This window comes from Ciconia boyciana, chromosome 2, assembly GCF_034638445.1.
Source record: "Ciconia boyciana chromosome 2, ASM3463844v1, whole genome shotgun sequence".
Taxonomy (NCBI): domain Eukaryota; kingdom Metazoa; phylum Chordata; class Aves; order Ciconiiformes; family Ciconiidae; genus Ciconia; species Ciconia boyciana.
This window is the reverse complement of record NC_132935.1, coordinates 100,194,299-100,415,366: the sequence shown is the minus strand read 5'-3', so window position 1 is coordinate 100,415,366 and position 221,068 is coordinate 100,194,299. Positions and strand designations below refer to the sequence as shown.

The window sequence follows — 221,068 nt, the reverse complement described above, 5'->3', positions numbered from 1 at the left end:
TTGGGAGGTTTCCAATACTGCCTGCCTCTGTCTTGTCATTAATGTACTTTTGCACCCCAAACTCCAAGATTCAGCTGAAAACTAAAATGTTGTTGAGTAATAGTAATAGAGAAAGGGGGATGTAAGCCTCATTTTTTCCCTAGCTTCCAAATGAGGTTTTGTTGATTGTGAATACACAGCAGGTTTACTTCAGTTTCTATTTCCCTGAAAACAGTTTCACTGTGGACACAAGTTCTGTTGCCTTATTGCACAGTGGAAATTAAGGTGTATCTGAATTATGTGGAGAAGGATTTAACACCCCCGCTAGAAGTCACTGCTGCATTTTTAGGCATTTACCTGCTGCTAAAATAATTACTTAGGCAGTTCAGCATTAAAAGGAAGTTAGATATAAATGTAAATGCTATCTGAGGTAGAGACAAGTAGGTTAAAATGGCATAAAACTTATGGGGTCATTTCTTTTATTTAGTCACTGGATTGAAATTCACAGGCGATCTTTCTAGCGGTAAATTTTTAATCTGGCTTTTGGTCTGACTTTAGGGCATTTAATAACTGCATGTATTGCTGCACCAGTGATTTACCAAATACTTACTTTAAACTGGAGCGGTTTTAGCCCTCTAATTCAGACAATGTATTAATCTGTCTTATGTTAACATTTATATAAACAAAACAAATTATTAAATGCAGCTATTTGTAAAGGTTAATTGAACAGTGACCTGCCAATAAAGTGTGATTTGCTTACCCCTATATTGAATAATTTAGTGAAAACTCCTCATACCTTTTTATCACAAGCTCCTCTGTTACAATCCAATTTCTCTATTGCGGTTGCCCTGTAGATGATTTCTTTTTTTATTTGGAGATATCCTGCTAAAGTTGTTGTAGGGTCATTTTTTACTATTGAAAAATATATGGACCTGCACATTTGGTCTTTTCCAGCCTTCTCTACTGCCAGGGCACACAGTAAGTGCCTTTGGTAGGACCAGAAATACTCCTCGGCTATTGTGCAGCAGGAGGTGTACGGCCCTGAGCAGGAGCCCTCTTGAGGGGTCAGGAAGGAAATTTACGCAGAGAAGCAGCCCCCTGGATTATATATTCCTTCCTAGGTGCCAAGGAGACGTCTGTCTTTGAGGGACAGAAAAACAATTAGATAACACTTCCTTTGGGGAACTGCTGTGTTTCAAAATGCATGCAATACCCATCAATGCTGTATTCACACATAATTAATAGTTTATCGCAATAGCACTTGTGGGACCTGGACCCTTCCTCTGAACTGTGGGCTGTAAGCTTTCATCTCCTCAAACCTTTGTGTGCACCAGGAGCTTCTTTTTGCTACTGAGCTCATGGATGGGCAAATTTCCTAGCGCCTACTGCCATGTAGGCAACTTTCCAGCAGCTGGAATGCTGATTTTTAAGTATTTGACTCATGCCGTTTTAAAATCCACTAAAACTCCCATTGTTGCCCGTCCTGCTCCTATCTCCTTTGGTATATGACTAGAAATCACTTGATGTTTGGGTTTGCAAGCAAAATAAACTTTGTGCCTTTATTCTGTCTAGTTTGCTGTATGCCATCTGCAGTCTCTGCTTTACCTACTGCAAGCAAATCTAGACTTTTTCTGTGAATGATGCAGCTGTTTTCCTTTTGCTATAAAGCTTGGTGCCTAGTGTTGTACGACACTGCATCAAAGAAACCATTACATTCTGTCTTAATTCATTTCATGCAGGTGCCTAAATTGAGACGCCATAAAGAACTCTGTAAAACCACTAATAAAAAATTCTGAGTTCTTCAGTGTGTAAGAGAAAATGCAGCAGTAAACCTGCAATCTTTCTTTTGTCACACAAGAGAATTTAAGAGATAATGGGAGACAGAGATCCACCAATATGCTGATAACAAACTAAAAAGCCTTTGACATTTTCACTTACTCTTGCTTCTTCCTTTATGCATATATGCACATTTCCCCTATAGCTACTGTAGATATCCATTGCCTTCAGGATGATACCTTAATGCCATCTGCTTTCCAAAGGCCCAGGGGACACGTATTGCTTCTATCCATCTGCAAATCTGTTGCAGTTTAGTCACAGATTTCAACAGAACAAAAAATTGGGTTCTCAGAGAGGGATGGCAAAGGGTAAGGGGCACCTATAACTAGGTAGGTGATGCTTTTGGAGTCTGACTGGACATGCTCAAAATGGGGATAGCTGGATGTGGGCTTACCCTTGGAAAAGAGCACTGGCCATTTAATCTAGAATGTAACACGACGACTGTGTCTAGGTGCTTCAGTGATAATTACCGTTGCATTTATTTAAAAAAAAAAAGAACCTAAACTAAACTTTGCATAACCCTCTGCACCTCCTGCTTTAACGATTTGGATTAAAACCAAATATAATGGACAGTATTCCCCTAATGTCATCTCTTCAGCCCCTACTATAGATTGGTACGTCTGTTGTGTAGACACACACTGCAATTCCTATTTGGTTTATTTTTAAGCACTGATCTCGGGTTGCTATCATTGCATATAAATATACCAGGGTATGTTTACAGTGTTTAGGAATAAAGGAGGCAGGGGAGTTTCAGAAATGTATATTGAAATTCTGTCCTGTAACATACATACTTTTGGTTTTGCTTGTGAACAAAATAATTTTAGATAAAGAATATAATCAATTTTTCAGATTGATGAATAAAAAGACAAATACAGAAAGAAAAAAAAGGCAAAATTTACTTCTGGCCAGTCTGTTTGACCATCTGTCCGTTCTCTCCAGCCACATTGCTGTGCACATCAGTTTGATGTTTATATTTTCACAAAGTGTGGACATAACACCACCATAGCATTTTTTTAACATGGACTGATTTCAAGTGAAGAGGGGACCTCCTGTAATGTCCAGCCCCCAAACCTCTGAGAGTTTTCTAGAGCAGGGCCCATCAAAATGATGGCCTTGAATACAGAAGACCTTTCCTTTCTGGAAGGGTTGACAGAGGTAAAAAAGCAGCTTTCTTCCCAGGGACCATGGGTTATGGTGCTGTTGCACCCTGCACAGGAGGAATTTGCCTTCATTTCTTTCTCTTCAATGTTTGGCATTTTTTCTGATTCTTCTCAGAGGCCCATCCTTATAGTTTACAAGTCACCTGTGAGTCACAGCTTGCCTCCACAGGAGTATAATATAACTAAAGCAAAAACATACAGATTTTGCAAATGAGTTCTAAACCTCACACTTCATTCAGACATCTCAGGAGAAGTGACAGATCATTCAAAAAGCAGCAAGCGCCTGAGGCCTACCCTTGTGTAGACAGTTTAAATTTACTGATAATAGGATTTTCTCCCCTCATTACCTTCAGCTCCCCTATAAGTACACCAGAAGCCTCTGTATAGAATCCACTGTCCTACTCTAGAGAAGTCTGGTGGGAAATGGCTCGTAAGAGACTGCCTTTTGTAACCTTCTTGTCAGGTCTATTGTCCAATTTCTTGATCAGCCCTGTCCAGCCGCAGCCCCAGCAATTGCTGTTTGAGTTGCCACCTCATCTGATGCAGCAGGCTCTCTTGGTTTGGCCAGCTGTGTCCAAAAGTGCTTCCGTGTGAACAGAGGATCTTCCAGGTGGAATGTAGAGCCCCCAGCAACAGGGGGGCTTTCTCCTGACCTTGCCTACTTGTTTTAACTTGATGTGAAGGCTGCAGAGCCAGCATAAAGGCACAAACAAGGCTCTGGAAACAAAGTAGAGATTACCATCGGAAATAGGTATGTACAGAGTTCAAAACTACCAAAAGAATTCAAAATTCGTCACGTCACATATGCAGTCACTGACTGTAAAGAGGAACAGGCGAGGCAGACCTGAAATAAGGTATGGGTCTGCCTCGCCATGCAATGCCCAACCATCGCCGGGCAGAAGGTTGGCTCAGCCCCACTGGAGATGAGCTGAGAACATGTACTGTCTGCTTGATGTCTCTTCAGCAAACCCTTTATGCTACTGAATGTGATGGGGAATTTACCTGCATATAAAAATTCCAAATGTACAAAACATGTAAATCTTTAAACTTGAAATACAGTAAACCAAAGACCCACCCGGCATTTTTCCCTTTGCCATGTACTGCATGGTCATACATGAGCCCAGGGGGAAGGAATACTTACCAGTTCTGTGTTTCTCCATCGAAGCGGGCATTGACCATGCCTCTGTTCCACATTATGTTTTCAACTTCATTATCTCAACTAAATGTGCTAATAATAACATGTTTATATTTGATACTGTTACATCAACATCCAGGCTTTCTCTAGAGTGCTTCCTTAGTATAACGTGTCTGATTCTCCTGGACAGCTTCAAAGCTATCTAATACTGGAGAGGTTCTCAGTGAGCAGATGATGCATTGCACTTACACCTTTTTCTCACCGCTGCTTTCCAAGAGATTTACAGATATTTTTGAACTTGGCACTTCAACCTCTGTTTGGGGCAAAGATGATATAAATGTCCTGGCCCTGCAGCTGCAGACAGGAGAGCTGAGAATCAAGGGAAGCCTTTGGCAGACTTGAGACTGGATCTCAAACTTCCCCTTACAAGGTTGGTGCCTTAATAGAGCAGGGAGAGTCTGTGTTTAATTATCGTCTTCTCTGGGAGTTGTCTTCCTGATTTTGGAAGTTTTGACATTTTACTGTTGATCTTGTTACTAATTCCTTTGGTGTTTCCTACAAATCACAGAAATTAATACTTTTCTAAACCACAATGTATTCCTAGATAATTGCTTCCAGTGTGCTCCACAAAGGTGCGTGGTTTCAGTTTTGAAATGCTCTGTTGTGCTGGTTTTGGCTGGGGTAGAGTTAAATATCTCCATAGCAGCTAGTATGGGGCTGTGTTTTGGATTTGTGCTGGAAACAGCGTTGACAACACAGGGATGTTTTTGTTACTGCTGAGCAGTGCTTGCACAGAGTCAAGGCCTTTTCTGCTCCTCACACCACCCCACCAGCGAGTAGGCTGGGGGTGCACAAGAAGCTGGGAGGGGACACAGCTGGGACAGCTGACCCCAACTGACCAAAGGGATATCCTATACTATATGGCGTCATGCTCAGCGTATAAAGCTTGGGGAAGAAGAAGAAAGGGGGGGATGTTTGGAGTGATGGCGTTTGTCTTCCTAAGTAACTGTTACACATGATGGAGCCCTGCTTGCCTGGAGATGGCTGAACACCTGCCTGCCCGTGGCAAGGAGTGAATGAATTCCTTGCTTTGCTTTGCTTGTGTGTGCGGCTTTTGCTTTATCTATTAAACCGTCTTTATCTCAACCCACGAGTTTTCTCATTTTTACTCTTCTGATTCTCTCCCCCATCCCACCAGGGGGGAGTGAGCGAGCGGCTGTGTGGGGCTTAGTTGCTGGGCTGGGGTTAAACCATGACATCTGTAAGGAGGTGTACTGCTGTGAAGCCCCATTGCAGTGATCAAGTTACTTATTTCATGTTGAGGATAGAAAGGAGGAGAAGAGATTGACTCTGAAAAGGAGAAAAAATAAATGAAAACTGTCTGTGGCTTAAGCAGAGGGCGAACTCCACCAAGTCAGAGCACAGAGCACACCCATCGTTCCAGTAAAGGGAATGCATTCTTAAGGGGTGAAGCATTTCAGCCTGGAAAATGGACAAGGCGATAAGGGCCGTTTGCTCTTGATTAGTATTGACCTCTGGCAGGGGAATAACCTACATCGGAACCAATTTCCCAGCCACAATTAGGCACTTTTCAGATGGTAATCCTTAGGAGAGCTATCTATTACTTTCAGCTCTGTATTTGTAGCAAAAATCTGTGGGAAGTGAAGATTTGGAGCAAACTAAGCACTTTAGGGAAGTATGCTCCCTATAATTGAATAAATACATATATAGCATTTTTCTAAAGATCTCTCTTAATGTAGGCAAATTTTGTGCTCTGGTCACAGGTGAGCATTATATGGGCAGTGAGTAGAGGTGAAAACAAATTCTGCTTTCATGGAATATAGTGTTTTTTAAATCAGGAAAATATTGCTAGTCAGAAGAGTCTGTAAACCATTTTAAATACTCTAAATATATGCTTTGTAATGAATAAAGGGTAGGCACTTTTAAGCACGATAGAGCACTGGAGAGATAAAATTATAGGTGGGAAAATGAAAGAATTTATTTTGAGAAAACTGTGAAGATGTAAAAAAAATGAAAAAATATGTCCTTTATCAAAGCTTGCTTTTAAAACTTCTAATACAAAGAAGATGATCTTGAAAGAACCATCACACCTACATAATCACAGGAGCTAACTCATTTACTGGTTTTTGTTCCAAATATAAATAGATAAAACCCATATGAAAGTATTAATGCTCACCTAGCATGATTTCCTGAATAATATGGACTATGGAATTTAACCAGTATTAACCAGTATTTAGTAACTACTGACCTGTATTGAAAACAAGAAACGAAGAACAATTGTGTCTTTTACTATCACAGACTAAGGAGCTAACATGAGAAGAAATGTAATGTCATTAAAGATATGCTTTAATGACATTAAAAGCATATCTTATATGATATTTTCTTATAAGAAACCTATCAAAAAGAGCCAGACAGATTAAGTATTAAAAATTTATAATCATCTTCATATGAAAAGGATGCCCTGGCTCCCTTATTTGTCATTGTCCTTAATTAGGTAGGAAACAGGGCTCTTCAGTGAGTTCTGCACCAACTTCCACTCAACTTACAGCATGATATTATGGAGCCAGAAGTATTTCAAATATGTGTATTAGTCTTTTTCTATTCTTATTACTCCTTAAAGTGACTTGTTTGAGTTCAGGCTTGCTCTGTCATAAATAGTTTATCTGTGCAGTCATGAGTACTGCAAATGGAATTGTCCACATAAATAAACGCTGCAGGACTGGGCTTGAAGTCAGGTAGATTCAGGCTAGTGCAGAGGTTTGCCCTGGAGAAGTCTCTGCAGCAGACTTTATTATGACAATTTCTGGGAATGCTGCTTTATTTTTACGTGCTGAAAGCCCTGTCCATGTTTAGAATATATTGTAACTAATTATGACTTTCCTTCAACATCAGAAATCTTTTGTGAAATAAATTTAATGTAATGGTTTAGCTTTTCTTATTTATTTCTTTGTAACATACTGAACCCTTCCCTGGTTCCTAAGAGTCAGTCAGACTAAGTGGATCGGTACACCACCTCCCTTTTGGGACATGTTCAGTAACCAGCAATCTGGGGCAAGACTCACTCTGGACTGGCATCAGTGGAGACCTTATACCTGAACTGCTCTTGCAGATCCTGAAGAGGAGGTTATTGGTCTTAGCCAACAGTTTTCACTGTGGTAGAGACTCACTGGAGGTTCTAGGTCCCAAGAAGACTACGCAAAAGGATTTCTAAGGTTGCAGGGTAGTTAGCCACTTTTTGTTTCATTTCAGATGGAGGAATGCTGGCTTTTAAAGACTAGGTGAGAAGTGCACCGTTTTTTCCCTAGTATGGCAAACTGAAATTGAAGTTGCCCCAGGCCCAGGATTAGAACTGTGGATCTATTTATCATTTATTTTGTGATGTTCATAAAGATGTCCAGTATTTGGATGGTGTTATCATTAAAATGCAGCTGATATTATTCTTCTCATATTTCCACTGTGTCAGTGTTACTGAGATAAAAATCCAGATAACGCACTTACTTAGAAAAAGTATACCTTACTTAGAAAAAGTATACTTTGAAGGCAGAAGAAAATCTTCTCTTTGTTTTATCTCTTTCACAGGAGAAATAAAAGCCATGCACCTGAATTATTTTCAAACATCTGTATCGAGCAATGGACTTTCACCCTCTTGCTTGTGTTGAACTTGAATCTCAAGTCTTTTTTCTTGATGATAAGCCTAAATTTTTGATTTCTGAAATTCAACCATGTTGTTCCAGTTTGTGCCTTTTGCACAGCCCTCATCCATTCTTCCCAGTTGGTTGTTTAGTCCCTTGAAGTGTCTTCCAGAACTATATTTCTCATTAGCCATTGTTTAGTCACACTGTGTGGCGTGTATGTGTGTTCACTTTCATTTCAGAAGAAGGATTCATTCCCCCAGAGGTTCTGTCCACGTTTTGGTTTTGCCGTGATTCTTTTCTAAAACAGCCTTTCATCTTTACTGTCAGATTAAAGGGAGGAAACCTCAGACCACAATATGAATGGTGGGAAAGGACTTAAGTCATTCAGGGAATGCATTTGGGAGACAGGTGTGCAAGCTTTATTACAGCAGAGAAAAGGGTGAAGGACTGCACAATTTAAACTGCGTGTGGACTAACAGTTCCAGGAACCCTTCTACCTCAGCTCCCCCTGTGCAGCTCTGTTTGTAATGGTGACTGTGGGAAAAACTAAATCAGAAGTCACTAACTTGCAAGTCACTGGCTTTTTTTGTGGTTCTCTGCAATAGCAGCAGACTGGTCCCAGTGATCCAGAGGTCCTCCTGTATTGGGTTTTGTGGATGACTCCTGTAGCTGGTCTGAGTTTCCCTGTCAAATGCTGATGTAGACAAACTACAAGAAGCTTGGAAGCCTGCATAGGCCGTCTGTTCCTCTAATTTTTTCACCTCTAAAGAGCAAGCCTTTTTGCCATGAACCAAAGAGGATTGAATGTGAAGTGATATGACAACAAAGGACACTCAGTGGTTGCACTATTTTACAGTCTTCAATCTAAAAATGAGAGTATGATCTGTTGCTGATAATTTTGTTGTTGTTGATGATGATTATGAGATGATTATATTTGGTCTGTTTTCTTCAGGCTGGGAAGAACTGGGAGGGGGAGTGATTGGGTGTTTTGTTTTCTAAATAAAAGATCCCGAGTCTTGTTATGCACCTTAATTAGCGCCTTCAGCACTTGTTTCCACCTTATACAGGAACTGATGAAACCTGTTGAACTTAATATGAATCTTCCTGTTGACTTCAATAGACAGCAGAACGGATCCAAGATCTGTGCTGAGCTGACTTCCGTATGTTTTAACAAGCGCAATTCCACCGCTTCTCTCAAGGCTTTGCCTCACTCAGCTTCCTTACATGCTGACCTCCCGATGCTTACTGTTCTCCTTTCTAATCTATTTCAAGCAATAGCTTCTTTTCTTCTCCATGCTTTAGAAAGACATTTCGCTAGAGCGCATATTTGCAGGCATCACTAAAAAGTAATTGCGTAAGGAGGAATTTTGGCTTGGCCAGCATGGTGACTAGCTCAGCTTACTTCGTAAGCAAGCTTGGTGGATGCACTCCTCCCTCCCCACCCTTCTCCTCCTCCAAGGGGCAGAGCCCAGGTTCCAAGTCTCATGCAGGGTAGCCAGCAAAGTTCAGCTTCTCTCTGCAAGCAGAAAGTAAACCAACAAGGGGACTGTGACTGAGTGCAAAAGGGTTAATAGGAATGCTGCACTTCTGTTCACAGAGGCTGCTGCCACTAATCAGGCTGTTTATATTTACAGCTTTCCCATTCATCCCTACTGAGCAAAAAGCCTCTGAAAACAGAGCCTGAGCATGGCTGTATGTTAGACAGACTGCGTGTAGTATCTGATTGCTAACTGAAGAGACTTGGAGACTGCAGACTCGCTTTTTCTACCTGTGGTAAGACACACACCTGCACTTAGCAAATACATAATAATTAGTGATACTCCAGAGAGCATTCATGAGTCGGCTCCCTGCTCACAAATGCCCTTAGTCTCAATTTGGGATTTATAGTCACAAGAGAACTGCAGAGATGTGCTGGAGTGGCGCTCGCATACCAGACATTCCTTATCATAAAGATGAGGAGGGGTGAGAGCTTTCTGGGTAGGGCGAATAATGGGAGGGTTGTCCTTTCCTTTGGTTTGCTGGCGCCTGCCTACTGATTTAAATTGTAAATAACATTACAAATGTTACAACATAGTTTGTTGTTTCTTAGGAGCAGCATCTGATTTCTACTAATATATCGTAGACAAGGGGAAAAAAAGGAAAAATTAGAAATTCTACAAATTTAACATCAATCCCTTTTCATAACTTAAGTTATATTAACCACAGGTAGGTGATGTCAGTTCCTTTGGGACTCTGTGATCTTACTTTTTTCACAGTACAAAACTGTTTCCTTTTCCTTCCCTTTCCACTACCACAAACTATTATCATCACCATGATGTTTAAAGACTGTATAGTGGCATGTGTCTGGTAGGGTCAGCACAACGGGTTCCTTACTATCATGGCATCTAATACAATCAAGCTCAGTCTTAAAATTAGCTAGGTTTAGTGCTCTGGTCTTCTGCGTAAGAGGCCATTCATTCCTCTGGGGGTAGAAGTCAACTCATTTCCAGCCTGAGTGTGTTCCAAGACAGAATCACAGAATGGTTGAGGTTGGCAGGGACCTCTGGAGGTTACCTGGTCCATCCCCCCCTGCCCAAGCAGGGCCACCTAGAGCACAGGACCATGCCCAGATGGCTTTTGAGCATCTGCAAGGATGGAGGCTCCACCACCTCTCTGAGCAAACTGTGCCAGCGCTTGGTCACCCTCACAGTGAAAAAGTGTTTCCTTATGTTCAGAGAGAACCTCCTGTGTGTCAGTTTGTGCCCACTGCCTCTGGTCCTGTCACTGGGCACCACTGAAAAGAGCCTGGCTCTGTCTTGTTTATACCCTCCCTTCAGGTATTTATACACATTGATAAGCTCCCCTCCTTGACCCTTCTCTTCTCCAGGCTGAACAGCCCCAGCTCTCTCAGCCTTTCCTCAAGGAGAGATACTCCAGTCCCTTCATCATTTTCATGGCCCTGCACTAGTCTCACTCCAGTAAGTCCATGTTTTTCTTCTACTGGGGAGCCCAGAACCGGACACAGTATTCCAGATGTGGCCTCACCAGTGCTAAGTAGAGGGGAAGGATCACCTCCCTTGACCTTCTGGCAGCTCTCCTCCTAATGCAACCCAGAATAAAAGGGCTGCATGAAAGACAGTTTACACCCATTTGTTCTTGTGCTAGTGTTTTCCTTGAACTTGAGTAGCACCATGCTTTTAACTGGCCTGAAAGGAAGTATAAACAGCCATATCCCCTCTCAGTCTTCATTTTGCTAGACTAAACAAACTGAACTTTTCTAGTCTGCTCTTGTTTGGTAATATTCACCACTCCCCAGTCCTCCCAGTAACCCTTTTGTGGGTCTGTTCCAGTTTGAACTCGTCTTCCCTAAATGGTGCACTGAGTTTTCCAGGTGGAGTCTCAGCAATGCTTTTTGAATGTCATCCGTACCTCCTCTTTCACTGTTGGAAATAACTCGAGTGATAACAGCCCCAACTACATATGCTTTTGTCATGATATCACTTGGTTGTGAATCCAGGCTCAATATCCACAGCCCTGCTCTCCCCAGTATAAACAAATTTAGGAAGGTATTTGAGTCAGGAGTGGAGTGTTTCCTGAGGTGAAAAAGGCATGGCATACAGATAAGTAACATCAATAACAACAAAAATGTAAATAAACCCATCAGTGTAGAATTTCTTTCCCTGACAGCTAAGGAATGTGAGCTACACAGCACATGACTAGCTGTTGGAGGAGGACAGAACTATTGCCTGTATCTGAGGTTAGGATTGCAGGGATGTTAAATTCCTTGCCAGAAACCAAATCCCTCCTGAGATGACAGAAAGGTTCACTTTGGATTCAGTAAAAACTTCAGTCAGACTTCCAGAGTGTAGGGAAATGTATCTGAGCAATATAAAGAATTATTCTTGCTACTTTTCCCCCCTTCTTTGCATCCCATCAGTTTCCTGGCTACAGCTGCATTAGTCTGCTTCTAAACTCATTTATTTCTATCCATATGACTTTTCTTCTGTAGGTAGCAATGACCATTAAAGTTCCCACAGTAATTTGAAACTATTTCTTCCTGCTAAGTGATAGGAGATGGGGAACAGAGCTCCCTGCCCCCTGTTCTTCGGTGAGTGGAGTGAAGGGATGATCCTCTGCAGAACGGGTCATGTAGTTAAATACAGTAAAAATTGAGCAACTCCTCTCACAGATGGGTTAGTCTCATCCACTGTGATGAATATTGGGCTGAAGTTTCTAAAAGACTATTGCAATTTTATATCAGAGGCAGGGAGAAAACGTCGGATCTGATCAGTGAAATTGCATTTCTTAATTCTTCCCCCCACAGCAAGGAACGTTTCAGCTTGATGGAGATGTGACTGCACCTGCCTCAGGGACATTCGCTGTTAATTGTTCACCTCTGATCCCAGAGTGTGATCTACTTTCAGGCACCCAGGGTGGCTGTGGAGGCAGAGGTAGGGTCCTAGCAGAGGTTAGGACCCCATCCAGGTAAAGCCAAACAGGTCATTCAAAACATATGTAAATTAGCCTGTAGGAACAGATTTAGCCTGTTCACCACTGAAAGAGCCTGTAAGCCAACTCTGTTCAGAGCTGAGGTAGGTTTAAACTGCAGTGCCTGTTAAAAGCAATATATTACGCAGGAATCTAAATACATAGCTGTCAGCCACCTCATGTACCTTTGAGCAGCATCTCAGGCAAGGTAATGTTTAGGTGCATATATTCTGCATTTATTCCTAACATTGGCAACTGAAATGACTTATTTTCTTTCTGAGTGTCAGAAGAGCATCTGTCACCACAGCCCCTTTCTGGGCCCATAAATATGCTGGACATAGAGGACGATTTTCATGCCTCCAGCACAGCTTTAGAGACAGTCAAAACAGATCTCTGATAAGACAGAGGTGGCAAACATCCAGCCTGACTAATGCCCAGCTTGAATCTGGAGCAAAAAGGAAATGGAAAAGCAGCCTGAAAACCTGGCTGAGGTAAAATTCTGCTCCCCTGTGCTCTGTTGTAAAGTCAAAGTACCTGTCCAGTGGGGTTACTCGCAAAGCCTAGTGATGTGTGTGAGACAGAAATTTGGTTCCCAGTGTGCAATTATGGGCAGGCACTTGCTTCCCTAGGTGCTCTCTAAATGCATTTTATTCAATGACAAATACAAGTTTGTGTGCATAACAGCACACTAATCTGTGTCCTGTCACAAATACAAAGTCATATTTTATCCCAACCCTCCAATATGAATACTTCTCCCTTCTAGAATGTCCAGGCCTCCTTCCTGTATGCTAAATGCTATTTAAAAAAACCCCTAAATTATTATCCATTCTTCTTTTTCACCAACACCAGTGGAATATTTATCAATTATTTTGTTAGAACTATGATTTCTTCCTATGTTTTTCCCTAACATAAATGTAATATATTAGATTAACCTTAAAAATATCTGTTGGTTTCACTATACAGTACTTGTTCATTTTACCTCTTTCTCTCAGACTGGATGATGGTGTAATGTGTTTGGGTTGAAAATAAAGTTTTGTCTTCCCTGTTAATTAAAAAAAATGCTCAGTAAAAATTTGGAAACCCAAAGAAAACTTTAATTTTGGTCAATCTTATAAGATATGTGCCTTGGGTTAAATTTGGTAGTAAAAACCTTAACTGTAAGCATCTTTTGGACTTTGGGTCCTGTAAAATCAAACACTTTGTCTTTTGATACTTTCAACACTGAAAAAAACCCACTGCTTTGCTTCCCATGCTCTCAATGCTGCCAGCTCCTCCTCTTCTCCGGCTCCTGTGACACGAGATGAAGTTAGACGTGCCGGTGAAAGTGTGCACCAGTCAGGCACAGCAAATATGCGCTGGGGACGCTGCTGACAAGATGGATATTCTTGGCAGGCACCGTGACATTTCTCTCTGCCCTTCAACAAAGAAAGGAGGTCAGTGGAACACTCTGCCCTACTGGCGGGGCTTCGGGCATCAACTCTGGGTGCACAGTGTTGCTCCCCCGTTTCCATGTCATGAAGTAGAGCATTGGTCCTCCTGCTCAGAATATATGGGAAGACATGGGCATGCCTTCATGTCAAATCACATTATCTGTGTTATGCCTTGGGAAGATGAGGAGCAGTTGGAACTTCAAAAGGAAGGAGTGATATTTTCTTCACGCTCTTTGCTGAACTGTGGATCGATGGGCAAATGTATGAAAATGCAGAAAGGGAAGAAACAAAAATGAAACAGATGGAAAGCAAGAGACAGACAAAGATTCAATCCTGGCCCTAGTGAAGCTGCAAAATTCTTGTTGACTGCAGTGGTGCAGAACCAGAACAAAATAGGGGTGGAGGAAAGCAGGGACAGGAAAAGGAAATCAGGGAAGGATGGCTTCAGATGACTTTGTCCCCGTGTTCCCATCCCTGTTCCCCTCACCCACCACCAGAGTCCACTTTCTCCAGCTCTCATCTTTTCGCATTGCTGAAGCAGTAAGCTGTCATTTCTCATCTGGTATCTCCCATCCATCCATCAGCATGTCTCGGATAGCTGGCAGCTAATTCTGATGGGTGAACGACCCATCAGTATCCCCCGCCAGTTCCCACAGGGCATGTAAACTGATCAAGTTAACAAATGCTGACAGGTGAGAGACATTCATCCACAGTTGCTACCGGTAGCAAAGACAGAGATGTAAAGGGTTCCATATGGTAGCTGTGTTTGATGGGGAAACACAATGCCAGAAGAGAAACATCTCATCGGCCTGAATTGCACTCGCTTCCTGCAATCCTTCACAGATTGCTCTTTGGGCTACCTAACGATCTCATGGGGCCCTATAACATAACTCTCTTCCTATTCTGCTGTACTGCCAAAGGTTTAGGGGAGACCAGAAATATATTCTGCTACATGCGTGCTGCCTAATAGATGTTCTCAGGTCGTGGTACAGATGTTGCCAAAAGCTCTTCCTCAAGAGGACAGAAAAACTTGGTGGAACCAGCACCTCATTCTTGGCAGTTATTTTTCAGGCCACGTTGATGTGAATGAAAGAGCAAAAATCCTTTTCCCAATTACCTAAGATTCCTAGGAGAATCTTACCCAATTCCTAGGGGAATCTTACCCAATTACCTAAGACCTAGGATTTCACAAGAAGAGAACAGCTACAAATTAGTATTAGAACAAACTGGGTCGCATCTCCCTTTTCAAATGCTTTTGCATGGATGGCTTTCTGTACCTGCAAATGGTGGAATATAATCCACAAGCCTATTCCAGACATTACTGGAAATTTCTTCCCAAGACTCTTCCCACAGCCAACATCATAGTCAATCTCATAAAGACTCCCTTTAGTTTCTCTTCATTTAATATAATTGTTTTTATTTAATCTTGCAATGATGTAGTTTTTCCACTAAGAGGTGGAAAATCGAGATGGAAGGGAATATTTTCCCTTCCATCTATTGGCTTCTTCTCTTTCCCAGTAGCGTCCAAGTTTCACTGAACAACTCCATTTCTGCACAGCCATTTCAGACTTCACGCCTTATCTTGAGCCAGTGCTTACTTTGATCTGGGTTCTTACCGTCTACAGTCATAAGTAGGATGTCTCGTTTCAACATCATTCCCTTTCTTTACTCGTTAAGCCACATGCTTACAATGCATTTCATAAAGAACTTCATTCCTTATGCCTGCTTCCACAGGGAAGAAATCCACGTGCGCCAGCTTCTGCTAGTGACGTTCTCCAGATGCCCAGCTCTATTTGGTAACGTTTCTCTTTTGCCACACTAAATGCGTCTCATTTCCTTTCAGCATTCCTGCAAGCCATGGCTGTTCAGGGCAGCCGGGCCTCCTCCAGAGATGTTCCTCTCAGTCGCTTTGCAGGGCTCTTCCGGCTGGTGTGCTGGCAGCTGCGGGGGGTTGATCTTCTAAGCTCCATCCGCTGTTTTCGCCTCTGCTTGAAAGGTCTGCTCTTTCTCAGTGCAGCTATCTATTCATCATTTGTTGTTTAGCCCATTCTCCCTACAGTGGTTTAGCCCCAGAGTAGACAGAATAATCCCATTTGGGTTTGAGCCTGTCTTTTCCGTAAAGAAAATGTTACAGACATCGCTATTTTGCACTGGGATTCCTGCCAGTTAGCTGCATCAATGATAAGGATTGATTCTTTGGAAGGTATTTTACTGAAGCTAAGGAAACACTTCTGTGGAGAAAACAAAGTTTTAACAAGACACTTCAAAAAGAAGGCTATCCTGACATCATAAGCCTACTGCAGTTTTAACTAAAAATCTTTCTTGGCTCGTCCACTGGAAGCTCAGCCATCCTTGGAGCTCATGGTTGCTGAGGTAATGCACTGCTCTTTGTAACGTTTTCCCCTGATGTTGAACTCGCTGCTAGTAGATGGACACAACTCTGTCCTGCGGCGTTTGGGCAGGCACTTGTCAACCGTGGCCTGTCGCTGCCTGGAAAAGCAGTACGGCATGAGCGGCCTCAGCGCTTCGCAGGCAGCCCTTTCCCAAGGAGGCAAAGCGCAGGCTGGGGCTGGGGCAGGGCTCGTCGCTGTCACCTCGAGGCGCAGCACCGCTTCCAGGCCTCTGTAATGCGCAACACCCAGGTCATCTGTGCTAGCACCAGGACTGCACCAGGCAGGTCATTATTTTCTAATCGAGCATTGCGCATCTTTTGTCAAAAAAAACCCAACCAAAACCCTAGTGCCATGACATTTAGTTCGAAGCAGTTTGTGGGCTTTTCTTTGTGGCCTTTCCTTGCCACAAGGAAACTTAGTGTCCAGTCAGACAAACCAGTGGGTTTGTGGTGACAGCACGCACCTGCACAAACCATGGTGGTGGCTCTCCGGAAGGCCCTGAGGGCGAGGGCACGGGCACGGGCACGGGCACGGGCACGGGCACGGGCACGCTGCAGCCCCTCGGCGCTCGGCCCGGGCAAGCAGCCCGACGGCAAAGCGCAACGCCTGGCTTCCCCCGCCCTCTTTACGCATGCGCGAGCAACCGCAGCAGCGCCACCTTCCCGCCCGTATCGCCACTGCAAGGAGCGGCCCGTCGCGCATGCTCACTTGGCGGAAGCGGCCGTCCGAGGAGGGTGGGGAGTTCTCTCCCCCCCCCCGCCCGTTCCGAAGGCGCTCGGGTGTTTCCGTTCCTTTCCGACGCCACGGCCTTTCCCTGCCCCCTCGCCGCTTGCCTGGGCGCCGCAATCCCGGCGGCGCGGCGGGAGGAGGCGGAAGATGGCGGTTGGGATTGGCGGGGAGGCGGCGGCAGGCGCGGCGGCAGCAGCAGTTATGCAAACGAGGCCGTCGGCAACCAGCGCCAGAGCCGGTGTGGACCGCGGCTGAGCAGGGAGGCGACTGGGGCTGCGCCGCCACCGCCCTCCCCGGCGCCGGACCCTCCTCCTCTCCCTCCCTCGCCGCCTCTCGCCTTCCCCGCCTGCACCGGCCCCCCGCCCTCGCCCCGGCCCGGCATGGACGTTGGCGCTCCGCCGTGTCGCTGTGCGCGGCGCTGCGAGGCCGCGAGCCGCCGCTGCCGCTGAGCGGGGCCGCCCGCCGCTCCCGGGAGGGGGGGAAGATGTCGGACACCAAGGTGAAAGTTGCCGTCAGGGTCCGGCCGATGAACAGGAGAGGTAAGCGGCGGGCGGAGCTGGGGAAGGGGGCGGCGGGGTCTCGGGGCGCCGAGGCTGCGGGGGCGGGGGGGTGTGGGGAGGGGGCGGCACCGGGGCGCGCCTGAGGCGGGCGCGGCGTACCCCCGTGCCCCCGGCTTCTCCCCCGGGCTGGCGGGAGGATAAACCCCTTCACGCACATCCCCCGCCGCCGTCGCCCCTCGCTCAGGCACGCCTGAGAGCCTGCCCCGCCGAGGGGGAGCCGGCGGGGGGGCGAGCTGCCCCGGCGTGCGAGGAGAAGGGGGTGCTCTCGCCCTGGGTACAGCCCCCCGGCCGTGTCGCCTTGCAGAGCTGGACCTGAATACCAAGTGCATCGTGGAGATGGAAGGAAACCAGACCGTGCTTCACCCTCCGCCTTCCAACACCAAGCAGGGAGAAAGGTAAAAACCCAAGTCGCCGTGCCCCAAATAAAGACCCAGCCCCGGTTCCTCTGCCTCACCCTCGCAGACGCTTTGCCTGGCTTTGTTAGGGGAGCGGCGGGGTCCTGAAGTTCTTGCTCGGTGCCTCTCAGGGGCTGCGGTGGGGGGGAGCGGGCGGGGGTGAGCTCCAGCCAGGGGTTGCTGTGCTGGGCTTGCATCCCTGGGAAGTAGGAACCAGACCTTCCTCTCCTGGCTTCCTGACTGGAGTCGGAGGTACCCAAATTGGGATGTGGAGACAGGAGATCCCTGATGGCCTCCCAGGTTTAACAGCTGATTCTTGATTAACTGCTCAAAAATAAGCTGTTGATTAGGTAAGGACTTAAGCTCTGTGCATGCTGTTTTCAGAAATTTCCCTTGAGTGCAGGCTGCTAATAACTTGGTGTAACCTTTGGGGGAACAAGAAGCAGAACCTGAATCTTATGCTAGTGATGGTATTTTTTTTAAGTTTGTTTACTAGGTTTTAATGTATCTGCGTTTGAAGAGGCTGAAATTGCTAGATCCTTTATTAATTCAGTGTTGTTCTGTGAAGTAGCCTATAAGAATATGCTAAAATAATTTTGAAATCTGGCATTTAGTTGTGATGCCCCAGTAAAGAATACCCTTGGAAGTAATCCAAAATACCAATGCACTAGACTGTAAAAATAGATCAGAACAGGAAAAGATTTCTTTCCTTTGAGGGATTGTGGGGAAAGACAGGGAGGTGCAAGGGGAATAGTGATGTCGTATGCTTAGCTCTTCAGTTACCTGTTGACTGCCCAACATAAGTTGATCTGTTAAATGTATTTAATGACAAGGAGTGTGAAATAATTTGCATGGTTATAGAGATATAACCTGAACACATTCCTATTACTCAAGGTTTTATTAAGAATATTTTTGATCGAGTTCATAGTAGTTATGAAGAAACTGTAGTGTAAGAAAATGTTTTTTTTCAAAGGCGGTATGTCATGCTTTTATAGTTTTCCAGCAGAAGAGGTTGAGACCTTTTCTATTTTTACATGTCCAAGATGTGAAGGTGCTTCTCATGTTAATCCACATGCTGGAATGTAGCTGTAATCACACCAGTTTATCTTAAATCCAACTTACATTGTCTTCAGAACCATTGTTGTGGCTAATGTGCTGGCCTGGGTCTTGAAAGATCTGTGCTTATTTCCTGCCCCTTTCACGGATCTTTGTGATCTTCTACAAGTTGTGCTTTGTCTGTGGGTCTCAGCATCCCATCTGTAAAATGGAAATATTGTTTTTCTTGAGACTATTCTATTTTAGAGAATATGGGTTTTTTTTCCCTGCTATTTATCGAAGCGTATATATGGTGTCCATCACAACACTGCTATAATAAGAATAACGTTAACTCTTTAAAGTGAGTGGATTTGACAGGTATAAAGCATGAAATACACGGAGTTTACAAAGCAAGAACAGAATTAGGATTTAAAAATCATTATTTCAATAGACTAAAGAGCCTAAGGGCCAGATGGTTTAATAAAGAGCCTCTAATGTGTGAATTTTGCTTGTTGTGCACATTGGCCTGCAGGTATTCAGTGAGACTGTGCAGTGACTCTCTGTCTTTTGAGAGCTTGTGTGGCTTTTGTTTATCTGTCTTTAATAGCTGTAATATATATATAAAAATATATATAATTTTATATTTATATATATTTTTATATATATTTATAATTTTATATTTATATATAGATAAATTTATATTTATATATAAAAATATATATATTTATATAAAAATATAAATTCTCTTGGTTGGAATTGGCTTCTGGTTCTGCGCCAAGAGCCTTATGAGTGAGATGTGACGCTTGTGTGGGACCTCACCGTTGACAGCTGTGTTGGCAGGTGATAGCTGTCCTGCTTGCAGCCCAGTGTGAGGCTGGAATTTGGCTGGCTGTTACAAGTGTGACTTAGCATTTGAAGCAACTGCCTGATGTGAGTGGATTGGAAATATTAGCAAGAAATGCTGATGAGAAGTAACTCACACTAGTGCAAACAATTAGTTTGGGTACCTTCTAAATACCCAAATGGTTACATACAGATGTTGTATGTAACCTGTTGAGATGCCTAACAGACTTTCTAGTGCCTTGTGAAGATCCTTACATTTTCTTCAGTGCTAAAGTGTTGATTTCTATTTTTTACTCAAGATAAATAGTTTAATTTCTCATGACAAAGAATGAATTCTGTTCTTCTATGTGTACCCACCATAAAATGTCTGTGTAAACTGGCTCTGAATTGCTGAGTAGTTGCTGCTTGTACTTGGATTGATGCCTTGGCAGGGTTAGAGATGTCAAATGGATTTTTGGTTTTCTTTGTGTAGCTTGTTTTTATATAGCTCAACTGGATTTTTCTTTCAGAGCAATCATGTCATTGCAAAAATTATTTCACTTGTTAGGGTGATTAATTGGTCTTTCTCTACTATATTGCATTATTTTAATATTCTGTTTAGTCTTACCTTTCCCTTTTTACATTGTATCTTTTTATATGGAAATTTCCCTTTTCTAGTTGAATGGAAGTACAAGTTTGTACTTCACTTCGGAATAAGAATAAGTAGCCTTCTAAAGCAGATTTGGTTTCTAGGGCTGCTTTTCTTAAATGAGCTGAGGCCAAGAGACTATAGGGTGTGGGTGGAATTCAGGACCATGCTTATTATTTGCTTAATTCTCTCTGTTATAATTTTAAAAGTATTGACAGAATTTTCTAAAGGAAAATTAGATAACTTTAATAATTGTAATATTATAAAATTTGCTCTTGGAAGAATATCCAAGGTTAGGAAAATCAAATTTTACTAGCTTTGCCTATTCTGCATGGAGTTTTTTAATTAAATCTGAGTTCAGATGCATGCTGTTAATCAGTCTCTAGGTTTTATTAAGAATATTTCTGAAGCATTTTAGATGGGTAAGTAATGATAGTTTTACAAGTAGTGAAAAAAGCCTAAAATCTCTGGCAGTGCTGTCACTTGTCCAGCTTTCACTATTGTATTAGGGGTAAAGCAGTAAGTTATAACCAGAAATTAGAACAGGGTTCTGACTCCATCTTCCAACTACTAGACCACACAGCATACGCACCTTAACAAACAGAGCTACAAAATAGTAATTGTTAATAAATACAAGTGTTCTGTCTTTTTATAAGCAGCAGGTCTGCCATTCCCCACAGACACATGACTTTTAGCATTGTAAACTAGCAAAGGAGGAAAACCAGAACATAGTAAAACTAAACAGTCTTGAGTCTGAAAGGCACAAGAAAATCTTTATCGACTGAAATATAGGAGGCAGAGTTCAGAAAGGAACAGTTTTCATTAGCTGGTATCAGGTATAATCTCCGGTGCTGGCAAAGGTTTTGTAAGTTGGTTGTTGGACTTCATACCTTTAACCCTTGTTTTACTATTACTAATAGCAGTAGTTTCCTTTATATCTGCCTAAGTGTGCTTATGTGTCATTTTAGTTGCCTCTCCTGTCTCTCATCCATTTCCTCCCCCAAACCAATACAGATTTCCCTTTCTTCCCCAGAAGAACATCTTGTCTTTCTGGGAACCCTCTGATTTTTTTCTGTCTTCATCTGGGGCTCTGAATTTCCTTTCTCAAAGTACACTCTTCCTGAAAAAATTGTTCTAACTTACAGTCTTTTAGAAATGGATATTAAGTTTCAAAGCCAATTGTATACATCCTGCTGTCTTGCTGTAAGTGTTTGTATTTGGTTGTTGGCAATAAGGTACAGTATTAAAATGTAACTTTGAGATAACTGGAGTATGGAATTACAGACAATCTTTCAAAATATTTGAGTAATTTTTTACAATGGAAATTTCACACCTCTCTCTAGGTTTACGAAAGATTTGACTTTGTTAGGGATGTTATATTTTAGTAGGACAAATTAGGTTTTGCCAGGTTTGTCCTCAGCTTTTGATTGTTAAAATATGCTTTCCTCCACCCTTTCCTTTCAGCTACACTTTTTAATGCATAGGATCTGAAAAGGAAAGTTTTATTTTAGTTCCCTGACAGTTCTTCATGACATGATTTTTCCTTTAGTAAGCAAAATACTTGTCTTGACAGAAATAAACAAGGAACTATGGAGATGGTAGAACTGAAATACTAATTGAACTGTAGTTTTGACTGCAACAGAAATTCATCTATTGGGCAATTTATTCCATTAGAGCACAGTAGCCTTGTGCAAACTTTGCCTTACTAAAGATCGTGGGGCAGAAAATAAGAAAGGAATCATCAGTGTGTAGGGCTGAACTTAAAATTACCACTTTTCTCCAAAAGTATCTTTCTTGCCTGGCTTAACTTTTTTTTTTTTTTAAAAAAACATTTTACGACTTGCTTGTTCTGTCATCTTCCATCTTCATTTTGATAACAGACAAGTAGCACCAAGGCCCAATTCTACTTAGGTAAAACTGTTGTTATAGCTATAAATTACTAAAGATTCCAGAATATATGGGGGCTTTTTTGAGTAGATTTGAGGTCTTTAATAAAATAAACAGCTAGGAACAGATTTGCATGTGTGTCTATCTAGTTTTTGTAGGTCACGATACTTTCAAAGATGAATATCTGAAGCACAGATTTCATCCCTAGGCAGCTTGTCCTGAAACTCTTGTTACCAGAAAACGGCTGTTGCTCCCCCTGCCTTGGAGAAACATGATTTTTGGATGGTCTTTAGTACATAGTCCTTCATGTGGTGATTGTGACACTTTTAATTTTTTTTGATGTGTTGCTATGAATAGCATCGGAGATGAGAAGAGCGCTGTTGTAGGGAGAGGATATGCGTTTCTGGTAATGGTTACTTTTTCAAACTGAAACTTGTGGAAGCTGAAATAAGACAGCTGCTAATTATTTCCGTATGTGAAGGAATGGTCAACAAGATGATGTCTTTGATGCGGACACTTCAAATTATCACCTGTCTGAGGTAGATCATAAAATAATAGCAGGCAGCAGCTTTTATCTTTGTCGGCAGGAAATTGTAAAAGTAATCTGACTTTGACCTCTTCTGTTAACTTTCCTGTTAGACATCAATGTTCAGGATGTGAACTGTTAGCTTTGAACATTTGCAGAAGAGGTGTATTCGAATTATAAAATGTGCGGTTCGAAAATGGCATTTTGGAGCTATTTTTGCATTGCTTTAATTCATTCATGCCTCAGATGGGACACTAGATGCAGTTCCTTGAAATCGCTGTTCTTAAATTCCATGTAATTTGAAACAAAATGAGATATGCAGTATTTTGGATTACAAGTTTGTGGCATGGCTCTTGGTTCTTCCTAAGGTAGCCGGAACTGTGAGTAAATGCAACATCCATTATTTTACCATGTTTATAAGATCCAGACAGCTGTTATGACCTTGTGCTTTGGTCTTTAAATGGCATTGCTAAAGGAAACTACCATTGGAGGCTGTTGGGATTGTGGGTAAGCAGCTAGTAGTACTTAGCTGGCAATATTTCAGAACAGAAATAGATAAAGTGTTTGAAAAGAAGGAAAACTGTGCTTGGTGTTACCGTGTTTAGGCAATCATTGCTTTGTAGCTATTCTCTGCTTTTGGACTACTGAGTATTATGTTCAAATATTTCTGAGTAGGACACAGTAAAATGAGGTTCAGCTTTGAACTTGTCCAGTTTCTCTGTTTTATGATGTTAGAAATGCCCACACTGGAACACGAAAAGATTTGTTAAACAGATTAGTAGGCCTTTAGACATGCTTAGCTTCTGTGTTTAGAGGGGCAGGTATGCATGCACTTGCCTGTTACTGCAGCCAGAGGTGTTTTTTGAGATCTGGATTACTGGTCAATACACCTTGAATATGTTGTTAATTGAAATGAATTATGAATTAAAAAAATGTGTAGCTCTTTTAAAATGGAATATTTTTTTTGTCCTTTTCTTTGGGGAGATCAGGACTAAAGGAAAAGTTTTATTTTCACCTCCTTTGCCTCCTTAGTATAAATAGTAGAGACAGCTTTCTTGTTTTGAAAACAAGATTCTTTGCTCTGTTGTGCAATCTGGTAGGCTTATTAAATGTGCATATAGTAAAATTTCAGACTTCTAATTAGATTCACTGTAATTTAATAGATTAAAAATTTGAAGTTAAATGATACTTGTAAATATTGTAGTGACCCAGGTGTGGGCTAGATTCAAATACTTCAGGAAGTGCTTAAGAAGTCCCTGTTCTGCAGAACCTGAGCTCAGAGAGAAGCAGCGCACACCAGCTGCCCTGCTGTGCAGGTGTGTGTATCGCACAGAGCTGGGGTGTGAATCTTGGTACAAAGTTGTGAGGATAAAGCGAATCCTTTCTTGGTCAGAAGCCTGCAGTGCAGCATGCATAGGGAGTTCAGGGAGTCAACATGGTGGTACTTCTAGTAATAAGATTAGAGCTAAATCTTTAAATTGACAAACGTACTTGTTGCTGTGTGTTTGAGACATTATCAGATTTGAAGTCCTTCATTCCTCTACAGTTGGGTGCAGATTGAGCAGCAGTAGCTGCCTCTAGCTGTGTTGCCTGTGTCTCTTGCATGGACAGACTGTCTTTAATGTTGGGAAAGTAGTACAGTGTCTTTGCTTATTTGGCCTGCCTTGGGCATGGTTTGAATCTATTAATGGAAACAATTACTGCCTACTATAGCAAAATGCAGCTGCTGCAGCAGTGCTGTGCAGATGCTGTTGCTTAACTGAATAACTTCTCCGATTGCTCAGTTCCTTGTATTTCCTGAGGATGTCTGTTACTGACAGCAGAGTGTGGAGAAGGCTCTTCAAGGAAGTGTGAAAGCGTTGGCTGGAGACAGTGAATTTTATGTCTTCGGTGAAGTGCAGCCTACAAAGAAAAAGCCCCTGCTGTGCAATGATGTGCATCACAGGACTTGGTATCAAGTTAACTTGAGATCCGAAGCACCAAGTTAACTAAAACAGTCATGCTGTTGCCTGGAAGTGATGTTGCTGTGTATCTTTTCACAAGAGACTGTAGAAGGGGTATAAGCTTGTTCAGTCAGTACCTGACTTTGTATGTTGATATGAAATTGGTCGTCAGTTTGAGGTCTGCTGGAGCTTGAGCTGCTTGTGTGTGTATTTACGATCTTTCTGTGGCATGTGATGGGTGTTCACTGGGAGCTGAGGGAGGAGCTTGGTAAGTTAACAACAAGCAGATTGAAAATTCGCGGTATGAAGGTCAATCAGAAAAATGCGTTACTGACAGGAGTTGGAAATCAATGACATGAGCTCAAGATATCCATGTTGGTGAAGAGTAGGAGTTACACAAGCTGTTTCCAATGCCATGGGAGGATGTCTCTGTCATTTCTCATTTTTGGGGAAAAGGGAATGCATGGCTTTCTGATGCTGCTGTGCTTGGTTAGTGTTAATTAACCTCTGCAGTTCTAGCCTTTATTTTTCATAGATGCCTTTTAATCTAAAAATAATAACTAAAAAAACCCAACTCGGTCATTGAAACATCTCATGAAATTCATAACCATATCCTGAACTAATATATTCCTTAGTCATCAGCCGCAACCTTTATTTGGCATTTTGTTATATCCTAAATAGAGACATCCTCAAGCATGTACATGCTTACCAAATACACCTACATCTTCCTTGGATAATGTGAAGTTAGTGACTTGTAAGGTGCAACTTTTTCATGAGGAGGTAATCTGAATGTTCTGTCTCATTTCACATAGATCACCATAGGGAAATCTATATGGTAACAGCCCCTAATGAAGTCACTAATGATTTATTGTCCTATAGTAACTTGTTTGCCATTTAAGTGTTATAACTCAGGACAAAGATTTATACCCCAATTACTCTTTTGTCAGATTAAGCCATGAATATATTTTGGTGCCTTTTAATGGTACAGTACTTATTTTGAGGTATATCAGTCAGCACAGCAGTAGAAAGGTGTGTCTGAAACATTGCTGTGTGCTTGTGTTAGTGCTTTGTAACTAGCATGGTTAATGGTGATGCTGAAGATACGTCAGAGAGGCTCACTGTGCAGTAGCAACAGGGTACATACTTACGGTCTGTTTTCTAGATGCAAACCCACACCAAGCCCATGCTGCTTGCCTCTTCGTGTTTAGTAACAGCATAGGTAGTAGGCTGGTACTTGGCTTACTTTGAGATTCATGGCGTCACTGCATCTTCTTTTTGCAGTGTATGTATATTCCAAGAATGTTAAGCATTTCACAAACATGAATCAAAGCAGCTGCTGTGGCTGGAATGGCATGCTTATCTCTGCATGTGTTTGTGAAGATACTGCTCGATGTGTTTAAAAAACTACCAGGATGCATTGTTAACTGTAAACTTTCTAAGAAGTAATTTGATGCTTTGTTTTAAAAACATATTGCTGAAACTCTCAACACTTAAATATTTTTTCTGATTTTTTTTTGTTTTAGTGAATACTTTAGACTTGCAAATAAAATGAAAAAATGTACATGATATCCTATTTATTGAGCTTACATTTTCTTAGTTTATTCCACAGTCTCTTTTTAAACATAAATGTAAATCCCATGTAAGTAGTGTTCAAAAGCCTCCAGGCGAGATTAAATTTTCTTCTTCTAGCATAAGGCTTCAAAATTCTGAATCTGTCTCTTGAGCTACTGGAATAATTTTTATAACATTAAATATAAGTATGTGAAGCTGTCTGTTTTGCTTAATATTTCTTATATGATGACAAGGAACAGCAGATCTTAGATAAGAAACTGCGGTACTTGATACTTCTTCCCACATGGTTTCCACTTTTCATATGACTTTATGATTAAAATCATGTGCAGTGTAGCCGAGAAGGTCTTTCACAAATCTGATTCTTTCACAGTTGAAAGAAAAAGGATTGGGTGAGGTAGAAAGGGAAGTTTATTTGCAAAATGAATGGATCTGTACAGTGACTGGCACTGGCTGCAATGTAATTTTTAATACTTCGGAGTTCTTATTTTGTTGAATTTTTACTTCAAATTCAATTTTACTTTGTGATTCAAAAGCCAAGGCTTGTTTTACTGTAGATGAGCTTTTGCTAAAGATAAGTCAACAGAGCATTCCAGTGGAGGCATAGAGCTGGTGGAAGTTTTCTACTGGCAAAGCTGCTTTATGGCCCTGAATGAGCAGCATCCTGGTCTGCTTTGGAAAGTTTCTTGGTCAGCATCTGTCCATGGGATTTTTTTTTTTTTAATGTATGCAATGTGGTGTAAGTCTGCAGCACTCCGGTGTCATTTTTGCTCAGTAGTGCCACCTCCCTGAATGAAGCAAGTCCAAAGCATTTTGATATTTTTTGGTATTTTTTCCTTCCTGTTATACCATGTTGTCATTCCCTATTTTGAGCTGTTTCTAAATTTTCTTTAGACTTGAAATGTGTTTTCAGATAATTTTATCTAATAAAGTCAGGCTGAAACAGAAATTGCCCATTTGGTAAAATAAAAAAAAATGTTTATATTCACTGTATGCAGCTGAAGACATTAATATGTTACTTATATATCCTGTGAATGCTCAGCAAGAAGTAGTTGAGTTTGAGTATGTTTTTTAAAGAGAACTTCGCAGTTATCTGAACTTTGCAGGGAGTAAGAGTAGAAACCATTTGCAGTCTTCCTGCACCTTGCTGTTGTACTGTATTGGGATAAAAAAGATGGTTCTGAAAGTGTTGTTAGAAGTGTATCATGGAACATCATCTCAGCACTCAGGTTTTGCTGTTTTGGAGCTTCTTGCTGTGACCACAGCAGATATGCTATTCTGAAATAAACTGTCTAGAAAACAATCTGGTATTTTCCATACTGCCCATTACATTTAAAAAGAAGAAAGTTTTGAATAGTTCTCATTCTTCTTCTGGTGTTAATCTAATCCATGTACCTGCATTCTTGATTGGAGTGCCCTTGAAAAATGCTACTTAAGTGTCTGCAGAGAAACTGACACACAAGGAAACACAAAAGATGGCTTGTTAATGGATTTGCTGCTGACATGGTAGAATATAGGGAAAGGATACTTGGGGACCAGGACTGGAATGACAATGAAAGGCAAAAGAGAGGTACAGAAATGGATGCCCGACATGATGAAACTCCTCAAAGTACATGTTGGAGGAAAACAAAACAAGCAGACAACAAAACCCAGCAGCATCCAGTAGCTTTTTTCCATCCTACTGAAAATGTGTATGAGAAACTGGCATTCTCTGAGGTGGTACTACAGTCTTCATGTGTGTTCTGGTTGAGATCCAAGTTGAAAACAAAAAGGAAAATCAGTTCATGTAAAAAGACCATAGAACACTAGACAGCTTGCCCTGTAGTTTCCTTGTCAAGAGCTTCCAAGTCCTTAGTATGTTTGTTGTTTGAGGTGTTCATAACGTTGCAGCTAAGTTCATGTCATATTCCTAATTTTCATTGCATAGTTGTAACATATATTTTAACACTGAATTTTTACTGTTTATTATATGAAACGTCTGTCATGATTGAGAATCTGTGTAGGTTGGCTGTGAAGTAATCCACTTGGAAACAGTTGTGTGTCCTTCAAAAGGACGATGAAAGCATGTATGAAGATGCAACATTTAAGTGTTTTCCTAAAGTCTCTTTCAATGGAACAGTATCTTGAAGTTTTTTAATAAATTCAGTAGATGTTCTGTCCCTCTCAGCATCCCAGTTCCATGGTTGGATTCCCCCTTACTGTCAGAAGTACTGTGTACTGAAGGAGGGGGATGTCTGACTTCCCCGTGGTGAGAGTTAGAAGTTAACTCTTGCCAGTTCTGTTTTCAAGTGCTCAGCAGCGCATAGTGGATGAGTACTGGACCTAGATAGACGACAGATTAGGCTGTCCTCTCTTTTTAAATTACTCTTTGGGGCAGGCTGCATCCTCTCAAGTAGTTTTTGAAGTTTCAGTTTTGTAGATGTGAGTGTGGCAGTGGGAAGCTTTTTTTTTTTTTTTTTGGAAATACTAATGGTGTGCAAGGTTTGTGCCCTTACTGTAATCTATCCTTACTGCCATCTACACTCACAGATAGAAACTTTGTATATGTTTCAAGGAGTGTGGTGTACCTTTATTTGAAATTTCAGAATGGCATCTTGCAACTTTGTGATAGTTTAAACCCAGAAATACAGATCCACAGTGTTGGGCTGGCTGAATACCCTTAGTGTTTTGCGATACTCATGTGTTTTCTGAGTTATGGTTCTTCTGGTACATGGTCTAACCGGTGTTATTGGTTGCTATTTGAGAATTTCTTACCTGAATAAGGAAGAAATTAATGGCTTATGTACAAGGTAGATCAAATAGACTTTGAAAATACTCTTGCACTTATATGACCAAGGTGTAAAATGAGTTTTATAAAAATCTCTCTAAACCAACTCGATCTTAATCTGTCATCCTTTGTCAAGAAGGGTGTTGTAGGATGACTTCTGGAGGACCTCACAGTTTAAATACTTAAGTTTTTCTCAGGGTATCTGCATCTTCATGATTCAGAAAAGACAGAGGCGAGTGAGTCACATAAGTGACCTCTTGCCTGCTTGCCTTTGCTGTGATTAAAAAGAGAAAGTAAATGCTAGGTCTTTGTGGGCTTTGAAATGAGATACTATAAAATGGAATTGCAGAACTGAATTTTGAGGGAGGAATTTTTCATCAGCAGTGTATATAAATGAGAGGAAATAGAAATAGTAATGATGACATGCAGTTACGTAGGAAAAAAAAAATTAGCTCATTTTCTTATTTTCAAGAAACATTTAGGAGTGGCAAGAGTCTGACAAGCTGTTGACTGGTAGTTGTAATGAGCAATGTCAGAGTTTGGTGAGCTCAAGGTGAGTGTTTGATTAGACTAGGAAACTTGCACATTTTTTCCAAATAATAGTGGAAAAACTTTGTTCTTGAAATACTTTTATAATTGTCATTCTACTTTGCATCCAAAATAGAAGGCAAGTTATAGAGTCCCTACAGAACTTTTGTTCTAAATGGAAGGAGCAAAGGGTGCTATGTGGTTTTTGTTGTTTTTCTATTAAAGATCTAGACTGGGTAATTCATAATTCTTTTAAAAATCATGTTCCTTCCGCCCCCCCCCAGCTGTTTCTGCATATGAGGCAGGTTGCTTCTTTGCCCCAGTACTAGTTAATCTAAGAGTATTGGAAATGGGATGATTGCCTCAGCTGCAGCTTCTCTTGTAGCAGATCCTTCTACTCATGCTCTTTTACTTTCATGTCTCAGTTTGCAGACCTAGTAGATGAAAATAAATTGAACTGGTCAGGAGTTACTAATCAAACAACATGACTTTTAGCTATTTTTGGAGTAGAATGGCTGTTTAAGCAAAAAGGAAACAGTTGACTCATTATGTTGAAAATTGTTGAGAATTGAGTGCTGCTGCTGACTAATTTAAAATATTAGTGATGATGGTCAAAGTGGAAAAGTTACACTGAAAAATTAATGTGATAAACTTTTTGGATAATTTTGAACTTAATTCTTTATTTGTCAAACCTGAATTTTGTTTGCAGTGTTGCTGTCCACCTACTTTGCTCCTTCACATTCTTATCCTAACTTTCTTAACCAAAAACTGCTGACCTCAGTAGTATTTGCCTTCTTGGATCACTAATTAATGTAATGCTTATCCGAGTTCAGAACCTGCGTACCCTTTCATATGACTTTTCATGGTGTTTCAGAGTGATCTGCTTGTTCTGAGTCTTTCTTCTTCCTTAATACATGACTTCTCATTCTCTTCTATGGATTTTTGTCAACTTTTTGAGAGACCACATGTAATTCTACTTTATTTCTTCTAGGTTGTTTTGTGTAACTCTATTCACTATGCAGGCAGATCTCTAGGTAGATCATTTAGGCTGTGGGTTATTTATGGCAGAGGTAATTAGCTGAGTTGCAGCTCCTGAAACTGAAGAATTGCGTCTCAGTGTTGTGGAAGTTTAGCTGATAAGCTTTGCGGGGCCTCCGCCCGTGCAGAGTCAGATCAGAAGTCTCAATGCTGGACTCCCACAGCCTGCTTGCACAGTGCAAGTACTGGGTGTGTAGCAAGGCTTTGTTAGCCTGCGCTGTCCATGCTGTACCTGGTGTTTGTGGCTGTCCTTGTGAACTTGGAAATGGGAGGAGGTGGCAGTGATGGAGTCAAGAGCAATGCCAGGGATAGGAAAGGGCAAAAAGTAGGTGTGTGTGGGCATCTGCTACTGTTTCACTAGTTCAGATGCAGTGCAGGATGAGCACCTGTTCAGGTAATGAGGCCAAGCTGATGGGGGTCTCCTAAAACTCAGAGTGCAGGGACTGGCTATACAGGGATAACTAATTGATTCCACAGTGTTGATTTGATGTTTGGGAGTGTCTGCAACATGCTCCCAAGTGTATGCTCTGTCATCTGGGATTTTGCGTTGTCAAGAGCGTTTCAGCCTATGCTGAACATGAGTAGCAGAGCTGACTGCAGATCACAACACAGATGGTACTAAACAGAACTATAAAGCTGTGTATGAAATTTTAAGTCGAATTTAAAGTACTTCATTAAATATTAGAAAAAAAGTAGTTGAAATACTTTACTGAAAAGTGGAGTAAACCTCCCAGTTTGATTTAAATACACCTATTGACCTTACTGATTGAGCTGAATGTTAAATTTAAAGCATGGGTATTTGCAGTAGCAGGAAAAGCATTCATTGGGAAATAATACATTTTTCACTGTTCTCTCTATGAAAGAGACTTTCCACTGTGTAACTGCAGTACAGGATGACTTGCACACACTTCTTATCCCAGTGTGGAAACCTAGATCTCCTTTCTTAACTGCCTCTGAATAGGTGCCAGCACGGGTCACAGACTGTACTGCAGTCTCTGGGTTAGCATGCAGTTGTCTGGGCGCAGTAGCCAAGGCTGACTATCAGCATGCAGGCTCTTTAAACATACACAGCTAATCTTTGTACTAAACCTCATCATTTCTGTGCAAGTGTATCCATGGATAAAGTTTATGCCTTTCTCTGTTCTCCAATTTAACTTTCTTCTTCCTCTACCTTTGATCCTCCTGACCTTCTACCTGCATTCTTCCATGCTCTTTAAAGATACGATTTAAAGTGTTATCTCTAGAAATGATGGTGTTTCAGAATAAAGAGATTGAGTGCTGTTAGCAACTCCCAGAAGCACTCTGCTGCTTATTCTAAATTGGAAGCTTCAATTACATTTAATTGTCTGCAGTTGGTGTGGTAGCATGTGTGTGTTGCTTGTTTCTCAGCCCCTTTGCTTTCTGTGCCTCACTCCTCTTGAGTAACTTATCTTGTAGCACTCACTGACAGTGGTTATTATCAACTGCTTTGTATTTATGTTTCTGTGTGCTAGTTGCTAAATATCTCTCTCCTGTTCTGAAACACGCCAGGGCTGGCAGCTTGATTTAATTGTTAAGGTGACCATGTTTTCTAATTTAGAGTTTGGTTGGGTTTTTTTCCTGCTGCATTAAGACAAATCTTATAAGGGAATAATTCTTCTTTTTTCACAATGCAGCTGTGCTTAGCATGCTGCTGCTGAATGGGAGCTAAAACACTCAGCTAGACCCCAGTGAATTTCTGCAGGGTGGTACAGACTCTCATGTTCTCAAACTCTCCCTCCCTTAACTTGGAGTGCTCCTTTGCTCACTGTATCCAGGCTGGGGCTGTGCTCTCATTTGGTACCTAATCAGGTGCTCTCTACCACGTGAAAGTGTCCATGCACCTTCTCTATTTTTAGACATTGGCTTGTCTCTTTGCCACTCTTTTGCTTTGTTTTGTGCCTGAGCTAATAAAAGCCTGGCTGGACGCAGTGTCTGCTTTTTGTCTACACGATAAACCTGCAACATCGATAAAATTCTCACAGGTAATGGCAGTGGGAAGATATTTCAAACAACTTCTACCTTTCTGTATAATAATACAGTAGTGTTCCACTCTGTAAAGAAACATTCATAAAATGAATTGTGGATATAAACCTGGCTCTGCAGTCTGAGATCACAACTCAAAAAACATTTTGAAGGGATAATACTGTTGGCTGCAAGCCAAGGAGGGGAAGAAGATTCAGGGAGGACTTAAATAAGAATGGAACAATTTTTCAAGAAAGAAGGATTGTCATATCTTTAAAATATTTGAGCTGTAGGTAGACTTTGGGCTATTGGAGTAAAATTTCATTGAGAATACTGCATGTTGTTTGAACACGTGTTTTAAATGTAAAAGTGTATCTGGAGAAAAATAAATTGTGTAGGGAAACAACTATTTTCTGGTAGTGGTACACTGTGCAGGCTGCTAGTCAGAGTTCAGGAAGTCTCTGCTTGTGTATTTTGTAAAGATTCCTGTGTGATGATGTCTGCCATCAATAAATACAAGAGTTACACAGTGTAGGAAGTCAGTTTGGGAAGGTGATTATGATGACTGGCAATCTTTGACTAAACTGTCTCAAGAATTTGGTAGCAAAGTTGCTTAGTTTGTCAGTATGGCCTTTAAACTGTGATAAGATCTGAAAATATGCAAAATCAAATTTTTGTTAATAATTATAGGCCTTTGGAATTTTAGAGGCTAGATTCTTAATCTCTGTATTTCCTGTTATCAGTTAATTGTGTCTGTATTGTCCATCACCGTGTCTCTTGGAGCTTAACACCTGTTGTTGTGTTGGAAAGGAGTAGACTTGTCAACCTTTCCCATAGCGGCTTTGAGTATGAGAATAGTAATTTTGATACCAAAGTCAGCATGTTGCTGCAAATTCACTGGGCAAGTTCTGTGGAGAGAGAGAAGTTGTTGATCTCAGGTAGACAGTTTTCAGAGCAAAATTATCTTTACGCTAACCTGCTAGATGCCTATTTCAAGCGCATTACTGTGCTTCTGTGCAACGTAATACATGGAATAAATTGATGAGCAGAGGTTTGGTGAAGCATATGAAAGGAGTTATAGAAGTAGGTGGGCTGGGCATGCTTGTGTGAAAAGCTGCAGTTTTGGGGAATGGGACAGGCTTGAATTGAAAACTAAAATAGATTTTTTTTTAAAATGCTTCTCTTAAAGTTACATTTTAAACAGGTTTTGGTATCAAAGGCTTCAAAAACTTAAATACTTATTTTCAGAGTTGTTAAGATTACAGATCAAAAACCGAAAAGAAGAATCCAGAGATTTTAGTAAGCAAATGTAATTGTAGGTTAGACATCTCTGTAGGTTATATACAAGTTTTGATTTCAAAAGATAGTAAAAACAGGGCATTCTTTTTTTTTTTTAATATATATTTGATGTAATGTTTTTAAAGTAGAGACATCAGATACCTCCTATTTTCTGTCCTTTTCTAGAATTGCCTTATCTGAGCATTCAGTTCTCTGGTGAACTCACAGGCAGGTGAAGAATAGTCAGTTCTGAGCACGTTCTTGCTGTCAGAAGGGTATTTTTCATCATGTTCCCTGTTTCCTTGAACAAAGTGCTCCAGCTGTCTTTATTCAGTAAAGGTACCATCAATTACAAGTAATTAATGGGGCAAATCAGATTATGATCTGTGGGTTTTCTTTTTCAGAGGTAAGATAATTAAAATGTCTGTTGTAGTCGAATAATTCTCCATACGGCAGATCTGACCTGAAGTTCTGTTTCTGAGGAAGAAAAAGTATTGTGGACGCTTTTTCATGTTGAACAGAGTTAAGAAGATCAAGGTATGAATGAGTGCTGGAATTCAACAAAAAATGTGTTCAAAATTGTCCTAATCATTATACCTTATATGCTGGAATATCTTTCACATAACCTTGAAATACGAAATACAGCATTTCGAAAGGTTTAAAATAACTGGTCAAAGTGGCAATGAAATGATGATCCTTTCATCATGCAGCTCCTCCAAATGTATTACAAGAGTATAAGGGAGAACATATCTGATCTACTTAATTCCTTTTTAGGAACCTGCAAAGGTAAAATACTGTATTCTCTCAAGAATGTCGTGGTTTAGCCCCAGCCAGGAACTAAGCACCACGCAGCCGCTCGCTCACTCCCCCCTGGTGGGATGGGGGAGAGAATCGGAAGAGCAAAAGTAAGAAAATTCGAGGGTTGAGATAAAGACAGTTTAATAGGTAAAGCAAAAGCCGTGCACGCAAACAAAGCAAAGCAAGGAATGCATTCACTCCTTCCCATGGGCAGGCAGGTGTTCAGCCATCTCCAGGAAAGCAGGGCTCCATCACGCGTAATGGTTACTTGGGAAGACAAACACCATCACTCCAAATGTCCCCCCTTCCTTCTTCTTCCCCAGCTTTATATACTGAGCATGATGTCATGTGGTATGGAATAGCCCTTTGGTCAGTTTGGATCAACTGTCCTGGCTGTGTCCCCTCCCAGCTGCTTCTGCACCTGGCAGAGCATGGGAAGCTGAAAAGTCCTTGACTAGTGCAGCAACAACTAAAACATCTCTGTATTATCAACACTGTTTTCAGCACAAATCCAAAACATAGCCCCATACCAGCCACTCTAAAGAAAATTAACTCAATCTCAGCTGAAACCAGGACAAGAATAAATTCAGTTCGCAAATTGCTTCAGGAGACTTGTCTGGTAGGCATGCATCAGCTATCCAATAAGGTTTTTTCCTGACTCTCTTCTTACTGCAACATGTTAATAGTAATGAGTATAAAATAACACCTTTTTTTGGGAATAGATAAGAGCTAATTTTAATTATATGGCTGTAGCTTTTTAATTTACACATGACTGGAAGGAAGCTTGGGCCTCCAAGCTGTTTTGTGCATCAATGCTAAACTTAAAATCTAAAGCTGCCAAAAGGAGCAAGTAGCAAAAAAGTAAAAGAAAAAACAATCAAAAGCAACAATTTCATGTAAGTGATGTGAGCTGTCTTAAGTGTCTGTGGGTCAGGCAAACTTTGCTACCTTGCAATTGCTGATGCAGCTACTGTGGCTCAGCTGATTCTTGGTAACTTCATTATGTCTGAGCTTATTCAAAGTATTGAGAGACAGAGAATTAATGGCTGTTTACAACCATTACTATACAGCATATAATAAATTATGCAGAGATAATATATGTGAAGGAAATATTCTTTGAAGGTAGTTTATGCACTGAGCACTAGGTTTGCATAGTGTTAAATCCTTAAATTTGTCTAAAAGGGAGCCTTCTTCCTCATCACCCATTTCTATTGACTGGTTTTGGATGCCTGTAGTTAATGCAGCTTCAGATTTTAATAAGATGATCATGAGAGCTCCCCAAATCATGATACAGAGATTTAATATTAAACTCTATTTAATTGGAGTTCTCCATTGTTAGAATCCAGCTTTGCTCTTTCATTGACTGATCACATATTGTGTTGATGTTTTATTGTTTTATAAAAATCTGTTGTAGCTGACATAGTGACTTTAGATCAAAGCTGCTCTCTTTCTTTCTTGGAGTTGCTCAGGTTATTGTGTATCAGGTTTGGGAGTGTGGTCATTTAAGTTGAGCATTGAGGAATCTATGACTGAAAGCTGGCAAGCTTGATTAGTCCTCTGGTAGTGGTGTTGCCTTCCTTCAGTTTCCATACGTACCAAAATAGGTTACACTACTGGTTTTCAGACTGCACTGTACCTATGTTGGTAAGGCATGTAGAAAGAGCCATCAATCACATAAGTTTTAACTGGCATTAGTGTCAGTTGTTAGTAGCAATATTTTAGAGGGGCAAGGAGGATGCATTTTTAGAAGGCATTGCAATGGATCACCATGTGAGAGGTCAGTCCGTAATTTCAGTGCAGATTTATCAGACAGTTTGATGTAGTAGCTTAGAAGTAAACGTTTGAGATAATTGGAAGTTATAAAATAAGATGGGGTGGCTCTCTGGTATATTTATCAACATAGATTCTTAAACCTAGCCACAAAAATTCCCTGTATTTAACTGTACTGTCTTATAATTGTCAGTGTATTAATAACTAGTAAAACAATTCTGATTTCATAATAGGAAAATGAAAACCTTTAAAAAAATGAAAATAGAGAAGAATCAACATTAGTTTAACTTTCTTTTAATAAAAAGCACACAATCTGACCCTTGCTTTTGGTTCATGGCATATTTTCAAAGGCCGAAAGGTCTTTACTGCTGCTAAACATGATTAGTGTCTTTACCACTTTTAGGAAAGTTTTCACTTTCCTAAGATATATTCCAGTTGCTCCTGTGCAGCATTAACCTTACAAATTGGTTGTGAAGGGGAGCAAAATGCTGACAAACCTAACGTGATGCATGAGATATAGGTTACAAAATAGAAATACATGAAAAAAATAAAGGACAACATTCATGAATTAGCAAAAGATTTACTTATTTCTTCTGAATTGTACCTTTTTCCATATAGTCAGTCCACGTGAGGTACAGTGCTGATGGATTCCTTTGAGTTGATGAGAGGTCAGATTACTTTGGCATAGTAGCTAAATCTCTCCTATGCACCTTCTTTCTTCTAGCTTCCTAAAACAAAATGCTGCATAACTTACTGAGGACTGAAGGTTTCAGGCTTCTTCTGCAGAAAAGTGAGCGAAACTGTAGACAACTAACTTAGACTGGATGGACAACTGACCTTGAAGTCAAGAGTGTGATCAGGTAGTGCTTTGCACATCAGCTGAAGTGACATCGGAAGTTACTGCCCTTCAGCTGTTTAATACTGTGCCCTGAGAGTTAATGTCAGTGTTAGGTAGTTCTCCTCTTGAAGAAGAGGTGCTTTGTAGCATTTCCATTTTTTTTTTCAACTGTGATACTTATAAAATGTTTTAATTAAATAATACAAAAAAGTAGGTATTTTAGTTTTGCTAATGGTAAATTAATAACTTCTCAGATATATTATACCAGGAACAGAAGGTTTCTTAATGTACCAAAGACTAACAGCTAAAAGCTCAAGTCCAGTGAAGGGAGGGCAGAAGTGCACAGTTACTTAAGTATTGGAAGAAACTGCTAAAGGAAAGAAAGAATGTAGCTTCAAACTGAGGAAACAAGATGGGTCTTTCCTTTTGTGTTTGACCATCTTGTGCTTCTCCTCTTTGTGGATTATCTGGTGGGTGTGAGGTAAGTCAGCCTCCTTTCTGAAACGTAGAAGGCTTTGACCTCCTGCTGCCGTGGACAAAGCTGGGATGGTGGTTGCCATCCTCTGGGTTTCTGGTGTCACAGGAAATGTCTTTTGTCCTCAAAGCCTGCACTAAGAACTACACCTCCAACCTTTTCTTCCTTTAATACTGTGTCTTGGGATGCTGGTGGGATGGCTATTGGCAAATCAGGAGGAGTATAGTATGAAAATTAAAAAAATGAACGGTTTCATCAGAGTCACACAATGGGATTTAGTAGGTTTGAGAGGAAGTTATGTGGTAACACATTTTGGTAACTATCAAGTATAAGATGGTTAATTAACCTTTTTTCGTTGTCCATGTCTGTCAGCTAGGACCACCTTCTTTTAACAATAGCTTTTTCTTTGGTATTTGTCTGCCCTGTGTATTTGGCCTCAACAGTTTACTGAAATATAAGAATCAGAAATGACTTGAAAACACAGAAAATTGAAGCCTCGTGCAGGCAGAATAAGGTTGACTGCTCTGAGACAAGTACTGCTTTGGACAGAAGCTGTCGAAGGACAACGGATAGAAGAACATTATGGATTATGAGCTGTGTCAAGAGGGTTTGTTACAAAATGTGTAGATAAGGAAGAAGAGTAGTTTAGTTTTTGGGGGAGCGTGATAGAGTCAAGGGCTGGTGACAATTCACAAGATAATTTCTAGTGCACATATGCATTTAATAAATAAGATAAATTACCAAAAAGTTGCACATACTCAAACTGTTTAAGTTGTGTTTCCTTGGTTTTGGTGCTTACTGATGCATACAGTAACATTGTTGTGACATCAGGGAGAAGGAGGGATGGAAAGCCCACTAAAATTGTGATTAAATTTCATTTTTAGTATCTCCCAGATCATAGTCCCAGAACTCTGCAGTTTGCAAGCAGGGGAACATAAAATTCCCCAGTGTGTATTTAAGATGACGGATTGCTTGAGTGTTCTCCAGTAGTTTGTCTCTTGTCTGTTTAAAATATAAAAAGACATGTAAAATCTTAGGCAGTATTCAATTAAGTATTGTTTGAGAGAGAGAAAAACTATTTCCTGAACACTTGCTTCAGAGGTGCTCATTCTCTGACTGCCTCTTGAAGCATTAGGGATGCCTCTGATTTTAGAAATTTATTTCAGTTTGTATACAGGAAACAGCATATTGCCTTGATGTAGCAGCTTTTCATTTTTTTAAGTAATTTTAGCCCAGTTCATAGACATGTTTGGAAAAAAAGTAATTGTAATGCTTTGTGAGATTGTTATTAAAAACAGGTGCCAAGTAAATAGAGTTGTCTCTTTTTTTAAAAAAAAAAAAAAGGTGAATAGGGTCTCAGAGATGCGTAGTCACTTCTCTGAGATAAGCAGAAACCTTGCTATGCAAGGCTGCTGTTAATGAGCTTGACTTTTATTATTGCCAGCTGAATAAGCAGCTCAAAGCAGCTAACGGAATTTTATATTAGTCTTATACCAGCTGGAGTCAGCACAGATGGCAGTAATAGTTTCCATCACTGGGCAAAGATAAATGCCTGCTCTGTTGTAAACATGGAGGAGAGTTAAATAAAAATCCCATGTAACACATTTGCTACTATTTATTAAGATATGTTGAATATCTGTAAGACCAAGTCCTGAAGCAAACAATGTTAAATTTCTGTGAACTTCATTATTATGGATAACCTTGATGTTAAGAAAAAACACCTTTTTAATAAATAATAAACTTACTTCCAGAAGACAGAGAAGTGAAGTGTTTGTAAAGGGATGAGGTGTAATGGATCAGATGGTGTATATGTGCAGTTACAGTAAATTAGAATCATTTGTGTCTCGGATTTGGAGGAAAAAATGGAGACTGAATTGTTGGGAAATGTTTTCTTTTTCCTCAGCTCATGGCAGAGGTGGAGAATAGAGGCAGTGTCTCACATAGGGACTGCAGGAAGTTGCAAACAGAGTGGTCGATGTTTAGCATTGGAGGAAAAAAATTCTCTGATACAAATTGGAGCTTAGATGAGGTGATTTAGTTGGAATTGGGTCAGAAGGCACTGGTTTCTGTTGGGAAGGGAAAATTGCTGTAAATCCCTTATCACAGTTTCCTGAGATTATGGAAGTAATTTGCAGTAATGAAGAATAGACGGCTTCTAAAAGCTCTCCAGGAATTGATTTGGAAAAAAAAAAAAAATGACAGTACCTTGTCTGTTTTGGCTTTCCCTGAATGCAAAAACATTTTGAAATGTGTTCTCTGAAGAAATGCATCTGCTTGTGTGTTGGGTTTTTTAAAGTTTATTCCACCACCCCCCACCCCCCCCCAAGTAGACCTTTTTAGTCAAGCTTTATGCTCTTCCTAAGTTTTGGGGTTTTTTATTCTATATTTTGTATCTCTGTCCTATTTAACACCTTAGTATTTTTGTTCAGCATTGTTTTAGATCCACAGATAATACCATCAATTCAAATAACTTTCTGTACTTGGTGGTGAGACAGCTATGCAGAAAAGATTCTTTTCTGCTATCTTTGAGAAGTGAGTAATGAAGTAAATGGTAAAGATATACAAAAGTGACTAGCATAGGAACAGTAGTTAGTCATTAAAAAAACCCCAACCCTCCAGACTTAACTATTTTTTCAGTTACAGCATGGAGGAGAAGAAACCATTAAATAATTGCTTTGACTGTGGAGCTCTTTGCAGGATGTGGGTAAAGGAAACAATTGAGCAAGACTCGGAGAGCAAAGATGGGCTTTTTCATTGTTCCCTGCCAAAGAGTCACCGAGTCTTCCCTTGCTGTAGAGCAGCATTCAGAAGCTCTAGCACCTCATGCAACCCTACAGGTAAAATGGAGTGAGCATTGTATATTTGGTACAGCTTTGAATTACAGTTGTTCACATAAGGTGTTAATGGTTTAGATGACATCTTGGAATAATATTTCTAAGGTTGAGATGTTTGAGAATTCTTAGCAATTCTCCCACTGTTAATATCTAGTGTTGCTGTTGGCAATGAAAGAAGGATGAAGGTAGGCTGGGTACAGGTGTGTCTGCTGTGTCTGTCTGTTGGGTGACAGGGACACCCAAGGCTCTGTCTAATGCTGCCATGTTGTACCTCTCTTCTGGAGGAAAGTTAGTGTGAAGGTATTAAATTCTAACTTTGGTTTTATGTTCCAGGCTGTGCCGGGTTTTGGTACTAAGGTGAGGTGTGTGAGAACAGTAATCTTTCATTTGGGGAAGTCTGGGGTATATTTCACTGTGGCTTCCTTGAGGACAACTCGGACCTGACCATGAAAGTACAATGGGGACTCGCAGATTGCTAAAGGATAGTCAGTGTATAGAGTACACCTTTTTTTCTTTTTTTCTTTTGTGTTGGTGTCCCCCCCCGCCCCCGCCCCCATGTGTGAGAAGTGTTTCTGGAGGAGAGTTGCTATTGGGTTATGAGGAGACCTCTAAGAAAAACTCTTTTGAGACAGCTCTTCAAATGGGCCATATAATTAGTTTTATTTTAATTTAAAAATCTGCTTTTAAGCTGCTCAGTTAGTTGGAAAAGACTACTTCACCCAGATCTTCTGTATTCTTTTCCCTGCTACTGCCTCTCCAAATTAAAACATACATTTCTAAAATTGCTCTTGCAGTCATTTGCTTATATGACCCTCTGAAAGCTTAACTAGGAGCTAGCTACTCATATTGCAGTAACAATAGATTTACTTTAGATATACTAAACTACTCTCTAGTACTAGCATTGGATGGATTTTATTCCTTCTTTGGAAAATTACTGACCAAGATACCAAGTTTACCAAGGGTGCTGTCATTTGTCTATTGTAGTTATTTATCCCAAAACATGAAATTGATAAAATGTGACTTCAAATGAAGCTCATGCTGGTTTGGGACCTGATATGGCACATGAAATTTCATCTGCTTTTGCAGTCCTATGGTTTTGTAGATAGGCATCTGTCTACATCAGAAGACTGCACAATAGGGTAGAAGTACCATTAGAAGCAGAAATAATTCTCTGTGTTCATGCTCATTGTACTATTCAGAAATTAACAATATCTTTTTTTTTTTTCCCCCTGGCCTTTGATTAGCATAGTAAATAAACTTGAGTTGCATCACTTGTTTATACAGGTCTTAATCAGGACTTTTTTTCACAGCTTTGCTCCATTTCCATAGAGCTTCCCTTTTACCGCGAATCAGTGTTGTGTTTGACCTGAAGTAAGAAGCTCTCATGGGAAAAAAAGGTCTGGAGGATTGTTCAAGGACTGATTTGCTTTGGACCAGGAATCCTGGTTAGCTTTCATGCCAATAGTTAGACGATGCCAATAAGGAAACAATTGCTCTTGCTGATAATGTTTCCTTCAAATGCTTGTTTGGGGGTGTTCCTTCAGGAAGAGGGCGCATACTTTGATGGAGTTTATTACAGCATATTTCTATCACTGTTTTTCTGAGGAAAATCTTCTGGAACAATATTAATCATCTGCAAGGTATTACTACACTATAAGAAAGAAAAGCTCCTCTCCTGTGCCTCACATATTTAAACGATACTGACTGTGCAGTTTTCGTATTGTTTGTGCTGTGGGTTAATCATTAATATGTAGTGTATATATATGTAATGTGCCCTAGGACACAGACAGATGAGTCGGTTAACCCATGGCATTTCAAGCTCTCCGTTTGGAAAGATTGCAGACATCTTGTGAAACCCCTAAAGGTGATTTGTCTATAGATATGGGACTAAATATATCTCTGGATGAATTCAGGCTGCATTTCTCATGCTTAAGTTCCTGCCTTTCAAGGCACAATCCTCTGTTTCTCATATTTCTGACAGTGTCTGGTTTGTATATACACCTGACTTGATCTAGGGTTATTAGTTAGACCTTACCCTTTCTGCTCTGGATTCATAAAGCATTATGTCTTTAAGTTCTTGGGAAATCTGGTAGCCAAATACTGAAGGATGATGAGTCTAGCCAGCCATTGGATTATCATGCATGTTATTGCAACTGTAAGTGCTATGTTACAGTAGCTTTTTCTGCTTTGTTTTGATACATTATGTATTTTCCCTGTGGAACAGACCAGATGATTTACACATCCTTTTCAGATATTTTGGGAAAAAACATTATCTCACTTTGTGTTTCTTTAATGTTGATCTAAAGTCTGATCCCATTATATGAAACTCTTTATCCTTGCATATAGAAGAGGACAGATCCAGGTGCTTCTTTGGCCTAAACAGATTTATGCTGAATTTCCCATCAAGATCAACGGTGGGTTACAGAGCTCTCCTGTGCACACCCTTATCTTCTGTTCATCACATCTGACTGGACTGTTGCTCTGGAAACCGTTGTAATGTCACAAGTGACTTCATTATGATTAAATGAGGGGAAAAAAATAGAACAAAAGAGCACATTCCTGTTTCAACATGCAACTTGGAAACTGAAACTGTCTCACATGCATTCTCTGTATTTCAGAGCACTTTTTGGTAACAGGACACAGATCTGCCTTGCTAGTCAGGAATAAAATCTATAATTTGAAATTGCTGTTATTTATTTCCTTTAAATAGAATCTGTAATTGACCGATGTAGTTACAGGGATAGCTGTTTTAGACTCTATTAAAAGCTGTGCATGGATCTGTCAAAAAAGAACCAATTAGTATTTACATTTATATCTTTGTCCCTCACAGAGGCTTAATTAGTTGTCTTAACACTGAGAATGCTTTAGTTTCCAATTATATCTGGGATTATTTTCTATTTATCTCTAGTATCTGTATAATATTTGAGTTTCTGAAGCAGGTCTGTAACTGCAGCTAAACAGAAGATTATAAAAATGTGCCAGGATGCTGCAAAATTATTTGGCACTGGCTCAGCATTGTTACTGATCTAAAGGGATTTCTATGTTTTTCGTGGTTACTTATGGTGTGGTGGTGTTTGTTTTTTTTCTTCAGTTCACACTTAGTAGCTTGTCTGGTAAGTTCAAATCTTTTAATGCTGTATGGTAAATAAATAAAACTTATTAATGACTAAAAAAGTGGAATACAGAGTTACGGTTTTCTAGACCTGCCTCCCTGTCTTTTTTCCCCTTAACTCTCTAGAAGCTGCTTGCCCAGTCTCTTGGTTTCTAAACAGCAAACTCTTCTACCCATAGAGCTTGCATTCAAAAATGTGTGATGATTGGGAGTCGGATCAGTGATTCTTGCTTGGAGGTGAGAGGGAGGAGAACACAAGGAGATCAGGAGCTCTGTAGGGTTGCCACCACTCCCTGGCACGATGGTGCATGTGCAGTGCTGGTTGGATGTCCAGCTGATTAACCCTGACAGCCTCACTGGTCCTCAGCTGCAGGTCTGGGTTGCTCACTGGTTTCTGTAGTAGTGCGGTGTGCTGCTGGTCACATGCTGGTGCTTTGCTGGGAATCTCCCCTGAACTAGTTTCTGAGCTGTGGCAGCCTATCCTTGTTCTGGGCCTTACAATAAAGGGAGCTGCCTGCTGCTCGCTGAGGGATGTGCATTCATCTGCGTTGTCATTCGGAGCACTCCTTGCTACTCTTGCTTTTGGGTGGAGGTGAAATCAGAAATAGGTCTGCAGAAGTTTAGAAAGCCTTGGCATATACATTTCCATTAAGACTTTAAAGATAATGACAAAGCTGAGGGACAGGCATACAAGGAGAACTGATTTCAGTTGTGTTGCTCCCAGGAGCAGCTTGATAGGTGCCACCACAAATTAAGATAATGAGTTTGGGACACATGTTTAAATCCATCTTCTTTTTTTTTCTCCTCTTCTTTCATTCATTCAACTTTTTAATTGTTACTGGTTTGTTACAGCGAATGAAATAGTTGACCTGTGGGATACTGTAACAGAAGTGGCTGAAGTATAGAAAGTAAGTGGGTGAGGCATGCTTCAGAGACACAAGAGTAATTTTTTCTTTGGCTATATCCATTTGAATTGCTAAAATGGATGCTTACAGCCATTGATAAACTTTGTAGTCATTAATACTTTCAAGTAAATTGACATTTTCTTCCCTAACAGTGTCTAACGCCTCCCTTTTTTGGCAAAGCAAAATGAGTAAGCCTATCCTGAGTAATACATGAACTATCTTTTCCATTATCTCTCAGGAAGTTCTGATTGTTTCTGAAACCTTGCGTACTACTGAACTGCTACCTGAGGAATGTGTCCACTCCCTCTATTGTATAAATATGTGGTGTAGCCATTAAAACGAATCTGTTATTCAGTTGTTCTTTCTGGAAAAATAATTAACAGTATCAAAACAGTGTATTTTCTTGTACAAAACAATCATTTTCTCTGAACGTATGTTTTTATAATCCATGTAGGTAGATGTAGATGAACACCTTATCTCTGAGAATCTTTGCATAATATCATGTGTCTTGTTGCTTTTGTTGCTGGAATCCTAAGTTAATTTCTGAATCATAAATTCTGATCACAATATGAAGGCAACCACTTAGTCATGCTGTTTCTGAAGAAGCTCTGAAGTAGGACTTCATTATCAAGGAAAGTATTGCGAATATGCATATTCCCGGATAAATCAAATACTGATAATACTCATATGCAAACTGTGCATTTGTTCAGTCAGAAGTCCATCACAGTAGTCCTGTGAATTATCACCAGTTTAATAAATGAGAGAGGGTGTGTAAATAGCTGTTTAATTCACAAAATTCAGACAGACCTATTTTCATTACATGCTGTTACTGAACATATTTAAGTTGATATTTTTAGCAGATACACATTGTACTGAGGCACCGTAGTTGTGAGAGGCCAGTTCTTTCTGAATTGCTATTTATAGGCTGGCCTGGAATGCTCACATGATGATATTGTTTGTAATCTTGGGTATTTATATTGCCAGTGATGCTATGGCAAAGAGCTTCTCAGTATTTCCACTATACAATTCTATTTCCAAGCTGTATACCTGGTGCCTAATATGAAGCTTGGCTTGGACATTGAGGATGTACCTCCTTTGCAAGTGGAATAAATGATTCATATTTTTGAAAGAGCTATGTGATTGTAATGACTTGTATATGTCATTATCATGTTGCTACAACAAATATTAAAACACATGGAAGTTAAAACAGGATCTGAAAAATATCCATGGAAAAATGATCAAAGAATAGATAGAAAACTGAAACTTAATTGTTGCAGTTTGTATGTGAGGTCACTCTAGTACAGTGGAGTTCAAACCAAGATGTCCGAGGCACAAATGGTTTGGAGCTCGGTAAGTGAGACCCTGTTGAAAATACAGGCCAAAATTAATGTTGGCAATATGTCAGCATTTTGTTTCAAAGTGTTCTTTAGTTTTATTAGCTTAGGTTCCCTCCAGTTCTTTATCACAGTGATTTAAAAAAAAAAAACAACCAACAAAACACTTCATTTGAGGATAGTAGAAAAGGAGGAGCAGAAAATAATCAAGCTGGCAGGAAAAGAATACCACTTATGTGTAGCTGTAATAAAATATGTCAAGGCAAAAAAAGTGAAAGCCAAATTCTTTTTGTCAGCTGCTTAATGGAATTTTTCTCTCTCTCTTCTACCTGTCCTGTTATTTTTTTGCCCTCCTTTCTAAAATGGTTTGAATTGCTTACTTTTCAGGATATTGACCTTTGGTTGGTTAAGTGAGGTAAGGCATCCCTGTGTTTGTCTTATATTCAGGCCTGAATTTTGTATCTTCTATGTTTACTAACCTTCAGTGTTATTCTCTAATATCATTTCACCAGCTTAATTTACAATCCAGCAAGGGGTGAAGCAGCAGCTATGTATAGCAAAGGGTACTTTTGTGCATTTAAACCTGAGCTTTGCAAGCAAATGAGCCTGGTCCTTCTTAAGTTTAGTTTAAATTTTGAGAAATCTTAGTGGTAAGCTTTTGAGCACTTGCTTTCTGTTTTAAAGAATTTGTCTTTATTGCCAAGTTAATTTCAGTAACGAACACTGTGAGGGAGGAGTTGGGCGTTTTTGTGGAATCTCCTATCATCTCTTCTAGTTGTTTTTATAAAGCTCCAAAAGCAGCTTCAAAAGTTCACCTGAATTTAAAAAAAAAAATGCACATTTACCAATAATATTCATTCTAAATTCTCAGTCACTCAAAAGATGTATTTTCCCACTGGTTATGAGTAGAATCTCACCCATGATATTCTCAGACCGGTGTGTTGTTACAAGACTGAACAAATTGTCTTAGGACAACAGCAAATATGATACTTGAAAAAATATTTTTTTCGTAATTAGGCACAGGCTTTTACACTTGCCTTTGAAGATTTCTCCTGACTACAGATGCGCAGAGCAGCATCTTGGTGCTCTGTTCCCATTTGCCTAGCATCGCACCGCTGTGACGGCATTGCTTGTCAATGCAGACTTTGAAGAGACTATTTTATGGTTGCTCTTTGCATGTCCCTTTGTTAACAAAGGGAAAGGTAACCCTCTGAAGTCGCACACCTGGGGGATAGAAAAGGCAGTAGCTGTGCTTGTGCAGAGCACAAGCCCACAGTGCTGTCACTGTGGGATCTTGTGTTGAGATTTCAGTTGAGGGGCTGTTGATGCATCTGTGGCCCTTTATACCTTCAGCTGCATATGTGGAGACCTTTGGTGCTCATGCTTACCTAGTGCTCATGCTGCTCCAACTAGATCCTGCGACATAAAAGTTGGAGATAACAGGCGCTATCCACTTCTTCTGTCTACCACTATGGTACATGGAGAAATGACCACTGATTGTCATTTTCTTCTATAAGGAAAAAAGAATCTTTCTCTTCCACTTGTCCTCCTATTCTCCCCTTCCCCTGCCCAAAAGGTTGAAGAATTTATTCATTATGCTTGAAATAAAGAATTAATTCATTTTAGAAGGGGATTTGACTGTGGTATCCCCACTAACAAAACAAAGTCAGGAAAGGATTTGGTGAGACTTTTCCGTCTACAAAGGAGGCTTTCCCTCCCTCCCCCTAAAGGAGATAGAATGTTACTAATGATTTTTCAGTTTGACAAGCTGGGGTTGCATTTGATTTGATGTATGCAATGTTATCTTCCAGAGAATTTTTTGAATGAGAGAGGATTTAGAAAATTCTTGATGCTTCCTGCAGTGCTCTACAAAAATTACCTTTATTTGTAACTGCCCAACAGTCAAGAGTTACTGTTCTCATAGTAACTAAAGTACTTACTCGAAATACCTTAATACAGATTGGTCTAAAAGAGTGCCATTTGGAAAAGCTAGGCTTCTATTAAAAGGTTACCATTTTTATGTATCCTTATTTTGTCCAGTTAACTTATTTTTGGCTCAGCTTGACAGCTAAGAAATTTTGGCTTAGCTTGACAGTTTTGAAGCTTAGCTTGAATTTTTATACAGCTGATGTATAACTAAAGGAAATGTTATATTGAGCTTTTGAGTTTTGGTTATATCTGTTACGGGCAGATTCCATTGCCTCTAATTAGGGGGTTTAGATTAGGAAAGACACATTAAATGTGAAATAACTGCTTTTCTGTTGACTAGTTAGCTACAGTTGTTGCACAGAGAAGTAGGTACAGGTGTCTTCAGTAAGACATGCAGAGAACATGCATTTTTGTGGGAGGTAGCACAAGGTACATCAAGTAGAAACCGAATTGCAATCCCAAAATGTAGCTGCTCAGTTTATAGCATAGTAATGTAGATGGAAAGCTGTGTCTGTATTTGAAGGAAGCTTTTGTGTGTTACATTTATCTTGATACTCAGTATTTAGAATGTGAGGGATAGAACAGCTAAGATGCCTGTAAAATTTTCCATTGCAACCTATTGAGAAGACAAATGAGAACAAAGCAAATATTTTTAGTCCTCTAGATTATGAAGCAAAAGTACTGTCTCTAGCCTTGCTTTTTTCCTGGAGTATTATTTCTTGGATGCAGCTTTTGAATTGGATGATGCCACAAATCTGTTTGCAACATATTTAAAAAAAAAAAAAGTACTGAATATTGCTTCATGTCCCAAGCTTTAGATTTTATTGTGCAGACAGGTCTTGAGGTGGAAGGATATTTTTGCTGTATTTCACAACTCAGTACTGTAATTTTGGTCTTGGATTTTTGTATTTCCTTTTTTCAAATTGCTGCGGTTTTTAATCTGCAACTTTTTCTTCTGAAACAATGGTAAATGGTGTGTTAGTAATGGCATCATCATTTCAGACAATTGGAGAAAGCTGATCAAGGGGTTCTGCAGTTAACTTATCAACATTGTTAATTTAGTTTAAAAATTAGTGTCTAGCAAAAGTATTGATAGCGTTTTTAAGAGTCAGACTTAATTATTTCCTACAAAGCTTTTCAGCAACTCCTACATGAATGGTATTGGTGGATAGTTTAGCTAAGGTCTCGCACACGATTCTTTGTTCCCTTTGGAAGGGACATATTCTTTCTGCAAGTTTCTTTAGCCTCTTTGTAAAAAGGCTTCTGGGAGATTCAAGACTCAAAATAATTTTACAGGTTCCAGTGAGTTATTTTAAGCTAACAGGGCACTAATATTTGTGCTTCAAGTGTTTTGGAGGACAAGAAGCCAGTCACAACCCACGGACTGCAACTTTTGATTTCTCTTGGTTAATAAAAATCACAGACTCGGTAGGGATGAGCCACGTGTCCAACTAAAATCTTTTCCCCCACCCCTGCGCATCTTGTGTGGAGTTCTGAAGAGATCTCTGCTTGGTCCGGTATTTCTTCTTTTACAAATGCACTGGAAAAGGGGTGAATACTGGTATGGCAGAATATATTGGCAGCACTATGCTGCTGCTGTTAGTGTGCCAGCCACAGAAAGTTGTGGGAGGACCTTCAGTGGGTTGTGGCTGCCTGATAAATGCAAAGCTCTTCTGACCTTACACACTCAGCAGCAGTTTCTGGACTCCCTGTCCTCAGGAGAATCGTCTTGGAGTTATGCTTGTTCAAAGGAAACATCAGTGTAGTGCTCAGCAAATGGGTAAAAAATGGCAAGGGACCGTTATGCCCTACGGGAGAAGCATGTTGGGAAAGAGCAGGGAACGAGAGAGGAAGCTCGTGTCTCTGTGTTGCTGCAAAGTGATCTTGTCTGCTGTGTTTTATTCTGGCCCCCTGTCTGAAAAAGGTGTGGTGGAACTAGGAAGAAGTAGAAAATAGCAGTAAGGGTGATGAGCTTCTTACAGACCACTTCTTATATGAGGAACCAATAAATAAGTGAGAAGTCTTTGGTCTAGAAGACGACAGCTGGAGAGGGGAACGGGGTATGGTTAGCGATCTGTACATCCATGAACAGCAGGAGGAATGATTTACTGCCTGGTATCTTCAAGGAAATGTGGGACTTTACCTTAAATTATCGGGAGATGGGTTCAGAACAAATACAAAGATATGCCCATAATTAAACTGCAGACTTTGTCACAGGATGGTATCACTTTAAAAGCCCATGTGATTAAAAAAGGTTTAGGTAAATTAATATGGAAGAAAAATCATCGAAGGCCATTAAGCTCAAACATACCAGTTAATTCTGTCTGAAGTTTCTCACTGCCCGTGGCTGGTGAGAGTGCCTGTGTTGTGCAGCTGTGCTAGGCTGCTGCTGAGTTTTCTGTTGTGTTCATCAGGTGGCTTGATTAAAGGGTCTGATGACTGTCAGAGGCAGGATCTGCCCCTTTTGGGATAAGGCAGTGGCCTAGCAGTCAGTACAACTTCACCTCTTTCTCCCCAGTTTCATGTTCCCAAGTGCATGTTGATACTTACTGTGCACATTCCCTGCTTTGGTACAGCTGGTTTCTGGTTCTGTGAACTAAATCGGTGAAGGTAATTTTTAAAATAAAGAATGGCAAAGCAAACTAAAACTAATGCTCCCCCTGACACTCTGACCCCCCTCACCCCGCATTTATCTGGCAGAGGCACAGCCGGATGTGACAGACTGTGGCACGGAGCTGGGAACAAGAAGCTGGAGAAGAGTAGAAACTTCTTAAACTGGCTTTGCCTCTTGAACAATTACAGTGAGGTGTTCTTAGGGCAACTGTTTCCAATGTCTGTTAGTCTAAAGCTTACTCATTCTGCCTCAGACCTGAAACAAAGCGTACACACTTGAAACCCTACCTGTTTTTCCTCCTCCCCCATCCCCTGCAGAGATAAAACTATTTCACCTGCAGCCTAATTAAAGATACGATCTCTGCTTTCAAAGTTTTCCTTTCTCTGTTTGAGACCATTCTGAGAGAGAATTTGCTAGCTAAAGTAGTTCTTCAGCTTTCAAAAATTAAGCAATTTCTATGGTTCTTGCCTCCTTTCTTTCTGATCTCTAATGCAAACTGAAATTTGTCATAATTCTTTCCTTTGCAATCCACAGAATACCTAGGCAATGGTTCTTCAGGAGTACTCTAGGAATATAGCAAAGGCTAAAGAGAGTTATGCTTTCTATGCAAAAATGTTTTTGTTTCTAAGAGTGTTCATGTTTTCTAAACTGTTTAAATACAAATGTTACTTCATCAGCAATGCAGTATAAACACAACATAGGAACTATGCCATTCTAAAAGATGCTTGGTAGAACCTCTTTTGGAATATTCTCTACATTTCAGATTCACTATGTTTTAAGAAATACTAATTCAAACTGATCTGAAATTAAGATGGCTAGAGGACTGCAGAACCTACGTAAAAGTGTACTTAGAACTAGGAGGGAAGCGTGACACGAGAGCGTATGTAGAAAGCTGTGTTAGATTGAAATGTTAAATTACAGGACAATGTCAGTACAAGAACAAATAAATGAGATTAAATTTCTTCAATATCACAAATTAGGAAAGCTTTTGGGACAGCAGGAGAATTAATAGCCTTCCATGAGGCAGAGCAACATAACTGACACTGAATTTTTCAGACTCCATCTCAAACGACTTAATGGCATTGTTGCCTGTGGCAGTTGTAGACTGTATGACCTGGAGATCCTTGCTCTATGTTTTATTGCTTTATTCAGCCAGTTAATGTATATTGGCAGATGTGATCTCACTTTTTAGTTGTAAGAATAGACATAACTCCTTTTTTGTTTCTGTCTTTTCAGGAAATACTGAAAATCCATTTCAGTTCTTAGGTAATTCTTTGATAACATTAATGACTTGTGCACCGTAATATTGTGACCTCTTTCTAGACTTTCTTAAAAAAACGTTGATGTCTAAGAAGTCTGAGATGACTTCTGTTTCTCTTATGGTATCTTGTAATGCTCACTAAAACTGCATTTTAGCTGTTCTTGTGTTCTTGTGATTCATGTGTCCATGTTTACTCTTTGAAATCAACGTCTCATATTGAGAACTGCTTGCAGTACTTTATCTGGAATTTTACTTTTGACTTACACTGTAGCATTGCTGTTTGTTTTCAAAAAAATTGCAATTTTTATGGGACAGAGGCCAACTGTTTGGAGTGCATTGTAAAAATTAAGTCTATTATAACAAATAATTATAAATTATGCCCGTCTTCTGAGTTTGATACACAATTGCTTGCATTTGGCTGTGAACTCATTCTCCACTGAGGCAATTCAAAGCTGTATCTGTCTTCCCCTAACTTTATAGACAGAGTCTCTGTGTAAAGTCAGCAGTAAATCAGCTTTGTCTGTTTTAACCATTTATGATATTTCTGACTTGCACATGCAAACTTTTCTTTTGGTGAAGAATTATTTGAATTTGTACCTTATGCCTTCTGGCTCTTACGAGTTTTCTTTCAGAGTTTGTCTTTAAGCATTTAATTTGCACTGGAGCTGTATAGAACCGTTGCTTTAATAGTAATGACTGTGACCATCTGCTTAGAACTAAGGAAAACAGAGATTAAATTAAACCCCCTTTATCTGCCAGAGCACAGTAAAAATTGCTACTGTGTTGTTAAAGTAGTACTTTCCAAGCTTGTTCACTGAAAATCAGTAGGTGAAACCTAGATGCCAGTCCTTGCCTGATAATGTTATTTGATGGGCACAATGAATAATATTCTTCCCAGCAGACTGACTATCTTTTTGGAGATGTGAAGAAACTTCAGGCATAAAAAAACAGGTGTGAAACCCCACTGAAGGTTGCTGGGCTGCCATAAATTTTATATTTCATGTTGAGAACTTCTTTATATGAAACTGAGATATATGGGTCGATGTGGGGAGCACATCATCTAAGGATTTTTAGAGGTGGCTTTTATTGACTTCTCTTAGTTGGTGCAAGTCTGGGATGATAGTAATGGTTACAAATTCCTGAATCACAAACCTTGGAGATCATCTCTTATACTAATGTTCATGCTACTACTCTATGCCACAATATATTTAAAAAATTGATTGTGGCATTTTTCACAGAAGGGTTGAGGTTGGCAGGGACCTCTGGAGGTCACCTGGCCCACCCCCCCTGCTCAAGCAGGGCCAACTAGAGCCAGGTGCACAGGACCACGTCCATGTGGCTTTTGAATATCTCCAAGGATGGAGACTCCACAACCTCCCTGGTAACCTGTGCCAGCGCTTGGTCACCCTCACAGTGAAGAAGTGTTTCCTGATGTTCAGAGGGAACCTCTTGTATTCTAGTTTGTGCCCATTGCCCTGTCATTGGGCACCAGTGAAGAAAGCCTGGCTCTGTCGTCTTTGCACTCTCCCTTCAAGTATTTATGTACGCTGATGAGATTCCCCTGAGCCTTCTCTTCTCCAGGCTGAACAGTGCCTCTCTCAGCCTTTCCTCACCAGAAAAAAGCTCTAGTCCCTAATTTTTAACTTTTAACATTTTTTAATTTTTTCCCAATTCTATTCTCCAGCATATAAAGGCAGGCTTCCTTAGGAACATGAATTCAATGATTGAGGATTCAATTAGATCTAGAAAAAGAATTTGCTTAATACTGGATTCAAATATCATTTGGGTCTTTTAATCTGTGATCTGTTAAGCCCATATATTCCAGTCATAAGAAGATCCTTGGTTTTTTTAGCCCTGTGAAGATGTTAGACTCTTATTGTTGCTACAGGTCTAAATATTTCCTATCTTGTTTGTACATAAGCAGTGTTGTATTGAGTTTGTGTGACAAGGTTTTGGTAGCAGGGGGGCTACAAGGGTGGCTTCTGGGAGAAGCTGCTAGAAGCTTCCCCTATGTCCGATAGAGCCAATGCCAGCCGGCTCCAAGGTGGACCCACTGCTGGACAAGGCTGAGCCCATCAGCAACGGTGGTAGCACCTCTGGGATAACATAATTGAGAAGAGGGAAGAAGAACTGCTGCGGAAGAGCAGCAGGAAGAGAGGAGTTCTCACTCACTCTCACTCCTCTCATATGTGAGAGAAACAACTCTGCAGACACCCAGGTCAGAGCAGAAGGAGGGGAGGAGGAGCAGAGATTCCCCTGCAGCCCATGGTGAAGACCATGGTGAGGCAGGCTGTCCCCCTGCAGCCCATGGAGGTAAACGGTGGAGCAGATATCCACCTGCAGCCTGTGGAGGACGCCATGCCAAAGCAGGTGGATGCGTGAAGGACCCCGTGGGAAGCCCATGCTGATGCAGGCTCCTGGCAGGACCTGTGGACTTGTGGAGAGAGGAGCCCACGCTGGAGCAGGTTTGCTGGCAGGACTTGTGACCCTGTGGGGGACCCACGCTGGAGCAGTCTGTTCCTTAAGGACTGCACCCCGTGGAAAGGACCCACACTGGAGCAGTTCATGAAGAACTGTAGCCCGTGGGAAGGACTCACGTTGGAGAAGTTCATGGAGAACTGCCTCCCATGGGAGGGACCCCACGCTGGAGCAGGGCGAGAGTGTGGAGTCCTTCCCCTGAGGAGGAAGGAGCGGCAGAGACAATGTGTGCTGAACTGACCGCAACCCCCATTCCCTGTCCCCCTGTGCTGCTGGGGGGAAGAAGTAGAGAAATGGGGAGTGAAGTTAAGTGAAGTTAAGCCCGGGAAGAAAGGAGGGGTGGGGGGAAGGTGTTTTAAGATTTAGTTTTTATTTCAGATAACCCTACTCTTGATTTGATTGGCAATAAATGAAATTAATTTCCCCAAGTTGAGTCTGTTTTGTCTGTGATGGTAGTTGCTGAGTGATCTCCCTGTCCTTATCTCAACCCACAAGCCTTTTGTTATATTTTCTCTCCCCTGTCCAGCTGAGGAGGGGAGTGATAGAGCAGCTTTGGTCAGGGTCAGGGTCCAGCCAGGGTCAACCCACCACAGGTGTGTACTTCATTTTTCAGTCCTGGAAAATTTAGGGATCTTGTTTATTTTTCCACAGTGCTAGTTGTAGTGGTTGCATAGAAGTCTGGAGTGCTTGTTGCTCCTCTCATTTATATATTACCATATGGCACGTGGTGAGGAGGTGGTCGTCGTTACTACCAAATGCATGTTATTACATACATAACATAATGCCTGCTAGAGAGGTCTTGCCTGCAAGCTTTGCTGTGAAAAAAGTTTGTGGCTCAAAGTAACATAACATTTCTACAAATTCACAGCTCACTGGGGAAGGGGGAGCCTGTTAAATTTTGTTGGTCTCACCTGCCGTGTTGTGTAGGATGTGCTCTCTGACAAGGTATTCAGCCAAGTAACTTGTTTATGTTTCTAGTGTCTACCAGAAAGGCATCTAACCTCTGTCTTAAGCCTTCAGATGGAAAAATCTCAGAGTGCCATTGCAGTTGCCACCCTTCTCTGCTGGAAATTATCTATCCTCAGATCCTAGATATGAGTTCAGGTTGCACCTTTCCCTGACAGGTTCAGTAATGTAGTGCTTGATGTCTTCTCTTTGTGAAGATTGTTAGCTGCCTTGGCAGTTGTTCTCTTTTTGTTAACTGATAAACTTGGAGCATACGCTGTGAAGAATTTTTGTAGCCTTTAGGTAACTTCTGTGGTTCATTTCATGGCATGCTAGGTTACTAGAGCTAACTAGAATGCTGCCTAAGCTTTCCAGAGATCAGTGAAGAGATCTCTAGAGATCTCACTTGTATGAGTGCTATACAAGAATAAAGTCTCCTCAGTCCTTTTAGGTGTTGGTCCTGCAACAACTTAGGAGACCTTTGTCTGTTTACGTAGAGTTGATTTGAGTTTACATTCTTGGTATATTGTTCCACACAATAAACCTTTTTCATCCCGTGAATCACCATAATCTTTCTCTGCATAGTGTCCACTTTCTGGCAAATGGTAGCAGTTGTTAACGCTGTCTGTTAAAGCAAGTAATGTATTCTCAAAGTCACCAAAAAAGCTGGTGTTGCAGTCAGCTGACATAGACTTTTTCAGCAAAATCTTTTTAGTGAAGTGATGGAAATTGCTATGCTAATGTGTATTGTCATCAAACCTCGGGAAAGTTTTAATTTTGAATACAAATTAATGAACAGTATTTTCTTTTTGATCAGTTAATGTGATATTCAGGTCACTAAACGCATGCTAGGATGAGAGGAAAATAGTAATTTGTGAATTTTGCTTAGTCTCAGACAACTTTTTCATACTATAGTTACATTTAAAGAATGCTAACATACATTTGCAGAGCTGTGTGAAAGGATGAAGCGTCATGCCCAATTAACATCTCTCTTGAATTCTCATTAGTAACATAAAGTAGATGAAATTTGAATGATAATTTTCCCTGTTGTGGTAAAGGAATGTGACAGTGAGACTTCAGGGTTCTTGTCCGTTGTCCAGTCTGAACACGTGGTCAGGACTGTTGCACGTGTATCTTCAGAAACTTCTCAACTATATCCTTGTCCTGATTGAATAAGAAAGAATATGCTTACCTCCCAGTAAAAAGAATCATTTTTTTTTTTGCTTCCTTCTTTTTTCCATTTACTGAGGAAATTAAGGTGTTACAACCAAGGTTCAGATCGAGTTACTCAGTTAACACCTACAGTTTAGTTCTTTCCAGTACATAGTCTTTCCACTGACTAGAGACGTTCTGTCTTGATCCTCATCAACGAAGCTGCTAATTGCTGTTCATCTCTAGCAAATTGTAATGCTTGAGTTTTGAACAGGCAAACTAAGTGGAATTTAATTTATGAAATGCTGCATTGCTTAGCAAACTTCCTTCACATGCCTTTGAAGGTGATCTCTTGTAATAAATACTGTATGTAGTGATAAATAGGAGTGTATTTTTCAGATAGCTTTGAGCACTGCCTGCAGAAGGGGTATATCTGCAGTGCAGCCTAGTGTTTTGATGGTTCTTACAGGCAGCATTTCTGAAGGAATTTCTAAGGAGCGGTAGCGTTGAAAGGGAATGTTTTCCATTGATGTTGGAGACTTACAAGGTAGTTAATAGCTGGGAGTAGCTAACCCAAGTGACTGGTTGGTTGGGTGTGAGACTTGCAATAGAGTTTGTGCACAGAGTTGAAATGCCAGTTAATGCTTGGGGTGTTTTTCTCCTCGAGAGTGCTAATAATAAATGCAACAGAATAAGAATAATGGGTGCCTAATAAATGCCATGGTAATTTTATTAACACTTCTAGCATATGTTTCCACATACTTTCCAGAAATGTACTATGTATGCCGTGACAGCAGTTTCATTGTATTCAGGCTAAGAGTCATTCATTTGAGACTAGTCTTCAGAGCTAACAGATCTTGGGTTCTGAGATAGTATTCTTTTCCCCCTCCCTCTTTTTCTTATCCCTCTGAACCTGACTAGTAAAAATCTCCTTGTTTAGATTCTTTTGTGTTCAGTTTTATTGAAAAGGAGGGAAAAAGAATCAGTTTTAAAAGGGTCAGGACTACTTGGTGAAGTAACTACCACTAGTAGGAATCATTAGGTAGAATTGCAATCCTTTGCCATTTTGTTATGAGGCTAGTTGGATGTTATTAAGAACGAGCTTAATATACTTGTGATTGTGGTTATGCTGTACTTCTGATAGGTGTAGTAGGTTTTTATTACAGTAACTAGAGTCTTGGATAAGCTTTGAGTATGATTAAAGACTTGTGGAAAACAGATTATTTAACGTGGGAGGTTCTGGACAGGGCCTCAGCAGTCAGGATTGAGTTAGAGCTCATTTATTGCAGAGCAGAATGACAGTTTTAGTCAGTTTTTGCCTTTTCAGTGAAACTAAGAAAATTAACTGAAATGGGATAATTTTTTTTAAAAGCTTATTTTATGTGGGAGGGTAGACAGAATTTTTTTTAGTGAACTTTCTAGCAAAGCGATAGATTAATCTTTCTGCTTATGGGTGGTGACTGTTCTCCTAAGCCAATTGCTGTTTGCAAAGTGGCGTGCTGTTGCACGTAAGACAGGTATCAGCCCTTTTTCAGGCTGTCAGTACAAGTTTTTACTTGAACACCAAGGCTTCTGTGTAAAGATTAGAACCACATGAACTTCACGTCAGCAAATTGCTGGCATTGGAATAATAATGCCTTAGGCAATAAAAATAGTCAGAACTTGGGAGTGAAGGTAAGTTAGGGACTAGTGGTGTTCCAGGGCAGTTGTCACTTTCTGTTTTCCATCTTGTAAATGTCAGAATATAATGCCTTTCACTTATTTTAATGAGCTTGTGTTGGTTTCATAACCTGTGGTGCTTTTTTTTTTTTTCATAGTTCGTCACTGCTGCAGTGAATGAATTTAAGTTCTTGGAATGGAACCCCATTATGGTGAAATATCCAGGCATTTTCTAGGGGTGTTTTGTGTCATGGAAGTCACTCTGCTGCTGTAATGTCTTATTTTTTTTAACTTGCGCTCAGTATTTGTTATTCTGATTTCAGTGTCTGACTTTTCTCTCTTTGCATGTGGTAGGTTTGCAGTGAGTGGCACAGCTTCTTGTTATAAAGTTTCCATAAAGTGTGAGAGCAATGTATTTTTACAGTATGCATCTGTTTCTGGTGGTGTTTCTGATTATGATCAGCTACTACCTTATTATGCAGGTACTTGCTGAAATTGCTTTCTTTACTTGTTAATGTTTTTCTCTTGCTGTTCTTCAAAAGATTATTTTGTCTATAGAACAGGCTTTTGCTGGGTAGGAGGATTAAACAGATACAGGGCATGTGCTTCCCACCTTATGCAAGAATATAAAATAACTAATTTGTGTATGTATGTGTGCTCATACAGTATGTAAAGTAACTCTTCCAGGAATCCTAGTATCAAATTGTGATGCCAACTTTATTAGCGAGCTCTGCAGGAGGTACCCCAGCCAAGCACAAAGGTAGGACACTGTTCCCCTTCAGGGCATTGCCCCTGCCATTTCCTTTGATCTTCTTCTGCATTTAGAAAATGGAAGGGGGAAATGGGCAAATAAATGTCCATTTTTCTGTGTTCTTTGTAGAGAAAATGGTGTACTGCCAGTAGTTTGCAGTACATGATCATCTGAAACTGTTAGTGTGGCAAACTGCAATCTTTTTCTAGATAGGTGGTTTTGTTAAGTAGTACAGTGTCCATTAATAATATATAGGCATGCTTTTTAAGATGCTTGGTATCAAGCCTGCAAGTAACAGTCTGCAGTGATAAACCATGAGACAACGGAGGGTCCTAGAGCTGCGTGATCTTAATGTGAAGGATAGGAGAAACATCGTCTCTTTGCTTCTACATAATTTACGTTGTTTGCAGTTAGGAGCGCTGAATGTCTGCTGTCTCTGCCGCAGCTGCTCTGAAAGCCTTATGTACGTGGATAAGCAAACAATGCAGTTACTTCGATGGAGTAAAGCAAGGTGCACTCGTTATGATGGTCCTACCACTGGTTCGTTCCCTTGCACTCTGCCTTTGAGTGAGGCAAACGCACACTGCTGGTGATACTCTCAGCCTGAGTTGTAAGGCAGCCTGATTTAAAAAACGAAACAAAATTTAAAAACACTTGAAAAATACTATAATATTTGTTTTGAACAGCTGGTCTTTAGATTCCAGAGATGCTGGAGCAGTGATGAGAGAAGAGATCATGCTGAAGTCAAATTGGGGAGGAGCACAAAGCTACATCCTTGCATATGCATAAAAGCGTAACAACTTCGATAACCTGTTGTGACTTGATGTAACTGGGAACAGGCTGTAGGCTTGTACAAAGAACTCATTAATTTTCTAGTACTGCAGAATTCTCAACAGAATAAACTGCATGTGAGGAATATGTGGAAACCAAATTTTGGAAACTGTGGCTATCGAATGCTGTTAAAGCAACCTCAAAAATAAATGTAAAAAATATTATTTTTATCTATCAGGATGATCTTTTCAATTTGCTGATCTTTATGCTTACAGAGGAAAGAAGGAAGACTCTTTTTTCAAGTCATTATATAAAAACCCGAAGACTTCTCTATCTTTTCTAGTATATTGGTAGTTGCTTGTAATAATTCTTTTGACCAGTGATCCTGAGGAGTACATTGATGACTATGTAGCCGCTACATGTAAACACTTAATTATATATTTGGGAAAACAGTGAGTACCATGAATGTGCTGTGGTTGCACATGTGACGAGAGCAAAAAGGTATTTCAGACTCAGTGTCTTAGATGATGATTTTTCGTGTAGTCAGCTTAGAAGAGCAAGCTGCAAAGCCATGTGGTTCATTCATCATCTGCTATAGATACTGTGTGAGGTTTCTTAACATAGCTGGTTATGATTGCTTCATCTTTATTAACTAATTGTGAGAAAGGAAAAGAATCCACCAAATACTTTCCAAACTGTGAAATAATTATAGTACAATTGTGACCTACTTGGCTTCTTAGCACAGCTGAATTGGAGAGGAATTGGACTGTGTGGGTGTTGTTCCAAAGAATCTAAGACCTGTTTTTCAAAGATGCCTTGTTCCTCTATCTCCTTCAATGTGGAGTATCTGGTTTTACACCTATGTTCTCATTTTTAAATGTACCTTGTCCCTACTGAAGGTCACCTTCTTGACTTAGGGTGGGTGGGGTGATGAAACCCCATTATATGGAATTGGGAGAAAAACCAATTATTTCAAGTTTTTTGGTGTGTAAAATGTTTTTCCTTCTGGTAGAAGTGACATTTGGTTGGGAACGCTGACAACACTCACTAAGGGACAAAAAACAGGTGTAGTTCTGAAAATTATTAAGTCTTTAAGATGACATATTGTGTACCTTTGGATGCTCATAGTGCAAGAGTGTCTTCTGTTGCTTCCTATTGCATGGGACTAGTTTTCTAGTCAGAATGTGTCATGCCAGTTTATATCAACTTTTTATGTGACAAAGGGAGGGAGACGCCTGTGAAATAGCGTAGGTAGTTAAAAAAAAAACCAAACAACTTTTGCTGTTGTTAAACTCCTAGCAAAGTGCACTCCTCTCATTGTGTGCTGTCACAGGCAGTGGGTAGATGGTAGAGAGAAAATTGGATGCAATCAGGAAGACTTCTCATTCATGTACTAGTGTAGAGCATTAGAACTGACATTTTGTGAATTAATTCTCTTGGCAAATGCGAGAAGCATTATGGGTTTAGTTTCAGCAAGAGACAACAGGAAAAAAAACTGTTTGCATTAGCATAAAGCTTTCTAGAAATCTGTTTTCTCCATCTAGATAAAAATTTGAGATAGCTATGCACTCTGCGATCTCAGTATATGTTAGCCAAGCAGGACAGGAGAGGCTTAATACTTTTCTGAAAGATAAAGCCTGAGTAGATTCTAGGAGTAGAGCTCAGCAGACATACTGCTCAGTAAAGTTAGAAAATCATTGTAGTGATATTTTACTAAAGTCATGATGGTTTAAGGACAAAGGCAGGAGGAAGTTCAGAAGCTCAGTGGGCTTTGTGGTCATTAAAATTCATACTTTTCCTCTGACCTGTGAGAATATTTTTCAGGCTCTTGGTGGTATTTCCTTTGGTTTTGAGTTCTAGGCATGTGAGAAAAGTAAGTCTTCCATCTGAGTGTGCAGATGGAAGATGCCCTTTGTCAGGTTAAACCAAAATCTGCTGTTGTGCAGATGCATTACAAGGTTAGGTAACTGTCATAATTTCCTGAAGTGTACTAGCTGTCTACTTTGGAGGAGATTTTGTTGTCATTCAAAAGGTATACCTGCATGTTGTCATTGACACCATGAGTGATTAGACATGGAATTAAAAATTCTGGGAAATAAAAAACCTAATTGTTGTATCTCTCTGATCTGCTGTGTGTCTCCCCAGTCCCAGATGTGACACTGAATCACCACATTTGTATGGTCAGTGTTTGGTAAAAATTGAGACAAATCCGATTATTTATGAAGCTGAAAGCTGCTGGTTTCTGGGAAAGGAAAGAAACCATGGAACACATATTAAAAAAAAAATAAATAAACCAAAAAACTTATGTGAAAAATTGATTGAGGCTAATGCAGGTTTTGTAGCCCATCTTTAAGCTGCTACAGCTGTGACTTCTGGTAAACAGTTCTTTATTTATTAGTCTGAGTCCTTTGATTGAAGAAGGTATTTCAGAGTGTATCCATCTGAATCACTGCCAGGATAATGGTTACATTGAGTTGGTTAGCTGGAATTTCCAAATAGCTGAAAAAATCTGTCCTGTGAGCCAATATAGCTGACTTATTCCAAAGGCTCTTGATCATGTTGCTGCTGGTGATGCTAGCAGGTGACTTGTCAAGTTGCTAGTTTGGTCTTAATAGCCAAAGAGTTTGGAGCAGTAGGATGTGACATATGGTAGGAAGCTGCAGCTCCTTGTGCTTTGAAATCCAGGAGATCAGTGATGAACATCTTGCTTCCAACTGGGAAACTCTGCTGTCCACCAGTGGTTTAAAAAGTCACTATTATGCTTTTCTTAAAATGAGCATCAGAGGAAAATAAGAGGAAGCTTCCTAAAAGGTAGTGGCTTGCATTGCTTAAGTGAGTGTCTTAAAAAATGTGTCAAACCATTTGTTTACTTCAGTGATGTTCTGTACCTTGTCCAATTGAGGCTTATAAGAATGATCTCAGAAAAAAACAGTTGATAAACTTACTGTTGGTGTTTACTTCAATTAAACTGTTTAGGGCTTCTGCTGAACCTGTAGAGCAGTCTATCAGGAATTCCCTGGGAAAGCTGATGTATTCTGGAATTATTTTTCAAGATATGAGTGTATTTAAAAGCTTTCCAAAAAACCTTGGATTACTTCCTTCGATAGGAACTTCTCTTCAAAGCAGGAATTGGAAGTTTAGAACTGGTGCTGGAACTCTGGCTAGACAAGCTGCTAACGTTGGCCTTTCATCACATCTGAAAATTGATTAAAGTGAAAAATATTCAAGGTATAGCTAAATGTATTTTTCAGTTAGGTAAGAGTGCATTCTGCACAAGTTCTGAGCCACCTGGACATGAGTTAGCTGTGAGCTGAGCCTGTGTAGCCACCGTTAATGAAAGGGTAAGGCTGCAATGAGTGGTTTGGCTCAGAGGCAAAGTATGTTTGCATTATACCAGTACTGTGTACCAGCTATGTAACTCCTGATTTAGGCAGACGTGTCATCTAAGGTACGAGCTGAGAGTAGGCAGAAAAGATTGCGTAAGATGTGTTTGTGGATTTGCTTCTCTTCAGCTTTTTTTGCTGAGCTGTCGTATTGTGGGTTGCTAAGAAAACTGTGCAAAGTGTTATTTTTTTTTTTCCCCCGTCTGAGTTGGTGGAGTTAGTATATGTAGTCTGGTGGATAAAAACATGGCTTGGTCCCATGTGCTTCTGCACTGAGACTGTAGCCTCTTGGTATCTTTGAATTTTGTGTAGTGTGTCTATTGCTGGGTAGATAGAGACCCTTCATCCATATCCTTATTTCATAAACCTTACTACATTCTCTACTTGCACTGTTTTGTCTGTAGACCTTTCTGGTTTTGTGGGTTTTTTCTTCATCCACATTTATATGCTTTTTTCCTTCATGTGAAGAGCAAGTGAAAATTTCTTCGGTGTATCACTTCAGGCTTATTTCAATGCATATTTAAACATATGCCTAAGTTTGTAGTTTTCATTAATGGCCTAAGCAGTCTAATTCTGCACCATATTTTCACCTCCTCTCTTGCATTGGCATTAGCGAGCACAGGGGCTGCACAGTGAGACAGGGCAGCGATCTCACTTGAAACCAATCCCACTAAAAAACCCCAAAGTGATTTAATTTATGATGTGGCCATATGGCTGCCAGCATAAGCATAAAAGCATTTAAGGACAAGTTGAAGTACTCTGAGCTGGTGTCTTTAGTTTGGGGGTTTGTTGTCTCTGCTTTATTTCTGACAGCACTTGTTGGAGTTGTGTGTGAAGGGTAATGGTGTTTTTGCCTTGGCTTCCCATGCTCTGTGTAGGCTTTCTGTGGCTAGGGAAAACACAGGTTCATCTTTCTTCACACTTCTGTAATCTCTACAAGAAACGATTGTCTGACTCTTACCTTGGACTTGCATGTTAGCACTGCTGAAGTCAGCGGGGCTTCACCCTGGCACCTTGGTCTGCCAGTTTGCAGGCTCAATTTGTTTGCCACAAAAGATGGGCTGTGTTTTGACTTCCACGACAAAGGAAAACGGATGCTTGTCTTTCTTCTGGAACGCAGTGCTGTTAGATTTTTATACCTATAAGGAATCTGACATTTTCCTTTCTTTTTAATGTGGGGCTATATTACTAATTAAGTAATTACTGGTTAAAAATCTGTGGTGTATCATTTAAATATCTTCTGATCTGATTATTTTTAAATACGTTGGTATTTAAGAATACCAATGCATATTACTATTTAAGAAGTTCAGATTATGGTAATGATGTACACTGACTTTGTTTCTTTTCTTTTTCTTTGCTCCCCTTCTCATTATGTGAATGGTGTATTCGTACTTCTCGTCATCACTGCTGATTTTTTTTTTTGCCAATCGTCTAGAAAACCACCTAAGGTAAGTATTTTGTCTCTTTTTTTCATTTGTACCTGCTTGAAAATGTTGAGCAATGCAGAAATATTGGGCGTGTTCCCGTAGTATGTGGTCAATACAGCTTTGATAAAGGAAAATACATTTAAAAATAATCTGTTCCTCATACTTCTAAATTAAAGACTTCATAATTCCAGAAGAATACATTTTAATCCAACTCACATGCAGGCAAGGCACATGACTTGTTAAAGCTGTGACCAGGACAAGCCATGATTTTAATGCATTCATAAAAACATTTGAAAGAGTAAATAAGTATTGTGTGTAAAACATTTCATTGCACATAATTCTGCTTAGATGTTAAAATACTGTATTTTAAAGGTGGCAAAATACACCTAGTGAGAAACAAACTGTTCTTGTTTGTAATTGACGATCTTTAGGAATTAATAATTTGTGTAAAAATGGCCAAAGTACACCAGAATTTGCCTAGAAAAGATTCTCTGTGTTGTTTGTAATGCAGGGGGAGGGAGGGAGAATGAGTGTTATGTATCTGTTGAATAGAGAAGGAGCCTTACTGAGATGACAAATACAGTATCGATACAGGTCTGGTAGCAGTGATAAGGTAAAAGGACTGTGTGAACTACATCTTGTCAGCACGTGCAAAACTCTGTATTGGTATTTTGCTTCAGCAATTTAATGATAAATTTATCCTTTCTGTTGGATAGTATTTTTTACAGCAGAAAGCTATAGTTAGCTCTGAATGAGGTTTTATTTTACATTATTGACTTTGATTTGTAGATCTTCAAGAAACAGTGTATGCACTGATGTGACTTCTGCAGGTGTAGCAGAGCATTCTGTAGGCCTTCTGGGAACAGAAACTGGGATGGATATTGATCTATATATCTTTCTTATATGGATATCTACCTACTTTACAGTTCAGATAGCTATTTTGTATGTACGTGTGCGTGTATATATATATAAAAAAAATCTAAATATCGTTTTGATTATGTTTTTAAGTGTCAGAGGAAAACATCTTCTCAGTAAGTGATATGTATTATTCCCAATAGGCATGGAAGAATGGAACAAACTATTTTAACATGAATTGAAATAATCATATTTGAAAAAACAAACAAATATATAATTTAAGGTCATAGCAGGTGAAAATGAATAACACTGATATTGCAGTTTAAAATGGTATGCTGTACTAATTTATTTTTCTCCTGGACCTGGTTTTTAGTTTTTCAATTTTTTTGAAAGCATTTAGTAAAGTTCTTCTATCAATCCCAGTTAATATATCTAATACAAAAAAGTTTGATCATTGTTAAAAATTTTTTAAAAAGCAAAAAATCCTCCTTCTTTTTGTTGTTGTAATTTCACATTCTTTACAAGAGCCTTCATTTTCTGTACTGCATAATTCATTATAGGCAGATAAAGTTATTCTTGACATTATGTAAAAGCTTAATTATTGCCTTGCATCTTTGACAAAAACATAACAGCTGCACACTTGTGCATATATACCACATTATTGTTAGGTATAGTTAGGTGGCCATTAACATCCTTGAGTTATAATGCCGAACCTTAAGATGTTTGTGAAATGTTTATCATTTTGAGACAGAAGAAGGTTCTTACCATCAGTGGACATAGGCTTTGTGGGTTTGTAAAGATGTGATAGGAGGTTTGGATGTTTCTTGATTTATACAGTTTTTAGGGTACTGCATGTAGTTGATCATCTTCAAATTAGGATTTTTTTTAAAAAGAAATTTCATAAATATTGGAAGTTTCTTTATCGTTTACTTTAATGAGCTGCTTTATCATCAGCTGTGGATGAATTGTGATCCCAGTTCAACTTGGTAGCTCAGAAGCTGTGGTAGGAAAAGTTATATAAGGATACGAGGGTGTTTTGCTATTTCTACAAAAGTTGCGTTTAAGTATATTACTAATCTTGGGCTTTTAGTATAACTTTGTGACAAAGGTGGAACGGTTGTTCTGAGCTGAGATTTGTGAGCTGTGCGCTAAGCTGCCTTCAGATTTTCTGTCTGTACTTGTTTAGGCCTGTGGTAGCTCTTGTGTTTTTCATACAGTGACCAACTTCATTCTTTTTCAGTTCTTTAATGGCTTCCACTTACAGTAAGCTTACCGGTGTAGACTGTTTGCCATTTCCTAATATATCTCCTTTATCACTTACCTCCATCAGCAGTTGTAATAGGGATGTAGGAACAGCTGCGTGGTGAATGAAAATTTCCCTTCCTCTGTTCTCCCTTGCTTTTCTTTCTAGCAACCAGGTAGCCCTGTAAGTCACCCTACATGTCAGACTGACTGCTTCATTGAGATTCATGTGAGCGATGTCTGCACGTGTCCAGCATAACTTTTTTGTGTAAAAACAAAACATGATTAATTGGCCATCTATTGGTCAGATGGAAATGGCTATTAAATATGTTAGCTGTGCATTTACATTATTGTATAGATGCATAGGCAGTATATGTTAGGGGTTATGTTCAGTCTGGATAATGCATTGCTAAATGCTGGAAGCCCCAGACTCTGTCTAGTCTATACTGAGGATTAGGCTTCAAAACAACTGATAATGAATGTGAAATGAGACTCTTTTCTAAACTAATTCTGTCATTTGGCTTAACCTGGCATGCAGTTAATATTGGGTATGGTACTCATTATCTGTAAGTAGTTCACGTAAGTATACCTGCATGCATAAACCCTTAAAATTATTAATTGTTCAAGCCATTGATTAGGGGCTTTAATAAAAACGAGTTCTGCAGAATATTGTTTTGGCTGTTTAACATGTGAATATCCCTTTGGCTGTCTTTTCTGATTCTGTGAGAAGTTACTGCAGTCAGGCACAATGGCCCTTCTAGTTTAAAATCTGCAACCTCTTTTTAAGCCACAGGTACAGGTGAATTTGGGACAAAACTCTAGATTTTTCATGGACGTGGTGGATGCATGCACCTGCGTCACTGTTTTGCTGTGGAAGCCATAACCTCTAGCTGCCTCATTAGCAAAACAGTAACCAACAGCTGTCTTAAACTGCTGTAGCTGTTTGCTGAAGAAATCTGAATCAATATCTTTTCTTTACTTAAACTTTGTAGTTACCAGAAAAAGTATTTTGTTTAACTTTTAATAGTTATTGACACTCTGAGGATTGTTCTCTGTAACCTGGAAATGGCCTATGTAACTCTGTTACCCAGGGAAATGTGCACACTTATGGTGACTCTGGATATAGTAGTACCACAATCTAGCACTTCCTGGCTAATTCTTTTTCATAGCTTTCCATTTTTATGTGTTTGTGCTGTAATGTTTGTGAGTTAAAATTCTTACATACTGAAGCTCATGTACATATTTTTACTATGGACTTCCAATTGTCCAAGATCTGTCCTGGTGAGTTGTGGTCCATTACTTGTAACTCTATTACTTGATGATTTCTAGATGTCTAAAATGTGGTGTCCAAACTTTTTTCCAACTGTCATACCACTCAGACTGAAAATACTGTGCAATGTCAAACACTGGAGTAATAGAGCTGGGAAAAACCCCACCCTGTTGGTCTCTTAGCTCCACTCAAAATTTTTGGTTTAGAAGCTACTACCCTAGTGTGGCAGGTTCTTGGCAGCTTCCTTTTATCTAGCATTCTCTTTTAGATCCTAGGATGAAGTATGAGGTGCAGGATCTTGCAAAAATAAGAAAGTTTTAAGGCTTGTTTGTTAGTTCCCTCTGTAATTTAAAAGCCCAGAATAATTTTGGGTCCAGTTGTGAGAACTGGCCAACACCTGTATGAACTTATGTCTGCTTGTGGTTGAATGCCAACCTGTGCAGATGCTTGAAGTAGGTGTATACCTGTCTTTCATGGTTTTCCCATTTTGCTTACCTTCTGAAAATGTTAAGCTTCCTGGTACAGTGGCTATGGAATTGACATCAGAGCAGTAGGAAAGCAGAAATACTCGTCCATATAGTCACAGAGACTTACTCAAAATGCTTAGAAGAATAACTGAAAATTCAGGAAATCTTAGTGGAGATACAGGTAGCAATTTTAAACTTTGAGTTTTAAACAAAAAATATTTGCCTTTTTTTCTTTTAATCTTAAAATGCCTAAATGGAGTAGATTTTCTAAAATGTAGTTAAAAACTAATTCACGGAGGGTGCTTGAAGTTTAAAAAGTTCTGTTTGTGTGTCACAGATCTCTCAGTTCAAATACGTTTCAATAGTAGTTTTGATGTGGTTGGTTGATATAGTTTTGATATAAGTTGGTAAAGATTTTTGCTATTGAGTGTTCTTGAAAAAGTTAAAAAAGGCATTTTCAGTGCCCAGTAATGCCCAGTTTGAGTATTGGCCATTGAGTCTGAGACTTTAGCATTAACAGAACTTCTGGTAGCTTTGATAGTCATGTTGATGGGGGTTTAATACCTTCTTCAGGGAAATGGATCTTGGGGAGAAAAAAATTAATAAGAAAAAAGTTATTATTCTGCATACTCCTATCCAAAGAAAACGTAATACCCACCACTTTTGTTTTCAAGGAAGAATAATCAGTGGAGGTGGGAGAAGGAAGGGAGCACTTAAAGGGTTTTCTCTTCATCATAGCATAGGTTCGGTATCTTGACCCCAAGTATGCTTGCGTGCTCTTCTTGGGACTGCATGTCCTGCAGTTCCTGCACTGGAGGTCAGGAAAATAGAAACTAGAGAGTCATCTTTGTACAGAAAAGATGATCAAAAGGGTCACTCTTCAGGTAGGACACTGTCCTACAGGCATTTCGCATAAAATGCCTTTGTTATGTACGTGCAGAAGAGCCTCACTGATTGGGACCAAGTTGCTTGCTCTTGTATGCCTTATTTCGTACTCTGTTAGTTGTTGCATTTGGAATCTATTTTCCCAAAGGTCTGAGTTGTCCTGAAAATTGCTTTGGTTGGGTGCTTCCTTAAATTATCGTTGCTGGGAATGTTGAAGGTTGCTGTTTTGTCGTCACCGATCAAAGTAATTTTAAAAGTTTTGCCTGTTTTAATGGAGAAGGGAGTTTTACTGCAGCCGCTCTACACGTTTTGCAGATAGTGCATGTTTCCACTTTTTTTGCCTGACTTTTTTTTTTTTTAAAGTAATCTTGTTACTTCTGTTAGAAGGATTTGGGAATTTTCCAGAACAGATTTTATAAATAGCCTAAGTCCATGTCCTGACTTTTTATGTTTAGTATGAAAACATACTAAAATGCTGTATTTACATTTGTTTTATCTTGAGACAGAATTTTTTCTCTTCCTATTGCATAATCATTTTGGAACTTTTAAAAATCAGTTTGACCAATTTTTACCTTTAAAAAAAATTCCAAATAAAAACTGCTTTTCAACGAGAAACACTTGGCTGCAAGCACATATTTTCATTTTTAAAGTCTCTTTGCAAGATCAGTGTTTAAATTAGGAGTCATTGAATAATCCTGTCATGATTTTCCATGTTAACCAAGGGGAAAATGTGTAGGACAATAGATTAAATTGGCCTACAGTACTGCTGTATTGACATTTAAGTCATTACACATGAGCATGTGTAGCTGGATAACCTTTCTGAACTGGGCTGTGTGATCCACTGCAGAAAATACTTAGTTTCAAGGGGAAAGAATGGGCATTTTGTAGATTTGGATCCTTACAATTGGGTTTTCTTCTGTAACTGGACTGCTTGCCCTTTGGTCTTAGAGAGATTAGGTATTGTTACCAAGTCCTGTGAGGAAAATTTCTGTAGAAGTGGAATGTGAGAAGAGAATGCACTATTTCTTGGGCTGTAAAAGTTAGGAAAAGGGTTAGAGCGTTCTTACTGATGATGGAGAGTTTGTTATGCTTAGATTTGAAGCACAATGAACAAATGCACAAAAGTAATTTAAAATGCCCCCTACTTACATGGAGGTCTGAAGATAAGGTGAAGTAACTGCTGCATTTTGCTTGCAGTTCAATGGCAAAGCTACGCCTTTGGCTCAGTCACAGCAGGGAACGTCCTGACTCATGAAACTGTCTCTTTCTATTTGTGCTGCAGTAAGTGACTCAGACCTCCCTGTTAGATTGTTGTTATGGGGTTGTTTGTTTGTTTGTTTTCTCTTCAGAAGGGAATTTCAGAACTCATTTCACTCTCTTGTGGACTAAGTGTTGTCTCAGTATCGAGTCTTCTCTCAGGCCATTTGATGTGTTTTGTATTAAGTTGGGGGAAAGGGAAGGAGGTGAGGTTACTGTGCTGCCTGGTTTTATCCTTCTGAAATATCTGCAGCAACAGACATTTTGGGAAGAGTTAGGTTACAATACACCTGTAGATTAGATTGCACAGTAATTCTGCAATAGCAGGGAATCCAAGATGTTCTACATCCTCAAAAGCCAAAAGGAAATGATCTATCTTCTTCCTCTCTTTGGGGTTTGTCTCACAGGGAACTTGGCGTTTCTGCTAATAGAGCTTGTGGCTCTTGCTCTACATTGACTTGCATGTTTTTTCTCACTAAGGAGATCAGCTGTTGGAAGACCAGGCAAAGAAAATCTTGTCCCAGGCAAAGAAAATCTTGGCCCAGGCAAAGTTTTAATAAAGGAGGTTGTTTGGGTTTTTTCCCCACCTCTTGGGATCCCAAAAGAAAAAAAAAAAATATAATCTGTATCATTAACTCATCCACAGTCAGTTTACCATGGTAAAATGTGGAAAATACACTGTGGCTTAAGCTGTGTTTGTGGCAATATAAAGCTGTCAAAACAAGAGTGCTAAATGTGCATACCATGGTGTTCTCAGATGTGCAGAAAAAGTAACTTGGATCAGATCATGTGTTAAGTGGTTATACAGGACACTGTTCCAGGTCCACAAGCCCGCTGAGCAAAATATTGAATCTCATTTGATTTCTACCCAGCTGGAACTCTTGACTGAAGTGATATTAAGTCTTTTCATTAGAGCAGGCTCTGATACCTTGTTTGTCTAATAGAGCTACATTTTCTATTTGTAGTTTTTGAGCTTCCTCTACCAAGACCCAGTACTGTACTCCTAGTTTAGGCAGGTAATTTGATACTGTTTATTTGTTCCTTAAGGCTTGTAAGTAGTAATGCTCTTCTTTGAGCATTGGAAGTCCAACCCATGGTAAAACTTTTGTGCATCTTATATCGATGTCTGCTAAACAGTCATCTTGCCAAGTTCTGTATATTGAGTCCTTTCAGTGCTGTTTCATTACTGTTTGTCAGCATTAGTGCCTGGAGAAGAGTGGAGCTAATGATTAGGCTTTGGCTGTGTTTTGAAGTCTGTATTAAGGGATATAGTAAGCAGTATTTTGTATTGTGTATAATACAGATAGAAAAGAAGTATTGCAGTTCTGCAACTCTCAAGGTTTCCCAAAAGTATTCCTGCTGATGAAGCCTTTTTACAGTTCTGATTTAGGATCTGTAGAAACAGTACAGCCTAACTGCAATTAAACAGTCATGGATTTGTACTGCTTTAAGAGAAATGTCTTGTAGCCAGGGTTCCTAATTTGTCTTTTTATGTGCTTCTACAGGTGTTTGCCTTTGATCACTGCTTCTGGTCCATGGATGAATCAAACACCACAAAATATGCAGGTAAACTATTTTCCATACATTTGACAGTGTAAATAATTTGAGAACATATGAGAGCTTGGGCTTTTGTTTTGTGGAGGTTTTTTTGTGTTTTGTACTGTGATGCTCAAGTGACTTCTTCACAGAAGCAGACTTCTCATTTTTACAGGGATTGAGTCATCTGAGTGCTAGTGCCTCAGTTTAGAAGGAATGCAATCTTTAAGGTGCCCAGTACACTGTTCAGGAGGGATGCTTTTGTATCTAAGCTATAGTGTTCTTTTTTTATCCCCTGGAAGAGCCTTTTGTGAGGATTGTTTCTGTAGTTTAAAACAAAATTTCAGTTCTGCATCAGAAATTACTTCTGATAAATGCTAGTGATGAACATGTGTGTTTTCAATGCTCTGCATTCCTGTGCACAAGAGAGGAATAAAGTGTGTTCTCCTCAGATGGTGTGGTTATTTCAGGCCTTTCAAGTCGTTTGTAGTCTGATCGTTCAAATCCCTCTTGTTTTTGAGTGATCAGCTTTATGACTTCTTCCTCCAAAAAACTGGATAATTCAGGCAAGATTGTAATCCCAGTAGTTAGTTTTCTCACAACTGGATTTGTGTATTAGCATTTTCATACTTTATAAGAGGACTTGTTTTGATAGAGACAGCTCTGAACACTGGGATTTCAAGGCTGTGGTCCATGGGAAGGAGGAAAAAAAAATAGTATTCAGTTTAAATATTCATATTATGAAGTTTTGTGGCCCATAAGAAATCTTGAAGGTTGATAGGGTTAATTAGCTCAAAGTTTGAGATCAGTGGCCTAATAAATGAACTGTTATATACTTGTGTTAAAATATATCTCTGACTGCTGTAGCCTCTGGTATCAAATCCCAAATCTTAGAGGTTGCACTTGATCATAGATTCCGCTGTATTTCTTACTTGACTGAGCAAAGATAGGTTTCTTCAGGAAAAAAGTTCTGTGTTGGTTTGTCTTTCAGTAACTGTGTGCAGTGCAGTGCACCTGTTCAGTGCAGTGCACCTGTTCAGTGCAGTATTCATAGTTGAGGCTGGTAGAGCCATTTGGAGCACGCAGCACCTCCTTTTGTGCCTGCACGCCTCCGTTTCCTTTTAAAGGAAGGAGGTGATAGTACACACCCAGATCTTGGCCCCACGTGCCTCAACTGTGCAGGTGGGAGCTGCACCGTGGTGCTAACCCACTTGTAGAGAAGAGAGAAACCAGAGAAACACCCCTGACCAGTTAAACTTGTTTCTGTCTCAGTTTAACCCATCTCCAGGTGAATTCAGTGGGGTTCTAGGTCTATTTATTTTTAATTTGAGTCAAAGAGGCTAGATTTCTCTAGCCTTTTTCAGAAGTTGTCATTGAATTCTTCTTATCTGAGAACTGAAGTTTTATTATCTGTATGCAGATGAACCTCTTGGCGGACTGGACTCTAGAAAGCTGCTGCCTGCATCTCTTGTGCTTTCTTACTGGCTGGAAAGCTACAAGATTCCCCCCCCCACCCCCCATTCCAGATAATACTCTTGCCTGGAAAAAAAACTCCAAAACTGTTTTCCTTGGTTTTTTTCAGAAATATGATAAGAATGTGAGCGTCAAAACTTGCATATAAAAAACAATGCCTTCATTGATTTTTTTTTTTTTTTTTTGGTATGGTCTTGAAGTTAACTTGTGACTTCCAGCCCTCATGTTCTAGAACACACTGAATTTGGCAGAATATCAAAATAAAAGTAAAAAAACACAAACAAACAAACAAAAACCCCCCCACCAACTTGTTTCAGGCCTAAGTTACTGGGTAGTTGGCTTGTTCACTTCCTTGTGCATGAACTGATACTATCCTGTACTACAGTAGCATTTCTTGTTTTAGAGCCGACAAACCAAATGCTGAAATGGCAAGATTTCAGTTTTTGTATATTTGTAGTATTAAGGTGCCCTAAGTCTTTTTTACAGCTTGGCCTTAAATTACTGTACTAAACAAAAAAATACAGTAACTGGTTTTGGTTGGGGTTTTAAATAATTCCTTTGCATAATGGAACAAACTCCCGTTGTTCTAGGCACCTTGCAAATACACATGGTGTCTATGTCCAGAGATCATACTGGAGACTGTTACAGAATTAACAAGCTTAAGACTCCAAACAAGCCACCTGACAGGCTGAGTTTTTGAGTTAAACTGTAATTTCTTGGTTAGATGCTGGACTGTAGAAAGGGTGCTGATCTGGAAGCTAGACAGGTGCATTAAATACTCCCTGTGCAAAGTAACTTTATGTGGATGCGTAAGTTTAATGTCATTGGCAAGAGCAGTGATGAGTTGCACGGTTAAAAGGAAACACGTGTAAAACTTGAAAACTAAGTCCAGAGTGCTTGTAAATGTAAGTGATATATGAGCTTCAAGCTTAAGTAAAATTCTTGAAATAAAAAGGTATGTGAGACAAATTTAATTACTTTAAAAACCCTTTTATCTGCATCACAGAAATACAGTGGAAGATGTGACAGTGGAAGGTTTAACAAGAGATTGTCAAGTACTAGGCTACCCTGTCAGTCATAGCTCTGTGTGCAAAACCCAAACATGCTCATCTTGCATTATATTGAATAGATCTACTGTTGTGTATATCATACTATATTAAAGATTTTGTCAATTGACACACAGGACATAGGAAAACCCACAGAATGGTGTGCACCACAGACAACATATGTCTGAATTCTATGTTTACTTAAATGGATAACTCTTCCATGTTACTATTTTTTTTTAATGTCAACAAAACCAAAGTTTGTGCTCTCGTGGAAATGCACCTTTGTTACAGGATCCTTCAAGCTATCACATGTGATTATGAGCGGGTTTTACTTTTTACTTTGCTGATTGATCTACAGTACTACTGGCACTTATTAATACTATTTGCACAAGAGCAAGAGTCTTGTTTGGTTAAACTTAATTGCATGGGTAACAATTCTTAGGCTGTGTGGAGCAAAGCTGATCCTGAAATGGGATTAGCCATCTTTTTCTCACAGAATGAGTTTAGTGTATCTTACTCCTTTTTTGGCTGAAGCTGAGGCTTATTTTGTATGTACTAATTTTCTTTCTCAACTCATATTCAGGTTGTACAAGGAATCTTATTCCTGTTTGAAAGTTACCATCTCTTTCCAGCATTTGAAAACACGGGGATTGTTGCTGTGAAGACTTAATGCTGTGTATTTAGGTTCTAACTTATATTTCAATAACTCCGTATGCACAAAGCACTAAACTATCCTGGTTTGTTTTTTTTTTTTTTAAATGATCATGGTACAGAAGTAGGCTGTTGGTAGCAAATTGCTTTTTTTAGCAATTTTTTTTCCACTGAAGTGGAAATTGGGTTCTAAATTCTAAAATGATCCAGTAATATCACTAACATAAATAGTAAAGATTACCTTCACACGAGGAAAAACCTCTAGAGAGGGCATCTTTGCAGCTGTCCTTGCAGGACTGTCTCTCTCATTAAGACAGCAGGGAGTCTGGAGCACAGGGGAGGAATAAGCTCTTTTGCAAGACCTTTGTGGAAACGGTGCTTTGGTTTCAGATACTGCAGGAGATGGTGGCTCTTTAACAACTTGATATCCCAGCTTAGAGATTGCAGGGTGCGGAGCCCCCTCTGAATTGCTCTTAAGTCTGAAAATGAAGTGCTTAAGTGTGTTTTTGTTTTAATCCAACCAATTAGCAGGTAGAGGATTACTCTGAATTCTGAGGCTGTGTGTTACCAAACAATTTGTGGCTATGTTGTTCCAAACAAGGAAGGGTTGCGAACCTCTGGGTTTGTGCCGATTATCCCATGCTAGCTCCTCGGCCTTTTTTTGTGATAATTTAATTCTGAAAGATGTAGTTGGGTATTTGGCAAATATATAAGCCTCTTATCTGAAAAGAAAAAAAAAAAAAACCAAAAATGGGTCAGTGAAATAGATTTTTGAGGAGGGAGGGGAATTTGGTTATAGGACAGAATGAGTTTGCCTTGATCTGGAAAAGGGATGAGGTTTGCCTGGTAGGCTATAGGAGAAGTGTTTTGAGAGTATGCAAAATAGCTTCTTATTACCATTTGTTTCTGACTGTCAAGAGTCAGTTCATAGATAAGGACACACCTGCTTGCCTTGCAAAGCTCTTAGACACAAATAACAGCTCAGCATTTTGGTGAAGGGGAGGACACTAAGAAATTCTCAGAGACAAGAACAAAGAATTCTTTTTACAAGCCTAGACAACAGTAAGAGCCTACTGAAGTCTGCAGTGAAGTGGATTTTTAAAAGGAAGGAAAGAAACCCTTCAGTTTGGGAAGGATTCAAGAGATGGTATAACTAACTACAGTAGCACTTAGGCAGGTCCGTTCCAAGGACCCCATGCTGTATTGACTTGACCGTGGATTTTTCTTAAACTCCCTAAGCTGCATCACGTTTGGCCTGCAATTTCAGATCTGTGTTTCTGCAGGCTGCGTTGTCCTGAGAGGCTAAACACCTGACTCTGGACTAAGCTGTAATTTTATATGAAATATATATATGCTGACTACTGCTCTTCCAGCGGCTGTTTTAAAAGGAAACAAACCAGGCAAGTGGCTTAAAGAACTGTAGAATTCTACCTTCGTGAAAGATTGTAAGTTGTGGATTTTGAGCAGACAGGAGTGTCTATTTGTAGTTCAGGCCTGCCCATTTAAGCTGTTATGTGGGAGAAGCCTACTCCTGTCTTACTGTTCCCTTGACACTTTTTTCTTTTTAGAGGAGACTCTACATAGTGTGTAGGACTTAATTTTGTGTCACACAGCTGACACCTGACCTGTACATTTTTGGGGAAGCTTAGTTATTCAGTATGATTTTAGTACTGTACGGGTCAGGCACTTAAAATGTAGATGCTGCAGCATCTAATTTGAAGCACTTAGACCCTTTGGTGGATTAAAGCTTTGAACATTAAAGACTCCAGTGCTTTGTCAATACTGTAGTGTTAGGCTGCAGTAGTTAGATGATGCTAGCTCTTGTGCTTTTAGGTTATTGTTAAGGTGAACCATAGGCATCTTTTTTCCAATTTTATTCTTTTGAAACTGTTATCTAGTAGAGCTTTTAATAATTCTAGTCTCTGCAGATTTAAGTTTTATTTTAACTATTAGATCATGGAACCAACTGCAATTTGTCGCTGTCAAGATTGCTTATTAAAATGTTCTGGGTTAGAGATTAAGCCATAAGAGACTTGACTTTTCAGTGTTGTACATAACAAGTTGTTATTTGGTTCTAGCTATTTTTGCCGTGTAAGAGAGGGGGTTTCAGGAACAGCAGTGATGTGTCAAAACGTTGCAGTCATGACCTGGCTAAATTCATCTGTGCTAATATGAGACAATTATCCCTATTTCAGATTGACAAGTTGTTGTGAACTAGAAATACTAGACATCCAAAAACTAGACACTGAAACTAATTTTTGTTACAGTACATCTTGAATATGTTTGTTACTAAATGAGCAGATCTTAGGAAAGACTACTAACTGCCTTTTTAAAAGGGAGTTTTGTTGGAAAAGGTGTGGCTCTTTTTCCTCCCCTTCCTTTTCTTCCCTCTCTTCGCTTCTGTCTGCGGTCACCAGTCTAGTAAGCTTGAGAATGTTTAAACTTTATTTGTATATAGCTTCGTTTTGGAGATTGTGAGAAGGGGTCCTAGGGTTCCTCTGCAACGCATAGGTTTCCCTGGGAACACTGTCAAATCTGATCTCCCGATTGGGGCTTCAGAAGCTATGAGGGGATGACTTGGAGGAAGAGAAGGGGAAAGAGCATAGAGATACAACAGAGAATACTTAAATATCTAATTCTGAAAATGATGTGTGTTGTATTCTTGCATGTCAGGGTATGTATTTATCTTTCTATTTTCAGGGACTTTTTATTATCTTACATATTTTCCAAATTTAAATGTTGTAATAATCCATGCTGGCTCAGAGATTCCAGCTCAGATTTTCACACGCAGCTCTGTGGGTACGTAATGTGAAGGTTTTATTTTAGAATTGTTAATAATTTAGTAGCCACTATTAACATGTGCAGTGCTATACTTTGCTATCTTTACTTTGTATTATATTTTTGCCATTGAAATACCCAGCCATTTCAGTAGGTAGAGAACATGTGAAAAAACTTTTTAGCTTCGAAGTGCCATACTAAACGCCCTTGATGCATGGTAATAGCACAAGCATGGCATTTGAAAGTTCCAGGAATATACGTAGGTTAAAAATGTAAATCCAAGAGGAGGATGGGTTTCCTTTAGCTTTCAGGTAAGTCACAGATACCATTTTGAATGCTGGAATCTTCAATATCTTTAGTATGGTTATTGCTAAAAAAGTAATATTTATTATCTCAGTTTATGTGTTTATGGAAGAATGTCAGAGCGTGTCAGAGTGCTGAACGTGTGAAAATATTCAGTCCTTCTGGAAGTGGCCTTCTGAGGGATTGAGAGTTATTAATTTGATCTTTCTTAGATGTTTCTGCTGTTGGCATCAGGCTTGCAGTTGCACTTGTCAAAATGCACAAATAATGTCTTGCAGCTATGAAGACAGTTACCACTGTCCAATGAAAGTGGAAAAGGTTTCCATAACGTCTTGACGTTTACTTTCCAGTATGTCTTCAGAACTGAGTGGGCATCCACCAGTGTTTCTCAGGCTTTGATTAGCAGAGCATCCCTAACACTGGGTTAACAGGGTTTCCCACCTTGCAGCATTAGGGACACTGCCCCATGCGCTGTAACTAGAGTTCTAGAGCATCCAGCAACATTGTCTGATAATCTTTCTCACTGCATGATTCCAGGTTAACAGTCTTGCTCCTTAAAGTAAAGGACACAAGATTATTTAAACTGTGGTGTGCAAGAAAAATTCACCAGACTTTGCTCCCTTTTGCTTGAAGGGATGAGCAGACAGAAGAACTTGGCCTCTGAGAATTAGCAGCTGATACAGTCATCCTGGGCTCCCTGACAGCCTTGGGTATGCTTTCCCCAGATTGACTGGCTGCATGTCAGTCAGTCACCTGAGGCTTGCCCATGTTCTGAGTTGTTGTGGTTTAGCCCCAGTCGGCAACTAAGCACCATGCAGCTGCTCGCTCACCTTCCCCACCACGGTGGGATGGGGGAGAGAATTGGAAGAGCAAAAATAAGAAAACTCGTGGGTTGAGATAAGAACAGTTTAATAATTGGGAAAAAAAATTGTAATGGAAAGGAAAACAACAAGAGAGCGAGAGGGGAACAAAACCCAGGAAAAAACAAGTGATAACAACTGCTCACCACCCACCGACCGATGCCCAGCCAGTCCCCGAGCAGTGATTGCTGCCCCCTGGCCGACTCCCCCAAGTTTATATACTGAGCATGACATCATATGGTATGGAATAGCCCTTTGGCCAGTTTGGATCAACTATCCTGGCTGTGCCCCCTCCCAGCTTCTTGTACACCTGGCAGAGAATGGGAAGCTGAAAAGTCCTTGACCAATGTAAACACCAGTTAGCAACAACCAAAACATCAGTGTGTTATCAATATTATTCTCATACTAAATCCAAAACACAGCACTATACCAGCTACTAGGAAGAAAATTAACTCTATCCCAGCTGAAACCAGGACATGAGCAGAAGATGGGAGAGGGAGAGGGGGGACGGGTGTTTCAGTGTCTGGCCTTTAGTTGCCTCTATAAGAAGATATATGGTCTTAGCCAGCTAGAAGGTTGGGAATCCCTGTCTTAAAGACAGTAAAGGTTGGTGTAGGGAAATCTTTGTTAACTAAATAATTTTTTTTTTTTTCTGTAAGTTAAGTTAGAATCGAGTTAAAATCCCTGCTTTCCTCTTTAAACACTAGGTATCTGTGGAAGAAAAGTCGTGTAAATAAGCCAAAGTATTAATTGCAGGTGGTATAAGTTTATTTAGCAAAACAAAAATACAGTAGTGTAGGCAATGGAACTGCATTATTTCTTTTGACCGTAAGTGCATGTAGACGTAATTCTGTATAATACAGATTTTGTAATCAGTTTGCAAACCCACTAATAAAATTCCTGGGGGAAGCAGTAACGTTGCTTAATGAAAAATATCAAAATCTCATGGTTGATATGCTGCTACCCTCAACAGTGCACTACATTAGCAAATGAATAAAATACCCATAATTGAAGTTTAATATCTTATGTTCCTTTCTGTGAGTGCACTTAAAAACAAATTTTATTTTCTCCCATGATAATTTGACTGGTTACTATAAACATCACTCAATGACCCATTTGTCTATGCTTGTATTGCTGAGCTCTTAAAAACTGTAATAAAATCACCATTTTAGAATTATGTATCAGTGTCCAATTGACTTTCAGTTTGTGTTGACTGTTTGAAAGTGAAATTTCTTCTGAAAAAAAATCCAGCTTTGCCTGTGGGATTCGAACTGGGTTCCTTTCCTGGTATTTAGCAGTAAGAGATTCTGTAGGTCATCTTTTGGTTATCATGACTGTGCACTGTTTTATAATATTTTGGGAGAGGTAAAACATAATGTTTTTTCTTGGGAAACATGGAGGAGGTTACTGTTTTATTGCTGGTCAGAAGTGGGTAATAAAATTTTTTTCCTATTCTGACAAATGGTTTTATTCTCCACTCACAATCATTGTGGAATATATATGCCTTTTTCTCTTAATAATTATACTCAGCTTCAATCTTTGCTTGATTTTTGCATCCTTGCTCAGCAAGATAGTAAGTCACTCCTTGCCTCTTTGATACTTGGTAATTTCAAAATGGGCCCTCAGGAGCTGGTTGGAAAGCAAGTTTTTGTGTATTGTACGTTCTTATTAAAATCATCCGCTGATATATTTTCTTCATTCTACAGTAGTTTAACATTCTCTGTAGCTATTTCCATGTTGTTGAACAGTGCTCTCTCAACATAGGTTTTATAAAAAGACCAAACAATCATAAGTCAAATGAGAATTGAATGAACTAAGGAGATGGAGTTATTCCAGAGCACAGCAGATTCTCCTCTGGTTTTAATTCCTGTATTCAGTGTTTCTGAACTGTGTTAATTCAAGGAGCAGTACCACTTTGGAATTTTAGAAATTCAACTGGAAAGATACACAAAGACCATTTGATAGGGCATTGCTGCACTAGTTTTTCCTTTACAGCAGAAGAGAAATTAGGCTAAAGTTAGAGGAAAATAAAAGTAATGTAGTACATTTTAGTCCTATTTACATGCCTGTAAATCATTCCACAGGTTGTTTTGCAGGAATTTTCTGGGCTACCAATTACTCAAGGATCATAGAGTGTAAATATTCTCATGCAGTGTATAAATGTACAGCTAGGTTTTTTTATGCCAGTATGTTCCATTTTGAGAACTATGGAAGTCACTATTGCGTCCACTGTACAAAATAATTTCTTGTAACTGACAGCTGCTGAAACTAACTTGCCTAAATGAGAGATGCAGCATCACAGCTGTTCAGAAAGTCACCAGGCCGTGAATGTAAGTTTAAAACCAAACACCAGAAGGTGTGTAAATACTGTCCTTAGCTCAGCTCTGCTTGGTTTGTGTATACACACAGCTGGCGTAATTCTCTGATCAGAATGCAAAGCAGACAACCCATTGACCCTCTTTGTGGTGTGCAAATTCTGGGCTTTCCTGTTATAAAAACCCAACCACTATGTCCATTTTCATCTTCTACATCTAAAAGATTGAAGCGCATCTAAAATCTGCCTGGTACAGGGAGACAATTTTCAGACTATGAAATTCTGCAGCTGATGTTTCAAACTATGCATTTGCCAGAGTATATCCCAAACGGCTCTGTTGAAGTCTCGCAGCCTGCTAATATGCATTTCCTGCCTGAATGTCATCGGAATGCTTTTATCTTGGTTCCAGCTTCACCTTGCCACGGGGTGAATCATAATAGCTTATGGTGAAACTTGAGGCCAGTTCCCAGGAGAACAACTACTACTATTTCTGGCATGATATTTGTTGTACCTCTGATATCCTAGTTCATTAATAGCTTTCATTGCAATTCTGTTACAGAACTCTTTTGGGTATAGTTTGTGATTAAAGAATCTATATTAATTACAAAATTTACACTTAAATAATACACAATTTAGATATCTATATTTCTAAGCATTCAACTTATGACATCTTTTGAAGAACTACTCCCTTCACAGGAAAATCAGCAATATATTTAAACACAGAGGTAGCTGTTACACTAGTTTCAGGCGGCAGTTTTGAACTTGTCACTCAGTTGTATGTGAAATAATTTTGTTCATCAGTGCACTCAATAGTACAAAATAATTTGCAAACCTTTGTTTTTCTTGTTTTCAGTAAATTTTAGTCTGTTATTCAATCTAAAATAAATTTTAAAATAATTATTTTCTAGGTCAAGAAGTGGTGTTCAAGTGCCTTGGAGAAGGAATTCTTGAAAAGGCCTTTCAGGGATATAATGCTTGTATTTTTGCCTATGGACAGACAGGTGAGTCTCCTGTCCTGAAGGGGAAGAACACTTTTTGTGCACATGGGAAGTGGGAAGAACAAACCATAAATATTAAGCTAGGTAATATTTAAAAATTGTATTTTGAAATATCATAATGTTAAATGTCAAACATTTAGCACAGCCGGTGACAATGTAAAGTTCTTAAAGCAGCTCTGTAAATATGTTCCTCGTTACTACCTGTTGGGGCCGCTTCCAAAGCCTGAAAGGAGTAGTTCATACTGAAGGCTCATTCAGTCTTTTGTGTTTGGGGGTCCCAAGTAATGGCCCTGCCAAAAGAAACCTTTAAGATAATTTCTCTTTCTGTTTACCTGTACCCTGTAGTCCAAAGAGCAAGCTATCTGTCTGGAATAGTATGTTATATTGTTCTGATATGTACTTCTGGAGGAATAAAAAGAGAATAAAAACATGTGCTTCATGAACAAATGAGTAGCTCAAACTACATTCTAAAGCATTTTCTTCTCCTTTTTTCCTTTAGGTTCAGGAAAATCCTTTTCAATGATGGGCAATGCAGAGCAGCTGGGTCTGATCCCACGGCTCTGTTGTGCTTTATTTCAGAGAATCTCTGTAGAAGAAAATGAATCTCATACTTTTAAAGTCGAAGTGTCCTATATGGAAATCTACAATGAGAAAGTCAGAGATCTGCTTGACCCAAAAGGGTGAGTAGCTTCACTCTCCCCCACAGCCTTCCTTATTTTTGTCTGAAACTATAAAAGTAGGAATCACTTTTGGAAGTCCTTGAGAATATGTTTTCAGAATGTATGTTTATATGACTTCTTTAGAAAGGATTAGATACCAAGCACCGGAAAGAAGAGAATAGCCATGTAAAGCTTGTATATGAAGTAGTAACTGGTGTGGATCAATTTAAGTATTAGGATACCATCATAATGATGCAAACAAATACTGTATGAAGTAGTTTACCATCAGAAAGCAAGACTATGTACAAGTAAATTCTGGGGTATTTTTGCGATATGATCCACACTATATTCAGGTAAGAATTTTCATCAGCTAGGAGGAGTTTGAAGCTTATTTACAACTTGGTTCTCCTGGTTTAGACGTAGAACTTTTTCAATGCAGAAGGATAACACCTCAGAATATACTCATGGCACTCTTTCTTCCATTTTGTCTACACAAAAATACTGGTTAGGCTTTCTGGCTTGGAGATGTCTAGACAAGAGGTAGTTTGGTAGGTTTTTTTTTCTGAGCATTGATACATGTAGTATATATTTTGATTCTTGAACTAGGTGAAGAAGTATGCAAGTTAGTTAAAAAGGTAGATTTGAGACTTACTTAATATATGTCAATAAATTGTGGAAAATGCAAGAAGAATTGAAGCTTTAGCAAATTGCTGGGGGGAAGGAGGAGGATTTTTTGTTTCCTTTTTTTGTCAGCATTCTTTCTGCCAAATAAGGCATTTCAGATTTTGTTCCAGCTCCAAATACTGGGGTGGGAGGATGCATTAAAAAATAATTCATGTATATAGATTAAAACCGGTTAGATTAATTTGAGTCTTTATTGTTAATTTGAGTTAAAAACAATTCTGGAAGACTTTTTTCCTCCTGTTACAATTAAAAGGCATAAATTGACTTCTGCTATATGGAAGTTTCTTATAATTTTGTACTATAATTTTTGTTTTTCAATAAATTTCACACTAGTGGATTGTACATAAAGTCTACTCTATTCCATAGGAGTCGGCAGTCCCTTAAGGTTCGAGAGCACAAAGTGTTGGGACCATATGTAGATGGCCTCTCTCAGCTGGCTGTTACAAACTTTGAGGTAAATGTAAACCAATGACAAGTTTATAAACAACACCTATATACATAAGCCATAGGAATCTTCTAAGAGATAAACTAGTGTCTATCCAAACATTTTGGTTCTTGAGTGATTATGGTCGCTGGCAATTGCAAAGATCTTCTCTAATGCTTCAGGAGTACTTATTTCATGTAAAAGCATTGGATTTGCCTTTATGTTGGTTAAAAATATAATAGTGGTATCTCTTTATTTTGCAGTTTTCAATGCATATAGTATACAACAAGAACACAATGTTTCCTTGACACAGGAAATATGAGGCTTCCAAAATAAGAATATTAGTCTTCCAGCATGAATTCCTTTGATTTTGTGGTTGAATACGACCTCTTAATTTTATACAGGTATATTGCATGAGGAGCTACAACATGGCTTATATAATTCATAATTTAAATCATGACAGCATCTGAGCCCACTTGAGTTACCAAAACACATCGGAATAAATCAGAATTGTAGAAGCCAATGAACTGCTATAGCTACAATGGAAATAATTAAAGCAATGCAGTTGTATGAATTTTGTAGGCCTTTCTTTTTATGAGGAAGCTGATTTGGAAATGTTGGTTTTTAAAAAATGTTCATTCTTTGTTTAGTGTTATGTGGGAACCATTTTGCTTTCTTATGGGGATTTTTATTTTTTTGAAGCATCTGTGCAGATTATAGAGTTATGAAAACTGCTTTTGCAGCTTTTATGGTGAATTGTGTACTTTGAAAGCACACCTTCTTTGTTCAAATTCTAGGAAATTTTGTTCATACCTAGTTTTTGGCTGATGACTTATCAAGCTGTCTTGGAAGACTCAGCAAGCACATATTTCAAACTCGGCATAGTCTTTGTTTTTACATATGTGGGAAGGTACAGGCTCAAAGTGAGGTAACCCTTTGAGCCAATTAAGTGAAGATAATATTAGTGCAATTCAGTAAAGAGATGCATTGTGTTCACTTGTGTAAGTAGATCTGTGCTGGCCTGATTACTGGCATTAAACAATATGATTTGCAATATGGATGTTGCCAGCGTATTTCAGCAGCAGATAAGGAGAAGGTGCATTGAATATAGTTGCTGGGCTTTTAAGCAAAGCACTTAAAGCAGAGATGTGATTTAACGTCGTTCTGTGGAATTACATATCCTCTGTACCAGTACATCTCAAAATGTGCAAAGAATTTTCTCATTACTGCTACCTTCCCTTCTTCCTCTCTCCCACACGTACACACCCTTCCGTCTAGATGGGGATTTTGTTCAGCAAGCACAATACTTGCTTTTATCTTAGCATCATTTTTTACTCTTTTTGCTCTAGGATATTGAGTCACTGATGTCGGAGGGAAACAAATCACGAACAGTTGCTGCAACGAATATGAATGAAGAAAGCAGCCGCTCTCATGCTGTATTCAATATTATAGTGACTCAGACACTTTATGACCTGCATTCTGGTGTACGTATTTCTGTTGATTAATTTATGAAGTTGTGGTGAATTATTCTTGTTCTTCCCTTCTCTTCCACATACATTCTCTGTTTAGCTGTGCTTCTACCTTTAATGCCATGGGGTCCAGTAATCAAAGTAATATTGGCAAGACTATAAGATTGAGAGAACCCTGGAAGAGTGAGGAAGCACACCAGATAAAGCACACCAGATAAAGTTGGATCAGTTTTTAAGATTATATTGCCACCATGAAACCTGTCTTAGGTCTTAACTGTTGCTGAAGTTGATATGTTTTAATGGCCTACTCTGCCAGTAAGGTTATTGATGTTACCACACAACTGATTCTGGTTCATTAGTGCTTCATCCCTTTACTATAAAATATATGAGTGACTCCTAAAGAGCTGTAAAAACTCTGACGATTCCTTCTTCTCTCATATCTTGAATTTGATACTTTAACCCACATTATTATGAAGAACAGTGTTTCATGGTGCCAGTGTCAGACTTGTTAGCCCTTTGTGCTGGTGTTTCTTAGCTGTTGTTCTCTCGTGTCCCATCTGTGCAGAATTCTGGAGAGAAGGTCAGTAAGGTCAGCCTGGTGGATTTGGCTGGGAGCGAGAGAGTGTCCAAAACGGGAGCTGCAGGAGAACGTCTGAAGGAAGGCAGCAACATAAACAAGTAAGACGTTGATGTTGGCATACGCAGGTTGCAAAGCTTAATCTTGTAAGAATCACTGTTGTTTCCTTGGCCTCCTCTCTTGGTGTGCTTGTCACAAGTCAGTTCAAATGATAGACCTCATCAGAAGCAGTTTGATACGGCTTTCAGCTGCTCTGTGCTAAACGCCATATGTTTCCTTACACTGGCGTAGGGACCCTGATTCATACTTGATTCGGATGAGGGCTATATGAATTTTATCTGGAAAAAGTGACAGCAGCGCTCTTTAATTAAGCATATACCTTTTGTGATTCATTTATACACCCTGTCCCCAGGCTCGTGTATTTGTCTCATCATCTGCTCAAGGAAGAATGCAAAGTTGCAGAGTTGAATGGCTTTGTTCCAACATGTATTAAAATATGTAAGAGTATAAGACACAGTTGAAAAAAACCAGATCAGAATGAAGCTGTGTTAGTTTAGCATTGCCTTGGGCATTTGTACTCAAGCAATGACAAGTTTCAATGCACTGTTTTACCGTAATTACTGTGTTATTGCCCAAAAGCAAGAATTTAGCATGCTGTTACCGCTGTCTTAAGTATACTAATTTTCCTGGGAAAGAAAGAGTTTAACTGTTACATTAAAAGCTACTGCTTTTTCAATTTAATTTTAAAATGTTACAAAACATTTTGGTATTTTAAGTTAACAATGATAGCACAAAGTGTGTGTGGGAACAGCATTCATACTTAAAATTATTTTAAACTACCTCTTTTTAGAGTTTGAACATGTTTGCTCTTTCTAGTTTAATTTCTAATCTACTTTGTGTTTAATGCATCATATTGGTAGCCACGCTGGCATAGTCCTTGTGAAACAATGATGTGGCTCTCTTTACTTAATGGCAGGTATTGTACCTTTACCCTGTGGGTTACTAGTTAAATTCAGATTGGCTTTACTAGAAACTGTATTTTGCATAAACAAAGGTGAAACTAAATGTTTCTTTCTAATTCTTGGGGAAGAATTCAAATGCCAACTCTCCCAACAGCTATTAACAAATTGCAAGTGTAGCTATAGATACAGAAAGACTTCCTTTTTTTTTTTTCTGTTAGGATGTTTACTCAGTGTTAAATTTTTATGGTATCGATGTAGTAGGGGAAAGTTGTTTTGCCCATGCTGAACCTCTTTGACAATACAGGACTTCAGATGCAAACACCAAACTTTTCTGTAAAACATATTTTAGAAAGAAAAGTGGACAGCTCTACATTTTCCCATCAATTAAATTATGAATTATTATATGGTATAAATCTGTATTACTCAGTCCATTTATTAAGCGTTCTCTATTTGAAAACTCTTTTGGAACCGGTAGGCAAAAGAGGATTCTTAGTGCTGTGCTTGCTGTCTTTTGTTAGATTTTTGCTGTTAGTTGGAGCTTTAATGAAGTCAGACTTTTACTGGAAGCCTCAAAATTGGTATATATGTTTTAGCAGATTATTTTTTCAGAGAACATTGTGTATGATCTTCTTTTGGGTGTGATGCACCTTACGTATTAGGGAAAGGCAATAATCTTTTCTGGAGTGATACAGTATACTTAAACCATATACCTTACTATGTCAGCTCCATTTTTTTACTATTTTTTATTCTTTTATAAAAAAGTAGTAACTTGGATTGGTAGCATGCACTATGTTTAATGAGATGAAAAATGGAGCTGCTGAAATTACCTGGCAAATAAATTTGCTGCTTGCACTATGTTTCATTGCCTTGAAGAAGAATGTGGAAATAACATACCTGTTTTATATTTACAAGGCAGGGAAAATGTACACTCATCTGTGCATATCAAAACTGTGTAGTGTGACATTCAGCCAGTCTCCGCAAGTTTCTCTGCTCTTTGTTTTCTGCATGAAACCTGGCTAGGGCTCTGGCTGCTGCCGCTTCCGTCCCACAACTCATCCTGTTGTAAACACTCTTTCCAGTCTTGGGACAGCATCTTGCAGAGGGGAGGCGATGGATTGCTCTCCCACTTACTGAAACAATAGAGAGTTCTGTCATTTTGTTAACATCTTCAAATAGTTGTAATAAAGATTACTTCTGTTTTTTCTCAGAGCTGATGCAGAGTTGCCTTGGTGAAGGTGCTGGGTGTCTGCTCTTTATTGAGGTTTTTTGGGGGATTTGCCATACCTCATAGGAAAGCTGGATGTGCTTGTTCCTCCCCAGGGATGTGCTGGTTCCCATACCTAGCGTAGAAACACAGGTGCTTAACAACTCGTTGTGGTGTAGTCAAAGAATTTCTAGAATACAGTAGTAGGAGGAAGCAGAATAGACAAGCTGTCAGTTAGTGGCTAAGAAAAATACTTTCTGTGAGCAATCTGCAATTTTAACTCTGATTAGTAAAATCATAGCTGTTGTCATTTTCACTTGAGAATGCAAAAAGAAGCCTTTAAAATGTAGGCGGGGGGAAGGAATGGGTTGGGATAGGTCTGGCTCCAAGCTGATTTTAGGGAGGTTTTTTGTATTCAGAGTTAACTAATAGAAAGGTGGATTCTGCTCATTAAAGAATTTGGTTGTAAATCGTACAGAAGTAGCTTGAATGGGTGTCATTTAGGGACAGAGTTGTTCCCTGCAGTGAGGAAGCACCACTTCCCTTCGAATGCCGCTGACCCAGGCCTGTGGTGGGAGTCTGTGAGCTTCCCACTGCCTGCGAGCAAGGGCAGCCTGGTTGTGCCTGAGGAATAGGGACAAGGAGAACAGAAAGTGTGCAGAAATGGCACTTTCCCATGCTCTTGCACCATGTAAGTTCACTCTGCTGCTTCTGAACTGCCTCAGTCTGCTGTGTGCTGTGGGCTTAGGCCTTCTGGTTGATTCATTATATAAGTAGTGTGAGATAGGATCAAAGTAATGACAGATCTCTGACGCATCGTTTAGCATGAAGCAAAGCAGCCGATGAGTCCTGTAATTACTTTGTTGGGCAGCCATTTCTTTTACTGCTTTCCTTAAAGTCTTTAAACAGCTTTGTATTATGAAATCTCAAGCAGAATACATAAATGACTCCAGTTTGGCTGTTATTGCAGATGTTAACAGTCTTAAAATAAAATCAGTATTTGTAAGGAGCAGAAATAGTATCACATCTTTTAATCCTGTCTTAATAAATTGTAGCTTATAATTTCCTGTTTATTAAAATGCAGTGCCCATAACTCAAATTGGTGTTGCAGCCCTGTTGTGAAAGTTTTCAGTGACAGGCCTTTTTGAATCCCTGTTCTCCCTATCTCCCTTCTGACTGTCCTTTTTTTCCCCCTCCCTCAGTTTTTGGCTTCGGTTTTCACATTTCCCGTCATTTAAAGAGGGAGAGAAGAATTGGAGGAAAATAGGCCAGAGTGATTTTTTAACTTTATGCTCCTTGAAGGTGGACTCCATTGGGAGCATGCTGGTGGTGCTTTTCACTTGTGCTGTAGGAGGTTGCTACGGAGCAGCATACAGCATCCTACTGTTTGTTCTCGCGTGTTTAGCACGCTGTCATCTCTGTCTGTGGAGACCAGAGACTGGAGGCAAGAACCAATTCTCCCTCCCCCATCCTGCCCCCACAAGCTTTCAGAGATTGTTAGGCTTTTGTTTAGGTCACAAACTATAACTGTCCTTTTTGCTGTGAATTTTTCAGAGGTGAATTGGAAAGTTATCCTATAGACAAATTTACAAAATGGAGCGCTCTCTTGGGAGATCAGATTGCCTCGCCTCTCCTTAAAGTTCTTTTCCTTTTAATTTTGCTTTCAGGTCTATGCTATATCTTCATACCACTTTGTGCTATACGCAATATGGGACATCTTTTGTGACGCGTGTAGTGGTTCTTGTTACCTTGTCCTCAAATGTCTTCCTTGAAATATTCTTCTGCAACATTTTTGTCATTTTCTAAATGTTATTTCTGAACCACTGGTAGTTTCAAGCAGCACTAAGGCCCTGATACAAATACTGTGCAAACACTCCTATCAACTAAAATAGTACTATTTATTTGAAAAGAAAACTCAAAAGGATGGAGTGGAACAGTACAATTAAAGATTTATTTGACTATCTAATTGTGACGCTGCTGAAGCTTTCCTTGGTAGTTACAAAGGGTGGATGGATAACTCGGCATGAATATGACGGACCAGTATGCTCTTGGGCTCCAGCACTGTCTGTTTTAAAACCCTTTAAGGCATCTGTTTAATGTTCTCAGGCTCCTGAACGAGCTCATTATCTTAAACATACTCACCCCAAGAGCCCTGATGTCACTTAAAATTTACACAGGGTTGTATAACAATTGGATAATACATGTGCTTTGCACAGGTTGCTAATACAGTTACCCCTGTTGGTGGAAGTGGTACATGTAGCAAAATGAATTAGTTATCTGTATTTTCTTCACGATCCTAGAGTGGTGTTTGGGATGTGGCTGTCTGCTAAGCTATTTGGGGGCTTTTCTCTTTCATGCTTGTGCATTTTTGTAACTGGGAGATTGTTTGGTCTCCCCACAAGAAGCTAGTGAGGTTCCACCTCAATTACAAGTCAACCCATTTGTCAAGGGACCTCCTAATCAGTCTCTTCTGACGAGCAGTCTTCCATTGTTGTGTGATGGCTGATTAGTTACTGGTTCACCAGGCACACTAGTTCTCCTGGGCCATAGCTGGCTTTGTCTTGAGGATGCCTCCTTATGGCTAAAGAATTGTTCAGTTTTAGTCTGTGGTTGAGCCAGTGCTCTTAAAACATTGTTTCTAGAAACAGGGAATTCTTGCTGTGCTGCCAGCACTGACTCGTAACAGTGTCGTGAGGCAGTGTCCGAGATAGAAAGATTTTTAGTCTCTGAGAAAAGGTAGATGCCTAATCAAAGGCAGTGATTCTCCATATGAAGCAGTCTGCTTCGCACTTTTCAAACTATTTTAAATACCCAAATATTTCAACTTAGTCTTCCTGGAACTTGGTCTTAGTACCAGATGAGATGAAACACTGTAGATACCGATTTTTTTCTTCTAAATATGTAACTTCAATAAATACATTGCCCTGTTTGGAGGAGGGCAGTGGGCTAGTTGATCTCCTGTGGTCATTTCCAACTTAAATTATTCTGATATTTTAAAAATTGGATGTGAAGTTCTGCAGAGCATGATTAAACTCTTTAGCAAATTTGGAATATGTGTTAAAGCTGTTCTGCTGTGTTGCATTCATAGATCACTTTCAACGCTGGGCTTGGTTATATCATCACTCGCTGACCAAGCAGCAGGGAAGGGGAAAAACAAGTTTGTGCCTTACAGGGACTCTGTACTCACTTGGCTTCTCAAGGTAATTAATATTTTCTATTCACCCTGTACACAAGATGTCCACTTAATAGTTTGTAGGATCATTGTAGCATACCTCTGTGTACGTGGACTTCTCATAATTTTTTTTAAAGAAATGAGCTAAGGAGCTCTCTTGGCTATAAGTTGTTCCAAGTAATATGGACAGCTAAGTGTATCTTGTGTTAATTCTATGTAAAGTCCTATTCGGCTATTTTCAGTTATAGTGGAATTGAAACTGGTGGAGGTGGCTGGAAATGTTCATGGATCATACTGGTTGGTTTACATCCAGAGTACCTTTCAGTGTCTAAATAGTAAGCTTTGTATTTTAAGTATCTTTGTAAAGACATTGTATAGTCTCAGAACAATTTTTAACCCTCAAACTTTGTGAATGCACTCTACAGGACAACTTGGGAGGGAACAGCCAAACTGCCATGATAGCCACAATTAGCCCAGCAGCAGACAACTACGAAGAAACACTCTCTACTCTGAGATATGCAGACAGAGCCAAAAGGATAGTTAATCATGCTGTGGTGAATGAAGATCCAAATGCTAGGGTCATCAGAGAATTACGTGAAGAAGTTGAAAAACTGAAAGAACAGCTCTCACAAGCTGAGGTAACATTATTCACAGTACAATGTAAACTGAGTTTCCCAAGGAAATGTCAAACTCTGGAAGACTAGCTTTCTTTTTAAGTCTTACCGAATGAGGAAAGGAAAAGTCTTGCACTTTTTTTTTTTTAATAGTTTGTTTCCTGAAATAAATCCAACAGAATGTTTGCTTATTTTTAATAACTTTTAAATGAGGACAACATTGTACTGGTGGCGACCCTTGTCGGAATAGACTGTTCTTGAAGAACTTCATGTCAAGCAATAATTGATGCAGCACAGATAAGAGCTAGAGTACAACTTCATTCTGCAAACTTACTAGCAGAGATTTTTTTTGCATTGGTAGGCTATATAATTTTATGACGTCAAATGGAAAAGTGTGAAAAGCTGTAAATCTGGTATTGGACCACAAAATATGTGGGATGTTTTTCCCCTTGATGTTTGTGAAAAATCTATAAAAGATTGTCAAAACTGCAACACCAAAACTATCAGCAATTTGCTTTACTGCCTTAACAGTTAACACTGTGAGATTGCTACTTATCTTAGATTTATACTTCTAATTAGAGAGTAAAGTATCAGGGTAGGATAGTTTACGGGGTGATATCTGGAGAAATTAGGCACTGCAGTGTAGGAAAATATTTTTGATCTTTTCAGGCAAGACACAAAATACTGGTGGAAAAAGAACAGAAGCATGTCTGAAGGTAAATTTGGTGTTTAAACTTCACGTTCATTTAAGGAATAGTGTTGCTTGTATGAACAGTTCCTTACAGGCTGAAATGGGAAAATCTGCTTTAAGAAAAAGGAGCCATTCACTTTTTTTGTAAATAAAAATCTGTTCTAATCCCATATTTTAAATCAGAAAATATTATTGCAGCATGTTCTTAATTATGTTGGCAGACTGTGGCTGAACGCAACCAGTAGGAAAGTGTCCAAAGTATTAACTACTTTTTTTAAAAAGTTTTTTCTCTTATACCTTCTGTTAAAAACCGTTACATAGAGTTATAGACCAGCCTGTTGAATTGTTGCTACGCGCTGGACCTATTCAAGCCCTTTGCTTTTGTTTCCTGTTGTGAAATGAGAAGCCTGTGTTAGCTCCGGAGCATGCCTTCCTTCAAAGCTAATCAACAGGGTCAGTTTGAAAGCTTTTAATGCAACTCTAGGAACACTTACGAAACCAAGATAGAATGGAAGGCTAAATATCGAGAGGAATTTGTATTTGAAACTAATGTTGGAAGAAAAAGTTCGCAGTTGAACTTCAGACAGCTAAGACTTAAAGTTTTTAAATATTCAGATATTTTTATACGGACACTGAAGCTTGAGTGGTCAGATGCAGAGATTTTGTTGGTTCCATTAGCCTCTGGAACTATGTCGATCTTCAGCTATTTCAGATCTGGACTCATTATAGGTTGATTATGTCCTCTTCCTTTGCAAGTGACCTGTTTCTTCATCTTCTGCCATGAAAGACCTGGGGATATAGTTGAAATCTATACTCGTTGCATTTCGTATTATGTTGCTGTGTTCAGTTTCCTTGTGCAAGCAAATGTTGCAGTGGGAAGAGTAGCTGAAGGTTTTTGCTAATTTCTATCTTTTAGGCCCTGAAGGCACCAGAACTGAAGGAAAAATTGGAAGAATCTGAAAAACTAATAAAAGAGCTAACAGTCACCTGGGAAGAAAAGCTAAGGAAAACAGAAGAAATTGCACAGGTATTTCAGAAATTTTGGGGAGGAAAGGCCAGATACTCATGTAGTGCAAGTCAGCTGAATTTCATGAGCTTTAGTGGACTGTGCTGTCTTCCCTACCAGCTATTTAGAATTCCTCTGGATTTTTGTCTTTTCCCCTGGTTTCTGGTTTTGGGGTTTTTGTTGGGTTTTTTTGTTTGGTTGGTTGGCTTTTGTTGTTGTTGTTTTGGTTTTTTTTTTAAAGTCTAAATTTCATTAGAATAAATGTAGCTCTGTTATATCATTGATAAAAGCTAATATTTGATTTTAAAATAAAACATGAAAATATGTTTGGGCAACTAATTTATTTATAAGACCACAGTGGGATCTTGGATGTGTTTCCCTTGAAGTGACTAAGAAAATGAATTACAAAAGGATCAGAATTTTGGGCGGTATTTGTTGCTTTTGCTTTTAGTGGCTTCTTAACCAGAGAAGGAAAATGTGTACATGTATTCACTAATGTTTGTTCATTATTATTGCACTTAAAATAAGACTTCTGAGTTCCAGTGTACTTTTCCATCATTTCCACCATCTACAGCTTGGAGAACGAGTATTGTTCGTTTCCCTTTCTAGTCTTAAAGTTTGAGAAGCATGCTTTGGTACAACCACTGATTAAGTAAAAAAAAAAAAGGTGGGGGGAAAACCCAAACCAAACCCCACTAGCCAAACAAAAAACCCCAACCCCCAAACTGTAGCCAAGCAAAAGACACGTGTGATTGAGTAGATGCTTTAGCTGAATTAATAATAATACTGCAAAAGAATAAACCTAAACTGTGGCATGCTATTTTCTAAATTATCTATGACTATTATTATCTTTGAAGTAATTGCCACTGAGACTAGTTTTTAACTAACACAGAGGTTCAAAGCCACATTGTGTTACTCACAAGTAGCTCTAATAAAATCAGTAGGGCTGCTTAGGTAAGTAAGTGCTGCTTTGGGGAAGCAGGTGTTTGAGGATTAGATCTAACTTTTTATTGTTGGTGTGTAAAAATAAATTCTATTAAACATACGGTACTTGACCAATGTCTTAAGTCCTGTTTCCGGTAGCGATATACAGAATGCATGTTCAGCATGTGCATCTTCAGCTTTAGTTGCTCTGCTTTCATTTACTAGCTGTACTTGTCTCTACATATTGCAGCAGGAAAGATTAACCTATTTTTGTGCTTGCAGGAGAGGCAAAGACAGCTAGAGAGCATGGGAATTTCCCTTGAATCTTCAGGTATCAAGGTTGGGGATGACAAGTGTTACCTGGTGAACCTGAATGCAGACCCTGCACTCAATGAGCTTTTGGTTTACTATTTAAAGGTAAAAATGTGAACAGGATGTTTACACAGAATGAAAGGACACTTGTTTATTGTTTTGAATTTCTGGCTTAATTTGTTATTCAGAGTGTATTTAGATTTTTAAGACTAGTTGCAGCAAAATAGGATAGGCCTCCTCTTACTGTTTAGGCTTTTGTTCTCCCTTTGCAGTTCAGCTTCATTATTTTCCTAATTGATATCCTGATTGCTAACAGTGAGAGAAGTGCTCAATGCATGCCAGTATTAACAAAATCTGTGATAAATGCTAGCTTTTCCAGACAGGATGCGAATAGAATTGCCTTTTTGACTGAACTTGAAGTGAGAGCCTCATGTTAGATGCTTCTTTTTATTAGTGAACTGAGGATTGCTTTAAATATTCAATGAGTTAATCATAAAGTGATGATGTTCAGTAGTAATCAGTAAGGGTAAACATAGTCTTTGATGACAGAAAAGCTTAAGAGAAAGGGAAAAAAAAAAGGCACTGGTAAAAATTTACAGAAATGCATTTTCCTAGTGCCACTAGCTTTCATACCATTCTGTTTAGCATAGTCTTGTGTCAGAGTGAAATAGTGTCAAATACAAACCTACTAAGTTTGTAAGGAAATGTGACCTTGTCAATAAGATATGAAAGACTATCCTGTCTATTTTTATAGTTACTTTTCTGCTTTAGTGGCCAAGATAGGGCTTCTGTATTTGAACAGTAGCAAATAAAGCACAACTTCTCTAACAACAGCAAAGTAAAGTATTTCAGCAGAATTTACAGTACAACTTGACTAGTAGAGATTAGGATGTTTAGTTGAGTTGCTATATAGCTGTTTTCTGAAAAGCAGCCAACTCCGTGCACCTTGTTTTACTATCCATGTTGTCCTGTGTTATATATGCCTATATGACATGGCTGGTTTTCTTCGCTATTTGCATTTATTGCTTGTATGCAAGCATAGTCTGAGAATATTTTTAAATCTGAATTTGTGTGTCAACTGCTTTATTTTGCTTTATCTAAAATGGTATGAAGATAAAGTGCAGAGCAGAAGAACAGTTTGTGTGTGACCCTTAAGTCTTCAAATCTGCTGTGGCACCATTTCTGCTCTATAGAAGTGCTTAGCAAAGGAGAGCACATAGATTATGCAGTCTCAGTGCTTCAGCTAATATTTTCTTAGTTATATAAACAGTGATAGTTTGCTTGTCTCTTAGTAACAGCTTGTTTTCTAGGATCACACAAGAGTCGGTGCGGATACCTCTCAAGATATACAGCTCTTTGGTATAGGAATCCAACCAGAACACTGTGAGATTGATATTGCTTTAGATGGAGAAGTTACACTCACACCAAAAGAAAACGCAAGGTAAGGAAGATCAGCAGCACTTTCCAGTCAAGTGTTTGCTTTTCTTTACCAGAAGGTAACTTGCATGCGTTTTTATTTTACATCGTCAGAAGTATCTTAAATTCTGATCAATGAGTAGCTTCAGTATAGGTGACTTAAACATATACTTAGAAGTGAAATTCAGCGACAAACCTGAGATTTCCCCACACATGTACACACCCACCCACTCTGCAGCATAACAGGCTATCAGTGGTTTGGCTCAGAATAAATCATCGCAAGAAGGTATTCAGTAGGAATGAGGGACCATTGCTTGTCTGTATCTTGGGTGGTAACAGGATCACTGAGATGCTGCTGGCTATCCCGACCCGTGCGATGGGATAGTAGGCTGTGTCTTGTTGGGAGAGGATAAATTGTGCCTCGTGAGTAGTTCCTGTTGTAAAGCCCAGTATTTTGTGAGAAAGAGGTGTTTTAAAGATCTGAAGATCTTTACATTCTTTTCTAAATCTTTAATTACTGTTGTGTCTAGTAAACGCACAGTGTGGAGTCATGTTTATCCTTTTGTTTCTACTTCTGTATTTTAATTATTTTTCATTTTGAGGGCACTGTGGCTTCTTGGGTGGAATTGTAAATGTCTTTGTCACTTCATCTCCAATGGTGTGTGATAAGCAGTACCTTTGTCCTAGTTAATAGTCATGCTGCTTGACTGAAATCTGAATATCTAAATAATATCTGAATATCGAAATAATGTATAGATTAATATTAGAATGAGAAACAAAACCTTTTTAAAAATCTGATCTCTTTAGTTCTGCCTTCAGTAAAATACCTCTTAGCATTTGCATTTTTCTTCTGCAACCTACTGTACAAAATTTCAAACAGATGGGATTCAGACTTGTGGTGGTAGAGTTACTGTACTGGAAATCAGTCATTCTGACTGGCAAGAACAAAAGCACATGTCAGTGGAAAAAACATATTTTGTTTTACTTGTGCTGGATCTGCAATGCTATTCTTAAGATACTAGTGTCAACAGAAATTTAGTTACCAGAATTTCATTGGGGGGGGGGGAATCTGGTTTTAAATCAAATGCTTACATGTTCGTGTTGACTTACTTGAGACAGCTGAACACAGAACACTGCATCTGAAAAGGCTTTTTTCATTTTAATCTTTTTTTCCCTTTCAAATAAAATGTTCTGCTTTGTGACTCACATGCAAAAGTTCAACAGCTACATTTTTCCCATTTTGTGATTGAAACTTAAATACAAAGAAACCTAAATGCAAATATAACAGTATACCAGATGTTCACAAAAGTAGACCCTTGTTAAAAGTAGAGACTCTATTTGTTGAAAGAATGAAACTTGGATCTAAGGGTCTTACGCCTGATTGTCGAGTATGTTAACAGTATGTTTTACAACTGCCTGTTGACTGACTTACATCTTGGAGAGCTTTATCAGTAGGATTTGCATGCAACCAAGTTTACAGGCTGTTTATAAGAAACAGGCAGTGACCCAGTTCAAGAAATGGGAATTTAAAGAAAATTGTGCAACTAAAAGCAACGTTGTCTGTATGTTTACTGAAGAGTTGTATTGACCAAAGCTGGAGGGGAAAGGTGCTTTGTGTTTAATTCTGACAGTAGAAATCAGACCAGTAACTTTCCTGTTGATTCTTTAGTGAGAACTTAGCAGATTTGTGCATCATATGATACAAAGCACTGTCTGTAGATGGGAGAAGCAGTAGATCTTGTAGTTACTTTTCAACCTTCTATTTTTAGGATTTCACTGAAGTTGTATTTTCTTCTTTCAGATCCTGTGTAAATGGTGCACTGGTATGTTCTGTCACTCAGTTATGGCACGGAGATAGGATATTATGGGGAAACAACCACTTTTTTAGGTAATAGTTGATATTTACATTCCAGCCTCTTTACATTCAGCCTATTTTTTTTTTCTTCCACTGGTCTGCATAAACTTTTTAGAAACTGAATTTAAATTTTTACACAGAATCAATTTACCAAAGAGGAAACGACGAGATTGGCTGAAAGACCTTGAGAAAGAAACTTCGTTAGGAGAGCATGATCTGGATGCAGCTAGTGAAGCTTCTTCAGAACCAGACTACAACTATGAGTTTGCACAAATGGAAGTTATTATGAAGACACTGAATAGTAATGGTAAGGCAGCTGGTTCTTTTGGATTGTCTTAACAAATTCAGCAAGGAACTTTATTTCTGGGTAAAGCAAGTGGTACACTTGCTCCAGGGGCCTTTGGAGCATTTTTGGAAAAAGATACTTTACAAAAACAATGTTAAGCATACATATATGTGTGTGTGTATATATATATGTATATATAAAAATATATATGCACCTGGGTATAAGTACAGACACACACACAAATTAGTAGTTGGTTTGTGCCCTGACACACAATTTTATCTGTACATGTGCTGTCCTTTATAGTGCAGCTGAGTTGTAATCATCATGTAAGTCCTACTAACCTCTTGCTTTTGCAAGTTAATGCAGACAAAAAGGTGCTCCACATATGGCTCAGTTAGCTTCGTCCTTCCTTTTGTATCAAATATTACTGACGCCATTTTAACCTTAGTAGAAAACCACTGAAATGGTAACAAACCAATAGTCAAACGTCAGCTAGCGTGGTTTTTAAGTCTTGATCACTCTCAATATTTTATTTAATAGTCGTTAAAACCTATTGTGATGCCTTTTTTGGACAATATAATAAAATACAGTATATATAAAATAATGATATGGTATATATAAAACAATATGGTGTTTTCATGGTTTCCAAAAGGCAAGTCATAGTTCATATGATATAATATGGTATGAAGAAATGCTGAAAAACTTGGTAAACTACTGAATGCTTTGTGCAGGTTTTTTAATACACAAAATTTGAGAGGCAAATACCTTGGTTTGTGGTCACTGACCAAGAAGACACAGTAGATGGTGTTTCCTTGCTTTCTGTTCTCCTTTCTTCATATCTTCGCAGTATTTCCATTGTTTGCTGTGGTTTACTTGTTGAAATATAGTATTTACTTTTTTTCTTGGTCTCCTCTTACTCTTTAACTTTCTCTGCTTTGCTGTTGAGTACAGCATGATGGTTTTGTATGCATGATGCTCTAGCGATAGTTTCCAGGTTTTTTTACAGTTTGATTTTAATGGGATTGCTTGTGTGAGTGAGTTACAGGGTCAAGTCACTTAAGCTGATGTGGTGAAATTACTGTTTGATAACAGAAATATTCTCATTATGGTTCACTCATACCAGGAGACGAATTTCAGATGAATCTGCCATCCTGGTGGTCTTCAGTGTTGTCATCCCTTGTGAAGATTCTGTTGCCTGTCTTAAGGCCTCAAAGCATCCCGTATCTATGCCAAAACTGGGACAAAGGTTTTGAACTTGATTGGCTCATGCATGAGACTGCTGGAGAAATTTGAAAGCATTAATTGGTGCTTGATCTGCGTGTCACTAACCAGGGATTTGACTAAACTGTAGCAGTCTACAATGAGTCAGTGTTCACTGAATGGAGGGTCACATTTTTTGGTTTTCATGTGTTGTTATCTAGCCGATGGAAATGATTCTTCACAATATTTCAAGTGTCTTTACATTTTTTGTCTTGGTCGGTTGTTTTCTGTGCCTTTGCTCAAGAACAGTACAGACCTTGCTGTTTCATTAGAGCTCTTTCCTCCCTAATGCACAGCAAATGTTAGCAGTCATACATGTCACACAGTTTCAGAGGCGTCATAACCCAATTATTCTGCGTCTTGTCTCTTCTGTTGCCTCCCACATAGGTGTTGCTTAACTAAGTTGGAGTAGTAAGTGATAATAAAACCCTGACAAAACAAGTGACTGTGAGGATCATAGGCTGGTCTTTTGATTTGAAGCCCAGTAGTGCTTCCAGGTTCTGTTCTTATCAGTGGTATGGCTAAAATACAGTTTTTTCTGACAGGCTTCCAGTTTGTTGGGTAAGAAGTAAAGCAGCTTTGTTGCAATACCGTTTATTTATTCTTCCTTAAAATGAAAAATAAATATGATTAAGGAAGAAGAAATAACTAAATAACTGAAGACAGTTAATTATATTATCCGTATTCTCTGGAGAAGCCCTAGGGGGAGAATAAAGAGGTATCTTAAAATTTTTATTAGATAATTATTTTATAGGCATGTATGGGTTTGGGATTTTTCTTCCACATCAGTGGTTTGATATAGCCCAAAGCAGGAGGTTTTGGTCGTCTTTTGTTCTGGGTCTTTTTTTCCCCCATTGATCTATTTGAGAACAGTAACCCTCTTTAAATAAATAGCCTAGCTTCTCCATGGTGCAAACACATTTGTTTTTATTGCATGTAACTAGTACAACAGTGTCACATACTGCATCTGGCTCCAGAGAAGCTCTGAGGAAAATGTGTAACTCTGAAAACAGCTGTAAAGAAAACATCCAGATTCTTTCCTCCCTTCAGCATGCTCATTTTCTTTGGGGGATTCTGTCAGATAAGCTTTGTGCTGCTAGTTTGTGATACTGGTCAAACACAGAATGCAGTGAAGTTTACTTCATTCTTGTATATGGTGCAGTGGTTAAATAAACAATGTGATTAGTTTATGCAGCTTCTTATTTAAGCAAACAAAACTGTTACAGCTCAGGGTGGGGATTTTGATGAAACTTAGCAAAGCAGCCTGTGTCATAACATTCTTATAGCTTGCTTAGGAAAATGCACTTATGTGAAACCTTAAGGAATTTATTCAGCATTTTTGTTACTGGATTAACAGGTTCCAGATGTGAATTAAGTGACATTGCAGCAAGGTAATCAATGCTGTTCATCCTATGGAGAAAGTACATTCCTCTGGTTCAATGTTAATATTCTAATATTTTGCAGAGGATTAAGTGCATATGAATGGTCTTTTCAAGGCTACTGAACTCGTGTCACATAAATATGTAAACGATTGGGACTTGGGACTTTTAACACTGTAGGGAATTTGCTGTGTGTTTTGCAGGCACTGGGTAGAATCTTCCCTAATTTATTTGACTTTGCATGAGAAATCCAAAATTGTGGAACATGGTATTTAAATCTAACTTAAACATTATTGTAGTTCTTCTGAATTGTGAAAAACTTGACTTTATTTTTTCATCTTCTAACTAGATGGTTTATAATTCACGCCATATTTTGCTTTCTCACTGTGAAAGGCTTGGGGTTTTCTGTGTAAACTCTTTCAAAAGTTAAACTGAAGACTTTTCTAAAAGTGTAAATTTACCTTTTGCATTTCAATACAAGCATAACCCACCTTCCCCCCCAACCCCCCAACAGTAGTGGATTTTGTTGAAATTGGGAATTTTTAGACTAGGTTCTTGCATCTTGCTCCAAATATTTTCCATGATATAATTTGATCCTCTGGTGGTTGTGATCCTGTAAATCTAGGTGGCTGAAAAGTTCACTTTTATTAAGGAGATCTGCTCCCTGAACTCGGAGCTGGTCTTTGAGCAGTTTATGAAAGTCTTGTCTTAATGAGTCAGCCTTAGATTCATTTCCTGTGTTTGCAAACACAATAGAGGGCTTTTAATTTCTTCCATGCCTCTTTTCTGTCTTCTGCGTAATACCTGATTTCTCAACCATTCATAAGAACTAAACTATTTTAGGGATTATGCAGTAAAACCTGTGCATGTGAAGGTAATTCTGGAATAATCTGGAGGAGTTAGGAGGCTGATGATGATGCAGATCAACATTAATGATTTGTAGTTTAGAATATTAGAACTTGGTTCAGTCAATTGTTTTTGTTGCACTGTCTGTTTAAAAGCTAAAAATAGCTAACTGTCTTTCTGAGAATGTCATGTACTAAAAAGTAATATTTCTGGTTATTTTAAGACACTTTTATGCATCACTGTTTTGCTATTTGGTTTCTATTTATACTGGCTGATTTTTAATTTTATGCTTTATAGTTACCATTGTGATGGTATTTTATGATGCCTTTGTGTGAAGCCAGTGATTTCCTCCATGCATCAGGCTAGGGCCACAGTAGCAACTTGCAGTAGTGTCTGTTTTCTACTAAAAATAAAGATGTGCTTTAGATCAGTCTTAATATTTCAAAAAAGGATGCTGAGAGGCAAATACAAACCCACTGTAACAACAGAACCCTGGAGATCCTGTTTGCTTCTCTGGCATTTATAATAGGAAGGATTTGCTTTATGAAGTGACTTGTCTCAATGGCCATGTATGTTAAAATCACAGACAGGGAGTTAGTTTATCTTTAGCAAAATTGGTCTCAGTAGTTTTAGTACTAGGGAAGTTGTTATAGATTACTGAATACAGTAATGCTACATTGGTTTGTGAAGATACAGGGGATGTGGTTTTTGGGAGAGTGTATGTACGTGTTATGGTGACCAACATACACTACTAGTGATGAAAACCCTGCAGAACCTTTCATGTGGATCCTCTATTACATGCTACAGTAACCCATATTTTGTTTCGTGTGGCATTGTAGTATCAGGAAAACTTGTACAAAATCTTACAAGGACTGGGTTTTGGTAGTGAAGGCAAGATGGTTCATAACTAAATCACACTGATGTGTTTTTTGGGTGGTGGGGTTTTTTGTTTGTTTGGGGTTTTTTTGGGGGGCAGGGTTTGAGAAGCACACCTCTAGTTCCAAAGTGGGACAGTGTAATTAAATCTAGGGGTTTTTTTTCTCCCTCCTTTGACAGAGTGGCATCCTTAAAAGTCACAGCAGCTCTTTTTTTTTTTTAATATTTGCAAAATGGAAGAGGTATCACAAACAATTATTTTAAAGCTGAAGTTTTTTAAATTTGAAAATCCTGGCATGTCCTAGGGCTGCAATGTTGCTTCCCCTAATAATCACCACTCCAAGTATGGAACTCCTCTCCCTTCCCCTTCTGATGTACAGAATCGCCAGTTTGTTAGGTCATGTGCTGTCACTCAGATATTCATCTAGATAGGTCCTTCTGCAAACTGCTTTTTTGCTGTATTTAAGCTTTTAGATGTACATACATGAAGCAGATATATACTGGTAGTATATAGAAGGAGCTTACTCCATTGAATTGCTCTTTCAGAGGCATTGTCTGACGTTGGACCTAAACCCAGGAATAGACAGAGTAATGTTTCTTTAATTTGAATGCAATTTGGGTTTAACCGTAGCTGATTGACACAAGCAGTTGTTGTTTCAGCGTAGAGTATCCAAATGGATTTTTGTTCTGGGTTGATACTGAGATGAAATGTGGTTTATAAAGCTAAATGCAGAAGTCCCCTCCAGAAGGTACTTTGTCTACTTCAGTGCTGTGAAGCACATTGGTGCAATGCGATGCATGACTAGTCAGACAATTTGTTTGTCTCAATTTTCACCTGCAGCTCTCCAACATGTTTCATTTTCTGCCAAAATGGAGAAAGTAAATTGCATTTTACTTAAGTCGTTTCCTTCTCTGGTTAACGTCATCTTCCCTTGTATTTTGCTTTGTTTTCTTCTTATTAATCTGTTCCTTTTTCCATCTATTCTTTTTTTCCTACTGGGATTCTGGAACGTATTATAACTTCACAGTACTGAAGTATGCAGTAGATGAGGGTCTTAACCATTCTTCTAGCCTCTTTGCATGCCGTCTTTTTTTCTTGTTTGGATTTATTTATTCAATGCTATATTTATTATTTTTGCTTTTGTTTTGGGGGGCAATGGCCATTTTGTGTTTGCAAAGACTCTGGGATATGTTGATTGCTGTTACCAAATAAATGATGAGTGTTCTGTACTGCTGAAATGGCATTTTCTCACTTTTCTGGGGGTTTTTTCCTCCTTTTTTTTTCCTCCTTCTTTTTAGACCCAGTACAAAATGTGGTCCAGATCTTGGAGAAACAGTACTTGGAAGAGAAGCGGAGTGCTCTTGAGGAGCAGCGGCTGATGTATGAACGTGAGTTAGAGCTGTTGCGGCAGCAGCTCTCTCCAGAAAGGCAGCATCAGCATGGTAGCGACAGACTCTCCTACACTGCTCAGACTGCACAGCAGAAAGTAAATCTCTGGACAGAAGAGAGGTGAGAATACTGGAGTTAAAACAAAGGATTTAATAAGAACTACAAAGGGTGAAAGATGGGGCTTGAACCATCTGTCAGAAACTTACAGTATTTTTTGGTACAGTTGACATGCAGTACAAGATCTGCCTGCACCAAAGTGTTAGCATTTAATTTAGACTAGGTTCTGATGTGTAACGTGCATGCAAGATCTTCCTGTTTGATTTAAAACACAAATGAAATAAGAATTTAGCTTTTATTGATCAGCATTATAGCATTTTTTATTGTTTTTGTTGTTGGTTTTGGGTGGTGGTTTTGGTTTTTTTTGCTAGAAAAATGCTTCTGAAATGTTTGGTTTAGCAATTATTGTTTAAGTTACTTCTGGAAAGAAAGGAAAGGATACTGCAGAGGTAAATTTGTCAACTTGGACTAAGGGGTGCACTAAGGAGTATTGTGTGTTGAGGGTATACAATGAGAGCACGGTATTTTGCAATCTAAAACTATAAGAAATACAGAAAATGGGAGTCCTTAAATGTTGTATGTATGTGTTTCTAAAAGTAAGCCCAGCTTTGGAGGAGGACTGCTGTGTACTAGAGAACTGCAGAATAGTCAAATAGAGTATGTTTGAACTGTTTAAGAAGTAAAAGGCTAGCCTCTTTACAAAGGAATAGCATGGCACCTGAATGCAGCCTTGGTGAAAGATCGTCACAAGATTTGCAGGGGGAGTTTAAAAAATGGACTAGGAAGATGTGAGCAGAGTTTAAGCAGCATGTATGTGTTTGCATCTTGACAATGAGAGAAGCTTGCCCTTAGTATCATTGGGGAGAGAAGGACATCAGCTCCATGGAGAGAAGTTCTAGGGGCAGCAGCTGAGATTATTTATGTTTTCAGCATACAAATGAGTATTCTGTCATCGGGTTAATTCTTCAGGAAGAATGACTAGATATACTAACAGGTTTCTTGTAAGTTTCTTTTTAATCTATTTTCTCTTAAAACAGAAGCTTCATTATTCACTCAGCCTTTTTTTCTATATGTAGTAAGTTTGAGTGCTCTTTCCTATTTTGATTATTTTTGCTTTATTCTCCATCATTTAAAAAAAAATAATCCATGTACAAGAGGAGTCTAAACAAAGATAGCCAAGATTGTGTTGCAGTTTTCAAATTCAGAGTGTTAGAAATAGAACAGAACAGATCTTGGTTTAGTTTTTGTGCAAGGTTTTGTTTTGTAATTTCTGCCTGGTTTGGCCTGGGAACCTGAACAAATAACCTGTTAACCAGTGATGACTAGAACGTTTTCCATGGCAAGTAGAGGGAGAAGTAGTGCTGTGTTTCAACTTTAATTAAAAATAATTGTTTTCCCCTGTAAGACCTAAACCCAGAATAACTGGGAACTGAATGTAAAGCATTGCAGACGCCTGGTTGGCATTTGCAGGCTCTTTTAGGGCTGCAGAAGGAGTGCAAAATGAGAAACACGCTAGTTGGAACCATTGCTGTTCAGAACTGCTTTGAGCACAGCAAGGCCATCAAGAAATCATTGATAACCCACTTCAGTAGAAGAGATGAGAACTGGGCTTACTGGCCAGGGAAGCCATACCTCTAAAAAGATGCAACAGAAAGGAAAAGGAAGTAGCAAAAAACTTTTTACCTGTCCTTGCGAGTTGAGAAGAAAAAATTGTAATTGGTGAACTTAAAATTAACCAACCACCACAACCATGCAATGACATAAAAATGAGAATCTGGAGTGATATCAAGGCTAATATTCTGCCAGCCTTCTCTTCTCAGTAGTAGTTAGACGTTTCTTAGGAGGAGCTGTGCTTTGAACAAGCATTTTTGCCTCTGGATTGCATGGGTGAATGCTTTACTCTAACTGTTGAACTACTTGAAGACTGTACTTTGCATTGTAAAAAAAGGAGGAGAATGAATGCTCTTTGTAGCCATCAGTAAGGAGTCTGATAATGTTTTGGTGGCACTGCCATTGAATAAGCAGTTTCTGGAAGAACTAAATATCAGTTTCCTGTCCTCCAGAAGATCCTCTTATGTATACTTTTTATTTATTTATAGTTCTAGAAGAGGTTTGGGCTTCTGAAAAAAAAGGGCAAAAATTTTGAATCTTCTTAAATAAGAAACCAGAAAATAATCTTTGAGAGATTTCTGCTGTCAAAGCATGGCAACATGGTGCTGAGAGGGTGTTTACCAGCCAACTGGCCAGAGGGCAGGAAATGCAGGAAAAAATGGGAAGACTGGATGTAAAGAATATGCAAAAGAGCCAAACGTCTGGATTGCGCGGGATTTGATTAGTGCAGTTTTAGCTGTCGCTCTGTTGCCTTTGCAAATGAAGCTGAGCTCTACTGCATCAGCCAGCAAAATGAATGTAATAGGTATCAGATGTAGGCATGTGGTTGTATCTGTCAGAGCAGCTAGAACACATTGCACGGAGTTTATTCTGGCTTTATGCTGACAATGGAAAGACAGGTGATACCTGACCTGGCGTTAAAACCTGTTGGCATAAAGGTAACCAATTGTAACTTTGAACAAATTTAATTTGTTGGGGTGAGGAGGGGTGGTGGTGTACTGGACTAGAGGTTTAGTTCAGCATATTCTGTATCTGGCATTAGGAATCCCAGAGACTTGCAATGACACCTTGTGAGTGTCAGATGTAAGTTTCCCTTGTTTGGCTTAAATGATTGTTTCAGGATTTCATATTCAGCGGCTATTTGCTTCAGTTAATATCCTGGTGGAGCTTGTCATACATTGTGGGTTGTAAGAATGAAGAAATCCTATCTGAAACTTTTTTTTTTTGCTTAGGTTTCTGGAAGGGTGCTGGCACAGCTATGTACAGAAAAACACAACTGTAATGAGAACTACCCATAATAATTGGTTGAGTTACTCATAAGTCCTCCTTAGGAATGGTTTAAGACTCTTTCTCAAGCATCTAGCTAAGACAAGATTGGTGTGGGAGCCTCCCCAAAAAGCTTGCCAGATGCTGGTTTCCCGGATCAAGGAGGGGACTGGCTGTAGCTGAATCCCATGGCTCTTACAGCACTTACAGATCAAAGCTGCCTTCTGTTTCTCAAGCTAGGGCTGTCTTGCAGTGGTTGCAGGTGTAATGCACTCTCAGTATTAAGTACTACTTAATGAGTAATTCTTGACTCTGCCTTCATGTTCTGGGTGAATCCAAAATTATAGCTGTCTGTGGAATGTGTCACTCCCATGGTCTGGAATTGCTCATTTAATCTTGATGGCCTGGATAACAGAAGCAAAAGGCAGAGGGAAAGGAATTTTCTGTGTACCACTGGGAGCAGATATGGAGGAAGTGAACTAAAAATCTGCTGCTCGTAGCAGCTATTTTAAGATCCAACAAAACCCACCACTGTTGCAAACTTAGGCCAGGTAGGAGAGAGAGTCAAAGCTGCATGTTTTAGCGTGTTGAAGGCACTAAAATTCAGGGCTGCTTCTAACACTGTTCATCGTTTACCACTTTGATATGGTATCAGGGAACCAGCAGAGTGCAATTTGAATTACCCAGGCTGTTCTTTGGGATATTTTGAAAAAAGATAGCTGCTCAAGAAGAATTCTGTTGGGGACTGAAAGGCATATTAACAGTTGTTTGTGGTTTGTACTATAAAGACATACAAAAGATCTAAGCTTATCTGAATAAAGGCAAATAGGCGAACTTTGCCTGTATTCACAGCAAGGCCCATCAGCTTACTTGTTCCTCCTACACTTGTCTGTAATGTAATGTATTTTAAAGAAATTAGAAGTGTATGTGCACAAAGTGTAATGTATTTCAGTAGGACTTTGCATAGAAGAGCTAAAAAAAAAAAAAACATACAGGGGAGTGCTGGTCACAGAAATATCTGAAGTTTGATCATGAGTTTTATGAAGATGATGAGATGTAGTAAGTGCTGTTGGGATTACAAAGAAAGGCAGATAGGGGGACTTCACATTTGCTTAGAGGATAATTGTGATACTTCTTTTAAAAGAAGGCAAATTAAAGATGAGAATCCCAGGTGAGAGTGTATCTTAGTATTGCAGGTGGAGGTATAGTATGTGTCATAGCAGGTTTGCCAGGTGTTACGTTAGAACAGATTTGCTCAGACAGGCCTTAGAAACCTTTTTGGAATTTGTCCAGAGAGTGTTAACTTTACAGAGTGCACAGGCTTTAACCTGTGCTCATTCATCTATTACTTAAAAGGTACTTTGGGTATATAGGACTTAAAATTTTGAATATATTTTTTTTTTAATGTGTACACTTGAGATGGCTTAAGTATATGAAGGGAGGTCTAGGGGTCTATAGGACTGCAGAGCCCCTAGCTGTGATGTAAAGCTGTGGCATGCAGTAATTGCAGGTTCCAACATCATGATCTGAGGAAAAGCGGGTTTTATCTAGATGGAGTCTCACATGTTGGGACTGGTAGTTTCTGTGGAACAGGACTCCAGATTAAAGACAAAGACAGCTGCAATTATTTCATTTCTTGAAAATTAGGAATGTCCCTAGGGCTTTTAACAAATCATCACTGTAACAGCTCCCATAGTACTGTGCCCTTTTATTTGGGCATTACTGTGCTAGACTTATCTCAGCAGTTACAGGTTTGTTTAATATGTGATCACTGCTTTTCCTCAATAAAATTGTCTGACACTGTTTCTTGTTTGCTGACATAGTGCTATACAGCATTTCTTCTTCAACTTATTTCAGAAAAGTCTTTGTTAGCACCTCTATTTGCAGCTTTCCAATAATAGAAATAGGTTTCTGTGTATTTTTCATGTTACCTACTGCACCACAGGGATGAATTGTTTCGACAGAGCCTGGCTAAACTTCGAGAGCAGATAGTAAAGGCAAATACACTGGTGAGAGAAGCGAACTTCTTAGCAGAAGAAATGAGTAAACTAACAGATTATCAAGTAACACTTCAGATCCCTGCTGAAAACCTCAGTGCCAACAAAAAGGTAATGACAGCAAAGAATGTTGGAAAAGGTAGTTCTATGACTAATCTGTGTAGACATATATAACATTCATGTAACTTGAGGCCATAAAATGTTACTTTTGTTAGATTATGCATGGGCAAAATATGGGTGCTACCTGACTTTAATATATTTGAAAGTGAATAATTGTAAGTAAAAATGGGAACATAGCATTAAGTATGGTTTTTACCATTCTTTCAAGTGTTTGATCACCATATGTGCATGTGGTTTGTGAACAGACATTTGTGTTCTGTTGCTGTAAAACCTGCGTTTAATTATGTTTGCAAAAATTACCGGTTTTTGTTAGATGCCTACAATTTCTTTGTCTTAAAGGTTTTCTAGTTGTAGTGCTGCTGTAAATGTAATTATATCAATTAGGATAATATGCTTGTCATAAGTGATTTGATTGAGAGTGTTAATGTTCCTGTGTGAATGGTAGTTGTCTGAGAAGGACAAAGAAGTCTGGATCCTCAGAGATGTATGGGTATGCTGTGTTTGAGGACAGAGATAGTATGGCTGACATGCAGAGGGAAGCTGTATGTTCTGTATTTTATTCCTTTTTAGGAATGCAGTTTGAGTGAAGAGTTAAACTACTTACATGCACCTTTCCTGCAGTGATTATTTTTTCCTCTGATTTAGAGGGGTGCAATAGTAAGTGAGCCTGCTATTCAAGTGAGAAGAAAAGGAAAAGGTACTCAAGTGTGGACTATTGAGAAACTAGAGAACAAATTGATTGACATGAGAGACCTCTATCAAGAATGGAAGGAGAAAATTCCTGAGGTATTGTATATATTTTCTGAAGGGGATCAGAGGTGGAGTTTGTTTTCTTTTAATCCCTTTTAATATGTTGTACAGATAAAGTGCAATTATTTCATATATGAAAGGGTACAGTATGTGGTTTTTTGTACAGTATGTGCATGTGTTTTTTTAAAAAAAAACAAACAAAACTAGAAAAACTGTAACTAATGCTAAACATTTAAAATTCTCATGCAGAATAAAACACGGCTATGTCCTATCCTCACTTGTATTCTCAGATATAAGCGTGCTGAGGTCAGATATAATTGTGCTGAGGTAGTGACTCATGATACCACTAAGAGCCTCTCTTTACCTGGCATAATATAGGTGCCATGCAGATAGGCAGCAGCTCTGAATGGAAGCAGCAAACTGTATTAGAAATAAAATTATTAAATTGCTAAATTGATAATTATTAAATTATCAGTTATTAAGTGGTCAGTATCAAAGCTAGCAAGGATGCTGCTTAGATACACTCAAGGTGCATAACACATTAGTGGAGTAGAACTTGATCTTAAAATGTGAAATATTCTGTAATTTCATTTGTATATCCCCCAACCTTAAAGCAGTAAATAAATCAATTGAAGATAATTAGTCTACATCAGTATGTCCATCAAAACTAAGTGGTGTTTCCTGAGAATTTAAGTGGTAGGTTAGCCTTGAGAAATAAGCGTGAGGCTTGTCAAAAGCTTGCTTGTTTACTGGCAAGAGATAGATGTGAGATTTGGTGTTCTAGAAGACGTCCTCCAAGTATCCAGGTGGAAGTGCGTAGGAAGTATATCGTGCTGTCTTGTGGCTGATAAGGGAGCACCTAAATTACTTGTATAAAGAATCATTCTCAAATGTGTTTGAACAGCTGTTGTGCCTTTGTTACATGCCTTGGACAGGGCAATGGGAATCTCTAAAATCATAATACTGGGGAGGTCAAGCACTTCATCTGTGCCCATAAGACAATGATGATTTTGCTGCTGACTTTAGTAAGAACTGAGAGCACATCCTTTGAATATATTATGTCTGCCTGGACCAGGATTGTCCTTGCCATGACCTATGTCGTCCATAATGCACGTGTTCTATGTGCTACATAGAAACACATAGGTCAAATGCATGTGTTGAAGACAAAGGAGGAGGAGAAGGGAAGGAGCTAACAAGTCCATTGAGGACTGCATATCATGCTAGGAATCTACATGAGTTCTTTGTGGCTGTGTATGGGGTACTTGCGTAGAAAATGCTGCAGATGTGATCTCAGCTCTATGTGAGTCATAAGAATCACTTGTAGGCTTAAGTGGGAGTCATTCGCCATCTCCCCTTTTGCCCTTGTAGTGGTACCCAGCAGCCAGACCAGCTATTCAACCTGGGAATGATTTGTCCTCTCATTTAAAAAGTGTAAACAGAGCAGAAAAGTAAGGTGAAACTTCTTGATATCAATGGCTGCTGTGCTTGCTCATGGTAAAATCTGCTTTGTCTTGACATCACTAAAAAAATGCAGGTCATTGTATTACTATATCCCATAGTAAAGAAAGGATTGTATAATGTCTCATCTCAAAGATTTTGTTTCAGATTTGTGATATGCTTCTAGTTTCTTTCTACATGTATAACAGAAAGGAACAGAAAAGATTGGTAGTGACTTAATTTTTGTGCCATGATCTTATACTGTGTGGTTATTTGATTTTGTGTTCCCACGCTTACAGTTTTTGACATAACTTTTATGATCTTTAAAACAGATAAGGAAGCTCATTGGCAAAAGAGGCGATCCTTTTTACGAAGCACAAGAGAATCACAACCTAATTGGCGTCGCCAATGTGTTTTTGGAGTGCCTTTTCTCTGATGTGAAGCTGCAGTATGCTGTGCCCATCATCAGCCAGCAGGGAGAGGTAAAGCCAAAGAGTGCCCTGACACACGGTGTGCTGGGTGTCCCTGTGGGGGTAACGTGGCTGTGTGCTGGGAGGCTTCATGTACGCTGGGTTTTTTAACGAGCAAATGATGCTTAGTGTCTTGTTTTCCAGTGAATAAGTGTTTTGCAGATTGCTGTGTGTGTTTTCCGTTCAGTTGTTTACAGTTGCCTGGTTACTAAAATAGTAGAATGAAATTCTGACTGTCAATGCAGGTAACTGAGCAAACCCCAGCATATTAAGTTTCTGATGTATAGTCATGACACTGTATGTCTTTTCTGTTGTGTGTAAATTAAAAAGGTCAGTAGTTCTGCATACAAATAATTCTTTTTTTTTATTCCTTGCTCTTCTTTTTTGACATTGTTGCTTTTCATTTGGTGGTTGAGAGCTGTTCAGTTCTGTTTCTGCACATCTCCTAGAGTTAGATGTTTACCATGTTAATATCTTTAAGTCCCTTGTGCACAGGTTCTTAGTATTTGTCTTGCCTTAGGTTGCAGGACGGTTGCATGTTGAAGTAATGCGAGTCACTGGGTCTGTCCCAGAACGTGTAGTAGAAGGAGATGACTCATCTGAGAACTCCAGTGAGAGTGGGAGTCTGGAAGTCATGGATAACAATGGAGAAATTATTCATAGAGCAAAAAAGCTCTCATGCAGGGTGAGTGAGAACACATGATGAAGTTGACAGTTTCAGGCCTTTGTAACTATGTAGTTAGTCTGATGTAAAGTACTAAGCTATGTCGGCTATTGCTTGCTTAAAATTCTCTAAAGAGAAGAGAGAGACTTCTCTTGTTCCTGTTCAGCATAGGTCAGTCTAACTGGCTGTGGTTGCCAGTGGCTGAATTAATTCACATTAGTTCCTGGTATGTGCAGGTCTACATCATAAATACTGATGTTACAAGGACTGTCCTTCTTGGCAGATGCAGAAAGGGAAACAGTTTTTCTGTGTAACTATCTCCTATGGTTTGTTTGATCATCTAATGTAGTATCTATAGGGTGGTGTCTGGATTTCATTTCTTCTGTGATGAAGTGCTTCATTCTCCATTTGAGCTTATCAGCTTCCTCAAAGAAAACATGTACATGGGTGGGCTAGTTTAGATGCATGTAACTGCTTTGCTTGGATCTGCATTTCCATATATGCAAAATACAGATTTCTTAAATAGGAAAGCCTTAGAAAACAATTGAATGTGTCCTTTAAAAATTCTTCTTGGCTGTTGGTACTTTTGGATTAAATATTTAGTTTTTGAACAATTTACAATTGAAGAAGAAACAGTCATATTTATGAGAACATCTGTTTTGTCTTCTCAGGTAAAAATAAAAGAAGCAACTGGACTACCACCTAATCTCTCCAACTTTGTGTTTTGTCAATATACATTTTGGGATCAATGCAAGTCAACAGTAGCGGCACCAGTGGTAGATCCAGATGTGCCTTCACCTCAGAGCAAGGACGCTCATTTTACAGTGACCTTCTCTCACTGTAAGGTAACTACTTTTATTATGAAACAGTGTTACTGGGAGGATGGTATGTTTGAGATAAGCTATTTAGAATTTGAGCCTTGTTTTGCTGGGGGAAGAAGGAAGGAATCAAGTCATATAACTAATGACTTTTGACTATAGTTTAGAATGCCATAATATTTCACTTCATCACCTCTTCAAAATGCAGCAAAATGAAAAAATCTTGTAATTAGTGGTCTTTTAAATTCAGCTGTCATCTGTAATACATGGGGGATACTATAGTTTATATAATGACATCTTATTATATACTTGTTTAGTAAGCTCAGTAACTTAAAAAAGGTCATTGGAGCTGTGACATAATTTTTATGGAAATTTTCAAAGCTTGAAATGCAGTATGCAGAAGCAGGAATTGCTGAGATGATATGTTTCACAACTTTCTTGACCAGAGTTGAGCTTTATGGTCCAAACTGTATGGTTTTACCATGTGGGTAGTTAGTTGTTTGGTGTGTCCTTACAAACTAGTTGAGGAGATACAATTATTTCATTTGATTGGATGTGATTTGTTTTTTTCATTGACAGGACTATGTGGTGAATGTCACAGAGGAGTTTTTGGAGTTCATTTCAGAAGGAGCTCTTGCTATTGAGGTGTGGGGTCACAGATGTACTGGCAATGGCAGCTCTGTTTGGGAAGTTGATTCTCTTCATGCTAAAACTAGGACACTGCGAGACAGGTACGAATAAATTACACATGAATGCTTCCATCAGCTTTCCAAAGGCTTTCTAATACTTGTGGTGTACAAAATATAGTTTGGTGAGGCAACCATTAGTTTTTGTGGGGATGTCTTTTTAGGTGGAATGAAGTAACTCGAAGAATAGAAATGTGGATTTCCATACAAGAATTGAATGAGATGGGAGAATATACTGCAGTTGAACTCCATCAGGCAAAAGATGTAAACACAGGGGGGATTTTCCAGCTTAGGCAGGTACGTATCTTTTCATGTTGTCTTATTCATGCTTAAATTGATTCTTAATTTTATTCTTAGTTTCTCTCTGTTTTTCTCTCTCCCTCCCTGTCTTTCTTTCTATCTCTCAATTACCTGTTCAGGGTCATTCTCGCAGAGTTCAGGTGACGGTGAAACCCGTACAACATTCGGGAACGTTGCCTCTCATGGTAGAAGCAATTCTTTCAGTCTCTATAGGTGGTGTGACTGCCAGGTCAACCAAACTGCAAAGGGGCTTGGACAGCTACCAGGTAAGACAGTTACTTTTTCATGTGTTGATTTATTTTTTGGTTTTGTTTTGCTGTTCTAGAGCCAGCCCAACGTAGTTCCATAAGGGACCTTAGCACACTGATACATGATATGTAATTTTGCAGTTTTATATGTGGTTGAGGCTAATATGTATAATGTGAGCATATGGTGCTAAATCTGCTTCTTTTTTTGCTTATAACTCAGTGTATAACTGATAAAGAGCCAAGTATGTTATTTGACTATACAAAAAACAGCGGCAATATGGAAATTGTTTTTACCTTTGTGTGTAGAGGGGATTAATAGTAGATTCTTAGCTCCATTAGTTTCCCTGCCTTACAAGGATGGTGAAAATTGAGGAGGGGAAAAGCAGAAGGAAAAAAAAAATTCATAGAGAAAATGTCTTATAGTGAAGATACTGTTTATCTTTTCAAAAAGGACTGAGCTGTTACTTGATCAGAATCAGAAATAGCCATCACTGAATGTGAAGGGGCTATTTCATTTAGGAGAAAAAGTTCATAAGAAGTATAAATGGCTTCAAACTGATACTGGACAAATTCATATTGGAAATAAAGCATGCTTTTAACAGTGATGGCAAACAAAAAGTGGGATGAGCCACCCAGGGAAGTAAGGTGCCTTTTGTCAGAAGGGGTGCATGCAGAACCACAAGTAATTATAGCCTTAAATACAGATGAAACTGTAAAACGTGAAGATTGGTGATATGCTTGCTCAGTCCTTTTTCTGACACTGTATGATAAGGGCTTTTTAATAAATATATTCACTAGTACTCAAATCATGGATGAGATGCTATAGTCTGCAATGAAAAAAAATCTTTCTACCTGTTAATAAGACTTTGGTTATTAGAATGTTGTAATTTTAACATTTGACAAGTTTGTTTGTGGCAGAAATGTTTGTATTCAAGTTTTGGAGTATTTCTGTGAGTTTCTTTGAGAGAAATGCATGTTCTTTTGTGTTTTACAAAATTTATTTTCTCCTACCAGAAGGAGGAGGATGATGGTGGTGATATGGATAGTTACCAGGTATTGCTGCTGTTGCTGTCAATCCTGTGGCATGGGGCACACCTAATGCTAATAGCCAGCAACTTTCAAATGAACAAGCATACTGGAGCAAGCAAAAGCGGCTTTGAAATATATATATGCTGTGCATTTAAGAGGCTACCTGGGCTATAAAACACTGCTATTTCAGTTTACCTTGTGACTTTATACTCTTGCAGTGTGCTCTCTTCTCTAGTATTCAGAAGTAAGCTCTCCTAACTGGCTACATGAATTGCTATGTGAATAGCAATAATTAATTTAGAGTGAAAACAGTTTCCAGTGAATATCATAGGGAAAAGAACAACCACCTGTGGTTGCAGGCATCTTTCCCAGCCAAATTATACAGTACAGAGGGTTTTGTTTGTTTGTTTTCAAAAGAAAACATCGTAACCTTTTAAGTTGTACAGTTTTCTGAAATGCTAGTGGGGGAGAGAAAGGAGGATGCGAGTGTGAGGAATACAGAAGCTTCAGTGAAGCAATTTTTTTATCTACACAAAAACAAACCTTGAGCCTGGCTTTTTGTGTGATAAGTGAATATAGGACAGTCACAGTTTAGAAAGCATAACAGAAGAATCATTTAAAAGGCAATGAAGGGCAAAAGAGGAAATGCCTAAAAAAGTAAAACACGTTACAGATCTCTCCATGGAAGTCTTATTTCTAGTAGGCAGCTTTACAGAAGTAAAACCAGTTAGGTGAGAATGCTGACATCTCTTAAGATAATGTATTAGGTTTTACAGCAATCTCCGAGATACCAGTTAGGTACTAACTTCTTGCGGGCTGTTTATGCGCTTTCTGACTTATCACAGAGAAGAACGAACCAGATTTTCTGTGATACCACAAAGCATGATTGCATGATGGGTTTTGTTTGCATGAGAAATCTTTTAATTGCACTGATAGCAGCTGCTAGCAATGGAATTTTGTGCAGGTTTGAGGGCGTACTGATCTGTCTAATCTTCAGGAGAACTTATGATCAACTGATGATACCTGTTTTTCCTATTCCATATGCTGTTAAAAAGTTTGATTACCACTTCTGGATTAATTAGCTTATGGTGTATAATTCTGTTCAGCAACTGAGGTAGTCACATTTTCTTTTCCTCCTGTTGGAATTTGAGACTTGAAAGCAAATAAGCTTCCATTCCTGTGTGATGAGGTGCTTAATCAGTGTGCATGTCATTCGGGGGGGAAAAAGTTTTCTGCATCATGCAAGTTGTTTAATATCAATTCTGATTAAATTATCACAAAATTCACTGCCCTTTAATCTTAACCATGTAGCCTAATAATTTTATTTTCTCTTTCCATGTTAGGAAGAAGACTTAAACTGTGTACGAGAAAGATGGTCTGATGCATTGATAAAACGCAGAGAATACTTGGATGAGCAGATTCAAAAGATCAGCAATAAACAAGGTTTGATGCTTAAAGTACCTGTCATAAGTACTTTACTCCCTATACCACAAAAAATGTATCTCATATATAATATTAATCTCTTTCACTGTAGAAAAATCTGAGGATGATATAGAACGAGAAGCTCGGCTGGTTGAACAGTGGGTAGGGCTGACAGAAGAGAGGAATGCGGTGTTTGTTCCAGCACCAGGCAGTGGAATTCCCGGTGCCCCTGCAAATTGGTATGTTCAGAAAAACCATTGGAGTGGTTAGCTTTTTCTACATGAACATTGCACACTACAAGGTAAAAATCTGAGGATGTTTTAGAGCTTTCTATGTTTTCCTGTAATGCTACCAATTATACTCAGCTGGCAGAAGGTTAGAAGGTCAGGTACTGGTCTGAATGTAAGAAAGGTTTGCTTAGTTAACATATTATATAAAGTAGCTTTGAGATAGCTTTCAAGGTCTGAAAATCACCTTTGAATTTAACATAGTATTTTATACTTTCAGAATTCTGAGAGAGTTATTCTGTAGTTTGACTCCTTTCAAAAAAACCAAGTGGTTCAAAAATTAATGGTAGAACATGTGATAATTTCATTGATAAGGGGTGGGGAGGGAAGAAGTTCTGATTTTTAAAGGATGTGTTCTCTTTTCTCATTTAATTTCATTTAAATTTGTGTTTTAACTAAGATCACTGGAACTGACATGCAAAAATGAGGAATGCAACATGTTAGATTTGGGAAAGTGTGGACAAGAAATAGTGCTCTAATCAAGTGTACACTGATGTCTCTGATAATATCTAATACCTCTTCTTCATTGGGTGAATGATGTAATGATAATCTTTCCTCGCCGTTTTTTTCCCTTATCCACCTGAAGTGTGCTGTGGTCATACAGCGAAAAGTGTATTTATTGATATAAAGACTGTGCCTTGCCAGTAGTTACATATTCAGTTGTTTGGAAAGTTGCTAACCTTTATGTATGAGATGACTGCAACCAGTTAACTTCATAAGAAACAGAACGGGATGTTTAAAACTTGTCATCCTCACAGCAACTGAAATGTGCTGTGCGGTGTGAATTAAGTTTTGGTAAAGCAGTACATTTAGCTGCATGTGTAGATAAACAAAACATTGTCTGTGTAACATAGACATTCAAATTAGCCATCAAAATGTTGACAGGTTTAGTAATTGGTTACAGTTAATATGAATCTTGCATGGAGATCTGTTTGCCCAAATTAGCTTAGGTATGTATTTGCCATCCTTGTTGACAGTTGTTTGTTTTGTTTCAGGATTCCACCTGCAGGAATGGAAACACATATACCTGTCCTCTTCCTTGATTTGAATGGTATGTTGTAATGGCAGATTAAGAAACCTGGGAGGGGAGAAATTAGTTTGGATTGATAAATTGATAATGGAAAAATTAACCTGAAATGTCTGAGAAATCAAAACAAGTCCTGGCAGTGTCACTGTCTGATATGGCTTGTAAAATTATTTTTCTTCTGATTCTGTATGTTGGAATAATTATCTGTAGAGGCTTAAACAGCTGGTTTAATGAAGAGTGTGTTAAGACTACAATGAGTGTTTTGTTCAGAGAATCTAAGTGTTCTCCCTTTGAAGGTATTCAGTTTTATATGTGAGAAGTGTGCAAGAATATATATTCTTAGGACACAGATACACTGTAAGCAACAAGAGACTAGAGTTAGCACCACGTTTAAGGACTATTTAGGAAACAAGTCTGTAAGTATAAACTTGGACATGAAGCAGAGGAGGATCCACAGGCCTTGTCACATCCAGCACTTCAGTGGGCTACTAGAGATGTTTATATAGGCAACAAATTAATATCTGCTTTAGAAGCTGCTTTTGGAAAACAATATACATTCCTTCCTTTATGCTCATGAGAAATGTTTTTATTTGTTTATCAGCAGAGATTAGCAAATAGAAGATCAAATAGGATATTTAAACAGATTGATGGATCATTGCACAACTTTTTTTTTATTAGCTAAAAGCCTAATGTAGCCGGAACTGCTTTTCTCAATTTAAAGACTCCCTGATACATCAGAAGTGATTTAACTAAGAGATAAGCTGGGTAGGCTGACAGGTGAATAAATCAGAAATTTTCTGGCTGGGTAAGTTAATGTTATGAATACCTAGAAAGAGTTTAGAATTCCATTTAGGTTGTGCAAGAATGTGTTCAGGCTGAGCCTTAGCCTGGTTTTACTTCCCTTCTTTTGTATGCTGAAATTGTCTTCAAAAAATTTGCATGGTAATAAGATTAATTAGGATTAAATGTATTATGAAATATGGGTAGGACTTTATTACAACTTTGTATTTCAACTTTGCCTCTATATATTAATATCCTTTGGTATAAAACTATTTCATTCTTTGCACATTTGTTTCATTAGCTGATGACCTCAGTGCCAATGAACAACTTATAGGTCCCCATGCATCAGGAGTTAACTCAATACTACCAAAGGAGCATGGGAGTCCATTCTTTTATCTGCCGATCATAAAACACAGTGATGATGAGGTAAACTGTTAGCAAGCCTCCTTCTTGACAACTGCAGCTTATGTTAACACTTTCTTCGTGTGTTTTATTTTCTACTTGTTATGTATTTAATCACTATTATTACTATATTTTTGTCTTAGAAGTACCATCTATATCTAGTGCTGCCTTTATTTTCTGGCCTATTTCTTTAAAATTTAAGAGGATAATGACTTGTTAGCCCTTCTTCCTTAATTCGGAGGTGACAAGTCTTAGCTCTTCTTGGTGAAAGAGTAATTCAGCTGCCTGACTCAAAATCCGTTCTTCTTTCCTCACCCCTTCATCATTCCTCTTTCAGGCTCTTGATTCTTCAGAGAAAACTACTTCATTTATTGTGCACACTAGGCAAAGCTTAATGTTTAAATAACTTTTTCCTTTGTAGTACACAATTACTTTTTTAAAGATAAAGTTTGGGAATTGTTGGAAATGAATGATTCTGAATACATTTTGGAATTTCTTAACTCATTTCTTCCACCTTCTGTGCCAACTCAGGCCATTGCTTAAGAGACCATTTCCAGAATAAACAGGATGCCGAAGTTGGGGAGGAGGCAGGGGGAAGGGAAAAGACGTTCTGCAGGACAGGAGTATGTTTATTCTGTATAGGCCTTTATAACCTAATCCAATACAGATCCAAGATTTGCCATTTAATTTGATAAACTTTTAATACAGTTGCAATAGGATTTGTATTCCTTCCTCCAGTCTTGCTTCTGCTTTCCTCTCTGCCTCCGTGTGAAGACTTCCTTCTGAAGCAGTGTTTGCACAATGCAGGGATTGTGCTCACAATTGTGTTCCCCAATATCTTAACAGCTCTCTTATGCTCTTCTGATAAATTCCTCACTGTGAAAAGGAGGTTTGACCTCATTTTGTTCAATGATGCTTATTTTTCTTTCGTTAAAGAATTGCTTTACTTCATGTTAAATCACTGCAAATTATACCTTTTGTTAGAGTAATTTGAGTCTTTGATTTCCCTTTCCTTCCTCTATTTCATTTGTCTGCGTAGGTTTCAGCCACTGCTGCTTGGGACTCTTCTGTCCATGATTCAGTGCACCTGAATAGGGTAACTCCTCAAAATGAGAGAATTTACTTGATAGTGAAGACTACTGTGCAGCTCAGCCATCCTGCTGCAATGGAACTGGTATTACGCAAAAGGATTGCGGCCAATATTTATAACAAGCAGGTAAGAAGTTAACATATCATTTTATTATTATTGTTTGATATCCTTAATTTTATGAATGTGTTTTCTTAGCTGCTTGCTTCATTTTGTGTAAGTTTGGTTCCTCCAGTTGTTATGAAAGACAAACAAAAAATAGATTATTATAGGCTGCAGTGAAGCTGTGCACTTCTGGTATATGCCTTTGAACTGTCCATTTTTCAACCTGATTTTGTTCAGAGTGTAACAGGTGCTACTTTTATAACAAAAAAGGAGTTTACCTTCTTGTCTGTACGACTCAAAATGTTCTTTGATTCAGAGAACTTTGCAGTAGCTTATCTAATACAGGGTCACTGTAGCCACTCTATTCCTGAAAACATCTTTGGTGCCTTCAGATGTTCAGTGTAAACACCATATATCTTTTTTCTTTCTCTTTGCTACTTTCTCTGTTAATTAGAGACTAGGCTTGTTTCCCACCACTACCCAAACGTATACGTTCTCTAACCCACTTTTACCTGATGATCTCTGATAGAGCGTTTACTTTGGCCACAAGAGTGGTTGCTGTTCCCTTGCTTTGCTGCTTCGTGGCTTTAGAAAATGAGATGCTCTCTGAAATCATGTTCCTTTCTGTTTGCTAGATGATTGAGACCAAGAGCATATTTCAGAATTGCTTCAGATTTTGCAATGCAGTGGGGAGAGGAGCACAAAACAGCTGTTTTACTACTAAGCAACTTACTAAGCAGATGAATTCCACGCCTTTTTGTATTTGTTGTATTGTCCTTTGCTAGTTTTGTTTGTCTAAAATGCTTTATTAGATGAAAGTTAAGTTTACAGTTAGTGATGTGAGGGCTAACTAACCTGACAATGAAGCATGCTAAGCTTGTGATTACAACAGTGAAAACTCTGGTTACTGTTTCAGTTATGGCTAGAAAGCAGAGTTATGCTTTGCTATTGCAAAAGGAATTTTCTACCTGTTGAACAGACTGACAAAATGAGAAATGTTGGTATCTGTACATTCTTACAGCCACAGTTTCTCAGTTACAAGTTACTATGCGAGCGTAGGGCTGTAAAGAGTGCTTAAAGGATCATTAATGCTAAAAAGGAACTTACGGTCCTGAAAAATGTGCTTTTGTGGTAAAATAAAATTTTTCATTGCGGCCTTTTAATTCTTAGAATGTAATAATTATTGTCAAAACAATAATTGAAAATTACCTTTTCTAGAGTTTTACTCAGAGCCTGAAAAGGAGAATATCCTTGAAAAATATATATTATGCCTGTGGAGTGACCTATGAAATAGTATCCAATATACCAAAGGTAAATTATACCATATTTTTGTCGTAAATTCACTGAAAGGAAGAGAATGACCTACTGCAGTGGGTGATACTGATTGGGAAGTAAATGTCCTGCTTTGCTAAGAGGAGGCAGCTTCCCAAAGTGTATATCCTGGAGTTCAGTGGTGAGATCACGTTTACCTTTAAACAGTTGAAAACTGTAGGGATTTTATTTTCTCTTCTACTGTGTTTAACTGAGTTCTTGTAGTAGAGCTATTTTTGAAATGATATTAGTGTCTACAGAGAGAATATAGAGGATACTCAGAGGGATGTTCAGGTCAGTGAAAACAGAATAGCTGGGAAAATGAATTTGCAGGAATATAAATTGCTTTTTATAGAAAAAACTGGTACAAATTGTAAATCTACTATTAAATTTATTTTAAAGGTAAACTGGACAAATGAAAATGTAAATAGTCTCATCACCATGTAATTGTCACTTTTGTGCAGTAGTACTTAAAATTTAAACTCTAGTGAGATCACATAGAATATTTAAGATTTGGGAAGGAAGTTGCATTTACTTGCCTAGGAAGTTGTCATTAGTTAATCCTTAACATATGCGATTTCAGGTTATATATGCATTATTTCTAGAAGTACATTGACTACAGCAAAAGTGCAAAACTTCTCCCAAGCATGACCTCTTCTTAACTCAGCATCATTTACATCTGTATTGAAAAGTCCTGGATCGTTGATTATAATTAGGATTACTGATTAAGTTAAGGATTATTGATCCAAATTAATTTCTGGATTTAGATTGTCTAAAGAAGTGATTTAATACATTAAAAACAATAGGTTTTACTTTTTAAAAACTTCAGTAGTGTAACTTTTAATTTAGGCTACAGAAGAAATTGAGGATCGCGAGACCTTAGCGTTGATGGCCGCAAGGAGTGAGAATGAGGGCACATCCGATGGTGAAACGTACATTGAAAAATACACACGTGGTGTGCTGCAAGTGGAGAACATTTTGAGCCTTGAACGACTAAGACAGGCAAGGAAAAGGCACTTCTTGCACCTTTTGAACTGGATTATGAGAATTCAAGTAGAGATGATTGATCTTTTAAAAATATTAAGTGTTGGTTGTTTTTTAGTTTGGTTTTTTTTGAGAGAACATTGGACAGATAAATGTAAGACTAAGTTACTTATGTGAAATACAGAATCCCAATAGTGGTGGGTCTAGTAACTGTAGCTGGCTATGGTGTAGTACGCAGAACCTGAACAGGCAAAGGCCAAACAATGAATTTCAGGTACAGATTTTGGTGGTGGTATGTGCAAATTAAGATTTGTAAATGCAAGCCCTGTTTGCTGTTGTTAGCCACACTGAAAAAAGTTTATATTCTGCTTGATCATTTCTCATGAGGAGACCATGGCATTATTTTTAGTGTGTTCTTTTCTTAAAACAGGCAGTCACAGTCAAAGAGGCACTCTCCACCAAAGCGAGAAACATCCGCAGAAGCATCAGCACTCCAAATGTCCACAATGTAAGAACCCTTTATCCTCTGGTAGATTAGTACTAATGGGGCAGGAGGGTGCTGTTTGTGTGCTGGTGTAACGTTTGCGCAATGTGATATGGTAATGATTATTCTGAGCTAGGACTAACCAACCTGTAGGAAAGTTGTCATGAATGAAAACAAAAACTCAAAACCCCTCCCCACAACTGTCCATCCTAGCAGATAACAAAGTTGACAGGGAAGTGGGAGGATTGGTCGAAACTCTTCTCCTTTTATAAGCATATTCGTTTTGGAAGTAGTTTAGGATGACAACTGCCCTGATTCAGATTACTTTTACCTCAAAGTCCCTTTAATTTTTTTCATAGTGTAAGGGATAGTTTCCATTTCATGTACGTTTTATGTGTTCTCCTGTCACCCACTCATACAGCACAAACATAGCTGTCCTTATAAATAATCTTATCTGAAAAGAGAGAACAGAAAAGTTGTTAGGACTAAATGATCACAGTGTTTCCTCAAGGCATTATATTTTATAAATAAAAGGTAGGCATTTTGTCATTCTGCCTTTTGGTGTTCTGTAGGTATCCTGTAGCCGACTAGATCTTTCTGCCTGTGATGAAGATGATAAGGTATGTAAATGTGACAACAAATGGCACGCATTCTCAGATTCCCCCCCCCCCCCCCCCCCTTGAAGCAAGATCTGAGAATTGAAAAAAATAGGAGAACAGTATTTTTAACTGTGTGTTTACATAATATATCTTCAAAATGCTGCACTAATTACATATTATTTTGAATTAAACCTTCTTATCCTTCTCTGCTCTTCATATTAGAAGTGTAGAAACTGATATTTAAGAAGGGGGAAGTTATAGCAAAACTTAATATACTTCACTGAAAAGTTAATTAGCTTCTAAACAATCCGTTTGTGTGAGACAGAAAATTGTCTTAAGTCAGTAACTTCACATTCCTTCGGTTTGTTTTTTTTTTAAAAAAACAAACCTCCCTTTGAGTTTACCTATTAATTTTTCCATGTTTGCCTGTATCAGCATGCATATTTATGTGTTTTTGTTTCTTAGGGTTGGTCTGAAAGTCACCTAGATATATCTGACTGTTCTTCCAGTTATCAAGATGTATCATGCTATGGTACTTTACCCAGGGAATCACCTCGCAAAAGCAAAGATGGCAGTGGTGAGACTTTAAAGTATATATGTAATGACAGTGTTTGTGGTTTTTAAACTACTGCATTAAACTGAAAATTAAATTCTCAGTGCTCCTTTCCTACTAAATGCATTATCCAGCTTCTTGCTTTAGCAGCTAAACATAATCTAGAAGTAGGGGAGAAATGGAGAAATGCATTAAGACATCCAGGAAAGGATGGGAAGTTGGTGGTGTCCAAAAAAATCAGAGGAAGGCAGAAGAACAAGCTAAATGTGAATCAAAACAGTAGCGGGGGGGGTGGGGTGGGGGGGAACAAAAAGGAGCTGCTGTTGTTTTATGAATTTCAAAATGAAGATGCTTTTGTTAAAGTGGGAAGGGTCCTTTTGCAGGTTCTTTACATGATTTGGATATTTCCTCTGCCATGTCAGTGTGTCACAGGTGCCTTATTTTCTTCAGTCAAATTGCAACACGCTTTTCTTGACCAGGCAATACAGGTAGAGATACTGCTGCAATAAAGTGGGACTGAGAGTTTATTCTTTGCTTCCTTGCCTATAATTTCCTTTTTGATCATCCTGGTCGTGCAGGATTGCTGGCTTGGTTCCAGGGCAGAATTGCAGTGTTGTGGGCAGAGGTCAGGTGAGGCACAGGAAGCAAAGAGCTGTCAGTTGCAGTTTCAAGGACGCTTACCACTGTTTTATGACTGAGATGAAAAGGAGAAATATTGGAGCCTCAGAATGGAGGGGGCAGATACTGCTATTTTCTGCTTTCCTTCTGTTTCCAGACTTCTTAGAGGGGCATAATCTCCCCTTGTTGAGCTCTGCATTACCTCGTCCTTGGGCCAGTGGTTGAATACTAAAATATTGACATTTTTTCTGTAGCCAGCAACTTGCCAAATGCATTGCTTAACCTTTGGTTGTTTTGACTTTTACTCTGCAGTCAAGATACGAAGAACTGAAATACAATATTTTTTCTTTTTTACCTAGGTGTCATAGCAGAGAATTCCCATGCTTTAATGGCCAGCCCTTTTAAAGCATTTTCTCCTCAGCCACCAAAGTTTTTCAAGCCCTTAATGCCAGTGAAAGAGGAACATAAAAGGAAGACCCCACTTGAAAGCCGACCTCTCCTTAGTCAAGAGGTAATCCTTGAAAACCACCTGTTTTTTTTAAATGAGATGGAGTGATTTTGTGTACTTGGCAAATCGTTTGCAGCATACATCTGTTGCAGTAGAATTTTGTAGTTCTCCAGTAAAATTAATCAGGCCGTTCTTTATATGTGGTGGGGTTTTGGTATTTGTTTTTACCTGAAACATTGGGGTTTTTTTTTTTACTTCTTGGTAAGTATTCTCCTTTACAGGGTACTTCTGTTCTATTTTAAAGTAACAGTAACCTGCATTTTTTTCCTCCAGCAAGATGTTGGTGTGTTTTTTCATAGATAAAACGTAATTCTGTGAAACAGTGTTCTAGGGTGGTTATAATTATGACCTTTATTCCTCAACCTAAAACTCTGTTGGGAGGAGCGCATGAGTTTCTCTACCTATTAACTTGAATTTTGATGTACATGTGGCCAGCATGGGTGTTTCATCATGTCTTAATGCCTTTCTAAGTCGCACGCATTTAACGCTGTGGTCAGAGTTGTGGTTTGCGTGATGTGTTGTGTGTCTTAACCTTTGCAGAGCATGCCTTCATCTCGGGTGCATTGTGCTGGCTGTGTTGTGCCTTCAGGAAGTAATGCCAGCAGCATGCCTGTAGAAAGCAATAGCATACGTGAGGAAAAGATTGTAAGTTTTGTACCAGTTTCTGTTATGAGGCTTGGTGGTGGGCTTAGGGCCATTTGGTGGTGGGCTTAAGGTGCTTATGCTACTGCAGCAGAAAAAAGGTGTAATGTGGATATAATCACTTGTGATTGATTGTAACTAATGGTTATAATGAACAATTACTTGCCTGGCTTGCAAATGCAATCTGTCATTGGAACTAACTCAATCGGGTTTTTGCATTTTTTGTTTTTGTTTTGTTTTGGGTTGTGGGTGGTTGGGTTTGTTGTTTTTTTTTTTTTTTTTTTTTGGGGGGGTGTTTTTGTTTTTTATATTCATGTGTGATTTTTCTTGTGGGGTGAGCGGGAGAGGGGAGGCTTTAGTTTTTACAGGGCACAAACGATCAAGTAAAGGGTGCTTTAGTGAACCATGTTGTTGTCGCTCTAATATACCTTGTATGTTACCCAGATTTTGTGACTATATCCCAGAGTAAATGGAATGATCCCATTTGGTGTAAGTAACCATGCATTTAAGTGTGGGTACACTATAAAAAGCTTCTCATTGCCTGATGTGGAAGTAATATGACTAAAATAAGATTGCTGTTCATAATTAACATGCAGCCTGTCTTCATCATAATTCAGGTGGTGAATTGAGGTGGAGGGCTTTTATTTTAATTTTCACCTGCCAAATCCTTTTCTCATTGCTGCTTCAACAAAAGGTGGATCATCATTTCTGCTGTATGATGGACTCAGTTTTTGGGCTGTGGAACATGGCTGTAAATACTTGCTTTAATCAGAGCTTTAGATTTAAAATTCAGAACCTTCAAATTATTTCCCTTAAGTATTTATAGGCGCCTCTTACCACAAAGTGTTAGTGATGGATTCACTATTCAACAGTTATTTTATTTCCTACCGTATAGCCAAGCCATTAAAAGATCTGTTCTGGATTTCTAATGCTATTTTGTAGATTGTTACACCAAAGTATCCTGAGCGTTCAGGTGTATATATTTGAAGCTTGGCTGCTGGTTTTGGGTAGCAGCTGTTTTATTCTCAATCATGTTAATTTTCCATAAGGTAGCTGACATGCTGACTCACACTGAGTCACTGATACAAATAGCATCAAGGTATTTGGAAGACAACATCTTCTAGTAGGTTGAAAAACATCCCTTGGAAACTAAATTGTTACAAAATTTTCCATAGCAACTTCAGGGCAGTTTTAATCCCTTGAGTAAAAACAGGGTCCCACCCCATGCATGCCCTGAATTAACCCAGGCGTTTGCCTGTGCTGTTTTCCAAAGATAAGCAGAAGCTTTTGGAGCTGGAAAAGGGCAACATCCTGCACCAGGCTTTTCCAGTTAGAATGGAACTAATTCATTGAACACTATAAACCTGCTGTAGCCAACAGGGCCCTGGAAAGAGCTGTTTCAGTTCTCAGCTGCTTGCTCCTACCTTTGCACTGACTGCTTCCCTTGCATCAACATAGCTTTTTGTTCAGTTGCATAGTAAGTCAGATGAAGGGAACTGATCCATCCAGCTGACGGCTAGACTACCATGGAGTTATATCTCATTTGGATCTACTCCCCTGTTTGATCACCTCATAGACACTTGAGTGGGTACTGGGGAGGCAGGCAAGAACTAGCAGCCACTACTGGGGAGGTGGTTGAGAAGGCTACTTTGTGTAGCCTTGCCAGCTTATGGCATTGGGTTTATCAAATGATGGCTTCTGGGGGTTTTTTATCGCTTTAAGAAGGAAGCCTTTGTAAGATGTAGGCTTCCCAGGCTACCCTGCGTTTTGCAGAGCTGGAGCAAGCCTATGTTTTAACTAGGCTGGAGTACGTATTTCACACATTTGGATGAGTAGTGCTCTCAGGATGAGTTCAGAGATTACACTAGGGCAAGCATCACAGCTCCACACAAAACTTCAGCTGTCTGCTCTCTGTCTGATTCGGAGTGAAGTTTTCGCTTTATTAATCAATACTGTAAATGATCGCTCCAAGGTACAGAGCCTCATACTCCTAATTAATCACTGGATGATTGGTGTCGCTTCAGGTGTGATGTTCACTTGCATCTTACAGCATGTAAAAAATGCCGTGGAAGTAAAGCGACTAAGCATACAGGAAGCTAGTAATACTAACTAGATTAATGTTCTGCATCTAAGTAAACATAAGAATGATGTTTGGCCTTTTGCTCATGTTTCTCTGGGATCTGTTCTTAACTTTTCTTGAATATTCAAAACACATCTGTCAAAGGAAGAAAAAAAAAAGCAGTTAACAAAAAATACTTTTATTCAGTTGGCTTGAAATAGAGCATTCAACCTAAAATTTCAGACAGTACTTCCACATGCGTTTTAATATTGCAACTCTTTCAAAACAGCATGACATAAAGGCATGTTCTATATAATATGTGAGTACAGTGGAATATGTTAAGGTCAGGTGAAATGTTTTCATATTGAGTATATTTGAATACTGCCTGTAATTAACACATCTAAGGGAGGTTTGGCGAAGAGCAAATCCTCCTAGAGGGCAATGAAAATTGAAGCACCAGTCGTGTAACCACTAAATAAGTATCACTGATTTTTAAATTAGTAAAATGGGAACTAGCATCTTTGAGGTTACTTGAGAGGTATAATTTAGGGATTTGAAAAATTGAATACTTGAACTTTTAACTACACAGTATGTTTGTAAAGCAGGTGTAGGGAAGCTCTTCTGTGTTCTTGCTTACTTTGCTTCTGTTATTGCTAAATCTTGATGTATAGTCTTGTCTCCTTAGTTCTTGCCGGCACATTCTTACTGTTATCAGTTCTTAAATCTGTTTTTCATTATAGTCTTTCTGTTACTTCCCAGGTAGGTGGCTGCAGTTTCTTTACCAATTTTTCAAGAATTTTATCTTTATTTCTGTCAATAGCCTGAGCAGGTGGCTTCCTTCTTTTTTCCCCACATCTTACATCCACAGGAATTTGAAGAACCCTGAAATTGCTTTGTTTCTGGAATTTCCCGATCAGGAAGCTCAAGAGGAGCTTTGAAAGGACATATTTCTTGTCCCCACAAGGGGCACCTTTTCTCTGTCACAAGGAGATGTCTCATCACCTATTTGCAGCATTCTTCACAACCTGTGTTCTAGTAATAAGGCTGCTTCTCTGTACCTTTGCTTTTGTATTTACAATGATAGATAACCCTGAAATGACACACGACTGGCAGCGAGGTTACTTGCTTGACTTTTCCTAATCAAGTCTGTGTGTCTGTAGAGCCATTTCTCAGTTACAGCACCTCTTACCCAGTCTGATTCTGAACAGGGACCCTGTGTGTACTAAGACTTTTTTTTTCAGTCAAATGAGGAATCTTGCAGGATTCGAAGGAGAAACAAAGAACTCTGATATAAAAATGCCTTTTTATTTCAAGTGGATGTTTAGCTAGTATCAACTAGAAATACTTCCTTCATGAAATGCTTATCAGTTTGGAGTTCATGTAATATCTTAAACCCCCTGCATTTGATAAACCCTAGAGTTTGTAATATTTTAAAAACAACAAACTACAAGGTTCTGCATGGAGCGAAACTTACTTTTGCATAAGTAATAAGGGTGAAAGGGAAGGAGTAAGCAGAATAATTGAGAAAAGGTCCCTCAGAGACAAGCAACAGGTATACTCCAATATGCAAAAAAGATGCTTTGCATAATGCTTTAGTGCTTGGAAGGGTATTCATAGTCTCAATAAAGTGAATATTAATTTCGTCCTTTACTTTTAAAGGGACTACCTGTAGATTTCAGATGTAAAGAACAAGATTTTCAATAATAGAAATAATTTTCAATAGTCTTATGTGACATTTGATAACAGTATCACTCCTCTGCAGAGAAAGAAATAATTGCAAAATAAAGCCTTCATCCAAATTCTGTATGAGAAATAACTCTGAAGCAGAGCTGTAAAAACTAGTAAGCAAAGGATGGCGAGCCTTTACTTGAGCAAATATTAATAATCTGAAATCTGGTTGGATTTGTCAGATATACTTAGATAAGCAGAGGCATATTCTTCAGGTACTGATTGCTCTGCCAACAAAAATTTCATATTATTGGAAATCTTGATTCAGCTTAAGAGGCTGTTCTGCATGGTTAATATGACTGAATTATATCTGCTATGAGCTTGAACATTGTAGGAATGAAAATTAGACCTTGTTATAGATAAGGGCCATAGTGAGTAGCAATCACTTAAAAAAATGCAGGATAACAGAAAAGTGAAGTCATTTAGAACATCTTTACAGTTCTTTTTTTAAAAAATCAAATGAAAACTGGGGAAGAAAAACACCTCCAGGTTAGGAGAAAGATCTTGACACATAAGCATGTGTTTCCTAATATATACCTACGAGGATGTTTTGATTAATTGCAGTGCTGAATGGGGCAAGGGGACTGGTCACAATGACTTGGAGAAGGCCAATGTGCTCAATGCCTTCTTTACTTCAGTTGTTATCTGTAAAACTAGCCTTCAGGAGTCCCAAGCCCCTGAGACCCAAGGGAAGGTGTGGTACAAAGACGACTTACCCTTGGTAGAGGACCAGCAGGTTAGGGAGCACTTAAACAAACTGTATGTTTGTTTAAGTAAACATACCCATGAGTGCTGAGGGAGCTGGCTGATGTTATTGTAAGGCCACTCTCAATTGTCATAGCAATTGGGAGGGATACCTGAAGACTGGAAGAGACCAAATATCACTCCTGTCTTCAAGAAGGACAAAGAAGAAAGATTCAGCTAACTACAGACTGGTCAGCCTCACTTCTGTCTCTGGGAAGGTGATGGAGAAAATCCTCCTAGAAAGCATTTCCAAACCCATGAAGGACAAGAAGGTGATTGGGAGTAGTCAGCATGGATTTACAAAGGGGAAATCATGCTTGACCAACCTCAGTTGCCTTCTACAATAAGATGACTAGCTTGGTGGGTGAGGAGAGCGCAGAGGATGTTGTTTACCTTGACCTTAATAAAGCCTTTGACACTATCTCCTATAACATCATCATAGATGGGCTGACAAAGTACAGGTTAGATAGGGAGACAGTGAAGTGGGTTAAAAACTGGCTGAACGACTTGGCCTAGAGGGTTGTGATCAGAGGTGCAAAGTCCTGTTGGAGGCTGGTAACAAGCAGTGTACTTCAGGGCTCAATACTGGAGCCAGTACTGTTCAGCATCTTTATTAATGACCTGGATGATTGGACGCAGTGCACCCTCAACAAGTTTGCAGACGATAGAAGGCTGGGAGAACCAGCTGATACACCAGAGGGTTGTACTACTATTCAGAGGGACCTCAACAAGTTGGAGAGCTGGGCAGAGAGGAATCTCATGAAGTTCAGTAAGGGGAAATGCAAAGTCTTGCATCTGGGGAGGAATAATGGCAGGCACCAGTACGTGTTGGGGGCTGACCAGCTGGAGAGCAACTTTGCCTAGAAGTACCTTGGGGTCCTCGTGGACCAGGGGGGTTGGACTAAATGACCTCAAAAGGTGTCTTCCGACCTAAACAATTCTGTGATTATTCTGACACGTGCAAACTGAACAAACCTGTTTGCTGTATATGTATTTGAAGCTTTGTCGTACAAAGTTATTTGAGCAGTCTTGGCTATTATGAAGTATAGGTAACATTTTCAAGAGGAGGTTTATCTTAAATTTCATGTATTGGTTCTCAATGCATTGGTCATCTGGTTAAGTATTGTGCTTTTCCTTTTCCATTGGTGATTCATGGCAGGCGTCTGAAAGCATCAAACTACTTTAGATATCACACAGGATCTGCCTTGATCAGTAGTTGAAATCCATGCTGCAGATCAAGGAATTCAGAAAAATAGGTGCTTGAGTTCCTCTAAACTTTACGTACTTCCGCAGTTTTCATTTTTCTGAAAATATTATTCTTTCTAGTAGGAATTTGCTGTAAACTAACCATTTTTTAAATGTGTGTGTGTACACATAGATATATGTGTGTATATCTACGTATGTTTATATATGTATAAATATATATGAAAAATTAAGTACTTAAAAAAGCATCCATATGGAGCCCTGCCTGCAGTATTTTATACTGGGGGAGCAGCCCAACCATGTTGCTGAGGTTTTTATCAGATGTATCTTGACAGACTGAAGTCCTCACTGAAGTCCTGGACTCTGTGAAAGACACGTTTATGGGCTGATCACAGTGTATCACCACTCATTATCAAAGGGAAATTCAGGGAGGTACCTCCAAATTCTGCCAGGTGGGGCAGCGAAAGGGGAGGTGCTGATCTGCTCTCCCTGGTGACCAGCGATAGGACACAGGACACGGAATGAAGCTGCATCAGGGGAAGTTCAGATTGGACATTAGGAAAAGGCTCTATACCGAGAGGGCGGTCGGTCACTGGGACAGGCTCCCCAGGGAAGTGGTCATGGCACCAAGCCTGTCAGAGTTCAAAGAGCGTCTGAACAATGCTCTTAGTCATCTGGTTTAGTTTTAGGTAGTCCTATGAGGAGCAGGGAGTTGGACTCGATGATCCTTATGGGTCCCTTCCAGCTTGAGATATTCTATGACTCTATGACTTAATTTCCCTCCAAACATGTACATGTATGCATACAAATGCTTCCTTGAAGATTCACTGTAATAATTGATCCTTTTGCCTTTATTTTCAAACATCGTGAATGTGTTCAGGTGTGACAGCTAGGGGTAATCAAAATTATTTAGCCTCACTGGGATCAGATTAATAAAAAATCCCATTGTGCAGGATAGTTTTTAATAATCAGTGTTGCAGTGGAGACCCTGTAAGGCCTCTTCCATTCATATTTATGTTTATCTTGTTAGGTGGTCAATTAGCTCTGTAGAATACCTTCAATAGGTTTAATTAGTCTAAATCATGGGAAAAAAGTTTATAATACATGGCTTTAAAAAACTGATGAAAATACGTAAACATATAACTTTCTCATGTTGTGAGCTTTCCTTATGTCAAACTTCATTGCTTTGTATTTTCTGAACTATTTAGAACTTATCTTTATTTTCTAAAAATTGAATAGCTCAGTGTAGTCAGGATATGTTCCCAGCAGCTCTTTTCAGAGGTGTCTTCCATTCTTCAGTTAAAGAATATTAAATGTATATATTTCTCCATGTTCAGAAAGGAAAAAAATCAAGGAAGGCTGGTTTATTTTGAAAACTTTATTGTCACAGGTTCCTAATCCCATGCAACTCTCTCTTCTTTTGCAGGACTCTGAGGAGGAAGACAGTGAGTTAGAGGCCATTAATAAGAAGCTGATAAGTCCACAAAGTTTTCAGAATTTCCGGCCTTACGTACCGGAGGAGTTTGCTGACTTCAGTGTTTACAATGCTAGCCTGGAGAACAGGGAATGGTTTTCTTCTAAATCAGACTTCATGAGTTCACGTGTTCTTGAGAAAGAGGTATCCCGCAGCCCCACCACTAGCAGTATTACTAGTGGCTACTTTTCCCACAGTGCCTCTAACGCTACCTTGTCTGACATGCTTGTTCCCTGTAGTGATAGCACAGACCAGCTAGCCAGTCACACGAAGGAGCTGGACTCTAATGATCCCTCAGGATCATCTCTTGCACATGATTTAAGATCTTTGAACAAGGAATGTCGAGAGTCAGAAAAGGAGTTAGCGAGAGAAAAGTTACCTGTGTTACCACTGAAAGAAGACAGTGCCTTAACGGAACAAGCACCACTGTCCCTTGATGCCACTGACAAAGACTCTCAGCAGTTACCCAGAGCTGGATCATTTTCAGCTTTAAGTTCCTCGGATGGCAAAAATACCTGTCATACAATTGAATTTTCGGCACGTGAAGCAACAGTTGAGCACACGACGGACATACTAGAAGATCACTCCTTTACAGAGTTCATGGGTGTCGAAGATGGAAAGGACTTTGACCATTCGACAGCTCCGCAGTCGTGTTCCCTTGTGTCCTCTAATGGAGTGAGCGCCTCAGAGTTACCCCAGAGCACTGACGAGGAGCAGAGCATGTGCGTGGGCCAGCTGAGCTCTGCAGCAGCAGCAGGCAACCAGCTTGCAGATGCTGTGGAAAGCCCTTTCTGTTCTGTACTGGTAAAAGAGACTTCAGAGCGTGAGACTTATCCTGATACTTCCGTAGATGATTTTATTGGGAAGGACCACTTGGATGGTTCCGATTGTGAAGAAGGTGCTTCCGCAGATCAAGCCCACGTCTTGCCAGGCTGGGTGGCCGTGGGTGAACAAGTCTGTGTTGGAAGTAATAAGATGGGCACGGTGAGATACGTTGGAACGGTGGATTTTTCAGCTGGAATCTGGGTTGGAGTTGAACTAAATGTTCAGCTGGGTAAGGCTAAATATGTTCTGGGTAATCTATGCAGCTAGCGTCATCTATTTTTAAAGTTGCACTACAATCATATGCTGTTCAGTCCTGGGAGGTACCTCCAATTTCATGTAAGCTTGGTATTTGATACACCCAGTTCTAGGCTTTCTATTTATAGGGATGCTTTGATTAATTTTTAACTGTCTTAAAGCCCTGTTGTTCTTGCTTTATGCAGAATAATGCTTTTGCATGTTGTGGTAGTTCCCGTTGGTACCCATCTATTTTAGAAAAACAAGCAAAGCCTAAAAATGGCAGATTTTTTTAAAATCAGCATGCATGTTCGTGGGCAGTACTAACAATGGACATCACTTGTCAAATAGGTTTGCTGTCTGTAGCTTTCAGAGACTCCCCCACCCCCCCACCCCTCCCCCGGAGAAAGCTCAATTACAGAGCACAAGTTTTCTTTAACTTCAATTCGGTGGGGTCAGAAAAAGTCAGTGCTCTGCAAGTGTTAAGAGACTCCTACAGAAATGCTTCAGATCTTTTAAAAAGATTATGTTTTTAGTAATTTAATAGATATTAACACTGATACTAGAAGTTTCTCTGGCAGCTAAGTTTTAAGCTTTGTAAGCAATCGGTTTTGAGGATAGTTTATTTTGTAAAATGAACAAACGTTTGGCTCTTTAAACTGTTAGTTAACAAAGTAATATTTTAGGAAATAATATTTTTGGTCATAATTCAAGGCCTTCTTTCCAGGTTTTGTTCTCCCTAGTGTATGGTATGCATCTGGCTTCATCACTCAGCATTAACAATCTTGACTCTGACAGATAGCCAAAGATACTTACACTTCGATGCTGTAATTGTTATGTGCTAATGAAAGTACCAACAATTAATTCTGTGCATTTATTTTCATTGAAGGTAAACACGATGGAACTGTAAAAGGCAGAGAGTACTTCCACTGCAAACCACGACACGGTGTCTTTGTTCGTCCTGGGCGCCTCAGCAAAGCACCAGCTTCCGCAAGGAAATGGAGTAGCACTTCACGGTCTCAGGCATCTTCCACTTCAGAGAAACGGAGAAGTTCTGTGCTTCAAGGCTCATCATCCACTCCTAAAACAGGAGAAGTCCTCTGCCATTCAGGAGATGCAGCGGCTTCTGCTTTTTCTAGGAAGCAGGAAAACAGGAAATCTTGGATTAACTAAACTGCAGTATTTTTGCACTTACTACACGCGTCACTGTGTAGAAAACTTTATGGATTTTTGAAGCTATTGTACATTTTAATCTGTCCATACAGAATGTGTATTCTCTAGAGTCCCTGACTTAATTCTCTAATTTTTTATAAATAATATATATATTTTATATATATATATGAATGTGTATCTATAGTTTGTCTGCCAGCGAGCAGATACGGCTGCACACTAAAATACAGTTAAAGCTGATCTGTAGATAACTGAGGTACTGGACTATTTGTTATGCAACAACTTGGGAGATATATTTTAAACAACAAAAAGTATTTTATTGTGGAAAAAACAGGATGTAAATCCGTATTTGGGAAAAAAAGCTACGGTTTGCTGTTCTTAATTACCAAAGAACTTGTTTTAGACTGACACATTTGCTGTTTATATCTTTCTATTGTCAATGTTTTAACTGATAACTTGGTGCCATGTTTCTTTTAGTCACTGGGCACCGTGCAGCCTTATGTTCCGTGTTTAAGCACACTGAAATATCCAGCTGCTTCGTATTTTTTTGTCTTCCTAGAGGCCTGCCACTGTGCTGACTTGGCATTGGATTGAAACGACTAACAATGCCTGAAGCTATACGTCTGGCATTTCATGTGTTAACATAAGACAGCCGGGCAGTTTGACTGCAGGAACAGTATTACTGCAGGGGTGTGAGAAGACAACATTTTGGGGTTTTTGGGGAGGGTTTTGGTTTTTGGGTGCGGGGGGGAAATGGGGAAACAAAGAAGCAGTAAACGGATCATGACTGCAGACTTTGCACTTGTTACTTGCTGGTTATTATCAAGATGAAATAGAACCTGCTAAAGTAATTTTAATCTGTAAAGTTTATTTTAATAATGGGAATGATGGAGGGATTTATGTCTGGTGCTCATGAATTCCTAAGAAGGTTGTTCCACATGTAGATACTGTAGATGCCTGTACAAGCATTCTGGATATTTGTAAAGTAACATGGTAAAAAATGAGTGAAGTGAATGGCCTGCTGTATCTGTTCTTCTTTGTTTCTTCGCAAGTGAATGATTGAGATACCTGGGACCTTACTGAAAAGCTGCTGTTCTTTCTTTGATTGTTGTGTACAGTAAGCGGACTCTCGTATTTTACTATTTACTGTAAAGAACTGTAATTTATATACTGCCATACTGTATTTAATTGGTACAGACCTATTGTGTGTTAGAATACAGACTGTTTACTTGGGATTTAAAAAAAAAAAAAATGTTTTGCTTGTATTTGGTACAATTAGGTTTTGTGGTCAAATAGTAAGCTGTGTCTAGCTGACGGTGCTCAAATGCAAAGTACTTTGTAAAAATGCCAAAGGACAATATGATTGGAGTGGAAGACTGCATAGCATTAACCTGTTTTAACACTGACCAGTTCATGCAGAGTTACGAGGAGAATAGCAGCCCCTGTAGATACACATTCCTCACTGGCTGCTTTCCCCTTCCTTCACAGGAGGGGGAGCAGAGCTGGGGAACTCCTGCCAGAGAATGGCATTATGTGGGTCAAGGGGAGACAGGACAAGTTCCTGGAAGATGGACAAGACAGACTCATTGCTAAATATGTAAATGCCTCAGCTGAGTACAACACAGCTGGCAGCTGGGAGGGTAATGTGCTGGGGGGGCAGCGGTGAAAGCGGGGGGGGCGAAGTTCAGTGTACTCGCCCTTGACATAGCTTTGGCTCCTCTGAGACAGGATTCTTACGCGTTACTTGATTTTGGTGGAAGGAATATCTTTGCGGAACATTTCATACTTCTGGTGCCCACCTAGAGTTGCTCTCGCTGTGTTAATGATACTGCTGCTGGAGGAAATTACCGTAATAGAAAAAATGCCTTATGCAGAAGTATTTTATCAGGCACAAATGATCCTAGAACACTGCCAGGTACCTACACCTAGCACCATGTTAATTTTAGATGTCACTTTAATCTTTTTATAATGCTTTTAAGAAAATACACTCTCACGTGTGTGTGTGTGTGTATGCACATATTTGCATAAACATATTTGTCCAAGGCCACTACAAACAATTTTGAAAGCTAATGTGGCCATTTTCTTATGGCAAAGATCCAGTATTTACACCAGGTTAGCATCAGTCAAACTAGGCTCTTCGTGGTTTCAGACCTTTGAGAATACAGAATGCGTGATTGCTTAAGAAACACCGGAATAATTTTGCTTCTTGGGGTTCTTCTTTGCAATCTATACATGCCAGAGAGACCTAAACAAGCCAGCCTCAATTTGTGCTTATTTTTAGCATAACCTGTGCTGTCATGACTTCTGTTATTGTTGAAAGACCTGTACTTTTGCAGACCTCGCGTGTTAACGTGCCTGGCCCGGGTTTAAAGTTAGGAGGAGCATATCTAATGACTGCAAGGAGGTAGTGTGGAGATGCAAGCATTTTAGTTGGTGTGCCCCTCAAACTCTGGTACATAAACACAGAAGCAGTTTTTCTATTGTGGTAATGTTAGGCTAGTAGTTTGCTGTCTTGAACTTTGTAATCAGTAGAATAATTATCTGATTTTGACCATCAGGATAGTTACAGTATTGAATGAGATCATGCTGGCCTTTATCTTGTTTTCTGAATTTATTATGTGTTGTTTTTTCAAGTGTACAGGCCTTTATGGAGATTTAGCCAGAGTGTTCAGGGAACAGCTGCTACAGTCCAGCAAGCAAAAGCACAGTGTTTATGAGTACTGCTCACTGTCTCAAATGTTCCCCCACAAAAGGCTTCCTTCATGTTTGCAACTGGAGGCAGAATATTACATGCTGTTATGATGTAAGTAACAAGAAGTGCCACGAAGCAGTGTAATGAATGAAACGTGGCCTGCAAGCCCCTGGGAGCAACCTCAGGGTCTTCTCCCCTTTGCCTTGGTGTTGCCTGTCCCCCTTGCTTCCCTCCTGCACTTAGGGGCCGGGTCCACGGCAGAAGCTGCTCCCTGGCTGCTGTGGGCTGGTTAGCAGGTGCTGGACTTAAAGAGCACTTCTGCAGTATGGTGGGACTTGTCTTTCAGCCTTTCCCATGTTTGGGGACACGTTTTAGGGACCTGTTCATCTGTTTAGCTGGTAATTTACAGAATTCAAAGGGAAAAAAATGAGTGACATCTCAGCTTGCCTCAAAAAGACTAAAGAGATTTAAAGTTGTTGGGGAAGGGTGGAGAGGGAGAGGCTGGATGAAAGCAGTTACTGTCTTGTTTCTGCAGAAAAGCAAGCTAAAAACAGCTCTGCTCATAAAAACTGTGGAAACTAAGTTGTCACTATGGTGGGTTTTTTTTTAATGCTGTGAATGTCGAAGTCATGTTAGCATAGCATCGTCCAGGAGTTTCGTCAGTGAACGTGTAAACTGCGAATGTCTGAGGGTAAACGTGATGACACCGGAAAAGCGCCCAGCTTTTCAGGCCTGTTCGGGTGTAAATTTAATCTAATCCGTCTTCCTTCCGGCATTGCATGAGACGTCGAAGGAGGGAAAGTGCAACGTTGAGAGGGAGCTGACCTCGGACTCCAGCCATCCCCCTCCTGCCCTACCGCCAGCCGCAGCCTCCCCTCACGCACCCCCTGCCTACCGGGAGCCCTGCGAGCGAAAGGCGAGGGCGGAGCAGAACGAAGCCCGGCCCCGCCGCAAACCCGGGGCGGGACGTGCGGCGCCGCACGCCTCGGCCTCAGCGCCGCGCAGCCCGCGGCCGTCGCCGGTCCCCGCCGCTGAGGTAAGTACCCCCCCGGCGGGGCTCGAACCCGCGGCCCCGGGGCTTCCCCGCGGGCCTGGGAACCGCGCGGGCGGACGGAGCCGCGCCGAGGGGGAGCCTCCCCCTCGGCGCGGCTCCGTCCGCCCGGTTCCATCTTCGCCCTTCCGCAGGCGGGCAGCTGCACGTAGGCTCGCTGCCCGCCGGGCTTGGTGCGGCAGCTTCGTCCCGGTGCGAACCCTGCCCAGCAAAGCGGCCGTCGGGTTGTTTTTCCCTTCTTAAAATTTGACAGCCGTATCCTGAGAATTGCCTTCGCGTGAGTCGGCAAAATTTAAACCTATCTCTTCGATTCTTAACTGGAAGCAAAGCCAGACAAAAGCGGTCATCCCCTTTGGGGGGTGAGGGGGTGTCTCAAATTTGAGCTGTCTGGGTTTTGCAGCGCAGGGGGGGAACGGAAGGCGCTACGATAGCCTTCATCGTCCAAAGGGAGACGCAGCAGCCCTGTTAGATCGCGTAGAACGTTTTATCGTCTCGTACAGCAGAAATACCACGGTGGTGGTGAATACCTCCAAAACATAAAACTATTTGGCTGAGTGATGCGCAGGAGAAAACCATGAGTAACATCTGTACCTGGTTCTTTATGGAGAATTCCTTACTGGGAGCTTGCACAAATATGCTCCCTAAATGGGCCGCTTGTGTTTCATTTATTTCTTCTCAGGTAACGTACTTCCGAGTGGTGCTGATGAGTCTCTTTCAATTTACTGCTAGAAGGTTGGTTTCCCAAGCATATTGTGGACTTAAGGCTGCTTCTTCAAAGAAACAGAAGTTTTGTTTGGAAATGGCTCGTCCTAGTTCAAGTAAGACAAGTATTTGTTTCTTTTAGTACCCCGGACAGGTGTTTAAGCTAGATTTGAAGTTCTGGAAGGTTCATGTAATAGGCAGAATCTATGGTTTAATTCAAAATGTTTAGAAGAGTGTGAAGTTGGCTTTTTTTTTTTAGTTGCTAAAATTTATCTTCTGTGGATAGTTCCAAAACCCCTCGTGTAGTTGCAGTTAGTGTGGCTGCCTGGTGATTCGGTTTTAGTATTTATAATTTATGCACATAAACGTATGCTAATTAATTGCATTTCCTTTTCGTAATCCTAATGGGTAATAAAACTCACTCCTCATTTCTTTGCACAAGAATTATGGAGGGCCTCAAGCATTTGTAACAAATCAGGACCACGATATTGTGTAACTCCAGGAGCCTTGTTCCATCTAGTAGTAGTAAATACCCTCTTTTTCTTTCTTTGGGGGTTTTTTTGGTTTTGTAATTTCAGGATGTGCTTTAATTTGAAAACCGCGCACAGAACTTCACAGGTATAATAGCAAAATCCCTAACAGTTGGATAGCCAAGGTGTACTTGCTTTTTCTGCCATCTTGAGCATCAGTGTTTGGCTGCTGTCAGAGACTGGAGACTGGGCTAGGAGGGCTTTTGGCCTGATCTTGACATGTTCAAGGGCTTTGTGAGGTTTGGTTTACAACAGCAGATGGGGTATCAGAATCATAGTGTTCTCTGCCCAGTTCTGCAGTGCTCATGCTGTGGGTCTTGGGATTTCTCCAGTGACTATCTCTCCTTATAAAAACTTCCCTGCCTTTGGTTTAAAAAAAACCCAAAAAACAAAAAAACCCCACATAGTGAATTATGGAGATTAGGGTTGTAATCAGCAGCTCAAAGTCCAGGTGGAGGCCAGTCACTAGTGGTGTACTGTAGGAGTCAATACTGGAGCCAATATTGTTTAACACCTTCATTAATGATCTGGATGATGAGGCAGAGTGTACCCTCAGCAAGTTTCTAGATGACACAAAACTGGGAGGAGTGGCTGATACGTCGGAGGGTCGTGCTGCCATCCAGAGGGACCTCGACAGGCTGGAGAATTGGGCTGACAGGAACCTCATGAAGTTCAGCAAATGGAAATACCAAGTCCTGCCCCTGGGGATGAATAGCCCCATGCATCATGACAGGCTGTGGCTGACCAGCTGGAAAGCAGCTTTGCAGAAGAGGCCCTGAGGGTCCTGGTGGACACCAAGTTGACCATGAGCCAGTGATGAGCCCTTGTGTCAACAAAGGCTAATGGGTGTCCGGGGCTGCACTCGGCAGAGCATCTCCAGCAGATGGAGGGAGGTGATCCTTCCCCTCTGCTCAGCCCTGGTGAGACACACCTGGAGTGCTGCGTCCAGTGCTGGGCTCCCCAGTACAAGTGAGACATGGACATACTGGAGAGAGTCCAGCAAAGGGCCACAAAGATGATTAATGGCTTGTAGCATCTGACATATGAGGAGGGGCTGAAAGAGCTGGGACTGTTCAGCCTGGAGGAGACAAGGCTCAGGGACATCTTATCAATGCATAAAAGTACCTGATGGGATGGAATGAAGACAAGGCAGACTCTTCTCACTAGTGCCCAGTGACAGGGACATGAGGCAACGGACACAAATTAAAACATACGAGATTCCATCTGAACACAAGAAAACACTTTTTTACTGTGGGGGTGGTCAAACACTGGAATGGGTTGTGCAGGGAGGTTATGGAATCTCCATCCTTGGAGATACCCAAAATCCACCTGACTGGGCACGGTCCTGGACAGTCTGCTCTGGCTGACCCTGCTTGAGCAGGGGGGTTGGACTAGACGATCTCCAGAGGTCCCTTCCCCCCTCAGCCGTTCTGTGATTCTAGAATATGTTGCTTTAAAATTAATATCTGAGGTAAACTGGAAGATATTTTTTTTGCCTCTCTTTAGCTAACCTGTTCCTTTTTAATCTTGTTTTTAGAAAAACACAAAGGAAATTTCCCATCTTTTTCCCAAGTTACTTTACCATGCAGGGAAAAGTGGAGGAAATATACATTCAAAAATAGAAAATACAATTGCAAACCTAGAAAATGGGCAAGATGCTTCAGAAGGAAATGCGTTTTCCCAAATTACCTTAATTTTGAAGGTGATGCTTTGTAACTAAACATAAATTTTTTTCATCTCAGGATCTTACCTTACAATTAGGAAGCAAACTGTTCCTAGGTGGTGGTGGCAGCAGCAGTTGTTATCATGGTAGCATCTAGTGTGCGGTTGTAGTGTAAGTCTCTGTCTTTCAAATATTGAGTATATTCATAGTTTAATACATGTTGCCCCACTGGGCTTGCTCATATGCATTTTTGAGGATCTCCAGGAATTGCCCTTCAAATTCCAATATACAGGAACTCAGAAACAAGTTAGTATTCTGAAATTGAAGTCATGGGAGGTGTATGTGGAAGCCATTTCTGGATGCATAAGTATGCCAGCACTGTATGTGTGGCTTCTTATGTAAAAGTATAAGTGTTTGAACAGCTGTTTGTTTTTCCTCCCCACACATAGGTATGGCTGATTTTCGAGAAGTGTTTGCCAAAGCGAAGCACATAGCCATTATCACAGGAGCCGGCGTTAGTGCGGAGAGTGGAGTTCCTACCTTCAGAGGGGCTGGAGGTTTCTGGAGAAAGTGGCAAGCCCAGGTACGTACTGGTGGCACGTGCCTGCGTAGCTGTGCTGCTCGATCCATCAGGTAGGTGAGCGTGAAGAGTCCAAAGAAGCTGGGTACCTTAGAGGGTGGAAGCGCTCCCATGGCGGTACGGTGGGGACAGCCGTGTCTGCAGCTCTTCCCCTTGCCCTGGGGGGGCTGCTTTGTGCAGCTGCAAGTTCTTTTCTGTTCTTTGGTTTATTGGTTGTTTGGGAAAACCGATGTTTTTGCAGACAGCTCTGGGTCTTTCTGCCATCCTTGGTTTTTTGCTGCCTTGCAGCTTAGCTGTTTGCTCATCTTTTTACACCCTCACTGTTTTCCTACCTCGTGGGGCCTTTCCTGTTTTAAACTCTTAAGAGCCTTTTACCAAAATAACAAAGGACAGAACCGATTATATCGACTGGTTGTTTTCTTTTAATCTTGGTTTCTCATAATACTCTTTAAAAATGTTTTAGGATTTTTTGTTGTTTGGGAGCAGGGTTCCTCACAGCCTTTAACTCTCCCACAAGCTCGCTCTCTCTTGCTGGTGTGATCTTGCCAGTGTTGGGAGCCACTGGGATGGGAGAGGAGGTGGAAGCAGACACTGGGGAGTGGAGTGGTGCAGCGGCGAGCACCAAAATGTGCGAGTTGAGTAGGTGCCTCGTGAGTCTGATCCTGCGTGGTGCTGCAGATGTTTCAAGTAACCGTTATACTGTCAGTAGCTACCCCAAACACTGCAAGCACGTTTGCTGTCGTTATGGTTCTTAATGACAGCGTTCATGAAAGATTTGAAGTTAAAAAGAGGTCAGAGAGATGAGTTTTTCAAGATGGTTTGAATCTAAAGATGCATTTTTTCTTTCAGTGACTATCAATTCAAATAAAGCATGCGTGTGTATAAATGCCTGGTCCTTCTGCATCAGAAAGCTTGCATTCAGCGTTTTTATATCAGTAGAACTGTGCATTGAAGCATTACACTGAGCCACTCCTCATTTAAAAAAAAAGATAAGGCAAAATTAAAGTTAGTGTGAAAAGTATAGCTTAGATTTTACTGGCACATAAAAGGGAAGACATTAGACTTTGGTTTTGACAATGGCTGTAATTTGGCTTGTGTTACACTTAAATTTTTAAGGCAGAAAAGAAATTGCTAGCAAAGGAGATATATCCACACGATGCTGAGTTTATGGCTGCTGTGGAAAAGAGGGTTTTGAATGCCGAAAATCGTGTGCATTAAAATATCTTATCTTCCTTTGTGCTGTACTAAACTCCTAATAATTTGGTACGGCAGCACAGAATAAGGTCCGAGTGTACTACGTAAAACCATGTACCACACTATTGATATAAATTATTTCCTCTTTTAATGAGATACTTTGACTTGTCATCCTCGTAAGGGCTATTGAACTATATTCTTGTCAACTGCATCTGGTTATAAATAATCTGCCTTTGATTATCTCGCTATGCTGGTAGCAGTGTAAATGGCAGTATGCTAGCAGGCTTCACCTGGGGAGGGGATTTTCTTGCCCTTTCATTGGTAGAATGAATTGTTATGTCTTTTCCAGGAGCTGGCTACACCAGAGGCTTTTGCGCGAAACCCTTCTCGTGTGTGGGAATTTTACCATTACCGCCGGGAAGTGATGTTGAGTAAACATCCAAATCCTGCGCATATTGCCATTGCAGAGTGCGAAAGGCGACTGAGCAAGCAAGGAAGGAGCGTTGTGGTCATTACTCAGAATATTGATGAACTACACAGAAAGGCAGGCACAAAGCACCTCTTAGAAATTCATGGTAAGAATCAGCTTACCCGTCTGCTACACGCTAGCAAACTTGTGGGGGAGAAGAGAGCACAGGATAAGTACTGGGAGAAAAGAAATTTGCTTTTAAAATGATAGTAACTTGCATGAAGTACTCACAACGTCACCCTGTTCTCTTTTGGAAGTTGTTTCAGGTACTTCATAGCCTCCCTTTTTCTCTCATCTTTCTTTTTTAATGGATTCCGACAGTACACAGGAACTGGTTCTCCCTTCCTGCTTGCTCAGTTTTGCCTCACATCCACTTGAATACATGTGAATAGTGACACTTGGCTGATTTGGCGTAGAAAAGGGGGAAGTAATCCACTGAGGGCTTCTGCTCTGTGGTAGTGCTACACTGCTATTGCTGCTAATAAAAAGCATATTGGCAAGACTGGTCTCGCCAGCCCTGGTGCTTTCCGCTCTGCTACCTGCCGCTTTCCCTCTGTCCTGTCCTGTCCTGTCCTGTCCTTCAAAGACCCACCTGTGCAGTCGTTGGCTACAGGAGGAAGAAGGGGCTGGAAACAGATGAGATTCCCTTACTTTTCTCTGCCCAGTGGCACTCCCTCTCTCTTCCCTGTAGTTGGTGGCATTCCTCGCTCTTGCCCTCTCTCCAGCAAAGTCCAGAGGAGCACAATGCAGGTGCAGCACACAGGGGTCAGCAGGGCTTTTGGATCTGATGAAATACATTACAGGGGTGGAGAAAACGGAGGGTGAGGAGGTCCTTCTCCATCCTATGGGGTGCTTTCACACCACAGGCCCTACCGCAGAATGAAAGTCTCCCAGGACAAAGTCCCATCCTGGTCCTCCAGCGCTATGATGCTTCTTAATTCTAAGTATCACGAAAGGTTTAAGTGGGATTTCCCACTGCTGCTTTGTGATCTGGACACAGGAAACCTGCACAAGTTGTTTTGCCATTGTGGATCCAAGGATAAAGCCTTCAGTATAGTTTAATTTTAGTCATAGTCTTTACGAAATAGAAATTATTTTAGACTCTTGGTAATATTGTGCATCTCTACAGCACGTTACTAACGCTACAGAAGCCTTGGGGTTGGGGAGTTTTGCATAAAACAAAACGGTGTTAACCAGCGTGTATTTTTTTTTTAAGAAAATGTTTCTGATTTAAGGGGAAAAGCAATAAGCAGAAATCATCTCCCTCAGTGATATTTTAAATAATGATTTTCCTCTGCAATACTGTTACAAGGCTGTGTATTACTCATGTGGTAAGGGTAGAACAAGGTGACAAATCACAGCTTAGAGGGACTGTTGCTGTTGTTCAGTGCGGCCTTTCAGCTGAAGGGGCTGTGTCTGTCTTTCCTGGGCCCGACCTGTGCTTAACTGTGACGCTGGTCACCTTGGGCTGCTGAACAAAGCGTGTGTACGCGTGTGTACGCGCTGCGTAAATAGCGTCTCATTCATAATGCTGCCAGTTTTCAACGCTTGGCTGTTATGTTCATGTCGTAAGTTACCCACAAGGTACAGTCTTCAAAGTCAAATAAAGGCCGTCCGGGATACACACAACCATTTGTTTGTGCAGCCATGCCTCAGAGCAATCGCTTGATCACTGATGTTTTCTCTTTGTGCGTTTCAGGTAGTTTATTTAAAACTCGATGTACCAACTGTGGAAACGTGGCTGCAAATTACAAGAGTCCAATATGCCCCGCATTGGCTGGGAAAGGGTAATACATCTGCCTTGTAAACTCTCTGTATTTTCTACTTTGTCTGCTGTTCTATAGAAAAGGAGCCATTTTAGGAGCGTACAGGAGTTTCAGCCAACCACCCCATTTTCCTTTAGTATTATTAACACTGAAATTTTACACAACTGTTTTGAAACGTAAGTATACTGTTTGGTAACTTCAGTGAAAGATACCGTAAGTCCTGTGAATGAATAACTGTTAACCTCTAAGTTAGCACAACATTATATATGTTTTAATTAGAACCATTTCAAATGGTCTGAAACTGTCATATTGGACATCAATTAATTGTACTCTTTGAGAGTGTGTGTGTGTACTCCCATCCTCTGCAGCTTCCGGGTTTTTTGTCAAATCAGATGCTTATTCCTTAAATTGGACTGTCATCACTTGATAGGTGGATTGTCCTCTTCTGCATCTCTTGAGCATCTAGTAGCTTTTGTCCTTCAACTCATCAATAAGATTCTCATGATTACAGGTCTCAAAATACAGATGCGTGAAACAGCCAGAGGGAAGCATCAGTTCCCAGGATTTCTGCAACTTAAAAAGTTGCAGAAGGATCCTTCCGTCTCCTTTTTCTAGCCATCCTCTCTTCCACCATTAAAAAAAAGAGGGGCGGGGGGGACAGGATAGGCATATGCTCATAGATTTTTAGCATTACCTTTGCATTTCGTCAGATCTTTAGATAGCTACATGAATATTTGTTGTGCGTTTGACAGACTTTGACCCACTTCTTACAGCTGCTTAGCTCCTGGATAATTCTGGACAAATGCCTGCCTGCCCTGCGTGTGGTATTTTAGGATTGTAGTAGATGTTGGAGTTTGCTGAATTTGCAAAGATTCTTTGATTGGAGAGCGTGCTTTAGAGAATACTAAGCTTTTATTAATATATAAAGTGTACTTTGTAGGACTGAATATGTATTTCAGTTTTGTAACTTCAGGGCTCCAGATCCTGAAACAGAAGACGCTGCGATTCCAGTTGAAGACCTTCCTCAGTACGTATGGACTGCTTTGGTTTTTGCTGTTGCCTCTTCATGCCTTGCGCATCTCAAAGGCTCACATTACTGTTCACATAGTTTTGGAAGGACATGGAAACATTCTACAGGAGAAAAAGACGTGGGACTTTTCCCCAGAGAACTGAGTCTAAATCTAAACCTGGCGTTATGGGGGACAGCAGACAACCAGAGTGTGTACTAGAAGTTTACCATGATGCTGAAGGGATCACATGCTTGTGTACTTGAGCATCAAGCTGAAAAATGCCTAAATTTGTGGGTTTTGTAGGAAATGGAGTAGTAGGAGAATTGCAGTAAGAAACTAAGTGCTACACAGTAAACATTTTGTTACTTTGCAGGTGCTACCTAGTTAGTCAGTCTGGAATATGGTGCTGGGGTACAGCCACTGTGTAGTCCCTTGCAGGCGTTAAATACCCCACGGTGCTTTTTAATGATGGCTGAAGCTTTACCTGAGCTCCTTGCAGATGCAAGAAGCCACCGTATTTTTCATCTGGTTCCTAAGGAAAAGAGGCTAACGCGATGCTTCTGTCTTTCAGTTCACTTTCTCCTTAAAAACCTGTTAGCCAGTTTGTTAAAGCTGATGGAGGCCGAGGTCTGTAGCACGTAATAATGTTTTAAGTTCCATGCATTTCAGGAGCTGAGTAAGGGGAAGACACAATTACGAGTTGAACAACTGTTCAGCAACCCGTTCTGTGCGACCAGGCAGCATGTGTGTACTTCCAACACGTGTGTAGCACGGCACCAGCTGCCTTCTGTCCAGCACGTGGTAGAGGGAGGGTGTGGGGATGGCTGTGAAAGAGAAGGGAGAAAGAGTGAGGGCAGATAAGACATGCCCAAATGAGAATGAAAACTGTTTTGCGGTTGAAATGCCTGTATCAGCAGCATAACGCTGTCCCTTTGTGATTTTTACACAGGTGCGAGGAGGACGGCTGCAATGGGCTCCTGCGTCCCCACGTTGTGTGGTTTGGTGAAACCCTGGATCCTGACATTCTCACAGAGGTTGAGAAGGAGCTCGAGATATGCGACCTCTGCTTGGTAGTGAGTGACACTTTTGTTATCTAGCCCCTTAATTGGCAGGGAAGCCACGCTAAAGAGGTTGCACCTCCTGGGTAAGGGAGATGCATCTGTACTTCCCCAAGGGAGCTAAAAGCACCTGAGGGACTCTGTAGCGTCAAGTGTAAAACATTAAAATACCATGAAGTTTGAAAATTTATGTATACTACTCGGAAGTTAACAGGTTTGTCATGTGTGCATCTTGCTCAGCTGGCATCTGCAGTCTGCATCGAGTGTACGCAGGGGTTAGAGGTTCGAGTGTTAGAGGTTAGCTAATATTTGAATGTCTCAAACAGTGAAAAACAGGATTATTTTCATGCTCAGTTTAAAAAAAAAGTTACAAAATGTTCTAAGAATGTAGCTAGCTGTTATCATGTGCTACTTTTTTCTGTGAGGTTGTTTACATGCCATGTAGGTTGCATATCGCTGACTAAAACATTTGCTCAGAATATTGTGTACCCTTCAGAAAATAATCTCAAGTAACAGAAGGGACGTCTTGTGGTTTTTTTACTGAAAGCAAAGTCTGCGATTTTGTTTCTGGGATCTTTTTTTGTTCGTGTACAGTTACAGTCCCCAAACAGGCTGCTTTGGGTTGCATCAGAGAAACAATTCCTGATTCTTACGCTGTGTTAAATAGCTACATATGGAGTGACACTAAATATAGATACTGATTTGGTTTCATTTCTGTAGGGATCTTCCACGCTTTAGTCGTTTTGCAGATCCAGTGTTCTGAGAAGGGTCCTTACCTTGTGGGTTGGTTTGGTTTTGTCTGGGTAACTACTGGCCTGCTACACTCGTGATTTTTCGCCCTGTCCCTGCAGGTCGGGACCTCCTCCGTGGTGTATCCTGCCGCTATGTTTGCCCCTCAGGTATCCGCCAGAGGAGTGCCAGTTGCAGAATTCAACATGGAAGCTACTCCTGCTACAAACAGATTCAGGTAAAGCTGTTCAGGTTTACACTAGCAACCTTAAGTCCCCTCCATCTTCATTGTTTTTTGCGCTGAACTGCTAAAACGCTTAGGAAATTTTTAAACGCACACGATCCATTTTTTTCCCCAGTGCTCTAAGAAATACTGTTTCCTTCCAAGTAAGGAAGGATGATTGTTCCTTCTTGGTGGCATTAACTTACGCTGAAGACACAACCGCGTGTTTCGAAGCGTGAAGCTCAAGTCTGTCCCTCGGTCCTGGCGGGCCTGAACCCCCCTCCCTCAGAGGCGGGACGCCCTCGCCCCCCGCCTCCCAACCGCGCTCGGGCGCTGCCAGCAAGCCGCAGCGTGCGCTGGTCGTTGCCCGCCCCTTCAGCCGGCTGCTTCCTTCCAGGTTTCACTTCCCGGGCCCCTGCGGGACCACTCTGCCGCCGGCGCTGGCCCGCCACCAGACGGAGATCATCACCTGAGCACCGCGGAGCGGCCGGCGGGGAAGCGCCGCACCCGGCAGCCGCAGCCCGGCCTGGGCCGCGGCGGGGGCACGGGGGGCTGGGCAGGGGGTGGGCGAGAGGAGGCGGCGGCTCTCGCCGGGCCGTCCCCTCCCCTGCTCCCCGCGGCAATAAACGGCCGGGCCGGCACCCGCCGCCGCTCTCCGGGACTCGTTTGTCTGCGCGCGCGCGGCCGGGGCGGGGGCTACAAACCGTTGGGCGGGAGGGGGCGTGGCTGGCGGCCGTGCTCGCGCCGCGGGGCGGGGCATCCCCGCGGGGGCGGGGCGCGAGTGGGGCTGGCGGCGGAAGGCAGGGAGCGCTTCCGGGGTGGGGGTCAGTCGCGTGGCGCGGGGGCCATGGCGCGGCGGCAGAAGGCGGCGGCCGCGGGCAAGCGGCGGCCCCCAGCCGCGCTCCTGGGGCCGCCCTCCTCGGAGGACGAGGCCCCGGAGGAGGTGTCCTTTGGCGCGGCGAGGGAGGCGGCCGAGACCGAACGGAAGCTCGTGGGGGAGGCGGCCCGGAGGTACGGACACCGCCCCCACCCGCGCGCGAGCCTTTCTCCCCCGCTCCGCGGCCGCGCTGACGGCGCCTCCCGCCTCCCCGCAGGCACCGGGAGCTGCTGAAGGAGAAGCGGCGGCGGCGGCAGGAGCTGTTCGCGGAGCAGAAGGTACGGCGGCCCCCGCCCCCCCACCCCCCCGCGCCGGCGGCAGCGGCCGCGCCCCGCTGACTCCCTCCCCTCTCCCCCGCAGAAGCGGAAGCTGCTGCCCGAGGCCGTGCTGCAGGAGCTGGCCGCCGCGCCGCCCGCAGGGTGAGGGGCCGACGGGGGGCGGGCGGGCGGGCGGGCGGGGGTCGGGGTGTCTCGGCGAGCGCTGCCGGCCGGCGGCGGGCCCCTGCCGCCCGTGGTGCGGCCCCTTCGGGTCCCGGCGGTGGGAGGCGGGGGGGACGCGGCAGCTTTAGCGGCTTCGAGTAAGCGGCGGGGACGCGAGTCGGAGGAGTAACCTGTCGGAGGAGGGAGTAACCACCTGTCGCCTTCTCCTTACCGCACAGACCCGGCGGGCAGGCGGCGGCGGCGGCAAACCGAGGTACGGTACAGCGCGGTGCGCTTCCTGGGAGCGCGGGGTTTCATGTCTGGGACGTAGCGCCCTGGGACGGAGACGCGCGGGAAGTCTGAAACCGGAGCGGCCTGGACAGATTGGCTCTCGCCAAGGAAAAATATCTAACTGAGGAAAAAGCTAAAGTCGCGTTTAATCCGATTCCTGGGCCTTTTACCAAAGTCGTTTGCTGTACGACGCTTTCTGTTAAAATAGCCCGAGGTGTTTCAGGAAATAATGGGCAGGTGTATAATACAAAAAGCAAGGATTACCAGAGGGAGACTAATATTTAGCGTTTAAGGTGTGAGGGCTATTCCCAGGTAGAGTTGTTAATCACCTTGATACTTTACACATCACGCTATGATTTAATTGCATCTGTAAAAAATCCGGTAACTTTTTTCACATTCTGAACTAGAAAACCAAGATCCTAGAGTATTCATAACTGCTGTTTTCTAGCACTCTTCATCTGTACTTCAAAGTACTTTAAAAAAAAAGAAAGTTGTCTCACCCATGCCCCCCATAATTGTATAGCTGAATGGTGTAACTGCTGCTTTTTCTTCCTTTTATTATTGGTTTTAAAAAATCTGTTGGCATAAACAAGAGATGAGCTCAGGATGGTGCTTTGGATACACGGTCGCTGTAGTACTTGTTTTAATGGCGAGAAGGAAGCCGAGGCTGGACTCCCCTTGGCGTCTTACTCGTAGCTGTTGTGTTGCATTGAATTTTTGTCCTGTGATGAATCCCGTTTTGTGCTGTCGATGCCAAGGAGGGGGAAAGCTGACTAGTGGTACTTGGGTGGCTCCCCTGGGGTATGCTTCTTCCCCTCTGGCTCACAGCCCTTCTGTGAGGGCAACGCTTCTAGCTCTTACTAGTCAGAGCTTCTGACAAATGCCCGTTGCAGTTAACTAAGGACATTGTATTTTTCAGAGCCTAAGTGTTGTTTCTTTCCTGTTCCTCTTTCACTTACACCTCTTGATTCATGTTTGGGAATTTTTTTTCTGTTTTCTGTTAAATTTACTTCAGGTAAACGCCGTGGAGGTGGGGCTGCTAAGCAGAGACAAGGCCAAGTCCAAAGGCGGGTGAAGAAAGACAAGCAAAAAAAGGGTGCCAGGTACGCTGGGAGAAGACCACCCAGAGGGTTCTGCCTGCTTGGGGAGGGGCGTCACAGCAGCAGCTCCGTCACTGCATGGCTGTACTGTCTTCTGCACTTGATGTTCCCCCTGCTCTTCCTCGGATTGAAAGTGTATTTATGTGCTAAAAGCACCTTTAATATGCTTCTGATACAGCATACTTGTAAAATATATATATGTACACACACACACACATATATATATAAAAAAAATCTGGAATAGAAATAATTTTTATGTGTTATGTATATATAACTGCTATGAGGTAACTGGGCAGTCATAAGTACAGCAGTAGACATTCTGTTATGTGTTGCTGCACATCTGGTTGTTGAGCACCGAATTCCTGCATTTCAGTCTTTTTTTTTCTTTGTCACCGATGTCCCCCCATAGAGGAATTGCATTAGCTTCTGGTAGGACTAATTCAAGGCTCCCAAGGAACATCGTATCCCAAGGCACGTGATGGCAGGTTGAGAGTCTTGGTCCTGTTTTGTTGTTTGGTTTTTTTAATACTGCTACAAAGCTTGGCTGAGCATCAGAAACCAGTGCTGGCCACTGTTGTGCTCAAGTAGCAAGGCATTGACTAGTGTGTCTGTTGTTCTGGGTTCTGTAACTATGCTACAGGGATTTACATCTCTCTAACTAGGACGAAAGGAAACTATACTGCTGTGTGCTTAAAAGATCAGAGTCTAACAGGCCTCCACCAACAGCTTGCAAAAGACTTTTTAAACACTCAGCTCTATGGACCAGACACCAACCGAGCACAGGGTAAGCAGTTTTCCTTAGGTGGGCCTGCATCTAGATTTGTCTGTGTTAAGCTTAGTAACTAACACTCATCTCCATTTCAGCAAATGAATTTTTTTCCCTTGAAAATAAGAAAAACCCAGTTAAAAAAGCTGCAGTTCAGTTTGTGGACATATCTTGGGGTGAGTATAAAAAGTCAAAGTAGGTAGGACTTCATGCATATATGGTTTAAAGTACACTTTAAAAAAAACCAACCAACCAACCAACAAAAGCTTTCCCATGTTAGAGGGCTGTATCTTGCTACCTTCTAACTCAAAGAACCTGACAGTAAGGGAAGGGCAACAGCACCACAGCCTGAGTGGGCGCTCTACTGAGGAGGGTGTATGAGATCTTGAAAAAATTACCTCAGTTTTGGTACATTAAGAAACAGCACCTGGGCATAGAGCCATGTTTACTTGTTGAAATAAAGACTTTACTAATCATCATTTCAGCCTACAAACTCTCAACTGTTGGAAGGCATTTCAGATTTATGCATAAAACTTAAAGAAGGGATGCCAAGATCCCAGAACTTGTGTGAGCACAGGGACATAGTGCCTGTTTCTCCTCCTAAAAAAAAAAGAGACATTACAGAAATGAATGGGGACAGACTCATACATGCATCAGTTACGGCCCCACTCTGCCACTCAGTCACACAGGCACAGTCTGTGAGGCTCACGAATGCCAGAGGCAAAAGTTACTGATCCTTAGCAGGCAGTCTGCTCTTCAGTTGTGCTTCAGAAGTTAAAGCACTGCTGCACCCCCCACCCTTCTTCTGAGGAAGATTGGCACAAGTTGGTACCCCAGCCAGTGGAAGCCAGCTGCTGTATGTCAGCTATGATAGGAAGTTTATCAATCAGCTCTCCGATCAGTAATCAGTGGGTTGCTGCTTCTGCTAGATGGGCTAAGAAAATGGTAACTAACAGCTTTTTTTTTTTTAAGGGCAAGAAAAAAAGCAAAGAGCAACAAGGTTTAAAAAACGTTGGCTTGCAACACAGATTAAAAATCAAGTATGAAGACAGCTTTTTTCAGAAGATGTTATTAAGGACTTCTACTGGAAGTTAGTCTCTCAACACAACAAAGGTGTTTTTCCCCCACTTCTCTATCATCACTCTGCTTTCAGCTCCAGCCAACAGTCACCAGAAAGCACTAACCTTCACAAAGCTGTGCCCAAACTGACTACCCTGGTCTCTCCCCCCCGCCCTGCCCCAGCCCTTTCAGAAGTGGGGGAAACAGCTGGGCCTGGGCAGTGGCTCTATCCTTAATACTGACTTAGAACACCTGGTGCTATGACCAGACTTGTAGAACTGGGTGCTACTCCATGAGGCAGCTCCTTTGCAGAGAATAAAGATGAACGATGGTGTACTTACTTACTGTTCTGGATGCTGCGTTTCTTATGACAATCAATTATTCCTGCTTTTTCAGTTCTTTGCCCCTCTAAAGAAAGGCTGTATCCTAATACCAGAATCCTTAAGTCAGTTCACTTAGCAGGGACACTACTGCCCAGACTGATGATTACTTTCAAGGAATAAGGTTCTTTTCCCCCATCTTCAGGGAGTACTGAATAAGCTTCCATCAGTGCCTTGACTTTGCCCTGCTAGCTAGGCTTGCTTCATGGTAAGAACACAGTAAACCTTTTAACTTTTGACAGCCCAGCCACTGCAGTACTCTGATGCAGGGAAGTGGCATCCCAGTTCAACCAGCGAGCCGTCATTCCAAATTCATGGGTCTACCTGAGAACCGCTGTTCTAGGATAGAGCTCTAGAACCAAGAAAATGTAGCATACAAGTCCATGCTACCACGTATGTAGAAGTAAGTTTTTAATGGCTGGTTAATTATGATATCACTACATTTTATTGCAATATAGTACTATTTAAGCACTTTTAAAAATGCAAGGTGTACAAAGATTAAATTAAGACTGTAAATTGACTAAATATTTGGTTTTTATATAAATAGGTCATAACCACACTGTGTTGACATGTAATACTGTTATAATACAACAGTTAAACTGGTGAGTCTACACAACAGAAGCTGTCCGTAGTTAAACAAGGAAACAAAGTTGAAAAGACCATGTTAAAACAAAAAACTACTAAGATCAACAGGTTGGGATTGTAAGTAGCAACAAACATATTCACTCAGCTCCTGAGTAATTCAAGTTTTACAGTACACATTAAAAAATATCATTTCTTCCCATCAACACTATATATCCAAACCATCAGGTGTTTATGCATTTTGCAAATTACACTGATTGAACTATGTAACAACAGGGGTGGAGGTTGGCAAGTCATCCTGCTTGACGTTTGTTTACATCACCCACATGCTAATACATCCATGTTTTCTATTCTTCCGTCCCACCACAAGGTAGCAGGATTTTTGGTTCATTTTGGACAATCGTTTCAAGGATTGGTACTTGTCAATTTGGATGTCTGACATTATCAGTGATATTTTCAACTCTTAGGTGTCTAAGAGGTTTAAAGATGGAAATTTTCTCCTAACACTAAGTTAGAAATCATTTGCATCATGCTGTAAACTAGGAAGCAACATAAAGCAACAGACTTGTCCTTAGTACATAATTAAAATTCCAAATTCCAGTCAGCAGAGCTGGTCTACTTTCCATGTCGAATATGCCACAACACCTTTCAGATCTTCAAATGCATAGCTAGTGTAGGTAGTCTTCCACTGTGGCGAATGCGCAGGATCCAATTCCTGATCGAGCCATCAATCCTAGACACTGTGACGCTTGTCCCATTGCTAGGGCAAGCGGTGGTTGCTTTGGCAGATTGTGAGTCTCTGAAAAAGAATCGCAGTGCCAGTTAGAATACCGGATTAATTTCTTAGTAATGCACTGAAAACTTATATTTTAAGCTTGCTTAAATCATTCATTTCAAAATGCCTGTGTTTACTTCCAAAGTTTGCTCTTACAGCAAGACAGAGCAGGAGCAACAAACTGACATTTCCAAATTTCAAAGCACCATTTATTGAACAGACCCATTTTTGCTTTGAACAACAACAACAAAGGCGACTACATCTGTTACATTAACATGGCCCCCGAACTACCCCCTCTTTTACTAAAAGCGTGTACCGTAATATTGCTATACTTTGTTATCACTCAGCCAGCCCAGTACTAAGCCCAGCAAATAGTGCGCACGGTGAGCAGCAGTGCTACCTGTCTGGAACGAAAGGCACTCTGTACCACACGTGAAAACCGCCAGGCCCTTACTTACCTAGTATTGCACTATTAAGTACAGAGCACACAGGTTCTCTCTGTATTGGGTCAAGCTGATTTCCAACAGGGCTGCTCCAGGGATCTGAATATGCAAGTAAACTGAATGCATCCTGTGGAAAGATGATTTTTATTACATCTCGCAGCTATATTCTACTAGTGAAAATGAGGACTATTTTCTTCACCCATTTTGATTTGGAATCACAAAGGTGATTGTCAGTGTCCTTCATCAATACAAAAGGATAAAAAGAAATTGTAACAGGACTTGTTCCATTTTGAGCAAGCAGTGTTTTTCCCAACAGGAAGACAAAAGTTAGCAGTATTTTAGTAAGTGATGGGGAAAGAGAAAACAGACTGAAAATTGCATGCAGTCAGTCTTTGGCAGGGGAATTCTTTTCCCAAGCAATCTCGAATCAAGGTAAACTAATTAACACACAGGGTACTAAAGAGAGCACATTTTAGGCATCTGTATCAATCCTCTTTGTTGCGGTTCATTTATCATTAGAGCTGAAAAAGGCACTTTGGTTCAAGAAGCCAAGCTACAGGGTCAGAAATGAGATAGAAGGAAGTGCTAAATTAATTTCTAGTTTTAATTGTATTACAGTATGAAATTGTCTTCCCTGTGAATGTGCTACACAGACAAGATAGGAGACAGCACTACACCACAGCTGACTAGAATACTGCTCTCGGACAAAAAAAAAAGTCTTAGAAATTAAAGCGGAACAGTATTGCAATGCTGCACGCTGTGGGAAGCTTCTGCTGGGCAGCACAGTTATTCACCTTAACACCACAATTTCAAGATTAAACATACCTTGAGCATTTTCTTATTCGCTGTGTTTTTGCCACATTCTCTTCTTAGTTGCTCACTCATTGCTTGCAATTCTCTTCCAAAATGGATCATTCTTTCAATAGCTGCTTGGCTGCCACCACAGAGCTGACGTCTTAACTGACTTGAATCTACTTCTGCAAAAATGATATCGTCATCATCACCACTAATAGAGCTGACAATAACAATCTGTGGATCTAGAGAATCTGCACTGATTTCACTCAAAAGATATCTGCCTTCTCAGAGAGAAAGCACGTTGGGCCAGAGACCTTGGCATAATGTACTCCTATACTGAACACTGCTGAATTGCTCCTTTATAAACATTAAAGGGGCTTAGTTAACAGCAAAGGCTGTCTACACATGCTGTTTATTTTGCAATAGTTAATTTTAAACCAACTAGACTATAAACCAAGTTTTACCCTAAAATTTTATGGGAGTTTAATAACGACAACAATAGTAGTCCACACAGTTCTACCTTTTTAATTCTTTGGCGTTGCACTTCTAAAGATACACCAAATCTGGAACTGCTAATAGAGGGTAAAAACCCCTGAACTTCCCAAACAGCCATGATGGATGTTGCTGCAAGATGATAATTTAGACTGTTCATACTCCTTGTAGAATATATTAGCTTAATAATTTGGACATTTCAGGCTTCTTTTGTAATCAAGCAGGACACTACAATTGATTTCCTGACTGTTTGCTACAATATTCCACAACACTAGTGATTTTAAAAGACATTAATGCAGTTTATGAATAGCAGATCACCCCTTGGCTTCTCTCAAAGTTCTGCCTTTTTTAAATTTACAACTAAAGCAGCCAGTTTAAAAAAAAAAAAAAAAAAAAGGCATTTATCCATTCCTTGGCTTTTTTCATCAATGGAATCAAGTTTTGAATCAGAATTTTGATGTACACTTTAATTAACAAAACCTGTCTGATTTCAACATCTAGTGATGTATGTTGATGACTATTTCAAACAAGTGGCCTTCACTTTTTTTTTTTCTTAGATGTGAGCATATCACCTCTGGAAAAAAATCTGCCTACTTAACATTACATACACAGCACTAAGGAGAATATATAAATACTTCAAAAAGCAAAAAATCACCAAACTTAAACTGTGGGGAAGAAACAATGTAGATTGAGGAGGAGCCATATTTCTTTTTTACAAAGGTGAAGCACCCACAAGTCTTCAAGCAGTGGTGTTTGTCGCTAGCTGCAGCCCAATCTAGGACATCACTTTCCAAAGGCAGAAAACAACTACATTAAAAAAAACCACAAACAACTCTGCGCCCTCTGTAGCTGCTTCACATCTGTCACAGCAAGCCTCTGTGGAAAAGGCTGCAAGAGAGTAAAGAAGTGTTTTGTTTTTTCTGTCACAGAAACGACGCCTTGTTATTATCCAGTTTCAGAGCACAATGCAGGGAAACAGCCTGGAAATGTGCATCTCCCCCCTCCAGGGCTGTAACAGAACTGTGTTTGCTTTTCAAAAGTTACCTAGTATTTACCAGCAAAGCTGCATGATCAGCAGCAGCACAAGCCAGAACTGTGAAGCGTTCATAGGTATCTGTAAGTACTACTGCATTCTGAAAGTTTACCAGCGATGTCCCAAGTTTCACACTTCATTTAAACTACCTATTAATTGATGTCTGGTTAAATCAGTTGTTTGAGAAGATAGTTCTGCAACTGCAGAAATGGCTGGGCTGGATTCCTCATCTTCTTCAGACACAGCCAGCCGTAACAACCATTGTCTAAGCTCCAGCCTGCGTGCCTTTCAGTGATCTGACTGCCTTTACTGGACAGGGACAGTTCACACTGTAACTGACAGAGTAAACGGTATCTTTTTATGGTGTGCTGGCAATCAGAGGGTATTTAAATACTCATTTGTCACTAATGTCAACACATATGACTGAGTATAAAGCAGTTAAGTAAAACAAAGGTTTTTTTAGACCACAACTATGTAAAACAGGCTATTTTTTTTGATGGATTTTTTTTTTTTTAAACACACCTCAGCTCCCAAATACAGCTCTTTTCTTGAGCATTTAATATTAGCACTTTGCATTCTTCAATATAAGTGATTTGGAATTTCTACTCTTACTGTTGAGTGCAATAGACACTGTGAGAACCATGAATGGTAAGAGGACTAGGGGAAGAGGGAGAAGCAATCTGCCAACCCTAATCCAGGCATGCTACACGATAGGATGTTTCTTCTCAAAGGTTCTTCCTTAGAAATTGATGCTAGTTTCAATATCCATGAGTTACCAACTTTCCCTGTTCTCACACTGACACTGGACCACCTAAATCAGTGGTTATAAGATTTACATCTAATAACAGCAAAACAAACAAACAAACAAAATTAAGATTTGAGCTAATATCCCTAATTTTCAAGTTGGGAAGCATTGCAAGTAAAAACATAACCTTGTTGCCATCACTTAATAAAAATGTAAGAAATATCACTGCAGACCCATTTCTGTGTCACATTCTTCCATTTCGTGATCATGTTTAGAACTACCATTTAGGAAGCCATTGGATGAAGTCTCAGCAACCCCATTGGAGTAGTGATCTGTTTCCATGTCTACATCATTGCTGAAAAGAGAGTAACAAATAAAAGTTTTACTCATATTTAAGTACTTAGGGTTATCTTCTTCACGACTTCAGCACAGTACTTCCTCGTCTTGGCTACAGAAAAGCTGCTTTTAAATGTTACCAAGTTAGACCACAGTTTTTTCCATAGCAACTCGCGATACCAGAGCACCAGGGAAATTTTGAGGCGCTCTCAACTAACATTAGCATTCAGTGAAATGCAATTTTCAGATACTGAAAAATTAAACATGTCCACCATTATTCAGGAGTAAGTAGTATAACACTTCCTAAATATACACCAAAAAGTTCTTACCTTGTTTATATATCTGTACATACACAGAGCTGGAGAAAATGCATTGAGAAAATACACAATGCCCACTTTTTTTTAAAAACACAGTTAACTCAATATACAGCCTACTTTGAGAATATCATATTTAGGTCAATAATTCTTTCAAAAAAGCCTTGACCTCTCATTTACTCTCAGTGGAATAGCAGGGAAAAAGAAAAACTCAAAGCAAATAGTAAACCAAAACACTGAAGAGATACTCAGAGGCAAATTCAGAGCATACAACTCCTCACTACACTTTGCTCGCAGTGGGTCACAGAAGCACTTTTAGAAAATGCCAGCACGGCTTTGGGGACTGCAGCTTTGCTGACAGATACATCCTAGCCTGTTCTATTTCATCATGGGAATGACAACCTAAAACCTCTCTCAAGACCAAAAAGATTAAATTTAAAAGTTTAGTATCTTGCTTCTAAGCAACCAAAAATACTCAGCTTCCTTTGAGGAAGGAAACCAAAAGGCCTCTCTGACTGGGCAACACTGCAGCCAAGGAATTGTCTTCCTCCTGTGAAAAATCTCAGAGTTGCCTGGAGGCTGTCAGGCTTTCTGGCAGATGCAATTGCTGATGCAAATACAAATCATGAAGCTAAAAAGTAAATTGTTACTTTTACTTTTTTTTTCCCCAATCATCACTAGCCAACTGAAATACTTTTTGTTATCACCACCACATCATCACATCATAGTTGGTAGTTTTGGGAAACTATCTTGGACAACACAGCCGAGTATTGTTGTATTTCACATCAAATTAAGTTCTGCTGCATCTGTGCAACCCAGAGCTTAATATTTACCGGTTATGAATAACCATATTAACCCTGGTTAATATACCTATTTTCATTCTCTGAATTGAATGTGTTTGCACAAGTGACAGTGATTGGAGTAGGCAAACAATTCTTATGTATGCAATGGAAGGGAGTCCACAATTCATATGCATCTCAATTGTGTTTACTTTGCAGATACTGCCACAAATGGAGAGTATCTGGAAAACCTTTCGTTACCTACATGCAACGTGCTTAAATCAATGTCAGTGGCTTAAATTAAAATCCCAAGCACCAGAGAGCTAGTTAATCTTCACTATACAACTTCAAAACTGACCATAAATAGCTATAAGCGAGGTAATTTATTTTTGTCCATTGCATTTCTTTAACCAAACAGGACAAAACAGTCTATTGAGCTTGCAAAGTTTAAACAAAACCAAGGCACGCTAGAGTGATCACAAGCTGTTGGCCCCTTACACTAAATGTTTTAACTGTCCTTTAAAAAAAAAAATCACATCAAATCCCACTGAAAACTCTTCTCTGCAATACAAGCACATGGACCACACAAGCCTTAATATAAGTTAGAAGCATCTGAAGTTTATTCACCTGGAATAGCTGTTAACCTGCTGTGATCTTGATACATTTATGTTGTTGAGCTCTGGTACATTCAAGCTGGTAGTCGTGTGTTTACTGTGACAGTATGATTGATGCGCTTTATTTGATATTACTCCATTACTGCAACTACTTTCAAACCCTGAAAGAAAGTTTTAATAATTGTAATCATCTACAAGCTTATTTTTAAGTACCGATTTATAGAAGTGAGATAAGTATAGCTTAATTGTTCCTGGTCAGTAAACGATAGATTTGCCAAACAGACAGACTCAAATACTTAGCCTCTGTGTTTCAGGTATTTGAACCTTTAAGGCTTCGGCTTCTACAGTGCAGAAGTTAAGCATTATTTAACAAGTACTAACACATACATGAGAAGGTTTTTCAGCTGCACTTATACACCAGTAAAACAGAAAACTGCATCAATGTAGAATAATTTTTTAGAACTGATACATTTTTTCTGAAAGATCTGAAAATCTTTTCTGGACCACTGTAATCATTATGCATGGAAGCAGACATGCATCTTACTAATTTCTAATCACATAATTCTCTTGATAAATATGCAGTAAAATGCAGTGCTGAAAATACTTCACATATTGCTACACTTAAATACAACCTCCCTCCTTCCCCATACAATTATTTTAATGTTAATATTGTGTTTTGCTAAATAAAATTACACCATGCTGTGAAATTATGATGTCTGGCTAAAATCTCTTCTAACCCTTCTCAAATATAATCAAGAAACTACTATTTGAAGCAAACATGTAATTGCCAGTTCTATCAAGCCCAAAAGCAGGAGCTCCCTAGTATCTTCTAATATAGAAACAGGTCACAGGAAGGTCTTTTTATAAACAAAACAGTTGCTGCCATTCAGGAAATCCCAAACCTCAATTCTAATAATACATTCATCAACTTGCTTATTAAGTGGTGCCTCTATTTTCAAAATTATAAAGTTAGAGGTACTTTCTACAATACACCCCAATAACCACCTGAAGAACAAACAGAAAATCTGAGCAGGCCTCCAGTCACACACATGATAGCACAGTCTTGACAGAGAGGGAAGAAAAGCGAACCTGCTGCCTTTCCAAGGGCAGCAGGTATTCTGGTGGCCAGGCTACACTGGCTTCCTACTCAATCCCACCAAGAGGCGGGGGGGGGGGGGGGGGGGGAAGCCCCAAACCAGCTCCAGTTTGGATTTAAGAATGAAACAGAAGTGAAAATCGATGGCCTCTGCTACCTTAAGAGTCTTGGGTTCAAAGATGACACATTCACGTACCATTTTAACATGCCCAACTTCTCTGCAGGGGTGCTTTGGAAGGCATGGTGATCTCCCCATAGGCATGGGGCAGCTCTGAACATTCATGGCTTCCCACTGAAGCTTTACCACCACCTAGACGCTCTCAGAACTGTTTCAGCTGTGCAGACTGAAATTTGGCTGCCAGCAGAAAGTCTTTTACCTAACTCCACCACCTAGCTTCTGGTGTTTCCTACACAAGAGCAGCTGTTCCTACTACTCCATAAACATCATAGGAAATGGATCGTATACACCACTTACGGGATTTAAACCACCGTGCCCAAGCCATACAATTTCCATCGAAAGGACAACAGAAATTTGTGTCAGAACCTTCCATCTCCCGGAAGCAAGCATTTCTTAGAAATCAGGGGCAACCTACTTTGCAAACCCCTAGTAAAATCAAGAGCACATGCAAAAACGATTTGATTCTGTTTATACACTTTCCATTTCCCCAGTGACTGAGAATCACATCTTTTAATCATTAAAACTATACTTGTATACAAAGCATTCAGTATCAATTCTTAAGCAAAACAAATAGTCAGTCTGTGAGTATTTGTAACTTTTCCCGATACTTAATTGCAAAAAAATCTACCTCTTGTGCTACATCCAAATCTATCCATCAACTTACCAGAAAAGTGTGTGCTGCTCCCTTTGCCTGTTGCCAAATTGTGAATATTCATTCCATGGCTGGGACTCATGCTAGGACTACTGAACGATCGTGGGCTAACAGGGTAACTATCTTGAGATTTTGGACTGTGGCCTCCCAAACACCGCACTTCACTGTCTGTACCATTCACCATCTCTATAAACTGGCGCACCCTAAACAAAAGGCAAAAAAGTTAAGCTAATAAAACAATTTACACATTTCAATTTACCAGCGATAGCAATGATTTAATTTTAGTGTTAAATATATAAAAAGTCTGACTCAACAAAATGCTGGATGTCAGTAACCCAATCATCAATAAGCTTTGGAGTATTCAGCCAAAAATACACAATTACAAAATTTGTGAGGGAGGAGAACAGGAATATTATCCTCCGAGGGCAGACATTGCCAATAAGTCCTCAAAATTCAGAGAGCTAAACTATATTTTCTTGTTTTAACTGTTTTGTTTTATTGGCAGGGGCAAGGTTATTTCTTGAGAAGGATATGTCTTTACGTTGTCATGTCTGTCATTTCTCTCAAAGTAAATGAGAACATAGTTTGACTGTCTGGAACAGTAAGCATTAAACAGTAACTCTTAACATTAAACATTTGCACTAGAAAACAGTTTGAAAAGCAAGCTCATATACAAACCTTCCCTTTAGAGGCTGTTGCTCTTTGTCAATTTTATTTTAGATAAGGAGGTTTTACTATGGACTTTAAGGAAGCTCAGAACTACTGCTTTATGTTTTAGGCTTGGATAGCCTCAATAGAACAGGCAAAATTTAGAAAGACAGATTGAGAAAAAGATAACATACAGTTGATGTTATCAAGCGAAGTCTTTCATCAAAATGTTCGCATTTTGTGAATTCTGTGATAAGTCTGCAGTACTATCACGTGAATTCTGTTCAGCACTTGAGTATGACAGACTTAAAACACATTCCAAGTTACTTAACTGAACATAAAAATTAAAGTGCCTTGTTCTTATAGGAGGTAACAGATTTTTTCCGCATTCAAACACTACAACGTGATACAAAATTCTGGAGTATCTGCGCAGCTGGCAAGTAAAAATGCCAGAATGAAGGTGACTATTGTGTGCCTGGGAAGCCAAGAGAACTCTTTGGGGTTATGGAATTTCCACAGTATTAGCCAGAGGTTTCTAGTAAAGTGACATGGAGTGAAACAGCTCATTTAAACTGGTCTTTAAAGCCAGTCACCCATTTGGAGGAACAGACCAACTTATGCCAACAGGACTCTTAACCTTCTTGAATATGACAGTGTATCAGTTTACATTTTACTTGACACCCAAACTGATTAAGATTGATTTTAAAAATTACAAAACTTAGTTCTAGAGAACAAGTCTACAGTGAGATGTGAATTATGCTGCAAAACAGGACCTTGATGACAAAACCTAGTTAAACATGTAGCAATTAATATAGCATTAAAAAAGTGAAGTATACACATTTTCTAAAAAACGCTGCTTAACTTTGTTTAAATTTCTGTGAAAGCTTTAAATGAGTAACTGTCTTGTCTCAGAAGGTACTGTGCCATCTATAAACACACATCTGTATAATTTGAAGACTCACTTTAATGCAAATAAGAGATTAGGATTTCTTTCTAGTAAACTTGGATACAACTGTTGTGTTGTTTCAATGGCTTCTCCCATTCTTCCTGCTAAAACCAATTTCTGAATTCCTGTTCACCAAAAAACAAATAAGAGATTAGGATTTTTTTCTAGTAAACTTGGATACAGCTGTTATGTTGTTTCAATGGGTTCTCCATTCATCCTGCGAAAACCAGTTTCTGAATTTCTGTTCACCAAAACCAACATCAGTTAAATGGACAGCTTACGGATTAATACATGTAAATTAACGATTAAAAGACACTGCAACCATCAATCAACAAGGTATTTTCCTCTTAGAAAGAAATAGTGTAAAGAAAGATCATGCTTCCTTAAAATGTTCAATAGGAAAATTTAAGAACTGCACTCCACCTGCATATATCTAAATGAGTACTCAACATTTTTATTTATTACCAGCATACAACTATACTTTGTACTCTGATTGCACATTTAGAGCTAGATTAAGATTGCAGACACTATTCTGCGATTTATTTCTCATTTTCATACCTTTATAAATAAGCACATACCAAACTATCATCACCCAAGAACGTCCAAATTGCATCCCACTCCCACAGGTTCAATTTTGACTAAGAAAAACAAAATTTAGTCTCTCTCACCTACGACACATACTTCCAGTCAGGTTACAGTTGACTAAACCTTTCCACAACAGTCCCTGCTTTACTTGATGCTTCTGTTGCTGTAACCTGGCACAAGTCATAAACAGCCTCACAGCTCTATCCACGAACAGAGAAATTGATCCAAATGAAAAACAGCCCAACGAATGGGGTTTTTTTTCAGCCAGAGCAGTTTCCCCATGTGGTATGTCATGCAGTCACACAAATGCTTGTGTTCATACAGCAGAGATTTAAATGAACGGGGAAGGTACTGTTTAATCAGGCTGCCAAACAGCACTGCCACAGCAAGTTAGAACTGAACTGCTGTTAGTTCTCCTTGTCCTCTTTTCCCTCACATCTGTAAGCAGGAAAACTCAAATTTGATTTAACTTATAAAGCATTCTCTAAACTCTATCCCTTTTCACAATTAAGATAAAAGTCTAAAAGTTTGTCAAGACTAAGTTTTATATTCCTGTTTGTGACTGACCATTAGTTCTCACAAACACTCGTTTAGAGACATTACACACGTTTGCTTAAGACAGATCACAATTTTCCATTCAAGAGAAAGACAACAGGTAATTTACCACATTCCGCTACATCAAACAAGTTCCAAAGCATTAGTGCAGAAGTTCATCTTAACCAGCTGTTCGTATGTGTGTAACTTTACATGACAGCTACTGTTTTACATGACAGTTACTGTGCTATGGAGTGGTGCTGAAAGGAAATTCTACAATGAAGCTTAAGAGAAAGTTTTATGTAATATTTGTTTAAGGGAGGAAAAAAAGGATGTAACATGCTTTCCAGCCTTACTTTGTCTATTTTTAATGGAAGCTAATTCTTCTAGCACAGTCTGGTCTGTGGATCTGGCGAATGCCTCTGCTGTTGCACAGTATCCATGGTGAACTAAGTAAGATGATACCATTCTAAAAATAAACAAAAACAAAACCCAGAAACACTAATTAAATACAGGTAAGAAACCAAGAACTTATTAAATGTAAAAACCCTTTTCTGAAAAAAGTGACTGAACTAAAGAATTCTACTTGAAATTCAGAAATTTCTGTACAAGTCAGACAAAAGTAATTCAGTTAAGAGCCAGTGTCTTCTTCAAAACACTGTACAGAAAGACAATTTAAAAATATCAATGTATCATTTTATTATGATGAATTTTAATAAAAATTATTCATCACCCAAAGGCAGGCTCAATTAAAATATTACCTGCTAATTAAGTTTCTTTTTTTGCTCATTACATACACTGAAGTGAAATTTCTGCACACCATGTTTTTGTTTTCACTTTAGAAACAAAAAATGCAAAGCCACCTCGATTTTTCCAAGTGAGACACTAATGAGCCACAACTTAACCTGGCATGCCGAATGCTAAGAACGCAAAGGGAAATTTCCAGAGCCCAAAGCATTAAAACTGCCCGTTACAACCATGGCAATTTTTCTAAACTCCCCAATCCACATTAGATAGGTCAAATCGGAATGGAAGGCTTACACTCATCATTATAAACTCTTATTTATTAATGATGTAGATAACTCTTATCCAAACATCTATTCATGCTCAATTTTATACATGTTTATGAAATCTGTTAACAAAACTATTTGTACTAGTTTTTAATACTATCTGTAATTTTTTGCACAAGACAATAGGTACAATGTTTTAAAGAAATAGGTACAAAGTCTGAAATCATGCAACTATTAACTTTTTTTTTTAAATGAACAATATTCAAAGTCTTACTTCTGAATCATTGTTTGCCACTCTCCTTCCCGATCTCCTATCGGAAATCTGTCAATCTGTGCTTGAATTTTGGTTCTCCATTCTCGCATATAGTCTTCAATATCAAATACAAATGGGTGTTGTCCAAAGTTAGCATCCACAACCTCTCCTGGTGTTTGAAGCCCTACTGTAGGGTACAAGTTTGGCTGCAAGAAATTTTTTAATTATTTTTTTCCTCATATTCTAAATTCCCCACTTTATTTTTTCATCTCTATAACAATATCCCCACTGCTGCTAGTAGCGTGAAGAAGCAAATACCTCTGGATCATCTGTCCAGCAGTTAAAGCAACTTCTACCAATCTAGCAATACAATGACTGATAAATTTTATTCCCAGTGGTCATAATTTTTTTCTTTTCAAATAAGAAAGCCTTACTGATCATTCTCTTTCTAGTCAGAAAATGCACTTTTTAAACTGTGCTAAAGTTTACAACTTTTGGTTTCCATTTTACGAAATATTAAATACTGATTTTTAAATGATTTTTAAAGACCAGGGTTAAAGTTTCTTTTAAAAAGAGAACAAAAATTAAACTTACAAAGAGGGCCATTTTCCTTTTGGGGTGAAATACTTAAAACATCGCTGAATTTTAGTGGTAAGAACTGACAGGATAGAGAACTCATTAGCCTCAAAGTCCAAGTGTAGCGCCTAAAAAGAACTGTAACAGTGCATTGAAGTTCTCGTGAATTCCTGGACTCGTATCTAGAAAAAGACTTTAAAGCATTTATTGTTGTCTCAGTTTTATTTTCTGCTTAGAGATTAGGTCTCCATGCAAATTTGAAATATGCCAAATATGAGAAAAATAAAATCTGCCTGTTGGGATTGAAGTAACTTTCTTAAATGCAACTAGCATCTCAGCAATGGCAATGCAACCAGTTGGGGTTTTGGGTGGGCAGGTGGGGTTTTGTTGCTTTTTTATTATTATTTATAAATACACCTACATCATATTTACACTGCAATCAATGGTGGTATGGTATAATGGTATGCTGATCTACAGAACTATATGCTAAATAAATTAAAGCTATCAGTAGGAACACTGAAGCCCAGTGAACCCAGTGAAATTAAAGAAAAATACTCTGGTTGTTAAAACCATGCCCAAGACAATCTTGCCCCCATTTCCACCCCCTCCCTTTTTTTTTTTTTTTTTAAATAAACCTTGCTCATAGCGTTACCTAGTCTAGACTCATCAACAAAGCGCAAGTCTCAAATCTTTTAATGACATTAAAACAATCAAATCTAACGAGGAGTCCAGCTTCAAACTTCAGATTACAGTGTCAGTTTTCCTGTGCTGGTACCGTGTGCTAGCAAGGAGACCTGCTGGCATCCCACAGATCAGGACAGTACCAGTGGCTTCCTACAGAAAGCACCCAACCCTGTGGCGGGGCTGAGAGGCGCCCTGGGTTATTGACTTCATTTTTCCTTAATATCTGTCCATGCCTCCTAAGGCCATAGCAAATGGAGTAGCTGGCCAGATGAAGTGCATCACACACTGCACCATAACCAGATTAAATCGGAAATTAAGTGGATGAGAAAAAAACCAAAATAAGTGCAGTTGTCATGCCTGTACCAGTAGCACAGGGAACACATTTATAACAATTTTAAGGGAAGTACAATTTAATTGACTGAAAAGCTAGATGACTTCAGATATCTGCAGCTTTCTTTAAAAAAAAAAAAATACTTTGGTATGTTTGATCTTATAGAGTGAACAGGATAGAGAAAGATGTTGAAAATTAGGCATCAAGCATGGGTTACAGTGACCATGTCTTAAGTAGCCAGCCTTTCTACATATGATACACAGCTGTACACACATGCACCGTGTTGGTGTTTAATATAGCTTTGACTTTGTATGTAAGGCCTGCATATGTCAGAGTATGTAATAACTACTTGTATGTATTATTTTCTGCTAAACATCCATTAGAACTGCCTGTTAAAAACGTGAAAAGGAAAATCCCTGTGAGGATCAATGTAAAAACAAAAGACTTTTTGCTTCAATTAACAAATCACCACTGAAACGATGAGGAGAAATATCTGATATTAAATTGGTTAAGAAGATTATCATTGTACTTCCAAGAAGCATAAGGTAAACAGATGTTTTGGATGTAACTTGCATTTATAATACAAAGGAAAGCTGTTTGAAAATGCACTTATCTTACCGGTAAATCTGTGAAAGCGATGCCTGTAATGAAGAGAAAATTCAGATTAATTTCCATATGTCTGGATTCTAGCCTCATTTTCTTAAGTGTATCATTATATGTTCAGAAAACTCACCCAAACCATCTCAGAAAGAAGTAGTTAAGTATGGTGACATCCATGATGCTTAGGCACAACTAATGTGCTTGAGTAATAAAGGGCAATATTTGGCAAAAAGTAATTGTCATTCAAAAGTACTCAATTTGTCCTCAATTTTTCAAAACAGAGCATAAGATTTAGCAAACATCATAGATAGGCAGATTAGAAAGTATGAAAATTCTGGCTACAGATTAAAATTAAGAGGAAAAATAAGAATATCTGAAGATATTTTTTCACTTGCATGTCTTGATGCTGCGACACCAAGATTTAACGGTGTCTTTTCTTGTTTGCTATTACTTTTCTTCATAAGTATGCATTATCTTTACATAAGCAGCACATGCCCATAATACTCCAAACCAGTCTGGTAAATGTTTCACTCTAATCCACACCAGGGTGTTTTGGTTTTCAAACAGAATAGCTTAATATCTTGTTACATAATTACAAGCATCCATCTACCCATAAGACCAAGGCAGTGATTTTGCTGTCTCAGGATTAGAGAAAAATCTGACCTTTATACACTTCAGGAACTCCATGCAACTGGGGGGGGGGGGGGGGGGGGGGGAAGCTTTCAGTTAAAAAATAAATATCAGGAAATCTCCTTCTGACAGCCAAATTATAACAGTATTTCATTATTTCCTTTATTGTTGCAAGTATTTCTTCAAATTTTTTTTTTTTACAAGTGCATAATGATTCAAATCCACTTATCCCTTCAAACTCTTATTTATTTTGTATGACTGCCTTTTCAAATTTAAGATTAAAACAAAGCTTTTAACCTTTTGTCCTAAATTCCACCCCTGCTTTCCATCTCCATTCTTCACCAAGATTTCAAATCTCAAGAGCATCTGGATTCCTTACATCTTTGATACAAAAGAATGACATATAGAGTGAATCTGTTTCCTCCCATCACTTCTCAAAGCTATAATTCTATTTATTACCTGTTCACACCCTAACTTTTTCTAAGCTATTACCACTTTCTCTGTTTGGCACATTTTGACATCCAACTCACCCTTTTCCAAAATAACCATGGCAGTAGGCAAGATAGATAAATTATAAACAATGACTGAGTGACATGTAGGTATTGGGGTTTTGGGGAGGTTTGGTTTCATTTTTTTTTCAACCCAGGATTTCACACTTGCATAAATAATTGCTTAGCCCTTTTTGTAGCATCAAATCCCAGGCTGAGCCAGAGATTTCCAATACTCTAGACTGCATCTGTGGCCCAGAGAAGAAACATAAATCTCCTCCAAGTCATGATCATACAGGAATTCTGGACAACTAGCAGCAACAACAACCCAGCAAGACAGACAAAATTTCTTTTTCCCCTAAACACAGAATCGATTTTCCTCTGTCAGAAATTCAAGCTAGCAAAGCCCACAACAGCAGAACAGCTGTCAGGTTTCCTTCTGCAATCCATAAAGCGTTTGTCAGACTCTGTCTATGACATATGACATTTTACTAGCCTCTCCTCACCTATGCCATTCTCCTCTTTAAACAGTTCTCCTCTTTAAACAGTTTTTAATCACTTGGAGTGTTGCTTCACATTTGGCCTAATCCAGTCTGCTTGAAGACTTCCACTGAAAGAGAAGGTTCTGCTCCTCCCTTCTTAGCTCTTCTATGCATGTGACCATAAGGGTAGTCAGAAAAACAGCATCTCTTTAGTTGATCAACAATCTGATCCAACTTACCTGCAGGCACACTGTTACTAGTTCCAAAAAGGGAATAAGGTAAGACTACCCTTCTCAGCTTTAACCCAGTTAAAGATTAGGGTAAACACAACATAAGCCTGTTATCTTCCATTTTGACATATACCCTGCAACAGGGCCAAAAGAAACAACTACAGAGTGCATGGTTCAAGCATCCCATTGCCGTAGGCGTCAAGGTATTAAGTCCAGGTATATAGACTAATTCAATTTAGAAGAAACATTAAATCATGATAGAATAGAATCACAGAAGTGATTACTTGTAATTGACCTCTGGAGGCATCTAAGCCCTGCTCTGAGTAGGGGCAGGAAAACTCCCAAGTTAGATCTGTTTGCTCAGGCCCTGAGCAAACAAACAGGCAGTCTTGTTCTGAGAGACAAGAAGAATTTAAACCATGTCTTTCCCCTTACTGCTTTCCAAACCTTCATCATCTTTGGCAACGTGAGAAAACAGAACAGTGACTTCAAGAGTCCCTATCTCAATAACCTCTTATTTCATTTCAAGCTAGCCCCTCTTTTCCTTATCACATTTCTACCCATGACAAAAACCTTATTTCTTCTTTCTGAGCTTTACCCCTTGAAACTTCCTACTCCCCTCAGTACAATTCCAAGATCTCTTCCCGAGTCCTCGCTCTCTCCTTAATGCAAGAAGTAGATTTTTTTTTCTTCTTTTTTCTTTACACTCCAAATCTTTGGTCATTAAATTGCATTAACTGAATTATTATATATATTGCATCAAAAATTTTAATTCTACCCCCTCCTGACATCTTCCAACTCAAAAATTGTCTTGCGGTGTTGCATAATACTAAAATTTACCACAAGAATTTAATGGACTTAATTTTAGCACAACTTGTATAATTCATGGCTTTAGCCCAACTATGCATGACTCCAGACTGGGAATCCAAAAGACACTGTTCTTCAACATATGTTCAAAATAACACCCATCCAGTGTAAGGTTTTAGTGAAGGCTACGTGTCCCCCATACAGCAGCAATGAATTTTAGCTATATCCATTCTCCATTTCCTCAATCCTCTTATTATCTATTACCTTATAAACATCAAGTATTTGTGGATTTAGTAGCGGAGTTCATAAATGCAGGCCCTGTGGAATGAGGTGCTATGACAAATCCTTCCAAATTCACAAGGAACGTTAGTGCAAGTGGTGCACAAGAAATTGGTCTTCCCAATTCTTTAATTAATTCATAGATTATGAGACTATCAAAACAACTATTCAAACACTTTGCTTCTGACATGAAGAGAGTTTCAGATTTACAACAGACTTACAGACATAATGTTACCATTAAATATAACATTTCTCCATACCCAAGCTGTGTCCATTCTTTGTGTAGAAGCAGGTATTATTGATAAGGTTGACACAACAACCAATGACATCACCCGTAGTAAACGTTGGGCCATAGGGTTGTCCAGTTCCAGAGGAACAGAATGAATGTCCATCATCTCCATGGTAACCATATGAATGTTTATCCCAACCTAGAGAACAAAAGCATTTGCAATATATTAGTTTCCTTTATTATAAAATAATGGAAAGACTATGCAAAGTTCGTATATTCTAACCAGGTTAATACGGTTAATCACTATGCTCAGCTTTCTGCTTTCTAAGATTTCTTATCTAACTACCAAATCTGCTTCATTTAAAAAAAAATTACAACCTCTTTTATCAAAATGTCTGAACAGGTAATTCCATTGTAGTACATAACAGGTAATGCAAGTTCAGATAAAACATTTTTCTCTTTAAGTGAAGACACAAAATTATCAACACCAAAAATATAGTCAGCTACAATGTTGAAATTCAAAAAGCTATATGCAGATCTGACATGTCCCAATAAAGCAGTGAAGATTCTCCTGTTCTCCCTTTCATCTTGCAAAACTATTGCTACCATATGTCATAATCAAATTCTTCCTGGCTAAAACCCAAACATGCATCTCTGGGGAAACACATTTCTACTTCTGATTATTCTCAATGACTATTCACAGCAGCAAGCAGTCCCTACATAATAGCAGAATCTCCAGACTACAGTGTCACTAGCTTTGCTGCCCTTAAAAATTACAAAAAAAAAAAGAAGGGAAAAAAATTATCAATACAGGTGAAAGTCACAGCCAGCAGGCAAATAATTATGTATGCAAATCTGGTGCTAATTTTGCAGGTGAAGAAGCTGCAGAACCAGTTAAGAAGCTTCATATTGTTACACTACTCAATGAAATTCACAGCAAGCTATTTTAGTCTGAGCTCATTTAAAAATACCTGTCCACACTCTCTGCAATTCAATAATGAACAAAAACACATAGAAAAGGAGTAAACTTTCAGGCATCACAAAATCTTCCTAACAGATCTATTAAATGCCTATTCAAAATAACATAAAACATGATCCTTAACACAAATCACCAAATTTCATATATATATACATACACACACACCATGCATTCTGGCTATAAGAATTTATACTGACAACTCAAACTATTTTTAAAGAGTAAAAGGTTGTGGGTTTATTCTTCTGTCAAGCTGCTGCCTAACAGGTTAATTTGAAAGTATTTTCCATACTTAGGCCCTTAATCTGTGTGATCAGTAGCTTCAGCTGGCACCACATTAAGTATCTCTCAGTAAATTAAACACCCCAAACTACTGCAGTTACATTGATTAGTAGTACTTTGATAATTATTTGCAATGCATCCTAAATCATACTCAAAATAAACTTAATGCCACCCACTAATAATTCATCATCCTTAGTTGGGCTCACAGTGTAACTGGGACTTGCCATCATCATAAGGTTATCTACCAGAACATTTGGGTGAGAAAGTAACAGTGCAAAAGAAAGAATACAGATACTCTAAGGTCAATTCAACATGATTTTATACTTGGCTAACAGTAGGAATTTAAAAAAATCAGGGGTTTGGTTTTTTTGTAAGGGGGGGGGGGGTGTTTGTGTGGGTTTTTTTGTTGTTGATGTTGGTTTTTTTAATACATTCAAAGATCTATTAAAAAAACCAACACATACACACATACATACAAAACTTCTTTAAATACTATACAGAGATATTGCAGACAATTGTTAACAAGACAGTGTCTTTGACCATGCAGGTCAATGGAACAGTCAAAACTTAAAACTATGCTACACATCCTTACTATTAAGATTGGAAAGGTAACAGTATGGAAACTGACAGTAGGAGAGCTCACTCCATGTTTGACAAAGTTTTTATCATAGTAGATCATCTTTATTGCTAGAAATTCAGTTTACAGAGCAAGGAAATCTATAGCTTCATTTTTATCAGGAAATATGATGAAAATTTAAAAATGTATTTGTTTGCTAAAAAGTATCTGCACAATGTTATAAATAAGACTAACAGTTGGGGGAAGTAGTACAGGAGCAAATGTACAGTAAAAGCTAAACTTTTTAGCTACAAGCATTATATAATTCAGATAACAGATACAACACAGAGATATCATGCTACACTCTCTGTTGCTTACCAGAACCTTCCCATCAAGGTCAAGCATATTTTAAAAAACACAATTAACCAACGTAAGTAACTTCTCAAACATAGTAAATACTGAAATATACCTGGTAGTCTGTTCATGTTCACACCCTGTGCCGAAAGCCCAATTCCCATGTAACTGTAAAAATGAAAGAGCAAAAGAAATTTATCTGTCTCTTACAAAAATACATATATATGTGGGATATTGCCAAGAAACACTGTGCTGATTAATCAATATACCAATTAAGTTGCTGAGAGGTCATTTAATAGTGGCATAACAGCAAGGAAGCTGAAAAGTAATCCCTAGCATATATATGGCTTAATAGACAGATTCTGTCCCTGCAAGAGGTAAGGACAACTTTCTTCTCTTTTAGGCATCCTGGGTTATCAATGGACAATATTGATATTAGCCATAAAGTTTAAAGCATGAACGAAGAAAGCCAAAGGCCATGCTTTATTTTGAAAGTAAGGGTAAAGCTATACACATACCAATTTCATCATCTTCAACATACCTAATCATGTTTTGCAGACAAGCTAGAATGAGTAATTTTACAAAACACAGGCAAAACTGTGCATTATTTCAGCAGCAAATTGCATCCTTGCACAGCACTTATGAAAAGGGATCACACCAAAACATTAAAGGCTTGGATCATAGAGCAGAATGCTATCTTGAGAAATTTACCAGCAACGTTACTTAGCTGTTGGCAATCTGTTGGCAAACTAAAGAGGGAAAATATTTTTACTATACTAACCAGTAATCTTAAGTCTAAACAAGTTATGGCTAGGTCACTAACGTCCAAAAGTCAGCTTTACAAAAGGTAGTTCTAATAAAGTCCGTGTCCAGTACAATTGTTAACAATTTAATAGCAAATACTGAAAAGCTGAAATGAATGATCTCCCCACCCCCAAATCACACTATTTGAAGTTAGTAAAATCAATTTTGCTTCTGTTTCTTAAGCAAAAGTCATTTCATGACCAAGATGACAGGAATCCAAAAAGAAAAACAGCATAGTGAAAAGCTAGGCTTTCACCAATTCCCCCCTGCCCAAAATAAACCAAACCTCCCTCATCAACTAAAGAAAGCACTCAAAAATCACCTAAACCTAACACTTCGTAGTTTATCAAAACATTCAAACCATTTTGACACTCGTTCAAATTAGTTAACATAAATTTGTCATGGAATAATAAATAAACAGTATGAAAAAAAATATTCACCCATGCCAATTTGAAAATAAAGTTTAAGTCAACAAACATGACCTTTGTACTCCGATCTCATAAAAAGCAACTTTTAAGCAACTATTCTACCAGGAAGTCCAGGTTAACCTGCTATTTTAAATATGTTTCACATAGAATGAAACCAAGCGGCAAATCTCGGAGGTCATATGTTTAATTGTGTACTGGGCTTTCTGCTTTTTCAATTGATCACTTCCAACAGTTACCTTACCTGCTTCTATGTTTGATATTTACAAAGCCCTCCTCTGATAATTTGTAATGTATGATACCATCTTCCTCTCCCTCCAACATACCAGAATGAAACGGAATCTCAGAACCATATATAGCATATATTACATTTAGAGATACTGAAGAGCTGAAGCAATGGGCAACAAACAAAAGGATTAGTCTTTTCTGCATTGCTAATTACATTACTGAGGCACCACTGCAGCAGCAGAGTCAACAAAACAATTATAAATGAAAGCAACAAGTGGAAAACCCTTGATTTTGTCTTAAATAATAAAGGCAGAATTGTTATTAGCATTGTCTGGAGTCTGATGCATGAAGGATTCTCATGTAAAGACTGAAGATCTGTAATTGTAAAGTCTTCTGTTAAGGAGAATTTATTAAAGAAAGGAAATTTATTTTTAAAAATAATTTTAGATAACTTAAAGAACTCCACCAACTGCAAAAAGCCTTTCAACATAAGTCATATTAAAAACCCCTTCATCCCAATCAAAAGTTTCATTTCAGTATTCTTACAGAAACAAGATTAAAGTTACACCAAAATGTAAAATGCTAGATAGAAAATCATAATCTAGGGAACATTTTGGTACCACCTGTTGTTTCTCCCTCAGATATCATATCTTCTGAGCCTCCTCTTTAACTCAGTAACAATTGTAAACACGGACACACTGTACTTAATACAGCTGGGAACAAGGATTCTTTACCCACTGGCAACAACTACAAGGCACTAAGCACTGACACCATCTCAGTAAGAAGACGGATGTTCAACAGTATATACTTGTCCCTGGGATTCACATACAACTACTTGGAATGTTAACACCATTTCATCAAGGAGACTTGGTACTAATAGAAACTCATGTAAAATTAGATTAAAACATTTCAAATAATTAACACATTTACTATAGTTATCTTTCAAAAGTAAAAAGGAATGTCTACAATTTATGGTTTTGAAGTGAGTGAAATTAAAGGCTCATCAATTAAGCTAATTTATTTGTTATAGTTGATGGATAGCTAATCTGATGTTCAACCAGATTTAGTACACTATAAATTGATAGGGAAAACAGTACCATGATAGATAGGCTTTAGATGCTCTAAAATTCATCAACAGGAGTTGTTATTTATGCCAAACCACTACACGTAACTTTTTTTCTTTTCTTGGCACCTGTAAGCTTCATAAAAAGACTTTTTTGGTTTTTAAAGAAGCTTAGCCCATATTTAGGTCCAGAGTCATTGTCTGCAAAAAGACTTGCTTCAGTGGGAAGAATTACATAAATTGTCTTCCTGTTTGCTTCCTTAAGGTTCACATATCATGCATCTCAGAAACCGAACAGTGGCATAGCAATGCATTTAAGTTTTCCTCCCTTAGCCCACGATAACAATGCAGGGCAGCACAACAAGCAGACATGCTAGCACCCAGGTGCAATGCAGGCCCAGACTGATCTCAGTCTTTTCATGATGCATTTCCTGCTGTCCTGTCACATGAATGGGTTTGGTCTAGGAGATAGCCACAGACAGGAAGAACAGGTCGACTTAGACTATGTCACGCCATAACAGCAGCCCTGGGGAAAGAGAGGTGTCAACACCAGGAAGCAGCACGCTCACTCCGACATGTAGCACCTTCCAAAAATGGACATGACACAGCATGGTTTGAGAAACCAGAGAGGGTGAATAATGGTGTGGTTCTGATGCCGCCTCCCTCATCACTTCCCTACATACCTGCGGATGGTTCCTCCATCTCAGCTCCCCACCCATAAACATCCCTGGCTACTGTGGTGGGAGGATCACTTACCTAGGCAAACAGAAGGAAGCAGCCTGGGACCCTTTTTATTAAGAAGCCCCTCTCTCTGAGCATTTCCGTACCACCGGTTGCTACTCATCATTAAAGTGCTCAAGTCTTACAGGAGCTCATAAAATTACAAACAACATGTAAAACCACTCATGGAATACATGAAATCAACCCATGAGAGACTGAAATAAGAGACCATGGCTGAAAACCAATTTAAAGTGCAGCCAAATTGGTATTAAGGACCAAGAAAGCAAGCGCATCTTACATACTCTTGCTTTTTCATTTCAAATTGTATTCTTGTTCCAGTTCATTAAAGATACAGATTACAATTTTAGTGTCTGAGCACATCTTCTAGTTTACATTTCACAACTGCAAGTCATATAGAAATTTTTAGGAATACTACAAAACTACAGAGTTTAAAATTTGCTGAAGATTCAACTTTTTGCCACAAAGCAAAAGAAAAGTCAATGTCAAAAATAGAGGCACCATTATACCTATTTTTTTCCCCTAACGCAGACTGAAAAGCCTAGGCTTCTCTGCAGTGAAATGTATAAGAAGCAGCAAGCTCACAATAACTATTTTCTCCTCAAGTATCTTTCCAGTCAAAGAGCTAAATTCACATTTTTGCTGGAGCCTAAAGTTTCCACTTGGATGCCTGAATAGACTAAGTGTAAGAAATAAAAAAAACAGAACCAAATAGAAGGAAAAAATAGCAATAAGAGATGGCACAGAACTGGAGCCTGCTAAAACATAAGGACAAAGAAAAAAAACCCAGCAGTTCCTATAAGAGACACAATTCTGATTTTTATTTGAAACTGTTCCGTTAGATCTCTTAGCCACTATATTGAAGGTGTATGGGAGATCTTTCAATATGGAAGTTGATAATAATCAGAATTCAGGTTAATTATATCCTATCCCGCCCATTCCATAAAGAGGAATATAGAATCTCAAAAACTATACCAAATCACAGTTACATCAGAAAGCTTACTAGTGGCTAAAGTACTAAATAACCACTTCTCTAGCTAAAAAAAAAAAACCAAACAAATATTCTATATTGTATTTGTAAAGACAAGTAAAATAATTTAGTATATCTTTAAGTAATGAAAAAAACATGTAATAGCCTCCCTACTACAGAGATTTCATTAACAACCTGCTATCTGCAAAGACTTAAATTGCTTCTGAATTTCACTGTGCCTACATGTTCTATTAAAGACAGTATAACCTGGGGAACTACTACATCATGCTTCAAAATGCAAGCTCTTTTGGTGATGATGAAAGTACATAATTGACCTGGTATCTTATCTCCTACATGCTATACATTTAAAGAAAGCAACTTCAACCATACGGTGTTTAAAATCTAAGTTACCATAATATCTGTAAGGAAGCTAAGTCCAAGCATTAACAGATGTTTACACCCATAAACAAAGCAACTGAAAACATCCTAGTGTTTCGAATGCATTGACTACTAAGAAAAGTAGAATTAAACCTCTGAAAAAAAATGTAGGCTATACAACAGGTGCAGTTTGTTTTACTATCAAGTTTGTATCTTAGAAAAGGGTACAAGTAGAAAAAACAGCAACATCTGTAAGAATTTTAAGACTAAATGATCTTCTAAAGGGCCTTCACAACCAACTTGCAAGGATGTAAAAAGTTTGAACAATGTTCTATAGTTTTCTATGCTGTCTTCACTGACACTCTGCTCTAAGGTCAGAAATATAGCACACTAAAAAGGTATCTAAATTTCACCTTTAATATAGTTAATCTGCATTAAAATTTTGTAGGAATATGCTAATCCAAGATTCTTATTGTCTGCACAATCACAATAAGAAATGAGCTGTTAAATTTTTCTCTATTTAAATGTTTCAAAATATGCCATAGACAGTTTGAGTCTTTCATTTCAAATTGAAAACAAGTCTAATTTTATGGAATGTATCCAAGGAAACAGTATTTTGAACATGATAAACCCAGGTTTCAGATTAATCCAGTTCTACATAGAGAGGAAAAACCAAAAAGAAGTCAGGCAGTCATCTTGCACAGTGCTTGAAACTGTTATTCCGGTAACATTTTGCTTGCGATTTGTATAATGTTCCTAGAAGGATTCTCATTTACTGACATCCCTCTCACCTTCTGAGGTTGCACAATTTCATATTGTGACACTTCTCCCTAACCACTAAAACCTTGTTGGGCACCACACTGTCAGAAAAGAATACTTACTTATTATTGTCTATGCAAGTTTAATAAGTAATAATAAGACAATAATAAGTAAGTCCAGGCTGCAGTAAGATTATGATCTATACACTATTTATGCGAACAACCCTCATAAGAAAGAAATAACTTAAAAGATTTTGCAAGAAGCAGAGACCAAGAAATTAAATATATTCTCTTGACTTTCTTTTTAAATTAGGAATCTTCATTTCTAGAAAACATCAAAGAAATACAACTCTCTTGTTCCAGTTCCACATATTTCTGACCAGTTAAACACAAGCCTCAAATAATCCTCTTAATGTTTAGTTGGTGTTCATTTCTGTCAAATATCTGGTCTCCTATGCTCAGGTAAAAAATGAATTACTGCTACAGTTTAAGAAAAGATAACACTTGCTGATTCATGATCCAATCTCTTCTTGCAGCTGCTGCAATTCAAATGAAGACACTAATGCAAGAAAGCCACTTCAGACTTTATCAGATTCTACTCCATACACAAGTACTCTGCTAATAATGCTGTAAGACATACTTATATGTAAATAGAGACTGAGTGAAGTTTGCATATTGTTGTAACAAATGCCTGTTATTGTAACAAATAACTGCTGAGGACATAACAAAGCTATAAAAATAGGTCTTAAAACTGCACAAAGTTTTTACATTAGATTAGCAGTGTACAAAACAAATACAAACCAAACAGCAACTGACAATGTTCTACATTTTGTTTATTGGTTTACGCTTTTGTTGTGAAGAAGAAAATGGGTATACTGGCTGCTAAAGGAAAAGCCAACTTACTGCAACAGAAACAATTTGCAATTTAAAAAAGTATGGTTTCTGCTTAAAGAGTTACACATACATGCTCTAGAAGACGACAAACCATTTGTATTTCACAAATGTCACTCAAACGCACTAGAACAGCTCAGGCTAAACCATAGGCATGGGTGTCATGAAAACTCAAACTTAATTCTCACGGTATTTTTGTCTTGGACAGTTTTTCCTTTTTTATTTCTTCACCCACTTCATCACATACACAACACATACTACAAGACACTGCCAAAACAACAGATGACTGATTGTATGGCCAGTGTTAAAAAACAGCCATAATCCAACAGGTGTCTAAAGCCTTAACAACACTGCTTTACCAAAAAGCATACAAATTACTTGCGTGAGCTGCTGTTCTAACATTTTATTTTAGTGCAGAACATTTAGCAGAACTTTAGCAGAACATGCAATATAAAGCATGCCCACAAAGATCTGCATCAGTACAATCACACAGCAGACTAAACAACCATGCTCACCGAAGTGTAAGCTAAGTGCTATCTGCTAAAAGACTGAAGCCTTTCTAAACTTAGTTTTCATTTTTTCTTCTAGATGGCTTACCACTTCCAATTCTTGTTTTCATACTTCTTTTTTAAAAAAAAAAAAAGCACATCTGCTTAGAGGATTTTGCATTTTAAGCATACATCTTCCTCAGCTGTTCTAAAAGCACTAAAGACCGTCTAGAAGTAAATGGCATTACTATCATCTGCCCATTGCTAATAATTGTATTTACAAATCAATGAATAAGATAAAGAGTGGACAGAAATTCAAGACACCGAGGATAAAGGCATTTTCCCCAGGAAAGAAACAGACAAAAAGTCTCTCCTGATGAAAGACTTAAAAAACCAAAAAGCTGTATTTAAACTAAAATTAAGTAGGCATAAGCTGGTTCCATGACCAAAAGTAGCATTCGCACTCTCCTGGGCCCAGATGCTCATTTCTAACCCAAGTTTCCCTCTCTTTTGCTACCATAGCTACTCATGAAGCCATACAAACAGACATACTGGGGAACAAACCTGGCTGAAAACCAACTCTTTCTTGAGGTCAACTTTTGGAGAAGGAGCTACCCAATCGGGTTTACTGTGAAGCTGACACAGTCACAAACTGGGACAGGGGAAGTGAACTCAATGAGTCTTCAGAGACTGCTGCTTCTCATGGTCAAATCACCACAAAGTCTTCAAACTACAGTTTAGAGTAAGAATTGCAAACATTCAAAAACCATTGCCCTGACTGCAAATGAAGAGATTCATTACAAGAACCAACAAACCTAAGACTGAAATTCGTGTAGAAATGGACCATCACCCAGTAAATCATACACACATAAGCTGTTTGTAAGATAAAATAATGGAAGGTAGTTTGCTTCTGAAAGCCAGGTAGCCAGTGGATACCCTTAAGACAGCCCCTTGGAAAGTGGAAACGGAGTACGCTTATGCCCAGTATGAAATGCCAAAGAGTGCAACCTAAGGTTACAACAAAGCTGAGACGCTCTCAAACAACAGAGATTATAGACAACTCTTCACCATTAAAGAAGGATGCCCACAGCAACAGCGCAACACTATCAGACTTGTAGTTTACATAAACTATGACAGTACCACGCAAGTATCTTTAGTTGTGTAAAAGAGGGAAACGTTAACTGGTATCTGAAATAAAATATTAACTGTGGGGCCATACGGCAGATGCATTACCACTTTACACAAAGCGTGAGGACCTAAATATGTAAAAGAGTAGCACAACTGAACTCAGTAAAAAGCAGCATAAGGAAACTGAAATCAAGATTTGAGAGAGACTGGGAAAAGTCTCATTTGGATATACTTACCTACCTAAAAGAATGGCCATCATGATGGTCATTTTTGGAAAGTGAGGGGACAGTATAGTGTTATAACAGATTTAGAGACTAAGGCTTACATCTCCAAATCACAAGAACAGGTCCATAGACTTAGCACACCCTTGTTCATTCCCGTTCCTAGACTGACAATGTAGTTTGCTTTAATTAAGCTCCTATTCTAGAAATTTAGATGAAACTAAAAATAGAGTTGTATGCAAAAGGCAATGCCATGCCTATCTCACTCCCTTGAGTACTGTATTAAGAAACTACAGAATAATAACTACGTACATTGCTTCTGGCTCTCTGATAGCTCAATTGCAAATGAGGGCTGTGTTAAGAGCTTACAAAGGTTTAATTTAAAGCTAAAACGATGTTTAGCTTCCCCAGCTACATCAGAATTTTTGACAGTACTTCCTGCAATACTTTGTGTTAACTAAAACATATATGTATTTATTTATTTTTAAATTAACTGGAGATTTCAATAGAGATGCAGATATAATTTATTGCAGTTAATACTCTCCTTCCTACCGTGCTTTCTAATCATCACCTTGGTACTGTTCCCCATACATACACCCATTATTCATCTACTGTTATCATCTCCAATTGCTCACATCACTGTCCACAATGAAGCCAAACAAAACAAAAGAGAGTATAAAAAGAGAATGTAAATAAAGAGGTCCTCAGACTGCACAAGGAGACATGAAATTAAGGAAGAAAACTGGAGAAATACAGAACAACAGAAAATATTTACAGAGCAACATGACGGCCAGTTAGCACTTTTAACAAGAATTTAAAACTATTTAAGATAATTATTTCACATATCTGTACTGCCGCAGCACATAAAAGATCTTAGGACTCTTCATGCCAAACACTGTTGTCGTGGTTTAACCCCAGCCAGCAACTAAGCACCACACAGCCGCTCATTCACTCCCCCCGCAGTGGGATGGGGGAGAGAATCAGAAGAGTAAAAGTGAGAAAACTCATGGGTTGAGATAAAGGCAGTTTAATAGGTAAAGCAAAAGCCGTGCATACAAGCAAAGCAAAACAAGGAATTCATTTGCTACTTCCCATTGGCAGGCAGGTGGTCAGCCATCTCCAGGAAAGCAGGGCTCCATCATGTGTAACGGTTACTTGGGAAGACAAAACACCATAGCTCTGAACATTCCCCCCTCCTTCTTCCTCCCCCAGCTGTATATGCTGAGCATGAGGTCCTATGGTATGGGATATCCCTTTGGTCAGTTGGGGTCAGCTGTCCTGGCTGTGTCCCCTCCCAGCTTCTTGTGCACCCCCAGTCTACTTGCTGGTGGGGTGGTGTGAGGAGCAGAAAAGGCCTTGACTCTGTGCAAGCACTGCTCAGCAGTAACAAAAACATCCCTGTGTTATCAACACTGTTTCCAGCACAAATCCAAAACATAGCCCCATACTAGCTACTATGGAGAAAATTAACTTTACCCCAGCCAAAACCAGCACAACTGTACAAATACCAAGACAGTTTTTGTTTGAATGGTATTTCAACCTTATTACTTTTATTAACATTGATTCTCACTTCCCTTTTTCTCATCTGTTACCATCAGTTGCTGCATGGCCCTATCACCCCTCATTTAGGTATCAAAAAGCAACTTCACTCTTCATCTGCTCTGCAACACCAACCTCCACAGCCATTTCTTACTTCCTAGTAAGCCTGCTTTCGTGCTTCCTTCAATGTGTCCATAACACCTAGAAGTTGATAATGATGAACATCTGCAAAATTAACTTACTATGCACCTTCAAATTCCTACTCAAGACTGTTACCCCCCAAATATGTAGAGAATTTAATGACCTAGGTCATTTATGTGACAAAAACAATGCTTTTCTCACACACAGCTACGACAAGCCATCTTGGAAGCCATGCCATATCCATGCCCTGCACTAAAAAGAGCTGTGCTCCTTCAGAGGAGGACAATAATCTTTGTAATTGCCCAGCAACTTCGAGATACACAAGATCATATTCCAGGAGCAGTGTCATCAAGTGCTAGAGCAGCACAAAAAATAAATCTCCTAGACTAGGTTTTTAGTAACGGTTTTTGATTATTTGAGGCAAGTCATGCTAAGTAGAACACACAAGCAAGAATGCTGTTAGACTTGCCCATATAACATAATACATGGACTAAATACTTTAAGAGGAGTTTATAAAAAAAAAAGTAGTAAATGCTACTACCAAAGGGAACTCCAAATAAACATCATTAAATTATCCATTGACATTTATGAAAGTTGGAAGCTGTACTTCAGCTTGCAGATAGATATCTGAGTTGCCTCAGGTAGTCTAGGATTTATTTTAAACAATACTACAAAGTACAGCTGTAGTGCTTCCCAGCTAGGCTCAGGCCTTCACAATAGATGTTTTTGCAACAGTAAGGCATTTTAACTAATTGACCCTATTAAGTTACATGCTGGTCCTCTACAGATATGGTCTTCCTGAACTCTGTTCCCATTACCAGATGCAAAGTAAAGAAGAAAAAAACTGGTAAAAATGTACCTGGAGCAAGCCGAAACACAACAGCCACTGAGAAAGAACTAATAAACCCTATCAGACACAAACTGGTTTCTGTAGACCTACTTATGTATCTCTGCATTAAATTCCCCAGTTTACTTATTACAGAAGAATTCATTAGTTTGAATGCAGTGTAACATTGAACCATAAGAGATTCACGCTGCATCTAGTCAAAGACCTCTTGGACGTGAAGACAGGGTGTAGAGATACACACATTACATCCAGGAAGGCTCCACATGTCAATTCCTGCTCTTTATCAGCTAAGCTAGATTTGGCTTTGGCTCTGTGCACAGTACTCCCCAGCATCCATACTACCTTATACAATGAAAAACCAAACATCTCAGCTCATTATGCAGCTAATGTTTCATAAATTGACACTAAAAAAGGTCACAAGGCTGAAGCAAGGACAAAGCAGTATGTATTAGCATTAACTGAAAAAAGTACCCCTCCATTTTTTTAAGCCATCTCAGCAGGCAACTTCACAAGTCTTAGCTATGTGCACCTCACAAATAACCATTTAAATAACAAAACCTTGAAACACTTTACTCAAAGGTGTTTTCTACTTTTGTAGGATTGCCCTGAGTGGCCTACTGAATTAGAAATTACTAAAAAGCAACACAAAGAGGTCTAAGGTAAAGTGTTAGAGGAGCTATGTAAAATGGCATCCACACACATGGACACTTTTTGAAATCCATCACTTCAAAAAAGCTAGCTTCCAAACTAAGCTGGCAGAAATACATTTCAAGAAGGGACACGTGCATCACTAGCAAATCACAGTAATAACCTCTCCTTAACTGACAGCAGCAGGGCAATTTTAAAAAAAAATGTTTAAGGAAAAAAAAAAAACAAACCACAAAAGATGTTCCTAAAATTGATAGCAAAACATTACTTGAAACACTAACTTCTATTGTCTCAATTTAAAAATAATTAGGTCTTCATAGTGTGACACAAGCAACTACAGAAATAAGTTTTTCATAGCAAAGAAATCTCCCAGGGATAACTTTTGGGAACAGAACCGATAAACTTATAAATGCCTCTACAAGGCAGCAGCAGTATTGAGAGGCTATTCTTTCAAAATATCTCTACACAATACTATAAGCAAAACAACAAAGTTTGAATACTGTTTCTGACTTACACAAGGCTTACACAACACTGGGAAAATGAAAGAAACAAACAGCAGCAAGACAGATAAAGAAAAGACAAAGGTACTGAACTTCATCCAAAGAGCTATGACATAGTTCTTTTCCCTCAAGATTTATTTTCACAACAGGACATAAGCATCTGCAACATGCTTGTACAGTACCTAGGACAAGAACATTCAATCCTGACTAGAACCTTGAAGTAGAACCACAGTATATACTACAGCATATTGGAAAGAAGTATTGCTTATGTAGTCCTACAGAGGCAACATAATCAATGTCTCAGAATTAAAACACACCCTCTACCAAAAGCAGTGAAAGATGAAAAGGAATTAAAGTGGTCTAGCAAAGATTTCATTAGCACTTCAGGACTTTCCCAGGTGAGATTCCATCTGCCTCAGTAGACTTAAAAGCATGGTGTCACCTGTGCTTCAACAGACTCCTAATTCAGATGGATTCTGGAAAGCAGCCCCTGCACTCACTCATCAACTCTTGTTCTTTCCATAGAGTGACAAATTCCCAGGCACCTATTCAGAACATTCCCCTTTATTCTTATTACTGTTCACCAACAAGTAGCCTTAAGAATAACTTTCGGTTTTAAAATTGATGAGACATCCATGAAAAGACTGCACTGAGGAGGTAAGTTGGTCTGCTGCATGCCCTAAAAACTTCCTAAAATTACGTGAAGGTCTGTAAAGCCATATAGTCAAAAACCAACACCTTTAAAGGTAAGAGCAGGGTCAAACTACGGTCATTCAAACCCTAACTTCTCTGTCAAGAAAAAATGAGAAGATGCTGCTATGGTATTTATTGTGTACACTGATTTGTGGACAATAAATACCACAATCAACTCCCTTAAAACAACCAAATATCAGAGTGCAACTTCTCATGAATAAGGAATTAAGCTATATAAAAACTGGTAAAATATGAAAATAAGTTTTGATACCAAAGACACCTGTTGACTGAAAGAAAGATGATGTGAGACAGTATTTCAAGTAATAATTAATTAATAATGTACTCAATGCTTACCCATCTCTTCCCTTACTGACAATTTTAACTTCGAAATAGTATATGCCACAGGCTGCAGGTATAGGATGTGTAGCTCGAACCGAAGCAGCATCTTTTGGAGTTTTTCCATGACCTGAAAAACAATTGCATTCAAAACACAACAAAAATGTATTTTAGATAATTGCAGAAGATGACTTAAAGGTATACATACCAACTACTCAAAACAGAAGGCTTATGTAATTAGCAAACAATATACAACATTCTAATCAGCCTCATTTTTATGCTAGAATGTTTTCTTCCAACATTAAGTTTTCATTGTAGGCACCTGCATTGCAACTAAGCATGCTATGAGAAGGTCTGGATATACTACTCTAAAAGGTTCTACAATTATGTGAAAGGAAACTAGAAAAAAGTTTCCTAAGTAAGTAACATAATTGACAAAAGCCCACCTGGGTTTGAAAGAACTGTATGACCTCTCAAATGCACAGGGCTTACTCATTTTTATAGACTGAAACATGATATAACAGAGTTTAATCTAATGCTTAGTGCTTCTGAATCTTCAAGTTATTTAAGATACTTCAATTCTAATGTCCTTCAGAATAAATGTCAGTCATTATATAGAATGTATGACTCAATTCATTTCCATGTTCTGAACATTATTTCAGTACAGCATTAAGCGTTACAGCCTGCAACTGAGCTAATGCAGCTCCTACTCCTTTTTCTTACAAGGCTCACTATGTTATCAGCTCTGCCACAAGAAGAAAGCCCAATGCCAGCTCTTGTCTACTCTAGGGATTGTCAATCTAAACCCGAGAGCCAGTTGCACTCCACTAAGACTAACTCTTCTGAATGTGTCACCCCCTTCACAGCCCTTTGTTCCAAAGGCAACCTGGAAGAACGCTTTTGGCCAGATGACTTGTTTTAGCAGCAACCTGTTCAAGCAAGCTCAGTCTCTCCCAGGCACACCAAAACCCCTCAATTATTGTGTGAAAGTCACACACGGGGTCACAGAACATAGTTTAAAAACAATTAAAAAAAAAAAATTAAAAAAAAAAAAAAAAAAAGGAGAGCAAGGTGGAAAGTATATTGGATCCTGGCAATAGGTATTTCGGTAAGATGGCAACCAGGAACAGATCGCCATTGCTATAACAATACTACACACAGATCCCATGCCCACATTCCATGTGGATCTGAGGCACGATGAAAAGAGATGACTGTTTTGAGTGTGCTGTACAAATCACTTGGGCTGCAGCACTCCAGCTGTCATCTCCAGCCCAGACAGGGAGGCCTACTGCACTTGCATAGCAATTGATCTGTTTATGCCAAAAAACCCCCCCACTCTTTCCAGTGGCATTAACACTGGAATTATTGCTCGGGCATAGATTAATCACGTCTCCTGTGCAGCAAGTCAGGTCATACAGCAAAGAAGAAACTGCAGGAAAATGACAGCATAGCCAGCCAGAAAGATCAGGCACAGCTGACCTACACTACTGAACCTCTATCCACAGAGCCCTCTAGTGTAAATGTTGATAAAACAGTAAATGCTCATCTGCCTGTAGAGCTAGCACCAACCATCTCTTACCAAAACGGTATATACTCAGCCGAGGAGAACTCTCCATTTCACCATGGCCGCATCTGCATCCAAAACTTTGCTAGCACAGCACAAATTCTTCACTCATTGAGATTAGGTTTAACGTACAAAGTTTTTCTGACATAATCAGTTCACCTCAGTGTGTTACTACCTTAAAGCAGCTACCTAACTAGCTTACTTTTCTGGGTGCAAATGCATTTCTCACTTCAATGTCATTACTAAACATTTTATGAAAAGATCCTTCGATCACCTCACAGGTTTTACCATATTAAGCTTATTACCTACCTTCTGCGTGTTGTTTTCAAAAGTCTCACATGAGGAAAAAACAGTAATTTATCCTCCACACACAAGACAGCATGCATGTTTTATTGTTCACCACTTTTAAGTTACTTCCTCAGGCTGTGTCAACCAAGGTAATAAACAAGTGCATAACCTTAGAGCTTCCATAGGTTTCCTTGGTTTTCAGGTGCTGGTAGCTCACTATTTAGCTACAATAAATTAGATTATCATTCCTAAGTATGCAGAAATCCTTTGGCTAAAAGGCACCCAAAACTTTATGGGCAGAACATTAAACTCCTGAGAGATCCTTTAAATTCAGATAGCTCTGATTAAATAATGTATTAGTTAGAGGGGGGTGGGGGGAAGGAAAGATACTTTCTTTTTAAATGTCCTTAGGTTTTTACTTTAAAATAGACTGCAAAGAAGTTCCCTTGGTTACTCTATGCACTTGAAACTACACAGATTCTCAGTCTGAGTCAGTCTCCTTATTTGGGCAAGTCTTCCACACAGAAGACTAAAGTAGTAGGAACTAGCCAAATATTATTGAAAATGTACAGCTATTACCCAGCAGACTTTGTTTTGTGAAATCACAATCTGAGTGTTTGGAAACAATACCAACGTAAGGTATTCTTAGCACTTCTTCCTGAAACTATTCCCCTTCTCCCACCCCCTCCCCAATCCAGGCAGCTATGTGCAAGGACATACCATGAACCAGATTGATTAGCTGACCGGGCTTTAAGAAACCTACCAGATTTTTTTAAGTAGCAGATCAGTTCCCCGATCCAGTTCACAACACAGCCACACACAGCTGTCACACTGCAAATAAGAGGTCGACACAGAGGCAGAAGTAACAGGATACCTTACCAGTATTGCCAAACACTTCATGTGGTGAAGCAACGTGCTTGGGGAAGTCAGTGCCCAAAACTACTTTCATCCCATTAAAACAGAAGACACCCTAAATTAAGAACTGCTGTCCTTTCAATACAATCTCCTATGAAGCCCATTTTACTACTTGAGTATGCTGCTTTTATTTGTAGTTACATACAGTTATTATTTCTAACAGCAAATTCAAGAGCATCAAGCAGTTAACTACTTTCAAATATTCCACATACCTCTACATTGTCTCAATGTGCTAGTTCAGACTTTCAGTACTACCAAGCTATGCTGGATTACATGAGGAGTCAAGAGATACAAGTTATCAGCCAGCTTTAAAACAAAAAAGAGGCTCTTTACAGAGCATGCAGTTGAACTGCAAAATTTCTTACCAAAGGATATTATAGATGCTAGCGTTTAAGTGGATGCTGGGCAAGCTTCTAGAAGATAAATTAACTGAGAAACTGCCTTCAGCTCAGGATGTCCTTCAGCTTAAAATGGCTGGATACTGAGAGGGTAAAACACAGATACACCATATATGCCCAACATGTTTTTAGATTTTTCCGTAGGCACTCACTTATGGCAACTGTCACTGATGGGACACCAAGCTGAGTGGCTCATTAGGTTGACATTATATACTGCTGCCACGTTCTTTGGTAACCTGAATCCCTACTTCCTTGCTTGTGAATAAAAAGGAACTTCGACACCCAGCTCTGAACTTCGGAATCAGAGGTTCCAAACACCTGAAGTGGATCATATGAATCCTGCCCTATGTTCACTAAAACAGACCTCTTTCATAGTTGCAAGCTATAGTTAAAGTATTTAAAAGAATACTTTTAAAGTATGTATTATTTAACACTAAAAATTAATCATTTTCAGCATTAAAAAGATAATTCTGCAAACAGATGCACTGGGGCAGAGAAGGGAAAACAGGTGTACAAAGCTTGAGCTTTACACTGTAAACCAGATCATAGGTAAGTTCAGTACTTACCTGAACTCGTTTTCGACTGGGCTTTCATTAAAAGCATTCAACAACCATGAGTTGACTATGCTTAAGGAGTAAAGCTTTATTTTATTTTTTAAGCAGTCATTCACACTGATGATTTTTACCAAAGTAGTATCATCAGTCCTTTAGCAAAATTAAACTGAAATTAATCTAAATTTAAATTCCATCTACTTGAAAAAAGCCAATTCAGATAAAACAATATTTGGACAAGCCATTTCAGCTTTCAAAAATATAATCTTTGAACGTAAATCTAAGTGTGTAATGTATATGCACCAAATAGTCCGAAAGAAGTCTATGGGAGTGTCTACCTAGACAAAAGCAAGCGTGTTTATACAGTTTAAATCCTTAAATGAAGTTTACATAACCTGAACTGCAGTTATTTCCAACAGGTGGTTCAATGACTTGCTCACACTGCCAAAAATAAAATAATCAAGGCCTAATCTTCTGTTGAATTCATTAGGAAAGTTTCACTGAGACAAGAAAAAAAGACATGCACAAATTACTGATTTTACTTCAACTTTTTCCCCAGTTTAAAAAAGCAAGACATCTCAGAGCTACAAAGGTGTCCAAAACAGGCATACTGTACTGTACTGAATGTACTTCAAGTGTTTTCTGCCAGAAAAATTGACACCATCCTTGTTATCACTGAATGACAACACAGAACTATTACTATAGAATCCTCTTCTGTTTGTCATAGCATTGGGATGCATAGTTCTCACTGAAAAATAAAATAGATTTTTTTTTTTTTTTTTTTTTTAGTTTGGCACTAGAGACACTTCAAAGGCAACTGCATTGTAAATAAATGTCTGGCTAAGACTTCCTGGCCTATGATACATTAGAAAAAGTTCACGCAATGGCAGCTTACTCAAAATTGCATAACTTTCCTTAGCTTTTTTTGGACAATCGTCACAAGACTAATTTAAGTGAAGTTACTACAGGAGTTTCCATGATTTTAGCACTGATGATTTAGTCTGTTTACCTAATTCTGTATATAGTTTCTTTCATGGTTACAATATGCGTTGAGTATGTATTTTTATCTCCTTATACTACATAGCATAGATCATTATCTGCTGGAAACTGAACTTGTCTGTCTAGTGGAAAGTTCATATTACATACAGCATTTATGAAATCCCTGTTTTTCAACAAGGTCCATGTGTTAATTCTGAATATTTTAGAAATATGTAAGAATATTTTTAAAGATATCTTACCTTAATAGCTACTTATTTTGTGCAGTAACTGCTTTACATGTAAACATACACTTGTCTGAACCCTTATGCTTTCTTTACCACTTACCTATGGCTCAGAGCTGTTAATATTACAATTAAGTGAAACAACATAACTTTTTTCTGATAGTGTTTTTCATGTCTCCCTTACATAGATACACCACGAACAACAGTCACTAGAACAAGTGTTAGCCTTCTATCAGCTTGCACAGCTAACTGGCAGCAACACAGAAATTTATGTCGTCTGTCCATCTGAAAAAGAAAAATATCCTTGGGTATAGTCTTTAATATATTACAGTATCACTGATGCCAACGTACATGTATTTCATACCCAGATTTTGACAAAGCTTCCTAATCAAGAGTCAGAATTTGTGGAAGTATAACAGAATAGCTCACTGCAGAAAGAAATTAGCTTGTTCTGGTAAACAACACCGCAGTCAACGCATCTTCTCTTCAACCACCTTCCCATGTATGTTTTCCTTTTCTTAAGTAATGCTATGATTCTGAGAGATAACACAAAAGAGCACTGATCCTCGGGTTTTGTTGACCCCCAACAAAATTTAAAGAGCTGTTATCCTGATGCTAGACTGTACTCATTTCTTTAAACCTCCACTGCTTCATCAATGCATGGTTTTGTGGCAGTTTTGATTTTTAAGCACTCTCTAGGATGCTTGCAAAAAGCTTCAGGTCCAGAAATGCAGTACACAAAGCATCACAGCTGCAATGGGCAGAAAGAGACACCTACTGCAGCTCATGTTTCCATGCAAGTTGTCCACCGGTATGCAAGAAAATGAAAGGAATCTTCAAAATTACATAGAAAGGACCATCATTCCTCTCACAAACCAATGGAAAAAAATATCACTGCTCACAATACATCAGCACATTAAAATTATGAAGCTAGTTATATGAAAAAATTACTTTGAAAGCTTTTGCTCTGATTGCTCCCCCCCACCCATTTTTTCCAGAGGCAAATATCCCCAACACATCCAGTGTGGAAGGAAAGCACTGATGTTACCACTTTCTGCCTATTAGTCACAGGCAGGAGAAAATTACTCCAGAAAAACAGTTCTATAGCCAGAAATCTACAGAAGCAGCAGAGAAAGCTTAAGTGTACAAGGTACCTATACTACAGTAATAGAAAATAGTAAGAATTGCTTTTGATTACTGGCCTCTTTGGACAGGTCTGTCTTCTCTCCCTTCCGTATTTTGGTCAAGAATACAACAGGTCTTTATCCATGCTCAATGTACAATTCAAATTTCCTTTCAACAAAAACATCTACCCTTCTTCCACGACTACTTAGATAACTTCAGAAGCACTGAAAGGGCCAATATTCCACAAGAAGATACTCTGCTTTCGAGACCTCTATTTGCAACTGATTTGTAGAAACAACATTTCACAGTGCTAAGCACATTCTTACTTGCTATCTTCCCTTATTCTCCTCACTGAATCTCATTTTCTTCCCTTGTATTGTATTGTTAGGGCTGAAGGATCCAGGAGGGAGAAAAGGCAGCAGATATTTTAGTGGGTTTTTTTTTCCCCAGTTCTCCGGTAGAAATGCCCTGATACCATTCGTTGCTTAGCCCAGTTAGCAACGCCAGGTGCCAGGCTGGTAACATATACATGGGGCTGCCCTAATAGCCACCTTCATTTAATTACCAGGAAAAAAAGATGGGCCACTTAAGAGGCCATTCACTCCCATTTGCAGTTAGGAGAAAGAAATGTGGATACAAGTTACATTGGCAGCTCTCCTTTTCACAGTCCTCTGGGCTAATCTAGGAACTCTTCAACCTTCATCACTTACTATTATTTAAGAGCTAGAGTAAAGGTATTTTATTATTATAACCTATTAACTGTGCTTTATGACTTCTGGTAGAGTATCCACAGTATTTCCTATGTTACCTATACTTCAGAAACATGCTGAGCCTCTTGTAATTTCCTTCAGGTAATAAATTTCTTTTTTAAACACTAAGGCAAAAGAGAGAAGTGAGGAAAAACAGGGATAGCACAAAGAAAGCTTGAAAATACACTTCTACGGTTACACTGACAGACCAGAGATGTTCCATCTCTAAATTCTAGTTCATGAGCAAAAAGAGTTGGTCAAAGAAAACAAACCAGCAGAAGGACTTGATGGCCATAAAGCTATGATCATCTTATAAGAAAAAAAAAAAACCAAAAACCAAACAAAACCAATCTGCTGCCACTAAGCACCAGAAAATACAAAATGTTTCTAAAAATACAAGGTCATAAAACACTGAACAAAAGCCAGGAAATTCAGAGTTGACTATTAAATAACATGTCCTTAAATCACTCAGTGCCTCCCAGAAACCTGCTTTATAGTCATCAACCTCCTATATTATCTTTGTATGGTGCATTAAACTTAGCATTTTTAACAGAGTATTTTGTATGTAATAATAAAGCCTCTCTATTAAAAAGTCTCTGAGAGTACATTTAATCCTTTCATGGCAGCCAAATCCTGCCATGTGTTTGTGTTGCCGTTTTCCTCCTCTGATTAAACAGTAACATGTTTATCGAGATTTCACTTGAATTTCTCCACTGTAAACTCTGAGAAAGGGTAATTGCAAGGTTGTTTTTTTCCCCTCCCATTACGTTCATTTGACTACAGACTGACAAAAGATCCAGTTCTTCACAGCCAACTCAGAAGTGGTTTTGAATCCGCAACACTTCTACTTTAGGACTTGGGCCTAGAACACCAGATGTGTCTGTGTTTTTTCAGGTCAGAGTGTACGTTTATGTTTCCAGGTTTTATGACATTTCATAACAATCAACACAAGTTTTTCTTCTATTGCCTCTTGCTGATTTATACAAACGCATACTCCTCTGATTTTTACCTTTTTTTTTTTTTAAATCAGTAACTGTAACTATGAAACGTCTAGGCAGAAAGTTACAAAGTCACCTTTAGTAATATAAGTCCTGTTGTCATTCCTTCCCTCAAATCACTCGGTAGTCTGTACAACAGTTAGGCAACACTATTACCAGTGACTTTAATTCCATTTTTCACAGTTTAAAAATAAACCGTGTTTTTCTCTGTGCTTTCCCCTCCCGTCATTTCCGTGTTTAATAGCTTAACGCTTGCTGCTCTTAACTCCATTTAACCCTTGCTCTTCTCGAGAGAAAAAAAAAGCCATTTCTTGTCTCGCTCATTACCATGAACAGGACACGTCACGCCGATTCTCCTTTATTCTCCTGCCTCAGACCCAAACCTTCTGGTGATACCTGAATCCATGGAGGAAGTCTCAGAGTTTACATAATGCCCCCTCCAGAAGCACAAGGAGGCGGGGGCGGCCCCTTGTCCCCCCCGCACCGCGACAGAAACGGGGGGAGGGGAAAGGAGAGAAAATAAAGCAGAAAGAAGGAAAAACAAGACCCTTCTCTCCACGCTGCGGGCAATTCAGGGGATCAGAAAACACAGAAGGAGAAGAAAGAGGGAGAGGAGCGTGTGTTATTTCCTGTTATTGTTACTCCTGTGCCCACTGCCCGACGGAGGGGTCGGGCCGCTGCCCCCCGGCCCGCAGTCCCCGGCCCAGGGAGGGCCCCGGCGCTCCGCCGGGGCAGGGGGGGTCGCGGCGGCCCGGGCCGGTCCTCACCTTTGTAGTGTACCCGCAGGTTGTTCTGGGAGAGGCCGATGTAACTGAATTTGTCCTTCGGGCTCCAGGAGCGGGGCAACGGCGTCTCCTGCTCGTCCACGGCCGGGTAGAGCCTCTTCAGCCGCCGCTTCAGCTCCTTCTCCTGCTCGTTCAGGGCCGGGTCGCCGTGCGGGAACGGCGCCGGGGCGCTGGTGCCGCTGCTGCTGCTGCTGCTGCTCCCCGCCGACAGGCCCAGCGCCGCGCCGGTACCGCCGCCCCCCGTCGCCACGGGCCCGCTGCCGGCGGCGGCGGGTGGCGGCGGCGCAGCGGTGGCCGGCGGCGGCGGCGGGTGGAGCAGGAGCGCGGCGGCCGGTGCGGGGCCGGGGTTGGCGGCAGCGGCAGAGGGGATCCCCGGCGCCGGCGGGGGAGCGGCGGCCACCGCCAAGGGGAGCTGCGGCGGCGGCGGCTGTTGTTGCTGCTGCCCGGACATTCCGGCCTCCTCCTCCGCCGCCACCTCCCGCGGTCGCGACTGTCACCGGACGGGCCCGGGGCGGAGCGACGGGCAGGCCCGGGCGCTGCGGAGCGAGGCGGCCGCCGGCGGGTCGGGCCGGCGGGTCACCCCCCACCGGAGCGTCTCGGAGAGGGGGCGAGGTGGGGGGGCGATGGCGACGGCGGCAGCCCGCGGGGCTGCCCGATGGGAGCGGGGGGCGTCGCGGGGTGCGGCGGGGCCGGGCCGGGCCGGGCCGGGCCGAGGGAGCCGCGGGCGGAGGGAGCGAGTGAGGCGGGGAAAGCAGCGGCACCGCGCGCCGGGCGGAAGCGAGGCGGGCGGAGAGCGCGCGCCAGGCGCCGCGGCAGGGCTGGCTCCCCCCTCCCGTCTCGCGCGCGCGCGCGCGCTCTGTCCAGCCCCGGCGCGAGGCGCCGCCGCGCGTACCCCGTCAGCTGAGCCCGGGTGTCTGCCCCGCCCGCCCCCTCCTCCCGCGCCCGCGACGGCGCGAGGGCGGGGAGAAGGGGCGGGGCGTCCGGCCTCGGCGGGCATGAGGCCGGGCGGTTGGGCGGGCGGCGCGCGCCGAGGCGCGAGGGCGGTGGCGGGAGGCGGCGAAGCGCTGAGGGATGGGGGAGAGGCGTCGCGGCGGCAGCAGCAGCAGCAGCTTGTGCCGCCATCGGTGACGGGTGGAGAAGGTAGATGGCGGCAGGCCAGCCTCGCGCCTGGGCTGGCTGGGAGGCTGCCTCCCGTCAGGCCCGGCCCGGCCTGGCCCTGCTGCCGCCCTCGCTAGGGGTCGTGGGCAAGGGGAAGTGCCACCGGGAGCAGGGCAGGGCGGCCCACAGGAGGCGGGAAAGCTTGCGAATGCCTCGGCTGACGAGGACAGGAGGAGCGGAACAGTGCTCCTGGGGGGTTAGTTGGGCTTTTTTTTTCCTCCTTTGGTTTGTGCTTTGGGGGATATTTTTACCTATACTTAATGTCATTGATTAATGAGCAGTTGCCTGCACTGATACTTTCACATGGCAGCAAAAAAAGGGAAACATCTACAGACAGGCAAGTATGACTTTGAAAACATCAGAAGAGGGAAGGGGATTTTACAGGCAGGTCTGGAACCTGAAATGTTGGGCACTTCACAAACCATTTCCAGCTGCCAGCGTGTTGGAGAACAAGTACGGAAGCAGGAAATAGAGGAGGTTAATTATGCTTCACCTGTGTGAAATGGCTGGTGAGGTAATGCAGGTGTGACACTCACAAAGGCTTGTAAGAAGCTAAATATTTCTCACCTATAGTCACCAAAATACCCTGTTGCATGAGACCACTCCATGATGCCTAGTAGCATCTATGGCTGGACAAAATGTGATAACCTAAAAATACCCTATCAAAAGGAGCTGCAAACTGTACAAGAGTAGAAATGCCTAGGGATGGACAATCAAAACACATGCTGAATCATGCCCAAGGGTCAATCACCCCAGCACTGGTATGCTATCTCCCACTAGATCGAAGTTTGCTTTCTAGTATCTATAGAGGTTGCTGTAAACCATGAAGCTTAGTAGTTTAGAGTTAAATTTAAAAAAAAATACAGTATTTGGCTAACATCAACTTTGGGGGATATATTTGTTATGTGCGTAAGTGTAACTGTGTTTTAACTCTTTTTTGAATTTTAATAAATTTTTTGCCATAGCTACTTCCTGAGTTGTGGCTCACTTAGCATTTGTGCAAAAATATTTCATGTCACCCATTTTGAGATTGCCACCATCAAGTTCCTGTTTCTTGTACAATAAGACAGGAGAGCAGGTGCTTCGGTGCTTAATTCTTGACATTATTCCCTACCTTGATTGCTTTTATCCTGTCATGTACCACCTTCCCAGGATAAATAATTCAAATCTATCAAAACATTGGTTTTTATAAAAGCCTTTTCCCCAAAACATGCCTGCAGACAGACTCATCCACATCACTTTTTCTGAGGTAGGATATACTGTAGACTATGCCAGAGGAGAAAATAAATACCTTTATGTAGAGGTATTTCAAGACTTGGTATTAACCAGTATGTTATTTATTCCTCCTGTGTTCTATTAGCTTATTTGTTTTCTGACTACGGCTTCGTGAGGATTAGAGAGAGCACACAGATATTTACATAAATGCCCAGTTTCTGCTTTTTAGTTGACGTAAATGAATTAGAACTTGTCAGATTTAGAAGCGGTACTCATGTTCCTCTTTAACATGCGTTATTTTGCATTTTCAATATCGAACTTAATTCACCGTTACATGATCCATTCTGTTTCTTCAGGACTTCCTCGTCATCACAGTCCCCTCTTGTCTTGCTTAACTGAAATAATTGTGACAGCTGCAAATTTTACTATCTCACAATACAGTCCTCTTTCTTGATCAAGTGCTAAATACAGCAACAATATGAGACTTGCTACAGAGCCCTGAAGCAGGCTGTCGTTAACCTTCTGCCATCACAGAAACTCGCTGTTGAATTCTGCTCTTTGTTTTCCATCTCCAGTTTTTGAGCCATGATAGTACTTTTCTTCTTTCCCAGTGATTACTTAGCTGCTTGAGTCATCTCTGGCTTAGGGATTTAATCAAAGGCCTTCTGAGACACTGTAAAACATGAACTAGTCCACCAAAATATCTTTGGTTTTCAGGTGGCTTTTTTTTGACACTGTCGAAGAATTTCAATAGATGGATCCGCCAGAAATTATTTTGCTTTACAGAAAAGCCCAGTTAGGCCTAATTTCAGATGCAGAGATTTTCTTCTGTATGCTTGTTTTTCATTTATGTTTACTTTTAGTGACCGTTTCAACCAAATAAAATGCAATCCAAGCATTCCAGCAACTGAGGGTATTTGTTTGGCCTCCTGTTGGACATATCAACAGGGTGTCAACATGTCGGACACAGGTTTTGATGTGAGTGCAGGTGATCAGTTCCCTCCGTCACTCCAGGACCCAGGTCCTCCAGGCAGACATGCTGCATGGGCATCAGCTCACTGTCAGTACGCCCGTCAGCTCTCCTCGGGGAACCCAGAGCCAGAGGAGAGGGGAGAGCAGCCCCTGACTGACACCCTCCAGGCACCATCGGCAAGAATAAAGCTCTCCTGATTGCACAAGCTCATCCTCTTCTCGCAATGGAGTGCTCTGCATGGCCTCGACATTGCTGAGGTTAATTTAACTCCTGGATCCTGTGTTGGCTGCTCTCTGTGTTTTCATTAAGAGTGGGTAAGTGGGCTATGGCCATCTACGCCAGTGATGCCAATAGCGTTCTGGCTGTCATCAAGAAACAGAAGCAGGATTCTCCTTGGGAGTCTATTTCTGTGCGTGTCCTTTGTCCCCCCTGTAGGACCGATCCCCCCAGTTACACATGAATTTAGTTACGTGTGTTATGGCTGCCAGCCTGACAGATTTCCAGCCACTTTCTCACTGAAATCTAGTATCTCCCATTTGTAGTGACAGTAACTGTTTGTTTGCTGTTCTTTGTTTAGTATTTCTCCTGGTTCAGTTTTTCCAATGCATAGTTGCTTTGTAACTTTCTGAATTAAATTTTCCCTGCTTCAAGAAGCTGCTTGGAAATCAGCAGTGTGTTATTTATTGTTGTACCTACTGTGCTGAATTACTGGTCCTAATAAGAAAAGAAAACCACTAAGAAGTAGGCTATGATATTTCAACAGTGTTAAGGATAGATCTCTTCAAGCTACCTGAAGGATTTTTTTGCTGAGCCCTTTGCTATTTGGACTACTTTTTTTCCTGCTAATTTAATTGCTCATATATAGGATAGGCTTGATGAACTGACAAATGAAAGACTTGCCAAAATGAATCACGTATGAATTACAGGCCGTCATCAGCTATTAAGCTGGTTGAATCAAATGGTAATCAAGTTGCAATTTACAGTATTATTATATTGCTGTTCACACATAACGTGGTGCTTCTGCTTTTATAAAACTGAGCAATCCGCTAATAGAAATATTTTTGTTGCATGAGTCAACTATACCTGTGCCTATCTTAGGTCAAGAGTGATTAGAAATCTCTCTTGTTTATCTTGTTTGCCAATGCTTCAGTTGTGGTATTTATATATATAGGGAGAGATATATACATGTATCTATCTAGTTTTGGTACTTGAACACCAGCACATATACACAGCAGGAGCAGGCTTGTTCTCTGTATTCCATTCTTACCTTTCTGGTATGTTCATGGGCACTGTGATCTATGGGGACCCCAAGTTTTGTAGAAGTATGATCCACTCTTTGTACAAAATCTCACCAAATTTAATCTCTGTATTCCAATTTCTTTGAAGTTCTTTGCATTTTGTTACTGAGTTTAAAGTTTATTCATAGTTAACTTCATGCTTTTCTTCCAAAGTTACTATTCATAGCTCTTTACCATATCCTCTTTCCACACTGAAGAACAATTATTTTTTATCATTTTCTGGTGCATAGGGTGGTTTTTTGCTCAGTGTTAAAAGGCAGCTTAAGGAGAACTGAAAATCTCTTCCTCGGGATAGATCATAAATAGATTTTATAGTCCCCGCTGTCTGGGCTACTGTACAAGCACCGTATTCTAACTAAAATGTCAAAATGAGCACAGAAATAAAATGGCCTCCAAGCTGAATAGAATGTGTTTTATTCACAAGGCAAATTTGTGCAGAGGCAGGATAGAAAATATGATGAGAAACATTGGTTTACTCCTTTTGTGAAAACAGATATCAAACTATAACACTATTAGAGAAGCGATTCTCAGCTAGCAGGTCAAGATCCATTTCTGAGTCATCATGAATTTCTGCCGAGGGTGGAAGCAAGCTGGCATGATTTAAATGTTGAAATATAAGAAAACCCATTGAAGACTGACTGAAAAAAAATCACAGTGACCAGAATTTCTACAGTAAAAGAGTTTGTTTGGCCAGATCAGCCTGGACTAAAAAATCCCTTTGTGGTATGTAACCAAGTGAAGTGAGGTTGAAGGACAGGAAAAGACAAAATGAAAGAAGAAAAGAACTAATCATCCAGCCTCCTTGGACTGACTGAAGCACTCTGCGCTCCTTTTCCCCTTGCCCTGGCTGGGTGTATCAGCAGCCTGACTCCTGCGAGCGGCTGGAAGAGTTCCAGTACCCTTTTAACTAACAAGGGGCAGGTGGGTCACAAAACTGCCAAGTTTGGAAACTGCTGTGTGGCCGGGCACCATAGGACATCTTTTCTATGATGTTTAGGGTGGAAATTTACAAGTTACATGCTTTCGGTAAACATTTTAAAGTTCCCCTGGCAAACCAGGCAGTGTTTTGTTTCCAGTCCGTGCATTGGTAGGGTGCCCATTACCATAGATGAACAAGCTCAAAGACTGCAGGCTTTCAGAAACACGTGGGATGTGTCAAGCTGACCCACTTCTTGAAAGCCAGGCTAGGCCTTTGTGAAATGTCCTGTACTTGTTAGATGTTAGGATGTCAAGAATGTTTAAGTCTCCACTGACGGCATAATTATTGTTATGGTGTTTATAGAGGTGGGAGGGCCCTAAGGGAAAGGAGGCCAGAAAGGAGAATCAGGAAGTGAGATGAGTAAGGCTCCAGGAATTGCACGCAGATGGAGTTTCGTCGTGCTTTTTTCTTTAGCTCACTTGGCTCTTCAGTAAAATAGATGTTTACATATGAGAAACTATTTTTTTCCTCTCTGCATCTCTCACACCTACAAATTCAAATGTTCCACATGCTAATCTTAGTGGCAGCAGTAGATTTTAAATGGACTTTAGGAATGTGAAACTGTCAGGTGAAAACACTGAGTTTTAATAATTTTTAGTTAGTATAGCTGCTCCCAGTCCTACTGCCAATCTGTGGTTTGCCTCTTTCAAATCTGTTCCAGGGAAACAAGCTAGCATGAAATCCTGGATATCTGCTGAAATCTGAAATCCTGAAAATCTGCTGCCCTTGTTAGACAGTAGTATTTTACTGTACAGGACTGAGCATTATGTTACAATTTATGGAATATATTAAATATACCAGAAGCCTGTAGGATGTACAGACAGTTGTCTCCTTTTATTTTAAGAGTACAAAAACATGCATCTACAAAGCACATCGTCTGACAAAATACAAAATATTTTTCTAACTTTGTTCAGTCATAGTAACCTTGGAGAATACTTGCATGACAGAGCAATTAAAATATTTCAAACAAGGTCATGATTTTGCAGGTGATTGTTTTTAAGATTAACTTGCCATTATATGTGCTGTCATGATTGCAATGTATATGCTCAGAAGCTTGGAGGAAGAGTAGCTTCCTGTTCTAGTACATATTATTATTATTATTATGATCAGCAATTATTGTTGTTTGCCAAGCCACGCCTATGCTAACCTCTGTCATCAACAATATTGTTTAATCAGCTTAGAAATGACTGAATCTTATCTACTTGGCAACTTCTTTTAACTTACCTTATGAACTTACCTGTGTGAGGATGCTATAGAGTAAGATATGAAAATCCTTACTACATAAAAGCTGCAGTATTGCCACTGATTCGTTACAGCTGCATGGTACTGCCCCCCTTGAAAGTGTCTTAATAATGAAGTCAGTTTTCCTTTCTAGGAATCAAAATGCTGAGAAAGATTGAGAGGTTATCTGACCTCCTCTCCATGGCTAGACCAGCTATCCCATGAGCATTCCTGACAAGCACTTGCTTAAACTCTTCTTAAAACCTCCTGCGACTGATACACTAACAGGTTTCTCTTATGTTTTGGCTAGTAACAATGTAAGGGAATGCTTGAGTGGTTTGAAAATACATATTTAATTTGGATAGTCTGAAAACTAAATGGAATACAAGCATTTATGTTGTTTTAGAAAAAAATTCAACAGTGCTTTTTGAAACATAAAATTTAAGTTTTGATCCAGATTTGCATTGCAACAGTAAGTGTTCAAAACTCATGAGTCAATGCCCACCCACAAATGAAGTTGGCTTAAAAGCCCATTTTCTTAAAAATAAGACATTTAGAGAGGATGGGTAGGTGGTTGGTTATTTGCCATCTGTTTTCTGAGCTTTTAGGAGACCTTCCTTTCATATTTACAAGCTTTTGCCATACAGAAGAATTAAAAACTTGCTTAAAAATATAAAAGCTGGGATTCTTACTGCAGTCCCTCAACTTTGGCAGCTGAAAAAAGTATTGAAGGATTTGCAATGAAATAATGAAAATCAGCAACACCTAGTTTGACTTGACAGCATTCTTCTCTGTGTTACAGCTTTGTAGAGGAACAAACAGTAATCTGTATATATTAAATATGAGGTGATCTGTATATTTGGTATATTTTGAGAAAGGTCGAGGAAAAGTGTGGAGTGCAAATCTTTTTCCATCTCAAAAAGCTCTCCATTGTATATTGCTAACTTCAGTTCACTGCTCTGTTTCTTAAGGTAATTAATGTATAATAATGCTTATTAATAGGCAAATACTGTCTGTACTCCCAGGCCCTAGTAGGTTAAGTCTCATGGTAGAGAGGAATTTATTTTTAAACATAAAGATTGCAGGAAACTAACAATTCAGTGTTGTCATGGATTTGTCACACTTGGCTAGTTCTTGGTAATTAAAGGAAGGTTTTGATAAACAACTAGTTTGCTCAATTTTAATGGTCTGTGGTTAGGAGTTCTAGGATAAACTTGCTTGTTAGAGACTCCTTATTTCTTCTAGTAAATGTTATGTTGTTGACCTGCCAAGCAACTTTGACTAAACTCTGTGAAAGCAAACACCTCCTTTTATATAGTGCCTTGCAGTTAGCTGCCGGACTTGTTGAGAGCGCAGTTCTAGCAACTTGCAAGTTTACTGAAGTGCCATATTAAATTCATATGGCAGGTAGCATTTATCCCCAGCTCTGAACAAACCCTTACAAAAGTGCAGCCTGTAGGAGGCCATATGTTGTAGAGAAGGTCATTCTCTCTAACAATAACCAATAGCATGAAGTTGTATTGGAGAACCAGCTCATTAGAGCAATACAAATCATACATGAAAATCCTATCCTTAGCTGAATTAAGTTAGATTTTTCTTGTTTGCTGCACCAACCAGCCTGGATTTTTAGATGAGGGTCCCTGCTAAAAAAAAGTTCATTTGAGACTCTGAACAACCGGAAAATGCATTTCTAAAAGTTGTTGCCAGACTGCAGAAAGGTACAAACTGGTGCATAGAGAGACATGTTTCAGTTCTGATCGACGTGAGGTTCCTGGGCTACACAGGCCTCTTAGCCAGTGAGTGACACACTGTGGAAGCATACCAGAAGCCATCAAGCACTACCATTTCTCTCTGCAGAATGCTTGCACTGGTCATGGATCAGCTGGTGGTGAGCTTTACTGGGAACAAATCCAGCATGCCCAGTAAGAGCGTTCTGTGTCAGTACTACAAGCAGGAATCACTTCACTGACCAGCGTGTTAGGGATCTCACCTAAGTTCTCACGTCAGTTCTGTCAGCAGTTAATGGAGAAAGACAGGTACCTGGAGGACATCCTTCCCATTCTAGCACATTTGACAAAGACAGATGAACCGTTTACTGCTTAATCAAGCATTCTGCATTCTGGAAAAAGTTATATGTGATCATACAAAGACTATCAGGATGCAACTGCACTCAGAGGGAAAGAATTAAAGCTGCAAAGCTTAATCCAAATTAACGTGTTTCTTATTATTATGGGTGCTTGACTTTGAAACCTTTATAATGTTCTTACAATATTTTTACAGGCATGAGATATTTACTTTAAACTCACAGTATAGGAAATTTAAATCTATGCCATTTTAGACAGTATAATTTGGGGGGGGTGGTTTGCTTTTAGTGATTTCTTTCAGTACATATTTGGCTTCTGGAGACAGCATATTGTTCAAAGCATGCTTTTGTTCTCCAGAGCCTGTGCCTGCAGCATGAATTCCTTTATTTGATGCAATTCAGCACAAGGGTCTTTACCTGGCCCCTGTGGGTCCCATATGAGCTGTTACGTGCCGCCAAGCAGCCTCCTGACACGCCTGGTCAGCACAAAGCCAAGCTGTGTGTGCAGCCCAACCTGGCACACAGGTGGCCCAGCAGGAAGAGCAGCAGGGGGTATGTGCTGGTTCACTGTCCCACTTCCCTGCCTGAGCTTTGTGTCTGAGCAAGGAGAACAGGAGGTAGCACTGGCAAAATGTTGAAGAGGTGGGACCAATAGCTGCTGAAGATGCGGTGCAGCTGAAGTGAGATGTGATTCAGTGACATGTCATCCCTGGCTCATAGGAAGAGGTGAGACAGAGCTTGGGCAAGAGGAAATACACTTGCAAAATTAAACACTTCATAGGAAAAACAGGCGCTTCACCTCAGCGACTGACATCTCAATTTTCGCTGCTAATCCAGGAATTGCTGTATGTAGTGAGAGACGCTTAGTGCTGGCCCTAATTCTGTTGACTGCCCCTCACCTCTAGGATAAGATTTGACCTTTTGCAGACTTGCTACTTCTTTGCAGCATTTTCTCTCTACCCTCCAAATCTCAGTCTGTTTTCTGCATTGAACTTTCCTGCTCCGTATCCTTTCATCTCTTTTTATGCAGAAGTAAAAGTTCCTTGTGGGCAGAGATGCTTATTTGTCTGTTATAATTTATCCACTGTATGGGAGTCATGTAGTTATATAAAGCAGTAATACTATTAATAGCAGAGAAGGCAGCAACTTCTCTTTCAAACTTCTAATACAAATTCTCTATCAATTTAAATGGAAGCATGATCCATAATTAAAGTGGCACAGTCTTATGTACAGAAGGAATATTGAATCACAGTGAAAAATGCAGGAAAAGGAAGTACTATAACCACATCTACCCACAGAGAATATAAATGCAGCCACACAAATCTTTTAAATGTTCCTTGGTCAGGTATGTGCTTACAGTTTGGTATTGGCTCAGGCAGGATTGGTCTGACCTGGAAGACAAAAGCAGCAAACATTGCTGGGGCAGCACTGCAGGAAGAGTTTAGGACATCCCGCTGCTGTAACAAGGAACTAATCATTCCTCGTTAATGAACGGCTGGTAGCAAATGTGTATGAAAGCAGTAGGTAAAAATTGGCCAGCAAGAAGTGCCAAGTGATGGTTATCTGAGCTTATGTTTTCTGGCTCTGGCGACCAAGGGTTCTCTAAATTTCTGAAGGAATGAATGCTAACGAAGACATATCCAGCAGCATCTTTTCAAGAGGTGGTACTGAAGATGGACATCAACACTGCCTGAAAGACAACTCTTCTTCCTTTTAATATGGGTCCTAAAAGCAGGGGAAGGTAGGAAGAGGAGGAAGGGTTGCATACAACTAAAATTAGCCCTGTATTTTATCAAAACCCTGGATAGTTTCCGAGCCTGTTCAAGAATGACCTTTTACTTTAATTTTTAACTGAGAAGAAAGGACATACTGTACAGGTATAATATCTAGCCTCCAATGCTTAGTGCAGAACCTAAAAAGCATGGTAGGAAGGGGCCAGGTATCTACTACTGTATTGAATTTAAAGACATTGTCAAACTAACAAGGCCTGAATTGTTATTCTATTTATTTACTTATCATTAATATTAAGTGATATAACTTTCTCTTCAACATCCTGAAGGTCATTACCACAGTATATTTTGGTTTCTCAGTGATGTTGAACATCCAGTACTGTGCCTTTTACAAACACATACATGAAAAAAAAATTCACTAACTCGTGCTCCTTCAGTGCTGCCAAGAACTTAGCAAAGTGTAACCAAGCTGCATATGGTTTGACTGTGGTAAAATGTCTGCACCATGCCTACACTACAGGTGTAGCTCTACTGGAAGAAATATCTCAACTAGATTTCAAGGGTTGGATAAAATCCTCCTAGGGGAACTTGAGTGCCTGGTAGAAGAGCTGTCCTCAGCTGGCTCCAGTTTGATTCCTCTATCTCATATCCTGTGCTTTAAATGAGAGTTACATTCATTGTTGTGGTGCACAATTCCTATCTGCTTACATGTTTTCCTCCCACAATTATGAAGCAGTAAGGAAAACAATTTGACCAACAGTGCTTTAGTTACAAAATCAACAAATGCATGAGACAAATCCTTGAATTTGGCATTGCAAGATGATAACCTTAAAATAAACATTAAAATATTAGGTACTGCACAGTTTTGCTTTTGTTTACTGGGGCTCAGATGAGGGACAAAGCATCAAGTCTAACACTGCAAAAATCTGACAAGCAGCTCCAAAACAGAAGTCCTAATCCTGGTTCTCCATTCTCACTTGTGCTAGTAGGATTTTGAACTCCCTTGGATTGTCACTGGTAAGTCAAGCTTCACATTTGTGTGTAGTTTATCACGTATCAAAGCCAGGGCCACGTATCTGAACGGGAACGGAGATGTTCGCTAGTAAGGGGCATGCAATATTTGAACTATGCAGTGCATAACTGAGGAAATAAACATGAGGTAATAAAGAAAAAGCAAGCCAGTAGTAATCTGACTAATCCCCCCTTTTGGGGGGATTTTTCTGTTATATAGTTGAACTCCAAATGTGAACTTCAGAGATAAGATACACTGATTACTGTACAAGATTACTACAGTACCATGATTATATATATTATGGAGTTGAAAGAACCTTTCCCATAGTTGATGCTATTTAAGAAAATGTATTTAGTACTCATTTGAATTTACTTTTTTAAGAGAAGGTCATGCATAAGGGTGAAACAGGAAACATCTTTTAAAATGAACTCATGCATCTCTAGCACAATTACTTGGCTGTTGCGCTTGCATCTCTTTAGAGACTCCTCTATCTGATGACATGAAAGTCACTGCAAGACAGATTTAACCTGGCTGTTGGGTATTTAAGAGGCAGAGACTATAGGAAATTTTCCTAACTTGACATACCTTCTGTGTGGAGTTCAGTGAACTCTCAGGCAGGACCAAAAAGCAAGCATCACAGCAAGGCTTTCCTCTCAAATTCAGGCAGTTCTTCCCTACCAAGTCCTGGGGCTGCTGCAATTCAAGCAGCACCCCTGCCTGGCTGGACCGAGGGTGCACATAGTCACAGGCATAAGAAGTGTTGCATTTATTCCCTCAGAGGCCACCTGAAGAAAACAAAAATCAGAACCAATGAGCAAAGTCTGCACTGATTGTACATGTTCCAAATAGGTCACAAACATCTCGTTTAAAAGCTTGTCTCTATTACTGTTGTCCCTCTTTTAAACAGGCTGAAGAAAAGAAACATTCAGTGATCATCTGTTTTCGCCAGTTCTGTTATAGGTCAATAAGCACTTTGACAGGTGCTGGTCTTCAGGTTTTTATCTGGAAAAAAAAAAGAAAATTCTGTACATAAATCTACTACATCAGTGAAATCGTTGCTGTAAACAGGGACTACGAACTATATAGCACTTCATCTGCAGATCTCCATGTGTTCTCAAAAAGGAAGGGTTATTACCCCACTCTTACTGCTAGGAAAACAGTGGTGAGGAGGTGCAGTGACTTGGCCAGAAGCCACCCAGCTGGCCAGTGTCAAAACTGTGGATAAATCCCAGGACTAATTCTTTATCCCAGAAGCTGCCTTAAAATAAATAATACAGAGAATTGTGCAATAGAGTGTACTCTCGGGAACAGTGGCAGAACATGAGATGAAAATAGATGTAACAAACAGAAATACTGGGAAGTAATTAGATTTAAGACAAGAAAATAACCATGGAAGTATACGTGAGATTAAACATCATGTAGTAAAGAAACTTTGCTTTGGCAAGGTAAAATTATTAAAACATGCTACATTTTCTAGATTATGTCTGTCATGTCTTTTTTTTTTTTTTTTTTAAGTGAACAAGGGTAGCAACAATGACTACAGCCCTGAAAAGATAATTTCCTGAAACACAGCTTCTGAAAGTAGAATAAATATACGTTTGCAGACTCTGAATGTAACTGATGGTTTTGACCTGTCTGTGCTAGCTAATGAATTCTGAAACTTGTTTCCTCAAGTTATTCCATGCTCTCACCAACAGTGTGTTTAGGTGGAAGTTAACCACTGCGGCAAGCATTATGGTATACAGTCCTCTTGATCTACAGGTGTCTTGGGGCATCTGCAATCCAGCTGGACATCCCTAGGCCCTTGTGTTTGGGCACTACTGTGTATACATGCTCTTCACTCTGTCTAGGCTGCGTGGCTGACCAGACAGTCTGAGGACTAATGGTTGACAGACAGATTTCCCACAACCTTGTTTTGCAGCTTTGGTATTTTGAATACTCTGAACTTCATTCATCCCTTCAGAAAAATCAGTGGAAGCAGTCAGTCCTGAAGGAATCGGCTCCTTCAGCCCTAGGCAGTAGAAGAAATGCACAGATGGAGATAAAGTAATTAACATCTACCTTCATTTGTCTATGTAATTTTTTCCTCACTACTTGTCACCATTCTTTTCCATAGGATTCTCTTGCAAACTCCTCTGAGTTTAGGCTGCTGCACACAACTGCAAATCCCAGGCAGTCTCTGATATTCATCCTGTTTCTTCTGTTTTTCTTTCAAACAGCCCACAAGACTTTCTACTTGTCTCTTCAGGCCAGTCATACCTTTAAAATAACCTCATCAGGTGACTGAAATCCCTCAACATGGAATATGTTGCTTAGCTACCTCCAAGCTGAAGGTCAGGCTTAAAAACTACTTTGCCCTGGGTTGCAGCTGCCTACCTTTTGGGTTCTGTGTGAACAGATCATTAAGGTTTAATAACACCTGGCCAGCCCTTTGCCAGGAGCCCTCGAAAACACAGCCCAGCAGGAGGCTGTACACCAAGAGCAGAGTCACTCAAAGCAGAGTTTACGTCACACACGCATGGGTATGAAGATGCAAATATCGAATGGGCTGGGATGGATTCCTCAAATCATTGCACGTGTTATCCCAGGTATGGGGCCAGCTCCCTCACTGACCCTTCCCCACAGCAGCGCTGTCATGAAGCGCAAGTCGTTAAGTCTCCCAGGGCTACAGCTCTGCTGCCCTGTGCTGCAGCAGGGAGAGCAGTCCCTCTCAGAGGTGGTGGGCCAGCCCCACAGCGAGCCTGGGGGCTGCGAGGTTACCTGGCTAGAAGAGGGCTGGTTGCTGCCCACGTATTGCCAGGGCAGCAGGCCTCTCCATTGCAGGAGTGCCAGGGATCCCACTCCAGTGCGCACATTCCCCAGGATGCCAGATGAATTATGGATGAGTCAGCCAGAATTTTTCCACATGCTTCCGCTGCTGCATAGCACTCATCGCCAACTGAGCTGTGGTTTTCAACCACTGTCTGGGCCTACTGCTTCTAACATTAAAAATAAAAAAATAAAAAAAATTGCTCTAGGTTTTCTGACAGAGTGCTCCGTGGCAGGGCATGGGGAATCCCGATGCTTGTATAGTATCATGCCCCCACATCCATAACATTTTGCTGAATAGTCTAGCATGTGTTAGAAATCATTTGGTCCTTTCTGCCTGCTTTGCTCCTCTGTCCCTCCCACTAGCTGAGTGTATCGACAGAGTCAATTAGAAGAGACAGCAGCAATGCTGAAACTGATTTGAATTTCAACCAGGATCCGCTAGCAACTAGAGCTATGCACAGAGCTGAGGGTAGGCAGTTACCCAAGGACCTAGTGACTGCCTGTGTATGCTAAAAAGTCTTTTTTTTTCCCCCCAGTCCTTAGCTAGATTCAGATTAACTTCTGTTTAGCAAGTGTTGGTTTCTTTTGCTCTTCTTTGAGCACATGAAATGTGTGTGGTCTTAATTTGTGATGTTAGCATCATGGAAAAGAAGCAGTCCAGTTCTGGAAATATCTGCTATGAGGCAAAGCACAAAATCCTTCTACAACAGCATTTGATGAGTCCTCTCAGAAAGAGTATAGCTTTTCTAAATGCTTGCAGTGATAAAGCAGCACTGATGTCAAACTATACAGCATGGGAGACTAAGCATTAATTCAAGCCTTATTATAAATTTCTATTATCTGCATGGAAGTGGCATCTAGAACTCCCAATCAAGACAAGCTTCAGCTGTGCTAAACACTACATCCATAGAAATGACAGTTTGCACTTTAAAGCACTTAGTGTCTAAATAGACAACGTGAAATAAACTGCTGTGAAGTCAAAGAAATGAAAGAAAGATCCCTACCGGCTCCTTACCTAGACACAATCACTAGGCTACTTGGCTGCATTCAGAGGAGGCTGAACACTACATTTATCTTCAGACAGCCTGAAAACCCACCTATTTCAATGGGAGAGAAGCATAGGAGTATTTTTCCCTGAATACACATATGACCCCTGAATCCAACCCCGAGGAGGAATCTGAAGACAACTGACGTATTGTTTTACAGGCGAACGTGGCAGAGATGGCACAGGAAGGAATACAGGACAGTCACGCTTTTGGGAAGGCCATAACCAGCGTCTCCTGGAATTGCCCATGGCAGCAAGAAAGTCCTTGATTTGCACAATCCTCTTAAGAGCTATTCAAATGCAGATGTCCCAGTCAGCCCTTTTGAGTTCTCTGAGCTTGGGTAGTTGCATTTGGCCCTATTTATGTAGCATATCATCTCAATTATTTATGCACACATTTCATGACACCTTTGCCATAGTAATTAAAAGGGCTCCTGTGGCTGTTAAGCCAGAATATGATCCAAGCACAATACTGTGATGAAGTTAATTGATCTTTACCCTGACCTACTCTATCCACCTTATTTCTAGCTCTCACTCCTGCCATGGAATGCGGCTATGTCTTTGTCCGTAGGATGACAGAGCCACTTGCAGTCAAGAACCTGTACTGCCTACTGTTTGTCATCCGGTTACCTCTTAGTCTTCTTTTCAATAAACTAAAGAGACTGATCATAAGTCTCTTACCATAAATCAGCTTTGCTTATATATCATGTAACTCTTATTGCTCCTTTGTGAAGCCTAAATTGTCAACATCATTTTTCTCAAGCGTGGGCACCAGAATAAGACACACTATTCCCTTAATATTACCGTAATATCACCTCTTTACTCCTACGGAAGGTATTCTACATCCAGGGATCACATCAGCCTCCTTAGTCACCGCATTGTTCTGGCAGCTCCTGTGCTGCGGGTTGCCCACGTGACAAGGTTTGTCGCTAATTCTTGGAATCCTGTGATTCATTCAAAGCTGTCTGCGCTGCTGCAGTGAGCACGGGGCCCTCCTGCAAGTGAGGGAGTAGAAGTCACTCTAAGAGTCACCTTTCATTCTTTGCCTCTTGACCACATCAGCACAGCACCCGCTGAGGTGGCCACAGGCAGTAAGGTGTGCAGCCGTTCCTCTGCAGACCACTATTTAAACATTACTGTCATCCTATGGATAAAAAACCCCAAAACATTTAGTCACGTACAATTAGTTACTGAACAAATTTCTGTATTGGTCTGAAATACGTCCACTTTTCCATGCTGCAAAGGCACCGCAGCCCAAGGCTTCCTGCGGGACACAGTGATGGTATAACTTCCTTGAAGAGGAAGAGGCTCCGTTCTTTAGAGATACAAGTATCTCTAAGTAAACAAACAGAGGTAAAAGGTGGGAATTAAAGAATAGTTGTCTATTTTCCTTTCAAGATGAACATTCAGTGCTATGTTTAGAAACCTATGTAACAATGCAAGGTTTCTATATGCACATTTATTTACCCAGAAAATTTTATTCTACTATTTAAAGTTTAGACAAAAACAAATCAAAGGATTACAGAAGTAGTTGTGTTGTGTGTTACAGGCATTGTAGCACGATGGTGTAAGTCAACATAGTATAATGCCATTAGACAGACAGATGAGTTTTTAATTACCAGGTTTGAAGACAAAATAGTTGTTCTCATTTCTCAAATATTCCATCAGATTTTCTAGCTTAGATATATTTTGAATCTAAGAAAAATTGATTATGTTCATGCAGGATATAAATATATTGCAAAAGACTAGAACGTGCAATGCTGCCCTGCTTTTAACTTTTCTTGTCTGAGACTACAGAGCCAGGGTCCACAAAATTAAAAAAATAACAGTTAAAAGACAGTAGGTTGGCTGTTTAGCTCTGGGAACAGGTTGCTGAAATTTGGATTTAGCTCTGTGCCAACAGATAAAGCATGAAGGAAAAGAAAAACAGAAGACACACACAAAAAATATATCAATGTAAGGTCACTGCAAGCCAGAGTAGAGTGCCAAAAGTTTTCTGAGGGAACTTTGTTCAAAGGATAAAAAAACCCTCACTTCATTTACAGCAATAAATCAGAATACAAAATATGGCATAGCTTACATATTTGCATTTTAATAATAGTGCTGGAAACTGAAACATATGTCAGTCTCAATACAAAATAGGCACAAATTCATCTCAGTTCAGTACCTGCTTATGCCTGTCCTGTGGTTCTGGTACCAGAGCCAATATAATCAGGAAAAAAGTAACACATGCTCTGGGTCAGTTTGTAGGTGCTTCATCATGCCTAACTGTGACAATCTGGGGACTGTGCCTGTGTGTAATTTTTGTATTCTGATTTAAGGTAATAAATTGCTGAGTTACCAAATGTCTCAGTGGATACAGACCTGACCTGTCAGGCCCGTGTCACACAATTTCCAGAGATGAGAAAGCAGGGAGTTACTAAAAATCAGTTGCTCCCATTCAAAATGGGAGCACCTTTGGAAAGTCAGGTAGCTGGAGGCTGAATCAGTCCTGCTGAGTTTGCCTGATGGTCAGGAGTGAGGAACGGAAGAATTTTCTCAGATGCGGAGCACGGACCGGCATTGAGTGTGGCAGATTCTTCAATGCTGTAGGGTATGGCATGCTGATGCAGCCAAGCCCTTCTTAACAGCTCTCTGACACGACACAGGGTAGTCCTGCCTCCCCCAGGCTGTGCTCATGCAATCCTGTGGTGGGATGGCTCACCTAGCTAATCCAGCAAAAATACTGCTCACCTTATTTGGCAGAATTAGTTTTCTGCTAGTTTAGGTCCCTTGAAATCCTTGCTGTGAGACAAGATGAGCTCTGGTGCCACAGGAAGGGAAGCTGCAGGGGTGCTCAGCTAGGAAGGAGGTGGAGTGGGATCGCCCCTTTTGGCAGCGAGTAATTATTGGATCAGGTGAGCTGAGCTGTCTAATCCCACCGTGGGCCAGACAGGCTGGGGGTGCACTCGGAGGCACAGAAAGCTTGAGCAGGGGAACAGAAGAGACAGTCCTCCTTTCATAGCATGTCGGTTTAGCTGTGAGATCCAATGCGCAACTAAAGAAGACGTTTCCTATGACTTGGAGAAGAGCAGAAGACTTCAGCATCTCTGACCCCAGCCCAAAGATAGCTCAGAAGGCTCAGGCAAGGAAAACTATGTAGATACTGATTATTTTGCACAGATCTGTATATTCCTTCAGCTGTGTCAGTCGGGCATGATCAGTGCTAGCACTCCTTAAACGCATGTGCCAAATTGCTTCCACAACCATACGTCCATGAAGAGGTGCTCTGTACTCAGTAACTTAGTGTTACTTTATAGGAAGAGAGGGACAAAACCTGTGCTTGAGCTAGTGGGGAGTGTGGGGTAAAGGGAGGAGCAATTATGTTTCAGGAGCTTGTAGGAGCCAAGGTGTAAAAGGTCTCATTTCCAGAGGGATAACAGAGGGTTTCTGTGCAAGAAACCAGGGATAGAACCAGCTCTGTGAGCTGCTCAGATTAAACACAGTGGGAGAACATGTCCACCCAATACAGCAGGAGCTAACCATTACCACCTGGGAGCAGGACTATGTGATAACCACAGGGCCTAGCTCCACCCCTTTTTCATCATAATTTTTCCTTGGTGAAATATTCAGAGCCCTTTTGGTCCAGCCTACAACTGTATTTGCTGACTGAAATGAAATATGACCCCCCCAAGTCCCCAGTCCAACAGTGCCTCATTTACTTTAGGGGGAAAAATGATTTGCAGTCACTGACCCTGTTTTTCCCATTATGAAATCAGTTATCAGTATGCTAGACTTCACCTGCTGAGCTAACCCACATTAATAAAGCAAAATGCAAATGCTGTGCTTGTCTCTGCTGACCCTGACTTTGAAAACTGGTTTTTCTTTCCCTGCTTCTCATCCTGACAAAAGAGATGCAGGCATAAGCTTAGAAGTCAGCAGGTACATCTGCCTGTCTGTCAAGTGACCTGAATCCCACTTTTCATTACACAGACTTTCAGTACAGTGGATACTGAGAATTGGTGATGCTGTAGGAAACGATAGATGACGCCAATTAGGCTAATTAGATAGTTTCATATTCCTCTACCAAAATCTTTCCCTCCTTTCCCTTAGCTCTCTCTCCTCGTGGTTAATTCTCTTCCATCTTGCTGGTTTGTCTGAAAACCAGCTTTGATGCTGAAGGATGTATGCACATCCATCAGGTTTCAGACAGTGGAAAGAAAAGTCTCTGAAAACATCTTCCCTACCCATGCTAGCAAGGTCTTTCTCCCATGACTTCTCCTTTTCACAGTGCAAGACTGCACGGACCAATTCCTAAAGATATTAAGACTCACATCACTTCTCTTTTACACACTCTTAACAGTCCTCTCTCTCTTGTTCCCTCTGCCCTTCAGAGCCTCCACTAACCTTCCTCTAGCATGCACACTGTTGTTCTCAATATTCACAACATTTCCCCATTTCCTTGGCTCATCTCTCACCAAGACTAATACCACAACTCATATACAGCATGTACTTACTTCCAAGCCTCTTTTCTACTCTGTCTTGCATTTCTGACATTCTGCTATCTACTCTCATTGCACCACTGAAACTGCTCTCGTGACTTCTGCTTCCTTAAGTGATGATGTCTTTATTTATATCTCCACTGATCCCTGTCTCTTACTTTTGTCTCTCTCTGCCAACTTTATCTTTCCTCTCAACGCTTTCTCTCCTTGGCTTTCACAACTCCATCCTCACTTCTCCCTTTTGACAGCTGAGGCTTCCTTTTCCATTCCTGTTCGCCATGGAAATCTCAGCAGGCTTTCTCTCTTCTGCCTCTCCCCATGGATCAGTACCCAGTCACATTGGCAGCATTCTGCATCAGTGACGTGTGCATTTATCTTGGTCTCTTCATCCATCCAGTTCTACATTTTAGCCACTATGTCTTCTTGGGGAAGCATCTTTGCCAATTTGGCTTTCCCATGGCTGCTGGTGAACTTCTGAGGAGCCTCCTGAAGTGCTACTCCAATCCCTCTACTCTGTTTATAAGCATTGCCTTTCCTTTTCTGCTACCCTGTTGCTTGGACTAATCAAAGCCAGTCCTACCCCAAGCCAGCCAGATCTTGTTCAAGCTTTGCAACCTTTCCTCTCAAAGGCACAAAACTCTTGTACATTCCCTCCCTTTTCATCTCCCCTATATACATATGGGAGATATACATAATTGCCCCTTCCCCCCTATTACAAACCAAAAGTCAATACAATTATTCTTGCCCATTTTCTCACCTGTTTAAATCCTTCCCCTGACTTCCTCTTTTAGCATCGCTCAACTTTTCATTCTCTTCCTCCTTCACAGTCACACCCTCTTCTGATCACTTTTACTTCTTATGCCATGCGTTTCTTCTTCTGCTTTATCAGTGATGCAGACATTAATCCTTGTGTTGAACTCCTTGTTTCATACTACTTTTAATTCTGCCTGAATAGCTATGCTACAAATCATAAAACTTGGGCAAGCTGTCTTCCCTCTCCACCCTGCCCCTTTCAGGTAAACTTGAAGAAACTAGCTAGGAAACTGGAGTTAACTCCTAATTTAGCAGCCTAAAAGAAAGAAAAAATGCCCAACAGTGATTGAAGAACAATTTGATAAAACTGAAAAAATGTTTAGTGGTTGTGTTTGGTTTTTTTCCCCACTGAGGGATTAAAAAGTACAACAAACAAATAAACAGAAGTTGAAAGTCAAGCAATCACAAGTATAGGAAAGAATCAATTAAGTACACTGAAACAAATATTAAAATATTTTTAAGGACAATATGTGGGATAGGAATTATGGTTGCACTGCACTGAGAAAGGAAGAAAATGAATGACATGGACTTACCAGGCTAACAGCTTTTTTGCCCAGTCCAGCAATTCCATAGTCTGAGTTTCTGCCTAGTGCTTTCTAATTTAGGGCTTCATCCTCTTAACACTGCTGTTGTATGTAGCTCTGTTAATGCCAATCTAAACAAAGTAATTTTGCAAGTTTGGAGTCCTAGAACCTGATACACTGTAGATGTAGCTCTGCTACCTCTACTATAAGCCATATGAATGCTCATATTTGCAGGGGATAACCAGTACCATAAAAACTAGTGACACTTCTGCCTAATACTCAAAGCAATGAGTAAGGCTGAATACAAGTTTGGACACACTTGAAGATGAGTTCTCTCCTTCAAATTTTTAAATTAATATCACCTCTGAATTCTGAGCAGAACAAGTGAGCTGTAAAATGTATCAATACAGAACGTATCTGTGATCAAACACTGCCTTGGGCACTGCGCTTTGTGCTAGCAGAGCACATAGTCTGAATGATGGACATGACAGGAGAGAATAAAACCTATGCAAGGCAAGGGGCACAGCAGAGAAGGCCTGCATTACAGAAATATAATTATGTAGTTACTCAGTTTAGTCACGCATGGAGCTAGATAGGTTGCTTTATGAGTAAACATGCTTACTTGTCAAATGACTAATCAGCCCATTATAAACGAGAGCTTCTCTCATGTACGGAAAACAGCAGGACACCTGAAACAAAAGTTACACGTGTGAAGGTTTTTCTAAAAGTGGCCAGCAAAATTTCTCTTACCTAGGGGATTTTTCTCATCCTATTTTTACTCAGAGAACTACTTATTGCTGCAACTACATCAATATAATTAAAACACCATTAATTCCCTATTAGGGAGACTGATAAGCTGTATAAAAGGGACTTACACCAGCCTATTCTCATTGTATGTTATATCAGTATAACAGGATATATAATACACACATTTTTATAGATATGATGAAATGCTCTACTTGGTGCTCAAAGATAAAATAGGGAAATCAAACACCGCCTCAGTGGGGGCTTATAGCATTGCAATGCCTGCAGGGAAAAGAAAGCTGTGCTGCCCAGAGAAGGGGGCTCCCAGCAGTGCAGAGAGGTTCCCAAGTACCAGGGGGCTCCGGAAGGCCCCAGCTGTGGGGAGGGAAGCCCCAGCCCAGAGAAAGTGGGGTGGGAGGTGGGGGGAGCACCTGCTGTCAGCCACTTCCCAAGCTGGACCCCGGGGTGGGGACATGGGTGGGAAGCAGTCTTACCAAACATCAGTGAAGATGCTAAAAAGCCTGGAGGGCGTGCAGGGCGATGCCTGGAGTAAGGGAGATCTGGAGAGGCTTTACTGGAGAACGGTGGCTGGTGGCATAGAGGAGGCTAAAAGGAAAAGTTCCCTGTAACTCTCCCGGATAGCTGTGAGGTGGGGGCCCAGGGAATCAAGGCACTGCCTGGCAGCTAGCTGTACAGCTGTTTTGGTCATTAATAATAAATCTTAGCTTCCCCCTCTCCATGACATAGGCCAAGACAAAGCAACTCTGTCTCTCCCTACAGGAGTAGATCTCACAGCAAAACAATCTCATTAGCACAATAACCTAGGTTACTCATCCACAGTTTCTGCAGGCTCCTTCCAGATCTCCTTCTCTCTCTCTGGTGTGACATTTATTTAGTCCCAGAATGCTTTACTCTAAATTAGGACTGCTGTCACAGCTATTCAAGAGACTTAATCTCCCCAGAGTTTGCATTCCTGGATTAAAAATTGCTACAAGCCAGCCCTTCTTCCCTTGTGAGCAAGGGGAAAGGTTTCAGCTCATCCCATTCAAAAACCACTTTCTGATTTCTCACTAGGCATGTGCCATGACAGAAAAACATAGTTACTTGAACCACATAGGGAAGGGCTGGGAAGACTCTGAAGCACTGTGCTACACTTGGTCGTATGTATTAATTGCTTAAATGAGCAGTTAAATCCAAACTCCGGACAAGGCTTCTGAAGCCCACTCTATTTTCTTCCACCTTGATACTTTCTAATAACAATGCTAGCACAACTGTGAGCATCAGCAAGTTAAAAAAAAAAAAGGTTTACTTACAAATGATGAGGCAGGAAACAATGTAAACCAGTTTGACTAGGTGCAACTGAGCAAACATCGACAGACTATAGCAAGTTACTGCAAAAATGGTATGAGACAAATCCAACCCCTTTGGCCACTGCACCAGGCAAAGCATTGCTTTTAGCAGGATCCCCTTGACTCAGCCTAGGACTCACGTGGCCACATTATCGGGATGCAGGCCTTGCCACTGGGTGTATTTTAGCCTTTTAATGTCACATTTGAGGTGTTTGTTTTGAAAGTAGATCTTAGTTGCTAGATTGCAAGTGTACCGATGTGTTAGGTTTGACCCAGTGTAAAATTTCTTAGCAGTTAAGCCGATGACTGGAGCTAATTCTTTAGCCACTGTATGTGTGCAACACAAGCTTTATTTTAGCCTCAGAACACATAAATGCAAGGTGAACAAAATCAGAAAGTCTTAAAATTAGGCTCCTCTGTCCCTCCACCAGACACACCCAACTAAATTAAACCAACAATGCATCAGGAACAAAAGACTATTTTTCATCTCATTTTGTCCAAGATACCTTGGAGTACTGATCCATATCATGCACAAAGAGCTTGTAAAAACTTCCTTCTAAAATTACAACAATAGAATAAATTAGGTCAGCTACTAAAGAGTAGGTTGGATATAATCAAGTTATAGCACCCCTGGGACACAAGAGGTAGTGCTTTTTGCATTTTGTCAACTTATGCAGCTTATTGCTGTGGGAGGAATTCAAGGCAAATAACACTAAGACAGGATTTGCCAAAACGTTGGAAAACTGTTTGATCATTAATCGCATTTGCTAAGACTGCGATTAGGGTAATTGCTCTTTCTTTTCACAAACCCATTGTCCACGGGGGAATCAGGAAGGACTATCCCCTACCCCCATGAAGTGCAGCACAGCTTATTTGGCTCTTTGTGCCTTTTTTTCCCCCTAAAGCATCAAATACTTGCCCCTGAAAAGGCACAATACTAATGGCTGGATACTGAGTAGCCCAGTGGTAGGATCTAATAAAGTAATATCTGTTTCATTGTAATTGTATCTCATTTTCTTTCTAGGTGACTAGTTATTCTTTGGAGTGAATTTTCAAAGTGGTTAGCAGTGGGAACATTCAGCTGGGGTTTGGATGGACTTCCATAAAAGCTGAGCTTCTGAAATGCTACCTAGTATTTGAAAACACTTCTTTTCTTCGGTGTGGCTAGCGGCAACAATAGCGCGCAAGGTCTCATGTTGCGTCAGTGACTGTGTCATGTATTAATGCTGCCCCCCCCAGTTTGGCTCTAGCTTCCTTTTTTCATTACACAACTGCATAAAAAAAGGTTCTTTTCTGAATCTGAAGCAATACTTGAAAATTCTGTTTTAATTACTAGCACATGCATTTCTGTGACACACATCCCTGGAACCTGGGCATTGCTACTTTAATTTAGAAGCACTGATATCATTGTAATGAGCATAATACAGAACTTAGACTACATAAGACAGAAAGAAGAGCACAGCTCCTATTCTCTCCCTGCAGATTAAAAACTCCCTTGGATACTACAGCATTCCTTTGAACAGTGGCTG

The 221,068-nt window shown here is 39.9% G+C and overlaps 4 protein-coding genes across 11 annotated transcripts; 3 read left to right on the top strand and 1 right to left on the bottom strand.

Moving 5' to 3' along the window:
- Positions 1-17,013: 17,013 nt before the first annotated feature.
- Positions 17,014-137,490, top strand: KIF13A (kinesin family member 13A). Of its 6 annotated transcripts, none has more exons than XM_072853342.1 (40): positions 17,014-17,324; positions 17,650-17,740; positions 64,210-64,222; positions 71,683-71,743; positions 82,047-82,139; positions 82,636-82,816; positions 83,846-83,933; positions 85,253-85,387; positions 85,938-86,050; positions 91,204-91,315; positions 91,713-91,925; positions 93,509-93,619; positions 94,805-94,939; positions 96,145-96,275; positions 98,052-98,138; positions 98,246-98,412; positions 104,052-104,262; positions 109,022-109,184; positions 109,839-109,979; positions 111,713-111,862; positions 112,371-112,535; positions 113,186-113,359; positions 113,912-114,063; positions 114,183-114,315; positions 114,438-114,584; positions 115,581-115,619; positions 116,939-117,038; positions 117,130-117,256; positions 118,300-118,355; positions 119,413-119,537; positions 120,553-120,729; positions 121,924-122,016; positions 122,866-123,018; positions 123,431-123,508; positions 124,057-124,104; positions 124,549-124,660; positions 125,614-125,765; positions 126,303-126,407; positions 133,565-133,756; positions 133,852-133,990. In XM_072853342.1, the coding sequence occupies exons 1-40, from the start codon at positions 17,270-17,272 to the stop codon at positions 133,852-133,854; spliced, it is 4,782 nt and encodes a 1,593-aa protein (XP_072709443.1). In that variant the 5' UTR covers positions 17,014-17,269; the 3' UTR covers positions 133,855-133,990. The 6 variants fall into 6 exon arrangements, with proteins under 6 accessions (XP_072709443.1, XP_072709438.1, XP_072709441.1 ...); XM_072853337.1 differs by adding an exon at positions 135,561-137,490 and having other exon boundaries at positions 17,017-17,324; positions 133,565-134,666; XM_072853340.1 differs by adding an exon at positions 135,561-135,717 and having other exon boundaries at positions 17,017-17,324; positions 133,565-134,596.
- Positions 137,491-139,329: 1,839 nt separating this feature from the next.
- SIRT5 (sirtuin 5) lies at positions 139,330-150,155 on the top strand. Of its 2 annotated transcripts, none has more exons than XM_072853354.1 (9): positions 139,330-139,569; positions 140,264-140,402; positions 142,929-143,062; positions 144,603-144,828; positions 146,422-146,509; positions 147,462-147,515; positions 148,448-148,571; positions 149,408-149,523; positions 149,906-150,155. In XM_072853354.1, exons 2-9 carry the CDS (start codon positions 140,288-140,290, stop codon positions 149,979-149,981), a joined length of 933 nt encoding a protein of 310 aa, XP_072709455.1. In that variant the 5' UTR covers positions 139,330-139,569; positions 140,264-140,287; the 3' UTR covers positions 149,982-150,155. The 2 variants fall into 2 exon arrangements, with proteins under 2 accessions (XP_072709455.1, XP_072709454.1); XM_072853353.1 differs by lacking the exon at positions 139,330-139,569 and adding an exon at positions 139,725-139,861.
- Positions 150,156-150,355: 200 nt separating this feature from the next.
- On the top strand, positions 150,356-154,360 carry NOL7 (nucleolar protein 7). Its single transcript, XM_072851601.1, has 8 exons — positions 150,356-150,519; positions 150,579-150,663; positions 150,746-150,804; positions 151,044-151,078; positions 152,111-152,198; positions 152,858-152,979; positions 153,060-153,137; positions 153,934-154,360. The coding sequence occupies exons 1-8, from the start codon at positions 150,356-150,358 to the stop codon at positions 154,005-154,007; spliced, it is 705 nt and encodes a 234-aa protein (XP_072707702.1). The 3' UTR covers positions 154,008-154,360.
- A 466-nt stretch (positions 154,361-154,826) lies between these two features.
- Positions 154,827-196,999, bottom strand: RANBP9 (RAN binding protein 9). Of its 2 annotated transcripts, none has more exons than XM_072853351.1 (14): positions 196,086-196,999; positions 187,529-187,640; positions 174,830-174,882; positions 172,578-172,745; positions 169,420-169,442; positions 167,232-167,416; positions 166,304-166,416; positions 164,845-164,953; positions 163,247-163,437; positions 161,322-161,469; positions 159,547-159,620; positions 157,026-157,177; positions 156,216-156,327; positions 154,827-155,781 (listed from the first exon to the last, which is right to left on the bottom strand). In XM_072853351.1, the coding sequence occupies exons 1-14, from the start codon at positions 196,552-196,554 to the stop codon at positions 155,651-155,653; spliced, it is 2,040 nt and encodes a 679-aa protein (XP_072709452.1). In that variant the 5' UTR covers positions 196,555-196,999; the 3' UTR covers positions 154,827-155,650. The 2 variants fall into 2 exon arrangements, with proteins under 2 accessions (XP_072709452.1, XP_072709451.1); XM_072853350.1 differs by having other exon boundaries at positions 159,499-159,620; positions 196,086-196,998.
- Between the last annotated feature and the right edge of the window lie 24,069 nt (positions 197,000-221,068).

Coding starts and splice junctions, on each gene's coding strand:
- KIF13A (XM_072853337.1), top strand. CDS start 17,270: ATGTCGGACACCAAGGTGAAAGTTGCCGTCAGGGTCCGGCCGATGAAC. Junction 82,817..83,845: donor GATCTGCTTGACCCAAAAGG/GTGAGTAGCTTC, acceptor TCTATTCCATAG/GAGTCGGCAGTCCCTTAAGG. Junction 125,766..126,302: donor GACCTCTCCTTAGTCAAGAG/GTAATCCTTGAA, acceptor TAACCTTTGCAG/AGCATGCCTTCATCTCGGGT.
- SIRT5 (XM_072853354.1), top strand. CDS start 140,288: ATGAGTCTCTTTCAATTTACTGCTAGAAGGTTGGTTTCCCAAGCATAT. Junction 144,829..146,421: donor GCACCTCTTAGAAATTCATG/GTAAGAATCAGC, acceptor TGTGCGTTTCAG/GTAGTTTATTTAAAACTCGA. Junction 147,516..148,447: donor CCAGTTGAAGACCTTCCTCA/GTACGTATGGAC, acceptor ATTTTTACACAG/GTGCGAGGAGGACGGCTGCA.
- NOL7 (XM_072851601.1), top strand. CDS start 150,356: ATGGCGCGGCGGCAGAAGGCGGCGGCCGCGGGCAAGCGGCGGCCCCCA. Junction 151,079..152,110: donor GGCGGCGGCGGCAAACCGAG/GTACGGTACAGC, acceptor AATTTACTTCAG/GTAAACGCCGTGGAGGTGGG. Junction 152,199..152,857: donor AAGCAAAAAAAGGGTGCCAG/GTACGCTGGGAG, acceptor CTCTCTAACTAG/GACGAAAGGAAACTATACTG.
- RANBP9 (XM_072853350.1), bottom strand. CDS start 196,554: ATGTCCGGGCAGCAGCAACAACAGCCGCCGCCGCCGCAGCTCCCCTTG. Junction 164,954..166,303: donor TTCCATTAAAAATAGACAAA/GTAAGGCTGGAA, acceptor TTTGGTGAACAG/GAATTCAGAAATTGGTTTTA. Junction 155,782..156,215: donor ACTTAATAGTGCAATACTAG/GTAAGTAAGGGC, acceptor ATTCTTTTTCAG/AGACTCACAATCTGCCAAAG.